The following is a 214,316-nucleotide window of genomic DNA, read 5'->3' on the forward strand; positions in this document are numbered from 1 at the left end:
ACTAAGTCCCTAGTCACCATGTTTGTGGCTATGATGGCTTTTCTAAGCTGCCAAGTAGGTTTATGGGGAAACTTACTGGACTTAATTCCCAGATCCACATTTAGTACACCAGCTGTGTGGACTGGAGAATCCATTCCAGTATTTACTAAATGATACTCAAATGATGGAAGGTTTTCAGATAAAGCTATTACAACTTTTCATTCAACTGGATTTAATTATACATGATATAGGGAAGTTTATCTATCTATACATTAATCCCCTATAAACAGGCTGGTTGTTTAAAGGTAAACCAGAGGAAGAGCATTATGGGGGAGCCAGGGGTGTCAATTTCACTGGCCCCTGGGACTTAAAGTGGTATGTCCAGACAGTTACAAAAATGGGACTCTCCAATGACAAAACCGTGTTTCCTATGGAGCATCCACCAGTAGCTTATTGCCCTAGTCCTACTACAGAATTGAGTACATTCCCTAAGTGCATGGAATGTGCTAATATTTTGCCCTGTGACATAAAGTCCCTGGAAGAAGTGGATATATTTTGGATTGTTCTCACAGAATTGATGAGACAACCATGTCATGGATCTATGACTTCTGGAGGATTTTTTAGTAATGTGCTGACTTTCAGTGGTGGTGGCACGCAAAAGGACCCATGGCATTTGATAGCTGCCTTAGATTTCATTAATTATACCAGCATCTCCCTAAATAACCTCCCTGTACTGCTTAGGAGCTGTAAAGTGGCTTCGTGCTATTGCCTGCAAGCCTGTGTTTAATCTCCTTATGTTTTAATTTCTAGAAATAGAAAAGTGAAAACTGGAGAAAAATATCAAGCGACTTGCCGTGGATGTAATCTAATTGCATTACTAGGTATAATGGAAGACAAGGAATGCCTGTGTTATCTCAACCCTCCTTTGTTTGAATCCCAGCTAACATTTCAGATTCCTGGTATTTTGATGCTGGAGTTCAAGTGTGATATGCCCAGCTAAATAGATCCCGGTGTGCTATTACTGATCATATTGAACTTGTAATAGTCACTTTGATATCTGTTTCTGTCTCTGCCATGACATTGTGATATCCTTATCCAAAATCATTCAAAAATGCTCATTTTCTTAACAATTTAGCTCAAAATACCTCCAAAGCCCTACACAATCAGGAAAATGTTGATGAAAAGCTCAAGATTAAATGCTTTGTAAGCTACAGTCATTAGTATATGAACTTGCCACACTTAAGTTTAGACAAAGGCTTCATTGTCCTACCGTCTATAAATGTATTGCAGCTGCAAATTACCCTTCCCAATGGGATTGGTTAAAAATCATTTAATGGACATTGGTCAAAGATATGATGACAGTTTAGATCTTATGGAGTTACATCATATCACCCAGGATATTCAGGAAGGCAGGAATGATTTTGTGGATCCTACGGAACAGATACTTAATGACTTAAATGATTCTAATCCTGAAGATATGTTAAAACATTCAATATGTCACATTTTAGAATCATGTGTTTACTACTAATTATTGTTATAACAATAGGATGCCGTGTCTTCTGAGAAGAAATCTGAGAACATCAAATAATAGCACATCACTTGCACTGAAAACATTAAAAAAAAAGGGGGGGGGGAGATGTCAGGAGAGGTGACTGAATTATGGTTCTTGAACATCCTGTGACATGAGGTGATGCCTCACCCAGGAGCATTCAGTGCTAAGGTGCTGTTTAAGATTGCCCCATTGCTATGGTGGCACCCTGATCAAAAGGAAGTTTTGGAGCTATCAAGTTCTTGACCTTGAAGTTCCAATGCCAGCTTCCTGGTGGTAGAAAATTATGGGCACAAGCCAATAGTAATAATAATAATACTTGTACATATGACCTTCATTCTGCTTGTTTTGAAGAAATTTTCTCACACTATATCCTTCAATGATGTATTCTATATAATAAATGTACTCAGCTGATTCATGGTCATTACACTCCTCCAGACTGTAATACCCACTGGGTCCCAGATTTTGTGTGTCTTTTCTAATCCATTGCCCCTCATTTGGTTTCTTGAACTAACCATCATGCAGATTGCAGCAATATAGCCTTCCACTGCTGCTCTAAATTATAAATTTTTCTAAAAGTGGATTTTTATAATTATTTTTAAATTTTGTTTTGTATGTGGTGCTGAGGATTGAGCACAGTGCTTCATGCATGCAAGGCAAATGCTCCACCACTAAGCCACAATCTCAGCCCAACACGAAATATTTTGAAAGCACTTTGATTTAGCTAAATTTTCGTGGTATACAGGGTATTTTGATTTTTATTTTGGCAAACTGAACTTCAGAATACTTGCCCTTATCCTGAGGGTGCAGCTCCACATATGGATTTAGCATGCCAGTTCCTGGGTTCAATCCTCCATTTCCCAAAAAGAAGACAGAAACACAATGGCCAACTTGCTTCTCTCAGGTCCTGTTACCAAAGATTTTGCTAACAAAACTTTTGTGATTGCCTCTGGCACTTTTCTCCTTTTCCCTACTGAAAATTTCAGTCTGTATTTCATCAAGCACTTTGGATTTGTGATATAGAAAGTCAGGTGGCTTGTGGGCATGGTGGCGCAGATCTGTGATCCCAGACACCGGGATGCTGATGCAGGAGGTTGCCAAGTTCCAGGCAGCCTGTCTCAAAAAGGGCTGGGATGTTCTGAAGTAGTAAAGGGCCACGTTGGTCAGTCCTGAAAAAAGCATCTGAATATTAAAAGAGAATCAACTGAGGACAGAAAAGGGAGCCCATAATTAAGTAGATGGGAAGCAAATTTTACATAAACACAAGCTTCCCAGAGATCTTGTAAATTCCACAGTGAACAACATATATACATGGGTGTACTCTAAGAGATATTGGTTTTAATCATGGAAATTATAGTCATGAACTTGCTGTATTATGGAAAATATTTTTTCAGACACTTTTCTGCTATAAATAGAGCATGATTTTGTAAATGAGGACATGGAGAGATGCTGTGTGTACTTCATTTTACTAGGTAGCATACTTTCAAGTATCAATGAAGTGCCCTATCAGGTGAATGATCAGTAGGTGGGAACCCAGTTTTTATTTGGTTCATCAAGATGGGCTAGGCACTAACCCCTTCCAAGCTTTTTATCTCCTACGAATCAGGCTGTTCTAAAGGCACTAAAACAAGTACCTTGGTGAGGAGAGACCCACCCTCTGTGTGTCCTCTGCTGGGCACAGCATGGAAGTTGCTTGCTTCTCCCACATCCCCCCTGCCAGCATCTCAGGCCCCTTGCCTCTAGGTCTAGGCCTGTTGCCTTTCTCCCATCTCTGTTGTTCATGCCACTCTTGCCAGGAGTGTGCAAATGCTGACCTTTGACTACATTACCCTCCTTACAGCTTTCCGGATATTGTGAGCAATATCCAGATACCAGCTGGTGTGAGCTACTGGAGTTGGACCTGTAAGACCTCCCCTGCCCAACGCACAGCAACTGCAGCCTCAGGCCAGGGGAGGATCCCAAGGGCTCCTGGTCCTCGATCCACACACCAAAAATGCTCTCTTGGCAGAGGCCAGAGCCTCAGAGGCACCTTCCCTCCCGCTTCCCTAAGTCCACCTCTGCAAGCCAATGATAAAGGTGAAAGAAGAATGAAAAACATGCATGTTTGAAAAAATGCAATATTTTGATTAAAAATAATTTGCCCGTGTTTGCACACTGGATTTGCACCATTCCGGCTTTGTATCAGAGCTTCTGGTTCCCCATTCTTAGTACATTAATTCAACAAGCATGCGCGAAGGCAGTGTGACAGGTGCTGGAGTGACTACAGGGCGGTGATAGGGTCCACTGCTCAAGAATCCATATGACAACAGAAGTGTCCTACCAGCAAATGTCACAGTCATAGACACTATGGAAATATCTGAAAAGAGCAGAACAGGAACACTCAGATGAAACCTGGAAACCATTTCCCATCAATATTGCAGCCTTTTTTGGTGGAGGTGATGTGTATGTGGATACCGCAAGGGTAAGGAGACAGCAGCCAGAAGAACAAAGAAGCACATGCAAACAGCCAGAGGCAAGGAGAACTCTTAAGGAATTGTAAGTGGTCAAGGTGGTGAGAAGCCAGAGCAAGGGGCTGAGGAGGGTAAGTGGTAAGAGGAGAGGATGAACTAATTCACGAGAATCCAAACAGGTAAAAAATTTTTTATTCTAGGAGAAGTTATTTGGAGTATTCCTGAGGATAAAAGGCAGTCCCTTGGCATAGTAAATGACAACATGTTAAACTGGCACAAGTCAGGAGACAAATGACGAAGTGCATTGGCTTGACTCTACTACAAAATGCAGGAGTGTGCATTTTGGTGCCACAGAACAGAATTGGAGGACACTTGTTTTCTAACACCACACGCAGGTGGACGACATACAGCAACAGCAGAAGGAATGAGACCATGGAGCCACGTTAGAGAGCATAAGGAAATAACGATGTTTATTTCACTAAGAATGTTTATATTGTCCTATTTCGCATTTGATGAAATGAGCAAAACGTATTTAACAAAATGTATTTAACATAAAATATATTAACCAAAAAAGGGACATTTTTTATTATTATTTATTATTTCAGAAAATGATACATTAATACATTAATCTAAATTTGCTCCACTGTGTTTACAAACTACCTTGGTTTCAGTTCTCTGACTATCTCTCATTCCAACACCTGTTACAGTGTAAGGAATAAAAATATTATTTGTAATGCTAAATTTAAAAGGGAGCTCTAACTCTGGGAGTATCATTTTAAAATGTGGCCTTAAAAGAAGAGTTTCAGAGCCTAGAACTAGTTATATTTAGGAAGAGAATAGACATGTAATATGGAAAGCTACTAAGATAATTTTGATTCAATGGACAATTCTAATTGATCTATTAAATGCTAACAATGAAATCTACACTGAGCTATACACACTATTTAGATAATAGAATAGACACAGAATATGGAGAGATACTAAGATAATTTTGATTATATGGGCAATTCTAATTGATCTATTAAGTGCTAACTATGAAATCTACACTGACCTATAGACACCCTCAACCCTGGAGTATGCAGGGAGCGGGGACAGGCTAAGGGAGGGGCTGCTCTGCCAAGGGACACCCAAGAGCCTATCTGAAGGTCCTGGGCACTGAAGGCTGTAGTTTTCTCCTGCTTGGTGGCAGCGTAGAGTGGTTTGTCTCACCAGGGCAATTTAAAAACATGAAGAGAGTATTTGAAAGTCCCTTTCATCCGATTTTTGCTATCCCATTGAATCAAACTATTTCTTTAACAGAAATTCAGAAGTTTTCCCTCTGGAATGGCTTAATACAGTTCCTAGAACAGATTAGGCAGGAAAAAATGAGAAAAATGTCTCGCAACATTCATCACTGTCCTATTCTGTTACATAAAGATCTCACCAAAGCATGAGTAGTGAAAAACACACAAGCGTAAGGGACACTCAACGTTGTAAAAAGGAATAAACATTTTTAGCAAACTGCTGAACTTCATTCTCATGCTATCAAAACACTGAAAGCACTGTTTTATTTGTTAATTTAGAAAGGTATCAAAGTCATAGTTCCTCTTTTTTTCACATAAGCAAGCACATATTTCAGGTTTAACAGGAAATACAAATAAAATTTGTATAAACACAAATCCATATTGAGCTATAACACAGATAACAAAGTAAAAACGAAGAAAACTGGCTACTATACACAGGTGGACACTGCTGTGTCTTATACACTAGAAAGTCTTTTATAAAATAATCATCTTATATAATCAGAAGACCAATCTTCAATATCATCCTGCAAGATGGGTTTCTTTACTGTCTCCTAAAAGCAAAAACAAAAGGGCAATTAAATTGGTGCCACTGTGACAAGTTTTCAAATGTCCACTTTCATGAATTGTTTCAAGTCCTAACTTTATGCTTTTCTTCAAGTAATTAAGCATCACACGCATATTTATCAGCAAAATGCAGCTTGTGTAATTGATAAACTCACCCTGGAGTTCCCAAATGATATTAAATTTATATATACTCAGAATACAATATGTGAGCACAATCTTCCCATTTTGAAAGGTTGATCTTACTAAGGCCTACGAGAAGTACCTCGAGAGGAAGCCAAATAAAAGGCTACCACAAATGTGAATTTCCAATAGGCTCATTATATAACAAGAAAAGAGATGGTTTTGTGCATATGATCTTAAACTTATATCCCAGATTTAAATGTTCTTGTTTTGGAGATTTCACTATTACCTATCAAAAGAAGAAAAAAGCATTAAATCTTAAAGAACAAACACTTAAAATGAGACTCCACAATTGAAATACAGCACTAATCAGAACGCCAGAATGATTAAGCTGTAAAAAAGCATTTTGCTCAGCATGTCTTTTCACACAAGAGCCAATGGAGTTGAATTTTGTGCTGGGTGAGAGAGAGGGGTTTAGTTTCATTCTGCTGCATATAGTTTTCCAGTTTTCCCAGCACCATTTGTTGAAGAGGTTATCTTTTCTCCTTTGCATGTTTTCGGCACCTTTGTCTAGTATGAGAAAATTTTACTTATTTGGGTTGTGTCCATGTCCTCTATTCTGTACCACTGATCTATCTGTCTATTTTGGTACCAATACCAGGCTGTTTTTGTTACTATTGCTGTAGTATAGGTGAAGTTCTGGTGTTGCGATACCTCCTGCTTCACTCTTCCTGCTAAGGATTGCTTTAGCTATTCTGGGTTTCTTATTCTTCCAGATGAATTTCATGATTGCTTGCTCTATTTCTGAGACCTTAGAATCTGACAAGAGACTTTGCATTTTATAGAAAAAAAGTAGGTCCAAATCTTCAACATGTCTGCTGAGGATCAGACGTCCTTAACAGGACTCCAACAGCACAAGAAATAAAAACAAGAATCAATAACTGGGATAGATTCAAATTAAAAAATTTTCTCTCAGCAAAGACAACTATCAGCAATGTGAAGAGAGAGCCTACAGAATGAGAGAAAATCTTTGCCCTCATATTTCAGATAGAGCACTAATTTTCAGAATATATAAATAACTCAAACTTTACACCAAGAATACAAATAACTCAATCAACAAATGGGCTAAGGAAATGAACAGACACTTCACAGAAAAAGATGTAAAAGCAATCAACAGATATATAAAAAAAAGTTCAACATCTCTAGTAATAAGAGAAATGCAAATCAAAACTACCCTAAGATTCCATCTCACCCCAATTAGAATGGCGATTATGAGAATACAAGCAACAACAGGTGTTGGCGAGGATGTGGGGAAAAAGGTACACTCATACTTTGCTGGTGGGGTTGCAAATTAGTGCAGCCACTCTGGATTCCTTAGAAAACTTGGAATGGACCCATCATTTGACCCAGCTATCCCACTCCTTGGCCTATACCCAAAGGACATAAAATTAGCATACTACAGAGATGCAGCCACATCAATGTTCATAGCTACTCAATTCACAATAGCCAGATTGTGGAGCCAACTTAAGATACCCCTCAATTGATGAATGGATAAAGAAACTGTGGTATATTTATACAATGGAATATTACTCAGTCATAAATAATAATAAAATTATGGCATTTGCAGGCAAATGGATGAAACTGAAGAATATCATGCTAAGTGAGATAAGCCAATCTCAAAAAACCAAAGAATGAATAATCTTGCTGATAAGCGGATGATGACACATAATGGGGGTGCAGGGGGAAGAATGGAGGAAGGAGGAACTGTATAGAGGGAAAAGGGGGTGGGAGGGGATGGAAGGGTGGAGGGGTAGAAAAAATAACAGAATAAATTAAACAGAATTGCCCTATGTATGTAAATGTATGACTACACAAATGGTACACCTCTACTTCAAGTACAACCAGAGAAACAAGTTGTACCCCATTTGTTTACAATAAAAAAAAGTGTGGATAAAAAAAAATATAAAAGAGCCATGGATACTCAGGGAGATGACAGCTTGAGAGGTCACAAGGCCAAATGGCTCTAGACTGTTGGTGAGCCTGGAGTTCCAGGGTGTCACTAATATACTCAGTGAACAAAAAGGATTTTTAAACATATTTGCAAGAAAATGTATATGCAAAACTTTGTCTTGAGGATCAAAATGCTCAGTCATGACATATACAAGGGTAACTCTCCAATGTAAGATGCTTTAATATTATGAATAAAATAAAGGAATAAAAATAAATACCATGAATTCTAGTAGCAGCAATCATTTATTCCCTATTTATCAAGCACAGATACTTTAAGGTATCTCTTGAAGGATGAACCCCTACTGTTGAACCACACAAGCTTAAAATGAGAAAGCTCTCTTTTTAAACAACTTATTTATTTATTCAAGGTCAGACTTAGTTTCCCAAAAGGAATCCACAAAGGAATTGTCCATGTGGTGAAATCAATGATAGCAAAATTCAAAGCACAAAAGAAATTTCTCCTTACCATCTACCATACTTGTACTCATGTTTTCAGATACAGACAGACAAGGCCTTCATTTCAAGCATAATTTAAATCCAGGCAGAAATGGTAGCAGAAAATTCATTTCCCTGGCCTCAAGCTTCCAGTAAGGACTTGGACTCTCCAACTTCTTCAGGAGAGGAGAGATTTACCTAGTGGCTGGATGGATCACAATGCCCTGGCTTGCCTCTCCATCTCTCTTTGAAAGATATATCTGCTTATGGTAATGTGTGGCTCTGCTCCCATGTCTGCAGCGAGCATCCTGTTTCTGGGACACCAGTCAAGTAGTGGTTTCTTCCACTGGAAATTGAGTAAGAATCCAATCTGAGATGGAGGATCTGTGGCTTCATAGCTAAGCCCATCTTCCTCTTAAGTATTAGGTTTGAGCAGTGCAGCTAGGAGGCTGGTCTCTATCCTTCTGCCTTTTGGCTTCTGATGGGGGGTGGGAGGGAATAAAGTGTCCTTTGCTGCCTACCACACCACACCACAACCCAGCAAATGGATGGTTGATTGCAGAGACTTACGGAAAGGTTTTCTTCTCCCTTGACTTTATGATGTTTCTTCTTCAAAATACTGCTCACTTGGAAGAGAGGTAGAGCTGAAAAGGACATGTTAAAAACAGAAATATAGTGAAATCAACAAGAGTAAGACCTAACAAATACAAATATGATCTCACTCACTTCAAGAGGGTACACTGAATGTCCACTGGATCTCACTCTAAATGATGTGTTGGAAAAGCATCAAGAAAATTTAACTAATACATACACACTTTCCATATATTTGGTAACTCTTTATGGTATAAAGAAAAATTTGATATCATTGTCTCTTTTTCTGGAGCACTCAATTGTTATAAGGAAATAAATATACACTCAGATATAATAAAATTAAGGAAGTTTGTCATGTGTGAATTTCAATGTTAAACTGCAAATGGCTTATGCATGAAAGAACTCTACACCAGTTAGCATATAATTATAAAATATATGTATTTTATCCCAAAGGCCCAAGGAACAGTTTGTGGAACAAGAACCCAAAGAATGATGTGTGTATTTAAACAACTTGTGACAATACTGAATGAAAATGAAAAGAATTGGAGGAAGTTGAGATTTACCTCCAACTTACAGAAGACAGAAGGAACAACTTGAATATTGAAGAGCATTTCACTTGGAGAATGGAAAGCTTTTCAGTTCAATCTTTGATGTCTGAGTCATAAGCATTATGCTAGGATAATGTGGTAAGAATTACAATTCAGATAAGACAGGCACTGCCTTGGAGATGCAAACCAGTCTGCTCAGTTGAGGAAAAGTACCAATCAATAGTGTGTTGTATACAATGTTTCATCATGAAAATTGGTAGAGTTTGTGGCATCTGGCTTTGAGTGTGTTGCACCTACTTTGTCACATTTAGGGTAGAAAATATGAACCAAAAATAATATTTGAGAAAAAGGAAAAAATTACTGAAATGAAACACCAAAATTTTTGTGAATGTGTGTAATGCCATTCCAAAAATGATGACTATCAAATGTACTCGTGGGCTTGGGATGTGTCTCAGCACTTGAGAGCTTCACTACCCAGCTTGAGGACCTGTGCTCCGTCCCCAGCACAAAGAACACGAGTTAAACATTGACTTCATCTGTTCTGCTTTTTTTCTTCTAAACTGTTAGGCACAAAGCACTGGAACATAAAATTAGTTAAACCATCAAATGGTATCTTTCATGAAATTGGAGTACTTTTATAAAGATTTGAGTTATCAGAGTATGGCATGTATATCGGTGTCAGCCTGTGCACACAACACCCCGGGTTCAGTTCTCAACTTTACACAACCATTTTCAAAACAGTGTATTATCAGAAAACAATTCTATGTACAATAAAATTATGGGAGATATATCTTTCTGCTAATTTTTATTTTTACATATTATCATAAAAATCAACAAGGCAACAAACAAGCTCTAAAATACCTCCCCATCAATAAAACAGAGCATCCCTGAATTATTCAATAACGTACATCCTTATAGTACCAATGAACAAAACCTATATTTGGTAATCTAGTAATACAAAAAAGTTGCTAAATGACAGGAGTAAATTTCAGGTAATGCTAAGAGATGAAATAAATACTTCATGCTATGAACATGGAGAAAAACTGCTGTGGGGATGAAATCACAGACTAGAACAATAATCATTATTCTCATTTTCCTTAATATTACAACAAAATGATTTTAAGATAGCACTTCATAGTGGAAGTAGTCCAGAATGATTAACCTTGAAAAAAATGGAGATGGTAAACGAATTCTCTACTCATACTTTTGGGAATATTTTGCTTTCTGGAATCATGGCTAAAAATCTTTACAAGTCTCTTGTTTTGTAACATCTCACCCTAAAACCCACCCTTCTCTATCTTTTTACACAGTATATGGGCACACCTGACAAATTTCTGTTTTCTTTCTTTATTCACATGGATTATTGTGACCTTCACTTCACATGCACAAGTCAATGGAATGACTCTGTAATTTACCAAATGAAACAAAAAGAATTCGATCACAAACCTGAGACCCGAAGGAAAATAGAGAATGCCACTCACCTTGCAGCCACGGTTCTGCGTGCAGTTATTTCAACACGGGTGGTGTGCAGTAGGATCATTGATGTTTCCTGAACATTACAAAGTCTTGCAAGTTCGTTACTAACTTCCGCTAGCCTTTCCTTCGTCCTGCAACGATTGGAAAACAAAATCATTAGTTTCTCATTTTCCTTAAATGAAGTGCATTCTTCAGAAAGTACCATGACAGTAAATGGAGTTTTCCACTCAACAGTGTTTTAATCCTAAACGTGTCAGAGCAGACCTGCCGCGTACAGCTAATTTTAAGTTTCAAATTGCTCGAATGAGCTACATATATTCCTGGGGGGAAAAACTAATAGTTCAAACTAACTCACAGCTCAAACAGAGGGGGAGGGAGAAATAACTATCAATGAAGTGTGGTCAACAGGTGACACCTCTGCCCTCTGAAAGTTCTCCACTCCTAAGACCCTGCAAGATGCTGTTAGCAGTACACTATTCACATGGTAACTGTGAGATGATGCATATGCCGATTCAGGTGATTCTAATGGCCTATTCTAATACTATGTACATTAAAACACCATGATATGCTGCCTAAATACATGCATATATATTACTCAAAAAGTCAAGGCAGTAATACTTGTATTTAGTGAAAACAGTTTATGCCTTTGCAGATGTACCCCTCAAAGGCATTGTCAAACACATGCTCTCACGATCTGCTGAGGCCACACATCAGATGGAAGAAAACGAGCACTGCGTCCTCCAGGATAATTCGAGCAGCATCCTCCAGGGGAGAACCACATAACTCACTTGGTGGTCAGAGGAACTCAAGCAGCCTGGAAGACAGTTAGCTTAAAACATCGTTAGCAAGGCACTGGAGTGGGGACCAACCCTTTGTCTTCCACTCAGACCCTTTCACTGGGCCAAGGAATTTGTTTCAACCACTTTGCGATGTATCCTTTTCTTCATCACGTGCTAACCATTTCTTGTATCACAAGTGTGAGTTTATGCAGACTTGAAAAACTCGAAAGGACAGATGGTCTCCAGCGACCCTCTAGGGATAACAGGAGAGATCTCAAACAAGGAAAATTCATTGACCAAGTACAGGAATGCACCCAGAGGAGGAGGATTACAGACAGCAACTCTTTGGGTTTCAGTTATAATCTTTCTCATGCAGTTATTTACTGAGAGATTTCTTGGACAGAATGCTATTAAGAGAATTTGTAACCATGCCACTCGGAAGATGTTAAACATGACATCAGATAAATACTTAAAGATTAAGTGATCACTTTAGCAATAAAACTACATTACTGAGAAAGATGGAAATGACATAAACCCTAAAAGGGGGAGATATAGAAAGTGCCCTGCACTCATATTCTAAAAGTCAGTTTATTTACCACCAATATGGTTCCAACTTAGGCTGCCGAAGTGTACGTTTTAATCATCTCATGACTGTGACTCATGAAATGTTACTCTTTAGAGAGAAATATATAAGCTTAATGTATTTCCTATGATACTAATTTCACTCACATGCTAAGTTCATCAGACAATGACATTCTCCTGTCCATTTCTTGTAAATAGAGCTGCTTATACTGTTCCAGCTCCATTTTATAAGCGTAAACTTGATTGTTCATGTCAAAAAGTGTGGCCTTCATATCTTGAATGTTCAGTTTCATCTCACTTTTCATGGATGCATCGTGATGTTCTCTTAATTGGTGTAAGGAGATCTTTGCCTGAAGCCATTTAAAAGGATATATTTTAGACATAAGTATCATACAAAAATTTATTGTGCATTTTTTCTTTTGGCAGTGAATACGTATTTTTTTTAAATGTGAAAAAAGATTTTTTTAAATAAGCCATTTGTATCAACTGCAGTAAATGTCCAAAATTAAATGATTTAAACTATTCTTTCAGTCTTCTTTTAGTTGTTTCATTTATGTTGTTATATTGTGCGGTGCTTGGGATCAAACACAGGTCCTTCCTTGCTCCTGATAGGCAAGTAAGTACTACCTGAGTTACATCCTCAGCTGTGAATCACTTTGTAATCAGATGAGTCAGAGAATAACACGATTGGTTCAAAATTTTAACAACATAAGGTTGTCAGCAAATACCTATTCTATATCACTCTCCTTCCTTTTCCTCATACTATTCTTGCTTTATGCCACCAATGATTTTCTTGAAAGAAAATCATTTTTCTGAAGGATCAACTTAGTTCTAGTAATGATGAGCTCTGCACTATTTCTGGGGAAAACCCATGACCTCTTGTTTTCTAGACACCTTGAAAACAAATTTCTGTAAGGGAATAGAGGAACCACATACCACACAGGCATCCAAGATACACACTTTGCAGTGAATGAAATAAAGCACATCACAGAAAAATTCACCTGTAAAGACTGCACCGTTTCCTCCAATGTTTTCTCCCTCCCTGTCTTTTCACTTGCTGCTTCGTACTGTCCTCGTGGATCAATTTCCACCGAATCATTCTCTCTGGATTGAAGGGTTGACATTTTTTCTTCTAACTGGTTTTTCTCTTCCTCCAGTTTTTCAAATGTGCTTTTTAATTCTTCCATAGACAGAACCTCCTGTCTCAGGAATTGATTCTCCACATTTAGATAAGCACACTGGGAAGATGAATGTTCAAGTTGTTCCTTAAGATCATCCAGCTGCATAAATAAAATAATGTGTAAACACAGTAGTCTGAGAACAGTCTCACAAAAATCGAATAACAAAGTTTGACTTGCACTCAGTTGCAATGAAATACAATGTAATCTAGTCTCTGAAAATGTGTTCCAGTCAATCACTCTGAAAATCAGTAAAGTGAAAACCATACACAGGCACAGAAACCAGTTCCTAACATGCACCACTTTTTCACAACCCATCACAGTTGACCATGGACCTTTATTTTTCTAGGACTCGTTTTCATTTTTCTTCATTCAAAACTGAATGTCACCTCTTAGTGGAAGACCTTTGCCTCTTAAGTCCATCTTCACTTCTCTTACTTTCTAAAGTCATTTTATGGACATCCCACTGACTTATTCAGACCTGCACCAATAAATGGTTCCCATGAGTCTGAACAGAACACTCTCATTTTTGTAAATATGGATGCAAACATCATAAGCCATATTCTGAGCTCAGGGAACCTCTTATAACATGTTCTAGGTGACAACCATGCTGAGGGACCAGACCAGAGCCAGCTTCAACAGAGAGACTTGTGGATTTAGGAGATGATAGAATGTTCTGGTCCCCAAAGCTAACTTGCACTCACACAGTTTCTAGAAGACTTTGACTGACCTCACTCACGCATGCCTAAACTGCAGGTCGTGAGCAAAATAATCACTGGAGCAAAATAATCACTGCTTTCAAAGAATGGATTTTCAAGTGGTTCCTCATACAGCAACACTGTTAGTGGTATTGTTAGAAATACTTATTTGCTGACATTCTATTACAAAATATACAACCATCTTTAGGATACCTTCGGACTAGAGTTAAGAGGAAGCCAAGTAATTTTGATTAAATAAAATCAAAAGGCATTCAATGGAACTCAGAGGAATCTGGGTGGTCCTTAACTAGACTGACAGGAAGGGTTTCAAGGTCTGTGATCTAAATGATATCGTAATATGGAGAAAAGGGGGCCCCTGCTATGGAGCAGCAGGAAGTACCACTGGAGTCAGAGCTAAGGGGAAAAGAGAGTCTAAAATTTAAAGATACTAGCATTTACGGAATTCAAGGGCCTGTTTCCCACTGGCATCCACTCTACTTCTCAATTTGCCAAATATTGCTGAAGAAAAGCATTCTAGGATAATATCAAATCCAGGAACTTCTTGGAGCATGGTCTGCAGTTGAAGCTGACATTGTGACTCTAAAACCCCTTGTTAAGCCTTCAGAAAAAATGAAGTGTTGCCTCAAATTCCTTCAAGGTCTTCAAGGGTATAAAAACATAAAAAAAAAAAAAAAAGACCTTCTATAATAATTAAGAAACTCACATTCATTTTACAAGTTAATGACTCACTCTTAACATTTCTGTACATGCATGTAAACTGTGCTAATCATAACAACCATCCCTTCTACTCTCTCTCTTTTCCGCTTCCCCTAGTCTCATTCCCATTACATAATACTACTTCAACTTTTAAGTCACCTTTCTATTTTCTATCATCCTTTAAACTTTCACAGATGAGGATAAACATTCAATCATTTCCTTCCTTTATCTTCCTGTTTTTCTTAAAATAATCTTGAGTTTAACCACAGGCTTGAAAATGACACAATTTCATCCATTTGTATGGCTGCGTATTACTCCATGGGTGCATATGTTCCACTCAGTCTTATCCATTTCTTTTTTCTCTGTCTCCTGGTCTCATTTCTTTACTTGGCTAATGTGAACAGTGCCACAATAGTGATAGCATTGAAGGGATCTCCTTTGTATGCTGAATTTCTTTCTTTCAGGTGTCCATTTGGAAGTGCTACAACTGAATCACATTCCCATTTTGATTTTTTCAGGAATCACCTATAATTTTGCACAATGATTCTACCACTTGATATTTATACCAACAGTGTCCAAATTCCGTTGTCTCCAAAGTTTTTGGCTTTTTCAAAAAGAGCCATTCTGACTGGGGTGAGGGGGAAATCAATCTAATTTTGAGTGACATTTCCCTGAGGGTAAAGATACTGAGCCTTCCTTCCTGAATTTACTGTACATTTGTAATTCTTCTTGGGAGAAGTGTCTGCTCAGATCATACCCCCAATTTTTTTATTGGATTACTTGTTCATTTGATTTAAGTTGTTTTCCGTATTTCATATATTCTGGATAGTAATCATCAGGAGATGATTACCTGGCAAATATTTTCTCCCATTCTGAGTCTTCTCTTCACTCGTGAGATCCAACACAGAGCTTTGTTGTGCTGAAGTTTTCAATTGACATACTCCCACTTTACAAACTCTTCCTGTTATTTCCTGAGCTATTGGAGTACGCTTCAAAAACTGTTGCAACATTTCAAAGTCTTCAGTCTTCCTTTAATATCTCTGACGCCTTTTGTCTTGAGTTTTTTCAAAGTGAGATAAAAGGATAATTGTTCCAGTTATTTCAATTTGCATGTCCAGATTCCCAGCACCATTTGTTCACAAAGCTCTCTTTCAGCCAGCTAATGTTTTCAGCACCTTTATTCAATATCTGTGTATGTAGGAGTCTCTTTCTGGCTCCATTCTTCTATTCCTCTGCCACACGCTTTCTGGTTTTTAGCACATTTGTGTAATATAACGTGAAGTCAGTCAGGTGTTGTGATGCCTCTCTCGTAGTAATTTTGTTCTAGATGGCTTGAACTCTTCAGGGTCCTTCGTGGTCCAATGTTTTTTTGGGCATCATTTTCTCCAGGTCAGGGGAACATGACATTGATGCTTTGTGGAGGATTGCACAGAATCTGTAATTGATTTTGACTTTGATACAACTGTCTCTTGTACATTGTCCGCCTCACAATTCATGCACATGGGAGGGAGTTCTGTCCAAGTTCAGTGTCTTCTTTATTTCTCTCCAGTGTTTTCCAATTTTCATCCTAGATATCTTTCACTTCTTAGTTAAGATTATTCCTTGGTAATTCATTTATTTCATTTTTTTTGTGATATTAATGTGAATGGGATGGTTTTCCTTATTTATTGCTAAGGGAGTTCATTATTGGTGTACAGAAAAGCTATTCACTGAGTATCCTGCTGTTTGTTGAATTTGCTTATCAATTCTCAGTATTTTGGTGGCGTCTCTCTGGTTTCCCAAGTATGGAAAAATTTAACCTGCAAGTCGGGCACTTGTGACTACTTTCTCAACTGCATTACATTATTTCTCTAAACTCTGGAGCCATAAGTTGAATAGTAGTGAGCAGAGTGGACACCCCATTCTGTTCTCATTGTGGAGGAAATACTCTCAATTTGTGCACCTTCAGTATGATGCTGGCTGTAAGTCTGTTGGGTGTAGCGTTTATGATGTTGATGCTCATTCCTCTATGTCTACTTTCTTCAAGATATTCTTTCATGAAGCTCATGTGGATTCTTATCACACACTGCTTCTGTACCTACTGAGATATCATGTGACTCTTTTTGTGATTCTTTGCTCTTTATTACCTGTACTGATTTGCCTAGGTTGTAGCAAACAGAAAAAAAAATTCCTCCTCCATGACATGTTTGGATTTAGGATACTTCTTTCCATGCACGTGCACACTCAGGCATGTGCAAATACAAGTACACATCTGTACCACGTTAGAAAGCACTGCTATCAAGTTAAGAGAAAAGGAAAAATGACAAGCAAAAAATTTATGATGAGAAGCATCACTATGAAATGCTAGAACTATATTTTTTAGTTATCCAAGTCAAATATTTTTATGTGATTTTCTTTGGCTGATTCTAAGGGAAAGGGGCAGCTTTGAATATTCATTAGTCAACCTAGTATTGAATCTTAATTTTGTTTTCTCAAAGAGGAGAAAATTAGAGAACGAGTTTCAATCATTACAGCCATGAAGCAAATGTAGTGTCTTTGAATGTAAATGAACTGAATGCACAATCTCATAGATTAGATCTTACTTTGAACTCCTTTGAATGCAGAAGTCTTCTCAAAATTATATTATACCACAAAGTCACTACAGAGCATCATATGTGTATTCTACACTTTGAAATTCAAATTACTATTTTGATTTTATCTTTCACAGGTGGCCTGAACAATACCTGATTTTTAAGGGATACACCCTGAAATATTTTTCTCTGTAAGTGATGGCATATTTACCTAATGAATGCTATCTAAAAACAAATGGAAAAAAATGAAAAAGTTTCTTTGGAATGCAGTGTAATGAAAGAAAAAACAAGCTCAGAGTAAGAGACAATACTTATGTAGCCTATGTCTGACAAAGGAGTCACATCAAGAAAAAATATTTAAACTCAGTAATAAGACAACTCAACAAAGAAGGGTAAAGGATTTGGATTGGCAGTCACAGACACATGAATGGCTATTGAAAATATGGTCAGTCTTGTTACGGAAGTCTGGTCCTAAGCCAACATGGACCAAATCTTCATTTGGTCCTACCTTCTCCTTCTATTTGGTGCAGGGTATCTGGTCTAATTCCTAGGTCCTTGATCCATTTTGAGTTGAGTTTTGTACCACGTGAGAGATAGGGGTTTAATTTCATTTTATTGCATATGAATTTCCAGTTTCACCCGCACAATTTGTTGAAGAGACTATCTTTCTCCACTGTATGCTTTTTGCACCTTTGTCTAGTCTGTGATAACTGTGTGCGTTTGGATTTTTCTCTGTGTCCTCTATTCTGTACCACTGCTCTATCTGTCTAGTTTGGTGCCAGTAGCACGCCATTTTTGTTACTATGGCTCTGTAATATTGCTGAAGTTCTGGTATTGTGATACCTCCTGCATCACTCTTCCTGCTAAGGATTGCTTTGTGTGGGGGCACCTGGCTCTCCTGCAGTGCTTGACAGAGTTCCACTCAAGGATGATTGCAGAGACTCATCCTAGAAGGATTGTAGCCAGATGTATGCCTCCCTAACTTGGATGTTATTCTGTGGAGTTTTCCTAATAATATATTACTCACTTCAGTCTGAGGATCTTGCTAGAGGTGATGGGAATAATTCTACAAATTTCCAGAAAAACATCACGGAGACAAAACACATGCTGAAACCCTGTGATGTTAACCTCACTACAGGAGAATGTTTTTATTATGTTAAAAATCAAACACTGCATTTACTGGCACAGCCAGAACCTGTTGGGGCACAGAAATTTATATATAACAATGTTTCCCCAAGTTCTAAGCACAAAGCATCTCCCATAGTAGCTACTAGATATGGACTAGCTTATTTCATCAATGGCACGCCCTGGTACCCCCCTAAAGGCAAGCCCTTAGAGAAGGTAGATATAGATCTCCCCCTGTCTCCTACAGGGTGGTTTAATTCAGATGATGGTTTTGTTTATGTGTGGTGGTAAGGTAAAAGCATAAGGTTTCACAACATTCCTTCCTTCCTACAAAGAATATGTCACCCCTCTAATAAACATTGGTACATAATAACCATTGGGACCGCTGCCCTCCTGTAACCCTTAACTCAGCAATTTAGATATTAATTAAAGGACCTAGTAGTGATGGTCACATGACATTATTTGTCTATTGCTTTACCGCAAAAATAATAAAAATAGTCTTAGGTCATATAGAGTTTAGATATTAAGGAAATAAACATTCTATTAGCTCATTGACGTAGTTAGATATGCTTAAAATAATTGTGATTAAGTAAGGATAATCTGTAAGGTTACTGTTTTCTCATAATCTTTCGGTAAAAACAATTTCTGCCTATGCTTTGGAAACTTCTTTGATTTTATTAGTCACAAGCCTGTCATCAAAGCCTGAAGAAAAATGTATATAAACCCAGCCTTCCCCAGAATAAAGTGGGATTGATTGCACCAGAACTAGAGTCTGTGTCTTTCATTCTCCATCCATCGCCGACGCTGTCTCCCGCATCCCGTTTACCAGTGTGGAACCCATGAACTCCTGCTAGGGCTGGACCCCGGGCAGCTTTGGCTATTCTGGGTCTCTTATTCTTCCAAATGAATTTCATGAGTACTTTCTCTATTTCTACTAGGTATGTCATTGGGATTTTAATTGGAATTGCACTGAATCTGTACAGCACTTTCAGTAGTATGGCCATTTTGACAATATTAATTTTGCCTATGAAGGTCAAGGGAGATCATTCTGTCTTCTAAGGTTTTCTTTAATTTCTTTAGTGTTCTGTGGTAAGACATAAGAGCAAGAATCAATAAATGGGATGGGTTCAAACTAAAAAGCTTGATCTCAGCAAAGGGTGCAATCGAAAATGTGAAAAGAGTTACAGAGTGGGAGAAAATCTTTTCCACATGCACTTCAGATATAGCACTAATCTCCATAATTTATAAAGAACTTAAAAAACTTTACACCAAGAATAAAAATAACCCAATCAATAAATAGGCTAACGACTTCACAGAAGATATACAAGTGATCAACAGATATATGAAAAAATGTAAAACATCTCTAGTAACAAGAGAAATGCAAATCAAAAGTACCTAAGATTTCATCTCACTCCAATTACAATGGCTATTATAAAGAATAAAAGCAACGAAAGGTCTTGGGGAGGATGTGGGGGGAAAGGTACACTCACACATTGCTGGTGGAACTGCAAATTGGTGCAGCCACTCTGGAAAGCAGTATGGAGATTCCTTAGAAAACTTGGAATGGAACACCATTAGACCCACCTACCCCACTCCTTAGGCTTATACCCAAAGGACTTGAAATCAGTATAATACAGTGACACAGCCACATCAATGTTTATACCAGCTGAGTTCACAATAGGTAGATTGTGGAACCAACCTAGATTCCCTTCAGTAGATGAATGGATAAAGAAACTGTGGTGTATATACACAATGGAATATTATTCAGCCATAAAGAATAAGATGACAGTATTTGCAGGTAAATGGATGGAGTTGGAGAACATCATGCTGAGGAGATAAGCTAATCCTCAAAAGACAAATGCCAAATGTTTTCTCTGATAAGTGGATGATGATACATAATGGGGCAGAGGGAGTAAGGGAAGAATGGAGGAAGGATGGATTGTGTAGAGGGAAATGAGGGGTGAGGAGGGGAGGGGGAGGGAAAGATGGTGAAATGAGACAAACATCATTACCCTACGTGAACGTATGACTACACAAACCATGTGACTACTTTGTTTACAACCAGAGAAATGAAAAGTTGGACCTCATTTCCATAGAATGGATAAAAAAATTAAAAAAATTAAAAAATTTTGAAAAAAAATATGGTCAGCATTACTAATCACCAGGGAAATGCCAATTAAAGCTACAAGGAGACTAGGAAAAGATGTAGAGAGCAGACAGAATTCTCTGCTATTGCTAATGAGAATGTAAACTAGCACAACAATTGTAGAACACAGGCATGAACATACTGTTAAATATTGAGCTACCCAAGATATTTACCCCAGGGATCTGAAAACATTGATGGACACAGAAACTTGTACACAAATGTTTATGGCTTTCTACATATGAGCTTGAACTGGAAAGATCTCAAATGTCCACAAACAGGACAATAACCAAATTTTGGTATTATCTGAATAAGCAATTTATGAACAATAATGAAAAGAAATTAACCACTGATAAATGCAACAGCATGAATGGATCTTAAAAATGTTCCAAGTGAAAGAAATCAGACATGGAGCATACGTACTTTACGATTTGTTGATACATTCTTGAACAAGAAAAACTATTTATAAAAAGAAAATCAATGCTTGCCTGGGCCTAGAAGGAAATGTGGGAATTGATGGCAAATGACCAGGTTGAAATCTTTGAAGAGTAAGGAAAATGTATGTTTTGTGGTGACAGTTATATGACATAATATTTTGTGACATTCTGAATTGTACTGTGAATATCAGAGACATTATGTGTAAATCAATAAAAGGCATCTCAAAAAAGGTTATATTTCTTTAAAAACAATAAAGAACCATGACAATAATCTTTTGTGAGAAATATAGCTCTCAAAGAGATGGACATTTGAGTTGATGGGTTCTCTTAATTAACATCTCAATTTATTCAGTTAATGCCATCCATTAGCATACAACAGAAGACAGTTTGGGTGGGGGACTCTTTCTCTTAGAATATTGTTGTATATCACATTTCAAACATTAATTACTCATGTCATTGTTAGAAATTTTGAGTATAAGTGTATTTATCCTATTCTGCCTTTGGGGAATCATGAGTTGTTCTACTGCCCATTTGTGTACCTTTATCTGGGTGAAAAGCAATTTGATGTCTTTCCTTTGGAGTGAGACCCATTTTTCTTTGATTTTACATTTCTAATTAGCATAAACAGAAGTGAATCTATCTCATATGTACAGTTAGATAAGGAAAACAAAAGCAGTCCTTCTGGGCACCTTAAAGTATAGAACAGGTTGAAATTTTTTTTATGTCCCTTTTGTGCCCCCATGTGTGCATTCCCTTCTTGACCCCCACACACTGAATGATAACTACAAATCTTGTGGTAATTTACCTCCTCTATGTCTAGGTCTTCATATATGTTTTGTATATTGAAGTATATGTTTCTTCATATATAGTATACCACAAATGTAATTCTAAATTATACACATGTTTTAGAGATAACTTTTTCTTCATATATGTATATATTATTCTGTCCATAGTTTTATAACTTATTTTTCCCTCAATAATATTCATAGATGTAAAGATACCATATCTGTCCACTCAAAGAAAAGAATGAAATTAGATCTTTCATCCCACACAAAATTCAATTCAAAGTGGATGGAAGACCTAGGAATTAAGAGAGGAATTTTGCAATTGCTGGGACTATATATAAGTTCCACATTCCAGCATACTGGTGAAGACTCTGATTTCCTTATAAAGAATAATAAATCTCAAGACATAAAACAAAAGAACTATTAAATCCAACTCAGATCTCTCCCCAAACTCTGCAGGAGCTCGATATAGGAGGGAATCAACTGGCATGCTCTCCCCAATCATGGTGACTGGAAAATCCATGGAGGGATGTCCTAGTCAGGGTAGAGGTGTCTGTGACATCCACAGCCCACAGACATTGTAAAGCCAGGCGTTCCACAGAAGCAGAAATCCAGCAAGCAATTTCACCAACTCTACACAAGTCCCAGCAAAAGCGACTTGGCTCCAAAATATTACCTCCAGAGGCAACAGGAGCTCAAACACAGACAGACAAATTGGTGCTCTGCCCCAGACTCAAGAGTGGTACCCCTGTATTCTACATCAACCAGGTTGGAGCCTGCTGTGCCACAGATCAAACACAAAAAGCCTTCAAACACAAGTCCCACACTTGAGGACAGCCACAACGGCCTGTGCTATTTGAAAGACGACCCTGTGCATGGGTGCTCAGCATTCCATGCTATCAGTGGCAAACATGAACCTGCATCCTGCACTCCTGCTTCCAAGAGAAGCAGCCAGATGATGCAGCATAACACACTCCAAGCACCCAGGCTCAGGACCCTGGGTTGAACAACAAAAAACAGCCGGTGAGAAAAACATAGCAACCTGGAAAATAGTGCATGTGCCGCACCAGCACAAGGAGGACACAGAGTTCTAAGTCCCAGAGCTGCCAGTTAACTCAACTCTCATTCAGACTCACAGAAGACAGCTCTTAAGGATAACACCAAGCAGTCAGCAGAGAACCGGGGGCATACATAGTGCCAGTAAAAGCCACAAAGTGGCTTATAAAGGTGAACCCCATGTGTGTTAGCTACCTCCCAGTGAACCCTAATAGAAACCCACTGACCTGTGACCTGATTGCAGCAGATCCTTATGTACCCACCATGAGACACCCAGCACCACAGCAAAGAGGCTGATATGCCTCTAACTTAGACCACCACAAGCCCCCCACACATCAAAATAGGGATGGGGAGCCCATTCTGGATGTGACAGCACTGGACTCACAGGACTCACACAGCTCTTCTTCAGGAGAGCTCACACAAATACACTCCCTTACAGAAAAAAATCAAACAGGCTGTGGAGTCACAGAAAATCAGGCACCATCCCTGTAACTGAGTAGAAACATAGTAGGTATGCAGATATACCAAGGACAAGAGAGAGGGCCTCCTAGACTGTTACCTCTCCTTGAAATAACTCTTTGTTTCACTAGGTTGGGTCTATTACACTTTCTCCTCACTCCCTCTTTTTCTTCTTGAGTTAGCTGTTCCTGCCTCACATCCACCCTTCCCATCTTTCCTCTTTTATACCTTGATTTCTATTACACTTTTCCATCTTTTCTCTTTCTCTGCTTTCTTTTCCAAATTATTTCCTGTCCTTTTCAGCACCTATATTATAAAAGTAGTTTTACTATCTTTAATAACCTATTTATTGACTTATTGCAGACTACTACTACAACTTTAGACCTGGATGAAAGGAAGCATGGAAGCATTTTCTACATGTTCCCCCCAAAGTTCTGCTGGTACATTGTGCTGATCTGATGTGACTGTAGTAATAAGAGTTTAATGTCTGATCACAAAGTGTGATACTGGGAACAGCTAAGTATACACATGGTACAGGAGAACAATACCTGGCTATTTGCCCTGTCCGGGGCACTTAAGAGGAAGGAGCTCACTAAATCATCCCTTGCATAAAAGTAAAAGAGAGAATCATCCCAGAATATGGAGAGACACGCAGACCAGAGGAAAAGGGGAGCAAGCTTCCCTAACAGTCCAGAAATTTCAACAACTGACCTTGCTGACAACAATGAGAAGGAAATGTTGGAGAAGGAATTTTAAAATTTATATTTAAAATGATCAATGAACTATGAAAGAAGAAGTAAGAAATGAACTATAGATAAAAATATGGAATGAGAAATATTTCAATCAGTAGAGAGTCAGTCTAAGAAAGAAACAAAGAATATTCCTAGAAAAGGAAGATTAGTTCACACAGAAAACACATTCTCAAGCCCTGAAGGTAAAATTTATTATGTGCAAAGTAATGCATTCAACATGGAATAGACATTAAGATACCATGCACACAATACAATAGTAATCTGGGAAAACATTAAGAGAACACATCTAAGAATGCCTGGTGTAGACGAAGGCACCTAAGCACATGAACACTAAGGGAACACTAAGGGAGTGAACAAGGTTTTTAATAAAATACCAGAAAATTGCCTAAACCTTAGGGACACAATGCTCTCCAAAATACATAAAAATGAAAACGTCTAATGTACACAATGAGGATGGAAGTTTGAAAACCTGGAAGAGAAAACAGGAGGTTGCCTTTTGAGGTAAGCCAATTAGAATTTCAACTAATTTCTTAGTGCTGTCATTAAAAGACAGGAGGGCTTCGACACATCTCTCTACTGTCCTCAAAAAAATCAGGTGAAGACCAAGCTTATTGTATCCACCCAATCCTACATAACTGAGTATGAGATAAAAACCTTCCATGATGAACAGAAAGTCAAATAATTCAATATGTGATATCCCTGGAAAAGAGTTCTCATTGGGAATTCAATCTTATTTAGAAAACGCCACCACCACTTCCCAAATGCATGTACACTCAATCTCATGAGTATATTAAAATGTTGAATGCATACATATACATATTAAAACTCATCTCCTCAATACTTTTCATGTCATATATACTGAAATTTCAAAATATGTATTCATATAAATACAGACTTCCAAATATTTGAAGAGGCACAGAGACAATATCTGAGAATTCATTTTCTCTGTAGCCATACTCACCTCTTTTTCATAGAAAATTTGATTGCGCAGAATCTCTTCGACAATGTCCCTCTCATTGTCCATATCCATTTTTGCCCTGTGAAGTGACAGAATTTAAGTTGGTAATTGCAAAACTTCCCCTCAGTATCACCAGTAGAAAGTAAGCACTTCAAAGTGTTTTTCAAAATTAGGATATTCTGCCAGACATGGTGGCAACACACCTGTTATCCAAGTAACTTGGGAGGCTGAGGCAGGAGGATTGCAAGTTCCAGACCAGACTCAGCACTTTTGTGAGGCCCTAAGGAACGTAGTGAGACCAAACTAAGAAGTGCTGGGGATGTGGCTTAGTGGGTACTGGATCCAATCCCCAAAACAAAAATCATGACACCAACTCATACTGATAGGCAAGTCAACAAGGCTCACTTCTGACTTCTCAACTCAAACCCTAAAATGAAGGAGGGTCTGGAATGAGATATTTCAAGATCTAAAAGAAAACAATTCCCAGCCAAGATTCCTATGCCCAAAAATCTCTTCTTCATATGTCACAACCTAAGTCTCAGCTGACACAAAAAGTCAATATAATCCCGCACATCCTATTGGACATTAATGAAATTAACTTAGAATTCAACAGCCAAGAAAAATAATTAAAACCACATGAACAAAAGGATTTTGAACAATACTCTTTGAAGTAAAGAATGGATCAAAGGAGAAAGATATATTCTGAAGAAATAAGAGAAAACATAAAACTAATCAGTATTTCCAGAGTGTTCTTATTTTTATTTATTTATTTATTTTCTTTGGTGCTGGGGGATTTGAACCCAGGGCCTCATGCTTGCCAGGCAAGCATTTGACCTAACTGAGCCACATCCCCAACCCCAATCACTACATCTCAGAAAGTATAAAAACAATTAATACAAAGTATTTACCACCGAGTACCTACATTTTTAAAAAGTAGGTCCAGATATGTAAATTCATACACTACACCTCAACACCTTAGGAAAGGAAAAACTAACTGCAAAACCAGTGGAAGACAGGGGAGCAAAAATTAATGAAATTGGGAAAAAATATGAAGAAATGAAAAAACAGGGAGTTGGACACTTGAAATGATAAAGAGGATTGGTAAACACATAGCCAAACTAACCAAAGGAAGAGAGAGAAGTATGAATCCACAACAACAGAGATGAGAAAGGGAATAATAGCACAGATGCTTTTGAAATCCAGAGGATCATTAGAAACTATTGTGGAAATGTTGACTAACAAACTGGAAAATCTAGAAGACATTGACGAATTTCTAGACACATATGACCTGCCCATGTTGAGCCACGAAGAGGTAGAAAACCTCAACAGACCAATATTGACTAATGAGCTTGAAACCACATTTAAAGGCCTAACAGCTAAGAAATGACAGGATCAGTGGATTTTCAGATGAATTCTACTAGATCTTTAAAAGAGTAATAGCATCCGTCTTTCTCAAATTATTCCATGGAAATTCAAAGGGAGGCCACACTCCCAGATACACTGCATGAACACATAACCTGATATCACAACCTGACAAAGACACACCAAGGAGAGACAACTACACATCAAAATCCCTGATAAAGAAGATAGATGTAAAAATTCATACTTTCAATGCAAAATGCATTCAAAAGCACAGTAAGAAGATAATACACCATGTTCAAGTGAGCTTCCTCCCAGAGATGCAAGGATGGTTTGACCTAAGGAAAATCAATAAATGTGATTCATCACTTAAACAGAATTAAGAACAGGAGTCATATGACCATCTCAATAGAGGAAGGGGTCAAGAAACTACTGTCTGTGGGCCAAATGCAGCACACTGCCTATATAGGTAAAGATTTGTGGTTGGGGAGAGGGTTTTGTTGTGCCTGTGATCCAACTGGGGGCAATCTGTATGCTGTCCAAGCACTCTGCTGCTGAGGAATGGCCTAGCCCCTATACATGCAGGTTGGGAGGAATGTAGCCACACCCATAGGACCCAATTATCCACAGAGCAGAAAATAGCAACTACCTGAGATTTTGCCAAAGAAGGTTTTCCAATTTCTGATTTACAGTATGACACACCCTTTATGAAATGTTGATAGTTTACCCCCAACATGTTTATATAAATATCCTTAGCATATATATTATCCTTCATGGACATATGGTATATCATTATGCAGTCACCCTTTGTAGTATATAATATATAATAATCTCCCTTATCATATGCATGCATATAATGATTTGATGTCACATTTATCTGACCTGGAAGGCTTCAGTTCTAGAAATGAAGCTTCTAAAAGAAAAAAACGATATACTTGAGATTTTGATACATGCTTCGAATCACCCTTCAAACAGGTTTTTCAAATTCCATTTACCAATAGTGGGTAAGAACATCATTTTCCTCACATTTGCCAACATGCAAGACAACTACATGAATGACATACTTATTAATGTAGTTGAACTATGTGTTAGTATAATTAAAGCACTGGTACCTCCCTGTTTGGATACCTTGTTCTGAGACTCATGCAAGGATGAATAGCCCTAATGAAGGCGTAACATTTCACAATCATAAATATAGCCCAATTTAGAATTCATTTTACAAATTAATAACTATTATCTACTAGGAAATATTTCCATAGTCTTACTGATCATGATGTTCCTTCTCAAGAGCCAACTGCTGTCTATTGGGTTTTTGAAGTTCATCATGACTAGAGGTAGAAGCAGCAGCACTACCTTCCCACATTGCTGGGGTTTCAATTTTCTCTATTTCAGGTCCCCGGCAGTGTTGTTCATCCTTTTAGGAAAGATTGATAGTGAGAGAGATGATACTTTTCAACAAAAGGCACATTTTTGTTTTCCTTGAGATTATAATCTGGCTTTGATGAATTGCCATGTCTTCATTATGCAAAAGGAAAATAGGTGCTTACTTTAATTTTCTAAATACCCTCCAATTAAATATTTATAGATTCTGCTTCATTTCTCTTTGAGTGAAAGAAACCATGTTCCAAAAGGTAAAAAGGGACATTGTTCATACTATGCTTTAATTTCATCCTTTCTTGGCCACATAGTGTTTTCAATCCCCAAGTGACTGGCAGGAGGAAACAGAGAGAGACTGTTGTCCTCTTCTGTCTTTATTACCTGATCTCACATTCAACAGGCAGATTAGAGAACAGACTTCATGGGGCTTCAGGAGCTACAGGCAGCTTTCCCGTTTCCACACTAAGCTACTCTTTCCACCACTGCCTTTAACACTTTTCTCATCTGGAGTCTGGGGTTTTAAAAATGGGAATGGTTGTCATTGAAGTTAAGGCCAAAGTTACCACAGAATGAGGGACAGAGTGAAACTGCAGAGTTGCGAATACACAACACTGGAAAATGAGCTTGTTTTCTGATTTCACAATCAATAACCATCAGTTAAATTGCACAGCCTGAGGAAGTGGAAATATTTACCACTCTAGCCTGATATTCTACTTAGAATATGGGAAAACTCTTCAAGGAAGTGTAAAGGATCCCATCCACACACCTAGTCTTGTGACCTAGCATTTTATGGGGGAAAAAAACCTAAGGAAATGGTTTCATTGATTCCATCAATTCCATTATGCTGGATCATAAATTTCCTCAAATCAGTCAGATGAATTTCATCCCATCAGATACATTACATGTGTAATTTAAAGTAACTGAATGTATTGGAGAACAATAGGAAGCCTCATCTAGTTGTCTCTTACATAATATCTCTGAATGGTTGTTCTCTGTTTTTGTGTTTCAATATATAAAACTCAGTGTACCTTAAACCTTGTCTTCTAACTTGGGAGTCAGGTACCAAATGTTTGGCTGGGGGTGTGTGCTCCTAATGTGATGAAACCACACGTGTCTAAACTTACCCATCTTTTGGTAACACCACCATGTAAACAGCTGATTCAAAAAATGCAGGAGGGGCTGGGGAGATAGTTCAGTTGGTAGAGTGCCCTGGGTTCGATCCCCAGCACCACCAAAAAAAAAAAAAAAAAAAATTGCAGGACACTGTTTTTTTTTTTTTTTTTTTTTTTTTTTTTATGCGCGGAGGGATATACAGTTGTTTCTAAATATTTACAGTCATGTTGGAACTATGCTTTCAAAATTTTGACAATAAAAATCTGTAACTTTGAAAGCACAACAAATGTATACAATGTGAGTTCAATGCTCAAATGGAAATACAATTTTGTATTACATGATGTAACAAAATCATGTAAACAGATGAATCAAAAAAAAAAAAAAAAGAAAAATAACAAAACTCATGAGACTGGCGATTTTTGAAAAATTGACAGCATAATCATTTGTTTCCCTGACTCCCACCTCAGTCCAACACCCACTGGTCCCAGGGTCTTTAGGACCTACCAATTTCATCACCAGTATGCCACTCCCTTGCTAATCTCCCAACCCTCCAGTCCCCCAACCAAGCCCTGCCTACTAGACCCTTAGCTTCACTATCAGCCCACATCTCTGCATGCCAAGTTGTCACTTGGCCAAGAGACCCACCTGGTGTGGCACAAAGGTTCAGCATCAACCCGTAGGACCCAGCACTTGGCCCTGATCCACCTGGCCCAGGAAAGCTGGGCCTGGTGGACATGGTCAGCCAGGTCCCCCTGACTTGACAAATAGCTTAGCCACCTTCCCCCAATCCACCTTGCCCCGCATGCTACTTTACTACCAACCCCAGCACCTTCACACCTGGCCCACAGAACCCCCACTAGCTTTTAAATATCTAAAGTCATCCTGGAACTATGCTTTCAATATTTTGACACAAAATTTAAAAAACTTATAACCTTGAAAGCACAACAAACATTCAGAATATTAGCTCGCATGCTCAAGCTGAATTACATTTTTGTATCCCTACTCACTCGTCTCACTTTCTCACTCTCTTCCCAATATTCTCTTGATTGTTCACTTGAATGAAAAGTGTTTTTCTCTAAATCAACACAGCAAGATACTTTGAGCAAGTAACAACTCTTTACCAACCACCTCTCCTGCATTAGTTTCCCTGTTCACAGGCCACTTGGACAAATGACAGAAAGTCTTCAGATGATTAAGGAGCAAAGATTATGAGATTATGAGAATATTTCCCACAACCTGAGACTCAAATTCCCAGGGGCCCTCTGCAGTTGGTAACAATGTTACACAAATGGAAGTCCATCCAATATACAGAGAAATTAATGCCTCCATTCCAAGGATGGACTTTGGCTACAAGTTATTTAGGTTTTAAGAATAGTTTAAATTGACAACCAGCTAAACGTGTTTTAATATTAAATATCAAAATATGATGTTTTGATTCTAAAGGGCAATGCTCAAACAGTAATTTCCCTTGGCCTTATCTTCATTATGAAAACAAAGAAAACATGATTAAAGCAGAATGATCATTGAAAATATACCTTTAGTTCATTAACTTCACAGACATCAAGTCTTGTCTGCTCTTCCTCGGATGTCATTCCTGCAAGTATTTCTGCTGACGAATCCATATACATTTAGTTTAAATAAGCAATGTAGAATACTTATAAACTGAATCTTTATAAAACTTTAAAAACAAAAACAATTTCAAGACAAAGGTCTACTTTTATTTTCTCAAAGAATGTAACTTTAACCATCACCTACATTTTTGATGCTTGAGATACACAAAGAAGTATTTAATTTTTAAAAGACACCTACTGATGCTAAAGTCACTGTATATTACAGCAAGGCCTAGATGCCATAACATCAGAAACAGCTAAAGTTGAATTCTACAGGATATGTATATTAGGTTCCTAATTTAAACATCCTTGAAAATACACTAAACAAAGTTTGATTCTATTCTGAAGAGAATAATCCCTAAGATTCATAGAATACTTCATCCTGTTGTGATGACACAAATCACTTGGCCTGTGGCACAAATGGCGTCATACTATCTATTCACTAATTTTAATAATGCATATACTGTGAAAACTAAAAGAAACACTTGATATTCCATGGACTATAATTGGCTAAAATGAAACTAATGAGAAAACACAACTCAAAACTCTTTCTTATTGATCTGAAAACATACAGGATTTCAGGACTAGAATTAAAATTTGGATATTTACTATAGAAAATACTGTTTCATCTTACAAATTGTAAACCTTATATTCTTAGGTCATACTGAATTAAAAACCATTGAAAAAAATCACTGGTTCATATTTACAAGAATATAATCCATTTTTTGATATTTTAGTTTGCTCTTTTGTGGTTTAAATATTGCTACACTTCCATTTTTATCTAGGCCAGTAGAACCAAGAGTAACTCACGGGGTAGGATTGTGGCTAAGGGGCACAGTGCTTGCCTAGCACATGTGAGGCACTGGGTTCATAATCCTCATCTCCACATACACACAAACATACATACATAAAAGTTATTAAGAGTAATTCCTGATCAGAGTCTTACCTGGGTATTTATTTTGAAACATTTCACATTGCTTTGCTTCATATGCAACAGCTATTTCTTTACTGACATGTGCAAAAAAGTAATAAATAAAATTACTATTTTAATACGGATCTGGAAAACATTTAGCAAATATATCAAATAAGACCAGATCACATAGTCAGCTCTATTAACAGAACTTATCACTCACACTTCAAGTTTGTAAAATCAACAAATATTTTTGAAGATAGTAATGAAAGGACAAAAAGGGAAAGTGAGGCAGACATAAATCAAAGACCTCACGGTTTGGCACATGATACTGGCACTTTCAATAAGGTCATGCTATCCCTGACTTCCTGGGCCAGAAGGTACCCTGAACTTAGAAGAAGTTCCAGCTTCTAAGCACCAGCCTATTGTTGTTCAACAAGTCATTTCCCTAAGTTTTCTTTTAACAATATGCATTTTACTGCTTCAGTTCACTGGCTGGAGATTTAATGGGATGTTATAAAACCATGCTCAGAGAAAGAGGAAAGCAATGTAATAATTTGTTCCCTATTCTGAAGTATTCAGGAATTGCAAAAGCGAACCAAGCTGTGTTTTCCCTCATGTTCCAATACTGAAGTACTTAGAAAAGTTCAAGTCCTAACTTGGGTCATTAGCTAGTATTTGAATCTATAATTTCAGAGAAGTCAGCTATGTAATGGTTGGTAAACCAATTTATAAATATATCATCCCATTAAATTAAATACTATAACTGTCACCTATGATTGAACCAATCAGTCTCATCCAGGGCAGAAAAATAATGAAAGCTGGGAGACATGACTTGGACTATTCCTACTCTTTCCGGACCTATTGAAACTCAACCAGGAGCTCTTTGTCAGAATAATGCTTAATCTTCGCATTTATCTCCAGTGACCAGGAATGCAAAACCCTGCTTTATATGGAAAGAGTACTGAAACAGGATGAAGTTTAGCTCTCTTAAATCCAAGTTTTCTTCAATTTCATAAAATTGTACTCCATGTCCTCCTAAGGCTAATTTTAAAATATTTGAAAAAACTTGAGGGATATATACTATTGGGAGAGTTTCATTACTACAGGAAAATGATCACTTGAGGGACAATGGAATGATGGAACCCACCCTAGGGAAAGAGGATATTGCTCCTCCCATGACTAAAGAGAGAGTTCTTTACACATGGAAAGGCTCGTTGGGTACAGATCTGGGGCCACAGAAGAATCAGAAGTGATCACCCTCCTGAAACATTTCTGGAACCTATCCCAAGGTTTAGAATGATGCCTTATAGCCTAACTCACCATGAAAGTCCCAAACAATGTGTCAGCTCCACAAAACTCTGACACTAAGTGGAAAGATCAGGTTCCTCACTATATGTGGCTAAAATAAGAGGTCCAGATGCCAATGCCTGTGATTCTACTTTGGGAATGATGAGTAAGCACAAATGAACATGAATTCATAAAGTGTCTACCTTATAAGTCTGTGTATGCATTACCAAGAACAGTGAGGGGGTCTGGATCAGTTAGTGCAACCTGGCAGTAGACGTTATTTATTAGCTAAATGCAAGAGGAAATTTCAAGAGCATCATTATAACAGTAGTATCAAAGGAGTGATAATGATGTCCTTTTCCTCTACACTACCTGTGAAAGAATGTGTTCCTTTCCTTGACTAAAGAACAGCCTTAATTTCCTGAAAAAATTAGGGGGTATGGTTGAAGGTACTAGTTCTTAACAGGAAATTAATTTCCTCTTCATAGGAAATTCACAAGATTATTTGTTAAATTTAACTAATTTAACATCAAACAGGTGACACTCTTGGAACCCCATGCACAGGGGTTCTGGATGATACTGATATTCGTAACTACAAGCTCTTCAATGTCCTGAGGTAGGGCTTGGGTGTTCTGCACAGAAGAAGAAGAGAACCTGCCTAACATGCCTGAGTCCCTAGTGTCAAACCCCAGCTCTTGGATGGAACGAAGTTCTGAAAGAAAACCACAACCTTTGCAATCTGACTTCTCTAACTTTGTTTAGTGATCTTGGTTTCATGGCTGCTTTGCCAAATTACCAGAACTACCAGAATTCAGCTGAAACCTGATATAGAAGGTGCAATTGTTGTAATGACTTCAATCCTCCTTTCAAATATAAAGTAGCATTTCATGTAAACACTTACAGGTTTTCACTGCAATTGACTGCATAGGACAATGCAGTCCTACCAGAGTGATCTTTCAAACACACGTCAACACCTTTTTGCAGCAGCAGCCTGACTGTTCCTTTGCTTTTGTGTCCTGCTGTGAGCATCAATGACGTTCTAAAAGAGCAGAGAAAGGATTTCACCTCAGGAACCCTAATGAAGTTATTCCAACAGCTCACCTGATCTATACTACCAATTTCATATCTTGCCTGTCCCTGTAACATTAACCATTTGCACATGCAAACAAACCTCTAGAGCACTTCAGGGTTCATGTATGTAGAAGAACTTCAGGGATAAAAGGAGGCTACAGGAAGTGTCTTGACCCACTCGGGTCATACAGTGTAGAATTTACTAATTTAATGTCCTTTGGTGCACTAGGCTGAAGTCATTTATTTGAATTAGGGATGAACTGAAGTGAATGAGTCTCTACTATTTGCCTAAAATAGAGTCTTGTGCTGTAATTCATAAACAGCTGAAAATCTACAAAATAAAACAGCTTTCAGGATTAAAATTGGAATAGTAATGATAGTAGTAATACACTGATAATGTTTATAAAGATAATCAGAATATGCTTATTAAAAATATAGTATTACAATATTCATGTGAAAATAGTCTTCATAATGCTGGTCATAGGTGTTTCACATATGATGTTGATAAAAATATTGTAGGCTACAAACAATGTGCTATTGTATAAAACTTACAACCACTTCATCCTTTTCACAACAGGAAACGTATTTGTTGAAAGGTACTATTACCAAGGTAGTACAACTCTCATGTAAAAACAAGTAAACCCAGTCTTGTGTAAATTGAATAGTCCACCATAACTTTTCCCTTTGTCAAAAAAGTATGACTTTTCTTGAGGGAAGCAAAAGATTAACCAGTTCAGGCTGCTTTTCTTAAATCTCACCATTCCAATTAAGAAGAACATCAAAATTTGTTAAGACTCAAAAAAGAAAAACAGGAACACCAACAAATAACAGCAATCAAGTGTCCTATATAGATACCCGAGTATCAATCTTTTTCATGAAAAGCAATTTAATTCAAACAGCATCCAAAAGACAAAATGATTTGGAACACTGCTTTCAACTTCAGAATTCTAAAGGCAAGTATTAAAGAAGCAGAGGTTTAAAAATCAGATGACAAGGATGGGAAATTCAATACTCAAATGCCAATGAATAGGACCAATTTTCAAAGCTAATCAAAATACTATGAAATTCCATTAACTAATTAGAAAAGCACAGTTGCAACAAAATCTGATGATACGTAACAAAACATCACTCTTCACTGCAATGGTAAAAGAACAATGTTGTGTACTGTTGTTGTGTTGCCCACCCTTAATAATTGATGACTGATGGTTTATGCTGAAAGTGTTTATGATGTCCCAAACATTGTAAGAGAATCCACTTCTTCCCATTAATGGAACATTTCTGACTCATGTATTCTTACCATTTTACACCACACTAAGGTCAAAAGGAACAGAGGAAAAGTAAAAGGCTGTACCGTCCATGATGATCCGTCGCGTGGATGCTTGCTCCCATGTCCACTAGGAATTCTGCCATTTGCTGATTGTTTTCATTCAGTGCAAGTAATAGTGGAGTGAGGCTGTCCTGTAAGAAAACAGAAACACTTCAGATTCACACAGGTGTATATTGTAACAACTGCACTGGAAATCATATAAAGGACCATATGAAAATGAATTTATAATAAAGAAAGAAAACTCACAGTAGCTCTTCCTCCTTAGACCACTGCACTTTGACCAGTGCTGCTCCTTCCCTTTGAGATGGCCCTCCCCTGCCTATGGTGCCAAAGGGACATTCAGCCATCTCCACAACTCACTGGAAACACTGACTGACTCCAGGAAACTTCCTTTTACCATGGTACTATGCACTAATAGGATTGCTCCACACTTGAACCAAGACCTGTTTGAGGGCAGGGGCTCTATGTTTGACTTGGAAAGACAAGAACCTTAACATTTAGTACTAAAATATTGAAGTATTTCTCATTGAATGGATGAGTTAGATGCTCATCTTCACAGCAGTTTCTCATTCTATACTCTGAAGCATACTTGCTTTCCCAGGAGTACTGTACCAGAACACAAAGGTTATTTGATCATCTGCTTCTGAAATACTATAAAAACAGTATATTCTACGTCCAGTGAGAAAGGAATCTAACATTTCTTAATGCCTATGGGGCAACAATCATTGGTGGGAATCACTAATACTTTAGGAATTAGAGTTTCAAGGAGCTCCAATTTCAGGGAGCTCTGAATTAAGTTTCATTTCAGTTATGTATAAGATAGTCATGTACAGAAAATACTCCATGACTTTCCCTGGCAGGGAAAAAATAGGAGACCTGTCCAGTAATATGCCATTATCTGTCATGCTATCAAAAATAAAAATGAAAATCTCTCCTACCTCCCAGTAAGGCATTACAGATTTCAGAGAAGGGCTTAAACCCTTCTTCAGGTAGCTCCCTCTGCCAGAAATGGACAATTTGACAGTCAATTATCTATCCATTCCTCTTTTGTAGCACCTCCTCAACCTAACATCTGACTCCTCCTAAAATGAATCTCTGTGCACGTTTCCAAGTCTGAAAGTTTCATTCACAAACAAGGAATTCTTATTTTCCACAAATGTGAAAAGACCCTGTTCATACGCAAATGGAAATGGTTTTCAGAAGTCACCCTGACCCTTTTTTCTCCTTTTCCCCAACTACATAACTTTCATATAGGTCTATTTATTTCTCATTTCTTTTACTTGCCATTTTCCCTAATTGAGGCTAACCACTGAGAGATAAGTCATGTTTACAGAACTCGTCAACAGTAATGAAATTCTGCTTGCTTATCAAAATCTTTTTTTGGTTTGCATTTTAAGATCAAGCCCAATTCCTGACTGGGCGCAGGACTACACTCCTGAAGTACCAGCTGCTGAGTAGCTGAGGGTAGGAGAATAAAAACTTGAAAATCTCTCTGGCCATTTTAGCAAGACTCTGCCTCAAATAAAACACAAAGTGGACTGCTCTCCAGTATGTATGATATGTCAAAATACATTTCACTCTCATGTACCACTACAAAGAACAAATTTAAAAAGCAAATACAAAAAGAATTACAAACAAGGAAAAAAAATGACTGGTTATGTGGGCAGTGGTAACAACACCCCTGTGTTCTATCCCCAGCACCCTGCCCCACACACGCAGAGTTGAAGCATATTTCCAAGGCACATTCTGCTCTCCTGCACTGTTTTACACTTAATGGAAAAAAATTGGTTCATTAGGTTATTGGAAAAAATCACATCTAAAATTTCTCTTCTTTTAATAAATATTTACTTTACCTTAAAGGAAACTATCTTCTAGTACTCTTTGAAAGGATAAATATTGAAATTGCCCATATCTATCACTGTTCAAAGAAATGGATGTCAAATAATTGTAAATAAAGTTGATCTAAACATACCTTGTTTTTTGCTTCAATCATCGCCTTGTGCATAAGGAGGTTTGCTGCCACGCACGTGCTCTTACTGTAGACAGCATAGTGCAGGGCAGTGTTGCCACTGGTGTCCGTCACATTTGGATCTGCACTAGATTGCAGCAAAATCATGGCACACTCCTCCGCCTGGAATTGTACAGCCTGTCAGGATTGCACCAAGGAAAGGATCATCAGTTCCAGGAATTCAAGTTTAACAGGCCACAGGTTTACCAACTAACCACTTTGAGTGAAAAAAAAAAATGCACCTTCATTCTAGAATTCTATTCAAACCCATCTTCAGCTACTATCTACCTTAATGAGTGCTGTGCTGTTGTCATCATCACAGATGTTGACATCACAATTCATCTTTATCAGGAATGTCACCACTTTGGGCTGGTCATAGACACAGGCATAATGTAGAGCAGTCCTATGAAAATGAAAGGACTTTTCAGGAAGATATACAACACAGGAGTGAGGAAACACTTCAAGTGCAATTGAGTTATATCACTTCACTTTAGTATCTCACTTTGCTAGACTGGGCAGAGTGACATGATGGAAGGGTACTAGAAACAGGACACTATGTCTGCTACCTAACAAATGGTTAGATTGTGTCTAGTGAATAAATGGATTGAAAGAAATCAAAGAGAATATGTGAGCTCAATATTTTTTGACAAAAAAATTTTTAGAGTAAAATGTTTGAAATACTAATGAACACTTACTTGTATTTGTTTTCTTCAATGTCCATAGTGATGCACATAAGTGGTTCATATATTATCATCTTCACGTGTGTATTAAAGTGGTTCAAAGAAAAAGCAAATACATATGATAAAATGTACTCATACTAAAATATGGAAGTACAGATAAGGAGATTTCTTTTATTTCAGAGAAGGTTAAAAGTTGGTAGAACACTAAAGTGCTATACAGATTCAATGCAATTCCAATGAAAATCCCAATGACTTACCTTACAGAAATAGAGCAAGATATTTTGAAATTCATCTGGAAGAATGAGAAACCCAGAATAGCTAAAGCAATCCTTAGCAGGAAGAGTGAAGCAGGGGGTATCACATTACCAGATCTTCAACTCTACTACAAAGCAATAGTAACAAAAACAGCATGGTATTGGTACCAAAATAGACAGGTAGATCAGTGGTACAGAATAGAGGACATGGACACAAACCCTAATAAATACAATCTTCTCATACTAGACAAGGGGGTCAAAATATGCAATGGAGAAAAGATAGCCTCTTCAACAAATGGTGCTGGGAGAATTGGAAATCCATATGCAACAGAATGAAACTAAACCCATATCTCTCACCATGCATGACACTAAACTCAAAATGGATTAAGGACCTCGGAATCAGACCAGAGACCCTGCAGATTATAGAAGAAAAAGTAGGTCCAGATCTTCAACATGTTAGGACCAGACTTCCTTAACAGGACTCCCATAGCACAAGAAATAAAAGCAAGAATCAATAACTGGGATAGATTCAAACTAAAAAGCTTTCTCTCAGCAAAGGAAACTATCAGCAATGTGAAGAAAGAGCCTACAGAGTGGGAGAATATCTTTGCCAATCATACTTCAGATAGAGCACTAATCTCCAGAATCTATAAAGAACTCAAAAAACTCTACTCCAAGAATACAAATAATCCAGTCGACAAATGGGCTAAGGAAATGAATAGACACTTCACAGAAGAAGATCTACAAGCAATCAACAAACATATGGAAAAATGTTCAACATCTCTAGTAATAAGAGAAATGCAAATCAAAACCACCCCAAGATTCCATCTCACCCCAATGAGAATGGCGATTATCAAGAATACAAGCAACAACAGGTGTTGGCGAGGATGTGGGGAGAAAGGTACACTCATACATTGCTAGTGGGGCTGCAAATTAGTGCAGCCACTCTGGAAAGCAGTGTGGAGATTCCTTAGAAAACTTGGAATGGAACCACCATTTGACCCAGCTATCCCACTCCAAAGGACTTAAAATCAGCATACCACATCAATGTTCATAGCTGCTCAATTCACAATAGCCAGACTGTGGAACCAACCTAGATGTCCTTCAACTGATGAATGGATAAAGAAACTGTGGTACATATATACAATGGAATATTACTCAGCCATAAAGAATGATAAAATTATGGCATTTGCAGGCAAATGGATGAAATTGGAGATTATCGTGCTAAGTGAGATAAACCAATCTCAAAAAGCCAAAGGACGAATGATACGCTAATCAGTGGATGATGACACATAATGGGGGGAGGGAAGGGTTAGTGTTAGGGTTTGAGTTAGGGTTAGGGAGGGGGGCAAGTATGAAGGAAGGAAGGACTGTGTAGAGGGAAAAGAGGGGTGGGAGAGGTGGGGGGAAGGGAAAAAATAACAGAATGAATCAAACAACATTACTCTATGTAAATTTATGATTACACAAATGATATGCCTTTACGCCATGTACAGAGAAACATGTATCCCATTTGTTTACAATAAAATAAAAAAAAAAGTTGGTAGAACATACCAAAACCCAACCACACATGTGCAAACACAAAAGTCAGAAAGCAGAATCTGATACATGCAAGATACATATACTTGCTCTTCCTGAGGGTAATTTCATTAGTAATATTCTTCTACTACAGCTTGTGGAGTAAGTAGAAGTGCCCAGAAACCTTTGATCACAGTTTAGCATAGGGAAAGACCAAAAACAAGACCTCCAAAACTGTCAACATGCTGAATTACTATAATCTCTGGAGGCAAAAAACAAATTGTAAAACAGATACCTAATACCCACACATTATGTCAAGAAGCCTTTCACTATTAAGAAAAGGAAATGAAATTTTGTTATAATTCAAATGTCTTCAAATGATGATTCTTTAAACATTTTGTATGTATTTTTGGTAACATGAGACCACAATCAATTAGCATGTATATGAAAAAAACTGGCTTTTTTCTCAATTGATACACAAAAATACATCTTCCCACTTCAGTCCATATCTATGGCACCTTCAATCATTGCCAATTTTTGCTTCTGACAGATGCATTCCAAATAGCTAATTAAGTCTAATTGGTTTTTCATAATACATTGGTATTTGAAACTGTATAGACAATGGAAAAGGTTACCTAATTATTTACCAAAAATCTTCTGGCATCATGAAAGTGATGACTGAGGACACAGGTATTTTAAACTGCCACATAGTATTTACCATCAAATTACTTATTGGAAAAAGCATAAGCAAATTACACTTTAAAGAAGCAGTGTAAGAATCCATACTCTTCGTTTTCACTTGAATTTTTACTGCAAAACAGTACTTCAGCACTGCAAGGTGGCAGATGCCTTTAAACTCAGCTACACTGGAGTCTGAGGCCGCAGGACTCGAGGTTCAAAGGCACCCTCAACAACATACTGAATTCTCAAGACACTTAGCCAGACCCTGCTTCAAAATATTACAACAAAAAGTAATTGAAAAACAATGGAAAAGTGGTTCAGTGGTTGAGTGCACCCCAGTTCCCAATGAAAAATTTTAAAAGAAAAAAACTTAAAATTCATTCTATGAAGAATGCTAAATATTTTTAAATATGTTCAAGTGTCACTTGGAGATCTGATGGAATGCTCTTTAGTCAAGGATGCTTGCTTAGCGTGCATGAGGCCCATTGGTCTGATACCCAACAAGCATGAAATGATATGGAATTCACTGTTCCAGATTTTCCTTAATGATTTGAAAGAAACATTTATAAATGGAAGGTTTATTTTTAATGCCTATATACACTATGAATATTTTGAAAGCACACTGATTTAGCTGAAATTTGCTGACATACAGGACATTCTGATTTTTATTTTGGTAAACAACTTCAGAACGCTTCCTCTTAGCCTTGAGGTTTGGCTTCACCTGTGAGTCTAGAAGACACTCCCTTGGTTCAATCCTCCCTTTCCCAAAAAGAAGAGAAAACAAAAAATTTGGCTACTCAATAGCGTGGCTAGGCACTACCCCTTCCAAAAATTGCTGGACCCAGAGGCTGGGGAGATTCAAAGGGCAGGAAAGTCAAATATCTTGGGGAGGGGAGACCCGAACTCTCCGTGTTCTCCCCCTCCACAAAGCCTGGAGGTTGCTCACTTCGCCCATATGTGGTCTGCCAGCTTGTCTGGCCCCTTGCCAGCGGGTTCCAGCTCAATTACCTACCTGTTCTTCTCATCCCTCTCATTGATTCCACCGTCTCCACCACGGACCATTCGCTCCACTTTTGACACATTACCGACAGTCACAGCCTTGAGAACACTATTTCCAGGGACATACCCAGACTGGTACCTCCTGGAATGACCTCTGTGACAACGCCTGAGCCCAAAGCCCAGGCACTCCATTGTAGTGCCAGGAGAGGAGCCCGAGGGCCCCTGCTCCTGAGTCTGCCCGGGCCAGGGAGGGGCTCAGAGGTGAGACGCACTTCCTCCCGACTCAACAAAAATCTCCCCTTCAATCTACTCCACTTCCAAAGGAGCCAGTCAATTGGGTCTGCTCACAGCGCCCCAAAAGCAAAAGCTCTACAGTTCGCCAGCTGGCCACTAGGAAACTGTTGTTGCCAGGCATCCTTCCAAACGCCAGAGCGCGCCCATACACCATTCTGATTGGCTGGGCCCTGGAGGGTTCCTCAGCTCGCGCATGGGCGAGGCCCTGGGCGGGGCCAACACCCGCCCACAGTTTTCTTTCAAATGTGAAACCCTATTGGCAGTTGTCCTGAGAGTTCCAGACATGCTCAGGACAAGCTCGCACCTGGGGGAAAGCAGGCTTTGTGCCTGGGTGGGAACTTCAGAATGCTGAAGGTCCTGTCTCCAATGACACTCCCCAATCCAACTTTTTCTATGTGCTCATTCCTGGCTTTGTTCCTCTGCCACAAGCCACTGTGCCTTTCCCTGTCTCCACTGCAATTGAACTGAGGTAGCAATAGAAGGCTCTTTAGGTGAATTCAGAGGCACGTGCAAAATACATGGTCTGGAGAGTGAACTTTGATGGGTAACCAGCAAATACCCTCGGAAGAACTCTACAGCATATATGCAGGTCTCCCACCTCTCTCCTGCAGACCAGACTCCCTTAATTTTACCTTTAACAGAAAACTATATCTTGGAATTCTTTACATTATTTAATTGAAGCATCATTTCAGAACATTTCTGTGTTTACTTTTTAAACAGGTCATTGACTTGTCCCACCATTCCTACAGTTATGGCTATGTTAAAATGACCCCTTAGCAGCTATCAGGATACCAGAGACTGAGCAAAAGTTTTTAAGGTCTCTTCCCCCATTCCTCTTACCTCCTGCTCCAGGGCTTCCTGCTCTTCCTCAGCAGCTAGTTGTCTGGGGCAACAGTAGGTTCCTCAACTTGGCCACATCCCAAACTCTCCGAACTCACTACTGAGACATATATCTTTGCCTATTCATAGAGCCCTGGTGTTACCCCTGGTTGTCTGGGACTGCATCCAGGTTGTAAGCACCCAGATCCTGCTCAACCTCTCGAGTCTTGGAAGCAAAGAGTCATTGTACAAAAGAGATGTAGCTTGAGGCACAGCTAACCAGGCTCCGGCCCCAGCAGGCTGGAAGTGGAGCCCCTGGCCTGCATACGCAGCAGTGTCCCCTATCCTTGCCAGGTGAAGAACCACCTGGAAGATGAACATCTGCAGCTATGTGGAAGAAGAGAAGCATCCTCAACCTCCTTCAACAGGGGGAGTCTGGACACTGCTATGGTACTTTCCAAGTATGTTTTGACTGAGTGCATATATGTATGGGTGGTGGGTAGATGAATGGGTATGCGACTACCTGAATGGAGGAATGTTGGGTAGGCTATTTCTTTATCCCTATTTCCACTGATTCTGCTTTTTGGGAGATCACCATCATCATTTACATTTTTACAATGGTCTCAGCATAAATATTATTGTCAACAATCTTTGTTCTCCTTCTTAAGTCTTTCTGTATATTGATATCAGAGTCTCTTCTAAAATTCATATTAAATCACAGCATCACCCCCTGTTCTTATTTTTTAAAAATCAGTTTGTACCATTTTTTTTTAATTAAAGTCCTTCATATGATATTCAAGATTCTTCACAAACTGGTTCAGAACATACACCTCTACCCACCACTGACTGCTCACATTAATTACCTTGCAATAGTGGACTATTTGTTATTCCCTGAGAAGGGTTTCCATCCCACACCTATGACCCTTAGAATTTTCTTTCGCTTTTGTGTCTAAGACATTCACACCATTGTTGTTTCCTCTGTGATGCCTTTTCAACAGAATTGATTATTGCATCCTATGTTCTCCTGTTATGCTTGGCATATGCGAAAAAACAAACACAAAAAAAAAAAAAAACAAAAAACAAAACAACCTGCACCCAAGATAATAATCTACTTGAGTATAATAAAACAAGGGAACTGGGAAAAGGGTTCTCTAGGTTTGTATGTGTATCTATTAGAATGTGGTTTCTTGAGACCACAGGTCATATTTGACTCCATTACAATAGTGCATCACACATGGTAAGCACTCATTCATTCTCCCATTCAACAGATTCTATTGAGTGCCAAATAGGAGCCAGACAGGGAATAAGATGTTAACATTTGTAGAAATGAATTAAAATCCTGGGTGGGGTTCTATTCACACAGAGCCCTTTTGTCACTTCCAGAGCAGACAATATCATGGCTCATGACAGTTCCATATAAAGCACCATCTGAATACTGCTCTTATTATTTAATATATGAACTCATTCTTCTGCACATATACCACATTAGAAATGAGTCCTCAGAGGATATGCAGGACAGATTTTTAGAACATCCTACCAAAACCTGTAATACAATGAAACAATCCTTGCTTTCTTCTTGCCAATTCTAAACTATGGCTATTAATACTGAACTAAACTGCATTAGCAAAGGGTTAAAAGTGAACTGATTTAAATCATTTTTTAAAGGTATTATTCTAAAGGAAATGGGTGTTTATACCACCTTACAAATCTATCAACTTAAATATTTACTGAATACCAATTCTAATGTGTTTCTCTTAAGGAAAAAATCACTTAGTAATTATTGCTGATATGTTTAGATATAGATGATGAAGGTGGACTTTGGGAAAACACAGGTTTACCCCCACCCCCATAATGAATGGAAATGGCTCTTCTGGAGTACTGGCTGAGCAGGAGAGATGGCCAATATCTCATCAGAGAGGTGATCGCTCACTATGGACTCTTCTGGAAGGTCAGCCCCTCCTTTCCCCTGCAGATTCAACGTGGTACTGAGCCACTCCCCGAGAGACAGGCCTAATTCTGCAGCTGTGCATCATGGAGTAAAACCTACTCCAAGCACTCCACCAACTGAGCTATATCCCCAGCCCATCCTCAGCATTTTCAATGCAGCTAGTTTTCCTTGCCTTGTATGAGGGTTATGGCATTTTTGTTTTGTCTTTTACTTGATTGTTTCTCATTTCTCTCTTCTTCCTTCTCCCACTAACAGCTGAATTCCCTTATTCTCTCCCTCTTCCACTTTTGTTTTTTGCTATTTTTTCTCCTCATCTTGATAACCTTCACATGCTTCATCTGTATTCTCTCCTTTTGAGCATTCTGAACTTATTTTTACCTTCCTATCACATTTCCTTTTCTCTTAATGAACTGTATTTCTACCATCTTTTAGAACTATTTGGTCCATGCCACTGCTTCCCCACCATTCGTGCTGTTGCAGTAATTAATTACATAGATGGCATAGTTGACACGTGCTGCTTCCTATGGTGTCAGTTGTTGTTCACAGCTCTTTATCGTTTTGCTGCTGGCAACTGCTGACCTTGCCATTTCTGTTTTGGGGTAATTAGTGGTATAGATGTCATCGTAGGCACTGGGAATTTATTTTAATGCTTCAGTTGTTGCTTTTTAATTTTGTTCCTGCCTTTTCTTTGACGTGCTAAGAATTTGCAGGGAAACTACAAGTTCACAGGAGTAAACTCTGCTACTAAACTAAACCCAGCCAAGAGACAGCTCACCTGGATCTACACCCAAATTAGCCATACTCAAAACTTCAGCAACACTGTTTTACAAATCACAGAAAAGTCAAACCCCTGGAACAAATGATCAGGCCCCAAAAGGAAAAAGCTGACAGAACCCTCAATTTTCACTCATGGACATTCACATATACAAAACAAAACAAAACAAAACAAAACAAAAAGCACCAGAGAGGAAACAACTTGGCAAGAGAAGGTCATGCCCTAAGAAAACCCACACATAATACTGGAAGAGAAATGAATTCCAAAAGATACATAAAATCCAAACCCAGGAATACATAAAATATGAATAAACCAGGTAACAAAATGCCTTCTCAAGTTCATAATCTCCCAGCGACTGACCCCAAGGATATTGAAATGAAAGAAATATCAAAAAATTCAAAAGAATTATAAAAAATGATCAATGAATTCCAAGAGAACACAAATAACACCTGAATGAATTAGGAAGTTAATAAAGGATATGGGTGAGAAATTCAGTAAGGAGTTACACATATTGCAAAAGAACCAAACATAAATCCTGGAAATGAAGGACACAATAAATCAAATACAATATTCACTTGAAAGTCTCTCTGCTAGAGTAGACCATGCTGCAGACAATCTCAGAGGTAGAAGGCAAATTGCCTTGAACATTCACATGCTATTTAAGGAAAGAAAATACGGAGCCGTGATAGGGATAACAAGAATTCTGGGACAACACTAGGAGGCCAAATTTAAGAATCATTGGAATTAAAGTGGGTTTTGAGATACAGCTAATGGCATGGAAAACCTCTTCAGGGAAAAGAACCGAAAATTTTCCAAACCTTGACAATGAGATGGACATCCAAATACAGAACCCCAAAGAGACAAGATCAAAAAGGAACTTCTCCACCAGGCACTGTAATTAAAATTCCTAACATAAAGAGAAAGACTAGAATCTTAAAAAAGCCTCAAGAGGACAATTAGAGGCAACATTTAGAGGCAAGCCAATCAGAATTATTTCTGAATTCTCAGTTCAAACTCTAAAATCCAGGAATGCTTAAAATGAGGTGTCCCAAGTCCTGAAAGAAAAATAACTTATCAAACAAGATTGCTATAACAGCAAAACTATCCCTCAGAATCAGAAAAGAAAAACCTTCTAAGATAAGCAGAAACTAAAAGAATTCATGACTAACCCATCACTACAGAAAATACTTAATACAAAAATATTCCACACAGCGGAAATAAAAAAACTACCCTAGAGCTCACAAATGACCAAATCTCATTTAAAGAATAGTTAAGCAAATGAGAAATAGGACCAAATTAAGCCTAAGAAATAAATCAAAATGGCAAATCAATAAACATCTCTCTGTAATAACACTGAATGTAAATGGTCTCAACTCTCCAATTAAAAGATGTAGGCTGGTAGAATGGATTAAAAACAAAAACTAACTATGTGCTCTTTGCAAGAGACATAACTTACAGGCAAGGACAACCACAGGCTTAAAGTGAAAGGACGGAAATTGATATACCATGTGAAGAGAGTCTGAAAACCAGCGGAACTAGCCATTTTCATATCCAATAAAGCAGAATTCAAGTCAAAATTAACCAAAGAGATCAGAAAGGTCACTTCATACTGGTAAAGGGAACAATCCTGCAAGATGATGTAACAGTAATAAATATTTATGCCCCAAACATTGGTCAACCTAATTACATAAAACAGATACTACTCCAACTAAAGCCTCTAATAGATCCCAGTACAACATTAGGTGATTACAACACACCCCTCTCACAGATGGTCATTCAAACTCAGTAAAGACTCTTCAAACCTAAAAAATATTATAAAAAAGATCTTAACGGACATCTACAGAATATTTCCTTCAACAATAGTCAAATATACTTTCTTTTCACCTGCTCATGAAACCTTCTCCAAAGAAGACCATATTTTAGGTCACAAAACAACATTTACCAGACAACACACACACAAAGAAAACCATATAATTCTAAATATAATGGAATACAATTAAAAACCAACACCAAAAGCCCTACACAAACTATATAAATATATATAGGCATTGAACAATACACTCTTGAATAATGAATAGGTAATAGAAGAAATCAGGGAAGAAATTAAAAAGCTCCTGGAATCAAATGAGAATAATGACACAACATACCAGAAGCTCTGGGACACTACAAAGTCAGCTCTAAAAGTAAATTTATAGCTGTGAGCACATAAGTAAGAAAATCAGAAAGGTCCAAAAAAAATAAATAAATAAATAAAAATAAAAACAAACAATCCATCTCAAGGCCCTTGAAAAACAAAACAAACAAGAGCAACAACAACAAAATTCCAAAACCAGTAAAATGAAGGAAATGATTAAGATTAGATTTAAAAATTGGTGTATTTGAGAATAAACATACAAAAAAAAAATGAAGCAAAGAGTTGGTTTTTCAAAAAGATAACCAAGGTTGATAAGCCCTAAGGCAAACTAACCAAAAGAAAAAAACACAAAAAAATAAAATTAGACAAGAAAAATCACCACAAACACACAGAAATCCAGAGGGTCATGAGAAACTATTTTGGAAACTTATATTCCAATAAAAGAGAAAAATCTAGAAGAAATGGAACTGTTTTTAGACACATATGACCTACCAAAATTGAATAAAGATGACACAGAAAATTTAAGCAGACCAATAACTAGAAATGAAACAGAAGCAGTAATAAAAAGCCTACCAATGAAGAAAAGACCTGGACCAGAGAGATTCTCAAATGAATCTACCAGACCTTTCATGAAAAACCAATTCCAATGGCCCTCAAATTATTCCATGGAACAGAAAGGGACTGAACACTTTAAATTCATTCTATAAAGCCAGTATCTCACCCCTACCAAAATCAGATAAAGCACATAAAGGATAAAAAAACAAAAACAAAAAAAAAACTACCAACATCACCAATAAACTTACGTGCAAAAATTCTTAATAAAATATTAGCAAATTGTACTTAACAACAGCATGTTAAGATTGTACATCATGACCAAGTTGGTGTTATCCCAGGGATGGAAGGATGGTTTAACATATGCAAATCAACAAATGAAAATTCACCACATAAATACAATTAAGGAGAAAAATCACAGTCATATCAATAGATGCAGAGAAGACCTTCATTAAAATTCAGCACTCAATCATGATAAAAACACAGAGGAAACTAAAGATTGAAGGAACCTACTTCAACAGCATATAGACTATATATGATAAACCCAAAGCTAACATCATAACAAATGGAGGAAAACAAAGCATTTAATTTGAAACCCAGAACAAGACAAGGATGTCCACTCTCAACACTCCTATTCAATACAGTATTAGAAATTTTAGCCAGAGCAATTAGGAAGAGAAGGAAATAAAAGAGATAAAAATAAAGAAAAATTTGTAGATATCATCTATACTTAGAAGGATCCTATACTTAAAAAGCTTCACCAGAAGATTGCTAGAGTCAAAACAAATTCAGTAAAGTTCCAAGTTACAAAATCAATATAAAATCAACAGCTTTCCTATGTATCAGAAATAAATCAGCAAAACAATCAAGTAGCCTCAAAATTTTAAAATACCTAGGATTAAATCTGAAGAGGTGAAAAACCTCTACAATTAAAACTCAGAACATGGAAGAAAGAAACCAAAGACGACTTTAGAAGATGGAGCGTCCTCCCATGTTCATGAATTGGCAGAACTGGTATTGTTAAAATGACCATACTACCAAAAGCAACAGACAGATCCAATGCAATGCCCATCAAAATACCAAAAATATTCTTCATAAAACTAGAGGAAAAAATCCTACAATTCATTTGGAAGAATAAAAGGCCCAGAAGAACCGAGAGCCAGAGCAAAGCCAAAAGAGCAATGCTGGAGGCATCACAATACCTGAATTCAAATTATCCTACAGAGATAAAGTACCCAAGACTGCATGGTACTAGTATAAAAACAGGCACATAGACCAAAGGAACAGAATAGAAAACAAGAGACAAACCCATACGTCTTTGACAGAGGTGCCAAAAACACACACTGGAGAAAAGACAACCTTTTTAAAAAAGGATTCTCAGAAAACCAGTTATTCATCTATGTAGAAAAATGAGACTAGATCCTTATCTCTCACCCTGCATAAAAGTCAACTCAAAATGGATCAAAGACATACAAATAGAACCAGAAATTATGGAACTTCTAAAAGAAAATATAGGCTCAACACTCCAACATTTATAGACATAGGCAATCATTTTCTCCACAGTACCCCAAAGCTCAGGAAATGAGTTAATAAATTAAGATGGCATCAAACTGAAAAGATTCTGCAAAGCAAAAAAGAATGTGAAAAGAAAGCCTACTGAATGGAAGAGCTTTGCCACCTGGTCCTTAGGGGATTAATATTCAGAACACTTTAACTCAAAAACTTAGAACACCAAAAACCAAAACACCCAATTAATAAACATGCAAATGAATTACAGACTTTTTTCAAAAGAAGAAACAAAGGATCAACAAATATATGAAAAAAGAGTTCAGTATCTTTAGCAATTAGAGAAATGCAAATCAATTACACTGAGATTTCATCTCCAGTTAGAATAGCAGCCATTAAAAACACAATAATAAATGCTATCTGGCTGATAAGCAGATGATGACACATAATGGGGGGTGGGAGGGAGGCAAGAATGGAGGAAGGAGGGACTGTATAGAGGGACAAGAGGCGTGGGAGGGGTGAGGGGAAGAAAAAAAAATAACAATGAATCAAAAACTATTACCCTAGGTAAATGTCTGATTACAAAAATGGTATGCCTCTACTTCATGTACGGAGAAACAAGATGTATCCCATTTGTTTACAATAAAAATGAATTTTAAAATAATAATAAATGCCGCGAAGGATTTGGAAAAAAATGAACACATTTACACTGTTGGTGGGATCAGAAATTAGTATATCCATGTAAGTCAACATAGAGGCTTGTCAAAATATTAGGAACAGAATCACTTTATAACCCAGTTAAACTACTACTTCGTATTTACCCTAAAAATTCAGAGTCAGCACAGTATAGCACACCGATGTTTACAGCAGCACAATTCATAATAGCCAAACCAGGGAACCAGCCTAGGTGTTCATCAATGAATTAATGGATAAAGAAAATGTGATTCTCTCTCTCTCTCTCATTCTCTCTCTCTACACACACACACACAGATGGAGTTTTATTTATCCATAAAGAAAAAATAAAGTATGTCATTTGCAGGAAAATGGATGAAACTTGAGAAAATTGTGTTAAATGAAATGTCAATTCAGAAAGCCAAGGGTAGTTAGTAGGTTTTCTCTCATATGTGGGAGCTAAAGAGTAAAAATGAAAAGAAACATGGGGGGACTCTTATTAGAATCAAAGGGACATCAGTATAGTAGAAATATACGAGTGTCTGTATTTATTATATATGAACCAGGGGCAGGGAAGAAGAGAGGGAAGGGGGAAAACTGGGGAATTATACTGGTCAAATTATGTGATTTAACTGTGTGCATGTATGAATATGTAAAAAAAATCCCACCATTAAGTAAAACTATAATGCACCAATTAAAAAGAAAAAAGTACCACAGTAATTTCATTATACAATTCCATAGGAAGAAACCTAAATTTGAAAATATGATATTATTATTACTAGACCAAGGTTTTCAAAATGGGGAGAATGAAAGGACAAGCAATAAATGACTAATTGAATTAGTTTTATTTCATGCAGAGAGTTCAAGAGGTGCCATGCACCTAAAAACATTTCTAGGTTCTATCCAGACTGTCTTAAATGAGAAACTGAAGAAGGAAAGCAAAAATAACCTAATCCAATGAGGTCAATAATATTTAAATCAACATTTAAAATCTAGGTTTAATTCTTCAAGGAACTAAACAATGACTTGGCATATGTAAAGTTAAAAGCTCCCAATACATCACTCCACAATGTTACTAGTTTATGTTGACATTTTCTTTGTTTCCATGGCTTTGTGGTCTCCATTACATTGTATATTTTGTCTTTTCATTTCTAGTAGGAAAAAAAAATATCTCAAAAATTCATGTCAATTTCAAAGATATCAGAAAACAGCTTTAAAACTCAACAACAGCTTTAGGGATTATGGGCTCTCAGCAATGTCCTCAAAATCTTTGTTCTTAGATACTTTAGCAAACATACTTTTAGTCGTAAAAAGAAAATACTGTTCCCCATCCAGGGAACACGGAGAAGAACTTCCAGTCTTTCTGACCCCAGGACTTCCTATCAACCCTGAAAGCCTCCCCTGAAGCTCTGGAATATGTGGTACCAGGATGACAGCATTGGAACATCTGCCCTATCACTTGGTGCTTCTTTTACTCTGTTTATAAAGTATAGCTCGCAAACTCGTTCTAACGGTACAAGTTTGATGAAATAAAATCAGCCAGAGAAATGTAATTTATGCCACTAAAACCAAAAGTCTGGGTGTGCCCTGTTCCCACAGGAACACAGAACTCAGCCTCCTCCTGGGGGTACGGGCCATCTCAGTGCAGATCCCCTCTGCACACAAAGCTCCTGTGGTCCTGAACTATCACTTGCAAGCTGTGAGAAAGCTCTAATGCTTTCCAATGCCTCTATTTTCTTTAAGGTTCTGTTATTTATGTAACCAACATGAAGCAAACCGCAGTGCTTACAAATGGCCTGGTGAGAGCTGAGGTAACAGTACATGCCCCTGCCCAGGGGAATGGCAAGTTTCATCCTGTAAAATTGACACTCAATGACAGAAATGAAAGTAACGACTATGTACCTCCCAGGTGTGTTTCCCAGTGCAGTGGCATACCTGCTGTCCTCTACCTCAAAGTACAAAGATGGAGAATTAAAGGAGAATTTTCCCCACCGAGAAATTTTCTTCCCAAGAAAACAAAGGAGAAGAAATGGGCAGACTCACCTCTTCCTGGAGGAGGTTCTGCCAATTCTTCAGGACACGCGCCCCGTTCTCCTTGTCCTCATGCTCCAAGTGCTCATTGGGTGGGTGGAAGTAGCCAATGAGGTCCTGCAGACTCAGGCTCACTGACTCAAAGGGCACGTCAGCCAAGGGAGACTTAGCCTTCTTGCTGAGATTCATCCAGGCCCCTGAAATCACAGCAAACATCTTTCTGTCACTGACCCATGATTTAATGTTACTGCTTTTGATTTACAGATAACTTTACAGAGTTATGCATTTCCTCTAACATTGTGAAAGGCATATGGAAGAAAGGGCCTCCTGTCCTCCAGCAACAATGATGAGGAACACATCCATTGGCAACTGCATTGCCACATGTAGGTTCCACGTCATCTTATAGAAGCCCCTGTCAGGAGCCCCTCACCTAGAGGCACAGGATCAATGCTGACAAAACTGGTTATTTAGAAACCAACACACTTCATTTTAAAGTACTGCATACTTTAACGGCTGGAAGCCACATCTTTCCAGATTCATAATTTTGAAATTTGCTTGTAGTTTATTTCTGAAGAGGAATTCTTATACTGTTTAATTTCTAGTAGTTAAAAAATACATTCTGTTGATGTAAATTCAAAACACGTGCATGTTGATTGGTAATTAACATATTAAGATGCTTTTCTATTATTCAAAATAATTCCTTTTAAATGCTTTCAAATCTAAAAATTAGATTAAGAAAGAAGACTAAGATGCATTTTCTCACCTTTGAAGCAAGACACTAGTGGATAGAAATGTGATCATTTGTTGAGTCTACTGAGATTTTCAGTTTTAAAGCTCAGAGTTTTGAATGTGTTTGGAAAGTACATTAAAACATGATGCTTTTAAATCAAAATTATTGCAAGGTTAAAAATTCATTAAGGAAACAAACACACAAAACAGATACCATAAAGAAATAGGAGAACAGCATTGCTCTAGTTGATACAGTAGTATGCATTAGTCATGACAATACAATGTACAAAACTATTCAAATTCTTGATCTCTGCATTGACAAAATTGTATGGCAATATTTTAGCTCCAAGAAATACTTTTGATTAAGGTTTTCTGACTACATCAAAACTCATTTTAGGAGCAATAAAAGGCTTATTAATAAGAATTAGCTTTGCAATTGGTGAGGATGCGGGGAAAAAGGTACACTCATACATTGTTGGTGGGACTGCAGACTGGTGCAACCACTTTGGAAAGAAGTATGGAGATTCCTCAGAAAACTCAGGAGTGGACCCACCATTGGACCCAGTTATCCCACTCTTCCGTGTATACGCAAAGGACTTACAATCAGCATACTACAATGATGCAGCCATATCGATGTTTATAGCAGCTCAATTCACAACAACAAAACTATGGAATCAGTCAAGATGCTGTTTAACAGATGAATGGATAAAGAAAATGTGGTACATATATACAATGGAATGTTACTCAGCACTAAAGAAGAATGCAATCATGACATTTGCAGGTAAATGGATGGAATTGGAGAAGATCAAGCTAAGTGAAATGAGCCAATCCCAATTAACCAAAGGTTCAATACTTTCTCTGATAAACAGCTGCTGATCCATGGGGGGCAGGAATGAAGGAACTTTGGACTGTACAGAGCTGAGGGATGAGAAGGGTGGAGCACATGGGGTTGGGAAGGACAGTAGATTGAGACAGACATTACCCTAGATACATGTATGAAAAAGTTTTTAAAAAATAAAAATAAAAAAATAAGAATTAGCTTTGGACTTTATGCTCAAAAACATTTAAAATGTATCATGATTTACATGAAGATAACTTATTTTAGAATACCGAACTTCCCCTTCATCAGTCCATAAAAATAATAAAAACGGCAACTATTCTACAGTTTTTGAGTGAAATCTCATTAATTTTGTCAACAGAATTCATCTACTCCTGAGTTTCATTATTTCTATAGATTTTTCTATTTATTATAAGAAGTACCATATAGAATGCAATTAATGTAAGTAATACAAATACAATACAATATAAAAATGACACCTACTCATCTCTAAGTCTCTAAGCCTTACTCCATAAAATGAAGTTTAAGGTTTAAATGAGGCAGAGAAATGGGAGAAAAACACTAGGGATTCTATCAAGCTGCATGTTATGCACATTCTTCAAATCACATAAAAGCCCTCCCAACACACACACACAGACACACACACACACACACACACACACACACCCCGAGTGGAGTGGTTTATGAAAGAAGCAGATAATGATTAAGTGGATAAAAATATTGGGTAGGGAAAAACTTTCTTACATTAGAAAGCCAAAATGGTTTATAAATTTAGCTACCCTTCTGAGAAAATACTTTATAATTCTTTTCCAAACTAATATATTGTGGGAAGTATTTGCAATTTATAGATGATGATAATAACATAAAAGATCACTAAAAGCCTCTTAGAAATATTAATAGAATAAATCAAAAAAAATGGAGAAATATAATCAACATAAAACATATTCATTCCCAAAATTTACGAAGGCAAATTTTAAAAAACCCGATATGTGTGTAAATTTGTAAAAATGTATACCTTGCTTTTAACATCTTATGTATACTGATTTGTCTCTATATATAAAATCTGGATATTTCAAGAAAATTTTCCTCTCATCAAATTTGCAAATTTCAGGAGAGAGGTAGCCATCCTGTACAGGTCACATGGTGTACTGATATAATGTTATCAGAAAACACATTGGTCACCAGGTTTGATTATTGTGTGACTATGCAACTGTTTCAATCATTAGGTGGAAAAATCAGTTATTACAAGGGCCACTGTTTCTTTTAATGTAGTTCAAAACTCATCAAGCATCTAGGCTTCATTATTCCTCTGAAAAGGAAAGTCAGTCAGTCTAGCACAAAAACAATTTGCAGAGAAATCCAGACCTGTACCTCTCAATTACAAATTACATGCACAACTTCTGAAAGCACATTCCTTTATCCTTCATTTAAATGAGGGCTTTAAAGATAAAAGGAATTAATAATCTAGAAATAAAGTACTATGAAGGATGAATACACAAAATTTGATTCTTTGAGAAGATAAATAAAATAGCAAAACTGAAGATGAGAAAATAACAATATAATACTGTGCAATTCTACAGCAGGACAAAATAAATAAAAGATGGCAACAACTGGGTATTCCAGAGGAAAAGGATGGATTCATAGCATATCACAATGCCCTAGGATGAGCTGTTACGATGCCGTATCAGCTTCCACAATCAGAGTGCCTGAGTGGAAACCACAGAGGGAACTAGACAGTAAAGAGAATTAGAATGCAAACTCTAAAACTGACAGGATATTAGACAAGAGAGTCAGAGAAGAATGAGTTAAATGTGACTGCTTTGGGAAAAGTAGATGAAGAGGTACCAAATATTCATAGTTCTTCAGTCAGTATTTTCATTTATAGGAATCCATCCTAGAGAAATAAAAAAGTGCATAAAACTTGTGCCCCGGAATGTTAGAGCAATAGTAGTGTTTCTCCAATTGGTTTTGATAATAAAAGAAACCTATCCATCATAATGCAGAAAATAATATGGGGCTTACTTTTTCAAAGTTAAACAACAAAAGAAAAGTCTTATTCTCAAATTCCTATGTACTATCCCTTTTGATCCATCTCAAGTACTTGAAGTTAAAAGATGGTACATCTCTCCAACAGCTGTTGTATAAGCATGCACCAACATGTGGAAGGATTTCTTTTCTATTAAAATAAGATTTGAAATACCCATATTGCATTACAACTTGCTTTCATTCCACAGTATTTTCATGGATATCTTTCCATATCAATATATTCTGGCAGCTAATTCCAGTTAATGTTATAACAATTTTGTTAAATATTTGAGTCTTTTCTAGTTTTGGGTTATGACAAAGAATGATAAAATTAATCTGCCCATGCATTTCTTCCTACATGTTTTACTTTATTTATGTAGGATAAAAACCACGTATCATTTTTGAAAAAAAGCCTACTCTCTCAAAGGCTATCTATAGCAAGAATATTTTGAAGTGTGTTAATATACCCTTCTCTCTTGTATTTGTGTTTGTATTTACAGAACCTAGCTCCTGTTTTTCCAAAGGTATCCATTTTCATCAGGGAGGATTCAGGTTAGACTAGAAAAAAACGAAGAAAGATGAACTCAGTATTCAACTTTTTACAGCAAAAGAAGAATTTTAGGAGGCCACAGCTGGACAGTATCATCATGCGGCAACTGAGAGTCCATGGAGAGGAGGGGTGGCACTTCGGTTGTCTGACACCCTGAGAGGACAAGAACACACCTCTGGGCTCCCATGACAGCCCTTTCATCCTGGGATGAATGAATGTACCAGCCTGCCCAGGAGTCCAGGCTGGGAACTATAGACTGGTCCCACCCTGGCTGGGTGTGTGGGGGCAGAGATAACTGTGTATTCACTCTCTGTGGGTTAGATATTTTCTTTCTGGACTGGGGTGCTATCTGAATAAACTAGCAAAATCTCACCACTCTTAGGCTGAGGAACAATGCCCCTGGGGTAAGGATTTCCTAGCAATATCAACTGTGCTTTCCTATTACTAAAATAACGAGAAACTTGGCCCCACACTCCTGTCTACCTCCAATCCACTGAAGCACCATATTGGAGATGCCCTGAATGGGCCTGCAGGGAAAATACAGATGAATATCCCTTTTGCGGCTGCCCACTGCACTCCACCAACTTCACCCTGGAAAATAAAGACCTACACGGGTCATCTTTTCTAGAGACCTCCAGTGAACTCAGAATGAGAGGCATCTTCTGGCACCCTGAGGGCTCCAGAGCAGGAGAAGTAAGAGAAAAGCACAAGTGAAGGGCAAGCGGGCTGCCATCTTTTCAGAGTTACTTCTGGTCTCCCCACGATTTACCCATCTTTTACTATTACTTATGAGAGTTAACATACATGTACCAACACATATAAATCTACAAATGACTATATGAACCGTAGAAACAAGCTAGGTGTACAATAAAGGATAATAAATTGTACAACATACCTACACATTTTAAGTAGTATGGGGTCATCAAAAAAATGAAACAGAAAAATATCAATTATAAAATGTCAAATGAAGAAAGGATATAAAACTACATTTTATAAATGTGCATGAATTCAAAATAAAAAACACCAATACTTCCATAATTATAGATTTCTTAGTACAATGCATTTTTCTGTATTTTCTAACACAAATTTGCATTGCTTTCAAAATTAGAACGAAATACTATTAAAAGACTAATATGTATGTTGAACATAAGCAATCATAAATGACCAAGTCTTGTTCGTTATAATTAACATGTTTTCTTCTAAGTTTAATATTAATATGAAATAAATTATGAAGAGTTTAGTAAAACAACTTTCCCTAATCAGCAAACTTAATGTTTTCTCTTGTCTGCACCCATGGGAGACCTCTGTACCACACAGATTAATGTACCAAAAAAAAAAAAAAAAACCATACACACACACACAAGTTCCATGGAAAACCCCCAAACTTCAATAAATATTTAGATTTATGCTATCAACCCTATGCCATGAAAAGATGCAATTATAAGATCAATAAAATGTAATCGAACTTGGAAAAATTGTATTTATTTATTCTCACAAAATACTTAGAAAATGATTAACTAACATGTAGATCTCTACAAAGAGGAGAAGTAGAAAAATAAAACCTAATCCAAAATCTTACAAGAAACATTTTAGGAAATAGAATCCTACTAACCCAAACCTTGACCTAATATGTCATACACAGGACTTTTTTATCTTTTCCTCATCCTCTAACTCTACTATCATAGAGGCAACTTGAATGCAGGCATAATTCAAAACATGCAGGAGGACAGAATTCTTAGTTCTCTATTAGTGCAACAGAAGTAAGTTAAAAAGGCAGGTGCAGGAGCTGGACAGCATTCTGAAGGTGCCTGTGCAAACTAATCTCAGAAATACAAAAGCAAATCCTTAGTTATGACAGGAGCATGAAGTCTTAAACTAGCCAGCAGCTCAGTATTATTCCTATCATTGTGCCAATTTTCACCACTTTCATTACAGACATAATCATGCAATTATAAAATGATCCAAAGGAGCTCAGAAGAAAAGTCTGCATAGAAAATTAGAGAAGTAATGTACATTAGAGAAAAATTCTACTATGCTCCATCTTCATGATGTTATGCAATGTGACAAGGTTTGTGATAACTGTCATTGCACATGCCTGGGAAACCAGGAAGGAGCCTGATGGGTGGGTGGTATCCAAGTAACCAAAGAACTATACACCCAGAGAAACTTCTGGGTGGGTTTCAGCACTTCAGGAAATTGAGGTAATGGAGAAGAAAGAATAGAAGAGAAATTGGAAATTTAGAAACACATGGAAAACCTGTCAGCCTTTTTACATGCGTTTCTAACATCAAAGAAAATGAGATTTACAGGGAGTCCAAAATTTTATTTTCCTCCTTTCCTTAGAAGACCAGAAGGTAAATAGTTGATTTTTACATCTGCCTTTTCTTGTCCATGAGTAGGCTTTTCTCTTCCATGAGACTTAAGTATTTTCCTGTTGTGATGTGGCATAGTTGGACAGCTGGCCCCATCTTATGTTGCTCCCACTCCACCTAAGGAAACAGCAGAACTTGGTCCAACAGCATTATAGGAGCAGCAGAAATTAAAACATGCGGGTTGCACTATATTAAATACAAGTGTACACATATATAATTAAGCTGCCATCTTTATAACACATGAGGAAAAAGAAATACACCTATATACTATACCTATTTCTAAATTTTCTGAATTGTGAAGTTTTGCAAAAACTATGAGTTTACGCCATCTGCTCCAGTCTACTGCTTCCTTTTCCACTGGATGAAAAAAAGAATAATGCACGCCAGGAGCAGAGGATTCTGGGGGCCAAGAGTGGCAAGGGTTTCTGTGTGATCTCTAGAGGGTGTTCATCAGACCTGGCCAAAGTGAGCTAAGAGAGGCTAACACCTTATCTTCCTTATGCAGGTGGGACAGGAAAGGAAAGCCGGGGTCAGAGTCAGCAGCAGGTGGAGCTCCAGAGCTGTGGGCAGGGTGGGGCCTGTGGAGCTCTCCAAGTGCATTGGGGAAAACTGCAAGAAGGGAGCTTTGCCTATAGCTTAAGTGGGCTCGGGTCCTCTCACCCACAAATCCCACACCAGAGCAAAGACAAGAGTTCCTCGTGAACATCCAAGGGCACACTCCCGGAATAACAAATCACGAGGTGTGCTGGACTCGAAGGTACCCTGCAGCAGAAAACCCTGTTTCTCCCTCTCTGGAATTTTAATCATTGCTGCATGTGTGAGCAATCACTGGGGTGTAGTTGAGCAAAGCCTTGTGAGCTACTTATTATTAGTGAACTTGATACCTGCACCTATTGATCATATCTTGATATAGAGGGCATTCTCACTGGGGCAGAGATGCTTGCATATATAAATTTACTATAAGCTAATAAAGAGATCAGGACCAAACCTTTGTGTTTATGAAGTATAAATACTCATCAAAAAGCATTGTCAGTGTTTAAGCTACATCAACTGTTTATAAACTTATATAACTGTGTATTGACTTGAAATAAGACATATCTTACATAGGGTGGGTAAAATAAAGTACTATGTAAGTATTATGTTAATTAGTAAGGGTATAGGAAGATTTCTAGTTGCTTGTGTTCATTAGCGGGACTTTAGTATAAAAGAAGATTAAATTTTTATATATTAGTACGGACATCCTGGGATAAAAGTTAATAAATTTTAGATCACATAAGAACAACATTATCCAGGGGTAGGGATAAGGGGCCAAACATTGTGTAGGTAATGTGAGGGGTTCTCGTGAAATTCTGTACTTTTTTTCTGTCCATCAAGCATAACCATATTAACACCCTATGGTTAATATGCTAAATGAGAATACTGACATTATAATAAGTCCAGCTACAATTGAATTGATTGTGTCAAGGCTGACAGCCAGTGGTGAGTGGAAGCATACCTAAAAAATAAAAACCATTAAAGGCATGAGAGTTAGTTCTGTTGGATCACCTTCAAATATGACACTAATCCATTGTGATGCCTTATTTAAGGGGAACTTGAGAGTGAGTTACAAGTTATGCCCCTGAGGTAGGAACCAAATGCCAGATAACATTTCAGATTGCTAACCCCAAGTTTCATGGGATCAGAGCAAGAAGAGGGACACATACTGGGCTGGCTGATGGTTTCATGGAGGATAGTGGACTAAGAGACCTCTGCTGGAAGGGACTATCCATTTGGACTGTGAAACAACTATGACCGAAATGGGATATGTGCCGCCAGTAAATAGGATGTGCTGTACGATACTAGAATTTGTGTCAGTGAAGAATATCCATATCCTCAAAGAATTAGCTATGTGGGATAATTAATATGATGTTTTATGTGTACTATGTGAGATTGATGTGTTGCTTATATGCACAGGGATGGGATTTAATGTTGATTAAACATAGAAGGTACTAGGTACTTATTAAAAGTTTTTATGGATATACATTATTGTATGGGAGCAAGCATTCATGCACACTATATACAGAGGTAATTTTGTAAACAGTAAAGCAATTAATAGTGACAGAAGTCAAATTGGAGGAACTGGTCGAGTTAGTGCAGGGAATAGTATAAGTTAGTAATATCAGCTATGGAAGCTGAAGGTAGAATTTGTTTCTTCCCTGAATTTTTCTCTAAGAAGTTAGGTAAGTTTAAGGCTTCTCTTTTGGTTTACAAGATCAAGGTAATATTTACATTATTAGGACTCTTCATTTAAGGAGCTTGTTTTCGAGTAAGCTGACAGCTAGAAGAATAAGGAAAATAACAGTGAAGTGAAGGATGGATACTAGCTGGCCAATGATGAAAAATGGGCATTCTACTGGCTGGCCTCCAACCTCATCCCTCTACTCTGAATGACATGTCACAAGTCCATCTGGTGTGATGGCAACAACCAGCGAGAAAGGAATGTGTGGTCACCACAGCTCCATGACAGGCACTGCAACACAACCACATAGCACTGTGGCTGGCTCTGTTATCCTTGCTACCAGTACCTCTCATGCCACCATGAGCTCTACAAGAACAGGCACCATACCCTGGCCACCACTGTCCTTCAACACCTGGGTCAGGGCCTCTCCCATGGCAGGCATTCAATTCATCTTAGATGAATGGATTAAGATTCTATTATAGTCTCAAAGTCTGGGTTCCCCACTGCAAGATTTATATGCTGAAATCCTATTCCCCCAGCCTTGGGAGGTGGGGGCTTTGAGAGAGGATTAGGTCTTAAGAGCAGGGACTTCAGCAATGCAGCTAAAGCCCTTTAATAGTCATCTTCTCCCCTTTTGCCATGGGAGGACACAGTGAAAAGGTGCCACCTAACCAGACAGGTAGTGCTGGAGTTTTGAACTTGGACTTCCCAAGCTTCAGAATGAAGAGAATCAAACATCTGTGATTATAAGACACATATATTATGGCCTTCTGTTATAGATATCCAAATAGAAAAAGAGCTTCTAGCAATACCAAGATTCTTGAGTTCCCAAGTTCATGTGTCCCCAGCATGACAGCCTCTATTACATAAAGATGTCCCACCAAGAAACCACGCAAGGAATTACAATGCTTAAGAAAGTGGACAGAAGTGAAAAGGAAGCTTTCTTGGGGTGAGGTATTTAAATACACGAACATTCTGAATTACCTGGAAGAACCAGGAGTGGGATGGGCAATTAACCAAAACTGCAGAAGAGTAGCAATGTACAAATGTAAAGGCAAAATGTATTTACATACTGCATTTTCATCTTGGGGGAAGTACACTTCAAATTAATCTCTTGTTCCATAAAACAATTACTTTAAAAGTAAAAAATATTTGTGTGCCTGAAATCATTGTGTTCTTAGAGACATACATGGTTATTATAGTATTATCATCTCTTAAGTTTCAGGGAATTCTAACTATATCAAGATTAAATAATAGTAACATCAAATCCTTTCTTAATCAAATGAGATGTAAACAGTTAAGGGAATAAACATTTTTAATAAATGTTCAGGTTTATTAACATTTATTGTTTTAATAAATGTTTATACAGAATAAAACCAGATACTCTGAAGGTGCAATTCTGGATTGCAAGGAAGACACAGGCAGAGCAGCCCAATAGTGAGCAAGGGAGGAAAGGTTGGGAAAAGGCCAGATGTGGGCTGGGGTGCTCTAGATGCCAGACTCAGAGGTGAGCAGACAGGCATCAGAGGCCATGGACTTTAGTGGGGAAGAGTGTGAGGCTCTCTGCAGTCTGAAATTAAGATTGAAGGAGAGAAGGAAGAAGGCAGAGAGAACATCTAGAGACCTTACAGAAGTACACATCACTCAAGGTCTCAAACACAGCTCCCTCCCTCCATATCCAGTGTGGACAAAATGACAGGAACAAAAACCCTCAGATGCTGAAGCCCCCTGTGTAAAATGGCATCACTTTTGCATATTATCTACAAATGTCTTCCCTCAGACTTTAAATCTTTGCCAGATTACTTATAATGCACAACGCAAGGAGAATATCATATAGATAGTTGACCTGCTGTATCATTCAGGGTTTGGCACAGATGCTAAGCTTCTGAATGTTTCAGTCCATGTCTAGTTGAATCCACAGAGGCAGATCCTATGACTGTGGTGAGATGACTGTATTTAGAGTATGTCGGGTGCATAATTGTGAAATGGAGATGGTGTCTTCAGGGAAGGGGTACGATTACAGAATGTAAAAGTTTCAGACTGGAGACAACTATACAGAAAGCTGTACTTCCTCATATGGACTAACCAGACTCATGATCCAAGGTCTACGAGGTAATCCAGAACTTACATTGTTGTATCCACTAGTTCTATTTGAAATTTGTTATTTAAAACTTTATTTTGAAAGAAAATAATGAGAAAAATAAAAGAATTTGGAGAAGGAAATAATATCAACAGGGAAAAAATAATGACATAAGTATCCAAAGAAATGGGCATAATGGTTAGAAGAGCAAAATAATGGGATGTGAAGCATTTGACAACTTTATCAAATTTAAAGCACCTGATGACAAGGGGAATCACTATGGCCACTTTATATAATTTGTTATGAATACAGGTGTCACTGGCTACCTGGCCTAGTATGTTTCCAAGTGCCTTACGTTAAGTCAAGGTATCAGCACTACTACCCTAAAAGAATATACTTTTACTCCCTTCACTTTGCAGATCAGGAAATGGGACACTAACCTGTTACCATGTCCACTAGTAGTGGACCTGGACAGCTGGGGGTTTGAGTGCAGTTTCAGGAATAGGTCCCTGGCCAGATCAACCCAGTAGTGGGAATATTCCCTCCCCTGCCAGAATGACTGGTTTCGAGGTCCGGCACTTTCTGGCTAATGAAATATGAACAGTAGTTTATCAGGTGGCTTGGGAACTTGCATGCTCTTTCTCAAAAGACAGCTATTTGAAGCAGCCTTCTTCCACTTCCCCCTCCCACATCAGGGGAAGCACACAGCTCCAGGAACTAACAAAAGACAGCAGAGGCCATAAAAGGGAGCTGGCACTGCAGAAGGCAGAATGCCAGTCACATGAGCCCATAAGCCCCCTCTGTGGCTAAAGGCAATTAGGGTTAGGGTACTCAGTTGCTGCAGACTGAACACACCCTAACAGAAACACCATTCCAACTGCAGCTGTTCCCTCTCTATTTGACTGAGCCATTTTAAAATCACATCTCTAGCCATGTTCCATAAAAGCAAACCACAAAACTAGTAACAGTGAGGAGTTGGGTTCACACCCTAGCCCCATCACTTGGTAGAGTACATTAACACTACTTCTGTAGGTTCTAAAATGATTACAATAAATCCCAAGTAACTCTGTTGAGTTCTGGGGGGCACAGGCTGTAGGGATAAGTAGCTTAGAAGGATAAGGCTGAAGTGTGGACTTAGCTGAATGGACTTTTCTATGACCACATGAAAAATCATCATAAATCCTTCTGCTCAAGTTCGTTGCCCATGGACACAGGAGCACAGGACCTGCTGAAGGGACCAACAGAGACTGTGGGACTAGGTGACAGGAAAAGGTAAGATGCATATTACTTCAGTTTACCCACAACATCCTTCTCTCTGAACATGACCCACAGATGACATACCTCTGCACAAACCACGTCCTTTGAGGAATTCATCTGGTGTCACACCAGGCCAAGTTACACTGTGCTGTTTAAAAAAAATTACCCAATCCAGTCTGTCCCTCATTCAGAAATTCAGTGCTATAACTTCTGCACTCAGAAAAAAATTCTATTTAGTATTTTGGCACCACAACAAAATTCTCATCCTAATGATGTTGTGGGTAAAATAATGAATCCAGACTCCTATAAAGCTTCAGCGTCCTTGATTGTGCTCACAGAAATTCTAGCCATATGTTACCCCCTATGTCTAAGAGGCACAGAGTTTTATTTGCTAAGTAGTGTTGTGACTTTATAAAGTTTAACAAAGGTCAAAGACATTACAAAGAAGATTCAAATATTCTGAGTGCTCTACATTCTTCATAATAAAAATGCATTATTTCTTTTCTGTGCTCTGGTATACCTTCCTATTCCATCAGAATCCAGTCATTTCATCAATGCACATGTACGGGATATCCTCTCTATGCCAGATGTTAAGTTAGATGACAGAGCTGCAAAAACCAGAAAGGAGCTGTTCTTGCCTTCAAAACCAGGACCAAATGTGGTAAGTGCTACAGTACAGATGAAGGCCCACTACCCAGACAGCTGCTTACTCACTTGCAAACAGGGTAAAATCTGAGGCCCCTCCAGTTCTGAGTAAGAGCTAAGTAGGAGCTACTGCAATACTTCAGGCCCATAATAATTTTTATAATGGTCCAACAGGAACATGGCAGAAACCACCCCAAGCATCACAACTTGGGTTGAGCACACTTAAAAACTGAGAAAAGCTGATCCCATCAAGACCACAGGAGATTAGAGCAGATTCCCACCTCGATGGGACTGTGAAAAGAGGGGGACTTGTGACACTGACTTTAGAACAAAATGGAAATATTTAATCCACATCCACAAAGAGACCTCTCACCTCACAAACGACAGCGTGGACAGCCTCTGCCTTTACCCAAGCCCATCTGTTACTCCAGCTACTTTCCTCACTCAGATTTAGATTAACATCATTAGTTAATAGTAAATAGTAAAGATTTAGTCCTGATCAGGAACATGTTATAAATCTGCTGTTAGCCTGTTAAACATACTAATTCCATTGTGTTGGGAATTTCAAGGTCCTTAGCCAGCAACTCATACAGACAATTTGGGATGGTTTTCCAAAACTCATTGGCTTCTTGCCCAGTGGTGTTACACCAGACAAGAACGTGGCACTGCTGCAGACGTGCAGTTGGTTGATGCACTCCAGCAGGAGGTTTATTATTTCCTGGAAGGTAAAGAATCCCCATCAGATACCACCAGCTGTCATACAGAATATGCTAACCTGACTTAAGGAAGTAAGTCTGGCTCACAGTGTTGTCTGTTAATCATAAAGAAAATTGAGAAGGCTTATTTAAAGGACTGGAAGATAGATAATCACACAGGAAATAAAATGTTCTTCAAATAATTCAAGTGACTTCAAATACTGAGTGCCATTTTCAAAGGGGAAGGGAAGAATTACATAAAAATACTCATTATACAATTGTGTTTGTATGATTTAATGCTAGGCTAAATGAGTCCATCATAAATGGCAGTCTATTGTTAAGTAACCATCTTTCCTGGACAGTTTTAACTAACTTAATAGATAACAATTCTTTCATTTTATATTATGAAATCTTTTTTCCCTTCTTTTTTTCTTGGTGTTCCTGCTGTGCTGATTGATTCACAGTGTGTGTGTGTGTGTGTGTGTATCACACACACACATATTTCTTGTTTCTCATCCTTAGCATTTTTAATGAAGTTTTTTTCCGTGCCTTGTTTGAGGGTTATGACATTTTTGTTTTGTTTTATTTTGTTTGCTTGTTTCTCATTTCTTGCTCTCTTCTTCCTTCTCCCATTAACAAGTAAGTTTCTTTGTTCTTTCCTCCACTTTTTCTTTTTTCTCCTTATTGATAACCTTCAGTTGCTATATCTATGTTCTCTCAAATCAAGTTTTAAGCATTCTCAACTTTTTTTTAACCTATCACATTTTCTTTTTTTCCTTAATGAACTGTATTTCTACTATCTTTTAGAACTATTTGGTCCATGTCACTGCTGCCCCTACCATTCATGCTATTGTGGTTATTAATTATATGGATGGCATAGTTGACACCTGCCACTCATTATAATGTCACTTCTTGTTCCCAGAGTTATTTATTGTTTTTGCTGCTGGCAATTGCTGACCTTGCCATTTCTGTTTTTGGGTAATTAGTGTTGTAGATGTCACAGTAGGTACTGGGTTATTTATTATAATGCTGTATGCAGTTTGCTTCAGATGTTTTTTAAATTTTTTTCCTGCCTCTTCTGTGAAGTGCTAGTAATCTACAGAGAAACTACAAGTTAACAGGGAATTAATTCTGCTACTAAACTAAATCAAACTCAGTCAAAAGACAGTTCACCTTGATCTACACCCAAATTAACGGTCCACAAACTTCAGCAACACTGTACCTAAAAATCACAGAAAAGTCAAACCCCTGGAACAAATGATTAGGTCCCAATAGGAACAACTGACAGGACCCTTAGTTTCCACTCATGGACCTTTACTTCCACAGAAAAACAGAAGACACTGTAGCAAGAGAAGGCCTCGCCCTAAAAATTCCACATGTAAGTCAATCCCAAAAGATACATAAAACCCAACCCAGAAAAACATGAAATATGAATAAACAAGGTAATACAATACCTCCTCAAGTTCATGATTCACCAGCAACTGACCCTAAAGATACTGAAATAAAATATCACAAAAAATTCAAAAGAATGACTAGAAAAGTGATCAATGAATTCCAAGAAAACACAAATATCATATGAGCAAATTAGGAAGTTAATAAAGGATATGGGTGAGAAATTCAATAAGGAGTTGTACAAAATGAAAAACAACCAATCATAAATCTTAGAAATGAAAGACACAATAAATCCTATAATATTCATCTGAATGTCTGTTAGTGTAGACCATGCTGCAGACACAATTTCAGAGCTGGAAGACAAAGTGCCAGCATCGAACATTCAGACACTATGTAAGGTAAGAAAATAAACATGATAGAAATAACAAGAAGTCTGGGATATTAAAGGATAAAATTTAAGAATCATTGGAATTAAAATGGGTTATGAGATACAACTAATGGCATGGATAACTTCTTAAGGGAGATAACAACAGAAAAACTTCCAAACCTTGACAATGAGATGGACATCCAAATACAGAACTCCAAATAGGCAAGATAAAAAAAAAAATTCTCCATAATGCATTGTAATTAAAACACCTAACAAAAAAAAAAATAATAGAATTTTAAAAGCTTCAAGAGGAAGATGTCATGCCACATTTAGAGGCAGCCAATCAGCATTACTTCTGACTTCTCGGCATGAAATTTAAAATTCAGGAATGCTTAGAACGATGTGTCCCACGCCCTGAAACAAAATAACTGTCAAACAAGACTGCTATATCCAGCAAAGCTATCTCTCAGAATCAGAAAAGAAATAAGAACCTTCTAAGGTAAGCAGCAAGTCAAAGAATTCATAACTACTAAGCCATCACTATAAAAAAAATTACAAAAATATTCCACACGGTAAAAATTTTAGAAAACTCTAGCACTTGCAAATGAAAAAAATCTCAGTTGAAGAGTAGTTAAGAAAATGAGAAACAGGACCAAATTTAACATAAGAAATAAATCAAAATGGCAAAAACTAATAAACATCTCCTTGTAATAACATTGAATGTAAATGGTCTCAACTCTCTAATTAAAAGATGTAGGCTGATAGAATGGTTTAAAAAACAAGAACTAACTGTGCTATTTGCAACAGACACACTTTACAGGCAAACACAGGCACAGGCTGACAATGAAAGGATGGAAATTGATATACCATGCAAAAGAGTCTGAAAACCAGCAAACTAGCCATTTTCATTTCCAAAGAAGCAGAAATCAAGCCTAAATTAACCAAAAGAGATCAGAAAGGTCACTTCACACTGGCAAAGGGGACAGTCCAGCAAAATGATAAAATAAAACCATATTTATGCCTCAAACATTGGTTAGCCTAACTGCATAAAACTGGTAACACTGTGATTAGAACCTCAGATAGCTCTCAGTACAAATAAAGGTGATTACAACACACCCCTCCTCTCACCAGACACACAGAAACTCAGTAAAGACTCTTCAAACCTAAAAAGTATTTTAAAAAAGAATTTAACAGGCATCTATAGAATATTTCGTTCAATAATATTTGAATATAATTACTTCTCAGCTGCTCATGAAAGCTTCTCCAAAACAGACCATACTTTAGGTCACAAAGCAACATTTACCAAACATGTGCACGCACGCACACATACACACGCACACAAGATGTAATTCATTACATAAATTCTGATCACAATGGAATAAAGTTAAATACCAAAAGACCTACAGAAACAATATAAACAGAGATTGAACAATACAATTTTGAATAATCAATGGGTAATAGAAGAAATCAGAGGAGAAATTAAAAAGTTCCTGGAATCAAATGAGAATAATGATACAACATACCAGGACCTCTAGGACACTATAAAGCCAACTGTAAAAGGAAAGTTTACAGCTATAAGCACATACATAAGAAAACCAGAAATGTCAAAAAAATAAAAAACTGAAAATCAACATAACAATGCATCTCAAGACCCTTGAAAACAGAGACAATTAAAAAATACTCCAAAACCAGTAAAAAGATATAATTGATTAGATTTGAAATCAATGTATTCAAGAATAAAAACAATCAATAAAAAAGAATCAATGAAACAAAGTGTTGGTTTTTCAAAAGGTTAATCAAGATTGAGAAGCCCTAAACCAAACTAACCGAAGGAAAGGAGGCAAATTAATAAAATTAGGGAAGAAAAATCACCACAGACATCACAGAAATCCAGAGGACCATTGGGAACTATTTCAGAAACTTACACTCCAACAAATTGGAAAATCTAAAAGAAGTGGAAATGTTTCTGGACACATGTGGCTTGACTAAATTGAGTAAGGAGGACACAGAAAACTTAAGCACCCCAGTAACTAGAAATGAAATAGAAGCAGTAGTAAAAACTCTTCCAATGAGGAAAAGACAGACCAGAGAGATTCTCACCTGAATCTCCCAGAAATTTCAAGAACTAATTCCAAAGCTCCTCAAGTTACTCCATGAAAAAGAACTGAACACTTTAAATTCATTCTATAAACCCAGTATCTCACTCATATCAAAACCAGATAAAGCACATGAAGTAAACTACCAACCAACATCCCTAATGAACTCAGAAGAAAATACTCCTAATATTAGCAAATTATATTTAACAACAGCATGTTAAGAAGACTGTACATCATGACAAACTTGTTTCTATCCGAGATGAAAGGCTGGTTTAACCTATGCAAATCAAAAAGTGCACCACAGAGGCCAGTCTCATACTCTGTCAAATTCATAATGACGGTGCTGGTCTTGAGTGCCTGTCTCAGTAGACAGCCTGTGAGCTGCAGGCTGTATTCCCTCAACAGTCCCAGGCCATTTGAGAGAAGGGCTGCACATGCCTTCCCCCCTTTCTCCTTTGCAGTAGGACCTCACGGTTGTGCAGGTCTTTGCCACACAGCCAGGTGCCCCAGGGGGAGCCATCCCACTCCAAGCTGCAGTGGTTATTTTTTCTCTCAATCATTATATTAGGAGTGGGCATTTGACCAAACTCTGGTTAATGAGGCAAATACTCTGGTGTGGAAAGAGGTTCTGGAAACATATTCTCTCCTAAGAAAGGGCTGAAGGAAAAAGTGGTCTCCCTTCTTTCTGTGGACACTGTCCTGTCTGGACAGAGTAACTAGAGCCCTGCAGCCATCTCGCTATGGCGACTGGCAGCCAGCCAAGAGATGGACAGTGAAGGTCCGTGACTCTGGGTCCACTCTATCTCTGGATTAACACACTGGCTTTGGAGTTTCACGAATGTGGCACCAAAAGTGAGGGAAGTCAAAGTGAAGAGTGCAAAGGCCCACAAAGCAGTGCTGAAAACCACCAGAGCCACACGTGCTGGGCACATGCTCTGCCACTGAGCTCCTCGTCCAGTCCCCCAGCTTGTTCTCTTGAACGCATTCCTCGGGGCCACAAAAGGTTTCAGTCAGCAATGCACAGAAATATTTAGACACAAAAATATTTTTACCACAAAAAAATAAGCTAAATACTCCAACATTAAGTGGCTCAACTGATTATCAGTAATCCTTGTAACGGAATATTAAACTATGGTCAAAATTCTATGAAGAAAATGTAGTAGTACATCAGACTTTATTAAATGAAAATTACACCCAACACAGTAGTAGTTGACCCTACTTGGCATTAACAAAATACAAATATGCTGTCAGTTCCAGTGCACACGCGCACACACACAGTGTATCTGAACGGTGGACTGTAAACTATTTAAATTATCCTACTTTCACATCGCAGTACCCTCTTGTAACCTTTTCTATAACATCTATTAAATATAGAACAAATAACGTAATTTAAATAGGTACTACCTCATGAAAAAAACTTACTACCTAATCTGCCGGAGATACTAAAAATAAAAGTCCACTAATTTTTACAGAAAAACATCTTTCTCAATTTCGTCCCCACCCTCTCTACTCTTAGCCTGTCCTCACGTGCAGTCACCTTCACCCACTGAGGCGACCTACTGGCACCAGGGACAAGTCGGGAATGCAGAGCCAGGCAGGAAACAAGCTCAAGGACACACTTAAGGGATGCTTGGTCGTTGTTCTCTTGGCCCTAAGAGCTGTGACATGACGTCACATCAGCGTCCAGAATCACAGTCCCCGAGTGGAAACTACAGAGAAACCTGGACAGTAAGAGAATTAGAGTGCAAACTCCGAACACCCACAGAAGATCAGGCGAGAGTCAAGAGCAGAATGTGTGAAACGCCCATGCGTTAGGAAAAACGTATTAAGAGGTAGGGTGCTAGCTACCAGGAGTTAAAACTGAGAAATTTAGAAAGTTTCAAGTTATCTAACGTAACAATACCTGTGTTACGGAATTCCGCGATGAAGCACCGTTCACGGCTTCTGCAGGCGAGTGCGGGGATCTGCGCAAGCTGCATGTCTCTGTTGCCCAGAAATGTCGCAGGTCCTAACGATGGCCCACGCCTTCAAGCGGAGAAGGACACCCCAGCAGCTCACCAGCCACCGCTTCCATTCGAAAAGAGTACCTTCCACACGAAAGAACAGAATGAACAGCACCACACACCCCACCGTGCTTAGGGGTTTATATAGCCCTTGACTCCCTGCTATTGGTCCAACCTTATGCTAATTAGGGTTTAGAAGAAGGACCAATGATATTGGTCCAAATTTATGTTAACTGGTGCGTGGAAACGTACTAACACTATTGGTCCAAATTTATGCTAATTAGTGCGTGGAAACGTACTAATGCTATTGGTCCAAATTTATGCTAATCAGTGCGTGGAAACGTACTAACGCTATTGGTCAGTTTTTGTGAATATTTATCATAGATTCATTCATAACAGTTCATCAACACAAGCATGAATGGGCTGGATGTGCTCAGCCTCAAAGCACTAGCCTCGAACTCATCAAGCCTTGGGTTCCATTCCCAGTTCCAAAAGAGAAAAGACAGAAAAGATAACATCATCAAGAAACAATAAGTAAAGGAGAACACGTGAAAAAGCAATATTTATCAATACATAAAACCTTACTCAAGACACTCTGCGGGTCTACTAGCCCCCCACACCCCCCATCTTAGTTCATCTTACTTCTTGTGCCACCACCACCAGGAGGGAGATCTTGCATCTGCAGGGTGGGCAGTGTGGCAACCAGATCGGTGTCAACTTCTAGGAGGTGATCAGCCAGGAGGATGGCATTGATCCTACCAGCGTATACCACGGGGACAGTCATCTGCACTTGGAGCGCATGGACATGTACTACAGCAGGGACACCAATGGCAAGTATGTGCACCTTGCTGTGCTCATGGACCTGGAGACCAGCTCCATGGACTTGATGCGCTTGGACCCTTTGGGCAGATCTTCAGGCCAGACAACTTCGTCTTTGGTCTGAGTGGTTCTGGGAACCACTGAGCCAAGGGGCACTACACAGGAAGCATGGAGCAGGTGGACTTTGCGCTGCTTGTTGTGAGAAGGAGGCAGGGAGCTCTGACTGCCTGCCGGATTTCCAAATGGCCCTCTGCCTTGGTGGAGGGACAGGGTCTGGGACTGGGAGCCTCCTCATCAGCAAGATCCAGGAGGAGTACCCAACAGGATCGCGAACTCGTTCAATGTGGTGTCCTCTCCCAACTGTCAGACACAGTGGTCGAGCCCTAGTCCGCCAGCATGCTTCCATTTGCAAGATATTTCATAAGTCAATACCTAAAAAAAAAAAAAAAAAAAAAAAGTAAGGCTTGTAAGGGATTTAGAATGGTTGGAGGAAACTGAACAGGTGCATGTGGAAATATGTTAGGGTAATCAAATGCTTTTATATCTTATTTATCATAGTCTTACAAAATGCAAGGTTTGTAAAAATCTGGAGAACGATACAACTAAAAATAGTAAACTATATTATGCTCGTTAAATTTCAATATAACTGAACATTTTCTGGAAAATATTTAGATTCTAAAAAATGTTGGTAAATGCCAGTGCTACTCTATCCATAATGGTCTTGGCTCCAATTCTAGTATGTTTTCCATGTGTCTTGAAAACCCTTGTTGGGATTTTGATTTTAAAAGCATCTATATATTCTATGCATTAATTTGGCAGCAATTCATTTTTTGAGTGAACTTTTCTTTGTATCCATGAACACTGCATAAATAACGCATGTTGTATGCTGAGCTTTCTTTGTAAAATTTTTATTGGTTGTTTTTAGTTATATATGACAGCAGAATTGATTTTGATATAATTACAGAAGCATGGAATATATCTTATTCTAGTTAGAGTGCCAGTCTTACATGTAGCTAGTGGTGGGATTCACTGTGTTGTTTTCATGTATGTATATGGGAAAACTATATCAGATTCATTCCATGCTCTTTCCTTTGCTTACCCCCCCCATCTTTTCTCTTCATTCCCATTGTCTAATCTACACATTTCTATTCTCCTCTCCCCACTCCTCTTATTGTGGGTTAGCGTCCACCTTTCAGAGAAAACATTCGACCTATGGGGTCTTTGGAATGGCTTACTTCACTTAGCATGTCCATCCACATGCTGACAAATGTCATAAAGTCATTCTTCTTTATGGCTGAGTAATACTCCATTGTCTATATATATACACATTTTCTTTATCCACTCTTCTATTGAAGGGCACCTAGGTTGGTTGCATATCTCAGCTATTGTCAATTGAGTTGCTCTCCACATGGGTGTGGTGTGTTACTGAGGGATGCTGATTTTATAAGCATCAACATATACCGAGGTGTGAGACAACTGTGTGAAAAAGTGGTTCCTTTCCAAGTTTTCTGAGGATTCTCCATACTGCTTTCCAGAGTGTTTGTACCAATCTGCATTCGTGCCAGCGATGTATAAGTGCATATTGGTCAGTTCTTGAAGCCCAATTTTCATCAAGTTGTCCCCCACTTTTATTTTCCCATGGAAGGTCAGAAAGTGGGAGGTTGAGGTGGTGGGATGGGGCTGCAGCAATGAGTGGACTGCGCATCTGTAGCAGATGTCCATATCGTGTCTGAACCCGGCCTCCAAAGGATGACAGGTTGGTGCACTGTGACTCTCCTGGGCATCCTGGGCACTGTGGCTGCACCTGTATGGCAGGCTCCACCAGGCTGCAGGCTGTGCTTGCCACTTGCCATCTGAACCACCCAGGCCACAATCTGGGCTGACACTCTGCCACTCCATTGTTGGCTGCCACTTTTTGACAGGGACCAAGAGGCCAGCTGCATGGCTTAGCAGACAAGGGGAGCATGTCACCTTTACTTTACACTAGCAACTAGATGCTTTTTAAATTGAAAACGATTTCATGAAGAATATAATTTGACATATTCACAAAAGCTCTCAAATGTATGACTGAAAAGAAAAAAGGTGAACGATCATATTTGCTTCTGCCTGTGATCAACTGAGATATCACAGATCATGGAGCCTCTGGAAGGTCCCACCATGTACTCATGTGAGAATGAGAAGGAACCAGGCAAATATATTCTTGGTCTTATTGTACAGAATAGATTTACCTTTCAGATCCACGAGACTGGCTGGTACAGGTGTAGCAGTTAGGACCGTAGTAGTCATTGAGAACTTTGGCTCCAGTATCACACTGGCCTGGATCAAGATGCAGCTCAGCACTTGCTCCTTGTGTCTCTCTCTTGCCTCAGTTTCTTCATTCATTCCTTTGTTCAGGACATGCATACTGGGAGCCTGTCCTAGGCCAGGTACAGTTCTGGGTTCTAAGAATACTACGCCTGGTGTTGGTGTTCTCCTATAATTCTTACCTTGGAATCCTGTCCCCTGATGCAGGGTCTTGGAGGGGATCACATCAGAGCGTGGAGCCCTCAGATGGAATTAGTGCTCCTATAAAATGGATCCAGAGAGCTCCCTCACTTGCCTTCCAGCCAAACTGAAGGACTTTACACAAAACTACTGATAGATATTCTTTAACACTGTCAAGGTCATGAGAAACAGAAGATGGGAAACCAGAAGCAGACAAGAGGAAGCTAAGGAACCATAATGACCGAGCACACTGTGGGAGCCTAGATTAGTCCCTGGATCAGAAAAAGGACAGTAAAGACAAAAGAAAGCCTGGAGTTAGGTTAACAGTGATGTGCCAAAGTTGATTCTGTGGTTTGCAAAGAAATACCACAGCGATATAAAATATCACTAGAGGAAACTGAAATGGAAACTGAAGTGGGTACAGGATATACAGGAATTCTCTGCAGCAACTTTGCTGTAAACCTAAATTTATTACAAAATAAAATGGTTACTTAAACAATAATTAACACCCACACCCTCAACTCCACCCCCACCAAAACCAAAAATCTTGAATTTTCCTTTCAAAAGTAACACACCGCATTTACATATACACACACATATTTATACATTCTCCTCAGAGACTTGTTGCACTCCCCCATCAACAGAAGCCTCCACCCTCCACGGCCTCTGGGTCCCCTGAGGCCCAATGACTGGATCTTGACTCCAGAGTCTTCTGCAGATGAGCCAGCATGAAATGTGCCTCCCTGGAACCTCCCGGCTGGCAGTTCTCACCCCCTTCATCCCTATGGGGACTGATTTCCCATCAGCTCAGGGTCTCTTGAGACAACTGCAGCAGCTGCCATGCAGGGAAGTGTGCACCTGAGCTGAATGTCAAGACAGATGTGGAAGCGAAGGGAGGGCTCATGCCCTTCCCAGTTGGTTCTCTGCACAGTCGGCAACAGGGCTAAGCCATTACCATGGGGCACTGTGTCCATAAGGCCCAGAAGGAGAGGGTGTCCCCATATCTCCTAGGGAATGAAGCCTCTGGTGCCCTGTGGTTACATGAGCATCACTCTATCATAGTCCAGAAAAGTAAGATAAAGGGGTGCTGGGTGTGGGTGGCTGAGAAGGCAGGACAGGAAAGAAATGGCATGGAGGGGCATCACATCCATCTCTTCCTGCCTTCTTACAGTATGGGTGCATTGGGCATCTCAACCAAGTTCAGTGGTGGCGCAAGGCTTAGATAAACACAGTGTGGGGAGTGGACCAGATGCCTGAGTCCCCATTAAACACACACAGTCCCACAGTCCTTGGGACTGCAGAATACTAGCTGAGTTTATAGTCCTGCTACATACTTGCCGGCTCTGGCCTCATTTCCTCCTTCTTTGAACCTCAGTTTTGTTCCTTAAAGTGGTGATGTTGGTTGGCATCTTAACAGGGTGCACCCCCTGAAGGTGTACAAGGACAACATGGGTGGGTCATCATTTAGCCATGCCATGGCAGTATTGCTTGTATTTATCGAATCTTCCTTTTCATGTCTTGTGAATAGCCATCTAGGGGTCACAGAGTGTTACCAGGAAGATCATCCTGGAAGCTTGCATAAATCAATTCTCTTGCACTTCCAGGTTTCTCCATCCAGTCAGCTTTTTGGAACTGCAAGAATTGATTGGACGGACAATGACGGAAAAACTTGTAAATTTTTATGGAAGTGCAAGTAAAGAAAGCAGGGAGAATGACCTTCAAGAAAGGCCTCGTCTGGTTTTGGGGGATGTTGGCAGGAATAACCTCTCCTGAACCAAATACTGTTTCTGAGTGGGTATGATTCTCTGGAGGGCTCTGCCTTCAGGGTGACAGAATGGGCACCAAATTTCTCTGCAAACCTCCCCCATGAATCCAGCTCTGAGACCTCACCTATGTACTCTGATATGTCACAGACAAGCAAAGTGGCCTGGGAGAACTGCATCTGCAAATAGGACACATTGCAGTCATGTGCTCATATATACGAGAAGCCTTGGAAGCAGGTGACCCTGTTTCCAGGTGGGGATCCTGCCAGGCAGGGGAGCAGGCTTCAGGGTGGAGATACTGCAACCTGTGTTCGTGTTTCCTGGGCTGTGCTCTTTCACACCGTCCTTCTAAACTCCACTGTCCTCTGTTCAAAGAGGGATTCCTGACAGAAGCTCTTTTCCTTCCATGTCCATTTCCCTAAAAAATATAGTAAGGCTTCCTGTGTGAGTGTGAACTTGGGGTTTGCTCCTGGCTTCTGGGCCTGCTCCTTGTGTTATACTTCAGTCAGTATTCAGTCAACAGACATTCAGTGAACACCTGCTATGTGGCAGGCCCTGGATTGATCCTGCATCCAGGTATCACCAGGTGTGATGCAGGAACATTCCCCCAGGAGGGCAGGAACTAAGACTCTAGGGAGAATCCTGAAAAATTGGGAAGACAAAGGCAGGTGGGCAGCACCCAGGAAAAATGTGAAATGCATTAAATGGATCTGAGAAGGTTCATAGAGTTGCAGGGAGGTGGGCAGAGACAGACCCTATGAAAATGTCATAATTGGTAATAAGGGACAGGTCACATGTCATCAGAGGGAGGGCGAACCAGCAGAGGGCAGCTATTGGGGGGCTCCTGAAGTGGGAACAAACATGCCCTTCCCATTCAACAGGGTGTCAACCCTTTCTTGTTCAAACCAAGAGAGTTAGTATTGCAGCTATTGAGGGCCACAGGCCCTTGCTGCGACTGCTCCACTTTGTTACATTCATAGCAGAGAAGGCCTTAACAAGCCCTCAATGACCAGGTGCAGGTATGCTCCAACAATGATTTTTAATGAACACTGAAATAGAAATTTCACAGTTTCTCGGTCTTTCTGCAGTGTTATGTTTTTGGCAGTTTCAAGTAGAAAATCTGAGCTGGAAGTCCTGAAAACACAAGTGGAAGGCCTCTGTGGGTCCAAAGTCTGTGATGTGCACACCCTTGTGTGCAGAGGTTGAGCAAGGCTGCTAGTGAGGGAGCAGGGCAGTGGGGAGGAAGGCAGCTGGAGATCGATCAGCCAGAGGAACAGGGCCCATCCTCTCAGCCTTGGGGGCCATGCTAGGGCTGTGGGTGTTACAACATGCCCTGGAAATGACTGCCTGCACTTTGTGAAGTTATGGTGATTCTGGCCAGTAGGTGTCACCCAGGGAGTCTTGCAGGCAGGGAGCTGGTATGAGGATGTGCATGGAGGCTGCTTCAGTTCCCTTTGTAAAAGTCGCTGTGTGATCTTGCCTGAATTCCTTTCCTTCTCTGGGATTCTGCACTGGCCTATCCTGCAGGTGCTGTCTGGGCGAGGCCTAGGCTTCCAGTCCCGCCAAAATCGCGGGTGGCCCTAGGCGGCCACGCCCCTCTCCTGCCCCTCCCTCGCCATTCCTGGAGCTCTAGGTCTCTAACCCACAGCCCAGCCTGTGACAGCACTGAACCAGCTGGAAGGGAGAGATTCAAGCTCCTTGCAAAAGGGCACAGCCCAGGTCCCAGGTTCCCAGCGCAGGAGGGGGGACAGCTTGGCGTCTGCCCTGCATCGCTACTGACAGCCCTGACTGGCAGAGCAGTCCTGCAAGCGATGAACACCCTCGAGGGCCGCCTTAGGGACGCGGGCCCTCTCCACCATAGCCACATGCAACCATGGTGACTGTCATTCCTGGAAATCCACCCAAGGAGCAGCAATAGGGAAGGCTCCCTGGTGTGGGGCAGTGGCAGATGCAGATGGCCTGGCAGGTGCAGTGTGTGCAGGTGCCTGGATGATGGCTGGCTTGCTGGCTCCTTGCCTCCCACACACATTCTCACTGACACTGCCTCCCACCCTCACAGGTAGCACAGCCGCCACCCAGCTCCCCTTAGTGTTCATACTTGACAGGGTTCAGATGTCCCCCATAGTGGCTTTCTAGGAATAGAGGGGCACCCCACCAGAGTTTGTGTGACGTTTTCCAACTCCAACTTATCCTAACACCACCTAGCTGCATGGGATTATCCACCATCAGATGTCGATGTCCCTCACTCCATGTGGGTGGTTGGGCCCTAACCAGTGCCTTGACTGGACGGTACCTTGGCCTAGCCAGGGCCTGGAGGAGTGGGGCTGGAGGGCAGTGCCGCTGGGGCCGGTGCTATGCGGGGATATTTATTCCACTTTTTTCCCTGCCTGATTGTGGTTATAGCTTCATTCTACTAAGACCCTTGTCCTTTGTCAGAAACCTCTGTCCCATGCGTGAAGACCTTGCAGGGTTCCAGAAACTTCTCATTCCCTTTGTGCCTTCAGGTCTATGGATGATAACGGTTGGATGCTTTATCATTCCTTTCCTTGAAACCTGCCCAGACCTTTGTAAATAGTCTCTTCATTATACCTTCTTCAGTTCCCCTTTGAGTGTGTCATCTGCTTCCCACCAGGGCCCCAAGTAACACATAAATATACATTAAAATTATTTTTAACCCTATTATCACCTAAGAATTCTGCTCGCATGAATTATACCCTTATAGTTTGAATATGATGTGTCTTCTGTCATTCGTTGAACGTGTACATTTGCATGTTCTAATGTATGTGTACATGCAAAGTCTAGTAAAAAACAGTTACATAGCAATTGTTCAATAACTGGGTAGAATGCAGACCTCGGTCCTAATTGATCCAAAATCTAGTTGGGTTAACTTTAGGTTCTAAAAACAATGAGAGGAAAGAAGACCAAAATACCACAGTATTAAGGTAGAGATCCTAGCTAGTTGTCCCCAAGATGTTTCCTACTCTTGAATGGTAGAACTATCTACTTTTATCACATAGCTCCTTGAAATAATGTCTCTCTTTCCCTCTCTCCATGTACCTAGGTGCTACTAGATATGACCGATGAGATATAGAAGTGGAAATGGTGTGTGCAACATTGAGGACATTATTCAAAAGATGATTTGCCATTCTTTCTTTTCTGCCTGCTGGCTGAAACTAGACCTGCTGTTCAAGCTCCTTAAGGAAGGCAGAGCAACAAGACTGGAAGAGCAGAGTCCTTGACACTGGAAAGCCATGATCAGCCCTTTACTTCCTACTTCCCCTATTTTCACAGACAGAAATAAACTTCTACAGCTACAGTTAACTTAGGTTATCCGAGATATATAGCTAAAACTATCTCATTCACTGTGGTATTTGTATTAGCTTCCTATTGCTAATGTTAAAAAATTACCACAAATTTAATGGATTAAAGCAAATGTATTGTAATTCTGCACATCAAAGCACAAAATGGGTCTCATGAGACTAAACTCAAGGTTTGGGCAAGATGGGTCTACACCAGAAGACTGTAGGGGAGAGTCTGGTTCTTTGCCTTTTCCAGCCCCTAGGCTGCTCCCATTCCTTGGCTCTTTAGCATCTTCTTCCATCTTCAAAGCCAGCAACATCTGGCACTCATTCTTATATTGTCAGCTCACTGGTTCTTATTCTACCTCCCTCTTCCACATAAAAAGGACTTTGCTCTTCAGTTGAACCCACCCAGATAATCAGAACATCTTTCTGTTTGAAGATCAACTGATTAGCAAGCTTATTTCCATCTGCAATTTTAACTCCCCTCTGTGATATGACCTAACATTCACAGGTTTGGGTAATTAGGACATGAACACTTTTGGGGGGCCCACTGTTCTACCTACGCAGTGTAAAAATTTTGTTTTGTAATTTATAAATATGTATTTACTTGATTTATCTTTAATACATATGCAACTTTATAGCATTATGCTAATTGGTCATTACTCTTTACAGAACATTTAGTATTGCACCCCATAGTTTAAAATAATTATTCATTGGCTAATTTATTCAAGTAATATTCTTCAGAATATTCTATAATATTCTTGAAAATGTTCTATGTGACAGACCCTGCATACAGTGCCTGGCCTCAAGAAGCTTACAGGTTTGTGGGAGAAGCATTTCCAAAAAGGCTGTTATACAAATGTTTAAGGGAGGCAAGGTATATGTAAGAGGCTAAACTGATAGGAAGTCTTTCTGAAAGTGCTCCTACTAAGCACTGTGATTATATATGTGAAGAAAAGTTATTCTACAAATGAATTATAATCTTTTCAAAATTTACTGGAAGTGTAAATGGGTAGAATATTTTCATTATTGAGTTTTTTCTTTATATTTTTCATAATTTGCACTTATTTACTTTTCACACAAGATCCATGTATAAATTAAGATAAAATTCAACATAAATTATTTTCAAGTTTAAATTGCACAAATTTCCTGGTGTTCCTCACTTTCCAAACACATTTGAGTACAGTAATTTATGATTCTCTAAAATCAAAAATTTTAAATTGGTTAATTTCCTGGTTAATGTCATGTTGGTGTTCCTCCTTCATTCAATGCCTATTTTCAATCCTAGAGCTTTGATGGGATGAGGTGAGAGAATTCAAAGATAGAAGTCACAGTGCATGCAAATCCTAAGGTGAAGATATAGTGCTTTGGGGATGCATATCTGGTAGAATTAAACCCCACATAGCTTACAATTTCCCATATACTCTGGAGTAGTTTGTCCATGTTCCTGGTATAGCATTTATCACTTAAATATATGTGCTTTTTGTTTGGTTTGGTTTATGTCTGACCCCTCTCCTAGTCATCTTTGTGTTTTTGATACTGAAAGCAGTACCTGTCTGAAGTATTCTTAATAATTATGGAAAAGGTGGAAAGTTCTCATCATTGGTAAGTCATTCCAGCACAGGGGTTTTGTGAAGAGCAAATAGAATAATGTATGTGGACTATTCCACATGGTATCTGGCATTTGATAAAGAGTACATAAAAGGTAACAAAAAAATAGGGGATTCTCAGGCAAAGATTAAAGTCAGATGTCAAGGGCATAATCCACTAGAATTCTTACACCGTGCCTTTATCTTCAAGGGTAAAAGATAATTTTTATCCCTGAAATTGTCATTTCAAGCATATGTATAACTAAAGAGCAAACGGAGGAGAGAATGTTAACATGTTCTGTTTAGCATTAATTGGAATATTGTATTTTCTAGAAAGGTTGTTGGCTTACTTTAGCTATCTTGTTGAAGGAACTGCCTCTACCACAAGTACACTTCCTACCCTAGGATAAACAACACTATTTGCAATGCCATTAGCTAGCCTGTGGCACTTGCTACACTAATTCAGGTTCATTTTAAAAATGCAAGTTAAAGATTATGAAAGAAATATAAAAATTACCTTAGTTTCTTGGTTTACATGTTACAGACACCTATTTGAACTATAGAAGCAAAAGTAGAAACTTATCATAAAGATATTAATGATTCTTTTTTCATAGAATCCAAAAGTAGGAGTGAAGTCAGGTCTCACAAATCAAGAATCAGAAACCTCTAAATGTACAGGGGTGCCTTTCCATCACTTGCCTCTGCATCTCCGTGTTTCTGTTTCATTTTGTTGCAGGGCCTACTTCTGTGCATGAAGGTCGTCTGGACTCAGAAGAGATATGAGGAGACAGATAAGCACCTGCCACAACCATTCCATTCCGTAGTGCTCAGAGAAAAAATCCTACCCCAAAGTGTTATTCAATAAAGATTGTATTGTTCAATGTTTCTTGCATGTATAGTTAATGCACTTACAACTGTTAATTTTTCCATGTATATAAGAACATATAATTTAGTATTATACTGTTTTCACTTAACATATATCCATTTTCCTACATAGCTGCATAACCATTACATTTGTTTTACATGATTGTAACATTCAAGCTGATAAGTGTTTATTAAACCAGTTTCATATTGTTGAAAGTTTTACTTATTTTTGTTTTATAAAGAATAAACAACACTATATAATACAGTATTGTTTTGTTTGATTTTTGATAATTTCCTCAAGAATACTCTCAAACCTGGAAATGCTTAGTAGATGGAAATGACCATATTTATCTTTTTTTTTTTTAAAGTTAACACAAGTCTTTTATTCTAAGGTAGAAACGTATAATTTTTCAGAGGGAGGGATAACTTGAAATAAATCAGAAAACATCTTCACATTAATCATTTTTTTCATATACTTCAAATTTGTAATTAATGCCTTTTCCTCCTGGACCTCAGAAAGAACACCTGGGTATTCTGGAAGAAGTTTATATTTCTCCAAATCAATTTCTGGAAAAAATGTGTCACTTTCAAATTCCTGCATGATTCTTGTCACAAACAGTTTAATATGACCTGGTTGATTCATGGCTTCCTTATACACACAACTGCCTTCTACTATCCAAACCATGGCTATTTTAACTTGCTAATTCTGGCTGCTCAGTAAGTTTTAAGGCATCCTTCAGACTGTTGGCAAGAAAATGAGCTCCGTATAGAAGTTCCTTGAGTTCTCTAATGAGAACTGTATTAATTCTGTCCTTTAAAGGTCGATTCTTCTGAGGAATAGAGAGCCAAGTCTTCCTACCCTTAACCATCAGATTCTGTTTACCTTCTACTGAAGGGTTGGTGGTCATCCTTCGGAAATACTTGAATTCATTCCTGAGTGGGGGCAGGGCAGATCCCCATTTTTGCCCATGCCCATGTTCTGGGACACGGCAACGACGCAGTTTAGGGGAAGAACCACAACAGTAGCAGTGATCCCTCCCAGCTGGCCTGCTGCACCCGGACACTGTTTGGAGTTTGGCGCGAAATTGTCAATATTTGTCTTTTTAAAGAGATTGTCAGCTTACTTTTGAAAAGGATTGAAGAAACATGATGTCACTAGAGATTTATGAGTTTGACCATGATTTAAAATTTTCCAAAATTGGTAGTTTATTCACACACACTGAAAACATTTGAATTCCTTGCCATTTTAGGATAACTATATAGGAAAACACTTAAATGCAACAAGAACTATAAACATATAAGTTCCATACTGGATGAAATCAGCGATCACTCCAGCTCTGAATCAGGCTCTTTCATGTTAAATTCACCTTGATCTGGTTTTGAAAAACATTACTATTTTTTTTCCTGAAGAGTTTGGCAAAGGACTGGCTTTGGGTTTATAACCAGTTTTGTCTCTGAAATTATCTACCTAGACTTTGTCAAGGTGCTCCATTAATGTAAATGCAATGGAATTTAATTACATTTTTCTTTCAAAATCAATTTATAAGATGTTCCTAGATCATAAAAATGCCCACAAAGAGTCAAATTGTTTTATTTCTAGCTTTGATCTTTTTATTTATTTTTTAAATAAAGGTTTAGGTACTTACATTGTTTTACTTCAGTAGCTATATTTTAATTGACAGTAAAGTCATTCCTAGTTAAAATTGTAAAATGTACACATTTGGAATCAACACTCTTCAACATTTTTTGGTGTTAACAACTAACAGTGTTGTAAATATTTGTGGAATTTTGTTATTTCTTTTCATATAATTAGTCATTAAAAAAGTACCTTCTCTCTTTAGTACCTCAACTTATTTCCTGAATCTACTCATTGTGTTTTTGATTTATAAAATCACCAATAAATATGCTTTTAAAAAATGTCCATTTTCCATATAAAATATATAAAATCTTCCAGCAGATATTTTCATTAGCTAACTGGTGATATTTTCAGTGAATGCCAAAAAGTAATTTATGAATATATAAAACATCAAATGTTTAGAATAAACTATAGCAGAAATGGTTCACAGAATAAATGATTCATATGTTGTATGCTAACAAAAGATTAAAAAATTGCTATTATAAGAAATTATAATTAGTATTTTGAGCTGATCAAGTACATTTATTTCAGTTCTGTTTTATTTTCTGTGTCCATGGAAGACCTAGTAAATTAAGAAAATGTATAGTTTTGAATTCTGTTTGAATTTCTCTTTTTTTCCTTAGTACCTAGTTTACTTATATCTTTGTCTTTCCTTGAACTCAGTTTCTCCAGATTTTAGGTATGTTATGGGCATAAATAAAACCACTAGAATCCACTTTTGATATTGGTTTCAAAGCATGTCCTTCTTCCATCTGCTCCCCTCTGATTGCTACAAAGCTGACCAAAGGGCTATCAACTGGACATTTGATACAGCATTTGATACAAAGAATTTGACAACCCAATAGCTAGAAAACTATTCCCTGAATAATTTAAAATTGTTTGAAGCCTTTCTCCTATATATATAACTGTTCTACATTTCTATTCATTTTTGCATTCCTCCTTTGTATAGCCTTGGAAAACACAGACCAGTGTTTACAGCAGCAAAGGACATCAGGATGCCAAACAGGAAACAAGGACTTGGAAGACGCTTTGGACCTCTTAATTCCAGGCCACTTGAGAGCAGACACGGTTCATTACACAGGAAAACTGCTTGATCTTGGGAAGAGAGGGTGCTGTAGGTGAGGGAAAATGAGATAGTCACCAATACAGTTCACCTTGCAATTCAGTCGTTTTACATCTAACTAGAGAATGATTGCTGCCATGTTCCAGCCAAAGAATGAGAGCTTCTTTCCACTCTAAGATGGCAAATCATATCTCATCTCTGTTTAGCTTCTAGGGAAAAGAGTAAAGGGAAAAAAGGAGGATCCTTTTCCCACTCCTTTCACCCCTCCCAATCTGCCCTTTATTCTTCATCACAACAAATCCTTTGTTTAAATTCTTTTGAACTTGATAAACAAAATCATACCCAGGGATTTTCCAGGACAAGATTGTAAAGCATAAAAAATATGTAAATATTCACAAAAATAGAAGCAGAAGTATTTCAGTGAATATTTTGTTATAAGTTCAATATCTAAAAATATTTTCATAATATGCAAAATTTTAAATGACATGATTCTATACTCACTCTTCTGTAGTTGAGCAGTTTTATGAACATGAAATATTCCCCCTGCTCTAATGATTCACTTTCTGAGAAGACTCCCAACCCCCACACCACCCACATCTTCCCCTTCTGCCATTTATTTATTTTTCATTGATTGCCCTGGTCTCTCACCACCCACCCCAAGTTTTTAACATATTTATTTCATAGTCAAGTGTTTCATGCCATATGTCTCATGCTATATTATAAACACTTTTATGACCAAAAGCTTGGATAACTCCTGTTACAGTTATGAACATATTTTGAATATATATTTTTAAATATATGTATTATAGCTATTCTATCGATGTCAGGTATAGGAAGAGGGTCTGAGTGGAATCTGATATAGAAGGAGATCAGAGTTTGTCTTGGAGAAATTAATAACCTGAACCTAACTTGATAGGAGGCACAAAAACTGAAAAATGGTACCCTTTCAAATGGACTACCCATCATATGTGTTAATCACTCATTACACTTTAGTTTCATTACATATATTAGTATATTGTGAGTTCTGTGCATCGAGGAAGAAAAGATTGATTTTTGGAGCAAGAATCTTTAAAATGACTATGTAAAATCAAAAGTAAAAAATAAAGAAATGAAAAATGACAGAAGTTGATAGTCTTTCATTATCTGAAACAGCTTGAATTCTGAGTTATAATTTAGAAGCCCTGGAATAGAAAGAGATCTAGATTGTCATTGAACATGAAGACATATGACAATATATCTTTAGAATTTTGACAAAGGAAACATCAAAAATATGTCTTCTAAAGTAAATGCCTCTATTGAGGAAAACTAAGAACTGGGAGAAATGCTAATATTGCATTGCCGATAGCATAAACCACAAACATAATAAAAATATTATTTTGAAACAAAAAAGGTCTTTATTATGTTAACATAGTATACGAAGCCAAGAACTGATAACTATTGTCATTCCTTTTAGACTAAAGCAAGGTGTCATGCAGCCCCATAATTAATTAGTAGAACTCTGAAAGTATTGTATCTCCAATATACACAAATTAGATAGAAGAGTTAAAACATGGTAGAAACACAGATGAAGGAAAAAGTTCTTAAGATATCTCAAGATGATGTTGTGGAAGGAAATCTAAAACAGCAACCTTTCTCAGTAAGTTGTATCACAGGACTGTCTTGAGTCAAAAATTACTTCCGAGTTGGAAGAAATCTTAGAAGTCTATCAAAAAGATAATGTAGAGTATAAAAGAATTACCTTCTACTACCTAAAACAGTTTTAGGAGATGTTAGAGAATTAAAACCAAGATTTAGAACTAAGATTGATTTCTGCAACAATATGATTTTATTGCGCGCGCACACACACACACACACAAGATAACAGTGAGAATTTTATAAGGTACAATGGAATAAGTGTGTGTTAACTGGGTAAATGAGAAAATGATGATTATAACAAAACAGTAGGGGCCTAGTCATACTATTAAAGGGGGAGGATTACTGGAAAGAATGTAGTTACAGATACAAGAAGTATTTTTTCTAGAAAGAAATGTCCACAGAGAAAGAATATCTTTTAAAAGTCATTCAAGTTCTGAGAAAACTGGATATCCACATGGAGAAGTATAAAATTAGATATTCACCTCACACACTACACAAAAATCAACTCAAAATGGATTAAAGATTAAACATGAAAAATAAAACTATAAAACTAGCAGAATTAAACAGAAGGGAAAATCTCTAAGACATTGGTCTGGGCAGTGATTATTTTAGACATGATCAAAAAAACATAAGCAACAAAAGCAAAAATAGACAAACAGGATTATAACAAACTAAAAAACAAAGGAAATAACAGAGTGAAGAAACAACCTACAAAACAGAAGAAAATATTTGCCAACTAGACATCTGACAAAGGATGAATATCCAGGATATATAAGACTCTGGAAGAACTTAACAAGAAAATAAGTAATCCAATATAAAAATGTGCAAATGGTCTGAATAGACCCTCCTCAAAAGAGGAAATACAAATGACCAACAGGTATATTTAAAAATTGTTTAATGTCACTAATAAGGTAAATGCAAATTAAAACTACAATTATTACCTCACACCTGTTATCAAAAAGGTGAAAGGGAAGCGTTGGCAATGATATGGAGAAAAGGAAACCCTTATAAACTGTTGATAGGATTGTGGACTAATACAACACGGAGTTTCCTCAAAAAATTTAAAAAGAACTACCATATGATCCAGTAATTCCACTAGTAGGGATGCATACAAAGGAAATGGAATTAGTTTATTGAAGAGATTTCTTCATTTCTATGTTCATTATAGCACTATTCACAATAGCCAAGATAGAGAATCAGCCTAATTTCTATCAACAGATTGATACATAAGGAAAATGTGGTACATATATACAGTGGAGGGCTCTTGAGTCTTAAAAACAAAGGGATCAGGTCATTTGCAACAACTGGATGAACCTGGAGCACATTGTGTTAAGGGATGTAAGCGAGGAACAGAAGGAAGAAATACTGTCTGATCTCACTTACACGTGGAATCCAAACAAGTCAAACATGGAAGCAGAGACCAGAGACTGGGTGTGGAGAAGGTTTGGGAGATTTGGGCCAGATCACTCAAAATCTTAGATAAGAGGAAGAAGTTAAATCTACTATGTACTATAGTAATTATATAACAATACAATGTATACTTGAATATTGCCAAGAGTAGATTTTAAGTGTTCTTGCCACAAAAAAAAAGTCTGTGAGGTAATGCAAATGATAACTAGCTTGATTTAGCCAATCCACATGTATATGTATCAAAACATCATGCTGTATACCATAAACATACACAAGGTTTACTTAACAATTTAATAAAACAACTCATTCAAGCAATTAACAAAAATCTTGGAACAAAAGGAATTACAGTAAAATTGAGTGTTTAAAGGCTTCTAGGCTGAGCTTACTATTGTTATTGTTTCATGCACAAGATTTACTGTTCTTTCAGTAGTAGGGAAGGTCAACTTGGTTAGTCATTCCAGGAAATCTTGTGGGATTGCTTTTAGAAGACTGCAGCACCGTGTACCTAAGTAAGATAAAACAGAAACCAGGTATGAAGCCAAAGATATCAAAAGATGCCATTGAAACTTATAACCTAATGTGGATCAAAGGAAGAATACTTGAGTCTTTTTAAAAGAGGGAGAAAAGAATTTATTAATTCATTCCATTCATTCATTCATTTACTCAGCAAAAGCATTTATCTGCTTTTATATTCCTAGGCACTGTTCTAAGTTCTTGGCAGACTTAAAGGAACCAGAAACAAAAATCCCTGCCAAGCAGCACATATGTTCTTATAGAATGAAACATAAAATGAGCAATAAAAAGATAAATTATATAGCATATTAGAAAAAGATTAAATACTACAGAGTAATAAAGCAGAGTGATGGTGATTGGAGATGTGGAGGCATCATGGTTTCCTTTTACGTGACAAAATCTAAAAACTCAGTTTTCTGTGATCTGTAACATTCTCAGAAAGGTGCACATTAGTACATTAAGAAAGAAATCAGTGGAAGCAGGCACGTGGGGCCTGCTCAGTCTGATTTTTAACTACTCAATAATTCACTTTCAGTTCAAAGCAGGTGTCATAGCAGAAAGTAAGTTGCAGAATTCTGGTAGGAGAAACGCTCTAATAAAATCTGTGATGTTTCCCATTAATTGAATCCCTAACACCTGTTCCTTTTATTTACCTTACTTTTGTTTTTCACTTTGGTAAATACTATTTCTCCACTATTTTAAAAACAAAATAATTGAACACATGTGCAGTTTTACTTATAAAACATTTATATTTTTCATCAGTGTTAATGAAGACATAATTGTCTATGTCTATATGCCTGAGAGAACAGGAATAATTTACTTAACTACCACAGATGAATATGTGTAGCTCATCTGTTTAAGAAGAGGCTAAAGAGAACCAAGCTGGGTGAGCAGGGCCCCTGGTGGCCCCACGGTCTTGCTAGGCGAAATGAGTTTGGCTGGGGACCGGGGCCCCCCAGGAAGACCCAGGGAACAGGCTTTCTGGGCTTCTGGAGGCAAAGGAAGATGAAGGGTTCTACCAGATGACTTGCAGAGGTTCACCAAGGAATCTGGAGATGATGAGTGTCAAGGGGACCAGTCAGACACAGAGGACGAGGTGGACTCTGACTTTGACACTGATGACGGGGGTGAACCAGCCAGTGATGGAGAAACAGAAGAGCCAAGAAGGAAGCGCCGAGTAGTCACTAAAGCCTATAAGGAGCCTCTAGAGAGCTTGAGACCTTGAAAGGTCAGTACCCCAGCTGGTAGCTCTCAAAAGGCCCGAGAAGAGAAGGCACTGCTGTCACTAGAACTACAGGACGATGGCTCTGACAGCTGGAAATCCGAGCATCAATCTACAGCTGAACACCCTCCACAAACATTTCTTCAGGTATAGGAGAGGCAGGGCCAGTCCCGGCGGTGAAAGGGGCCCCACTGTGAGAGACCACTGACCCAAGAACAACCTCTCAGGGAAGCCAAGATCACAGGAGAGCTCAACTTGCATTCACTGGAGACACATGAGCGACTTGAGGCTGACAAAAAGAAGCAGGTTCACGAGAAACGGAAGTGCCCAGGGCCCATGATCACCTCTCATTCAATGACAGTGCCACTTGTTGGGGAGCTGGGCCCCGAGGAAGAGAATGTGGAGGTAGAAGGACTTGATCCTGCTCCCATGGCTTCTGCATTGACTCCCCATGCTGGGGCTGCACCTGTGGTACCACCTGCTCACTGCTCACATGCCTTCTTCACATTTAGTGATGATGCGACATTTGAGGAATAGTTCCCCCAAGGTCAACCCCCAAAAGTCAGTGTTCGGGAGATCTGCCCAGTGACCCATCCTCCAGCTCGATTCGTGACCCTGCTACAGACATACCCTGTGCCACTGCTTGAAACTTCAAGACCATCCGTGAGACCTACAGAAGCATATCGCTGCCCATGGACGGCGTCCTACTGCTCAGCCCTGGGCCCTGGTCCCCCACCTCCTGAGCCCCTCCCTGGCTCTGGGCCCCGAGCCTTATGCCAGAAAATTGTCATCAAAGGAAGAGATGTTTAGTCCTTAGAAACCTCTGTCCTGCCGGGACATGGGCTCTTGACCTTCCCTCTCTACTTCACCCCCTTATATCTCTGATCTTTGCCCGCTCCTCTTCTATGTCTTCCCCCTTCTTTGCCCCTGGTTCCTACTGGTTTTGTTTAGGTTTTTTTAATCCAATAAAATGGAAAGATCCTTTAAAAAAAAAAAAAAAAAAAAAGAGTCTCAAGAATTATAAAGGAATTTACTATCTTAGGGATAGGATAGGGACCTTGCATCTTTTGCTTAGCTCTTTTAATTTAATAAATGATGTTACTGCTCTAATAGTTCTACTAGAGGTCATTGTTAATGATACTTAATTTCAAGACCATATAGATACTTCATAGATAATTTCAGGACCATATAGATACTTCTGCCTCCTTTTCTCTGCCCTTGAAAGATCATTACAATTAGGAAGACAATATATTATTATTAAACTACAATAGTAATGGTTTAAGGAGCTTTGTGCTCTTTACTAGTTATGACCTCACTTGACCCTCAGAATAATGTTATGATGTCAGAAACATTCACTGGAAACAGGCTTACAGAGGTTACTTGCCAAAGGCACCATGTGTTGGGCTGAGATGAATTCTACAAACATCTAAGCTATTTCTGTTTAAGTGGCATGGTTTTGTTGTCAAAACTGAGACAGAATTGAATAGGACTGACCAAATCTAGATACTGTTATTATCTAGGTGAGCACATCATTTAATGACTAAGCACCTCTCCTCTTGCTCCACTTGCTCTTCCTGTTTCTCTTCCCCGGCCATGGGCTCGGCTCACTTCCTGTCACCTTTCCTTTTCATCTTTGGGATAGGGACTGAACTATTATAATCTCACCAGGTATGTACGAGAATTTCAATTGGCTTGTTTAAAGTTACGTTCACTTACTCTATGAACTTTAAATTTTTTAAAAAGTGAAACAATATCTCATATAATAATTGTTAATAAGTCATGATTTTTAATATGAAAAAACTCAAACTGGATATTATAAAATGAATATTTCAAAGCCAGTTTTTTTTTTTACTATCTTGTATATAATTTATGAATCAAGCTAAAATCTTAGAATTCAAACTTGTGAAATGTTTCAGTCTCAATACTCATTATTACAGAAGTAGAACTATTAAATGCTGGGTCATGTTAGTCTTTTACTATAAATTAATGAATCTCTGGAACATTGACTGCCATAGGCTTTGCCTCGGGTTTCTTTTTCCAACTTGTTCATTGACTAGATTTATAAAAGAATAACCTATTGCATTTTGTTTTATGAAAGTGACAATAAAAAATGACTAGAAATCCCAAGTGTGTGTTTTATTGGTGTTCAAAAATTTTATTTTTGGAATTTGTTTTGCACTGTACCAAGAGATGGTAAACAAGCTACTTGGATACTAAATAATGAGATGAAATTTAGCATTACCACAGGAGTGTCCCACCTGGTGATCAAGTGAAAAGCATCCTATTATTTACAGAGTATCTTTAAAGATTGAAGTAACTTCCCAGTTAAGGAGATTTACAGTCTCATTCTAGAATTTTACAGGTTCATTAGGATATTCTTCCTTATTGGTCAAATGGCTTACTACTTTTGGATTTGAGGATTTTCTACCTGATTTGCTTTTTAACTGGAAAAAAGGCAAAGCAAGTCTTATGCTGAATCCCACAGCATCTTATCCACTCAAGGACATTGATCCTGAAATGACCTCGTTTCTCCTGCGCCAGTGTTCCCTTCAGTAACACAATGTGCTGTATGTTGTTAAATCCAGTGGTTAGTTCTCAGCCTTCATATACCTCAAGAGAGTAAATGCCCGCTCTTCTTTTAGCTTCTAGGACACCATACTTGCTCGGTTTCCCCAAAGCTACTCCTTTTCAGTTCCTCTTACTTGTTTTGTCCTCTCCCTTTACTAAATATCAAAATGCCAGAGCTCAGTACTTGGATATCTTTCCTTCTCCTTTCACATGTCTCCCCTTACTAATTATATCAACTTTCTTGATTTTAATTTTCATCCATCTGCCAGTGTTTTCTTCATAGTATTTCCAGCTGGAACTCTGGGCTTATTTGGCCTTTCAATTTGGATGGCTAATAGACATTGCAGACTTAAACTGTTCCCAACCGAGCCTCTTGTATCAACTCTCTCCTCCAAACCTACATACTCTTTGTGAAATCTCTGTTATTTCATACAGTAGTAAGTCCATCCTTCTAAAGGCTCAGGCTGAAACCTTGGCGTTCCCCTTGACTCCTCTTTTTCTGAATCCCCCATTCAAATTTTTAGAACATTCATATGTTTGATTTTCAAAATACAGCCAAAATTTGACTATTTTTGGCTACTTTCCCTGCTACAACCTGGATCCAGTCAACATCATCACTACTTGGACTATCACAATCTTTCCCTCTGGATTTCCCTGTTTCTACCTTTATCAACTTTCAATATGTTTCTACAGAACAGCCATGGTTCTGTTAAAATACAAGTCAGATCATGGTCTTGGCAAAACTCATTTAAACAATAATCAAAATTCATATAGTGCTCTTCAAGGTCTATATGATCTGTCCGCACCCTAACTCTCCAGCCTTAGCTTCTCCATCCTTCACTATGCTAAGCCACACCAGCATCCTCAATATTTCTTGATATGCCAGGCATGCTCCTGCCTTAAAGCAGAGGTTAGAACCCAGAGTCTCTCAGATTCCAAATCCAGGTCTTCAATCCAAATAACCTAATAGAGACTCTGGAAATCCCAATCAGAATATTCTCATAAAAACCTAGTACCTTAACCATATACTAGTTTTTAAGTGCCCTAATCAACACTAGTTTTTAAATGCTCTACTAATAGGAATTGTAAACATGGTACTTAATTTTTTAGGTGAAATGGGGGGGCTTTATGTGGATTTAACACAGGACTTTCAAACAGATTGGAGACTAAGGAGGTTGGATATAATTTAAAAAAAAAGGAAGAGATCCCCACTTCCACTGCTGCCCCAGAGGCACCACAGAGCAAAGGGGAGGAATAAGGGAAGTAAATGAACCCACTTTTTTAGGAGACCTGAGCCATGTCTTGGTATGGAGAGATCAGAGATCAAAGACACTGCCTGACTAAACGGAAAGGCATGCTACACAATATTCTTGTGTAGAAAAGAAGCCACATCTCTCCTGGCTGCCCACAGAAGACAGAGGAAGGAACAATTTTGCATCCTAGGCATGGGGGCCAGCAGCTGGGGAGCCAAGTTCTGTACACCCAAGTTTGACCCAAAATATAGGCCTGGCAAGCCCAGAACAATTATGCAAAGGAGAGAAATTAAAGGGATATGAATATGAAAAGAAGAGCTCAAACTATCCCTACTTGCTGATGACATGATTCTATATGTAGAAACAACAACAAAAAAATTCCACCAGAAAACTTCTAGAGCTCATAAATAAATTCAGCAAGGCAACAGGAAATAAAATTAACAACCATAAATCAATTGTGTTCCTATAAACCAATGGTAAATCAGCTGAAAGAGAAATTAGGAAAATTATCCCATTCACAATAGCATAAAAAGAAAATAAAACACTTGGAATCAATCTAACAAAAGAGTTGAAAGACCTCTACAATGAAAACTACAGAACTCTAAAGAAAGAAATTGAAGAAGACCTCAGAAGATGGAAATATCTCCCATGTTCTAGAATAGGCAGAACAAATACTGCCAAAAGGACTATACCACCAAAAGTGCTATGCAGATTTAATGCAATTCCTATTAAAATTCCAGTGACATTCTTCATAGAAGTAGGAAAAGCTGTCTTGAAATTCATTTGGAAATACAGGATGCTTAGAATAGCCAAAGCAATCTTTAGCGAGAAAAGTGAAGCAAGATCAAAATGCCAAACCTTAAGTTTTACTAGGAGCTACAGTACCAAAAACAGCATGGTATTGGCACCAAAACAGACATGAAGATCAATAGAACAAAATAGAAGACATAGAGACAAACCCACATAAATACAATTATACTAGACAAAGGTGCCATAACACACATTGGAGAAAAGATAGCCTTTTCAGCAAATGGTGCTGGGAAAACTGGAAATCCATATGTAGCAGAATTAAACTGAATCCCTATCTCTCCCCCTGCACAAACCTAATCTCAAAGTGAATTAAGGACCTAGGTATTTTACCAGAGACCCTGCACCTACTAGAATAAAATATAGGTCAAATTCTCCATCATGTCAGCTTAGGAACTGACTTCCTCAACAAGCCTCCTAAAAAGCAAGAAATAAAATCACAAATCAATAAATGGGATGGTATTAAACTAAAAAGCTTCTTCACAGCAAAGGAAACAATCAAGAGTGTGAAGAGAGAGCCTAGAGTACTGAAGGAAATTTTCATCACCTGCATCTCAGAGCATAATTCTCCAAGATATATTAAGAACTCAAAAAACTTAATACAAAACCCACAAATATCCCAATCAATAAATGGGTAAATAAACTCAGAACAGACACTTCATAGAAGAAGAAATATGAATTGTCAACAAATATATGAAAAAGTGTTCAACATCATTTGCAATCAGAGCAATGCAAATTAAAACTATGAAGAGATTCCATCTCACTCCAGTCAGAAAGGCAATTATCAAGAATATAAGTAACGATAAATGTTGGTGAGGATGTGGGAAAAAAGGTACACTCATACATTGCTGGTGGGAGTCCAAATGGTGTGACCACTCTGGAAAGCAGTGTGGAGATTCCTCAGAAAACTTGGAAGGGAACCACCATTTGACCCACTCCTTGGCAAATACCCAAAAGACTTAAAATGAGCATACTACAGTGATGTAGTCACATCAATATTCATAGCAGCTCTCTTCACAATAGCTAAGCTATGGATCCAACCTGGGTGCCTGTCAACAGATGAATGGATAAGGAAAATGTGGTTTATATACACAATGGAATATTGCTCAGCCTTAAAGAAGAATGAAATTATGGCATTTGCACGCAAATGAATGGAGCTGGAGAATATCATACTAAGCAAAATTAAGCAATCCCAAAAAACCAAAGGCCAAAAATGAAGGAAATATTTTGAACTGAATGAAAATGAAAACACATCAAGATTTGTGGAATGTAACTAGAGAATGCTTGGAAATTTATAGCATAAATTTTATGAGTACTCCAATCTTACTGTATTACTTGAAGTCACTAATTAGTGGATAAATTATTCTTGGTTTCCCCAAATAATTCTTCCTATGGTGGAAATTATAGCTACTGAATAAGCATAATATTTAATTTGTAAGATGGTGCTAGAAAGCAATTGATGTGTAAAAATCATATTCCATATTTTGAATTTCTTAATTTTTACATTTAGACTTTTATTAGTTATTATTTTCTAATGCTGCTGAATAGTCAAAATATTGGTTGGTTACTTTCTACACTATTTCATAGAAGTTGAATATGAATTGCAGAAAAACTGTCTTCTGTTACTAAGTTCATACTATCATCATAAATAACAAATGGCACATCAGTAAATGTTTGATCTAACATTAAACAACAACAAAAAAGAATAAAATTATGGCATTGCTTGTAAATGGATGGAACTGGAAACTATCATGCTCAATGAAATAAGCCAATCCCCCAAAAACAAAGGCCAAATGTTCTCTCTGTTATGCAGATGCTGCCACACAAGGGTGGGGTGGGGGAGACCAGAAGTTTATTGGATTAGACAAAAGGGAAAGAAGGGAAGTGAGGGGGAATGGGAATAGCAAAGATACTAAAATGAATAACTTTCCCATGTTCATGTGTGAACACAGGACCAGTAAAACTCCATGTCATATCCAACCACAACTGGATCCTAATTAGAATAAGTTATATTCCATGTATTTATAATATGTCAAAATGTGTTCTACTGTCATGTATATCTAAAAATAATTTTTAAAATCCACACCCCAAATTACAGAGGCTTACAATGGTGTAGGAATTTGGGGGCTTCTGTTGTTGCTTAGCACATAATAAAATAGTCCAAGTTATAAAATAAAAATCAGAATATTGGTTCCTTTTTAAAAGAATATCACAAAAAGACCAAGAAGGGGATTTGTGAATGCTAGTAATGTTATATTTCAAGGTGGGTAGTGATTATAAAAGTGTTTCCTTTGTGATAAGTCATTGAGCTAGATACTTAAAATTTATATTTCAACATAAGTCAGTTAATAAAAATTTTAAAAAGCAATATAGCAGCTCATACTTTGCGGGTGCCATTTTTACCTATTTTATTAATTGATTTATTTCTCGTGCTACACTTGTTGGAAAAAAGCAGTGCGTGTGCTAATAAAAGTAGTAGAACTCTTGGTTCTAAAAATTAGTGGATATTTTCAGTTACCAAGCATGGGAATAAATAAAATTTTGAGATATTTTATCAAGTAAATACTTGTTTAAAATATTATTTTAATTCCAAATGAATACATTCTTCTGTGGTCCAGACATTAGTCTATTTCTTCCTTTTACTAAGACATGTAATATATATATATAATTTTTTAAAATGAACTGTGATCATATCTAACATATTATTTTGTAACTTATTTTTACACCTAGAATGTATGTTTGAAAACTACTAATTTTAAAAACCCAACAACATTCTTTATTTTTATAAAAAGTACTTACTGTTGTAATTAGAAGTATTAGCTTTTTTTGTATATGGAATTGAACCCAGGGTCACTTATCCACTGAGCCACAACCCCAGCACCCCCCCTTTTTTGGGGGGTTCTTTTTAGTTATACATGACAATAGAACTAATTTTGATATAATTATACAAGGATGTAATACATCATTCTAATTAAGACCCTATTCTCTTTTTAATTTTTTTTTTATTTGTAGATGGGCAGAATGTCTTTATTTTATTTTTATGTGGCACTAAGGATTGATTGAACCTAGTGCCTCACACATGCTGGGCAAGCGCTCTGCCACTGAGCTATAGCCCCAGCTCAGGACCTTATTCTTTATGGATTTACATGATGGTGGGATTCACTATGGTGTATTTGTATATGTACATAGGAAAATTATTTCAGATTAATTCCACTGTCTTTCCTTTTCCTATGCTCCATCCCTTCCTTTCATTCCCTTTTGTCTAATCTAATAAATATCTATTCTTCCCATTTCCCTCCTTATTGTGGGCTAGCTTCCATAGATCAGTGAAGACATTCAATCTTTGCTAGCCCTATTTTTAGGTTTTATTTTGAGATAGGGTCTCATTAAGTCCTTAGGACCTTGCTAAGTTTATGAGGCTGGCCTCAGGCTTGGAATCCTCGTGCCTTAGCCTCCCAAGTTGCTGAGATTACAGGTGTGCACCACCATACATGGATAAAAGCATTTACTTTTTATCAAGTAAATACTAACATATTCAAACCAAAAGATCATAGAGTAGAAATTAAATTCCCCTTTATCTCTACATGTTAACAGCCTTTTTATATCCTTCCATAAACTGTATATGCCAGTGTGAGATTTTGTGTGTTATGGAATTTAAAGTCATATTCTTTTCCCACAAGCTTTTTTTTCATCAATATATTTTAGCATATTTACATACTAGCACATAAACATTTATATCTTTTTAAAAACGTGAATAATATCTACAGCGTTCTTTTTAATGGTTGCCTAATCTCCCAAGATGGGGAAATTTTATAATTTATTTAGTCTTTCTACTAATAGGTGTTTAAATTTTTTTCAGGTTTTTAAAATTACAAAAGTGCTATAAAAAACAACTTCTGTGTGTATGTATGTATGTGTATCTTTATATATTTGAAAGTAATATGTTTTAGGTACTGCCGTGCCAAGGTTATAAATATTTTTAATATTTGAAACAACTCAAACAATACTTTACTTCTGTGAATAGTCCTTGAGAATTGTATATATCATCAGAGAAAGAAAAATAATTTCATTAGGAATTAAAGCAAGGCACCAAAATGGGAGCCAATGAGTCTTGAAAGCAGGCAGAATACATTAAATGATGATAATGTGAGACTTTAGTGGAATGAAATACATAAGAGAAATAATTTACCACTGCCCCAAGCCTCTAGCCATAGAACCCATTTCCTCTTAAGTAACTGTTTAAAATGTTACCATGCTAAATGAAGTAAAACAGTCCCAAAAAACCAAAGATCAAATGTTTTCTCTGACAGATGGAAGCTAAATCACAATAAGGCCAGCAGAGTGAGAGGAAGAATAGGAGCCCAATAGATTAGACAATGGGGAATGGAGGGAAGGGGGCATAGGAATAGGAAAGACAGTGGAATGAATCTGACATGGTTTTCTCATGTACATATATAAAAACAACACAGAGAAGGCCACCACCATGTACATCCATTAGAATGGGACTCTAAGTAGAACAAGATATAGTCCATGCTTGTATAATTATACCAAAATGAATTCTGGTATTATGTCAAAGAATCAACAAATTTTAAACATATCATGTCAAGTATCGGATGGACAAACAACTTAAATTATAGATTGCATTTACTAATAAGAATTATGACACTATATAATTTAATCATCCATTTATAATGCTAATAGTTAAGTAAAATATTTCTCCTTGATCACTTAAAACAAGAAAATTTCACACCAGAATTAGACCACATTTACTCTGAAAAGCCATCATCCTTGAGTTATGCTGTTTTGAGAATTGAGTATTTCTTCTAATGGAGGGTTGTTGATCGTTTAAGTCTATACCTACTGCTGATAGTGGTTTTTAGTTTAACACCAGGATATGAAGGCATCTAAACAGAAATAAAGCAGTAGGTTCTCAGCAAATATCTGGACACTAACAGTACAAATTTAAGGCAAACCTCTTTCTTTTCGTGCAAGAGATTAAGGATAGAGAAAAACACAGTAAGTCTAAACCCACATGCCCATGTGCACATCCACACACACAGAGACATACCCTAGTTTGAGTAGTTCTAAAAAGGCACAGTGTTATGGTTTGATGCGTCCCCTAGGTCTCCTGTGTGAGACAATTCAGTAATATTAAGAGGTGAAATGATTAGATTACAAGAGTTGTAAACTAACTGGTGGATGAATCCATTTGATGGGCTAATAATTTAAATGGATAAATGGGTGGTAACTATAATGAGAAATGGCATGATTGGTGAAAATAGGTCACTGGGTGTGTGCCCTTCAGTATTACATTATCCCTGAATTCTTGAGCTCAGGTTTTCTCTGCTTCCTGACTGTCATGAACTGAGCAACTTTCCTCTGCCACACCTTTCTGCCATGATGTTCTGCTTCACCTCGGGCACAGAGCAAGAATCTACATAACCTGGACTGCATCTCTGATGCAGTGAGGCAAAACAAACTTGTCCTCCTTTAAGTTGTTCATATCATGTCTTTTGGTCACAGCCACAAAAAGCTAACACAAATGGTAAGAAATGCATACAGGAAGATGAAGGAGGAGAAAATCATAGTCAATAAGAATTTATTTTCCAGGTAAGAGTATCAGACCACTAGGCCTGAAGTGTTTGGTCAGTGCCAGCAGGTCAGGGAATAAAGGTTAGTTGAGGCATCAAGAATAGAGGGAATAATTTTTCAGCTCTGGAATAATTTGTCATAAAGCAACCTAAGAGCACAGTAATACTGTCAATTGTATTTTTAATGTTCCATAATGGTACCACTCTTTTTCTATTATCAACATATCTAGGATACAGGGAAGAGGATTAGAGGTTGAAAATTAGAGGAAGGAGATGCTAAATATTAACTTTGAAAAGTAATGGCTTTTTGGTAAAGTCAATTTCATCACTTAGGTACATATTTGAGTTCTTTAAACCAGCCTCAAGCAATGAAGACTTATTATTCATTTTAAGTTTTCTCTGCAATCAGGATTATGATGTTACAAATTTATTATTATCACAATAAACAGTAATACTTGGAAGTCAGATACCCAATATAAATGGTGGAAAAGCTATTTTATATATTTTAACAGTGGGGAAAATGCCTTCACAAAGCAAACTATTTTCCTGTGTTGCATTCACTCAAAATTAAATTTATGGACCATTCATACATTCCAACAATGCAGGGTCACTGTAATGCCTAAGTATACCATATGACTTCAGGAATTCAGACATGGCAAGTCTTCCTACTGATGCACTCACAGCATAATTGGAAAGTTTAACTACTATATCTAAAAAATCAGTACTTTTATCTGTATTTGTGAATTCATGTGGAATTATTTGCTGATAATTATACTGTTTCATGTAGAAAAGGATAGAAATGTTTGTTACAGATATTGGAACCAAAAGTCAAAATCAGTTTGAACAGTTACCAAAAGGGATAGCTGTTTAGTATGAGACGTCAGTTTCCTGGCTCCAAATGGTCTAAGTGTGAAGAATAAAAAAGAAAAAGCTCACACAGATATTGCCTAAAAGGAAAATAGTCCTGGTGCCGCTCTTAGCTGAACACTGGATTTTCTGCAAATCAGTTCAGTTTCTCTGTCTGAAATTTAATATCCTCATATCATATCTGTTCTACCTACCTGAAACAATACATTTGAAAACACACTGGAAACATATATAAAAGTATACTGAGAATGAAAAAGAGTTCTATTATTGAAAGTTCTATTATCATCATTTGCTTTAGTGACTTATATGAATGGTGCTCATACTGGCTTCACTGGCAGATTTGTAACAGTTTTTCGGTTCTAAGCCCACTTTCACTTGAATTCTTTACAGTCTGGGTTTTTATGGAGGAGACATCCTGACTCTAGGTGAAGTGAGATGTGAATTTGAATTTTTAACAGTTTTCCACAGAAGAAAATTGACCTCTCCCAAACATTAGTCCAGTTATTTTAGAAGATAGATGATATTTCTTCTGTTATTGGATTCAGTCACCTTAATAGGCAACTAAAGAAGTGTAACATGAAGACACTTCAGTAAGAGAGGAGGCTAACTCTCTTGATTTTCTCAAACAGTTGACAAAAAATTGAAAAGAATCAAATGACTTTGTAAAATATATTTGGTCAAGGATACAAGAGCAAAGTTAGGCCGCTTTGGGCCTATCAGAGGCTTGCTGATTTGGCAAACAAAAGGAGACAATGAACCACTCTAACAAATGAAACAACATGGAACACGGCAAAAGAATTAAGGTTACTTTCTTCTTCATCTCTTTTTATCCTTGTGGGCAATGTCCCCTCATCCCTATTCAACTTTCCATTATGATTGACCTTTTTGATGGTGAGCAATGTCTCTGTCTTGGGTGAGCCAAGAAGCTGAGGCCTCAGCAGAAGTTGTGTGACTGGAAGGAGTGGCTGAGGAAATTGGAGACAGGACTATGATGTTACCCAGACCCTCTCCTTTCCTCACTGAGGTTCTGATGTCCTCCCTGGACTCCATTTACCATTTAAAAATTCACTATTGGAAAAGTGTGAGATGAGTCACAAATGGATATAAGTACTTTGGAGAGCTCAGACTGCATTTCAGTGGATGCTCTGATACATTCACTAAAGAAATCTTTAATGTGTTGATGAAGTACTTTGTATATCAGGGATCTGAGAAAATACAGAACAGAATGATAATGACAGAAGGATACTGACATTATTCTTTTTAGAGCTTCACTGATCATTCAAAGGAAAATAAATAATTTGTTCTGACAAATTATTTCAGGCTCTCAGAATAAGCCAATTCAGAACTTACTTAAAGTACCAGTTTTATGGGTCTTTAAAAGTCATACAGAAGGAATAAAGTAATTCTTCCTACCATTTTCTCAGTTTTCAACTTGGGATTTCCCTAGAAATTATAACCAAACAACAAATCTTAGGTTGTCCAACACAGTTTATTCCTCTACTAGTATGGTCAATAGAAATGGTTTGAAATGCATGCTTATAAGTATTATTGTCAATTCACCAATAGCCTATGATCACTGTAGAGCAGGTGATTTTTTTATTAAGACAGAAACTTTTAGTTCCAGGAATTGTGGATGAACAACAGGTCAAATTTGAACATTCTATTTGAAAGAGGAAAAAAAAAAAAAAAGAAATGTATCACTCATGTAGAAGTTTCTAGAGTGAGCAAAAGTTGCACATAAGCAGTTATGACTTTTAACATTTTGTTACCCGGAAAGATATATCCTGCTGTACATCTTGTTGGTGGGAATTGCTGAAGAAAAGCACAACCTACTATCACTCACACAAGTTAAGCAGCATCACTTATGGCATTTTTGTTTTATGTTCTAGCCCCCCGGCTGAAATACTCTGACGGTACTACTCTATCCTTCGCTCCAGCTCTTTATCTTACGAAACACTCACATTACTTCAGGCCTGGAACCATGTAGTCAGTTGACCAAGGACTGAACCTCGGAAACTGTGAGCTAAATCAACTTTCTTCTAAATTGTTCTTGTCAAGTCTATTGGTCACAGTGATACAAAGCTGACTACAACAGAATTTATGATAAATTAATAAATTATATGAAGTGATTATTTTTGAAAATTCTTTACAAATCAATGTAATGAGGCAATTATATGGATACTAATTTTACTTTTTTAGACTTAGGATCAATTTCAAAATTAAAAATATTAAACAGGGCTAAAAAGACCTATGATTGGGTATATACCTGTTTTATAGGCAAAGAAAAGGCATAGTGTAGCATCAAGGAACTTACAATGCAGGCTGAGATATAAGACATATTTGTATGACATACCTAAAGCAAACAGATCAATATAAGTTACATTTCATTTGATACCAGAAAAAAAATCACTGTGATCTGCAATTCATCTGATAAAGCTTTCTGGATAAGTACTGATCTAGATCTTAAAAATATAGGACTTCAATAAAACCCAAGTAGTGAGGAGATTTGTAATAGATTTTGATATTAGAAAGTACTATTACAAAATGGGAAAACATAATACTTTTGAAAGGGAAAAACTCTTGGTATTTAAGATGTATTTAGAAAGCATCAGGGAATAGTCTGGTTTGGAAGAGGAGGATAAGGAAGACATTTCCTCAGGAAGTTGTCAACTACCGATGTGTGAAGACGGCAGCTTAAGGATGGGTATAGTGCTGAATCTAAATCAACTTCATAAGAAGTATCAGCATAACATCAGACACTGACTCTCACGACAGCTCAAAAGGGGAACTGGTCAATAGACAATTCTCAAGAGCATTTAATAGACTACATAAGGATAGGAAATATAATAAATGTCAGGAGTTGACAAGTTTTTTGGTATGCATGTTGTTTCTGAGGAGACAGTTATTAAAGTAAATATACAATTTGATCTTTAGAACTCGCATGCAAGCTCCTGGAAGCCATGATGTAGATTTCATATTTCTTTTGTACTCCCACAATCACAGTGTATGTTCTGTAAATATTTAATGATGTCTGTAAATGGGGGAAAACAAATAAAAGCTTAAGTATATATAAATTGTTCATCATAATTATAAAAGGAAGAGTTAAATATATGAAATTGAATCTTCAAAAAAAGAGTATATCCAGGGAGGAGAAAAAAATATTGAAGCCATACCTTTGGAGGAATAGGATCAGGCAATGGAGCTGACATTTAAAGGAAGCATCAACCATTGAGGTAAGAGGGAGAAAATTAAGGGAAGAATCACTGCTATCAAGAGAATGTTTAGGGTAGCACACAAAGCAAAAAATGACCTAAAAAGATATTTACCATTAAGGGATGACAGACGATTTTTAATTGTTTGAAAATAAGTAAGAACAAATCACAGTTTTGAGAAGTCCGGCTACAGAGTCCAGAGTGGTCTATGGGTAGTACAGCTGGGTATTCAACTGTGTTAGTTCAACTACACTACTTCTAAGCTGGTCTCATGTACAATTTTCTCCTTCCAAACAAGTCAATGCGGCTAATTACAGGGCTAGACTAAAACATGTTAGATGTTCAGAATCATCTGCTATTTTGATACCATAACTAGAATGGAGAAAAAAATTAATGGTTGAATCAGTATACCATCAAGGGCCTTGAAAACATCATGAAAACATTGACCTCCATTTTCTGGAAAACTAAAGATACCACTAGGTTTAGGATTAATCTTATTCTCTTTCCCTTATTGTAGTCCTAGTTACTTAAAAATAACTTCATATTAAATAAAAATATTTGAACATTTAAAAATAAATTATGAAGGTTGTGCAATTTTAAGGCATAATAGTACCTATAGTAGTATTTGCAATGGTAGTGTGGTTTTAGATAGGTAATATAGCATTAGGTTAGAGAAATGTATTGGTAATATATACAATGTCGGTATTGCCAAAGATCCATTACAGTCTGGAGCATTCTTTGTGTCAACTCATACTCATGAATTATGGCATTTGCCAGTAAGTGAATGGAACTGGATAATATAATGCTAAGTGAAATAAGCCCAATCTCAAAAATCTAAAGGCCAAATGCTCTCTCCAATGTGTGGATGCTAACCCATAACAAGGGAGGATGGGGAGGGGAAGAAGTCCATTGGATTAGCCAAAGGGAAATGAAGGGAAGGGAGTAGGGAGGGGAACAGGAAAGACAGTAGAATTAATTGGTCATAACTTTCCTAGCTTTGTACTTGTATACACCACCAGAGTAACTCTACATCAGGTACAACCAGAAGAGAGGGAACCTAAATAGAGTAAGCTATACTCTATGTATGTATATTCTGCTAAAATAATTCTACTGTCATGTATAACTAAAAATTAAAAAAATATGCACACCAAAAAAACTCATTCTCATAGAACCCCTTAACATAGTGTGAAAACCTTAGCCTGGTTTCATTTTATAGATAATATTTACCTTTAAACATAATAAATAGGAATACTAACTGGATTATGTTCTTGAGTATTACTGAATAATTATGTATATGGAAATATGTGTTTATAAATAAAAATAAGTATAATAAAATGTACATTTAATGCAAAAAGTATAAACTATATTCTAATAAGTAAATATTTATGTATATATGTGTATGTGGGTGTGTGTGTATATATATATATATATTTTTTTTTTTTAAACACCATTACAGTGGAGGATGGGATGGGGTGTTGAATCTTGGCAAGCATCAGAAAGTCTCATTCTTAAAAAAAAATCATTTTTCTTGAAAGCTCAAGATTTATATCAATTAACAGCCTTTGAAGATTATAGAATCTCTAGGCTTAACCTGCCTTTACCCACATGTTAATATTATGAGTTTGATAACTTCATTGAATTCAAATTGAAACTGCCTGGGAAAGGAATAAGTAAGAAGAGAGAGAATGGAAAGAATGAGAAAAGAAAAGTACAGATAACCATGAGTGAAGGTCTGACAAAGGCCTAAACTCTCCCTTTAATATTAGGAACATCCAGGAAAGTGTTTTTGAATGGGCTTAAGTCCATGATCCTTTTGGTTCTCTGTAACAATCTCAGATGCATAGGATTTTGTGAAATTTTCTCTTGGTTCCTAAGGGAGCTGGGAAGCAGAGATTAGTTTACTCCTCCCCAATCATATTCTCACCAGGCCTGTAGATTTTGTATAGTTTTACATTTTATATTAGTTTATGAAAATAATAGTTTAAAGAGAATTTACAAATGTTCTGAATTTAGAGTAATAGTTTCTTTAATTAAAAGACACAAAAGAAAAAAAAAGGTAAATAGAAATATAACCTGGCAAGGTGAAGGTGATAATGGCAATCCAGAGGAAACATCTGGAAAATAAGTGATGGGTGATCCCAGGCCACTCTTTCTGGGGACTGGCTTGATTCTTGCTACTGAGATTTACAACCTCAGGCAAGACAAGCCTCATCTGTTTATGTATTCTCAGATGGTACATGCAGCTTATGACCGACTACTGTAGGAACTTTGTAGGCAGTTATTTCAAATGTATAGATATTCTTCATGCCCAAATGGAACTGCTATGGAGGAAGTCCTATATGGACAATTTCCAGGTTCATTTAAGAATTTCACTTACTGTTAGGTCCCCCATTGTCGTCTATTGAAAGATGAAATAAAATAGAACCATTAGAAACCTTCATTAGTACTGAGGTTTCTGTGGTTATTAAAAATATTTAGGATGATCCCAACTGAATTCATTCTCTATCAAGTTATGAAAATATTTTGATAAAGCAATATTATATACCAAAATCAAATTCATATGTTATGAGATGCTAGTTTTTGTTTTCCATAATACACATACTAAAATTTAAAAAGACAGAAAAATGCTTCAGTAGCCAATAAATAATTGAGCAGAAAATTTCCTGTACATTTGCTCTAATTTTCTGATTTAATACATATAATTAAAAAGATTGCTATCATTAGCCTTCATTTTCTTAATGCAAAATAAGCCACAATGTAAGACCACTGACATGTTGTTAAACTATTGGCCCACCTACTCCTTTTATGTGGCTTTTCGTACTAGTTAAATGTGATTGGTTTGAAGTTAAAAAGTCACTTAGAACAGAGATAAAACATTAGAGTACAGCTGCCTCTTCTTCTTTCTAGCTGTTAAAGTGTGATCAGTAACTTGATTCACATGTAAATTTTTGATAGATTTCATTTTGTTTATCTGTCCTTACCTGATGTCAGAGGTGTTCACTGATTATTTTTAGAATACACCTGGTTACTTAACTGAAGCTTTCTACTGTATACTCATGTTAAAAAATCTTTTATTTTTATGTTTATAGACTGCATTTTGATTCATTGTACACAAATGGGGTACAACTTTTCATTTCTATGGTTATACATGATGTACATTCACACCATTCATGTCATCATACATGTACAAAGGGGAATGATGTCTGTCTCATTCACTGTCTTTTATGTCCCTGCCCCCTCCCCTCTCTCAAAGTTGCCCCATCCCCAAAGTTCCTCCATCCTTCTCTTACCCCCTACCCTCACTATGTATCATCATCCACTTATCAGGGAAAACATTCAGCTTTTGGTTTTTTTGGGGATTGGTTTATTTCACCTAGCATAATATTCTCCAATTCCATCCATTTACCTGCACAATGCCATAATTTTATTCTTCTGAATAATATTCCACTGTGTATAAATACTACAGTTTCTTTATCCACTCATCTGTTGAAAGGCATCTAGGTTGGTTCTACAATCCAGCTATTGTGAATTGAGTTGCTATGAACATTGATGTGGCTGCATTACTGTAGTATGCTGATTATAAGTCCTTTGGGGATAAACTGAGGAGTGGGATAACTGGGTCAAAAGGTAATCTTAATTCTATAATCCTATGACTCAGAAATGGGCCAACTTCTCTAGGAGATTTTATTTTGGAAAAAAATTTTTAGCTTAAAATGTTGGGTGAACATTCACTTTTATTTGTTAGTATGTCTCAGAAGGCTTATTAGGCTCGTTAGGATATTTTTAAATAGTTAAATGTTTAATTGGGTTTGGGCACAAATTCTGAATAACAGATGTATGGCTTTGAACTGAGTACTTTATGTCAAATAGCAACCATTTTTAAGTTATTTTATCTCTTTTTATGTAACCTTTTATAATCCCCTATTTTACTTGATGGGATACTCTATAATATACCAAAAATTAACCCCAAAATATCAATGATTTAATTAATAAAAAAATTTTATTCATTTTGTGATAGTCCATTCCATGCTGTTAGAATATAGCAGACAGGGTCATTTATAATGAACAAAAATTCATTGGTTTATGGATCTGGAGGCCCCTGGTGGGAGCCTTCTTGTTGAATCCTCCCATGATGGAAGGAGGAAGGGCAAAAGACGGAGAAATACAGGGTGGGGAAAAGCATGAGATATCAAACAGGAACCAAATTCATCCTTTTATAAGGAACCACTTCTATTATAACAAATCCATTCGGTAGTAGCAGCATTAATCCATTTATGGACAAATTGTTCCATTCATGGACTAATTGCCTCTTAATACTGGGTTACATTTCCAATACATGATTTTTTGAGGACACATTCAAACCATAGTGTCTATTATAATCTTATATATTTACTTGATGGAGCAGTCTATTTTATACTGTGTTAACAAATCAAACCCAGAATCTCAGATTAATAAACAAAATTTCTTGTCCATTTACCCAGAATGTGCCTCAGGTTCAAGTGTTCTCTTGGGCTGCTTTGAGACTCAAAGATTGAATCTGTTCTACCTTGTGGTACCATAACATCAACACAATCCCTTGGTAGGGAATAAGAGAGAAAGAAAATTCACTCTTCCACTTCAAAACATACATCACTTCTATCCATTAGCCCAAACTGATCACATGGTTTCAAAGTAACTCTAAGGGTCTGGGAAAGAAAGTCTTTCTGACTAGGACAATGAAATGATATTTAGAGGAACAGAAAAATCCTCAACAATATACTAGCAAATTGAATCCAGCAACACATAAAAAATAAACATATTCCAACCAGAGTTTATCTAGGAAATGGAGTCTAATTCAATATTCAAAACAGAGGGATTCTCCTATCAACATGATGAACAAAATCATGTTAATATTTCCTAGGTATGGAAATTGATAGAATTCAACATCTGATATTTGTGACAAAAACTGTCAATAAACTGAAAATAGATGGATACTTCTTCAAGTACAGATAAGGAATCCACAAAACATAAATAAATAAAAACACTACGGCTATTATCACACTTAATGGAAAAAGACTGAATTAAAAATAAAGCGGTTTGCTCTTATTACTCCCATTTACATATGTTGGAAGTCTTAGCTAGTGCAATAAGGAAAAAATATAAATGCATATAATTGAAATATTTGCAAATGACACAATTATGTAGAACATTTTATAATAACTGTAGCTATGACTAAGCTAAGAGAACTAATTATGAGCTACAGATGAGCTAATTATGACCTATGAGGTCAAAATACAAATTTCAATCATATTTACATCTACTAGCAACAGAAAAAATGGAAAATTCAAATTTTCAAAATATCAAAAATAATGAAATTTTCGGGTACACACCTAAAAAATATACTCAAAATACATTTGGTACAATTTATAAAATACTGATGAAGGAAATTAAAAGATGAAAAAATAAATGATATATATGTGTGTGTGTGTGTCTGTAGAAAGAGATACCATATTAATTGCTAGAAAACCTCAAATTTGATGAGATGTCAATTGGCTCTGAACTGATTTTTAGATTCAACACAATTACATTAAAAATGCCAGAGGGGTTTATTGTACAAATCAACAAAATCAACCTTTATCTAATATTCATGTAGAAAAATGAACAGTTAAGCAGTATTCAAAATAAAATTAGAGGCTCCTTCCACCTAATTTCATGACTTACTCTAAAGCTTAAAAAAAAGTCAAGATATGATTGTATTAGGGAGAGAACAAATAACTAAATGGGTCACAACCAAGCAAAGATCAGCAACCTCTAGCCCCCAAGACCAAGGTCAGTACACAACCTGTTTTTGTAAGTATAATTTACTGCAGCACAGCAATATATTTATTTTTGTATTATCTGTGGCTATTTTCACACACCAAAATGATAGAACTGACCAGTGCAACAAATTGCATGTCCCACAAACCTATAATATTTATTTTCTGGACTGCTTACAAAGAAGCTTGCTAAGTCCTGGAACAAAATATCCAGAAAGAGATTCACACATATTCTATGATCAATTGATTTTTGACAAAGGTAAAAGACTATTAAATGACACAGACTTCTACTTGTTAATTAACCAATAATGCTGTAACAATTGCACATTCATATGCAAAACAAACACTTTGCACTTCAATCAATGCATTGCATTACTATTTTTAAAGAAACACTTAAAATGAATAATAAATGTCAATGGGAAAACTAAACAAAAAATTTTAAAACAGTTAATCTAAAAGAAAAAATGACAATGCTAAATAGCAGCAACAGCAGCAAGGATTTAGAGATATACATTTCTGGTCAAAATGAAAAATAATACAGAGAATTGCTTGGCAGTGCTCATAGAGATAGCTAGCTAATCTCCTGTGGCCCAGTGTAGTCTTTTTCGTGTTCAAAATACAAAATATTCAAGAGTGAATAATTTATGAAGAACAGAGATATTTTCTCACAGTTCTGAGGCTGAGGAATCCAAGGCCAAGGTGCCAGCGGGATTGTTGTCCAGTGCCAGTTTGGTCTCTGCTTCCAAGATGGCATCCTCCAGAAGGGAAGAATGTGGTGTCCTCAGAGGGCAAAGGGAAGAAGGGCAAAAGCTGTGAAGTTTCCTTGACAAGTCCTTTCATAAGGACACCCAATCCCATTCAAAAGGGAGGAGGTCTCATGGTATAATCACCTGTTAAAGGCCCCACCTCTTAATACTGACATACTAGCAACACCTGAAGTTTAAGGGAATACATTCAAATCATAGCACTGAGCAATCTTGCTCCTTATTCCAAGTGTAACAAAATTTATGTTAACACAAAACCTCTATGCAAATATTTATACAATAAATATTCATAATTGCCCCAAACTGAAAATAACCAGTTACCTTTCAACTAGTGGATACATAAACTCTGTTGTGTCTATAAAACAGATTACTATTCATTATTGAAAGGGAACAGATGATTAAAAAAAAAACTATATCATGGATAAATCTTAAAAGCTTTACTTGAAGTGGAAGAATTCAGACTCAAATGGCCACATACTATGAGATTCCATTCTGAAAAATGCAAAATCACAAGATTAGAAAGAAGATGAAGTGGTGGCCTGGGGCTGGAGGTGGGAGGAAGTTTGGACTTTAATGAGACATGGTGAATATTTTTGAAGAAAGAACTATTTTATATCCATTTTTTTGGTGGTTACATGAATATACACATTTGTCAAACTCATATAACTATGCCCTAAAGAGGAAAAATTTTTCTGTGTATAAAGTTTAATTTAATAAACATACACAATATTTTCAAGTCATAAAGGACATAAGTTACCTAGAATATTAATGGATAATGATTTAATCATAGAGTCAGACTTCTTGGGTGCAGTACCAGCTCTACAGTTCTGAGTAGGTGAACTTAGACAAATTACTTCATTGCATTTGAATTATCTTGCCTCTAAATAGAAATAATAATTATACCTATATCATAATAGGAGAAATGATTAAATGAGGTAATGAATGAAAACTACCAGAGGTACTGTCTGACAAGTAATATATATTCAGCCAGTGTTGTTAGTATGTTGTGATAGCAGGATGCTAGCATGTTTCACACAGATTCTTAACCACTGTGATTGTTTGTCTGTTTTCACCTGATCCATATTTATTTTAAATATCTACCATTTTTCAAGTACCACAGGGATTCAAATGCATAGTTCTTACTGTTTATGATCTTGTTGAAAGGTGAGTTAGGCACGTGAAACTTTTAATTAACCAAGACCTCATCTGTTCTGCAGCATATGCTAGAGTGATATTACGTAAGGACATTGGGTTGAGTCTGCATGTAGAAAGGAACAAAGGCCTACTTTCTGCTGTGGCATCTATCCTAAAGGACACAGCAACCTAGCTGCAGACATAAACATGAACACAGAATCACAAATCATGAGTATAAAAAAATTTAAAGGGAAATAAGAGAAGTAAAATTTAAAGGCTGAAGGACTTGGAGAAAGGAATTTGATATTAAAGATTGCTTAAATTATTGGAGGAATTCTAGACCAGTAGGATCTTAAATTGACCTACAAGAGATAGAAATATTGTGGATAATTTAGAAAAATGGACCAAAAATTGTGAATTATTTGCAATAGAAATGAATTTCTTAATCCCGAAGAATACTAGGAAATATAGTAAGTTGCTATGTCTATGGGATCATGTGGGTAGAAACTATTTTTCCAGGATGCTTCATTTTTATTGTTTTGAAAACAGAAAGGCTCAAAAGAAATTTGAGAAGACATTCTGCCCCTCCTCTCTCCACCAGGAGTCTAGAAGCATCTGTCTCAAAATAGTGTCAGGGTCCCTGTGTTCATACCACTGAATTTTGTTCAACAGTTTCTCACATATTTTCTTGAAAGTAATCCAATATTTCTTCCTATGGATTCACACAGTTCCCTTTGGTTCACTGAGTAGTGGCCAGACTCAAGTGACTTTCACACTGTCTGACATTCAGGTCACCTCCCACACTATCTCAGAGGAGCCTTGACCAGGGGGCAGAAAACAGACTGGAATCTGTATTATTCTAAAGAGTGTCTCTACTCACAGTTTAGAGAATTCTAATACTAAACATGCTTGGTTGTGTGTGTTTAGGGAGGATGGGGAAATGGCACTGAGATAGGATTTTATGTTTTTATTTAGTAAGACATCATGCATGTACCTTTACAGGGGGAACAACTTGATTTCTATTGAGAAAAAAAATAGAATTTGGTTTATTGCAACTAAGAAATGTGTCTGCAATTACACAAACATTTGTTCTCTCAGAGGAACAGGTTGTTTTGATTGTACCTATGATGATGGTTTCATTTTTTTCAGTTTTACTCCCTACTCCCACTAAGCTTCACTAAAGAAGGTGAGTTAATCATTTCACCTCTCTCGGCCCCTTGAATAAAACAAAATAATTGAGTTATACTGTGGTTATGTGTCTTCCTAGCTCCAGATTTCCTAGGTCTGAAGACCCTAGGGCAAGGAACTTACCTAGAATACCTGTGAAGAGCCTGGCTCATTGTCATTACTTAGCAAATGTTAGGTCCTTTTTTCCAAGGCAGCTTCTCAAAGTCCTGTGTAGTCTGCAGAGAGTTCATGGGAGGTGCTAGGAAAACATTGACAAGGGGCATAATTAACTACAAAGAAGAAAAGAAAAAATGTTATAATGGGAAAAGGATGCTACTTACCCTCCCCTCAGTACCAGCTTGGTTTGGATAGAGAAGAAATAAAAAAAAATAGAAGTCATTGTGTAAAATTAAGAAAAATGATCAGGAAGCAAAAAAGCAGGCTTCTGAGTACCCAAGGACTGAAGAGAACACGGAGATTCATATCCCTTCTCTGTCCTGTCATCTGAGCCCTGGGAGTGTCATTGCGAGTCCAAACCATTTCCCCCCGCTGGGAAACCTCATGTCAGGTATTCAGGATTACACAAAAGTACCAGATATTGCAATCTTGGCCTATTATTTATGCACATAATTAGTTACACATATTTCGATTTTGAACACTGCTGATATATTTTCAACTAAATGGTCAACAAACACATTGTGTGTATAGAAAAATAAAAACTCAAATTTCCCACAGAATCTAGCAATATGTTGTTATGCATTAATTTTCTCTGTGGTGCCATTTATTCAAATAAAAGCACCACAGCTCTAAGGGCTGTGGTTCACCAAGGTATGAGTGAAGCCCTAAGAATGAAGTTACTTCTTGTACACAGGGCCGAATGACTGGTCTGAAGTTTTGAGAAAGATCCCCTTTAATCTGATCCCTGGGATAAAAGCAACCAAATAGGGTTTAAGTCTTTTTGAAAACAAAAGTAACTCTTGCTCTAAAATAGCCCTTATTGTTTTGAAGAAAAAAACAAAAAGAATAAAATATTAAAATTATTTCTAAAGACACAATTAAAACATTGAAATTCAAAAGGTAATTCAACTGAAAAAAGAAACAACCATCAAATCTTAAGATCTGTCCCATTGTTAATCTAACCTAAGTATTAATTATTATATGCAAACAGGATGATAAACAGAGGATATTGTCAGGACAAAGAAAATTGCCCATGAAGTGGCTTTGAACTCTGAAGGGGCTTATGTTATTCCTAATACAAGGGAAGTGAATTGTGGGAAGGTGAATTAGATTGAATACACCTTAAATAAGAACATACTTTTAAAAATTAAGTTGCGTGCTCATCTCCAAACTTCCAGACTGTCACTATGTTTTGTCCTGGTGTGTGTGTGTGTGTGTGTGTGTGTGTGTGTGTGTGTGTGTGTGTGTGTGTGTGTGTGTGTGTGTGTGTGTGTTAAAACTTCTAAGTTCAAAGAAGCAATGACTTTACACCAAGAATATATTTTCATTCTCCATCTTCTTAGAAAAGAAATCCAAGGAGAACAGGAGAATAAACAAACCTAATATGTTAAAAGTCCAAGTTCTTTTCAGAATCTCTCATGGAAATAAACCATTACTATGTCAGTCAAAAAGAGAGGCCAGAAAAAGGAGGTGGGGAAAAAAAAATGGTTGCTAGGAAGAGAGGTACTTGCAAGAACCTCAGGCTTCTGCACCAGCATTAGGATGATGAATTCTGTGTTTTCGTAGTGAACAAGAAGAAATGCAGAGCATTTGTTTTATTTTGTTTTTGACATGTGCTGTGTTGCTTCCCCATTTTACAGCAGAGCAGAATCAGCAATGTGCTGTGAATGAAAACACAGAGCCAAGACCCTACTGTGGCCAAATATTTATGGTTGTAGAAAGCATTAGCAAACCAGGCCAAAGAACACTCTAACTTTGATTTAATACAAAATTAAACAATGCATTTCCAACTATTTCCATCATTACAATAATTATTTGGCTTATTTCTATTTTCAGCCTGGCTGTAAAATTTCCATTTTTTTTTTCAGAAAAGCAATGGTGCTTTATAAATAAACACAGCTATGATATAAATAAACACATTTGTCAATAGTACATTCTTAAGTGGCAGTATGATAATAACTTTTTTATATGACTCAGTGTTATTTTATCCATTAAATTTCCTCTAGTATTTAATGTAAATTGGATTTCTCCCATCCCTGAAGGAGTTAAACCACCTTTTTCTCTCTTCCAATATTTTAGATGATCTCTGTTGTATACGACATATTAATATGTATTATGTATACAACATATTAATCTTATAACATGAATTAAATATTATGAAAATTGCTGCTACAAGTGGAAATATCAAGGTAAGTGCCAGATATCTGCACCCTGTTATTATTAAAATGAATTCTATATAACATCTCTTAATTTCAAAATATATATTTTTACTGTGATCACTACATAACAAAAAACTTATCCACATATTTGTAACTGTGATCTTATAAATTATGCAATGATAATTTAAATAGTGTTATCAAAATATATCCTACTTTGAGGCTAATGTTTGTTTTTCTGTGGTTTACATATTTTTTCTTTTTGGTAATCCCTAATTCCATTAATTTTCTTTTATGTTCCATGTGTCAAAGTAATATATATCCTTTAAAAAAAATGAGACTTCAGGCACATGAACTCACTAAATATTCTCTTTCCAAAGAAAATCAGCTTATCTATTTCTGCAGGCTTCATATTGAATGTCCTTCAAAGGCCCAGGTGGTAAAGCCTTCATCCTTGGGTGGTGCCATTATAAGGTGCTGGAACCTTTGAGAGATAGGGCCTGTGGGAGGGCATCAGGTCAGTGGGAGTGTGCCCTGGAGGGGAACTGACAGATCCTGGCCACCTTCTCATGCCCTTTTATTTATTGGCTATGAGAATACTGTTTTTCTCCACTACAATCTCTCTCCATGATTTGCTGCCTCATGACAGGCATAAAGCTATGGGGTCAACTGATCATGGATTGAAACTTCCAAAATTGTGAGCCAAAATACACCTTTTTTCTTTAAAAGTTGATTTTCTTAGGCATTTTTGTTATAGCAATGGAAAAATGATTAACAAATCTGTGAATCTCCTGTGGAAGCAGAAAAGTAAAATACAAAGACAGAAACCACTAGAGAACCACAGATGGCATTCCACAGTTCACTTCAAAAGCAACTAAAGGAATTCTTATGACATGACTGATTGTGTCCACACAATCCTGAAGTGCCATGTAATGGAGTCTGTTTTAGAGATAAAATTATTCTCAATCAGAATATCCTTCATAATCACCTGATTCTGGGATTTAGGATTGTGTGATTTTTCAGCAGTTATTAGAAATCAACTTTCTGACTCTAAGTATATAATGATATAATTGTAAAGGTAAAGTTCCAAACTCCTATTTAAGTAAAAGCGTTAGAGAAACCCATTGTTCACACTGTATTATTGGGTCAGTGGAATACTGCTTTTTAATTCAGCCAAAACTTACTGCTGAGGAACATTTTACTAGGACGTATTAAGCTGAAATCTAAATTAAATTGTGGGAATTTCAATAAGATGATATCAAAGATTTTTCTAAGAAAAATATGAGAACAAGAATTGTGATTCTTAGTGAACATAACATGTAGAACTTCCCTATATTAGTTTACAAAGACAGTATTTTCTTGGGAGATAAGCAAATGTTGGCATTGGAGGGAATGAGGGCTAATCTCAGAAATGCTCAATAGAGTTCACAGGACCATAAGGCTTTGAAATTTCAGAGATGAGTTAATAGGCAGAGTGGTGGTTACACCAAATGACCTGTAAGATATCTTTAATCTCTTCAGTGATTACCTAGAATAGCATTTCATAAACTGTTTTCCTGTCCCATGATCAAATACATCTAAAAATGGTATATAATTTTTTTCCTGGTTGGATAATTTTAGAATCTTTATATGAAAATTTAGTGCTCAAGGAAGGTACACAGTAAAGAAGTCTGCCCAACTTTGTCTAACCCAACATTTCCAAGACAAGTTACTTTTCACAAAACATTAATATCATGCCATTTAGCATCAGTATTCTGACGAGCTCCATAGGGCCACGTCAAACTGGAAGGCTTTTCTTCTTAAATCTAGCTTGCATGTTTTTGTGAAACTGATCTTCCTTAAATAAGTTTAATTTGCTATTGCTTTTGAACAAACCCAAATTCCTTAGACTGTCATTCAAAGCCAACACACTATTTTCTTCTTTTTTTTTTTTTTTTTTTTTTTATATTTTTTTTTCTTTTTTTTTTTTATTGTAAACAAATGGGATACATGTTGTTTCTCTGTTTGTACATGGCGTAAAGGCATACCATTTGTGTAATCATAAATTTACATAGAGCAATGTTGTTTGATTCATTCTGTTATTTTTTTCCCTTCCCCCCACCCCTCCCACCCCTCTTTACCCTCTATACAGTAGTTCCTTCCTCCATACTTGCCCCCCTCCCTAACCCTAACTCTAACCCTTCCCTCCCCCCCATTATGTGTCAACCTCCACTTATTAGCGATATCATTCGTCCTTTGGCTTTTTGAGATTGGCTTATCTCACTTAGCATGATATTCTCCAATTTCATCCATTTGCCTGCAAATGTCATAATTTTATCATTCTTTATGGCTGAGTAATATTCCATAGTATATATATACCACAGTTTCTTTATCCACTCATCAATTGAAGGGCATCTAGGTTGGTTCCACAGTCTGGCTATTGTGAATTGAGCAGCTATGAACATTGATGTGGCTGTATTTCTGTAGTATGCGGATTTTAAGTCCTTTGGGTATAGGCCAAGGAGTGGGATAGCTGGGTCAAATGGTGGTTCCATTCCAAGTTTTCTAAGGAATCTCCACACTGCTTTCCATAGTGGCTGCACTAATTTGCAGCCCCACCAGCAGTGTATGAGTGTACCTTTCTCCCCACATCCTCGCCAACACCTGTTGTTGCTCGTATTCTTGATAATCGCCATTCTAATTGGGGTGAGATGGAATCTTAGGGTGGTTTTGATTTGCATTTCTCTTATTACTAGAGATGTTGAACATTTTTCCATATGTTTGTTGATTGCTTGTAGATCTTCTTCTGTGAAGTGTCTATTCATTTCCTTAGCCCATTTGTTGACTGGACTGTTTGAATTCTTGGAGTAGAGTTTTTTGAGTTCTTTATAGATTCTGGAGATTAGTGCTCTATCTGAAGTATGATTGGCAAAGATATTCTCCCACTCTGTAGGCTCTTTCTTCGCATTGCTGATAGTTTCCTTTGCTGAGAGAAAGCTTTTTAGTTTGAATCTATCCCAGTGGTTGATTCTAGCTTTTATTTCTTGTGCTATGGGAGTCCTGTTAAGGAAGTCTGGTCCTAGACCAACAAGGTGAAGATTTGGACCTACTTTTTCTTCTATAATCTGCAGGGTCTCTGGTCTGATTCCGAGGTCCTTAATCCATTTTGAGTTTAGTTTCGTGCATGGTGAGAGATATGGGTTTAGTTTCATTCTGTTGCATATGGATTTCCAATTCTCCCAGCACCATTTGTTGAAGAGGCTATCTTTTCTCCATTGCATATTTTTGGCCCCTTTGTCTAGTATGAGAAAATTGTATTTATTTGGGTTTGTGTCCGTGTCCTCTATTCTGTACCATTGATCTACCTTTCTATTTTGGTACCAATACCCTGCTGTTTTTGTTACTATTGCTTTGTAGTAGAGTTGAAGATCTGGTATTGCAATACCCCCTGTTTCACTCTTCCTGCTAAGGATTGCTTTAGCTATTCTGGGTTTCTTATTCTTCCAGATGAATTTCATAATTGCCTGCTCTATTTCTGTAAGGTACGTCATTGGGATTTTAATTGGAATTGCATTGAATTTGTATAGCACTTTAGGTAGTATGGCCATTTTGACAATATTAATTCTTCCTATCCAAGAACATGGAAGATCTTTCCATCTTCTAAGGTGTTCTTTAATTTCTTCTTGACGAACCTCCATTCCCTAACAAGAATATTTTTCAGTGTCTCCCAAATGCATTATGCTTTTTCCCTTCCATAGCTATTGCTTATATTTTCCTACTTTCAAATGGCATCCATTCAATTCTACATTAATCAAGTCTCAATGCACACATCGACATATTTTTTGAAGACCCTTTCCCCACCCCAATAACTTCAGGCTGTACTTCCAGAGTGCAGAATCTATACTACACATCTTAATATGTAAATCCCATTCCTTGAGATTCTGTCTCTGTCTTTTCCTCCCTCCTTCCCTCTTTTTCTTTTTCCTTCTCTCCCTTCCATCTTTATCTGCTCCTTCCTCCTTTGCTCCTTTCATTCTTTTTTTTAAGTTTGCACTAATCTTACCTACCTAAACTTATTTTACACTTCTTTCAAAGTCGTGTCTTCTATTCATGTATTTCCTGGAATAGTAAAATCATGAGTTATATAAAATGTATTTTATTTCATCATGAAATTTACAATCATGAATATATAAGTTGTACAAAGAAAACTATACTTCAATTAAAAAGACAATGATTAAGAAGACTTTACTATTATAATATATATAAGGTCCTATATTAATAATATGAAATTCCAGGCATATAGTAAGTATCCAATAAATATGTTCAATAAATGAATGAGTGACTTAATAAATAAACCTATTTTATTTCTTGTCTTTCTTTTTTATATTTTACCATCAATTTAGTCTATGTAGTTTTCAGTGTAGAAAGAGAAACAGTGCAAAAACTGTTTTAACACCATATGCGAAATGATTGAAATCTGGATAGTCATGGAACTATAAGGGTTTTAATGAAAACCTTACTTTCATTTATGGGTATGTGTGTGGGTTCTTTCATAATTTCATGCTCTATATTATTTCGTTCTGTTTTCAATAAAAATCTAAACTGTCTTTATCTTGAAAGGTCTGTTAACTTTGCTGCGCCTCTGCCTAATATTTTCAGTCATTAAAAATTGAAAACTCAGTGTGTGTGTGTGTGTGTGTTGCTGTATTCCTTTTTAATCTCAGGGTTTCTTCATATCATTAAATAAAATGTTAGTCAAATTTTCATTGGGCATATTTTCATGTACCTGGTTCATAGAGAGACATTTAGTTCTATTTTTAGACTGTGAAGTAACTTTCTGAAACATTTAAAAATAAAGACTTTTTAATAATTCATCCAATTGTTCAAATACAAATTTATATTTATCACTCATTAACCTTACAGTTTTTAGTTTTAATAAATCTTACTCAAGATTTAGGACTGTAGCAAAACCAGATGAGCCTATCAGATATATATCTATAAGAAATAATATGACCTATTATGAAATAATGGTTGTCACTGTCTGCTTATCATATCAATTCCAAAAATAATTTTTGTATAAAATAATCTTTAACAGACAGAAACGTTGCATTTTTTCCTGTGCTAATTTGCTACTCTAATATCAATTAGGAACTGTCAGTCTGAACACAGACACTACTATATGATTTTAGTAAGAGGAACATTTTAAATGTACGAGTACCATTACATTAAGAGTACAATGATGGATAAAGATACACCAGGCAAACCTCAACCATTAAGAAAGCAGAAGTGGCTTGAAAATACATACTGAAGTATGAAGTTTTACCTGAGAAAAGGACATTTCATAATGATAAAAGGTCAGTTCTTCAAGGAGACATATGAGTGCACCTTATAATAGAAAAGCAAAACAATGCAAAATGGAGATAATTAAAAGAGAAATAGTAAAATCTGCGATTATATTTGTAGATACTAACTCTTCTATTTCAATTGTTAATAGAAACAGTGTGAAAAGTAAAAAAAAAAAATAGGATATACATGATTTGATCAACATTCTCATCACACTTTACATAACTGACATTTGTAAAAAAGTTCATTGGCCTGCAGCAGAAAACACTTTCTCATCGGGTACATTTGTTGAATATTCAACAAGATGCACCATATGATGAGACATACCATCAGTTTCCTTGATTTAGGATTACTGGACTAGTACAGAATATATTTTATGACCAAGTAAAATTAAAATAAAAATCAAAAACAGAAAGACATCTATAGAATTCCCCCAAACGTGTGAAATTAAAAATTACCGTTTTAAAATAACTCAAGAAACAAAGAGAAGATCATGAGGGAACTAGAAATTTATTTAAACTGAATGAAAATGAAAATGTGACCTATCAAAATGTGTCAGATTCAGCTAAAATAATGTTTATAAACCAAAGTATAACTTCCAATGTTTATTTTAGGCAAGAAGAAAGATCTCAGATTAGACTTCCATCTTAAGTTAGGAATAAAGTGTATTAAAGTAATTACATGGGCCGGAGTCATGGCTCAGTGATAGATCACTTGCCTAGCATGTGTGAGGCACTGGGTTTGATTCTCAGCACCACATATAAATAAATAAAATAAAGTCCATTGACAACTAAAAAAAAAAATCTAACTCTTTAAAAGAAAAAGTAATTATAAGGACTGAAATAATAAATAGAGAACAATGCTACAGAAAATAAACTATAGAAAAACAAAAGATCAATAAAATAATAATCCTGTAGACTGATAAAATAAAAAGTAAAACAATAATCAGCAATTTTAATAATTGAAAAGGGGAATATTAGCAAGATGTGGTGGTACACACCTGTAATCTTAGCAGCTTGGGCAGAGGGCTCTCAAGTTCAAAGCCAGCCTCAGCAACAGTGAGGCACTAAGCAACTCAGTGAGATCCAGTATCTAAATAAAATACAAAAAGGGGCTCAGTGGTTGAGTGCCTCACCCCCACCAATAAAGAAAAGGGGACATTATTATAAACCTACTGAGATTAAGACAATAAGAGAATATTATAAACAAATTTTGCCACAAAATCTCAGTTGAAATGGACCAATCTCTTAAAGACACAAATGATCAAGACTAATAGAAGAAACAAACAAAATAGCTTAATGTTTGCTAAATAAAACAAATTGCTATTTGAAAATCACTAATGAGAGGAAGTTCAAGCCCAGATTACTTCCTTGTTGAAGTCTATCAGGCATTTAAGGAAATAATATCAAACTTATATAAGCTACTTCAAAAAATAAAGAGTAAAAGTATTTCTCAAATAATTTATCAGAACTGTTCACTCATAATCCCAAAAACTAATGATGATGATGAAAATATGACAGATCAATATTTCTCATCATAAAAAAATATTTACAAACTATTATCAAGTAAATCTATTTTCTTTTCTACACGAAAAGGAAATGAATCATAAATTAGCAAGATCTAACCCAGGAATAAAGTTAGTTTAACATTCACATATCAATCAAAGTAATTTAGTGCATATGACACATTATATTTTGAAAGAAGCCTTCACTATATATGCTATTTCACGTTTTTCTTCTAGTTAAGTACCTATTCCCTCCACTTGAAGCATTGTTATAACTGAATAACAGAATACATTACAAGAGATGCTAAATGACCTTGGATTCTAGGACACAAATAACAATATGAATTCTTTCTGGCATTCTCATTTTCAGAAAATATACCTGAGGAGCCTTTAGATAAGATGTTATGAACACTGGCTACATGGATACCCTGAGGCTCCTGTGTGGGAGACTGGACAAATAGATACAGCCCAGCTGTTACAACATCTCACTGTCTCAGCTCAGGTATGTTGAGAACAGTAGTTTTTTTAGATAACCCTGACCATAGTAATTAACTGCAACTTCATGTGAGACCTTGAGTAAAAGACACTGAGCTGAGCTGCTGCAGAATTCCTGACTCACAGGAATTGTGAGCGATAATAGATGTTTATCGTTGATTTAAACCTCTAAATTTGGGTGACTTTTTGATGCAGTATTATATAATTACTGAAGATTTTGGTAACTGAAATTGGGGTGCAGTTATAACAAAAATCTAAAATTTTGGTGGTGTCTTCAGGACCAGGTGGCAGGCAAAACTCAGAAAATCTTGAACAGATTATTAGTGGAAGCCTGATGGCCCCTGAGAAGACTGTCATTTACAGCATACAGAAAAGCAAGGTGAAGGCTATCAGAAACAGAAGGGAAATCAAATATGTTCATATTATATGGCAACGGGAAGATGAGCAGCACTGTCTTCTGTTGTCACACAGGAAAGAGAAAATACACTAAAAAATCTAGTTCAGGAGATTTCTAGAATTCGATGGTGGCACCTGGTTTCCTTCTCATTGCCTATTGAAAAATGTGAATGAAAGAAAGAAAGAAAAAAAAAAAGAAATATGAAGGAGTCAAGAGTCATTCCAGCCTCGCCACGATTCTCAAGTTAAAAGAGAAAAACAAAGCAATGATCCAATACATAATTTTGAAGAAAACATTGCATAAGATCAAGCAAAGGGTATCCGTGTAACCTTGTTAAGACTTCAAAAAGAGTTGAGGTGGTAATATTGTAGCACAAGGGCCTGCTGCAGAGCTGAGGGAGCCATAGCAGTACTCTCTCACCAAGTCTTGCAATCAAACGGAAAATATTTCTGACATGTTGCTCAGAGTAGCAGGCATGAGTTTATTGGAAAGGTCAGGAAAAGGGAAAAGAGGGCACTCTCAAGGCAGAGAATGGGTCCTTTCATAGAGGAGAAGGATGTATACCTCTTCTACACTCCACTTTTATTGAAGATCCCAGGGAAGTTTCCAGAGAATCTTACCCAGGTCCCCTCTTTTTTAGTATTATTATTATATTTTTTCAGTTTTATATTTATACATAGTAGCTGGGTCATCCTGACAAACTCATACATGCATGAAATTGCAGTTAAGGATCCCCCTTTTTCCCCTGCCACTTTCCCTCATATCCTCCCTCCCCTCTCCCATTCTTGACTTTTGATTGACAGTAGGATCGCCCAGACTTCCAATCCCCACTGAGCATGGTAAAGAACCAAGGCTACTCTGGACCACACTGACTAGTTCTAATCAGAATTTATCTCACAGATTTATAGTTAGGGCAAATTATCATTATCTCACTGAGTTCTAGAATTTGGTCTGTGCAGAGTCACAAAAGTCTCCAGGGTAATTGTGTTCTTATTGAAATGGAGGAGACTTTTTTTGGCCCTGAATTTCTCCTGCAGATAACAGGTTTGTTTGCTGAGAAAATGTAACACATCCTATTGACTTAAGTCAGGCAGTGCAAGAAAACTGCTTTTTAAAAGAAAAAAAATGAGGTTAGCACAGTGTGTCCCCTGTATAGAATTCTCTTTAACCCCATATTTCCACAGCTCACATCTGTCACATCTGTCAGTACCTGTCAGTACCGTGAAAACAAAAGAAAGTCCCCAAAAGGTTCTGATGAGCATATCCCAAATATCTTTTGCAATTTACATCAGAGATTCTATCATCGGGATATTGCCTCACATCTGCTTTATAGAAAGCCTTATATCCAAAAGCAATGGTACTGAGATCGATGTGTAGAGCTTTTATATTTAAAAAAGTCAAGCAATAAATGATGCACAGGAATCCAAAAAACTTTCAGGAGAATAGTACTGGGAAAGCGTCACCACTTTTTTGGGAGGGCAGGGGAAGCCAATATAAAAGAGAGACCCTAAACTACTACTTGTAAGAAGTAGACTGAGGAAAGCACTCAGGTGCAAACACTGGCTGGTGACACAGAAGGGAGGAACCGAGAATCCAGAGAGGAGACCAAATGACAGTGATGAATTGTTCTAACTAAACTCGATTCAAAGAGATGGCAGTATTTCAAAATTGTCATGTATCAGTGATTCCTATGTGTCTCTTGTTACTACTCAAATATGAAATCTATAATCTATAGTGGTTGTCTTCTATCTTATAGCTATCCATTGAAAGCCGGGAGCAAATAACAGTCACTCTAGCTCAAAGATTTAAATAGAGAGAGTATATTTGGAGAAAGTCACTTGCGAGCACTTATGTATATCTGCATGTTATTTTAAATGAGGAGATTTCTGAATTTAGGTTTGATAAATTATTCATAGTCAAGATTAAAACTTGTACTTATCAAAAATTACTATTTAGAACAGGCATATCCAAGACTCAAACTGAGAGAAAACCAATAAATATACCTGACAAAGGATTTGTGTACTGAATATATTTTTTAAAAAACCTACAGCTCAATAAGGAACAGCAAATAATTGTGGGAGAAGGATGCATAAAATATGGTTAATGGGCATAAGAAAGCAGTTTGAATCAGAGGAATACTTTTGCTGTTCTATATACCCTACAGTAACTAGAGTTGATAATGATTAATAGAATATTTCAAATTCCTCTAGTAGAATTTGTTCTTAACACAGATGATAATGGCACAGGTTCTGGTGAGGATTCCATGGTTGATGGACAGGAGTGAGTAAGGGAGAAAAAGATCTCCAACAGAATGCCAGAGGAAGACTGGAGTTCTGCAATCCCATGGAAGTTCTGCAATGCCCCTTCATTGACGTAGGGACCTCCTATTAGGCCCCATCTCTTAAGAGCCCCACTACGCTACTGCACACTAGAGTCCAAGCTCCCCAAACATGAAACTTTTGGGTACTCACTCAAACCATACCCAAACCATAAGAGTGACAAATACTTTTTTTCCAGATAATATATTTTTAAATATAGTAATGGCTTATTTTTTTTTCATGCATCAGTGTCTAGAACTTTAACAAAGACCAGTTTTATGTTTACATAGAAGTTCTTATACTCTCCTTATAAGAACTCTCTTAATTGCCACCACCTTCCTTCACCCCAGTCAGATATGACTCTTCATTCCCTTTTCATTAGTACTCTGTTGCCTTTAAAAATAAAAATACCCCACAGAAAGTGGTCACATAAAATCTATTGCTATTTTAGTCTGAATGCATGTATCAAAAAATAACTTGGTGGCCATCTGTAAGGCCACAGAGTAATGAGATAAAGATCAAGTAGGTTTCAAAGAGGGAGAAAAAGCAAAGGGAAAAAAATCACTTTACAGATCACTGAAGTGGAGAAGTCTGGAGAGCCAGATTAAGACAGCATCATGAGAACATAAACTCTGTGACCAAGACTACAATGAAGGGAGGGGAGAGAAATAAAGCAGAGGGAGGCAAGGATGTGGAGAATAATTTCTATCTACTTTGTAATTCTAAAACTGATTAATGATACAAAGTAGCAACAAAAGCTCTGATTCCTGTATTAGAGGCAAGGGCATTCAACAACAGTCAAGTACATGAAAGAGGATGAGAAATTGTCTTAGTCCATTCAGACTGCAATGACAAATTATGCTGGATTAAGTCAATTACAAACAACAGAAATTTATTGCTTACTGTCCTGAAGGCTAGGAAATCCAAGACCAAGAAGCCAGGAGATCTGGTTTCCAATGAAGGCTCATTCTTCACATGACAGTCAACTCCCTTGGGCCTCTCATTCAAAAGGATGGAATCCTCATGACCTAATCACTTCCCATAGGTCTCACCTCTTAAATACCACCATCTTAGTGAGTAGGTTTCAACATACAAAGTTTGGGGGGACAAAGACATTCACAGTATATTAAGAAGTGAATTTGTGCAGAATCAGTGGGTTTGACCCCCATGCTGGTAAAAATGAAAAATAAAAAGATTGAATTTGTACCCAACATTATCACCACCATTCAGGAAAACTGAGAAATAAACACACAATACAAGTATATCTTCAGGTTTCTTCCTCTTCCCCAAATCACCATGAAAATCAACTTTCCTTCTCAGGGAGGGATGAGTGAGTGGCACCTGAAAAGGTTGCTTTCTTGCAGTAAAAACATCAGTAGTGTGCTTCACCAACCTTCAACATTTCGACCCAAGGAAAAACTTTTTGCAGCATGTTGGTATAAGCACAAATACATCAAATGGAGACAACAATGACATCCCATCCTGTCCCACCCTGTCCGATCTTTTCCACTGCACTGCACTCCACACCATTCCGTTCCACTCTATTCCACTTCATTCCAGTCTAGTTTTTTCTTCTTTGTTTCATTAAAAATGTTAATTTAAATCACTGGAGGATCAAGACTACCAATTAAAAAACACAAGCATATTATCTCAGAGTTCACACGTTTAAGTGCATATTTAGCAAGAAAAATGACCCAGTCCTCCAGACATATATCTTTCACCCTCAATCCTATCAGTTTAATTACCCACTTTTTTAGAGTTAATAGTTTAGGCAAACTATTAATTCTTTTGGAAAAATGAACTTGTAATTAAGCACAAAGTTCTATGCAGTTATTACAATGTTCCAATGTAAAATAGGGATGAGTTTTATAATAAAGCCATATATTTCATGCATGGGCACAATGACCCCATAAGATTTTATAAAATGCTGTGTTATGTACCTATACCAGAATCTCTATGAAATTGACCACTCCAAATTTAGAAGGGTATAGGTATATTGTGCTGGGACTCACGTACTGTAGTGGTGACCTGAGTTTCCAAGATGCTGAACAACTCTTGGTAAAGTTCTGAAAAATCCAAATCTGTCTTCAGGTATATATCCTCACTTGGGTAAATTTTGCATATGTTGTAAATTAATTTTGTATTAAAACCCTGTAAAAGTTATTCACATTGATGTCTAAAAGAGATTTAAGTTTTAGACTTGAAAAACTAGACAATTTCTTACATGAATATCTAGCAAGATATTGTGAAGTCACATGAACGATCTTATTCATTGCAGGATATTTAACATCCTTGAACCTTCTTCTCAAAATATGTCACCTTCCCATTCTGTGTGAAAATTAAAACTGTCCATCATTTCCAAACTGCATCACCCTTTTGAAAACCAATCCTAGAATAAATCAACTCTGCCACTTAGTAACTATTGGCTTTGCACAAACTTTTCAAACTAAGTACCAGTGTCCTTATCAGTAAGACTGAAATGCTATAAAAAGCAACTTGACAATGTTTTACTGAAGATTAAATGAAACAATGTGTAATAGCACAGTGCCTACAATCCTGTAAGAAATACAATAATTGATTACAATTTTAATTATTGTTATGTTGAAGGTACATACATTATTACTGTAGTAAAATGATAAACATTAAATAATTTAAATTTTAACATGCAATTACCCTATGGCATACAACTTTTACTCTATTAAGAGAAAAATCAAATAGTGTGCAAAGACTCTCATATGAATATAATTACTACATTGTTTAACATGGAAGAAAAATCAAAAATAATTTTAAATGTTCAATGATAGAAGTTCAAATACATGAAAATATTTTATGGATGAACAGTATGGAACCAACAAGAACAATCTAATAAAAGAATAAATATGATGGGGAAGATGGCAGAGTAGAGGAGGTTGCTTTCCAAGCTGCTCTGCAGCAAGAGACCAAGAAAATGGATAAACAGCTTCTCAGTGAAGTGGGTGAAAGAGGGAGCGTTCTGGGAATTAACTGTGGACTCGGAACAGGTTGGGGACTCAGAAGGTTGGATACAATAAAATAAAGAAAAAAGCCCACTACCAACACCAGTAGCTTCCAGAACTGATCCACTGATGGCAAAGTGGGAACAGGGAAGAAGGGAATCCACATTTCAGGTGATACCACGGATGGATTGATAAGAAGAAATCATAGATCAAGGACAATGCAGCTGATCCAGAGGCTGAGCTACACTATATCCTCAAGTTGGAAAAACACCGTGCATCTCCTGGTTGTCCACAGAAAGCCAAGGCAGAAGCCATCTTAAATATAGTGTACCATGACCAAGTGTGTTTCCTACCAGGGATGCAAGGTTAGTTCAACATTTGGAAATCAATAAATGTAATTCATTACATCAAAAGACGTAAGGACAAGAATCACATGATTATCTCAATAGATGCAGAAAAACAATTTGACAAAATAAAGAACCCATTCATGTTTAAAATACAAGAAAAAATAGGGATAGAAGGAACATACCTCAACACTGCAAATCTATATATGAGAAAACCAAAGCCAAAATCATTCTAAGTGGGGAAACACTGAGAGCATTCCCTGTAAGAACTAGAACAAGATAGGGATGACCTTTTATCACTCTATTCAACATAGTCCTTGAAACTCTAGTCAGAGCAATGAGGCAAAATTTAAAAATTAAAGGGATAAGAACAGGAAAAGAAGAACTCAAACTATCTATTTGCCAATGACATGATCCTATGTTTAGAATACCAAAAAGACTCCACCAGAAGAAACTTCTATAACTCATGAATGAATTCAGCAAAGTAGAAGGATACAAAATAGCCATAAATCAATTGTTTCTATACTCCAATGATGAATCAGAGAAACTAGGAAAACCATTTCACTTAATAATAGCCTCAAATAATATACTTGGGAGTCAATCTAACAAAATTGGTGAAAGACCTCTATAATAAAAACTACAGAACACTAAAGAAACCAACTGAAGAGGACCTTAGAAGATGGAAAGATCACCCATGTTCATAAACAGGCAGAATTAATAATATTTTCAAAATAGACATACTACCAAAAGCACTATACAAATTTAATGCAATTCCTCTTAAAATCCCAATGATGTTCTTCATAGAAATAGAAAAGGCAGTCATGAAATTCATTTGGAAAACCAAGAGGTCTAGAATGGACTAATCAATACTTACCAAGAAAAGGAAAGTAGGAGGATCATAATACCAGACTTTAAATAACACTACAGAGTTATGGGAGCAAAAAGAGCATGGTGTTGGCAACGAAACAGACATAAAGACCAATGGAACAGAACTGAAGACAGAGAGACAAACCCACATAAACAGCTGTCTCATACTAAACAAATGCACCAAAAGCATACCTGGAGAAAAGACAGCCACATCAACAAATAGTGCCTGTCAAACTGGAAATCCACACATAGCAGAATGAAATTTAACCCTTATCTCTCACCCTGCACAAAACTCAACTCAAGGCATAGGTATTAGGCCAGAAACCGTTCACCTACTAGAAGAAAATGAAGGCCCAATGCTCCCACATGTTGGCTTTGAAACTGAATTTCTCAACAAGACACCAAAAGCCAAGAAGTAAAATTTTAAAAAAATCAATAAATGGGATAGTATCAAATTAAAAAGCTTCTTTACAGCAAAAAAAACCATCAAGAGTGTGAAGTGAGAGCCTACAGAATGAATTTAATCTTTGCCACCTGCACCTCAGATAAGGTGTTAATTTCCAGGATATACAAAGCACTCAAAAAGCTTAACACACACACACACACACACACACACACACACACAACCTAATAACCTAATCAATAAATGGGCATAGAACTAAGCAGATACTTCCCAAAAGAAGAAATGCAAATGGTCAATAAATATATGAAAACATGTTTAACATCTCTAGCAATTAGAGAAATCTGAATTAAAAGTACACTGACATTTCACCTCACACCAGTGACAATGGCAACTTTCAAGAAAACAAGTATCAATAAGTACTGGCAACAATGGGATACACTCAAACATTGCTGGCAGGATTGCAAATTGGGAAACCACCCTGGAAACACTAGGAATGGAACCACCATTTCACCCAATTGTCCCACTCCTTGGTGTATACCCAAAGAAGATAATATCAGCATACTATAGTGACACAGTCATATCAATATTGATAGCAGCTCAATGCATAACAGCTAAGCTGTGGAACCAACCTACCTGCCCTTCAGCAGATGAATGAATATAGAAATTGTGTTACAGATTCCCAAGGGAATATTACTCTGCCATATAAAAGAATATTTTATGACATTTGCTGGTTAAATGGATGGATCTGGAGACTATCTTGCTGAGTGAAATTAGACAATCCCCCCAAAGTAAAGATCTCATGCTCTTTCTGATGTAAGACGCTAACTCACAACAAGGCAGGGATAAAACTGAAGTTCAGTGGACTAGACAAAGGGGAATGAAGGGAAGGGAGGGGGGATAGGAATAGGAAAGACAGCAGAATGAATCTGACATAACTTCCCTATTTATATATAAGAATACACTACAGCAAATCTCAAGATTGTGTATCTCCACAAGACTGGTCTCCTAATTAGAATAAGATATATTTCATGTTGTATAGATATATCAAACTAGATTCTACTGTCATGTATAACTAAAAAGAACAAATCAAAATTTAAAGAAAAAGAATACTGATAATGCCTAGATGAATAAAAAATTCCAAATGGCATGTACAGTATAATTCATAATTTATTAAATATAAAAATTAAAATAATTCATGATTCATTAAATATATTTAGTATATGTATGTATATATTATGTATGTATTTATATATACACACAAGTATTCACAATATATTGAAACGATAGCCAATCTATTAATGTGTTTATAACTAATGTTTATGTTACAGTGATACTTTATAATCATATTTCCTGTTGTCTGAGTAGCCTGAATTAACTAATAATGTTAATACATGTGCACATCTGTTTACCTTTATTTATATTCATTTTTACATAAAGCAAACAAAATAATCTTGTCCATTTTTGGAATATGAAGATCCACATAAACCAAAATGATTATTTGTGGCAAAATTCTGACTCATTCCACGTGAAAGATCTTGGCATGTTGGACAATGGTGAGGTAAGTGAGGAAAAGAATGGATTTTCATAATTTTTATGATTTTAGGTAATCATCTGCTCCACCAATGAAAAGATCCTGCATTCTATGAAGAGTACACAGTACATCCTTTAGATCTTAATCAAATTTCTACACTTCTTACTCTGCCATAAGAAGAATGTGCCTGATCCCCATCAGTCCTCAACTGCTGGTCTTCACCTACTGTGAGAAAAGTCCATGTCATGAAATTTATTGGGGACACCATAGTGAGGGACTGAGAAGACAAGAAGTTCATTGCAAAGTACAACACTAATGATCGTCATCTAAATTACTTACTATTCTACTAAACTATGCATATAAGCATACATAATAACAATATTATTAAGTTTTGGTGGAGAAACAATTTACAAAATGAGTCTGGTGAAAGCTAAATCTAAAAGTGGATGATACATGAAGTAAGATAATAAATTACTGTCTAAAAGCTATTTTCAAACTACATTTCTGGGAGTTTTAATTTTCCTTCATGTGCAATCATACCAGAAATGTGTTTTCTTCCTAAGCCAACTTCTTACTCCATCTGGTCTCTAAACCCCTGAGGTGCATGTTGAAGACTGGGAAGCAGGTTCAGATAAGCCAAAGGTTGAAGAAAACTGCATAAGACTGAATTTGGTCCATTTCAAATTAGAATTTATTATTCTTCCAATATATAAAATTACATAATTTGTTTTTAAACAATGAACTTTAAGTCACAGAAATCAAGCTTTTGAATTCATTAAATATGATGTAAAAAAAATAGAAGGAGGCTTCAAATATTAATCACTTCTGTATGTTGTTAATTAAAGCTCAAACTTGAGAGTAGGTAAATAATTTGAGTTCTTTTTATTCTTGGAACAAGATCCCTGCGGAATCTTTCCTATCCTAGAAGAAAATGTTTGTTTTATGATAATTCCAGGCTTCTTGTTTAGTTTTTTTTAGCTAATAAAGAAAGTTTGTTGTTGCTGTTTTAATTTCTCATTTCCTCTTATATAACCCACTCTCGCAGTTTAAATGCTAATTGGTCATTCTGGTTGAGGAATTCCTTGTTAAAAGGTTGGTCCATTTAATCCCAAAGTGTCTTTTGACTTTTTTGAGAATGATTAAATGGAAATTCAGCCCTGGATCAGTATCATAGAAACCCACATGCTCTCCTCTGGTGAATTTCCATGGCTTGAGCATCCTACTGGGAAACTCAGGCTGAGACTTTATTGAATCAGGCCCTTGTATTCAGACTCAAAATAACCTCCAGCACACAGATAAAAATAATGTCCCTTTTGCAGTTGTAAAACTTGAAACTATTCCTTGAATGTTAACTAATACAGAAAAGCTGTTTCTGCCAATGAAATGAAGGCATTGGAGCAAAGAAATCACTCCGAATAAAGACCTAGAAATGACATTTCACTTTCTCTTTCAGTAACTATAAAATTGTGAATCGTCCCTACAATCTTGTAAAGTCCTCATTCTAGATTCCAATACATGGTGATGATGATGCTGGGCAGCTCCAAGGATGAGCAGACACCTCTGCCTACATAATTCATCGAGAACAATTCCTGGTCCCCAGCCTAATGGCTTCTACAATATAACATTATTTAGTTGTTGGAAAATAAAAGACACAAACTTGAAATGTTAAGAAATGCTGATAACTTGCAGTAGTTGACATCTATTTCCCAAAGTCCTCAACATTAGAAACACTTTCAGGTAAAAGGACTCAGTTCTCTCCTCTTACCAATATTTTCTCACAAGCCAGGAAGTCTTTTATTCATAGCCAGTGTAATAGGCAAAGGAAAATAGCCCTATTAGCTAAGTTTATTTATGTTGACACAAAGAAAACCATGAAAAATCCAAGTTCTAAACTGTAATTTATTCCTGATAAGTAGTAAATCAAGCAGGATTCCTCTGCCTATGTAGGAACTGCCATTAAAGAAGAAATGAAACATAATGAGCCTCATAAATGATCACAGTGTTATGGAGCTATTATTTATACATGAGCTCATTCAACAAACTCTCCTGTTGGTCTGGTTGTGACAACCTAGTGTCCCCAAGATAGTGTACGACGTACAAGAATAATGACGACCAAATTCTGGAGTAAAGTTCAAGGATTTTTAAAAGCATATTTTCCATATTTTGCTAGGTCAGCATTTTTACTGCTTCCAAGATTTTTTGGACACTCAGGCTAATTTCTCAGTTTCAAGACCTTCACTTCTGTTGTTCATCATGTTTTTGGTAAAGGTAGTCATCGTCTAAATATATTATGAAATGCAATTAGACAAATGTTTGATTATTTTTCTTGTGGGGTTGGCCACATAAGACAGGGTATAGAATAAGATCATAGTTTTCTTATTGCCAAAGTAACTTATGGTTCAATACAGTGCATACAGCAAACATAGAAATGGAAGAAATCATATCACACCTAGGGCATGATGAATGCTTGGGCCTTTCAGAATCACTAGGGTGGAATATCATGTGCAAATGATCAAAATGGAGTAAGAGAAAGAAGGCCTAAATTTTAATCCTAGAACCTCAACTTTCCAGTCATAAAAACCACATTAACTTGCATAACCTCAGTCATATAAGTTTTATCAGTAAGAGAAGGAACAGGAGTAAATGAATATAGGTTGATCATCCTTAATCTGAAAATCTAAAATCCAAAACTTGGTGAACATCAGTATAATGCCACAAGTGGAAAATTTCACACCTGACTTCACAGGACATGTCACAGCCATCACACAGGTGCATGACAAATAGGATTTTGATTGTTGCCACAGTTAAAAAAACAAAAATAAAACAATAAACAAACTCTCCTAGCTCCTATCATCTGTTGCATCTTTTTCATGCACACCCATATACCCCACGTAAGCACACCCACAAAAGGTAATAAAATATAACACAGGTAAATTATATGTGTCAATGGCAACAAGAGGCTGTGGAGTCAAGTCTATGTGCATAACTGTGATTCTTTTGTTGTTGAAAATGTCCAAAAAGTCTGCAGGTACTCCGAGGGGTAAAAGTAATAAGAAAAGATAAAATATTTATATTCAGAGCACAAAAAAACAAACTCAGAGTAACTGGTAGCAGCGTGAGTGTGAAACTATCTTACAGGAAGAGTATGGTATTGAAATGACCACCATATAAAACCTAAAGAAAAAGACTGACACATTGTTGGTTATTGAATGTTAAAAATGATGAACAGAAGTTGATAAAAAATAGAAAATCACTAAATAAAGCTAAAAATGAATATCTTCAATTGTTTTATTAAAGAATGGATCTATCAATGTTGTAGTGAACTCATGCCAATTAATGGTATGCTGATGATCAAAGATCACAATGAACTGAAAATTGAAGAAAACTAATTAGTCAACAAAGAAGTTGTTGCAAAGAAGTTTAAGACAAGGACATGATTTTTAAAGACTGTGATGATAAAGCATCTTCTGGGTATGAAGCAGCAGAGAAATCCACTGATAAGTTTGCCAAAGTTATAGCTGATGAAAAGTAGATACCAGAAGAAATCTATAATGCTAAAGAAACACCACTGCATTGGCATTATTGGCTCAGAAATACACTAACTACAGCTTACCAGGCAATCCCTACAGGAACCAAGGATGACGAAGACAAAAAGACAGACCTGGGATGTGCTAACGAAACAGGCACACAGAAATGTAAACTTGCTCTGATAGATAAATTTGTGTCCTCATTATTTAAAGGAGTGAACTTCTTTCCAGTTCACTATTATGTGAATGAAAAGGCATGGATCAACAGGGCTATCTTCTCTCAGTAGTTTCACAACATTACCAGTTGCCTATGCTCACTGCCCAGAAACTATACTAGATGAGGACTGCATGGCAACTTTATTCATAATAGCTCAAGACTTAAGAGAACCCAAATGTTTACCAACAGCACAATGAATGAAAATTTTGCAGCTTGAAAAAATTGTCATATATAAGATTACTACACAGGAAGGGGAATGAACAATAGATAGACACAACATGGATCAATCTCACAAAATTATGTTAAGCAAAATAAGACAAAATATACTTTATGTGACACCACTGACATGAATTTAAACAACGACATAACTATTCTGTAGTGTGAAAAAATCAGAATAACACATCATTTTGGCATTGTTGCTGAAAAGGAGCACAAAAAGGGCTTTCTGGAATGTTGGCAGTATTTTCTATACTGATCTGGGTGATGATTCCAAGAGTATATGTAAGCATTTAAATTTTGTATATTTTGCCTCATTTTTGTTAGACTTTAAATATTAAAAAAAAAAAAAAAAAAAAAGTTCAAACAAACAATTTTGTTTTCCTTCAAGAAGTCACTCCTGCTTCAGCCAGCAGGGGAAAAACATGAATCTCAAGGTAAAGACAACTCCAAAAAGAATTAAGCTATGTTAAAATTACCTCATGCAATTAGAACTAGTTTAGATTCAAGCAATTAGAAAAGTTTTCCCATTGCCTAATGAGAAGGTATAAACAACCATATTCATCTAATACAGGTAATCATTAATTACATCTGTTTCTAAGATAAAAGTTCCTCATTTAAGAGTTATGACTCTCAACTAATTTAGTTTTTTAATGTTCTAAATTCAAGAATCCTACTCAGGTAATTTTAATCTGGCTGTAAGATCTTGCTGATTAATTTGATGATTCTGTACATGTTAGCACTGAAATTCTAATGGCTTTACATTTTCAGAGGTGCTGGTCTCTCAATTAAAAAATAGAAACTTCGTCCAAAGCATTTAAGTAAGTAGTTAAATATGTTAAACCTTTTCCAGAAATGGAAACCAAACAACCAACTCAAATCACTTATTCAATGTCCAAAATGGCTTATTAGCAATGATTACAATTAGGTAACTTTAGGTGACCTAGGCAGGTTAGACACAGTGCATTATTAAGCCATGACTCCAACTGTTTTACCTCTTTTTGTGAAATTGCCACTAGCGGCTTGTAATTCCAAACTGTAATTTCTTTAAGATCAGAAACCATCTCTCACTCTATACGTTATTCCTCTCAGTTTCTAGCTTAGCTAATATATCTTGTGTTTGATATCCCAGATGTGACTTAATATGATGTAGAAGATACTGTTAATTTTAAAAAAAGAAAAACTAAGAAGAAAATGCAAGAATGAGTACAAAAAATGGAATCAATATGAAATTTAAAAGGCAGATGCTAAGTATTTTCTAGGAATGGTTCTAAATTTGGCTCTCAGTTTTCTGGCAGCCACTGCTGATGCTGGGCATATTATTAGTGCCTAATCCATGTGAGTACTGTTGGATGAAAATTAGAATGGAAAAATCATCAGGTGTAGCTGGAAATCTGCAGTCTTTTCCCTTTCTAAGTGCCTTTTCTTTTATAGGCTATTTTGATTTGTCAGCTTCAGCTGACCTGATTCCAGAAGCCCTTTTTGTTACTGGTCCTATGGCTTTTTGCTTCCAATTTATCCAGAGTTCCCACTTGCATTTATGGTTTATTTTATTATTTGTATTAATAATTAAGTTTTGAAATTTTGACCCTGATAATAAATATTAATTTTAAAATAACACACAACACTCTGTCCCTTAGCAAATGAACTATAATTTTATGTATATAGCAAACATATATTTCAATGTTGATGTTGGATGCCTTGCCAAAGTAACTTTTAAAATAATGGTTAAAAAAAATAAAACTGCTAAAATAATTTATGACCTGGTCTCTGTTAATTTGTACAAATTATGTAAGGATTTAACATAATATTCTGTATAATTTTTACCCCAAATAAGGTGGGCTAATTATTTACGGGGATAAATAATAGACAATGATTTTGGGGCTGTGCAAACCAAGATTTTAACAATTCAACCAGTTATGTGACAAGTAGGAGTAGGGACAATTAGTATTTCATTCTACTCATGTACTTATATATATATTTTTGCAAAGACTTATATTTCTTTTCTAACAGCAAACACATATTAAACAAAGGCCTATTGTTGAGCAGAACTAACCAAAAAATCTACTTTTATGAATCATCAAGAAACCAACTTCATTTTATTGTTAATGCTTTGTGATAGGTCAGAAAGGATAATTAAGATGTGATAAAAGAATAGATCAGCCAGCATGTCTTTGCTTATTTTCAGTACAATGCCAACAACTGGACAAATGTACATGCACGTGAATACATACCCACAACTGAATTACTCTCTCTGTCTACATGTATAATAAGATTAACCTATGTTTGGCACATTAGGGGTTAGCACTCAAGAGCAACAATGACAATGTGGCTGGCACTAATTTTTTATTCTAGACAATACAGCTCAGATGTAAAGCGAAAAAAAGGAAGGAAGAAAGGAAAAAAGAAATCTAAGGCCTCTTCTTCTCCTATTGATACAGCAGGCTTTAGAAGACAAATCCCTATTAGTGTCAATGGTAGGTATATGTCTGAATTTCCCCCTATATTCAGCTAGGCTAAAGGGGAAAATTTGACAGCTTACTCCCTAAAACCATGTACAACAGCAATAATCTTGTCTTTTCAGAATTTTCTACATGCAAGCTCCCCAAAATCTTGCACTTAATGTATTTCACATTAAATTTGATTAGAGCAGATTTGAATGATTTTTTTAAAACCCTCAACTAATTGTTCCTTAATTAAGTTGGGTGATTTGTGATTGAAAAAGGATGTTAGATTTCTAGTCAGATAGGGCTCAGTTCACAGTTACTGATGGAAGAAATATAAGATACAGAATTGAGTTTCAGAAATCAATGCAAAATAATAAAAAATTAAAAGGGAGGAGCAGTCTATCAATAGCACTGCTGTAACAAAGGGGAGGCTTGTTTTATATTGATTAGCTGCTGTTAAATAAGGTGTCACTGCTTCCCAACAGTGCAGGGTCTTGTAGGGTTTTTTAATGCAAGGCGGGGCGGTGGGGGTGGGTGGGAGCAGTTTGGACACTACCAGAGCATCAATATTAGAGCTGTAAAAACGCTTGTAAATGCAATTCTGCAGCTCACCATCAGAGTAGCTCTCTAACCAATAAGCCATGGTAGTCTGGAAGAAAGAAAGTAGATTGCTGCTGCACAAAATTCCTCATTGGACCTTCTAGAGAGTACTAGGATTTGGTTCCTGTTAAGATGGAACTAACTTGAGAGGTTATTTCTGAATGCTGTCTAATGCAAGGCATTTACCACCTCACATCTATAGATTTCACAGCTTAAATAAATTATGCAGAACTTAACAGCCCCTTAGAAGATAGCTATCAGATACTCAAATCTGGTATTCAACGATAGTGGCAGTTATTTTCTTGAAAAATTGTCCTGCAATAGAACAGAATCTCTACAGTTATCATCCATTTCATTATTTCATAATTTAAAAGCAAAGATATACATAGGAGATGAAGATGAAGGTACATTATTATTATCTTCAGGATTCAAAATCATAGTAATGCTTAAAATTTAGCAGCAATAATGTTCTCACATGCAAGGAAAAATTACCATATCCTAAAACAATATCTAACATACTCTAATCTCTTAAAGAAGAGTAATAGGAATTATACTTTCTTCTTTAGGGTCTTGATAGCAAAAAAGCAGGGTGAGAGAATCTACTACTTATAAGATTTATGTTTTTAGTCTTTGGGGTCATCATCTAAAAATTGGGGATGGTAGAATCTTCCCTTTCTAACTCACTGGGCTTTAGGGCAATAGACAAGCTAATGCCCATAGTAACATGATAAATTGTAAAGCAATATACTTACTTAAAATATTGCATTATTCTTTTCTGAAGAAAAAGCTGAACAAAAGGAGTAGGAAATCCTTCATGGGAACTAATATCTTCTAGTGGTTACTGCCAAGGAAACCAAAGACAGGTGGGACAAGAGCCCCAGAAATCATTTATTAAATGGAGCCTTCTACTAATCAGTTAATGTTTTTTAAAATTTTTTTTCTTATTCCAGGGAATTTCGGCTATCTTAAACATGTGACAACCAAACAGGGTAACATTCGCAAAAATTGTGGTGAACAAGTGGGGTGGAGACAAAAAAGTTTGGGAACAGGAAAATGGATGAAAGGCACATGATTAAGTCATAAATATAATGGAGCTGCTACATACCAGCTTACAAATGCTAACTGTACACACTTCTTCAACTTCACTTCTTGTGATGTTATGTGGATAGACTGAAATCAGCCAAGGTACAATAGTTTGCAACTCAGAAATTAGCAAGTATTAAACTCAAAACTTCTTTTTTTCCCCTAAGAGCTGTGAAATATTTGTCAACAGCACAGATGACCCCAAAACTTTGCCATAAACTTCATAGTACCCAAAAAAAAGGGAAGTGTTGTTTGCTACAGTCCAATGTCTGCAGAGTAATTTGTATCTAAGTTCTAGGAGGAATTTGTAACTATTATTTTTACAAAGCACAGGAATATCTTGCCTCAGTTTCTCACAAAGTAAGTACTATATGAGGGAGTAGATAACCCTCTCCAATTTTCCCATCTCCACAATATTGAGCAAAAGCAACTGTTTTAAAAGCAGAAATATTTCAGCATCCCATATTTATACTGCTATTGTACCACAAGTCAAGAGGAAGTAAGTAAAGTTTTTGTTTCTTTTTTTATTAATGAAAGAACAAAAGTTACTATTTTTTTCAAAAGCACACTGTTAGTTAGCTTTCCATCACTGACAAAAGACCTGAGATAATCAGCTTATAAGGACCAAAGATTTATTTTGACTCACAGTTACTGGTGTTTCAGTCTACAGTTGGATGACTCTTGCTTTTGTGACTGAGAGGAGGCAAAACATGATGAACTGGGAGTAGGTGCTGCAGCAAAGTCTCTCACCTCACTGTGGTCATCTCATGATGGGCTGGAGAGCAATGAGAGGAGGAAGGAATGGAAATCCAATATCCCCTTCAAGGGTCCGCCCTCACTGACCTAACTTTCTCCCACTATGCTCCACCTCTTAAGTGTTCCACCCCCAATAGTGTCATGGTGGATGAGCAGGCCTTTAGCATATAGATGGGCCTTTGGGAGACATTTAAGACCCAAACTAGCATACACTGTTATCAAAATAAAGTTTAATGATATTGGAATTCTGAATCATCTACATATAGAGAGGAACTACCAGAGAAGTAGAGAAAAACAGGAGATATTAATTCTATGAATACTACCATTTCTCACAAGCAGGTCACAGTTTCTAAATGTATGAATAATTCTAGATTATTAATTTGATGTATATTGTTTCTGGTTAGCCTCTACTTTTATCTTCTTTTACTGTCAGAAAATCCCAATGTAATCTACATTTGTTCTATATATACTAGTTTTAATACATTGATATAAATTTTACAGAACAGGCTTTCTTCTTACTAGAAATATTAGTCTGCATTCAAAAATCTTCATTTTAGCTGTATAGGTATAAATAAGATTTATCTGCTCCTATTGAGCAATATTTTACGTCTTTTTCACTGAACTGATTCTCATAAAAGTATAGTGAGAGAAGGAAAAATAAATTTCATAATATTGGTAAATTGCCACCCTGTCTTCTAAGCTGGTTTATTTTAGCCCATTTTCTCTATTCTTCTTTCCTCTGCTCTTAATACAAGTGCTATTTGCTCAGAAAAGGATGTCAGCATCATTGGAATTTCAGAAAAGAAAAAACACTCGTCAACACTTTCACTTTCCTTCATTCTCACTCCTTTGTGCATTACAAAAGCACCTTTCAGAACACAAACACAGACACAGGTATCTTCCCTGCCACTCACATGTAATATTCAATCTCCAACTGCATCCTTTACTCTGCTAACTGTTAAACTACAATCCATTCATGCTACTGATGAAAGAGCACTGCTTAAAATAATGGACATCATCAACTCTATCTCTTTTACATTACAAAGAATAATGGGCAAGGGAAAAGATTATCTTTCAGGAGTTTGGCAAGTACTTTACTAATTAAAATGATACAATATACACTGGAATAGCATTATTGGCTCTGGAAAAACTATATATACTCATTATGAGAAATTTAAAATAGAAAAATGTACAAGAAATAGCTATGAACTAAAATTACACAACTTTACCAGACAATAATCATTAACACTTCAAACCCCAGCACCCAAGTAGCTCTGTATGTATGCAAAGAAGGATACCTTCAATTTCCAAAGAGATTAAAAAAAGATAAAATTGTCAATGATGAATTTCCACAGGGCAGAATGAGTGCCACAAAGTTACCCTTTTCCATATGTATGCAAGCATTTAACAAATGGTTGAATAGTGACACTAGCGTAAGAGATGTAACTAAGTGTTCAAGACTGAAAAATAAATAAAACACAGTCTCTGCCTTCAGAGTCTACACAGGATCAGGGAGAGGTATGTAAAAACAGAATTACAAAATAGTATGATAGAAAAAAACTGAATCAAGACCCTCTAAATAAAATTGGGGAAAAAATTAACGGTTGATCAGGTTAAAAAAAAAAAGTTTGTCAGACTTTAACTTGAGGTATTCTGTTTTAGAGACTCAATGGGTGAATAAATAAATAATGTGGGTAGTAATACAATGGATTTTGCAGCAAACAAAAATCTTTGGCCAATGTAAGATGCCTTTGGTAAATTCAAGAAGTTTAAGTAATGCAGTATTTAGCAATATAATTCTATATTTCAGGAAAAAGCTCAGACCTGGAGTTATAAATACACAGATGTTACATATGCATTGTATTTGAAGTCACAGCAGTGAATTATGTATATAGATGGATAGATATATATGTCTATATACAGAATATACTATAGAAATGTATATATATACACAGAATATACACTGTATATATACATATTTCTCTATATTCTCTATGGTAATCAATGCCACTCGAAATTCATGTATTAAAACTTAACTGCCATTATCATACTATTAAAAGGCTGGACTTTTCAAAAGTGATTAGATCATGATGACACAGTCCTCAGAAATGGTTAGAAACTACATAAAAAGACTAGAAAAACTAGTCTAGACCCTTTCTGGCTTCATGCCTTTAATGAGGTGAGGCATCATCTTGGAAGCAGAGACTAGTCCTACAAGACACTGAACATGCTGGTACCTTGTATCTTGACTTCCCAGCTCTGTGAGAAACAAATTTCTATTCCATATAAATTAACCGGCCTTAGGAATGCTGTTATATAATAGTATTAATGGAATACACACAACCCCTAACACTCACTCACACAGACACCTCCAGAATTTTAAAAACTTTTAATCATATATTTTATACTTCACTGGAGGAGAAAATATGCTATTTCTAAAACTTCAGAATGTAAAACTCTTCTGGGTGTAAATTAGAAGATACAAAATTCTTGTAAAAGATCCAAGTTTTCGATCATGAAATAGATTATTATCAAAGACAGTGAGGAGGGCTGGGGAGATAGCTCAGCTGGTAGAGTGCTTGCCTCGCAAGCACAAGGCCCTGAGTTCAATACCCAGTATTGCAAAATAAAAAAAAAAAAAAAAAAAGAGTTCCCTGTCACTAGAAGTGTTCAACTAGTCTTTGTGACATCTCCACCACAGAATTATGAAAAATAGACAAGATTTTAAACAACCATGGATTTTAGAATCTGATGTATTTTCTTATCATTCTAAACCACAAATTTGTTCTCCTTATTTTGGACTTGTTCTTTGTGGCTCATTAATGAATGAAGGCATGCTATGAAGAAATACTACAAAAGGGATACATATAAGGTTTCACTTCCTTTAAATGAACAGATCTCTAGACTCTAAATGTACCAACGAAAACTATATACTAAGTTTCCACTCTGCTCTCTTCCCAAAAGTCATACTCAACCTACAAAGCTACCTTCATGAAACAAACATATAGCCTAGTATGACATAAAGTTAAATGATTAAACTATGGAAAAAAAGAAGTGATACAATAGTAATGCTGTGAAAACACAGGTCATATAACTCCTAGGACATTGGCCCTGGAAGATCAGTTAATGCGTAGTACACTGATGAGAAGCGAGTAGCTAGGGATGAAGAAGGGACTTGCACAGAGTCAGATCATAACTACACTGGACTTCATCTGAGACAAAGAGAAACTCTGAAATACTACAACCCAATGACTGAAATGAACAGATGTTAGAGAAATTGCCTGACTTCTCTCTGGAGAATGTATAGAGCAAAGAGAAGGTGTGAAGTCAGTTAGGAGACTGACACTTTGATCTGGGAGAACATGAATTATTATTTTTATTGGTTCTTTTTAGTTATACATATTAGGATTCATTCTGATATAACTATAAAAGCATGAAATATACTTTATTCTAATTCACTCCCCAGTACTTCCAATTCCATCCCCTTCTCCCTTCCCCTGTTCTCTACTCTCTACTCTACTGTCTTTCTGCTATTTGCTAATATTTTTTTAAATTAGTGTCTTGTGGATATACATATGGTGAGATTCACTGTGGTATATTCATATATGTATATAAGGTCAGATTCATATTCCATCCCCACTCCCTTCCCTTCATTCCCCTTTGCCCATTCCACTGATCAGAAAGATGAATTATGACTAGTGAAATAATTAGTGGGGAATAGAAAGGAGTGAACGAATCCCAAAGGAAGTTAATAGCTGAAAAACAAAGCCATGGATTCCATTAAGTTCATAACATTTAACCAGTTGTAAGATTGGGCCCAATATGTTTTCTAGATAAAAATATATGCCTGCCTGAGAATATTTATCAACTAATTTACTAATCATAGCAACAGTTACTGCTAGCATTGATTATGAACCATATCTCCAAGGGCATTGGAAAAGCATGAAAACCAACGTGTGGTGGGCCCGATCCCAGGACACACCCAAAACGGGAACCTGAGACACTCAGGATGTTTACATTCAGGCTTTTCCAACAGTGCCACATATTTACTGTAATGCCTCTTGTGCTCATGTGCAGAAGTTGTGGAGGGGGCCCTTGCTTCTTTCTGTAGAGAATTCCTAGACCACTGGGGAAATCATACATAACCCGAAGAATCACATGACCTCCACATACTTTTGGTAAAGAATAGGTAAATCTTGTGGCTGACGTACTTCAGCACCACATGGAGTAAGGTTAATAACATTTTAAACAACTTTACAACAGCAGGTTTCAGGGAGCCTGGAAATTGTTGAGTTTATAAACATAAGATTGTGGAATTAATTTCATTCTCAAACTGTGAAGAGGCAAAAGTTGAAACCTGTTAGAATATTTTGACAAATATAAATTTGGTAGAACGTCAGTAAAAATATAATTATGGCTTTTCTAAATGGTACTCAAAATTGTTATTTTGATTCTGGCTCCACCTCTCTGCTTTACTCACAGTCTTTCTGAATCCTTTGGAACAGTCTTCTAGAACTGCTCATAGCAACCTCCTTTCTCATATAGCTGTCTTTTCTTGCTTTTTAACTTGCAATTTGTTTTCTCATCTGAGAGCATTTCACACTTAGTGGGGAGACAACTGGTAGCTCTCTTTGGAACCTTTGCATTGGGCATAGAGCCACTTTATTTTCTAAAGCAAGCACCCTGGAAAAAGTCGTTTATTGGAGAACATATGTGAAACCCTCAAACACAGGGTTCCCCTTGAAAATCAGAATGTATTCTGATTTTCACAATATTCTATTTAGAATAGTTGAAAAATATGGACATAATAGAGAGTTTCATGTCTTCTTACAAGGATGGACTTTCAGCCAGGCATAGTGATACACCTCTGTAATCTTAGGGACTCAAGGCTGAAGTAGGAGGTCAGCTACTTAAGGGTTGGAGATGCAGCTCACTGGTAGTGTGCTCCTATAATTCCCACTACCAAATAATAATAATACTAGATTAATTCAAGGAATTATTTAATAATAGTATTTCAGGCTGTGTGGGAGGGGATCTTATCAAGGGTCACAGAATAGTTCAGTTGTTACTATATTCCATGTGCACACAGATCATCTGATTTAGACACATGCATACAAAAACACACTCCAACTTTATGTCCTAATTAGGAACTATTTACTGATATCCCAGGAATTTAGAGATAAAACATGTCTAGTGCACAATGGAAATAAGAAGTATGGATTGTATATGTTAAACAGGTAATTAAGTGTTAAAACAATATGGAATTTTTTAAAGGGTACGAGAGAACTGACTACTGACTGGGAACTTAAAACGCACACTTGTTTTTTACAAATAAATTTTCCTGATGTATGTGTGTTTATGCATTTTCTTTTAGGCCACCAAGAATTTAATTGTACATTCTGTAATGAAAACGGAAGCAAACCAAAGTTCTGATCACAACATTTTTATCTAGCAATCAACAATCATGTATATTTCTATTTAAAGACACTTTATTTCATGTATGTCATGGATTCATTAACATTAAACCAGAGGTCAGCAATAATCTAACTCATGACTAAATGAAGTTCATCTAACACACGTTTTATCCTGAAGGCACATGTGAGGGGCTTCCTGTACTTAGCAACACCAGACAGTATTTCAGTACCATGATCAGGGGTCATTGTAAATAGTAAAATCAACAAATAAACAAAACCTCACAAAATGGAAAAAAAAAAAAAAAAAACCCTCAAAAAACTATTAGACAGCGGAAAGAACACTTGTTTACTATAAGAGTGAAATAAAAAGGCAGAGCATCTCTTCATTTGGTCTTAGCTGGGAGTACAGGTTGTCTACTCAAAATTGTCCCTACTCTGTGGAGGACTACAAATGACATAATAGTATCATGAGTATTGATTTTGTGACAAATATATTTTAGCAAATAACAAAGTGAAATTTCCAAATAATGAGTTTTGACCGTATATGGAAAAAATCTCAGGTGAAGTACTGGATGTCATATAAAACAGGAGGAAAGAATTAAGAAAACAAGTTTACTTCCTAGAAGCAGTTCAAGTCTGGGAGAGATAAGTCAAGCAGAGCTGGGATAGTTTGCTAAATTGATAAAGCAGAGACCATAGCTCAGTGACGCTGTTCCACATATAAGTTATGGATAGATACCAGAGAAAGGAGAGACAAATCCAGAGAATTCCAGAGAGAAACTCAACTGACAAATCCCCTGAGCATTTGGCTGAGAAATTATTTAGTAGGTGAGAGGGGAATCTCCATGAAGTAGGAAAGAATATGTAGATAATAGCTGACCAAATAATTCTCCAAGCTAACACAAGGTTTGGAAAAAATTGTGCTTCCTTGGCCACAGTAAAGAGATTTGTAATACTCAGGACATTAAGAAGACCTCAAAAGGTGCGTCCATCACAAAAGACATGGCTGGCCTAAGAGTAGCAAATGGTATAGATTTACCCTTTCCAAGCTGCAAAGCCTTGACAAAGCTCAAAGCAATCTGCAAACAACTGCATGCCCATACAAAAACCCAATGATTCTTATTAAAATGAAACAAAATATAACACTCAATACAAAAAATATACTATGTCTAGTATCAGTGTGAATTTGCCAGGCACAAAAAGAAGGAAATATGGAATAACTAATAAAACAGTCACCAGAACAGACATAAAGGGCAAAGATGATGGAATTAATAGGCAAGAATCTAAAATAGCTATTAGAAATAGTATAAATATTCTGAAGGATGGAGATGAAAATAGAAAGCTATGAGGGAAAAAATATGAAATATAATAATGATTTAAATAGAGTCACATCAATGTTTACATAGCTCAATTCATAATAGCTAGATTGTGGAACCAACCTAGATGCCCTTCAATAGATGAATAGATAATGAAACTGTGGTATATACACACAATGTAATATTATTCAGTTATAAAGAAGAATAAAATCATGGCATTTGCAGGTAAATGGATGGAATTGGAGAATATCATGCTAAATGAAAGAAGCCAATCCCCCCAAAAAAAGGTTAAATGTTTTCTCTGATAAGTGGATAATGATACATAATGGGGGTGGGGGGTGAGAGAAGAATGAAGGAACTTTGGATTAGGTAGAGGGAAATAAGAGGTGGGGAAGGGGTGAGGGCATGAAAGACAGTGGAATGAGACAGACATCATTACCCTGTGTACAGGTATGACTACACAAGTGATGTGAATCTACATCATGTACAACCATAGAAACAAAAATTTGTACCTCATTTGTGTACAGTGAATCAAAATGCAGTCTGTAAAAATGAAAAAATAAAATAAATAAAGCTTTTAGAGAGTTAAGAAAAAAAAAAGATACACTGGGTCTATAAACATGTTTTTAGAAGATGGATTCACAGGGAACACTTACCAACTTACTTAGTGCAGCTAGTGGTACCCTATTAGAAAAATCAGAAAAAAGGCACCACAGATAGAAAAATGTGTGATAAAATATTAACAAGTTAAATATTGTAATATATCAAAGAAAATATAGCAAGATTAAGGGGGCATCGGGATATAAGCATAGCTTAACAAAACAGCAATTTGCTATATTAAAATAAAATAAATACCATGTAATTATCTAATTAGATACATGAAAGTATTTGACAAAATTCTAACACCTAATATTCACAAAAAGTCAACTACTCAAACAGGCAAAGGATAACTATGTAAAGTCTGCAGCTAATATCATACTTAATCACTCTTAATCACCATTGTATCTTCTACTCTGTTCAAATTGTGCTTCAGGGCTCAAGCAGTGCAATGAGGCTGTGAAAAGAAACCCAAATATAGAGGTGGAGCAGGAAGAAGTATAATTTCTATAATAGCCAATAACATGATTGTCTGTCTAGAAAACATTAGGAATCTACAAATCAACTACAAGACTGATAGGTGAGTTTAGGAAGGTCACCAGATACAAAAACCAATTTATTTCCAACTATTAGGGGGAAAACACTCAAAGTTAAATAAATGATACGATTTACAATAATATAAAAATGAAATGCATAAATATAAATCTAATAAGATTTACGTAAGACTTCAACAATGGGAACTACAAATCATTCCAGAAAGGAATTTTAAAAGGCTCAACTAAGTAGAATGATACAAGATGTTAGACAAAGGACTCAGTATCAATATGATTTCAGAAATATTAGCACAATACGGCAAAGATGTCTTTAAAATTGATCCAACACAACTGCAACCATGATATCATCAGGGAATATGAGAAGCTGTTTTTAAATTTTTATGGCAACTCATTGAACACAAAGTGGCTGAAAAGAAGTGAGAAATACCAATGTTGAATGACTTCTAAAACTAAATTATAGTAACTCTACTCTAATTTGTGGGGCACTAGAAAGCTATGTGTAATTTTCCAAATCAAACCAATAGACCAAATCCTGCCACAAGATCTTGGCCTCTTTCAATACGGTACAAACTCTCCAGCACATGACTCCATTTGAGGTAACACTTAAAATGAGAAGTGTCAAATTCCAGAGATGGAGTATCTCCAGAAGAAAACCTATGCTATGATTGGATGGCAGTGGCTTGAATCTCTGCCTGTGAATTTTTTGATTTATATACAGAATGGCAACATAGTCTCTTGAGAAACGTACATGGGTGGAACACTGTAAGCACTGAGTGCTGAAAGTGGCTTACCTCCCATCTAGCTATGGGCTTTGCAGGTGGCTACGCTTTTCCTGATCTTGTTTTCCTCATTTGAAGACATAGATAGTTAGATTAGATAATGCCTAAGTACATTTTCAATGTGAAAATTCCAAGGTGAAAAATAAAAATCAGTGATTTCATTTAATCACTTACTCTCTCTCCCTTAAGATAATAAATTTTCCCTTAAAATGATAATTATTTATTATATTTTTCCCCTAAATTTGTGGTCAACAGTTTACAGAATATTATTTTGATGATTCAGAGATTGAAATAGCTTATTTAAGAGTAATATCAAACCCGGTAAGCCAGTGATCATTCCAGTATTTACATACACAAATGCATTTAACCCTCAGGAACACCCTACAAAAGTAGGCATTATTATTATAATTTTACAGATAAGAATAAATATAACAATATAATTTCCACTTAAAAGGTTATCCTGCCAAACCTATGAATTTGATTATGTTACCTTGGAACCTCCCAATTCCTCTCTTGCCTACGGCTAATTCAGCCTCATCAATCTCCCTTACTTTTCCACATGGCCAAATGGTAATTATCCTGGAGACTGCTGAATTCACAAGAAAGTACTCTTAGACAAAGTGACTTATTCAGAAGAGAGATTAAAATTGTTCATAGAGAGTTTGGAATCTTCAGTTTCCAGGAGGATTTTGATCCTGGTTATTAAACACACACACACACACAATGCTTTATGATTTATGAAATAGGAAGGTCAAGGTCAAGGCAGGAACCACCAACATGTAGCAGGTGAGCAAAAGGAGACTGTGGATATGGTAGTATTTATCACCAATGTCCACTTTTCCAACACTCCTGGGAAGAGTACATTATATCCCTACAACATGGGAGTCAGACTTGGGCATATGACTTGCATTGGCCACTGGAACAAAGTGGCAAAAACCTTAGGAACATACTTGTTCTTTGTTGAACTCTCTTTTTCCCCTCTGCCACATATTTCAGAGACGCTTCCCTGGTTGTGGGGATAAAAGAGTAAGAAACACAATCTAAAGTGCAACAGAAACATGTCTTTGATCTCTTGAGGCACTGAGACATTAATACAATGAGGAAAATAAGGAGGGCCCAGAAAGGTACGTGTTGAAAGTAAAAGGAAGTAGAGGGAAGGAAAATATTACATAAAGGACAATCAAATACAAATGAATAGACTAGGGAAAGAAAGTCTAGTAGAGTAGAGAGAGGATGGGAGAAGGGAAAGCAGACAAGAGACAATGGGGGAGAGAAGAGGATGAGATCAAAAACCAAAATCCTTAGCAAATACAAAAAAAATAGAGATACTACCCCATGTTCTACCACATCATAATGGAATGAAATCAGAAATCAATAATAAAATAAAAAATAGAAATTACTCCAATACCTGGAAACTAAATAATACATTACTGAGTGATGCATGGATAGCACAAGACATCAGGGAAGAGAGAAAAAAAATTCTTAGAGGTAAAAAACATCAACACAACATATCAAAATCTCTGGGACACTATGAAATCAGTACTAAGAGGGAAATTCATTGTATTGAACTCATGCATTAAAAGTATAAAAAGTCAACATGTAAATGACCTAACATATATCAAAGCCCTAGAAAAAGAACAGGTCAACACCAAAAATAGGAAAAGAAAGGAAATAATTAAAATAAGAGCTGAAACAAAAGAAACAATTCAAAAAATTGACAAAACAAAATGTTGGTTCCTAGGAAAAAATAAACAAAATTGGTAAACCCTTAGCCACATTAACAAAAAGGATAGAGAAAACTCAAATTACTAAAATTTGTGATGAAAAAGAAAATATCAGGATGGACACTACTGAAGTACAAAACATAATTAGAACCTATTTTGAAAATTTATACTCCAACAAAAATAAAACATTTCAAAGGCACAAATTTCTAGAGACGTAGGATCCACTCAAACTGAATCAGGAGGACATACAGAATTCAAACAGACCAATTTCAAGCACTGAAATAGAAGGCATCAAAAGTCTACCAACCAAGAAAAGCCCAGGACCAGATGGATTCTCGGCCCAGGTCTACAAGACCTTCAAAGAAGAACTAATTCCAATACTCCTCAAAGTACTCCATAAAATGGAAAAGGAGGGAACCCTTCCAAACTCATTCTATGAAGCTAGTATCACCCTGATACTATCTATACTATACTAGTATCACCCAAACCAGACAAGGACATTAAGGAAAGAAAACTTTAGACCAATATCCATGATGAACACAGATGCAAAAATTCTTAACAAAATTCTGGCAAATTGCATACAAAAACATATTTAAAAGATAGTGCACTATGACCAAGTGGGTTTCATCCCAGGGATGCAAGGTTAGTTCAACATCTGGAAATCAATAAGTGTAATTCACCACATCAACAGACTTAAAGTTAGGAATCATGTGATTATTTCAATAGATGCAGAAAAAGCATTTGATAAAATACAGAACCTCTTCATGCTTAAAACACTAGAAAAACTAGGGATAGTAGGAACACACCTCAACATTGTAAAGGCTATCTATGCTAAGCTCAAGACCAACATCATTCCAAATAGAGAAAAACTGAAAGCATTCCCTACAAAAATTGGAACAGGAGAGGTATGCCCTCTTTCCCCACCTCTATTCAACATCATCCTTGAAACTCTAGTTATGGCCATTGGACACACCAAAGAATTAAAGGAATACAAATAGGAAAAGAAGAACTCCAGTTATCACTATTTGCTAATGACATGATTCTGTATTTAGAGGATCCAAAAAACTCTACCAGAAAACTTCTAGAACTAATAAGTGAATTCAGCAAAGGAACATACAAAATCAACACTCATGAATCTAATGCATTTCTATTCATGTGACAAATCCTCTGCAAGAGAAACTAGGAAAACTACCCATTCACAACAGCCACACACACACACACACAAAATAATATAGTTGGGAATCAATGTAACAAAAAAGAGGTAAAAGACCTCTACAGTGAAAACTACAGAACACTAAAGAAAGAAATTAACAATAACTTTAGAAGATGGAAAGATCTCCCATGTTCTTGGATTGGCAGAATTAATACTGTCAAAATGGACATACTACCAAAAGTGTTGTACAGATTCAAGGCAATTCCAATTGAAATCCCAATGACCTTCATAGAAATGGAGAAACCAACAGTGAAATTCATTTGTAAAAATAAGAGACCCAGAATAACCAAAGCAATACTTAGCAGGAGGCATCACAATACCAGACCTTAAACTATAATACAAAGTCACAGTAACAAAAACGGCATGGCATTGGCACCAAAATAGACAGGTAGACCAATGGTGAAGAAGAGAAGACAGAGACAAACCCACATAAGTACAGTCATCTCATATTAGACAAAGGTGCCAAAAACATACAATGGAGAAAAGATAGCCTCTTCAGCAAATTTATTTGCTTCATCATGCAGCAAAATAAAAACATGTATCAGAAGGAACACACAAGTAACATAGGTGGCAACGTTCTCCTGTCTCTACTATCCTTAACAAAAACTTTTTTATCATAAGTGGTTGAAATATGTTTGTATAGAGAGCACCACACCACATTTAATCCCTGTGCCCCATAAAAACACTTTCAGAGGTAGTCAGTGAACACTGATAATGGATATGACAAATCATCCTAATTTACTGAAAAAGATATAACAAGTTTTATATAATCCTGTTTCATCTAGTTTGAGTTGATGAGATGCTTGAAAGTCATGAAGCTGTATTTCTCTAGAACTAGTCTAGAACTTTAATTTATAATAGACCATTACCTAGGTAGCAAAGTGAGCGCATATTTAAAAAGACTATATCCTATGAGAAAAAAATCAGTAAAATCCATCTGCTTTTATAACTTACTCAATTGCATTTCATTTCCTTTTATTTTATTTTTTTCTAAAGAAGCCTTAGAAAAAAATGATTTGGGGCTGGGGTGTGGCTCAGGGGCAAAGTGCTCACTTAGCATGTGGGAGGCCCTGGGTTCCATCCTCAGCACAACATAAAAACAAATAAATAAAATACAGGGATTGGTCTATCTACAACTGTGCAACACTTCCTGCCTGCACCACTGCCTAATTCTCAGGATAGGTCTCTAAATTTAAAGGGCTGTTACACAATCTATCAAAAATGTGTATGAAAGCACCATTTGGAAGAAACAAAATTACCCAATTCTTTGTGTCTTTAGATATTAGAAGAAAAACTTAACAGAAAAAAGAAATCTGTTTAGTATTTTACAGAAGCATTTTATACTTAATCTGCTACTTTAAAACATTTATTTCAGAATTACCTTTATACTTCCAGGCAAAGTAACTTCTATTGCTCTACAATGCTGGACAAGATCTTGAGCCTCTTCCTGTATTTTCAAATGATCTGCCCAGGTAAAGGGTTGAGAAGAGGTGACAAGGAGTTGGGTTTTAATACTCCAGTCCACAGGTAACTCAGTATTTTCTGAGGACAGACTATCTGATTCAGAGAATGATAGGGGTAAAGCCTTTTAAAAGAAAAAAGAAAACAACACAAAAAAATCAGAGTTTCCAGAAAAACCCTTCAATCTAAAGATTTTATTAACTAACATATTCACAGTCTCTGAATAGCAAAATTACATGAACTATACACTAAATATCATTAAAAAATCATACCTCCTGAAAAATTCTGGAAGGAGCTAAATTAATCTATTCATAGTCGTTTCCACTAAGAGGCAAAAACTTGTTGTTGGAATGGAGCATATTTCACTTTTTAGGTTTTACTAAAAAGAACTAACACTTTATAGAGTACTACAGATGTTGTTATCAAAGTAGAAATCTTCCCAATGTCTGAAAAAGTACCTAAAGCCTTTGAAACTGGAACTTGGGCTAAGCTGCTCTTCCTGCAGGTAACCTTAGGAACCCTTAAAGGCCATTTTTAAGAAACATTTTCTGATCTCAAAAATCTGCCATTAACCCACTTTGCTGTCTTTTCAAGTCAATATTATTCACATTACAAGAATTCTCAGGCTGGGGAGATAGCTCAGTCGGTAAAGAGCTTGCCTTGAAAGCACAAAGCCCTGGGTTCCATCCCCAGGGCCGCAAAAAGAAAAAAAAAAAAAGTCTTTTAGGTAAGGCAGTCTTAGGCAAAGAGGGAGATTGAGTCTTGTGGCATTTTGATAACCTGCACCCATTAGGTACAATCATACATTTACCAAATGATCCCAACATAAGTACTTGTAGGTGTTGTGGAAGTGGACAGCAAGGTTCGGTGCTATGCCATAACTTGTGGAGGTAACTGGAGAATTTGTTTTGAAGATTTAATAAAGGATCAAGTTGAAGAAGTACCTTAGTATGGAGGGGTTCCTCTGAGTGATGAGCTCAAAAAAGAAGTGTGTTAAAAAAACTGATGAGGGTAAAGGGCAACCAACAACTCTCATCTACTATGCCTACTTTCCTGCTGGTGACCATTACAGCAATTCTTACTGTAACACACCAAATCCTTTATTTTGGCTGATGCCATCTATTCAACTCTGGTAAAGATAACCACTTTCAAGCTTCTCTGCAAAACTATTTTTCAAGCAGAATGCTTCTGAGAAGCATACGAATACACACGCTAATGATATTTAAAAAGTATTACCTGGGGTAGTTCAGTAACTGATGTTCTTTCAGATGACATCTCTTCCCATGGCAAATCATTTTCTTGATTAGTATCTAAAAACAGGTTAAGAAAATCGTCCTTTTAAAATGTAAATGATGCTGAAGTTTGCTTTAAATGTGTAGACAGGCTCACCTGGCAAAGTACCTTCTCAGTAAATGCCAGTGCACACAAACTTATACACACCCAAATCAATCCTAGCAGTTTTTCACTTTGGGTCTGAACTTTAATATTAAAACTAAGAGGGAAAAAGGTCAGTTTTGCGCATTGAGTAACTGACCATACAAACCTTAAGCCGAAAGACCCAAAAGGCAAGAAAAATGCTGGTGATGTCCGAACAGATTTATCCTCAACACTCCTCCACTCCGCGCAGCTTTGCGGGAGAAGCACGGGGGGAAGGCGGTCGGGGCTTTGTCCGTCCACGCTGCCCTCGGGATGCCTTCCGCGGAGGGACGTCCGCGCAGACCTGCAGTCACGTCTCCCGAGCGGAGGCGGCGCACAGCGCCAGCACAGCCGCAGCCGGGCAGCCTCGGCAAACCCCGCCCTTCAGGAGCAGCCGTCCCCAGGGCTCGGGGCTCCCTCAGGCCGCGGCGACAGGAACGCTTCGCGCCCATTTCCCTGCCCCGAGCCCTAACTTTCCATCCCTAACTCGCAGCTGGCCCCGCCATGAAGGACGAAAGCCCTTCGCCGGCAGGCACGAAGACACTCACCGAGCCCGGCGCCGCCTCCTGGCCGCGGGGCAGCCCGTCCCGGGCGTCCATGGCGACCCGCAGCCGCTTGTCCAGGCGGGCGAAGGGGTTCCTGCCGGCCGCGGTCGGACCGCCCACTCTGCCGCCGGCGGCCAGGAGGGGCCTGAGGGGCAGCACGGCCGCCAGTGCGGCGAGGCGTCGGCTCCACATCTCGGGAGACCGGGAGGCGGCGGCTTCTTGGCTCCGGGACCTTTTCCGTCGAGCCGCAGTGTGTCCAGCGGCCTCTTGAAGGTGGGCGAGTAGCCGGCGACCGACAGGGCCACGAAGCGAAGCGGCTGAGGCCGACCGCCCGCCTCGCAGCACTTCCCGCGCGCCAGGGCCCCGCCCCCGCGCGGCGTGCGTGGCGGGCACGCGGCCCCCGAGGTCCCGCCCCCGGCTGCGTTCCTCCGGGCCGGGCGGTCCTGCGCTCCTGGCCAGGCTCTGGGCTGCGATCCTGCCATGAGATGAGGCGGCTGTGGGCAGCACTTGGCCCGGGCGGGTGTGCACTACCCCGTTGGGCATCGAAATGGTTGAACGCTGCTAGGCCTGCAGTAGGGATGTCATCACCGCGGGTACAGCGTCTGGACTCGCGGTGCTGGACTGCTGCTTAGAGCTTTCGGGGAGCAGTGGTGACATCTAGAGGTGGTGACAGCACCAGAGCAGACCCCAACCCCGCCTTCTTCAAGAGAGAACTCAGAAGATAGCACCCTTCAAGCTCAGTCCCCCTTTCCCAATGCAGGCAGTCCCAGCCCTTCACGCAAATGCTCTGCAGCTCCCACAGGACAAGATACTGTGATCTTTGTTCCTGAAGAAACTCGAAGTAAATGGATAAATTGAAGTGTGTATGACTTAGGTACTTTGGGACCTGAAAATAAATTCAAATGCTTAAATTCTGAAAGCAAAGACTCGTTAAGATGTTCACAATGGATTTGACAAGTAACTAATAACATTATTTTGACAGTATACCAAGGCCTGTAACAGACTTATGATTAGAATGGTGTGGATTTTGCTGAAAGCAGTTTTCCTCATGGGAAGAGAGGCAAATGTGTAGAAAAAATTTACTAAAAATGGCTTTCAGAATACCCCTTCAAATGTTACAGAATTATCTTGCTCATTTGCACAGTAATCTGGAAAACATTTTTCAAGTATGTCAAATAACTGAACATTTTGTAAGTCAGAAAACATGCTTAAAAACTGAACAACTTGCTTTTTATCTTCCTTGATTTTTTCCAATTCCCAAGGAAAACTCTGGCTTCAAATACTGGGATTGGGTTATCCAGCTGAGGTTTGAGAAAGAAGATTAAATTGAACAACTTGATTTTTCTTCCTTGATTTTTCTGAACAACTTCCTTGGAAATTTTTGCCTCATATAGTGGAATAGATTCATCCAACTGAGATGGAGAGAAAAAATGATTACAAATGTCTCAGATGTTTAGAACACACTGGGCAGTAGTTGACAGTTGCCATAGTTCAGCCATATTACTTTAAAATAAGTCAAACTTGTCCATTAGGATCTCCACTGTTAAAAGTGGTTAAGTTTTCAAGGGGAAAAAAATACATACTTTATCCATTCTAAGTAATCACCATATTGGATTTTCTGCTCTTTCCAAGCCATGGATCTTTTTGGGAGGGGAGATGAGAAAAAGCAAAGATCAAAGCACAGAAAGGAATGGAGGGCAGGAAACTCACAGGACACTTCTGGGGGTATACCACAAGATGCACTTTGAGAAACATTAAACAGCAGCTATTTATCTAAACTAAATAAGATATGGTGGCAACAGGTATACTGTAAAAACTGAAACAAAAATGGAAATGCTCACATTATTTCCTTGAGAATAGAAAATAAAGAAAAATGATTCGGTTACTTTAGCATACCTAAAACCACCAGCTGATCACTTCTCCATCACATCTTTTAAAATGCATAGCTGGAAGGATTGTTAAGGTGACAATATTAAAGAGAAAGGATTAAACACATTCAATAGGCAGAAGATACTAGGCAGGTCAATTTTCGTTCAAGTTTTGTACTCTCAGAGAGTCAAACTGTTGTTACAGAAATTCTGTAACCTGTCAAGTTTACCTGTAAAACGGGAATGATTTGAGACAGTTGATATAACTAAGCCTAAACTTCTAAACACAATTGATAAGAGCAGCAACTAACGGATGACCACTTTTAACCCAATGAATGAAGGCAGAATGACGTATTTAGCACTTACTTTACATCTCTTACATCTGGTTGGTAACAGAACAAAATATGTGCATGGTATGTGTCAGTACCAGAATCAAAATTACGTGAAATCAAAAAATTTTTGTGAGAATGTAAGGAGGAAATGTCCATATTAAGTTCAGTGAACATTACTTCTCTTCCTGCCTCCCTTCACTTACACTCTGCTCATTCTCTTTGATCTTTTTCAGTTAGTTTCTCTGTTCCTATTTTCTTCCTTCTCTCAGTAGGCACTGCTGTTTGGAGAGGTTCAACTTTTATACACTTACACACACATGCACACACACACACACACACACATATATATATATATATATATATATATATATTTGGTTATTTATTTGTTTATATTTGCTAGGTTGAACCTTCTTAAGAGCTGACAAGAGACTCATCAGAGTCCACCATGTCCTGCTCACTTTAAACTATATCTGACTTGTGTTTCTGTGTGCATGGGTCATTTGTCTTCCTAGGGACTCACAGAAAACAGAACTTTAAGGTTATATGATGGGGTAAAAGAGGTTGAGAAACAGAGTGGTACAAAAATATATTGATTTATTGAGTGAAACCAAAGAAACAACAGGAATTTCTAAAGTGTGTCAGGTTCAGTTAAAGCAAACTTGGGTAAATTGGTAAGACAAAGTTAAAAAAAAGAAAGATGTAAGTTTGAAAAATTTAAATAATTAAAGCTATCACTTAAGTAAATTTGGAATCAGCACAGATTTTTTTTAGCTGTTAGTGAATTTTAAAATTAACTTTCATTTGGGATTTTGTACTTCACTTTATCAGTGCCATTTGGGATTGTTATTTCCCTGAAAAATTTCATGTTCTCAATTTGTGCTGAGTAATATAACCCACCTATAGAAGGCCTAAGTCTTTCAAGGCACCACTTGACTTCCAAGCTGCATGCTATTGAAATCACTTTGGCTCCTCTGTTCTGTGCTTACTGAATAACTATTATACCAAATACCTGTGTGGAAACACATGTACAAGGGTTAACAAATGCAAGGGACAGGCCATATCCAATCTATTTTGTAGACTATATAAAATATACAGCATATATATATCTTGTGTGTGTGTGTATGTATATATATAGTATATGTGTGTATCTGCACATATACATACACGTTCATATGTGCATATAGGTATGTGCATGTGCACTTTTTTTGGTACTAGGAATTGAACCTGGGATGTTTCATATTGAGCCATATCAATAGCCCTCTTTGTTTTTTAGTTTGAGACGGGGTCTTGCTAGGTTGCTGAGCCTCCCAAGTCACTGAGATTACAGGCATGCACCATTGCACCTGGATTACTTTAATATATTTTTAAAAATAAAGAAACAAATAAAAAATAAAAACATCTGGGGATGTAGTTCCATGGTAGACTTCCTGTGAATTCTCCCTAGTGACACAAAGAAACAAAAAAAACAAAACCCCCCAAACAAAAAATGTTATAATAAAAAAGGAAAAAAGTACAGATAAATTTAGCAGGGTAAATGTGTGATTGGCTTCTTCAGAAGGGGGAGTAGAAAAGCTGCACACTTCACATGCTCAGGTCTGAGCATCATTTCCAGGATGGAGGCCACATTCAGAAACGTGACCTTAGAAAGAGAAAGGCGGCTTAAGGGCACTGTTTAAGTACTTCAGGAACCTAGCTGCCTCTCTTTGGAGACTGGAGCACTTCAAACACTCCAGCTGTTGGACCTGTAGGGTGAGCACAGGGAAACACTACTACCCTGATGTTGGACATCAGAGGACGTCAATGCTGAAGACAGCTCTGCCTTTTTCCAGAGAAAAGGAAAGGAAAATAATTTTCATCAATAGCCAAATAGGAAACTACAAATTCACCTCAAGTTTTGCAATGATTTTAGATTATAATATTTTACATATTCTTTTGTTTTTTGTTTGTTTTTGTACTGTTAATTAAACCAGTGGTATTTAACCACTCAGTCACATCCCCAACACCTTTTTTTTTGAGACAGGGTTTGTTAAGTTCCTTAGGGCCTCGCTAATTATGCCGAGACTGGTCTCAAACTTGTGATCCTCCTGCCTCAGCCTCCAGAGTTACTGGAATTACAGATGTGTGCCACCAAGACCAGCTGTTTTACATAGTCTTTTAGTGTCTATTATTGCAATAGTCTATTTCTGGATGCTATATGGAATACATTTAATTTAGTACATTTTGACCTCCTTTGTGATCTAGCTATAAAATACCAACACTTTATTAACCTGAGTAAGTGTCAGTGATATTATACAAAACCAGTAAGGAATTCCAGGGATGAATAAAAATGGTTTGGCTGGGGGTACAGCTCAGTGGTAGAGAGCTTACTTACCAACCCTGGGTCCCCTCCCCAGCATGGGATGTGGGCGGGGGAGACTTGTTTTCTTTTTAATGTACTGGTACAATTAAAGTAATTAGAAACTAATTACACTAAATCTAACTTTTACCTCCTATTGATAAAACCTGCTTATGATAACAAAATGGGAGGCTGGTAAAGATGTCAGTTATTAATCAATTGGCAAAGAATTCTATTAGCTTGTTTCTAAATTCCCTAGGTTGACTGCATGTTAATCTATTTCTTAAAAACACACATTAATACTTACACTTGCTCCATCCATTATCAGTACTGATTTTCCAGGAGAGAGATGAGAAAGAATATGCAGGACTGTATAAACTCATACTCCATCCCGAATAGTTCCAGCTGCTTCTGTCCATGTAACCTTTTCTGGTTTATGAACTATCACAAGGAATAAGAGGAAACCATCCATTAGCAAGTCCTAGTAATACTGCCTGATGGATCTATTTCTTTCCATCTCTTTGTCCCTGGACCATGGCCCTGGTCCAAGCCCCTGCTCCTGTTAATCTCTCCCCCACATTATGGTTTCCTTGGTCCACTCTTGCCCACATATAATCCATTCTCAAGCTAGGAGCAAGTGTGTACTGAGTGAGTATGTTTCCTAAACACATTCAAGAGAGAACGTGAAACATAAGAAACATAAACACAACTGCATTAATAAATAAAAAGCAGAAGGTAAATAACCACCATCAGAGAGGAGAAACAGTGCTTAAGGATCATCCCCGCAGCCTCCTCTCTCCCCACCAGGGGCCACCATTCTCACTTGATTTCTGATTCCCCTTTAGAGTTTATCTAGTGTGTACTCCTCAACCATCATTCAGTTTTGCCTGGTTTTGAACATTTATCTAAATAGAACCATACCCTAAGTATTCTTTGCTATATTGCCTTTTATGTTGAACATTGTTTTTAAGAGACACATTTTTGTGCCCTTTCACTTGGGAGGATGCTGTTACATTATGCATGGTTTTCATTAGGATATTTACTTTGGCGTGGAAATCCCAGGTCCCAGAGTATATTACTTTTGACTTAGTTACACACTTTTCAGTGTGCTTGTATAAATTTACTCTCCCACATCATTGTCTTAGTACATTTTGCCAGTCGTGTGTATAATGGTATAATGGTTTCTTACTGTGACTTAAAATTGCTTTTCCCCTACTACTGAAAAGGCTGAGCCCCTACATTTGCAGGCCTTTTGGAATTCTTTTCATGAAGTGACTGTTCAAGTCTTTGTCAAACTTTCTTTCATCCTGTCTTTTTGTTATTTATTGACCTAGAGGAATTCTTATAGTCATTTGTGCTGTAAATATTACAAGTTGAGTCATTTGTCTACATGCTACAAATATTACGAGTGAGTATCTCTTATCTGCAATTACAACTCCCATCTGGAAAAATTAAACTGAAGATAAATTCTGACTTTAAGTACAGTTATGATAAAGTCAGATGTAAGAATTTATATGTCAAAAGCTTAGCATGTTATTGTTGAATGCATCTTAATCTTATAGCCTCACAGTAAACCTTTCTCTGATTTAATTTGAAATATTTCTGTGTAAGAACTGTGAAAAATAAATTACCAGAGAAGAATAAGAATTAAACCACTAGTAGCAACAATTGCAACAGTAAAAACATTGATAGTACTCCTCTCTGTGGAAAATAAACATGTTCAGGTTTGAGATTAAGAAATAGAAGAGCTATCCAAAGATATTCTCTGGCCACACTTTGGAGAAATATCTTTTGGATGCTGTTGTACCTGTGATGACATCATATCATACTGGAGATAAAAGGTACACTATGCAAAAAAGAATAATTAAGGTTGGCACAGTCAAAGAACATGCTAAAATTGGAAAAATACTATATACATAAATTGTATTTTTTAATTTTTGTGTGGGGATTTTCAAATATACTTTGTGTTGTTTAGATGAGGAAATTCTGTGCAAATTTGGTGATTGAGCTTAAACAAGTACCTTGTCAAATTTGCTGGTGATTAACATATGCATGAAATCCAACTAAAAGTTACTTTCAGTGCAAATTGGTTCTACTGCAGCAGTCAGTGCCTGCTTTTTGCCAGAAGAAACAAGTGTGGATATTAACACTCCACAAACAGCTTTCTACATTCCAGTTGGTATCCCCCTCATTCATTTAATCACCTTAATTTAGAACCATAACTTGTCTCACAGGGTAATGTCAAAATTTGAATGACTCTTGTTCTACTATCTCTCAACATTCATGAAGGCAAGATGTTGAATAATGTATAAATAATTAAGAGCCGATTGAACATAATTAATAACAATTGTCCTATGGCTTTCCTCAATTAATATCCTAAGTCATCAATTTCTAAAAACAAAACACAAAAAATAGTAAAATAAACTGACTTAACCTTTTATCTTTCTACTGCTTCAAAAACTGATATATGAATAAATTGGTAAAAATCAAAATATGGATAATGAAAGGACAGAAGAAGAAATCAGTAAGAAAACTGGATTTCACAGGCACAGATATAAGGACCTGGAGGAATTTGTTATGTGTAACCCACACAGAAATTAAGTGGATCCTAGAATTACCCTTTATGTGGAAAATTTTGCTAGACCAAGGAAGGTCTACCATCCTGGCAAAGAATAAGGGGGACAGGGGCTAATAAGGAAAAGGCTGATTAAATTTTTTTTTTTTTTTTTTTTGAATATCGAGAAGTTCTTGCAAGCAGTGCTTTGATGATTTAAGAATAACCTCATGGATGTCGTCGTCGGCCACGGCGGCGGTGACGCGACCCGCCTCGCGGGTCCCCTCCTCCGGGAGGGTGTGCCCGCGAGGCGGTCGCGTCCGCGCCGCCGCCGCCGCCTCCGCCGCCGCCGCTGCCTCCTGACGCCCCCCTGGACGGTGTGCTGCCGTCGCGGGCGGGTAGCGCCGCGGCCCATCGCGTCCCTCTGCCGAGCCGGGGCCGGGGCCGACGTCGGGCTCCCTCGGCGGGTGGTGGCTGCGGGCGCCGCCCGCCACCCCGCTCGCGCGTGCGCGCTCGTCCGCCCGCCACCTCCAGACTATTGCTCGCGCTGACGTGGAACTTGACATCCTCGTCTCTCAGCCCGCGGGGAACGCCAGGACATTCGGCTCTCTCTCCTTCCTTCTGCAAAGGCCTGGCGTGAATAGGTGATGCTGTTGGAGAAGTGGAACGTTTTTCTCCTGGACCGCTGCCAAATGTCACACCTGTAGTGCGACACATCTGTTCATCTCACAGTGGAGCATTCCTGAAGGGTCTTCCAGGAACCACGGAATAGGAGGGAGTCCCAGAGACCCTTCCGATGAGACAACCCCCCCCCCCTCGACCCTTCCCTCCCTCCCCCCCCCCCCTTTTTCTTTTCTCCCCATTCTTTTCTTCTGGGAAATGAGAACCGCCCCCCCCCCCCCCGTAGTTTAAAGAAAGAATAACAAACAGCGAGAGAGAAAAAATAGAATAACCTCATTAAATATCATGTTTGTACTTTTCCTTGAAGGCATTTACATTTAAGAATTAATGGCACTTGAAAAATAAAATTGGTTTTTCCTAACCCAATATATTTAGATAATAAATAAAAATATTACGCCTAATATAACTTTTTACTACAAAAAAGGAAACGAAAGTTCAGATGAAGTAAGAATATTTTCTATCTCTACTCAAAATTATTTTAACATTTTACATATTTTTCCTAATTAACCATTCTCTTTATGATGTTCACTAGCACAACAAAAATCTATTACTGAATAATGCATTACTTTTATTACTCATTAACAAGTGAGCTTCTATTTGGATTTTGTAAGGCTTTCTCGGGGTTCCTTGTGTATCTATTATAGAATTATTTTAACATTTATAGTTTATTTTGAGAAATTTAAAGTTAAAGATGCATTTTGGAAATTGATATTTAATTGAAACCAATATTAAGTACTCACAGAAATTCAAAAAAGTAAGGGAAAGGAGAAAATGGGGGAAGAAACTGAGGTATTAAATTTATTTTCCACTTATCAGGAAAACATTCGGCCTTTGGTTTTTTTGGGATTGACTTATTTCACTTAGCATTATAGTCTCCAATTCCACCCATTTATCTACAAATGCCATAATATTATTCCTCTTTATGGCTGAATAATATCACATTGTGTATATACACCACAGTTTCTTTATCCATTCATCTGTTGGGGCATCTAGTTTGGCTCCACAATCTACCCATCGTGAATTGAGCTGCTATAAATGAAAAACTAAAGGCCCAATGTTTTCCCAGATAAGTGAATGACCATATAGAAAGGGGGTGGGAGGGTGGGGGGTGAGAGCAGAATGGAGGAACTTTAGATTACATGGAGGGAAGTGAGAGGGAGGAGGGGACAGGGTATGTAAGATGGTGGACTGAGACAGACATCCTTACCCTATGTACATGTATGAGTACAAGAATGGTATAAATCTACATCGTGCACAACCATAGAAACGAAAAGATGTACCCCATTTGTGCACAATGAATCAAAATGTGGTCTGTAAAAATGAAAAAAAAAGAAGAAAAAATTTTCTATTCCCCAATAATCTGTTAAGAAAACAGATTATTTACAATATAAAATAGGTCAGCAAAGAAAAGACAATGCTTCCCTCAAACTGCCACAAGTCATAGTGCAGAAATACATACATTATGCCTCGCTCTCTCTACCCAGATCTGATGCTGGTTTGTTCTATATGCTTAAAATAAAATGGATTGAAAAAATGATATTCTCACTGGTTGGTTTAACTTTAAGCAGACTGCCTACTTCTATGGAAGTGTCAAATGAATACTGAATCAAGCCAATAAATTTCGCACTCCTTATCAGTTTCAATTAAATTACAACACTCTTTCTCTGAAGAGTTCAGTTAGTGTGCTTCTCCATTCTGACAGATGTTTTCTGTTTCACACAGGACCATAATTTCTGATTTGCATTTTAAGAAAATTCTGTTTCAGAAAAATCTCACTTGAATTTTTGTTTCCTACCATCTGAGGCAAATCTACCTCTTTTTATATTTGTCATTGACTGACATGCTATATTTTAAGAAGAGATGAAGTATGCATAGATTAAAGACTTACACTTGGGAGTAACGTGTCCTCAGAGTGCTACCAGTATTGTTCACCTTGTACAATTTATTGAATTCCCTAGTTCTCAGTTCACAAAATTGCTATGAGCATTTAATCAAATTATTTATTTAAAACATTTAGCACCTTTTCAGGAACAAGGCAGTCAATAAATGTTATTGTTGTTATTAACTTACAGTGAAGAAAATATGTAAATAAGTGCATCAAACAAACAAATTTTAAATCTCACCCATAGAATAAGAGATGGTTCAGGAATCCACACAGTTTGTAGGCCAGACTGGCTCATTGTTTGCCTGTGTAAATAAATGCTTCTTAAAATACATTATCTGTAACTACTTTTGCAAAATTGAGAAATCGCATCAGAGTGCTATAATCCCACAAAAATATTAACTATCTGACTTAGGAGAAATTTGCTGATATTTGGTATAGTTCATTACTAATTAAAAGAGTCAAAAACATCCAAACCATAAGCCATGAACATTGATCACACCAGAACTATTCTTTGTACATCTTAAACTCTTCTTATTTTTATATTAGTGTTTATCCTAATGAGACAACTCACCCCACCTGTATGGAATAAGTGAAGGATTAACTAGAGATTAGGAAGGTTACACTAATTACATACTTTCTAAACAGAAGCATACATCTGGAATTGAGAAAAAGTAATCCCAACAATATATTGAAAATGTTTCCAAGAGCTTAATGAAGAGATCACAAATTTTCACTACTTCCAAATATTTTTCAGAAAAATTTTATCTCCTGATGTCAACAAGGATGAGTATATAAAAATATGACTACACAAAAATGAACTATGATGGACAATTTGGATACTACATCTTTATAAACTGTTCAAAACTATTCAATAGTTTATTATTGATTACTAAATCATATTCACACATTAGCAAAATAGTAGAGATATTCTTATATCAAGTAATGACTTGAATGTCAGAGCAAGGTGGTCAAGTAGAACTCTTCGGTTAGTAGCAGGAAGGGAATAATAAATATCAGAGAAGAAATAAAAGAATCAGAGACTATAAAAAGTAGAAAATATCATTGAAAGTAAAAGTTGGTGTTTATTTCTATAAATCAAATTGACAAGCATTAGGTAGACTAAGAAAAACTGAGACAAGGCTCAAATAAATAAAATTAGAAATGAAAAGGGGGACATTATAACTGATACAATAAAATGCAAAGTATAATAAGAGACTATTATAAACATTTATATGTCAAAAATTGTATAACCTAGAAGAGGTGGATAAATTCCTTAATGCACAGAAGCTACTAAAATGAAATTATGAAGAAATAGAAAACTATTAGCATTTCATTATTAAGGTTACTGAATCAGTAATAAAGCTTTTACTGATAAATTCTCAACCAAACACTTGCAAATGAAACTCAACAGCATAATAAAAGGACCATTCACTTTGATCAAGTGGGATTCATCCCAGGAATGCAAGGTGGTTCACATTGGATGTCAATAATTCAGATAAATCTTACTGACAAAATAAAGTATGAAAAAGACACGAACATTTCAATAAATGCAGATAAAGTATTTGACAAAATTCCACATCCTCTCCTAATGTTTTGTGCTCAACAAAATAGACTTAGAAGGAATGTATCTCAACAAAATTATTCTCATATATGACAAAACCACAACTAACATCATATGCAACAGAGAAATATTGAAAACTCTCACCACTTCCATTTAATATAGTAACAGAGGTCCTACCAGCGAAGTTAGACAAGAGAAAGAAATAAAAGGTATCCTCTACATAAGACATCAAATTGCTCCTCATTACAGACAACAGGCTCCTATTTCGACAAAACTCTAAAATACACAAAAAATAAGAATTAATAAATAAATTCAGTAAAATTGTAGGATAGAAAATCAACATGTAAAAATCAGTAATGCTTCTATCCACTAATAGTGAACTATCTGAAAAAGAAATAAAGGGAAAAACCCATTTATAATAGTTATAAATATGTACTTGGGAATAAATTTTAAAATGGAAGTAAAAGATATATATACTGAAAATTATAAAACATTGATCAAAGAAATTGAAGAAGACACAAAAAAACTAGGAAAGTATCACAGGTTCATGGGTTGAAAGATCAATATTTTTTAAACATCCCTACTACCTAAAATGATCTACACATTTAACACAAAACCTTTCAAAAATACAATGTAATTTTTCATAAAAATGGAGAAAATTCTAAAATTCATGTGAAACCACAATAAAATCACAAATAAAGAAAGCAATCTTGATCAAAAAGAATAAAGCTGAAGGCATCACACTGCAAGACTTCAAAATATACCACAGGTCATAATAACAAAATGCATGGCGTTAGCAGAAAACAGCTGGAGTAGGGGAATGACCCAGAACCAAATGCATGCATGTCAAGTCAACTGGTTTTTGACAGAAAGGTACCAAGAACTGACAAACAAAAAAACACAATCTCTTCAATAAATGGTGTTAGAAAAACTGGAAATCCACATGCAGAAGAATGAAATTAGTCTCTTAATCTCACCTAAGAATCAACTCAAAATGAATTTAAAAACATAGATGGAGGTCATAAATTAAAACCACTAGAAGAAAACATTGTTGGAAAAACTCCATGACATTAATCTCAGCATTGACTGGGAATACAACCACACAACAAAGAAAACAAAAGCAAAAATAAACAAATGGGATTACATCAAACTAAAAACATTCTGCACATCAAAGTAAACAATAGTCTAAAGAGACAATATACAGAATGGGAGAAAATATTTGTATGTATCTGGCAAGGGGTTAATATCCAAAATATATAAGGTACCAAAAAATCAATAGCAAGAAATCAAACCAAGTTACAAATGTGCAAAAGCACTTAATAGATGTTTCTCAAAGAAAACATACAAATGGTCAACAGGCATATAAAAAAATGTTAAGCATCACTAATCATCAGAGAAATGCAAATTAAAAACCTGAAATATCCCCTCAGGCCTGTTTGGATGACTATCAAAAAGAGGAGATACCAAGTGTTAGGAAGAATGTGGAAAGAGTGAACTTTTGTACCATGTTGGTGGGAATGTAAACTAGTATAATCATTATGCAAAACATATGGTGTTTCCACAAAAATAGTCCTTCCACATGATCCAAACTTCTCACTACTGGGTACATTTCCAAAATAAATGAAGGCAGAATGCTGAGGAGATATCTGCACTCCCATGTTTATTGCAGCATTATCCAAAATAGGAAAAACATGGAAGTAACCTATGTGTCCCTGATCAGATGAACCCATAAAGTGTATATATACATTAAATGCAATACTACTTACCCATATAAAAGAAGGAAATCATATAATTTCCAAAAACATATAGGAATTTTCAGGACATTATACTACATGATATAAACCAGGCACAGAAAGACAAATATCACATGATCTCAAGTCATTCGTGGAAACTGAAATAGTGGGACTTGGTTATAGATCACTGGTAGAGCACATACTTAGCAAGTGCAAAGACTTGGCTTCAATACCTAGGAAATAAATAAGTAAACCAGTAAAATGAAAAGGCTTATCTCACGGAAGTAGAGAATAGAATGGTAGGTAGATGCCACAACTGGGTTGGTTGGAGAGGGTTGGTTAGGAAGATGTTGGTCAAACAATACAAAATTTCATTAGATAAGAGGAATAAATTCAAGAGAGCGATTGTAAAACATGATGATTATAGTTAATAATGTGTTGTATTCTTGCAAAAAGCTAAGAGAGTTGATATTAAATGTTCTCACCACAAAAATGATAATTATGTGAGGCAATACATGTTCATTGTCTAGATTTAGTCTAGACAACTTGTATTGCAGTGTATATTTATGTGAAAACCTCATTTACACAGTAAATGACTTTATGTGTCAATTTTAAAATGTTTTAAATAAAAATGAATAATAACAAAAGAGTTATTAATATAAGAAATATCTTCCTATTCTTGGCTTATTGGAAATTTTAAACTAGAAAAGGATTAAAATTTTAGCACTTGGCTGGGGGCGGGGCGGGGGGGTCAGGCGGCCACATAGAGGTCCAACCCAGGAGCGCGGGACCCTCCCTGCAGCCTCAGAGCTGGACCTCAGATGCCCGCGGCCCATGCGCTGCCTCGCGCGGTCCCGCTGCTGCCGCTGCAGCTCGCCCTGCTCCTGGCCGCAGGAGCCCCGAGGCCCCAGTCAGAGCGCCGCGGAGCCTGGCCGTGGGGGCCCGGGCTGCAGGCGGCCTTCGTTCTGCCCGACCGACCGCTATTTCTTCCTGCAGGCGGTCAACTCCGGAGGCCAGAACCTCACACGCTAGCCCCCGGGTGGAACACTAGTCAAAGTAGTAGTCACATCTCTTTCACCTAAAGAATTAGTTCGAATCCCTAAACCTTTGGACAGGAATGCTGGAACATTTTTGGTGAGATATGGAATGTATGAAATGGTCAATGAAGTGTCCAAGATAGAGATCCTCTATGATAATGAACATGTGGCTCAGTCTCTCTATATCTTAAAAGGACCAGTGTACCATGAATACTGTGAGTGTCCCGAACAGGATCCTCAGACCTAGCAGAGAACTCTTTCTTGTCCAACCAAGGAACCACAGATTGAAGAGGATTTTGCTTCCTTCCCCAGCATCAATCTCCCGCAGATGCTAAATGAAGTTCCCAAAAGATTTGGGGATGAGAGGGGTGCTATGGTACATTACACGATTCTCAATAACCACATTTACCGGAGATCTTTAGGAAAACACACAGACTTCAAAATGTTCTCTGATTAAATTTTGCTGTCACTGGCAAGAAAGGTCCTTCTCCCAGATTTAGAATTTTATATTAATCTTGGAGATTGGCCCCTGGAGCACCGAAAAGCCCATGACATCCCTGGCCCTATACCTATCATTTCCCGGTGTGACTCTCTGGATTCAAGAGCTGTTATCCTTCCAACCTGTGACATCACCCACTCCACGCTTGAAGCAATGAGGGTGTCACCAATGATCTGCTCTCCATTCAGGGAAATACAGGGCCTTCCTGGATCAGTAAAACAGAGAAAGCTTTATCAGAGGTAGAGATAGTTGTGAGGAGAGGCTGCAGTTGGTACAGCTATTCAAAGAAAACCCACAACTGCTAGATGCAGGAATTGCAGGATATTTCTTTTTCCAGGAGAAGGAAAAGGAGCTTGGAAAAGCCAAGCTGATGGGTTTCTTTGATTTCTTTAAGTACAAGTATCAGGTGAACGTCGATGGGACCGTGGCTGTGTATAGGTATCCGTATCTCATGTTGGGAGACAGTCTGGTTCTGAAGCAGGACTTGCCCTATTATGAACATTTCTATGTGGCACTTGGGCCATGGAAACATTCTGTTCCAATCAAAAGAAATCTTAGTGATTTACTAGAGAAAGTTAAATGGGCCAAGGAAAATGATGAAGAAGCCAAGAAGATTACAAAAGAAGGGCCATTGACTGCTGGGGACCTGCTACAGCCACACAGGCTTTACTGCTTCTATTACAGAGTTCTATAGAAATATTCAGAGCACCAGTTCAGCAAGTCTGAGATCCGTGATGGAATGGAACTTGTTCCTCAAATGGATGATAACACATCCATCTGCCAGTGCCACAGGAACAGGTCTTCAAGGGAAGAGCTTTAAGGTGGCCCAGATTCCCACTCCTGTGTATGCCAGCTACATCTTTAAGGGAAGACTTAAGATAGATGCTAAACTGTGAAGAAAAATACAGAAGATATTTCTCTTGGTGGCTTTATAGAATGTGGAGGGATATAGCAATATTTAAGCAAGTAATACCAAATATCTCTGGATGTTAATTTCTTTTAGGTTAAAACTGCTGTTATTGGCACCATAGTTTTCTCATAAAAGAATATATGCAGATCATAGATTAAGAAGCTTGCCAAAATACAAATCACTCTCTGTGAATCTGTTGACACCATGCCCACTGACTTATTTCTATACCTTGTTTACTTTCTGTCTTTTGCTTCTGTTTGTGAAGAGAAAATATTTGTACAGGGAAAAAAAAAGTTTAGTATTTTAAAAATATTTTTAAATGAGTAGAAAATTTTTCTAATATTTCATCATCTTTCTATTCTAGAAAATCTTATTACTTAATATTTTTGCTTTGATTCTTAAATAATTTCTATTCTGCAATAGTTTGCATCTATATCTCTTATACTGTTATTTTCCCCAGTTTTTAATCTGCCTGCATAATACAAGATTTCATATTTCTTATTTTCAGAATTGCTGACCCTGAGCTCTGTTGTCACAACTGATAATGGGATTCAAACAAAATTGTCCTAGCGAGAGTAATAATTCACACTGGCATTCAAACTTTCCACTTAAAGTGGGGATGATGGTGAGGTTGAGGATCTTTCTGACATCTCACTGAACTGAAAAGCCATATCATTCCTTCCAGCAGGTGACTTTCATGTTGGTCCTCTAGTTGCCAATACCCCATTAGTTACATGTGTAGGAGAAAATCTCCTAAAATGCTAATATTTCAAATTTTTTCTCCAGTGTTTTGGTCAGCTTTTTCACTGCTGAGACTAAAAGACCCAACAAGAACAATTAGAGAAGAAACAGTTTATTTGGGGACTCCAGGTTTCAGAGGTCTAAGTGAGCTGGCTCCATCCTTGGGGCTCAAGATGAAACTGAACATCATTTCTGAAGAGTGTGGAAGAGAGAAGCACTCACACGATGATCAGAAATCAGAGAGAAAGAGACTTCACTTGGCGGATACAAAATATACCTCGAAGTTATGCCCCAGTTACCCACCTCCTCCAGCCACAACCGACTGGCCTTTACTGAAGGCATTCAGCTACCTCTCAGTTAATTCCTAATAGGGAACTAACACAATAATTGTGTTAAGGCGCTCGTAACCCAATCATTTCACCTCTGAGCCTTCTTGCATTGTCTTGCACATGAGGTTTTAAGGACACCTTATATCCAAACCATAACATCCAGTTTCTAAGACTAATTCTCTCCATTCTTAGGTTTTCAGGCCTGTGTCATAAAGAATAGAGTGGAAGATTAAAAAGTGTGAGGCAAATGTAATGTCTTCAATTCTTCAGCAGAAGTGGGACTAACATATCATTTGTCTTTGGATAATTAGCATTTCATCATCAAGAATGCTCTTCTATTCTTCACCTACTTCCTTTTCCAAATAAAAATTGACCTCATTGACTTAGGTCATGCCAGTCTATCCCGAAAGCTTCCTGACCATTATATAAAGAAGGATATGGCTGAATGAGTGCTGCTCACCAAATGATGATGGATGCAGTTGCCAATCCCTAAGAAAACTCTTGGTATCCTAAAACATCCCAATACACCAGTTTTTCCAATTACACCTGGGTGTCCTCTGCTAGGCAAATAGGATGGGAATTGTGAGGAGTAGAAAGATCCAGGTAGGCAAAGTTGTCTTCCTTTACATGTTTTCCTCAGTATCTTTCAATTCCAAGACCTTTGGGCCTGGGTCTTCCTGCCACAGGCAGCACTATGGCGTGCTCTGATCTCTACTGCTATGAAAAGGCATAAGGCATCATCTACACAAGTCAGAAAAGAGTTCACCGAGGTCCTCTGATGCCCTCGTAGGGAAATAGAAGCTGTGTCCACTATGAAGCTCTTTGTGTATCATATTATTGAAATTGGGACTGAGATTTACACTTAACCAAATCACCAGCCACTAGAAAAATGTACTGTTCAATGCCAACAGACAAATATGACCTAAAAGGGCTTCTGATCATTCAAAAGAGCAAGGAAGAATGCACCTTCTTGTGAGAACAGGACCCTTTGTGTTCTCTGGGAACTCTTAGAATCATCTACCTATTTTCATGCCTTCAGGTATTTCTTTGATTATTCAGTATTCATGGAGTTGCTACTAGTTTTGTAAAGTTTCAGGAGTTTGAAAGAATCTGAGATTTGAAGTCACTTGCAATGTAGATTTAATTTACTTGACAGTTGTCTCATCACTAAACTAAATCTTGCCCAACTTTTATGGGATTATCAGTAATTAATGTGAGATTCCTTACACAATGACTTGCATGTGGTAGGTACTCAAGTCAAAAGACAACTGCTCCTCTTTCTTCTGTCATTAATACCAGTTTTAATTTTCCACCATGACTGATAAAATGGAGCAAAATGATGCTACTTACGATCTCACACTTTTTTCAAGTGAAAATGAAAAAGCCATTTGACCTGTAGAAGCAACTCCAAATGTAGCAGCAAAGATATGCTTGGTGCATTTCAGTTTACAAATAGGTTCTGAAGTCAGCACTCAACAAAGTGACAAAGCCCAACAGCACTCTTGGATGACTCAGTTGGAAGAATCCACGCACGTGTCTTACTTGTGTAATCACTTGGTGTGAGGTCTGCAGATTGAAGCTCTCTCTTCTGAACCTTACCTGTTGAACATTCCCCAGCACAAAGAGGTGTGGTTTAATTCCAGCATGAGAAATGGGGAAATGGCCTCAGTATAAAGTTTCTGAAATGAATGTGTTAGGATTAGTTTGTATTATCTTATAGGAAAATGGAGTGAACAGGATCTAGGCATTGTCCAGAAGGCTAAAGGTTGATTCTCTGTTAGAACTTATCCTAGGTAAAGATCAGTCTGATTTATACCCTGCCTCATATTTGTCTATCTTATCAATGGGTGATCCAGCTACCCCAGGGTTCATGGAATGCAGATGGTGTACATAGATGAAAGGGGAAAATGAGGATATAGTAAACCAGATTCCTTTATAATCAATTGTTTAAGAAACATCTGTGAACTATTATATGTGGTAGTATTGTGGAAAATATATGACTTATAGTATTTTACTAGAATGTACATAATTTCATGTTTTAAGTCAGCAAAAATATAAGTACTTGAAAATAATTCTAATGGTTTTAAATCATAGACCTAATGTAATTTGTTTCTATTTATATATGTGTATTTTAAATCATTTTAAACTTTACTGTATTATATTTTATTTTTTATACTTTGAAAATATTCAGCACTATCTCATAGTGTTTAAAATATAATTTATTCTTTAGATTCCTATAACTTTAACATTTGCAAAGTAATTTACCCCTGGTAGCTATTTATTTACAACTGCTACTCTTATGAAATTTGTAGAACAGATAGTTATTTTCCTGTTCAGAGAGGAAGAAATAGATTCTCAGAGATCAATGAATCAGTTGCTCAATGTCACCAGGTATCTTGTGACAGAGAAAGGGTCTCAATACCATTGTTAAGGACTCACCATTCAGGAGTCTTTTCACTCCACCCTATGCCTTCTCAAGCATCCAGATAATCTAAAATATGGGAAATGCACTCATTTAATGTGCACCCAGGGCCAGGTAGCCTCTCCTGCATCGAGTTTTCTATTCTAAAAGAAAAGTCTCCAGGAGACCCATTCACAATTCTCTTCATCAAACACGAAAACACTATTCCTATGTTTGACAATATTCTCTGCCTTCTGTAAATGAACCATGGACATAGTTCCAGGACTGACATGACTCACAAAGACAGAGTCCTGGCTGACTACACAGCACCCACTGGAATAGGTCCTGATGCTGCACACATGAACCAACTGCTCACCCTGTCCTGTTAGTATAGTGGTCACTAGGGGGCCCAGTAAACCCCTGAGCAAAGGAGCACCAAAAGGGAGGGCACATGTGCCCTGCAGTTGCACTGTGGTTAAGCAACTACCTGCTGAAGCATTTATTTAAACTGTGTCTTTTGGAAGACTGAGTCCATTCACGCAGACATGATTCCAGGTGTCCTCTCCTGCCCTTCAGAGTGCACAGAGACCACAGCTTACCTTGTCATCCTAAAGTCAAACTGCCCCTAATGCAGATCTGTTCTCTTGCATTCTGAATACCTCCCATGAAGCACCCTAACCAGGAGGACACATTCCAACACCTTGGTGCCTCTGGTTACACTCCTGGGGGAAGGGTTTGGGCTTCACATGCCACATATGATTCATATCACAGTAGTATGTTTCCATTATCTAAAACTAAACAGATTAATATACACTTATGAAACCCATTTATTTCCTGAAAATTTGGCTCAAGAGGCTTTTAATAATCCCTGTGGATAGAGGTTTAAATAACCCATGCTAGCATCTGTATGTCCACAAGCCAAGGAATAAGACAGAGAAGAAAGAAAAGCCCACAAATGGACAGAGCCTTTTCTATTTTGGTTTGGGGGCTCTCTTAGAACAGTTGTGCATTGTCACATTCTTTAACTAAACAAATAGCTCTCAAAGCTCATGGAGAACAAGAATTGCTATACTGCAAAGCAAACAGAAAGTGGTTAAAAATGGTGGTGAAGCTCAATGTCAGAACTTCCTAATTTCCACTCACTTAGGAGATGAAAAGAGGTAACGAGGCTCCTTCTACAAAGAACAGGTTTTGTAGGAAATTTACATTGAGGTAGTGTGGGAGTAGGGGATGAGAAAGAAAATGAGAAAATACCAGCAGGGGATTATTTAAACCTCTGAAATTTAAAAATTTTTTCAACAGGTTAAATCTTTCAAGAGATCTTTTATTAATTTATTTATTTGACAAGTTAAAGAGACAAGGAGCTACATATTAGTATGAATGTCTTATTTATTGGAAGAAAGTATCACTCTAATATCTGTGTTATAATAGCCTCTTAACTTAAATGGGGGATGTGGATTGAAAAAGTACTTTTTTTTTCTTCATTTGTGGGATAAAATAAAAAGTGAAATCCCTTTGTTATATACTATATAAATCACCTTTAAAAAATAATATTTCATTTTAAATTTGGACTGTTTCTAAAAGTTAATTGTGAACTTTCAATAGAAGAGGATTATGAAAGACATGGATGTTAAATTTTAAACAAAACTACACATTTGTATTCTACTGACTATAAGAAGCTTCATTACAATTTCTAAATCCTATTTCCAATCTCTCCTTGATGGCTGACAAAGACAGAATTGGGGAGTTAGGATGTGTAACCTTGTGGAGGCCTACTAAAATGGAACTATGTGCTCCTTTGTCTCAACAGACAGGAGGGAGGTTGCCTAGACACTAATTTGGTACACCCATCACTCTGGACAAAAGTAGGTCACATTTACCATGGCTTCGGTTTTTTCATGAATGAAGAGATTGGCATTGTTCATCATTGTTCATCTTAAATTTCTCTTCCACACCACTCTTCTTGGATTTTATGACTAAACTCACATCCTGAGTATTAGAAATCCAGATCTTACACGGTTGGTCTCTATTTGCATCTCTGAGAATTTGGTCTGATTTCCTTGTTCGTATAATCAAAAAGCAGAGGTCAGGTCAAAAAAATACTCCCCACAAGTCAGTCACAGTAGTGCATGCCTGTAATCCCAGCACCTTGGGAGGCTAAGGTAGGAGTTCAAAGCCAAACTCAGCAACTTAGAGAGGCCCTAAGCATATTAGTGAGACCCTGTCTCTAATTAAATATTTAAAAGGGGGACTGTGGATGGGTTCAGTGGTTAAGCACCCCTGGGCTCAAACCCCCTACTCCTGTACCAAAAAAAAAAAAAAAAAAAAAAAAAAGGAAAGAAAGAAAAGAAAGAAAAAGAGTACCACACAACCCTCGCCCCACATACACATTTTCTTCCTCTGAGGAATTTTTATTATCCAGATGAAAGTGAGCAAAACAAAAAGAGAACTATTTGGTAATTTTCATAAAAATTCAGTAGAAAATATTACATATTATATTAGTCAAGATCTTTTTATTTGCACAATGTACCAGCAAATAAAATTAACGAACACCAGTGCCTCTAGAATGAGTGCTACTTGAATACAGAGGAGAGTCACATTTTAACCCACGCCCCTTTCTCTGAGTTTGGTACAATATGTATTACCCTTCCAGAAACACACAGAAAAGTATTACTGAAAATAAAAATAAATAAAAGAAAATAAGTTGTGTTATTTTTAGTCACATGTAGTAAAATATCCTAGATTGTCCTATAAGATTATTTTCTGAAACAAGTAGAGATAATATAAAACTTATTTTTTCATTTCCTTCTTTCTTATCCTAGCATATAGGACCAGACCAGACATTGCTTCAAAATACAGTATGTGTGTTTGTACACACACACACACACACAACACATTTTTGTGTGTGGTGATGGGGATAGAACTCAGGGCCTCCTGCACACTAAACAAGAACCATATCCCCAAAGCCCCAAATATATTTTTAAGGTGAACAAAACCTACTACTTTTATGGAAGCAATACTAATTTCTACTACTGTCTCTCACAACCTTCCACATACCTGTGATAGGTGTGAACTGATATTCAATAAGTGCTTGATGGAATTTAATTGGAGAGGATATATATTTCATCCTTTTTCTACTTTCCAATCTCGTAAAGTTTTTGTTTCTTAATTTAATTTAATTATTATATTTTTCATTTGAGACAAGAGTCTCCCAAGTTGTCCAGGCTGGCCCTGAACTCCTGGCCTCTTCCTGCCTCAGTTTCCCAAGTAGTTGGAATTATAGGTATGTGTCACAATGCCTGGTCTGGTAAAGTTGTTAGACTTTAAATACTCATTTTACTTTTCATTTCTTAACTAATGTCTTTTCTAGGATTGGCAATCCTTCACATTTTATCTACAATCCTTTATATTAGGGCTGTTTATGACAAACTGAGAACTGAATAATTACATTCATTCTAGTCAATCATTACTGTGACAATCCCAATTACTACTGTCACTTTAATTCTTGATTTTTTAAAAATAAAATTTCAAATTTATTAAAAATTGGAAATCCATTGTTTCTTTCATATTCGATTTGCTCTGACAGAAATTCTTTACTTATTTCGCAATGTTATTTTCGAGAGAATAGATTGACTATAGGAACAAAATAATGCTCAAGTTGTTCTGTCCTGAGGCACTTAGGAAAGAATGCCACACAGTTATCAAAGCAGAGTACTAGATCTTTGGGGTGCCACTGACTATCCAGTGGGTCCTGGGTACATACATGCAGGAAGGCAGTTTTCACATGATAAGAACAGAATTTATCCAATTCTTTCAGTTTTCAAACTTTTTTTCCAGCTGTTCCAAAAGGTATTTCATTAGTTTTAAACAATCAACATTTTACCCCATCATTTTCACAACATTTTAGATTGCCCACGGTTGTTCAAAATATTCTTTTCAATGTGAGAGAAAGAGAGCTGCCATGTCTGTTCTTGAAAACCATTTCCGTTTTTTGCATGCTTGGGTACAAGGTAAAAAATGGTCGTTGTCTTAGTGTCTCCCTACCTTTTCTCCAAGCCAGTTATTGATGGGTAGACCTTGCTGAGTGCTAGCAGGCCAGCTACTATTTGATTCCAAAGCCAGAATTATATCCACAGATATTTTTTCAGGTTTTCTAATAAGAAGTGTTACAGTAGGGCTCCCTCGTTTTTTCTTCTCCATAATGACATCTATACCTTCAATGTTTTTAATGTCTCCTTTAATGAATTTCCTAAATTCTAACAACATCTTCGAAGCTTTTAATATTTCCTCTTCTACAAACTGCTTCAGAGGATTTCCTTTGGGATTTCTCTTGAACTTCACAACGTAATGAGCACCACTATTACAATATTCTTCTAGCTGAATTCTGGGGACTTCCAGTTTAAACATGGCATCAAATTCATTAGGTGCAGAAATCTTCTCGAGCTCATAGTAGCTCCCGGTGTGCAGCAGCTCCATACCTTTGGACTTGGAATCAAAGTCCAGCAATTTCCGAAGCTTCTTCACCACCTCCGCGGCTGCTGAGATTTCCTGGCGCCTGAGCCTCAACGTGTCCAGCTCAGCCCGGGGCTTCCAGCCGCCAGGCGCCCCCTCCGGCACGCCCAGACTCGGGGCCCGGGCGGGCGTGAGGAGCAAGGCACTTCCGCGGGTTCAGGCGCAGGAGGCTTCGGTGCCTCGGCGGGAGCCGTCTTCGCCTGAGCTCGGCCGGTGCTACTAACGCCCGAGGGCGGCGCACCCTCGGCGCGCAGAGCTGCCTTTTTGGAGGGGCTCCGAGTGCACGTTCCTGCAGCTCCCCTGGGGGTCCCGGGCGCTCTTGGTCTGCAAAGATCGTGACTCCCGGACAGGGCCGCACTTTCCCACGTTGAGCTGGGCGGCCCGGGGAGCAGCGGGAGACTCGCGGGGCTCGGTCAGGGCGACCCTCGTACTCGGCTCCGAAACCTTGCGGGTGGCAGCTCCGGCTTTCGAAGCAGTCCGAGTCGCCTTTCCGCGTTGGGGTTCCATGACTGGTGCTCCCCGTTGCTCAAAAGAAGAGTCTACTTCGCGAAGAGGCCACGGGAGGAGGAACTAGCAATGTCTTGATGGAAATGAAACTTAAAAATGTGGCGCGAACGCAGCGTCTGCGGCCTGAAGGTCGTTTTATAAGGCTAGACAGGTAATTTTTGTTTAAAATGCTGGCAAAAATGTATAGAAAGGTAAAATGCTAAAAAAAAAAAGAAAGAAAAGAAAAGAAAAGTAAAATGCTATATACCGTTAGTAAGAACGTAGTATGGAGGTTCCTTAGAATGCTAAAACTATAATACAGATGTCCCACTTCTGAGTATTTATGCAAAGGAAGTGAATCAGCATACCGAAGAGATATATGCACTTGTTTATCGCAGCATTATTCATGATAGCTAAGATATGGAATCAGCCTAGGTGCTCATCAACAAATGAAGAGATAAAGAAAATGTGGTAGACATGCACAATGGAGTATTATTTAGCCATTAAGGAGAAAAAAATCCTGTGATTTGCAGCAAATGAATGGACCTAGAGAACATTATGTTAAGCAAAATAACACAGACACAGAAGCTAAAAAATAAAAAAATAAGTGAAAAGTTAAAAAATTGCCTTAATGCAGAATAATGATTACTAGAGATTGGGTGTAAGGTAGGAGAGAAGATGGAGATAAAGGGAGGTTGGATTTGATCAGTGCACACTATATAAATGTGTAGAAATATCACAGCAGAATCTAGTAGTATGTACAATCAATACAAATTAATCAAAAGAGAAAAAAACAATTATTTAAAAAAAGAAAATTTTTGTGTTTAGGAAAAAATGTTCTTACTGTAGACAAATGTACATGCATTCATCTTTCAGGAAGTTGAACCTGTTGTGCCCAGCGGCTCGAGACCCCACAAAGACCACCAGAGACCACGATCAATGCAAGCAACAAAGAGTCATTTATTAGCAAGCTCGAGCCTGGTCCTCCGCGCACTTGGTAACCAGTGACGCTAAGAGGCCCTGAGCCTTTGTTCAGCAGGCTTTTATAATGAAAGGCAAACAGTTTTACAGTGTTCTTTTTAATTGGTTAACATTTGAACAGCTAAACATTAGTCCTCCTCTGGTTGGGTCCTGCCAATCTATTTGATTCTCATTGGGTCCCACCAGAACTGAACGGCCCTAGAGGAAGAAGGGAGGAGGGAAGGGGTGAATTGTGCAGGAGATGAGTTGCCGTTAGGCCCCCCTGTCCTTGATAGATAAGGTTTCTAGGCAGCTGCACATTTCTCAGGCAAATATTTCTTAACAACCTCGATAAGCATGGGGGCCCAGCAGTCCTGTTTGCGCTGTATTGGCTTTTGAGGGAGCAGTCGCAACTGCCTGCATCCTGGTAATTAAGACAGCTAGCTGCACAGATATCACCCTGTTCTCAACAAACCTAGGTAATATGACATGTTTTCCCTCTTAGCTGCCAGAAGATAGAAAGTTAAATGTAGTAAAGAATTATATTAATTCTACCACTTTAAGCATCTAGTAGTATCTTTTCTCTTTGCTTCCTTCAACAACTTTAATCTATTTTTATTCCCAATTGCCCTATTTTTCCTTTATATTTAATTTCAATTATTTCAAGTACGAACTCTAGACATGATGATAATAAATAATAATATAAATAGCTGTATAAATCATATAGTCAAAATTTCCAGTAAACTCAAATATAATATTGATTAATGTTTGAATATTAAAAAACATTGTGTCATTGGGGAAACAATACCCTAAAAAGCACACTTCTCTATGCATTTTTTTTTTTTTTTTTTTTTTTTGCTGTGTATCTTTAAACCACAATGAATGTCCAGAAAGTCAACATGGGAGTCATATCCTAGGCACTGTGACCACTTGAGAACCACATGAGACTCCTAGGTAAGTCAGGGACCCAGAAGGACAACACACCCCAAAATTCTAGCCAAAAAAAGGAGGAAGGCCGGTATAAGTAGATGTACATTTTGGTAACCATTCAGTCAGGGGATGTGTTGGAGACGGAGAGAATGTAACAACTCTAAAGTTTCCCAGACACCATTGAACCAGTGCAGAGTTCAAACTGACCACAAGTGACAATGATCCCTCAGTATCACACACATACTGATAGCACAGGCCTGGGAGTAACAGGGCTCCAATTATTTTTTTACATGAAAAATATGAACATATGACACAGCTTAAAAGGCTGATTAAGGAAGAGCCACAACTTATTTAAATTGAAATAATGATAAAAACCCAGGGGGAAAATACTATGAATATAAAGCAGACCAGTTTGGATGTTTATCCTCTGTCAAAGTGTCATTTACTGAACAATTTACTTTTCTTCTGACACAAAACATAAAATTTGCCTAGAAAATATGAAAGAAAATGAAAGCAGTCTACAGAGTATATAGAGTAGTTTAAAAATTGTCTCCCTGAAAACAAAACCAATGCACATAGCCCATTTTCTTAATTGAATTTTCTTAAAATTCAATCTGATTATTAACTCATACTTAGACAAACATTTTTGAAGCATTGAATTAAATAACTGTAGGAGGAAACAAAGGTGAATAAGACACGTCACTGTCCCCTGTAATCTAAGGTACTTTCATTGCTTCCTGCATATCCAAATTCCTTACCAAGGTTTCCTTCCTTCCTTCTTTCCTTCCTTCCTTCCTTCCTTCCTTCCTTCCTTCCTTCCTTCCTTCCTTCCTTCCTTCCTTCCTTCCTTCCCCTTCCTTCCTTCTTCCTTCCTTCCTTCCCACTGTTATTACTATTGTCTGTTTTCATTATTCCAACCTACCTTTTTAAGTTTTCTCCCACTACTTAAAATATCTCTAATGCTTCAACAAACTAAAGTTTTTTCTCTCAACTTTTGGGCTTCACTTACTTCATCTCCCCAGTGAGAACTGGTCTTCCCAAACAATCTCCACACGCTAAAACTCTACCAATCTTTCTGACTTCAACACAAATCATTCCCTGCCTTACACCTTGACATTTGACCAAAGTCTTTCAGATCATGGATTTGTCACTTCCTGTGTGACTTCAGATAACTTTAGCTTCTGTTATCTCATCTGTAAAACAGAGATAACACTTACGCTAGAAGGTTGTTTTAAATATTAAATGAGATAATTAAATAAATTGTTTACCATGATATGGTAAATTGTAAAGGCCTATAAATATCTGCTACCATTATACCATTTACTCCAGTAACAAAATAAGTGAACATTTTCTTCACAGAAAATCACAGATATTGGTTCTTTTCTAATGTCTTTTGTTAATATTATTTTCCCATTGTGGTTTTTCCTACCACATGACATTTCCAAATTCAAATGTGTTGCATTTGAATTGTACAATACAGTCAGTAAATAAATATTGAGTATTTAAGCACATCTTTCAAAAATTAGTATTTTTGCTTTTATATTGCTAGAAATCTTATAACTGGTTTATCAGGAGCCTGTGTGTCTAGATTTCTACTGCCCAGAAAAGTTCACTTTGTGCTGCCTCTTTAAATCCTCCTATTTATCAACTTCCAGGTCAGATTCACCTATTTCCCATCTAGCCTTTGCTAGACATAATTTCTCACTTCATTTAGGATTCATAGATCTTCAGTCTGAAGTCACTTTATAATAACCTCCTTCACTATGTAGTTAGTTATGCATGCATATTTTTCACATGCCCTAACCCACTATAAACTACTTGTGTCTAGGAAATACTCCTTTGATTTTAGACCATTGCATTTGATAATTTATTCAAACAATAATTCATCCCTTGTTCATCCCCTTACTCTCCCAAGAAACAAGTGTCCTAATGCTTGCAATTGTTGAGCACCGTATCAATAAGTGCAGGGCTAAAAGATAGGAAATCGGGATTTGAGTCTCAGTTTTCCACTTGCTGTTTTGACTCAGTTTTTCTGACATGGTTTCTTCAACTGTAAATGTTTTTGTAAAGATTGAATTCTACATGCAAATACAGAAATATTACAGAATCACCTAGTTGAATCACTACAGATACTAAATCAAGTCAATGTTTTTCTCTTATCTTCACCAACACATTATGTGTTAAAAGAAGGACTCTCAGGAGTCAGTAATACTAAGTTTTAAAGTAAACCTTTTTATTTATTTATTTATTTATTTACTTTGGTGGAGAATCTGAATTGTGTGGCGGGCGAAACCAGGGCCCAGGGTTACGCCACGTGCATCCAAAGATGGAGGACTGGCAGAGAGCAAACGGCTGTTCTGAATATGCATGGAGAAAGGCAGAACGAGTTTACAATTGGCTGTATGATAATCAATTCAGCTGCCTAGCACGTGGACAGATATACTTTAAATGTATGCTGGAGCTCCTGACTGCTTGACCTTTAACAGGATTGGATGGACATATCTGGTTACAATTGCTTATGCATGAGACTGCTTATATATTGAGGGTATTATTTGAATAAACGGGAAGCTGCTTCATGAACTTCTAAAGAGTACGTGTCTTTTGTCCCCCTGGTCGGGCTGAAAGCTGGAGAGTCGCTTGGAGCCGGGGTCTTTTGTAAGAGCTGCGAGCAAGCCGCTTGAAGCAGCCCCTCGGCAAGCAGCAGCAGCTCTCCGCAGAATTGTGAAAAGTGCTGTAGAGAATATCCCTGGATCAGTAAAACCTTTGTAAAAGTAGTCATAGTGCAGGACAGGGGCTAGGGAATGACAAAACTGAAAGCCAATACAGCAAACATCAGCTCCCTAGTTGGAAACTGTTGATTACTATTGCTGCTTTGTAAGGAGAAAAGAGCAAGTTGCATATTTCAACAAACTTGCATTCCTACTAAAATAGAATTTCCTTCCTGTGACATGAGAGCAAGCTGTATTCTCCACAGATCCTAGTGTGAGCCTGCATTTCTGATTTCTGCTGAAGTGTGTGTGTGTGTGTGTGTGTGTGTGTGTGTGTGTCCTTAAGGAACATTGAATTTCCCTCTATTCTTTCTTTTTGCTGTGTCAGCAAGACTAACAAGACCAGATTCATATTCGAAGTCAAACTTTACTTAATTCAGGACCTCCAAACTCAATCTAATCTATCAAATATAGAATACAGCAACAACTTGCTCTCAGTTTTTCCAACCTAGAATTAAAATTACTTTAAACTATCAGCAAGTTCAAAGGTAGCCTCTCTACTGTGGAAATTACATGAAAAATATATAAATTCAGTAGAATTTCTATTTCATGTTTTGGTGATTCAACACTAACAAATGGGAAAACCCCAAAATCTCATTCTGTTGTTGAAGTTCCAAAATCTACTGCTGCCTTTACAGGTCTTAAAATAAGTTTAGAATTAAAAACTTTTTTATAGTAAACTTTTTTGTTTCATTCTCATAGTTTTATAGAGAAATTTTAGATTTAAATAAGTTAAAAGGCAAAATACCTATAAATGATTTCATTTAAAAGTTAGAGTTTAAGGGTTAGCTATAACTCAGCTCAGTAGTAGAGCACTTTCTTAGCATGTGTGAGGCACTCTGAAAAATTAAAAATAAATGTATTATTTCTTCTTACATGGAAAACCAGATGCACAAATCTCTGAATTTGGTCCTTCTTTATCATGTTACACAATTTTACAAATTTAGACAGCTTTCAGACTTAACAAAGTGCCACTCTTCCATGGTGTGTGTATTCAGAACCATTCCATTTGCTTGATATAATTATACTCTCAGAGTTAATGTCTAAATTACTACCTTCCATGGTCCCATTGTTTTAGGAAACAAATCATATGCATAAATCATTTCATATTACCTTTAGCTATACTTAATGCCCTATGTTTGCCTTATAATAGCATCTCTAAAAGGCATGCTTATAGCATGATTCAAGTTTATGAAGGATATATTTATAGTGATTTACCACCTAAGCAAAAAACTAAAATGTCAGAAAATTGGCCAACTATTCTGCTGCTTTAAAAAATTAAGGTGTTTTGATTTTGTGGTTTTTGCATAGAACAGAATGGAACAATATATAGCAATGCTGTTTTGTCACATAAGGATTGCCCTAGTTTCCTTCAGAAAGCAAAATAGACACTAAAATATGCACAAGTCAAATATATACTTATTTATCTCCTGATGTGGTCAAGAGATAATTCTGGAAGTGGGGGGGGGGTAATAGGGATTGAACCCAGGGGCACTGTACTACTGACCATACCACCAGCCCTTTTTATTTTTTATTTTGAGACAGGGTCTCTCTAAGTTGCTTAGGGCCTCATTGAGTTACTGAGGCTTATGATCCTCCTGCCTCAACCTCTGAGCCACTGGGATTACCAGGCATGCACCACCACACACACCTGGCTCAAGAGATAATTTTTTAAATGCAGAATAAAATATATGCAATTAATTATGAAAGATGATTCTCCCCCACCAGGGTTTCTTTTTTTAAAATTTTTTTTGAAAGATGATTCTTAAAGTCACTATAGCTGTCCACAAATTACTGTAAAACACAATGGCATGAAAGAATCATTTTTATGACCATAGTTTCTGAGAGTAAGTAATTCAGACAAGACATTGCATATACAGCTTATCTCTGATCTTGGGTGTCTGACTCAAAGGGAAGGGGCCAGAATCATCTCTAGGCTTGCTTGCTTACATATCTGGCAGTTGATGCTACTTGTTGCAGTCTGTCCATATGAGTCTCTTACAGTATGAGGGATCAGTTCCAAAGAAAATCATCTTAAGAAAGAGCCAAACCAACACCTTTATCATTTTTATGATTTAGTCTTGAAAGTCTCAAGCCCGTGCAGGATGAAGAGAAATCAATTTCTCAGTTTTGGTTCTTAATGGTGGTAGAAAAATTCTGAAAGAGCTTATGAGATTGGAAATATTTATGTGGCCATTATTGGAAAGTCTACCAAGAAGCAAACACCCTTATTAAAGTACAGAACTTTCTTATTCCCCCCAGAAAGTTCTTTCATGCCCATTCTAGTCAATCCATCCCACTGCTTTTCCAGTAAATGACTCTTGGTTTACTGCACCATGATAATTTTGTCTTCTCAAAACATTCATATAAATTTAATAATATAATTTTTAGTCTTTTACATCAACTTCCTTCTCTCAGCATATCTTTCAGCATCTTGTGGATTATTGATGGTATCAGTAGAATTTTTTTTCTCTTCTTAATGCAGAGTAGTATCCCATTGAATGCAGCAATTTTATTCTATTAATTTCCATTCTCCTGCTCATGGACATGTGAGATATTCCCTTTGGGGGAATGTTATGAGTAAAAACACTAAGAATATCCTTTGATGAATGTGCATTTTTATTTCTTCAGAATGAAGATCTAGAAGAATTTGCCAGGCCATAAGGTAGGTATATTACTCACTTTTTGAGAAACTGTAAAATCATTTTCCACAATAGTTGTGTAATTTTACACAGCCATTAGCAATGTATCCTTACTCATATTTGCTGTTGTCCACTTTTATATTATTATTTTAATTTCAGCCATTCTAGTATATGTGTAGTTCTAACTTCTTGTGGTTTTAATTTGGATTCTATTAATTCTATTAATTTGGATTTAATTTGGATTCTATTAGTTCTATTAATTAGTAATGATATTAGGCATTTTCTTTTACTTATTGAACATTCATATTTCTTCTTTTGTAAAATGCCTCTTCCAATGTATGCGCATATTTGTTTGCCTTTTTGTTATCACATTTTTTTTGTTCTGTTAGTAAAGGTTTGTTTGTTATTTGGTCAGATATATGTCTTGAGAATATTTTCTTCTACTTAATGACTTGCCTTTTATTTATCTTAAGGATTGCTTTTGATGAGCAGTTTTTAATTTGATATAGTCCAGTTTTTCAGATTTTCTTCTTTTATTGATTACTTTTTGTACCCTACCCAATATTTGCCAACATTAAATCATGAAAATATTATTTTATATTTTCTTCTATAACCTTTATAGTATTTCTGCTTTTATATTTTGGCCTGTAATTTGTGTTAAATACATTTTGTTTATATTAGTGATATCCCATCATTCCTGCTCTCAGATTGGGATTTACATCACTGGTTTCCCTGAAAAGCCTTCAAACTGAGGCTGAATTACATCAGCTTGCAGACAGCAGATTGTGGGAATCCCCAGCCTCTGTAATATGTCATTTTAACCATTTTTATGTGTACCTCTCAATGAAATGAAATACATTCACAATGTTGTATAACCATTACCACCATTTATTAAATTATTTAAATGACAATTTTATAATGAAAATACTAAAATGTTTTCCAATTATTTTAGTAAGTGTATTTCTTGACCTTTCCCAATAATAATTGTACCAGAAACTTAAAAAGAAACATTTTCTCATGATCAAGAAGTTAATCTTAAATGATCAATTATTAGATTAGGTAAATGGTAAATTAATTTAAGTAGATGATTTTAGATATTAGATATTGTGTATATACATATATATACATGTATTTATATGTATATATGTGCTTGTGTGTAGTTAGATATTTATAAAAATTAAAAAATTTTTAAGTTTAGAATGAATATATTTTAGAATATATACTTGTTTCTTTTACAAATATCCCAGTGAAGTTGATATAAATAAGAAGATTGATCAATGGATATTAAGTTTTCTATATATATATATATATATATATATATATATATATATATATATATATGTAGGTGGGTGTATGTTTTAGTCTGTGTGTTTAGATTTTTACTGCTGTGACCAAAAGACCTAAAAACAATATTGGAGAAGTAAAGTTTACTTGGGGCTCACCATTTCAGAGGTCTCAGACCATACATGGCCAACTCCATTCCTCAGGGACTGTATTAGTCAGGGTTCTCTAGAGGAACAGAATCAACAAGAATATGATTATAAAAAGGGAATTTATTAGATTAGCTTACACAACCAGAAGCTGGATAGTCCACAATGGCCATCTACAGGCTGGAGACCTTGAAGAGCTAGTAGCTGCACAGTCCAAGAACAAGCCTCAGAACAAGAGGGATCAACAGTGCTATCCTAGTCCAAGACCAAGGCATCTGGAAACTCCCTCTAGAATCACTGGCAGAGTCTGCTTTGGAAAAGTAAAGAAGCAAAAGTCTGATCTCCTCAGGTCACAACAATAATCAAGAACCTGTTCAAGAAGAGTTGAGCTTGCATCTGTATCTACTTCCTTGTTCTTCCAACTTTTATTCCATCCAATCCACTATCCTCTTGGGCAGTGCTGCCCATGCTTACAGAGGGTCTCCATTTCAGTTCACTATCCCACATTCCAATCATTCCTAGACCTTCCCTCAATGACATACCAGAAGCCTCTTAATCATCAGCATTTATTAATCCAATCAAGTTGACAATTCAAATTAACCATTACAGAGGCCAACATAAGCAGGATATCATGGCATAAGAGTTTGGTAGAAGAAAGCAGCTGGGAGCATGGCACCAGGAAGCAGAGAGAGAGACCTCTGCTCAACAAGGACAGAATATAAGCCCCAAAGGCATGCCCCCAATGACTAACCTCCCCCAGCCATACCCTACCTGCCCACAGTTACCACCCACTCATTAAACCTTATAAGAGGATTAATGCATTGATTATGTCAAGTCTCTCATAACCCAATCATTTCACCTTTATGCTTTCTTGCATTGTCTCACATATGTGCTTTTGGGGGACACCTCATGTGTAAACCATAACAATATGTAAAATTTTATATATCTTTTATACATCTTATTTAAATATCTTTTGACATAACAGAACATTGGTCAGAACTTGTTTCTGGCTTTAATGCTCAGTATGGTGGACCATTTACCCTATTTTATAGCTGAATATACTAATATCCTCATGATAAATGCCCTAACTACAGTTCTTTTCCTAGAAGGACTTTATAATCCATCAATTCCTGGAACTTTCACTTTTAATTTTATTGCTAAAGCCCTTAACTATCCCATTCTTTTGGTTTCAAAGATCTTATCCACAATTACAATATGATCAACTCATGCACATATTATGAAAAGGTTTTTCATCTCTAATACTAGCTTTATGCCTATGATACATGTCCACACTGAGTTTCTCATCAAACATTGTGTGTGTGTTTGTGTGATCCATCAGCACTAACTCAACTGGTCAAAATAAATGCTCATTTTTCTACTCTTATTCTTTATAAAAATCTCTGGGTTTTGAATTGTCTTATCTCAAATAGTTCAAAATCATTTTAAAAAGTACATTTCACAGTTAATATTATAAAATTTATTAAGAAATATTTTAGAATAAATACTTGCTTCTCTTACAAACATCCCATTGAAATTGAAATTGATCAGATAGTCAGATAGGAGAAGTACATTTTGGTTTTCTATTGCACAATAGGTGACTGCAAATAATGACAATGTACTCAATGCTTCACAAAGCTGTAAGAAAGTATTTTAAATGCTTTTTCCCATAAAAATGATAAATATTTGAATATTTGAGGAGATTGATGTTTACCCTTATTTAAACATCACATAGTGTATGCACGTATGAAAACATCATAAGGTACTGCATTTTAATCCACCTTCCATTCTTTAGTATCTCCCTCTGGAGAAATTTTAACACTTGGAATAATTTCACCTGATATTTTTAGTCATATTTCTCTTCCATTCTAGCACTCTTTCTGTCCATTTTCTGGCCTTTATTTACACAAAATTATTATTTTCCTCTCAAATGATCCAATACATCTGTTAAGGACCTACATACTGCAAAAGGCCCATCACATTTTTCTTGAAACTCTCAATTTTCTTCATTTGGTGCCCAGCCTAGGCTACAATGGTTCTTTGCTTTTCTCCTATGTTAAGCTCCCTATTTCTTGGATCCTTCATTTTCCTTGAATATTACCTTTCCTTAAATATTCCCTTAAATATTCCACCAAAGGACAAGAAATCTTGTGTTTTTTTTATTTTTAAGTGTTTGCATTTTGAATGTATATCTCTAATCAGTCTTCATCATTGACTTTTTTTTCTAGAAAGAGCTGTGAATTGGAAATAATTTTTCCTCAGAATTTTAAAGTACTTGAGTCTGTTTTCTAGCTCTGCATGTTGGAGTTGAAAAAAGTCTAATGAATATCATTCTGATTCTAATTCTTCTGTGCATGAATTTTTTTTCCTCTAAATTTGTCTAGGACCTATCTCTTACAGTAAGACACTATGATACAGACATTTTTACATTTGCAGTATCCTGGGGAAACATTTCATGGCATTCACTTTTGGGAATTATGCAATTCATTCTTGGATGAATTTTTGCTATCTAATTTTTTTCTTTCAGAAATGTCTGTCAATTTAATTCTGGGTCTCAAGTCTAGTTTCTAATTGTGTAACCCATTCCAAACTGTTTGCATCTTTCTATTATTTTTCTTCTTCTCTATATTTTCAATTTTATCTTCAAATCTTACTCTTTAAAACTCTTATTTTGAAATGTTGCTAATTCATATTTTTTCTTCTAGGAACATTTATTTTTTAATATTTTTATTCTTTTTGTTGTGGTGGTGGTGTTCAAGATATACAAATGGACAACAGGTACCATAGATGAAAACAAGGTATAATATCACTAATGACCAAGGGAAATATAAATCAAAATGACAATGAAATACCTCACACCTGTTAGGATGACTCTTATTAAAAATAAAAAGAAAATATTTATTGGTAAGGAGATGAAAACACTGGAACCATTATGCACGGTTGGTGGAAATGTAAAATGGAATAGCTACTATGAAAAACAATATGACAGTCTTCAAAAAATTCAGGGGCAAAGTGCCTGCCTGGCATGCATGAGAACCTGGGGTCAATCCCCAGAACCACATAAAAAAAGGTTAAAATGAAATAGAAATCCTATATGATCTAACAGTAGTTTTTTGTTTTATTTAGTTTTAGGGCTTCATCTATAATTTATTTCCTTCCTCATTTCTTCCTTCCTTTCTTTCATTTTTTCATAATTTGTTTGGGTTTTACTCCTTTCAGTTTGAGACTTCCCTTGAATGTCCAGTGATTGATTGGACTGTCATTTTATTTGACACACTAACAACTGCTTAGAAGATATAAGTATGAGAGTGGAAATTATTACACAGAATAAGTAATACAGGGTAAACGAGCAGGTCTCTGGCCTTCTTTTAACTGAAGAGGACTCCAGATAGCTATGTTGATATTTTAATTATTCATTGTTTGTTTGTTTAACCATTCAGCTTCTCCAAATTAGAACTTCCTAGGTTTCTGTTTGTGGAGAGACAGATTTTTTGTCTGGGTTGGAAAGGAAACTCCTTTTTCTTTTGCTCCCTATTTTTATTCCACATGGTATCTCTACTGTCTGTTGTATCTAGATCCACAAAATCTGGAGCCTATTTAGTTTGTTTCTGTGGAAAACAAGACTGTGGTCTCCAATAGGAGTAAGGGCGAAGGTCTATGTCTGCCAGGGCAGCATAGAAGAAAGGACGTATTCAAAAGTGGATTTCTGTCCATATCTACTTTACAGCTGCCTCCTCAGGGGTCTGTGCAGCTAAGTGTTGACTCCCTTGGAGATTATCCAGAGCAAATTGACCCAACCTTATCAGTACTATGACCTCCACAAGTTTCAAACTATAATTTCTACAATTTCTTCTAGTTTGCTAAGTCATACATCACTCCCTAAACTTTAAACTAGTGTAAATGTTTCCTAAACTAGCGTAAATGTTTTTGCCTGCTAAGATCTCACCATTCTCTGTAAAGTGTATTAACCATGGTTAATACGCTTTTTATGAAAAATTCCTTTACTGTCATTATATTGGAGTTTTAATAGGAAGAGATAAACATATATTCTCATTATCCAATGTTTTAACCAGGACGCTTTGTTTGAAGTGACTTAAGATTTAGCAATATAATAATGTCAGTTTTTAATTTTATTCATTTCATTTTATCTATTTATATATTTTGTGGTGCTGGGGATTGAACCCAGGGGCTCTTGCATGCTAAGCAAATACTCTACCACTGAACCACACCCTCGATGCTGATGATGTTAATTACCTACCTCTCAAGAACAAAATGGAGAACTTTGTCTGGGTAGATTGGTATGGTAGCAAATGAAGGTGAACCCTAAAGGAGAGAAGAAATATGTATAAACTGAGTTCTGTGCTCATGAATGTTAAGTATAACATATTTTCTTTACATAAATTCAGAGTATTAGAATGTGTGTTCTCTTTTCAGTTATTTTAGATGCTAAATGTTATTACCTCAGCTATCTAGATTTTTAATAGATATAGGTAGATAGATAGATAGATAGATAGATAGACAGATAGATGATAGAGGAAGAAAGAGATCTACCCACTGCTGCTGAGTCTTTAAATATGGCAAAGCAACTCTAAAAGAATATAAATAAGAATGCAGACAGGTAAAGAAATTCTTGTCACTGCTGTCAGTTTCTTACTGGTAAAGGATAAGTATAGCCTAAAAATTAAATTGTTAGGAAACTCACTCTTCTCCATCAGTTGAACTGAACAGGGTTGGTGGTCACAAAATAGAAATACTACCTGGTAGTAGATGAACTTAGAACTGTAAGTTCCCATAGTGGATTGTGTAGCAGTTTCATTCCAAACCCACGACACAGAGAACACTGGATGTATAATTATACATGCCTTTGGCTCCTTTCTACTTGTGTTTTTTTCATGGCTTGAGATGGTTTACGAGTTAGAATGCCTTTAGTCTTTTATTTACTTACAATGTTCACAATTGGCAGAGTTTTTAGATTTAAAGTGATAGAAGAAACAACTATAGAACAAACCCTACATTATCTGAGCTGCTGAACATCCTTTTGTTAGGAAATGAAGAGTTCTATTCTACCCACCAAAACAGATATTAGAAAAATTATTTGTATTACATCATTCTCACATCCTTCAGTAAGGATGCACAATTAGGAATCAAACCCACTGATGCTCTTTTTACAAAAGCAATGTTCATCCAAAGATCAGATATTTTGATACTAGTAATATTTAAAGTCAATTTTAAAAAGAACGCAATAAATACATAGTGTAAAACAGATTCAGGAGTAAATAAACTTCTCAGATACATTTCTATAATAACTAGGCCTTCATCTCAGGACAATGTAACCAACAGTGCGGAAAACTCAAAGTTATCTACAAACCATGGAGAACAGAAAAAATGAAATTACACTCCAAGACTATTGTCTTAGAGCTTGCAGAAAGGTAAAAACTCAAGTTTATTTTTTAAATCATCGTTTGTTTGGTTTCTTATTTATTTTCAACTCATATAAACAGACTACTCAAGTTTGGCTTTCACATTGAAGCGTGTTATCAAAAGGCTGTCCTGAAGCACTAATTTTTCTCATATCAGATCAGTTGACACTTTACAAACCTGATTTTCATATAAATTCTCTAATGCACCTTATGGTCAAATGGCCAAATGAAGAAAGAAGGGAAATTTTTCTCTAAGCATGTTGGACAAGCTGATCGAAAGTCCTTATAATCCAAGAACTATGACCTTGCAGTTAAAGAAGAAACCTTCCTTGCCTGAAAAAAAAAAAAAATTCCTCAGGTAGTTATAAAATTCAGGCTTACATGATTTTTTTTGTTTTGTTTTGCTCTTGTAGGTTTCTCTTGAAAATCAAAATCATATATGCAAGTAAAAATACACAAAAATATGAAAACTCTGACCTAGTGCTCATACCTTCTGCTCCAAAATACTTTAGAGCATGAATTCCATTAAACATGAATCAGATTCCTGTGGGAAAATATCAAGAATACATAAGTAAAATTTTCAAATAAAAAATAATTTAAAATTATATAAATGTATAAATATTTAAAAGCCATTAACACCTAAATTTTACCTTCTGGGAAATAAATGGGAAGTATATGAAAATGATTTTATTTTATCCAAATTAGTTTCCAGAAACCCTGTGATGGGTTTTTTAAGAAACTTACATATTATTCTCTATTCAAGCTGGCAAATGAATTAGACTTTTGTGAGAGAACAAAATGTTCACAGGATTCACTCCCAAGTATTATTCCTTAACTATGAAACAATCATATTAAAAGGATAGCGAGAGTGTTGTGCACAACTATGTTTTAACACATTAGACAACCTGAATGTAGGGGGTAAAATTCTAGAAGAACACAGACTCACAAAGTTGTCTCATGAAGAAATAGAAAACCTGAATGAACACTTTACAGATAAGGACATTGACAGTAATTAAAAGCCATTCTACAGGGAGAGGAGAGTTGAGTGGTAGAGTGTGTGCTTAGAAGGCAGGGGGCCCTGAGTTCAACTCCCAACACTGAGAAAAACCAATCTTTCCACAAGAAAATTCCAGGTCCAGATGGCCTTGCTGGTGAATTCCACCAAACAGGTAGAGAAAAATTAATAACAACCATCCACCAATTCTTCTAGACTGAGGGGGATTTATTCCAGGAAAGTAAGATTGATTGACACCTGAAAATCAACTAATGCACTATACCATGTTAACAGAATAAGAGACAGCCAGGTGATGTTTTCACAAGATGCAGGAAAAATTGAAAACCAAACCAAATCAAAAAACCCCCAATACCCTTTCATGATTAAAAAAATAAAAAAAGAATTTCTTCAATCTGATGCAAGGACTCCATGAAAAAGCCACAGGTAACATTATACTTACTTGTGAAAACTGAATATTTTCTCCATAAAATCAGGGGGAAAAATAAGAACCTCTGTCTGCCCCACTCCCACTTTTACTGGATATTTCACTGGCGGTTTCATTTCATTCAACATTTATAGTCAGGCAAGTTAGGATAAATAAGTTAAAGTCATTAAGACTGAGAAGGAAGTGTGGAACTATTTGCAAACAATGTGATCTTGTTTATAGAAAATCCTGTCAATAAAAATTTTCTAGAGCTAATAGACAAATTCAGCAAAATTACATATAAAAAATCAATATACAAAAATCAACAGCATTTCTATACACTAGTAATGCACAGTCCAAAAAGAATAAAGTAAACAATTTCGTGCAAAGTGTAGTAAAAACAAAAAAGCACCTAGAAATAAATTTAATAAAAGAAGCACAAGATTGATACATGGAAAATTATAAAACACACTGAAAGAAATTAAAGATCTAAATAAAGGCAAAGCTATCCCATGTTCATTGCTCAGCAAATTTAATATTTTTAAGATAGCAATACTCCCTAAATTTACCTACAGATTTAATGCAATTCCCATCCAAATTCCAGAAATTGACAAATTGATTCTAAAACTTTTTATGAACACAAAAAAGATTCAAAATAGTCAAAACAAACGTTAAAAAGAACAAAAAAGTAGAAAATTCACACTTCTCAATTTCGAAACTCACTACAGATTTACATGAGTCAAGACAGTGTAGTCCTGGTCTGAGGATTAAACAGAAATTAATGGCATAGAATTGAGAATCCAGAAACAGACCCATGTGTATCTTGTAAATTAGTTTTCAATGAAAGTGTCAGACCCTCAACAGTGGACAAAAAAATCTTTTCAACAAATGGTTCTGGGACAACTGAATAGCCACATGCAAAAGGATGAATTGTGTCCCTATCCCAAATAGCAAACTAAAATTTACTCAAAATGAATCAGAGAGCTAAATGTAATCACTAAAACCATAAAACTTTTAGAAGAAAATCAGAGGGGACGAGTGCAAGGATTTCGGGGCTGATCAAAGCAGCAGCTCTGCTGAGCTCCAATGAGAGGGCATGAGAGGCCATGAGGGGCAAAGTCATCTTCAGGTGCAGCTTGAACAGACAGGTAGGAGGAAGGCCTTCAGCTCCTGGTGCTGTTTGAGGCTCGGAGGGTCACCGTGCAGCTGTGGAGGAGAGCCAGGGAACTTCCAGGGGACTGGACTGGACAGGAGGCTTGGCATCTAGGTGATGCTGTGCAGCAGCACAGGGGTCTCAGCTCAAAGGGCAGCTGCAGTTTCTGGTCTTTTAACACTGGGGCTTATGTTATCTGTGGCTATAGGTGCTGCATGTTTCACAGGGTAAGCAGAGAAGGCTCGGAGGGGTGAAAACTTGTTTATTTGGACTATGCTCAAAACAACTGAATACATAAAAACTTAAATTTGGTGTTGCCAGCCTTTGGGCTAATAGGTCTCAGCCTGCTATGAAGAAGCAAACAACTTAGAGGCCAATATACAAGGAATCTCTTTGGTTTATTTATATTTTAAAAATAGAAATAGCCAGGAGGGTGGCACACACCTGTAATCCAGTGACTTGAGAGGCTGAGGCTGGAGGATGGAAAGTTTAAAGCCAGCCTCAGCAACTTAGTGAGGCCCTGTCTCAAAATGGAAAAATAAACAACTGCCAGGAGGTGTGACTCTGTGGTTAAGTGCTGCTGTGTTCAGTCCCTGGGGGGGGAAGAAGGAAGGAAGGAAGGGAGGGAAGGAGGGAGGGAGGAAAAAACAGCCCATGAGCTAAAAGAAAATATTTACAAATTGGATAGCTGTAAGAACCTTATATCAAGAATATATTTTAAACTTTAAAACTCAATAATAAGAAGACAAATAAACCTAATGCTTAAATGGCCAAGGGATTTAAGTAGACATTGCTACAAGGAAGACCTACGAGTGGTCACTAACACACATGGGCAGAAGCTCCATGTCGAGCAGGAGCCTCTCCGAGATTCCTGGTCTGGGGGAGCTCTCCAGACCCTGTCCTTCGGGTTTTCATGGAGACGTCACTGTGCAAGCATGACTGTAGTCGGGACAGCCATGTCAAACTTGAAGGAACAGAGGGGTCCTCTCTCCTGCTGGACGTTGTGGGGGAAGCGAGCTCGCCTAGAGTCCTTGAGCCTGTCTGTGCAGCACGTCTCTCCTCCCAGGGGGGCGGGCAGGACCCCTCTGAAACAGGGTTTTCTGATCCACTGGGACAAGGCAAGTCAGAATTTGGGGGGCCGAGTCCAAGTCAGGGGAAGATAAGGATCTTCACGACCTCGCTCGGGGAAGAGAACTATTCTGGAGGCCTGAGGGGGAGTCAAGAGCCGACAGAGGGCAAGACCCAAGCCTATGTGTTTTGATATCTGGACTCTTGTCACTTCCTCGGCCCATTTTCTACTGTGTTCTTCCTCTAAGGGCACAAGGCCTCCTTTCACTTCCTCAAAGTGCAGCCCTAGATATGGACGATCCTTCTGTGGTCCCTTCTTCACCGAATCATTGCTCCTTCTCTGGTCTGCAGCCCCCGCGTCTCTGCTGGAAGGTCTCCCCGCCGGCCCTGGAGAGGTCGAGTCCCACCGCAGCTATGGCACACACTCGTGGCGCCATGTCCTCAGTGTGACTTAGCAAACTCGGCATTTTATTCTTAATTATGAGTTTGATTCATGTCCCTGTCCCCTAGAAAGCTATCAGCCTCAGGAGAGGAGACACCACTTCTATGTGAGCTTGTTTTGCACCCACAGCCCACACACTTGAGGCTTTCAATAAATGTTTGCTGAGAGAGGAAGTAAACATTGCCCTGAACCACCTGCAGCCGTGACCCTTCAAGGAAGTAGGAGTTTTGAGTGCACCCTTGTTAATTTAAATGAGCTTCAGGTTCACTGGAGAACTGGAGCCCAGCAAAAGGTGGCATTGATACTTTATTGACATTTGAAAATAACAGGCACAATGGAAAGTGCCCCCGATTGAAGAGTGGACAGTGATCTAAAGGTTGCTTTGTACTGCTGTTCTCCCCCACAGAAACACAGTGCCTTCTGACCCAGCCCACAAAATCCCACCTACCCCACAGAGTAGTCAAGTTCTTACTGATGGGTACTTGAAGACTGACTGCACTTTAGGACCAGGCATCCACTGAACCTCAGTCCAGAGCGCCCCTCAAGTCCAGACTTTTGAGTCCCTGGGCCCTTTTAATCCCCTATCCTGAAGCATCTCTCTTGGTCTTAAAGCTTTCTATGCCCTGGGCAAAGCAGTAAGAAATGTGCCAGGAGAAGGCAACTCGGAAAACCAGGAAGACCTGCCAGCAACCAGAGGAAACTATGGATGGCTACAAGAAGGAGCAGGGGTGGGCAAAGGGGACAAGGGCCCAAGAGAGCAGGCTGCAGAGATGGAAGGCCAAGGGCAGGCAAGCTGCGGCCCAGCAGGCTCCACAGCCAGGGAACTGGGTGAGCTGTAGATCAAAGATGCTCAAGGACTGTTCGTTCAAAAACTGCCTTAACTTCAGACCCCTTCATCTCCCACCAAGCTCTCAATTCTTGCACCTAATCACTGAAGCGGTGGCAAACTACTACAAAAGATCCTAAATCCAGTGGGAAAGTTTTAGATCATACCTCTGTTCCATTCCCGATGAAAAGTGCCCAAAACACAAAGCAAGTCCCAGGGAAAGTGGCAACCATGGGGCTGAAGCCTCTCAGATGATGCTTGCCACTACTGACCCGGAGGTGGCTGGAGATTTCAATTTGGGAACAAATCTGATGGGATTTTCTTGTGGCCAGAAAGCCTTTCCAAGAGCAATTGCAGAAGTGCAGCAGTCAAGAGCACAACAAAGGGATCCACTTGGGTGGCTGGAACCCCTCAGCAGGGATCAGCAGGGAGTATTGTTATCTTCACGGATCTGCCAATCTTCCTACCCTGCTCCCAGCTCCACCCATCAGTGCCTGGCAAGTAGATCAATTGGATGGTGAACTTTATTTATTTTTTATTTTTTTATTTTATTGTAAACAAATGGGATACATGTTGTTTCTCTGTACATGGTGTAAAGGCATACCATTTGTGTAATCACAAATTTACATAGAGTAATGTTGTTTGATTCATTCTGTTATTTTTTTCCTTCCCCCCACCCCTCCCACCCCTCTTTTCCCTCTATACAGTGCTTCCTTCCTCCATACTTGCCCCCCTCCCTAACCCTAACTCTAACCCTAACACTAACCCTTCCCTCCCCCCATTATGTGTCATCATCCACTTATTAGCGATATCATTCGTCCTTTGGCTTTTTGAGATTGGCTTATCTCACTTAGCATGATATTCTCCAATTTCATCCATTTGCCTGCAAATGCCATAATTTTATCATTCTTTATGGCTGAGTAATATTCCATTGTATATATATACCACAGTTTCTTTATCCACTCATCATTTGAAGGGCATCTAGGTTGGTTCCACAGTCTGGATGGTGAACTTTAGATAAACTCTTAATTCCTTGCCAACGTTCCAGCCAGGAAGTGAGTGTGTGTGCGGGCGAGCACCAGACGCATAAACCTGGTCTAAGAGAAGACTGCATTAGGGAGGACTTGATCCAACCCCCCCACCCCCCCCACACACACACCACGCACTCTTCTGAAAGTCCAGCGGGTCATAACCACACTTTTTAAATGCAGGAATCCTAAGTGCTTCATTTTAAGGGTTCCGGGTTCGGCCATGCAGCTGAGTTCTGCCCTTGGTTTCCCTGACCCCTACACTCCTCTGACTGGGGGTTTTCCTAGCTGCCAGGGCTCAGGCTGGTGGGAGCTTAGAGTTCAAGTCTGGTTCTCCTGAGAAGTCTGCAGGAAAACAAAACAAAACAAAACAAAACAAAAAAACACAAACAAACAAAAAAACTGTCATTCTATGGAGACACCCTGGCTACTTTCACTCATGATCAATTCCAAAGTGTTAGAAATCATAGCACTTTATATATATGAACTCCTTTCAATCACTGATAGGGTTCCTGAGTGAGTGAAGGGCTGTTTCCAGATTATAAACTACAAAAACCTGTAGAAAGCCATAACTCATCCACTTACAGTCAACATTCCTTTCTATTTACTTAAATGCTATCTGCTTAACGATGCTAAGTGACAGAAACCTGGAAAAGAGGCTTTGTGAAACAAGGTCAGTGTCATAAAAAAATAGAGAAACGATGTTTTATTTAATGATATTGAATAACTGTTACCATGCTACAAGATAATTGAAGATAAATGAGGGAGATTAACCACGTCAAAGAAATCTCAGCTCTTCTCCTGACAAATGACCCAATTGGGGAATGTTCCTTACTTGCTCTACACCTCAGTTTTCCAAGAAATGGGAGATAAAGCCAGAGCCACAGTAGGTGTTCCTAAGGGAAACAAATCAAATAATGTAGTAGAGTGCTTAGCCCAATCACTACCATCCAACAGACATCAGGGCTATTACTATTATGAATGTAATTAGTACTAGTTTTACATAAATAAATTGAGTATTTTCAAAATCATAGGGAAGCAAGGAATTGATCAAGGACCTCCTTTTCTCAGGTCCTTTAAATTCTGCCTCTCCCTCTTTAGAGATCCTTTATGGGCAAAACTGTGAGACTGGATTTTGAAGTTTACCCAGAGCAACTCCTCAGGAGATAACAAAAAAGAGACAAAATCTTCAAGGATCAGATTAATACTTGCAACTCAAGAATTGGCACAAGCTGGGGGCGCGGGCGCGCGCGGGCGGCGGGAGCAACCCGCCCGCAGGAGCAGCCGCGCGGGAGGAGCGCCAGCCCTCGGCTCGCGCGCCCAACGGACCAGGCTGGGGACGGGAGGTAACTGTTGCAGCCAGCCGGAGCTGGGAGGCGACACCGAGTCTCTAGTCCCGAAAGGTGCCCCGGGGAAAAGGAGGAGGCGGCCGCAGCGGTCCCGGGGAGAAGTCCCTGCCGTGCCTCTGCTCAGCCAGCATGTCCCGGACTCCGCCGCTCCTGAGCCCGCGCGGCGGGGACCCCGGGCGGCGGCGGTGGGTGCAGCCCTGACGCGCTGCGAGACTGGGGGCTCCCGGGGGTTGGGGAGCGCGAGCAGCCGCTGCAGTCCCAGTGGGGCGCGCTGAGCCCCGCTGCCACCCGCGGCCGGGGCCACGAGGACGGACGAGCGAGACGCCAAGGCCATGAGGTACCCGCCGCCGCCGGGCGGGACGGGATCGCCCCTGGAGCCTGAGGAACGGCTACGTGAAGAGCTGCAAGAGCCCGCTGCCGCAGGACCCTCCGCGCGGCCGCTTCTTCCACCTCTGCCGCTTGTGCAACGTGGAGCCACCGCCGCCGCCGGCCTCCCCCCGGCAGCCGCGGCGCGGTTCCCCCTTCTCCCCGGCGCGCCTCTCGCTGGCGGCCCTGGCCGCCTTTGTCCTCGCCCTGCTGCTCGGCGCGGGGCCCGGGAGCTGGGCTGCCGGGGCGCCCGGCTGCGGACACTGCTGAGCGTGTGCTCGCACGGCCTCAGCCCCCTCTTCAGCATCGCCTGCGCCTTCTTCTTCCTCACCTGCTTCCTGACGCGGACCAAGCGGGGCCCCGGCCCTGGCCGGAGCGGCGGCGCCTGCTGCTACCTGGGGGACTTCTTAGTGCGGCAGTGGTGGTCTTGGCCTGGGGGCCCCGGGACGAGGCGGCGGCGGGCAGGTGGTGTTGCTGCGGCTCGGGCACGCATCCTGGTGCTGCTCTTCGCCAGCTTGGTCTGGTGGGGCTCCTTCGCCAGTCTCGGGGCGCTGCCCTCCGCCCTCAGGCCGCTGCTCTCCTGCCTGGTCGGGGCCGCCGGATGTCTGCTGTCTCTGGGGTTGGATCACTTCTTTCACATCAGGGACTCTTCTCACTGTCGCCGGTTGTCCAGCACCATGGAAGAAAAAGTGCCTGTGACCAGACCCTGGAGGAGGTCCAGCTGCGCGTCGCTAGCAGAAACGGCAGCCGGTCACTATGGCAGTGGCAAAATGTTCAGGAGACCTTCGTTGCCTTGTATTTCGAGAGAACAGGGGAAACATGAGTGTATTCAAGAAACTCGAGATTTGAATTTGCAGTGTTTTTCATATATCTTTCAACCATGGAATCTTCAGAATATCAAAGAGTTGCATGTTTTCAAGCTTAGAGAAAAATGGACACTTGAATCCTAGCAACTGAAAGCAAATAGACATACATCAGTATTTGTGCATAAGTACTGACACTTATGTCAGCAGTTTGTCCTGTTTGCCCGGGAACTCTTGTTTAGTAGTGTGTTTACAATGAGGTCTTTCAGTGGAGCAGGGCTACATGACTGAAGATGTACTCTGATTGTCTGAGTACATTCTGTATACAAACCTTAGCATATTTGTTGCTGCTTGTTATTGACGTTTACTCTTCTTTATTGTGTTTATTTTCTTTTTCAAAAATGTTTTGTTTCTCTTTGTTAACTAGCAGTAGGCTATTGGCTCTGTTTTTAATTATGATGTTTTTTTGTGTAGGGAACTGAGTTTGATTCCATGTAAGTTATAGAATTAGATCTGTGAGGCTGATGGGTCATATGATTTGTTTTGAAAAGGGAAGTTCAAGCTTTTGGAGGTAGAATAATCTGACCTTGTCTTGATTAAGACCTGTAATTTCATTGTGCCTTAATTTACTTAGCAGTTACTATGAAGTCTATTTAAAAGCTTAAAATATATCATTGAGCATTAAAATAAAGTTCAAAATATTCCAAGTTAAAAAAAAAAAAAGAATTGGCACAAACTACTACCATGTTCTTGGGTAATTTCTAAAACAAGTCAAGAGATTTTGCCAATTGCCCTATCTTCTCTCAACCCCCAACAATCCCATCCCCTATACAAATATGGAGATTTTACCTCAGTCAGACTTACCCCCCAAATAACCATGCCTAGATAGTTAAATAAATTATCTGTGAATTTCTGTAAAGTTGGAATGAAGCTTAATCCTTTTGGGATTAAGCTGTTTATAGTTCTTCCAATTTGCCATCTGTTTAGATGCATGTCAAGTTTCTCAACATATCCTCCATTTATTTACCTGACTTGGAAATTCCTCAGTATCCCTCAAGACACAGTTTGAGTTTTATCTTTCTTCTACAGTATTCCAGAATGCCCCAGGCATAGTCTACTTCATCTACTGTTTCCATAGCCCTTTGATTTATATTTAAAATCATAGTATTTATTAACTGATTAACATACATATCTTCCCCCATTAGACAAAAGGTCAGGTGCTGTCTGTTTCTTCCTTATAACTTTTTGTTTACCTACTCCAGGCCTAGAGGAAAACAGGTTCCCAGTAAGTGCTATGTGGAGGATGCTGTTGATTATTCTCTCCAAAATTCAATTAATTGATTTTGGATCTGACAAAATATTCACCAAGCAACATATTCTTTATTTACTATTGAAGAATGGATATAAATGAACCTAAAGCCACTTCACCTCTGGAACAAGAGTGTGCCTTTGTTCTCAGTCCTTCAGGGATATACTGTGGAAAAGCAGAAACATACAGAGGACAGGACAGAGGTTTTGAAATAGGAGGTACAAAGTTCAAGCGTTTTTCCCTGCTCCTTCAGCTAACAGTTGAGTTTTACACGTATTACTTTCCTTTGTGAATACTTAGTTTTCTCTTCCATAAAAATAGGAAATTAATAGTGCCTACTTTATAGGTGTGCTGTGGGCATTAAAAGAAATGATACTTAGAAAGTGTTGTGCATGATGATGAGTAAGTATTGCTGCTTTGTTTGTGTGTGTGTGTGTGCGTGTGATGCTCTAACAAAATACCTGGACTATGTTATTTATAATGAATAGAAATTTATTTCTCACAGTTTGGAGGGCTAAGAAGTCCAAGATCAAAGCACTGGCAGATTCTGTTGAGGGTTGCTGTCCACTTGTAAGATGGCACAATGTTTCACCATCCTCTGGAAAGGAGGAATGCTGTGTGCTCACACGAGGGAAGACAGAAGTGCAAGAAGACTGAACACCGTGTGAAGCCTCTTTTATTGGGGCCTTAACTTAATCCCACTCAGGAGTAAGGAGCCCTCATGAATTAATCACCTCTTTAAGGCCCCATCTCTTAATCTTAACGCATTGGCCATTAAGTTTCAACATCTGAATTTTGGAGAGCACATATTCAAACAACTGCAGCTGCAAAGATTCCTCCTCCTCCAGGACCTTGCCTGTGAGGTAGGGGAACATGGTGTGGGGGAGGGGTAGAGATGGAAATTGTATATCACTAACAGGATTTGCAACACAGGGCTGCATATGAACATTAATTATGAAAAAGCTACACCATCAACCCTCAACATTTTTCCCCAAATGAAAGATTTCCAAAGCGAACCTATTTATTAATAGTCATGAATATGAATATTACAACATAGATTATCCATTGATAAACACTATTTTGTTGTGATAGGAAATTTACTTATGTCATTTCTTATCGTATTTATTTCTTACCATGCTCAGGAAATAAAAGTAGATTTTGGTATGTTTACTTTCAAATAAAAACCCTACAGTCATAAAAAAAAACATTTTAAAAGATCTACATAGCATTATAGTTAAGGAAATTAAATTGAATATTCACCTTGTTGTAAAAGTACTGACTCTTTTTTTTCTATGTCAGAAAAGTTGGAATAGTAATGCCTATCCTATTGAGGGGTGTTATAGAGATGAACAGTTTTTAAATGTGGGGGAAAAAAAGACAGAATAAAAGTGATGGTGTTAGTGATATGCTATATAGCCAAACATCTTATTTTGGTATCAGGTTCACAATTAAATATTTCATTTTTACTGAGCAGCTATACATTGATAAACATCTAAGCCCTGGAGGAGGAGGAATCTTTGCAGCTGCAGTTGTTTGAATATGTGCTCTCCAAAATTCAGATGTTGAAACTTAATGGCCAAATGCTTAAACTATCAACACATAAAAAAAGACTTTTTCAGAATCATTTTAGTTATTACAGAATCAATAACTATTCTTAACCACAAGCATTTTATCATGCCATATGATGCAGTTTGGTGAATTTATTATGTCTCCTTGAGAAATATTGACGGTTTCTATGATCCATAAGAATAATGATGCTCATATAAGCAGAATATTTAGTTGAGCATACTGTTTTACATTCTCCATTTCACACACTTGCCATGTTCCTCACCTCTGCTCCGTAGAATAAATCCTTTCTTGGCATACACTGCAGCCAGAGAGCGAGGCTATGGAGCCCTCTGCCAATGAGGGCTGGGCTAGGGTCTGACTCCAGCAGCGGCCAGTTGGCTTGTGCTCTGATCCACAATCAGACTGCAACCCTAGCGTGGCTATGTGTCAAAGAGTTGAAAGAGGAAGACTGCATTGGTGCACACTGTTCTGGTCCATAGGAAAAGCTGCTCAGAGCATGTGCCTTGCCAGAGGAGATTTGGTAGGGTTATTTCAAATTACAGGTCATTGTGGTATGCTAATATTCATTTACTGCAGTGATCATTATCAAACATCCTATTTTAAGAATTTAGCACCATTTATGTCAGGAAAAGTTATTGCTAAAGAGGTGCCAAATTTCTCTAATCTTACAGACAGATGAAAATTCTAAACATCACTCAGAGATATCTCTTAAAGCCAATCCAGGATTCTTTCATTCTTTCTTTCATTCAATTCATTTTTTTCTTTCTTTCTTTACTTTCATTCATCCTTTCTTTCTTCCTTTCTCTTTCTTTTTTTCACCCATTCTTTTCTTTCTTTCTCTTTCTCTCCTCTCAGAATCATTAGAAAATTGTTTCAGTCTCAGAACCAAAAAAGAAATCAGGCTTCATTCATGAGACAACTTTCAGTACTTGACCTTTCTCCATGGCATTAACATTGTACCCACATAGGTCATCTTAGGTTGAAGTAACAGGTTTTATGCACTGAATAGAAGTTTTTATGAAAGCATGTTGCTGTTAATTTTTTACCCCAAGTTTTCTCAATGGAAAACTTCCTAGAGAATCATGTATTTATGTAATCAGCAAATAAATCAACACATTTATTGAGCATCTATTATGTGTCGTACACTCTTTTAAATTCCAGTCACCTTTAAATTTCAGTTGGAATCTTGATGAAACACGAATTCTGATTCAGAAAATAAGGGTGGGCATTTCCAAAAAGCTCCTTCACTGGTTCATGGACCACCTGAATTGTTTTGTGAATTTAAATAAGCTCGAAAGAGACTCATTTGTCATTCAGTGTTCCTAAGAAAAGGTCAGTTTTCAACTAAAGTTTGGATTTCTTATTTTATAATTAGTTGGACATAACTATTGAAAGAACTGTATTAAATGAGCAAAAAAAACTAAAAATTTTATTTTTTAGGCTGTATAGAATCATTCTTATGACTAGCAACACGATACCCACTAAGAGTCTTCTTTACTTGACTACATGAAAATAAAAGTTCTACCTTATTTACACCCTTGTATCCAATTGTGTGTTGCTCAACTTGTATTGCAAATGGACTACAAGGTTTGAATGGTGCTAAAAACACTAATGCTATATTTTCTTCCTAAAAATTCCTTATACTGTAGTAAAATTTTTTTCTACTGACATTCTTTAAACAACCATAGTGTTTCCTAAACTGCTTTTTGAAAGTACGAATCCACTTATCAGAAGTTTTACCAGGAGAGTTTTCCATTTTGAAGTTGAAGTCTATCATGCAAATTCCCAGAAAAGATAGCAGGGGATGATATGTGAGGATCCTATTCATCATTTAATTTTACACTTCTAGAAAAAAATTGGATGGAAATTTTACGACTTTAAAATGTAATCTGAGTAAGGGGCATAGGTTCCCAGTCTTATTTGGCACCACAAAACTAGGAAGCCCCATGTAATGCAGACATAGTCTTAATGTCTGTCACAGATGGCAGCTGCATTTCAACTTGATGAATGATACTTATTTTTTATTTTTTAATACAACACTTTGTGTCCTATCTTATTGAAATCTGTGGTTTACTGTGAAATCTGTGAAATTTTGTGAAGATGTAAACATTCAAGGGAGTGATAACAGATCTATCTCTGGGTTAAAAAAATGAATACCTCTAAGTCTAGATTTTACTTAAATTGTATAATATAACTTTAAGTATAGATGATGGAATTTTTCTCAGGACACTTTTACGCGATTCTATATACTGAATGCATTCAGTTTTCTAGTAGATTTTCTACACTTTTGCTTCAAATGCTATCTAAAATGGAAAAGCAACTCCAAATTTGGAATTGTATGTTTAATATTAAGGTTATTGATGACAACTAAGTAAAAAAGTATACATTCTCTCCCTAAAATCCTGCTTTGGGGCACCTAGTAATGCCCTTAAATCATATACTCTACAAACATTTTTATATTCATCAAAGAGCACTTTCTGTGTCAGTTTGCTCTCTCTAATGAAATAAGAGTCTGCACCTTCTTAAATACCAGGTTTTCAGACAGCTAAATACAATGTGAAGCATAGCTATGTTTGCTATTACCCTGGAACATATTTAGAAAAATTGGTTAATATCTGAGGGCAATGTTACAATATGCAAAAAATGATATGCCCACATTTTCCTGCATTCATTCTTGTGAGGGAAAAATAGCCAAACATTCTTAGCCAGCCTCTTCAATTTTACTGTGAGAATTCCCTGTGCTGTGGGTTCATTCAAAGCCAGCAGGATCACTTTACACAGTGTTTCATTGTACTCCAGGGAAGTTTATGGAAATGTTACAGAAATAAGCTACAAATGGGAACCTGACTTCCTGCCAAACTGCATCTCTCTCTCTCTCTCCTGTTCTAACAACATTTGTCCTCCTTCAGCACTTAATGTATTCTATATTACATACCACATTTACCTAAGACTAAATTTAGAAATACAAAATATGGCAATAATACCTCAAAAAATGTAAATAACTGATAACTCTGACATACATGTCATATAACTGTGTTCCAAGCATCTTTCTATAATATGCTTTATATAGACTAACTCACTTAATCCTCATCATAACCCATGAGATACATTCTGTCATTGTCACCATTTTACATATGAGGACATTGAAGCATGAAGTTAAAAAATTTGCCCAGGGACACTGGGCATGTCAGTGGCAGAAGCAGAACTAGAACCCAGGCCAGTCATCTAGCAACAAAGCCTAGGCCCTCTTCCACCTCAGAACTTTCCATGGACAGTCCTGGGCAACTCCTTTCTTTTCACAAGAAACTTGTGAATCAAAGAACTATTGTGAAATTAGGAGGGTGATGGGTTTACTGTTGTCTTATTTCATATTATCCAGGTATTACATTTTAAATATTTAAGCAATTACAGTGCAATTATTCTTTCAAAGATGGGTATTTTCTTATAATTTTGATTTACACAATGTGACTGAAGTGATGCAAACTACAAAATGGTATTTAGAAATACAATGTGTGATATTTGTTTGCCTAGCATATTTTTCACCTTATAATCATGAGGATTTTCTTTAAAGGATATCCTTTCAAAGACTCCATGGATTAAAATATTTTTTTAAGGAAAACAGAGCATTAGAAAGAATGCAAAATGAAAAAGGAATGAAAATAAAAACATTTTTCAAAATTCTGTTTCACATGAATGTATGACATTTTTAATTTGTATGTGGTGCTTACTAGACTGCCCTCACTCATAAAATTGAAATTGGAAACAGGAATTGTCATGAGATTGCTGGACCTTCCAGGTTTGATAGGAAACATAAAGCCAGGAATATATTCCCAGTGCACTTTTCCCTTATGAAGGCAGTTTAGTTGAACAGAAGATTCACAGCCCAAAATTCCTGAGTGGTACTCCCAGTCCTGACACTGACTTGTTCAGTGATGTTGACGAACTGGCAGGGCACTGCGGTTTCACTTCCTCTTCTGCAAAATTAGCTGAACACTCACCTACATCCCAGATGTTGGAAGACTTACTTAATGTCAATGTTTGTGTAAAAATGAAATGCTGTTTATCCAATAAAGGCCAAGTAATCCAGATATTTTACTCCCACTTTTAGCAGGTGCCATAGAATAAAAAGAAAAAACATTAAATCACTAAAATAGTTGGTAATATCAGAGATTCTCCACTTTTTCTTTGAAGTTTATTGAAATTGAGCAATAGATATGGCAATCATCAAAAATCACATAAGAATGACTTTCTGCATATAGTTTTCCAAATTATACATAAACTGTCCTTAACAAAAATTTATAGCCATCTATACTAGTTCCTTCATAGAGGTATGCTAACAAGGATAAGGTCATGAGTTTTACTAACAGTGTTCCAAGGCTACTGACAGAACATCTACACTATCAACCAGACTTCTGAGAAATGCAAGCTGTGGATCACGGGAGACAAAAAAACATATATCAATAGGTCAGTATAACCATCTGCATTTCTGAGAAAACAACTTAATGTTTCTGTCTTATTTTTTGCCTCACTATCTTATGTTTACCAATACATGCAATTAATCATTTGTTCATTCATATACTTCAATAAATATTTATTGAGTGTTTACTATGTTTGAGGCATTGTCCTAAGTCTGCATTAGGAATATATTGATGAGCAAGACAAAAACAGGCCTTGGAATCATGAAACATACTCTAAAATGGAGTGCAGACATTAAGCAAGTATTTATAATCAAACATTAAATCATCATGATTGGGAAAGTTCAGAGGAACCTAACAATTTATAGAAACCAGTAATCGTCTCTCTAAGGAGATAACATTTCAACTTTGATTTGATGATGGAGGAGAGTGTGGTCAAGGTAGATAAAAAGAGTATGCACAATAAACCATGAAAATGAGAGAAGCTATAATGTCCAATTTGGCTGGGTCTTGTAGTAAAGTAATAGAAGGATTGAAAATTTATCCTTTATCCTAGGGATATTTATTCCTTTATCCTAAGAAAATTGAGAAGTTATTGAAAGATTTTTATGCCAGGAGGTTAAATGACTAGATTCATGTTTTTGAGTTTGGTTTTGTTTTTTTAAATATAATTGCTGTAATTGGAAGGTGGAGACTGGATTGGAGCAAAGAACTAGCGATAGATGTCCAAGCTGGGAGACAGTAAAATCATTTCACGAGAGTCAGTGGTGGGCAGGATAAGGGTAGTAACAGAGGTAATGTAGAAGAACAGATTCATTTGGTAAATGTTTGGAAAATAGAAGCCACTGAACATAAAAACTTGGTGGGTATTTTGGATGTGGGGCTAAGAGAAGGGGCTGAGAAGGGAAAGCAGGATGCAATAAATACTCTCAAGTCTAGAGTCTAAATAGGGCTTAGTGAAAACATGAACTGAGCAATGTAACCCTAAAAGTAAAATAGTTTCAGAGGAAAGATGGGTTTACATTCAGACTCATTAAGTTTGCAAGGCATCTTAGCAAAGATATTTCAGAGGAAATGTAACACCAGTCCACAAGAGCCTTCAGAATGGAGGTAAGGACTTGGGAGACTTCAACATACAGTTTGAAAATTGAACCAAAAGAGTAGATATTGCACAATGAGGGTGTGCAGTGAAATGGACATGAGGTTCTGGAAAGAGATTAAGAAGCACCAGTAGATAATTAAAGAGGAAGAAAGGACTACAAAGAAGGTTGAAGAGGAGGAGAAAGGGGAAGACAAGGAAAGCCAGGAGAGTTGCCCTCAGAAGTATGAGCATGTGTAAAACAGGTTTTCCCAAAAACTGCTGATGGGAAAATGCATTGGGATAAGTTTTATGGCAGGTACTTTATTGGTAGCTGTCAATATTAAGAACCCATTTATTTTTCAACCTATAAATTTAACTTTTCATAAATTTAATTTCTATATTGGTGTACATTGACAAAGTGATATATGGACATTTGCATTAATATTTATAATTTAATATTTATAATATTTGTATTAATATTTATAATAAAACTGAGAACAACCAGAAAGTCCTATAATAGGAAACTGACTAGATAAATTACTGTACAATCCAAGAAAGGAATGGATTGCAACTGTTAGAAACCGTCCTTTTTGTATGGTCTCAGGTTAATAAAGCAAGCATCCACATTTCATATATAGTGGGCTACCACATCATAAATAATATTGTATTACTTAATTACCTATGAAATATATATTTCATAGATGTGCATATTATGTGTGAAATTGAGAAAATGTGACAAACTCTATGAAAGGAAAGTGAGAGATATGAAGAAAAGCTGTTGGGTAACATGGAATCACAGGTGGCTTGATTGAGATGATAAACATATACAAGTGTTGCCACGAAATAGATAACACGGAGGGAAAGTTGAAGAAGCAGCAAGACATGCAGCTGTTAATGAGGAAAGGAATGAGCTCACAGCACAGGGAGACCTACCAGGAGAGAACGGACATCTTCCCCAAATGTAATGGATGCAAGAAAGAAAAAAATGGGTGTGCATGCCATCAAGGTATAGATTTAGTGAAGAGATGTTTAGCATTGAGAAGAAATCACCTTTTACCCACATCTATTTTTATTAACACATATTTGAATTTTCCTGATAATTCAAATGTTAATAAAATGTGTTAATAATATTTAACATTTTCAACTTTATAAGCCATTTATATATTTCATCTTTTGAGAAGTGTCTATTTCTTAATAGATTTATTTTTGTTAAGTATTCCTTAGTTCTTTAATATTCTGGATATTAACCCTCTGTCAAATGAACAGCTGGAAAATAGCTTCTCTCATTGTGTGGATCGTCCCTTTGTTCTATTGGTTGTTTTCTTTGCTGTGCAGGAACATTTTAGTATGATGCAATCCCCATTTGTCAATGTTTGATTTTGCTTCCTGTACCTTCAGAGTCCTAGTTAGAAAATCATCACCTCTACCAATATCCCAAAGTGTTTCCCCAATGTTTTCCTGTAGTAGTTTCAGAGTTTCAGGTCTTACCTTAAGATCTTTGATACATTTTGCATTGATTTTTGAAGAGGATAAGAGGTAGGGGTCAAGTTTTAATCTTCTACATGTAGATTTCCAGTTTTCTCAGCACCATTTGATGAAATTGTCCTTTTTCCAATATATGTTTCTGGCATCATTGTCCAGAATAAATTTGCTCTAAATATGTGGATTCATTTCTGCATTCTCTAATATGTTCCATGGGTCTATGTGTCTGTTTACAAAATTACTTTGGTTAATTTTATATTATTTCTGGGGAATACATCAGATACTGTGGAAGGGATAATTGAAAGGGCTAAGAAATATAAATGGGAAAAATAGGAAACCTAACTGATTGAGGAAATCTAGAATTGCTGGATGATGTCCACAAGCCAGTGGAGGCTTTCCTATAATATTTCCTCTCTCTTTATTTATGACTAACCAAAATTCTGTCTCCCAACCACATCCCTTTATTTTTTCCCAATTCTCCACTGAGAAAAAGAGTAATTTTTTAAAATGTTTCCTGCTGTGCTAAGAATGAGAATGGAGACCATAAATAAGTTTAAGATAATTAATTAATTCCTGATTGAGGAACTATAGGATAAACTAATTTAAAAAGCCAAAGGGCAGAATAAATAAGTCTGAAAGAGAAAGGCTAGGGAGTGTAGGGGGTGCTAGAAAACTCATGTTTGCTGAATAGGAGAAGACAGAATCAGGACATTAAACAAAGGAGCTAATTGCAAGCTTCTTTATCAATGACTAGAACATAAAGAAATAAGGAAGATTATTGTGGCAGAAAGAGAGCAGAGTTACAAATAAAGTGGATTGTTTAAAAATTTCTCATTAATACCACCACAATAAAATTGGAGAAATGCCTTCAAAATCCTGATGGCAGAAATTCTGAACTTAAATTCCTGTATCCCATGAAATTATCAAGTACATAAGAAATATAAAGGTGTTTTGAGAAAAAGTAATTTCAAGTTAGCACTGATCAGTTAACCTAAACCCAAGTAGAATGTCATCAGGAAGAATTACTTTAGTATAGATTTTAGTTAAAAATTTAAAGGATTTTAGTGGTACAGTGAAGTCATACACATCTTTTATCAGTAAGAAAATGAAAGACAATTGGAAAGAAAAACAAAAACCCAACTAAGAAATCATGCCACAATTTTAAAAATTCCATAAATTAGTATCAAGAAATACCATCGATTTGATAGACAAATAAGTTGTAAAGTTATATCTTAAATCACAAAACTTATTACTAATAGAAGTACTAAAATACGGTGTTAACAAAAACTGAAGAAGCAAGGAATGGGAGATGAAAATAATTTACTTAGAATAAATTAAAATTCCTAATCTTTCATGGCAGGAAATGCAAGATCAGTTTACCTTTCCTTTTCTATATATATAACAAATAGGCATAAAAGTTCATGCCAAAATGAATTCAGCTTTCTTTTCCTTGTAATAGTGCAGTGAAAATAGTACACATTTTGGAATATAATAGGCTAGTGTTTAAATACTGAATGTATTATTAGTAAACTATGTATCTATGGGCAATTTACTTAAGCTGCGTGAACCTTAGAGGAGTAAATTGCAATCAAGGTTAAAGAGCCCAGCATAGTGTTTTACACATGGTAGGATATCAATGAAAAAGCATTGCTCTTTTATGTTATTTTGTGTTTTTTTATTTTTACAGACTGCACTTTGATTAATTGTACACAAATAGGGTACAACTTTTCATTTCCATAGTTGTATACAACATAGATTCATGTCATTCATGTAATCATACATGTACTTAGGGTAACAATGTCTGTCTCAGTCTACTATCTTTCCCTCTCCCACCCCCTCCCACCCCATTTCCCTCTACACAATTCAAAGTTCCTCCATTCTTCTCTTACCCATCCCCCACCATACCCTTGTTATGTATCATCATCCACTTATCAGAGAAAAGATTGGGCCTTTGGTTTTTTTGGGATTGGCTTATTACACTTAGCATGATATTCTCCAACTCCATTCATTTACCAACAAATGCTATAATTTTATTCTTCCTTAAAAGAATTGCTATTCTAAAAACAAATTCTATTGTGTATATTTGGGGCATAAAGAATGATGCTATGGAATACATACAGAGAGTGAAATGCTTACTATATTGATGTAAATTAATATATCCATCATCTCATACAGTTACCCCTTTTTTGGTAACAAATGTAACCCAACCAACCAATTTAACAAAAATCCCAAATATAATTCAGTTTCCTTAACTTTAGTCCTCATGCCGTATATTGGACTTGCTCATCCTATGTATCTGCTCCTTTGTGTCTTTGACTACACCTCCCCATTTTCTCCACTCCCCCACTGGAACCCACTGCTTTATTCCTGCATAGTTGATTTCATTTTTGATTCTTGCTATTAATTATTGAATCACATTGAAACAACTCAGCACTTGGTAAATTTGATTACTACTTATTAACCATGATTATAACTTCATCATGAAAATTGCAGAATTGGAAGGTTTGCTATTTCACATTAACACTTAATGTCATTAATTGCCTGAGTGAAAAGGAAAATGACTTTTAAAGAGTGATTTAGTGTCTCCATGGATGAAGAAGGGGATGGTGATTCCCAGTCCATAACACCCTGGTCCCTGGAGGGTCACCAAAGTAGTAATTAGTTATTCAGATGAAAGATTTCAAAAATATTTTACCAGAAGTTAAATAATATGTGAAATTTCTTTGTTTTTGCTTGAAATAATAT

At 37.2% G+C, this 214,316-nt stretch overlaps 2 protein-coding genes, 1 long non-coding RNA gene and 4 pseudogenes across 19 annotated transcripts; 2 read left to right on the forward strand and 5 right to left on the reverse strand.

Moving 5' to 3' along the window:
• Positions 1-5,497: 5,497 nt before the first annotated feature.
• On the reverse strand, positions 5,498-42,699 carry LOC306641185 (uncharacterized protein). 3 transcript variants are annotated; one of them, XM_079106121.1, is made up of 14 exons: positions 41,455-42,681; positions 37,598-37,712; positions 37,274-37,447; positions 35,326-35,432; positions 33,805-33,942; positions 31,650-31,711; positions 30,629-30,702; positions 27,869-28,017; positions 25,248-25,323; positions 13,368-13,646; positions 12,514-12,716; positions 11,011-11,136; positions 8,961-9,034; positions 5,498-5,812 (listed from the first exon to the last, which is right to left on the reverse strand). In XM_079106121.1, the coding sequence occupies exons 1-13, from the start codon at positions 41,631-41,633 to the stop codon at positions 8,986-8,988; spliced, it is 1,731 nt and encodes a 576-aa protein (XP_078962247.1). In that variant the 5' UTR covers positions 41,634-42,681; the 3' UTR covers positions 5,498-5,812; positions 8,961-8,985. The 3 variants fall into 3 exon arrangements, 2 of the variants coding, with proteins under 2 accessions (XP_078962247.1, XP_078962248.1); XM_079106122.1 differs by lacking the exon at positions 5,498-5,812 and having other exon boundaries at positions 8,102-9,034; positions 30,629-30,699; positions 41,455-42,678; XR_013758053.1 differs by lacking the exons at positions 5,498-5,812; positions 12,514-12,716 and having other exon boundaries at positions 8,089-9,034; positions 41,455-42,699.
• A 16,009-nt stretch (positions 42,700-58,708) lies between these two features.
• On the reverse strand, positions 58,709-155,917 carry LOC306641211 (uncharacterized protein). Of its 10 annotated transcripts, none has more exons than XR_013758061.1 (6): positions 155,255-155,897; positions 154,527-154,600; positions 113,042-113,156; positions 72,082-72,690; positions 71,340-71,523; positions 58,709-58,803 (listed from the first exon to the last, which is right to left on the reverse strand). XR_013758061.1 is itself a non-coding variant. In XM_079106187.1 (4 exons), exons 1-3 carry the CDS (start codon positions 155,792-155,794, stop codon positions 153,930-153,932), a joined length of 651 nt encoding a protein of 216 aa, XP_078962313.1. In that variant the 5' UTR covers positions 155,795-155,900; the 3' UTR covers positions 153,283-153,414; positions 153,899-153,929. The 10 variants fall into 10 exon arrangements, 5 of the variants coding, with proteins under 5 accessions (XP_078962311.1, XP_078962315.1, XP_078962312.1 ...); XR_013758062.1 differs by lacking the exon at positions 113,042-113,156 and adding an exon at positions 88,421-88,509 and having other exon boundaries at positions 155,255-155,889; XR_013758063.1 differs by lacking the exons at positions 113,042-113,156; positions 154,527-154,600; positions 155,255-155,897 and adding an exon at positions 108,515-109,278.
• On the reverse strand, positions 82,607-83,361 carry LOC306641772 (dihydrofolate reductase-like; annotated as a pseudogene). Its single transcript has one exon. The product of its transcript is annotated as a dihydrofolate reductase-like (transcript).
• On the forward strand, positions 89,139-93,504 carry LOC306641706 (vacuolar protein sorting-associated protein 72 homolog; annotated as a pseudogene). Its single transcript has one exon. The product of its transcript is annotated as a vacuolar protein sorting-associated protein 72 homolog (transcript).
• Positions 155,918-159,909: 3,992 nt separating the features above from the next.
• Positions 159,910-201,317, reverse strand: LOC306641230. 2 transcript variants are annotated; one of them, XR_013758075.1, is made up of 4 exons: positions 201,244-201,317; positions 200,033-200,093; positions 187,858-187,924; positions 159,910-160,227 (listed from the first exon to the last, which is right to left on the reverse strand). It is a non-coding gene; the product is annotated as an uncharacterized lncRNA (long non-coding RNA). The 2 variants fall into 2 exon arrangements; XR_013758076.1 differs by lacking the exons at positions 200,033-200,093; positions 201,244-201,317 and adding exons at positions 192,101-192,165; positions 198,337-198,686.
• Positions 169,022-170,741, forward strand: LOC306641384 (protein O-glucosyltransferase 3-like; annotated as a pseudogene). The gene has a single exon. The product of its transcript is annotated as a protein O-glucosyltransferase 3-like (transcript).
• LOC306641773 (cyclic GMP-AMP synthase-like) lies at positions 176,887-179,304 on the reverse strand (annotated as a pseudogene). The gene has a single exon. The product of its transcript is annotated as a cyclic GMP-AMP synthase-like (transcript).
• Positions 201,318-214,316: the final 12,999 nt, after the last annotated feature.

The sequence above is a fragment of the Sciurus vulgaris genome, assembly GCF_902686455.1.
Source record: "Sciurus vulgaris genome assembly, chromosome: 12".
Lineage (NCBI taxonomy): Eukaryota > Metazoa > Chordata > Mammalia > Rodentia > Sciuridae > Sciurus > Sciurus vulgaris.

Excerpts from the sequence above, each read along its gene's own strand:
- LOC306641211 (XM_079106185.1), bottom strand. The coding sequence starts at position 155,794 with ATGCCCAACGGGGTAGTGCACACCCGCCCGGGCCAAGTGCTGCCCACA. Across the intron at positions 154,601-155,254 it reads AGGAGGCGGCGCCGGGCTCG|ATACTAATCAAGAAAATGAT; the intron begins GTGAGTGTCTTC and ends ACCTGTTTTTAG. Across the intron at positions 88,510-154,526 it reads CAGTTACTGAACTACCCCAG|GTACACGGTGCTGCAGTCTT; the intron begins GTAATACTTTTT and ends TATCTTACTTAG.
- LOC306641185 (XM_079106121.1), bottom strand. The coding sequence starts at position 41,633 with ATGGAGTGCCTGGGCTTTGGGCTCAGGCGTTGTCACAGAGGTCATTCC. Across the intron at positions 28,018-30,628 it reads GTGAAGTTAATGAACTAAAG|GATGAACAACACTGCCGGGG; the intron begins GTATATTTTCAA and ends CTTTCCTAAAAG. Across the intron at positions 25,324-27,868 it reads GAGAAGGAACATCATGATCA|GGCAAAAATGGATATGGACA; the intron begins GTAAGACTATGG and ends GTCACTTCACAG.